Source organism: Acomys russatus, chromosome 5, assembly GCF_903995435.1.
Source record: "Acomys russatus chromosome 5, mAcoRus1.1, whole genome shotgun sequence".
In the NCBI taxonomy this organism is placed as follows: domain Eukaryota; kingdom Metazoa; phylum Chordata; class Mammalia; order Rodentia; family Muridae; genus Acomys; species Acomys russatus.
This window is the reverse complement of record NC_067141.1, coordinates 59,139,732-59,426,500: the sequence shown is the minus strand read 5'-3', so window position 1 is coordinate 59,426,500 and position 286,769 is coordinate 59,139,732. Positions and strand designations below refer to the sequence as shown.

The 286,769-nt window shown below is 46.5% G+C and overlaps 2 protein-coding genes across 51 annotated transcripts in view; both read left to right on the top strand.

The window, feature by feature from the left end:
- Aldh18a1 (aldehyde dehydrogenase 18 family member A1) overlaps positions 1 to 12,686 on the top strand; it is a 32,328-nt gene extending 19,642 nt beyond the window's left edge. For both annotated transcript variants that reach the window (XM_051146527.1, XM_051146526.1), the window contains exons 11-17: positions 1,364 to 1,584; positions 3,318 to 3,455; positions 5,642 to 5,837; positions 5,936 to 6,057; positions 8,879 to 9,065; positions 10,101 to 10,196; positions 12,345 to 12,686. In XM_051146527.1, the coding sequence (XP_051002484.1) occupies positions 1,364 to 1,584; positions 3,318 to 3,455; positions 5,642 to 5,837; positions 5,936 to 6,057; positions 8,879 to 9,065; positions 10,101 to 10,196; positions 12,345 to 12,526 (1,142 nt within the window). In that variant the 3' untranslated portion in view covers positions 12,527 to 12,686. The remainder of the gene's footprint in view (positions 1 to 1,363; positions 1,585 to 3,317; positions 3,456 to 5,641; positions 5,838 to 5,935; positions 6,058 to 8,878; positions 9,066 to 10,100; positions 10,197 to 12,344) is intronic.
- Positions 12,687 to 51,437: 38,751 nt separating this feature from the next.
- Positions 51,438 to 280,522, top strand: Sorbs1 (sorbin and SH3 domain containing 1). Of its 49 annotated transcripts, none has more exons than XM_051146488.1 (34): positions 51,445 to 51,612; positions 113,262 to 113,346; positions 167,443 to 167,496; positions 171,376 to 171,444; positions 173,994 to 174,089; positions 176,273 to 176,401; positions 185,244 to 185,270; positions 185,394 to 185,506; positions 191,287 to 191,319; positions 194,954 to 195,095; positions 199,097 to 199,126; positions 204,401 to 204,573; positions 206,584 to 206,647; positions 208,408 to 208,482; positions 208,800 to 208,862; positions 217,245 to 217,292; positions 217,404 to 217,533; positions 219,940 to 220,054; positions 226,260 to 226,343; positions 230,008 to 230,073; positions 230,626 to 230,727; positions 235,233 to 235,282; positions 244,386 to 244,558; positions 247,192 to 247,277; positions 250,304 to 250,471; positions 254,502 to 254,548; positions 258,107 to 258,221; positions 258,358 to 258,483; positions 261,254 to 261,448; positions 262,780 to 263,532; positions 273,209 to 273,268; positions 273,979 to 274,037; positions 277,212 to 277,324; positions 279,722 to 280,522. In XM_051146488.1, exons 3-34 carry the CDS (start codon positions 167,487 to 167,489, stop codon positions 279,787 to 279,789), a joined length of 3,582 nt encoding a protein of 1,193 aa, XP_051002445.1. In that variant the 5' UTR covers positions 51,445 to 51,612; positions 113,262 to 113,346; positions 167,443 to 167,486; the 3' UTR covers positions 279,790 to 280,522. The 49 variants fall into 49 exon arrangements, with proteins under 49 accessions (XP_051002481.1, XP_051002449.1, XP_051002445.1 ...); XM_051146473.1 differs by having other exon boundaries at positions 273,847 to 274,037; XM_051146474.1 differs by lacking the exon at positions 51,445 to 51,612 and adding an exon at positions 75,152 to 75,352 and having other exon boundaries at positions 273,847 to 274,037.
- The last annotated feature ends 6,247 nt before the right edge of the window (positions 280,523 to 286,769 follow it).

The window sequence follows — 286,769 nt, the reverse complement described above, 5'->3', positions numbered from 1 at the left end:
GTTTCTCTGTGTAGCCCTGGCTGTCCTGGAACTTGCTCTATAGACTAGGCTGGCCCTGAATTCAGAGATTAACCTGCCTCTGCTTCCTGAGTGCTGGGATGAAAGATGTGCACCACCTCCACCTGGCTACTGATAATTCTTATGTCTATCTAAAGGCAAGATTATTGGAAGAAATTATATTTTTATCAAGGGTGGGAGGCTTGTGCTAAGTGTTTTCTAACTATTCATGGTTATTACTCCTGTTCCATTTCCAAATATTAATCTTAACCCTCCAAGGAGCTTTTCCTGTTCACACGGGTCCTGTGAGCTCTGGGTTCCGTGACAACTTTAGAACCAGAAAAGGAGCCAGAGAACTTCGCTGCTGTAGATGCTCAGCTAATGATGCCTGGGACCGCTCTATTAGCAGGCCCTGTGCTGAGGGCTTTCCTATAGAATCACCTTTAAACTGCATAGCTTAGTGTATCTGAGGAAGCTACTACTTATGAGTCTCACTTAGCAGAGCTGCCATTCACCCCAAGCCATCTGGCCAGTGGTGGACCCAGGATTCTAGTTCAGACGAACCGTCCATATAAAAGAGCACGGAAATGGCTCGTGCTGCCTGTGGTGAAAGATGAGTTATCTCTTGGGCCATTAGACCAGTGTACTAGCTTTATGGGTGGCATCAGATGCTGTCCAGAAGGTCTGTGTGGTGCTCATGGAAGAGTAGGTGATGTGGCTTAGGCACAGTCACCGTCAGGCCCCAGTGCCTTCTTTCCTTTCTCTTCATTCTCTGCTCTGTCAGCTTAAGACAGTGGGGCCTAGCTGCGTGTGGTGGCCACATAGTGAGGCCGAGTTTTTTGTTGTTGTTGTAGTAGTAATAACAACAATAATAATAAATTTATACATAAGACATATAACACACACAATAAATATAATAATAAGAACAAAAGCAATAGAAAGATAAAGTAGACAAATCGTCATTGTTCTTGACACCATCGGCACATCAGCCTGTGCACGCATTCGTCGGCCATGTTTGATGACTAGACCTGATGCTTCACGGTTGGTGTTACTTTTCCACGCCATGTCGGTAGCTATTGTAGATTGTGCGTAACATCACAGCCTCCTGTCTAAATTGTTAGGTAGAATCCAGGCCTACCTGTTTTGAAATGCTGAAATGTTTTGAAATGTCACATGCTGAACGTGATAATTTGGGGACATGCAGTTGTCAAGCCGTCCCTCCCCACCCCCAGGAAGAGCTTGGTAAAGCTGCATGTCACCACATCGCCAAGACCCTCAGTTCCTTGTCTGCCCTACTATAATAAAGGTGGTGGCCAAAGCCTATCCACATCGGCCGTTGTATCATGTCATCCTACTGTCTTTTCAGGAAGACTTGCGAGCCCTCTGCTGAAACGCCTGAGCCTCTCCACGTCCAAACTGAACAGCCTGGCCATCGGGTTACGGCAGATTGCCGCCTCCTCCCAGGATAGCGTGGGCCGCGTCCTACGCCGGACTCGAGTTGCCAAAAACCTGGAACTAGAGCAAGTGACTGTCCCAATAGGTGTTTTATTGGTGATCTTTGAGTCTCGCCCTGACTGTCTACCCCAGGTATGTGTGACCATGGCCCTGCCACTGGGGATGGGCTGGAGGGAGCATATATTATCAGGACTAGAGATAAGTCACCAAAGATGTATGTTTGCATGCATGTATGTATGTATGTATGAGCGTGTGCATATATAAGAGAGAGAAAGGTCTTTTTCTTCAGCCCAAAGATATTTCCAGGCAGTTATCAGTTTATGATTAAGGTGGGTGGAGCTGAGCTATTCACCCTTCCAGCCATCCCAGAGCAGAGATCAACTGAGCGTTATAAAGTTAATATTCCTTGTCACTCTTGTGAGAGGAGAGCTGTCACCCAAGCCCAGATCACCGCCCTGCAGAGAGGGAGAGAACAAACTCCCAGCTCTCTCGGCTCACACCCCTGCCAGCAGTCATCCACCTAGCACCTGTCCACCGCCACACAAAAGGACTCCATTGTCACAGCACTGCTGCCTGTAGGCACATCTAATGGAAAAGGCGCTTCGGGTCATTAATGGAAGATTGAATGCAGGCCTCTTTAAGGAATGTGGTTAGCACACCTCAAAGCAGCCATGCTGGGGGACATGAGGGGACAGTAGAGAGTAGGCCTTGCTTCATTGCCCTAAACTCTCTGAGAAATCAATAACCATTTCTCTCATGAAGCTGTGAGTGTCTTAAAGGGAAATTCTCCTTTAAAGTGAGAAGCTAGCCCCTCTGTGTGTGAGGCCTTAGGGGACTGGACCGTGCGACGCTCTGTGGCAGGTACTCCCCGGCTGGACCTCACACCAGCTCGTCCCTCACAGGACTCCCTGCCTGTGCGTGTCTTTCCTCAGCCAGGCTCATTCCCCATCTGGCCACAAGCCTGTCTTGTAGAAGAGCCTGGGGGTGGCTGCAAATCTCATTTGTCCTAGCAGGAACGGGTCCTGACTCAGTGTGGCTCTGTTCATGAAATGTCCCGTCCACCTCTCAGCCACCTGATTCTTCACAAGGAGACGCCTCACCTGGAGCATAGCCCTGATGGCGATACATAAATCCTAAAAATTGTGCACAGAACATGGTGTGTGTCAGCATTTAGCTGGACAATGTTTGCATGGCCTTCCTAAGTCGCTCAAGGCAAATAGAAAGCATTAAGAACCCCTAACCTGGGGGTTAAAATGGCCAGGTGAAGGGTTTTAGCCTTTTCCCCTAAAACTAGGGTGCTTTTCATTTGTCTGAAAAGTGTTCAGAAAATCAGACTTCAGGCTTAGGATGACTGAGCCCGTGTCTCTGCCTGTTTTAATGGGATAGCTCATCCTCTCCCTGCCCTGAGCAGTGTGTGTTCCCCCAGCAGGCTGCTGTCACCATCCAGGGCTGGCGTGAGCTCGTATTCTCCAGATTCTCAGCATCGGGCCTTTAGAGTCCCCCTGTCAATTCTAGGACCACAGTGAGCTGCAACCACAGATGCCCCACAGTCTTCACTGGCTGTTCCCCCCCAACCCCCAGCTGTGGCCAAAGTGGGAAGGGAGTGCTGTGTGACCTTGGTCACTGAACTCCAGTTGCACTGCTGGTGCTACGGAAGCCATATGGTTTAGTTCCCCAGAGTCAGGTATCTCAGAATTTTTGCCAGTTGTGCATTTGTAAGCCGTGTGACCTGAGGGTCACCACCCTTTCTGGGCTTCAGTATAGAGTGGGATAAAGTGCTGGAAAAGGTTAAACAGACAACATAACAAAGCCCCCAGCAATGCAAACACCAGTGTCACTGGGACTTGCTTTCCTTTGATCTGCAGGTGGCGGCCTTGGCTATTGCAAGTGGCAATGGCTTGTTGCTGAAAGGAGGGAAGGAGGCCGCCCACAGCAACCGCATTCTTCACCACCTGACCCAGAAGGCCCTGTCCATCCATGGAGTCAAGGAGGCCATACAGCTGGTAGGTCCCTGGGAATGAGCTGGGGCCAACCCAGGGAGGGCTGTGGACATTTGTAGCAAATATTAGGTTGTGTAGGAGCCAAGATGCTTCTACAGGTGAGCTTGAAGAGAGAGGCGGCAAGTCCTGTGAACCCTGGGCCATTCTGCAGAGCCAGGTGGATTTTCACTGCCTTGGAAGAGCTACTGTCACACAGATATATCCTGGCACTATTGGGCTACTCAGTATCAATTAGGCCTTCATTCTTTTTAGAAACTTAACTTTCCTTATTACTGTTGGTGTGTGTGAGTATGTGGGTGTGGGTGTGAGCGCACATGTGCATGTGTGCACACTCACATGGGCGCATGTTTAGGTCAGAGAACAACTTTGTGAAGTCACTTTCTCCTACCTTTACATGGGTTTCAGGAATTGAACTCAGGTCTCCAGGCTTGTGTGGCAAGCACTTTTACCTGCTGAGCCCTATCCCTGGCCCCCAGGCCCTCATTTATTAGGTTACAAGAGTGATAGACCCATTGTAGGTCTGGGTTCCTCCCATTGGTGGGGTTATTTTGGGTAGTCTGACTCGGGTAAAGAACTCACCAGTCTTTGGTAGAGTTTAGATTTGACTTAAGCCACTTTAAGACAGTTTACCATCAGCCCGCCTGTGGTGTGGAAGAATGAGAGCGTGTTGCTGCCGCTGCTATACTGTGCTCACTAACTTGGCCTGGGCCGGCAGCTGAGGTTGGTGGGAACAGGGGCAAGTCATGTGAGGCACTTGGATTATCTCATTTAATTCTCACTGCAACCCTGTAAGGAAATACTGTTTGTAGGCCCATGTTTTGGACTGGGTAAAAGCAGATTCAAGGGTTACAAAAACTCTCCAGTCTGTGGTAGGGTTTGGAGTTGATTTAAAGCCATTTCTAGACCTTTCTCTTATCATGGAAGGCCCCTCCCTCCAACATCTCAGGAGTCCTTTCTCCTTGTTGGCAGGAGCTGCCTCACTGCTTGCTCAGGGAGAATCTGGTGGGAGCATTCCAGGCTTAGGAACTCAGCCCTGCTCTCGTTCACCTTGGCTGGAGGGGGTTCCCTCCCTCCCTCCTTCCTTCCCTCTCTCCTTCCCTCTTTCCCTCCCTCCCTCCTTCCCTCCTTCATTCCCTGCTTCCCTCACTCTCTCGCTGCTTCCCTCCCTCCCTCCCTCCCTACCAGTGTATACTATACTTACAGCAGTACATGCAGATTGCATGTAGACACCTCTGTAACTATGTCTGTGTGGGTGCACATGACCGCTAACTACATGTTCCCGGCATACCATAAGGCCCTTCCTGGCCTTCCCACTTTCTTTGACTTTAACCACATACAGTTACTTTTATCTGTTCCTGAACTTTGAGTTGTCCAGAATGTACTTTTCTCTTCTATGACTTTTGTTTATTATTTTATTATCTTGGTGGTCTTCACCTTGTGTTTTTGCGTCCAGCAGTTCTTTCTCTTTTTTCGTCACCATGTAGTAATTTTATAGCCACATACTACAGTTCATCTTTTCTTTGCTGATGGGTATTTGGGCTGGTTCTGGGTGTGGACTTCATGAAATAAAGTAGCTATGAGCATTCTGGCACACGTATGTTTATATTTCTGTTGTAACATGACTAGATGGAAGACACTGACAAATCCAGAAGAGAAAATGCCTGGCATCTCTGTGTGTACCAACACAGGCACTTGTGATTGGTCTTGTCTGCATCCTAGGATGGAGTTGTCAGTGGAAGTCTTAGGGACATGTGATGAGACCCAGCAGGCCCCTAAGCAGGCACTTCTAGTGGTCCCATGGCCTGGCATCATCTGTGCCTGCTTATCATCCACCCACAGCGCTCAGCACGTCCTGAGCATTTTAAAAGATCCTCTGCCCTGTGCCGTAGTTGGCTGTCCCACTGTCCTCCTTTCTGTGACTGAGCTCTCTGAAGGCACTGGCCACGTCTGAAGTGCAGAGCATGGTGCTAAGCGAGGCCCATGGTCCATCTCTGTACAGCTTGATCAGCATTTGTCAGACAACATTTTTGGTTTCCACAATCAGGACTTGTTTCCGGCATAAGTGTTCCTGGTGCTGCAGTTGGTTATCGGGGAGTGCAGACATTGCTCTGTAAGGGGTGATGCTGTTCATGCGCTTTGTGTAGCCAGAGAGTGCTGTCTTCTTCCTCTTTGCTTCTCTCCCTCTTCAGGTGAATACCAGAGAAGAAGTAGAGGATCTCTGCCGCCTTGACAAAATAATAGATCTCATCATCCCTCGAGGCTCCTCCCAGCTGGTCAGAGACATCCAGAAAGCTGCCAAGGGGATCCCGGTGATGGGCCACAGCGAGGGCATCTGCCACATGTATGTGGATTGTGAGGCCAGTGTGGACAAGGTCACCCGACTTGGTGAGCTGCCCTGGGGCTCCTGGGCAATGCCTGGTGAATCCTCCGTGCCCATGGACCATGTACATAGCACTCAACTCCCCGCTCTTCCTTTTCTTCAGTCAGAGACTCCAAGTGCGAATATCCGGCTGCCTGCAACGCTTTAGAGACTTTGCTCATCCACCGGGATCTGCTCAGAACACCCTTATTCGACCAGATCATTGATATGCTGAGAGTGGAACAGGTAGAGTAGACCCACAGGAAGGGTCAGACTGGGAGCAGTGTCCAGGCAGTTAGGGAACAGTATTTACACTTGCACTGTGTGTGCAGTGTCATGCCAAGGACAGAGGTGAAGAAGACGTCACCCCTAAGCTAGATGTGGTGGCACATGCCTTTAATCCCAACACTCAGGAGGCAGAGGCAGGTGGATCGCGTGAGTTTGAGGCCAACCTGGTCTACAAAGTGAGTCTAGGACAGCCAAGGCTACACAGAGAAACCCTGTCTCAAAAAAACAAAAACAAAACAAACAAACAAAAAAAAGGCATCACCCCTGCCCCAGCCTGCAGACTGCTAGGTCGAGGGGACTGCGTGCATTACAGAGTGCACCGTGTTCCCTACTGCAAGGGTTCAAAGGTAACAGACCACATAGCACCATACAGAGGAGGATCTTTCCAGCAATGTTTTATTTGGATGACAAAGTTATATTTCCAATTAGGCATTCTTTTTTATGTAACATTTTTTTAAATTGAACAGAAGTGTTTTTGGTTTGTTTTGAGGGGTTCTTTGGGAGAGGCACAATGTTTTTACTGTTTTATTTTATATGTATGAGTGTTCTCTTGTATGTCTGCTCACCACATGCGCCCCAAAAGGCCAGGAGAGGGCATCAGATCCTCTGGTGCTCTTACATAAGCTAGCGCAGCCTAGGGAAGCACCTGCTGGCCTTGGCTACTGGGATCCTGACAGCTGGAAGGGAAGGATGCTTAGCAATGCACTGTGGACCCAGCAAATAGCTGTGCTAGCTTTCTGTGTCACTGTAGCCAAACAAAACACCCAAGAGAAGCAACTAAGAGGCTGTAATAAAAGAAGCTCAACAACATGGAGGGCCAAACCAATCCACGAAAGAAGGAAAAGCCTAGAATCTCTGTGTCTAAGCACAGTACCATGTATCAGCCTAGCCTGAAACGCAGAATAGAGGCTGCCAGTGGGAGTCAGGGGAAGTGGGACTCCATAGTGGGAGGCAGTGTTTCCTCAGGGCTGCAGCTAGAGAACCTGAGAGCTGACAAAGCAGCTGCTTCCTATAGTCAGAGGGTCCGTTCCATCATGAAGAGGGAGCAGCTTACCTCATGGTAGCCAGGAAGCAGAGAAAGAGGGAATATGTCTCTAGTGGTACCTTTCCTCAAGTAGGCTCATCTTCACCTTTCACCCCCTCCCAATAATCCATCAAGGGATTAATCCATTCGTTAGGCCCTCGGGATCTAAGTGTCACAGGCAGGTGCAGAGGTGTGCTCTACCAATCCCCGGTCAGGTCAACAGTCAGAACTACCCGACATCTGAAGTCATTACTCTGAAAGTGAAAGTGTACCTCGAAGAGTAAAAGGGAATTGGAGCACACAACCGCTCGTGTTCAAGTCTGTACATTAGTGGCCCATTTGATTGCTGGCTGCCTGAAGATGCCAAATACCACAGTCACATGCACTGCACAGGAGAAAGGTGTCCTTGGCTAGAAATGAGCCCTCTCGTTCTAATGTAGACAAACCCTTGGCATGCTCATTGTGAAAATGAGGATTACCTTGACAGGCTTCAAACCAATATGAGGCAATGTGTGTACTACATGCAGCACCCTTGCTTTTAGGGGGATCTGATGACAAATTGTGTTCCCAAGTCCTGGAGAGAGTGGAGTGTCCCATAAAGTCCCATCAGGGCCTCAGGCCACCAGGCAGGACCGATACAGCTTGTATAGATGGAGCCACCATCTGAAGGAATCGAGGCAGGACCTAGTCCTGTGTAGTGTCGGAGAGCAAGGCCTGTGTGGGATCAGACTGTGGTTAAGTCCCTCAGGAGGCAGCCCAGGAGGCTTGCATTCCTCTAACTAAAAGCAGAATCAGTTTGGGGACCTGGAGCTGGCACGGCAGGGCAAACCTGAACAGGTACCTAGTTTGAGGTACTTAGTGTTGGGCACCAAGCCAGGGCTACCCTGGGGTATAAGAAAGAAAAGAACGTATGGGTGCTCCCCACCTTCTCATGAATCGAGCACAGGTTCCACTTCATAGAGAATGGGGGATTCTGATTCCTTTAGTAAATGTTCCTTTAGTGAAAAGTCAGAAGCCAGGGCCTGTGTGCCTCATGCATGCATTCAGCATTCAAAGGCTTTCCCTTCTAATCCTGTTCCAGCTTGCTCAAGGGCCTGCTGCTGGAAAAGTGGCCGGCAAGCCCTGGCCTAGCACAGAGCAGAGCGTGCTGGCGTGAGCAGGGCTAGGTCACCTTCCAGGCCCACGAGCAGCCTGGCTGCGGCTTGCCAGGGCCTTGCTGCATTACCCAGACTCCTCTTCACCCCGGCTCATCTATTTTATTTTCAATTTTCAGAGCCATGTTAAAGGTGAATCCATCACATTTCTTTGGCGGGGGGTAATACACATTTATATTATTGCACATAAATAAAGTAAACGACATACAGCAAGAAAAACCACAAAACAATCCAGGAATTATATTAATGTTACATTCAAGGTGTTTTGGCTAATTGTATTTGGCAACCTTGCAGAAAACATCGTTCCTATCTTGGTGAGTCTAAAATTCTGAACATAAATCAGTATCTGTCATATCTCATCATGGCTATCAACTTAAAACGTCTGTCTAGACCTAAAAATGTCTTCTCCCCTAAACAACTAAACTTAACTAAAAAGACTAAACTATCTGGTCTTCAGCCTCATCAGAGACTTGAGAAGGAATAAAACTTAATTACATAAGCGAATCAGAAGTGCAGGCTAGCAGCTTCCAAAATGAAAAAATGACAGTTTGCTGCCTGAACAGTCACCCAAAACTATTGTATCCAATTTCCTCTCTGACAGGTAAAAATTCACGCAGGCCCCAAGTTTGCCTCCTACCTGACCTTCAGTCCCTCAGAAGTAAAATCACTCCGAACAGAGTATGGGGACCTAGAAGTGTGCATTGAAGTGGTGGACAGCGTCCAGGAAGCCATTGATCACATCCATAAGTACGGCAGCTCTCACACAGATGTCATCGTCACAGAGAACGGTCAGTTTGCACAGCTTCGGGCATGTGGTGCCTGGTTTCTTTGCTCTGACCTGCAGTTGGTGCCGTAGCTCTCAGTCCCCCCAGTCCTGCAAGAAAGTACACCCCAGACTGATCAGTGTCAGTCCTAGCGTTGGAGACAGCTGGTCGTTTTCTGAGCACTCGCTGATCTACCTGTGGGCCCATCCTAGTGAGCCCCATCTGTAGGGCGGGGATGATTGGCGCCACTTTAAACATGGCTTCTCCTGCTTCGGAGGCAGTCTTTACCCATGCAGCTGCCCTGCCACGTAGTTCAAAGCCAGATATTATGACTAAACATCTGTAATCTCAGAATGCAGGGAGCTGAGGCAGGAGGATTGCCACAAGGCGAAACCCTGACCAGCAAGACCTGGGTCCAAAAAAGAAAAATAAAAAATGTACAGCTGAAGAAACCAGCAGCTGGAGGTTGAGAGCAGGACAAACTCTGTACATTAATTCATTCATTTAATACCCAAATAGCACATCAGAGAACATGCCAGGGCGCCTGGCTCTGAGGCCTGGTGGTAAAGGAAGCCACATGCCCCTAAGGGGTTCACAGTCAAGTTGCTGGAGCTACGACCATAGCACCAAGCAACAGCAATCATTAACTGACCATTTACCATGAGGCACTGGGGTGAGGGTTCCCAGGGGCCAACTGTCTTCATCCTCCACACCCCACAAAGAGGGTAATGTCCTTCCCTTCTCCACACACTCCCTCCCCACCCACCACCCCTGCACAGAGACATCCATACACCTGCTCGAGGACACAGAGCTAATGGGTGTGGGCTGGGAGGTCAGACCTAGACTGGCTGCCCCAGCATGGAGGTATAACTGCCTAGAGATCCGATTCCAGCAGCCTCTCACCATGGGATCTGGTTCACCATCTTCCCCTTCAGAGCCGTCCTAAGGCTGCTTGTTAGGAGAACATGTGTGGCCAGATCTGTCACCAGGGAGTGACCAGAAGTGGGCGTGCTCTCCACGCCTCATCCTCACTCGGTTTCTCTTTCTTAACTCCTGTAGAGAAAACAGCGGAGTTCTTCCTCCAGCACGTTGACAGCGCCTGCGTGTTCTGGAATGCCAGTACTCGCTTCTCTGATGGCTACCGCTTCGGACTGGGTAAGGAGAGGGAAAAGGAGTCCCCTGTGGCTCTCCTACCACAGGCTGTGAGGGCTGTGGTAACGACGCCTCCCTCCAGTCACATGTGTGACCTAGACACGGACCAGAGAATCAAGAAGGGCCCCATCATCACCTGCGTTGGTGGACCTTCCACCTGTGAGGAAGGCAGCTGCTCTTAATGCCTTCTCTATAGATGGGGGAAACGAGAGACAAGTCAAGTCATTACCCAGACTCACACAGCTAGTGTCAGACCTAACATACATGACCCTGGGCACCTCCATTACAGTGCAGGCAGTGGTCCCCAGAGAGCATGCCACTGCAGGCTTACTGCTTTTGAGTGACACAGCCAGGTCGCCTTGGAGATAGGAACCACAACACAGGATGGAAGGTGCTGGTATTGGTGCCTACACAGAGCCTGTGCACTGCCATCAGGAGCCAGCAAGGTAGTGGTGGCGGGGGGTAGGGGTGGGGGTGTTCAGTCTAAAGCACGTACTTGGAATTCACCGAGCTCTGGGTTCACCCCAGGCACCAGCACAAACCCATGCGACCATTAGATACAGACACCCGCTCCTCTCGTTTACCAATAAAACTTAAAGCTCTCCAGAGCTATTCCAACAGTCTGCTTTTCTGGGGACCATTTACACAGCTCTAGTAAGATTTGTGGCACATTTTGTGAATATTTGAGGTGTGTATGTGTGTGTGTTGTTGTTTTGTTTTGGGAGAGAGGGTCTTTCTATGAAGCACTGACTACCCTGAAACTTGCTATACAGACCAGGCTGGCCTCAGACCGAGAGATCTACATTCCCCTGCATTCCAAGCATAGGGACTAAAGGCTTGTGCCACCATGCCCAGCCAGCATCTGAGAATTTTAATCCCCTGACGCTTTTCATTATTGGTGTTGGTTTTGTTGGTGGTGTTGGGTTTTTCTCTTTGGTGTTAGGGATCAAACCCAAGGGCCTCTGACAGGCTAGGCTGGGCTGCATCCTGGCTTCCTTCCCACAAGCTCTCCGGAAATCACTCTCCCTGATTGTGGAGGGCTGAAAGGGCTTGACCACACTCTTCTTAGTTTTTGACTTTGAGTGCCTGTTTCTGTCTCACTGGGATTCTGACTTAACCGTCACGGCCCTCGAACTCAAACCCTGGAGGAAAGTGATAACTGGCCTGGCTTTGGCTCCATGTCCAGTGACTGTCCACTCCACAGCTGCAGGAGCTTCTTCCTCACTACCTCATCCCTAGGCCTGGTGCAGTGTACACACTCAGTGAGCTTGCGATGCACGAGGAATCTAACGGCCACTGAATACAGTGGGAGGACACTGAGCCGGACCCAGGAAAGTCCAGGACTCTGGAGCAAGAGGAAGACAAATGAGCAATAACCTCTCACATATTCAATAACTGGCAGGCGCCTTTGTGCCAGATGCCTGGAGAGTCCTAGGAACTATGCTTTCTAGAGTATAAAATTATCTGGGGGCCCCGAGTTTAAAAGCACTTGCTGCTTCTGTGGAGGACTAGGGTTCTTTTCCCATTTGATCTTCTCTTCTGGCCTCCATGGGCACTGGCATGCATGTGGTACACATATACACATACAAGTTTACACATATAATATAAAAATAATCTTTTAAAAAGAAATAAATACTATTTTGGCATAATAGCCCATTCCTGCTGTTCTACCTACCACTCAGGAGGCTAAGGCAGGAAGGTCAAAAATTCAAGGCTAACCTGGGCTATACAGTAAGACTATATCTCAAAGGAGGCGGGTGATCTAGGGAGATGAAGTCTATACTGGACACTGTTGTAAGCGTCAAGACATGCCCCAGGTGTTAACAGTGGGGTACACAGTTGAGATGCCTAGACTGATGAAGATGGATCTTCCTAAACTGTCTGAATACACTTGGACGAAGGACAGGAAAAGAGGCAACGAACTGCACTGCATCGCAGCGTGGGGAAGGGGCATTTGTGATCTGTGTGACAGAGAGCACACCACCTGGATGAGGAGCACCAGGCTGCCCCAGGAGGATGGGTCAGAAGTTAGCAGAGAAGATTCCCATTGTAGGTCCATAGGTGAACAGGCAGCTACAGCAGCTGGCAAGAGCCACAGCTCGCTCTCCATAATGGTTTTTTTTTTTTTTCCTTGTTTTTATTTTTTAATAGGAGCTGAAGTGGGAATCAGTACATCACGAATCCACGCCCGGGGACCAGTAGGCCTCGAGGGATTGCTAACCACTAAGTGGCTGCTCCGAGGGCAAGACCACGTGGTCTCAGACTTCTCCGAGCACGGCAGCCTAAAGTATCTTCACGAGACCCTCCCAGTTCCCCAGAGGAATTTCAGCTGAGAGGAGCCAGACTGTCAGGACTGTTCTGTGCAGTCTGGCACAGTTAGGCTCCTCAAGAATCTCCAGAGAGAACCTGGTCTTGTCCCCCACTTCTTGGAAGGGGTCTGCCATCCTGAAAGACCACCCACAGTCCTGGCTCAGCTCAGCACTTCCAGCCTTAGCTAACGTTCATATTCCATTCCAGCCTTGTCTGTGTCTGTCTCTGTTGCTCGGGTTGAACTTAGGGCCGCGTACATGCTAGGCAAAGGCTCTACCGCCAGGTTGTCTCCCTAACCCCGCAGTCCTGTCTTGGGAAGAGCATCAACAGTTGCAGGTGGAGGCTTGGCTTTTCCCAGTCTGTTCCCTCTTAGGGGAACTAAAGGACGGCATCTTACATCAATGACAAGAGAAAGCCTTGGCTGTTTGTATCGCCTCAGCCTCTTGGTGTTTGACTGAGGCCAGCCCTGTCACCCTCAGCCCTGTCACCCTCAGCCCTGTCACGTCATTTCCACATGGAATTTCATTTCCTTTATACACGCTCATCTTCAGAAAAGGAGATTGGGGATGCTTTTTTTTTTTTTTCTGAGACAGGGTCTCTCTGTGTAGCCTTGGCTGTCCTAGACCAGGCTGGCCTCGAACTCACAGCGATCCACCAGCCTCTGCCTCCCGAGTGCTGGGATTAAAGGTGTGCGCCACCACACCCAGCCTGAGACTGGGGATTCTTAAGGAGGGGCAACTCCTTAAAAACCTTTAACATTTTCCTTGGAAATGGTGACAAAAGTGGACTAACCTATATCCACTGGGAAGATTGGCCAAAAAGTCTGTAAAGTTACGGGTGAGCATCCCAGACATCTGCAGTCTGTCCCTGGCCAGGGGACACAGGGTACATTTGATGTAGTTGGAATCCAAGCATCACACTGGAGGTATGAATTTCAGGATGTTCCTACAAGTGGGAGGAAGCCCTTCAATTATGCTTGACCTTTTTATATGAATTATTTTGTCATCCTATTGACCTCCAGAACAAAGACTAGAGGATTATTTTAATACTTTGGATTCTTTCCCCCTTTTGGAAAAATAAAGTTCTTATAAAAGCCCGTGTACACGGTTGAAGTTTCTTCCCTTATTTGTCCCTACCCTCGTCTTCCCTCTCCCTCCCTAGTGACCCTCCTGCTCTGTTCTTAGCTTGCTGCTCTCTGGGAAGTTAGCTGCGGGGACCGTCTCAATTGAAGTGGTGCTGTGGAACCTCCAGGGAGGGACTCCAGCCTCCAGAGGAAAAGAAAACAGAATGGTGGGCATGAAGAACTTGTAGGCTGTTTATACAGCGATCTGATGTCTGGGGCTGTGCGTGAGATGAACTTGTTTGCCTCCGTCATGTCCCCACAGCATCCACTCCACCATGTTGCCACCCTGCATCTTGGGTTCACTGTGACTAGTGACTATATGTTTACTCTTCTCACCTATCTGGTGACTCTAAACCCCCCCCCCTTCTTTTTTAGTGCCGGCTGTCCTCCCTCCACCCCCAGCCCCATCCTTAAGAGTCTTTAGTACCCTGCAGTCTGCATTTCAAAGGCCCTTTGTTTCTGGAGGGCTTCCAAAAGATTCGAATATTCACTGACAAGCTACTTCTGATCCCAGAGTAGTTTTATGGGCCTAAGAATTACGGTGACGGTGTGGTGTGGCTCATGTTCCCAGGCTGGCTCTGGGCTCTGCCTCTCATCCTAGACCCTTACATGGTCTGGCAAGTCACCCAGCCTGCCTGCCCCATGAAGGGGGGAGTTCTGCCATAGCTTGCCTGAAAAGGCAATAAGCAAAGTCCTGCTGAAAAGACAACACAGATACTGCAGCCAGCTCCCACCAGACAACAGATGCCCCCCCCTCCACCCCCGGAGTCTGAAATAGCAGTCAAGAGAGCTGAGCCCTTCACGAGCTCACCGAGAACACAGGCTGCCATGTGAGTTCTGGGCTTCGCCAGTGGTAGGGTGGTATAAGCAAGGGACAGAGCAAGGATGAAGCCAGAAAGTCTAGAGTGCACTGACTGCAGGTTACAGGTTAACAAAGTATGTCATAGTGGTGCTGGTACCTCCTGGAGCCTCCATTTTTACAGCATGGGACAGGGATGAGGTGTGGCCGAGAAAAGGCAGGTGCAACAGCCAACAAGGCCAGTTCCCCTATTCAGAAACCTTAGCCATGCCGATTTCACACAGAGACTGGGCCACCAGCCCCCTCCCTTTCTTCATCCGAAGTGAAGAAATACCTGAAGGGGACTAGGAGGAGCCTTAGTGGCCCTAGTTGGATGGCCCAGTGTTCACTGGGTTGTCCTATGGGAAGGGACAACTCTACTGGCTCCTAAAGCACACATGCCACCGAAGCCACCAGCCCGAGGCTCCCAGCTCCCACAAGGGGCAAAAGAAAAAGTCCCCTTGGCATACATGCGTTCATGTTCTTACTCAGATACTTACACACAGTTCAACTTGGTTGTAGATTTTCTGCCACTACATCCCACGGCAACAGTAGTGACACACTACCATTAGGAGATTGTTTATTAGATCAACAACCAGGACTTCGTGAGAACAGGTATGTCTACCCATTGTCCCTTGTCTTATGAACTCATCTCCCCTAGGCTTGTCCCGAGTCTGTCAGTTGGTGTGGTTCAAAGTGGTACACTGCTTCTCCTATGCTATAATTGATGCTCACATGCTTCAGGCCTCATTAACCCAAGCACTCAGCTGGCCATGTGGTTTAAATTCAACCAAGTAGCATGTTGGTGGAATTTTTATGCAGTTATTAGGAAAAGCAAGCTCTAGTCTCCTGGGGCCATGATGTGTATTTTGAGGAGATTAAGGCTGATTGTGTCCAGTCTGCCTACTGTGTAGGGGGGGTAAGAATAAAAATCATCCAAGGAAAGACAAGACGCCAGAGACACCTGTGTCTGAAATGCACTTCTAGACTCAACTCGGTGATTCCATTTTTCGCTTAAGCTAATTTGAGCCGGCTTCTTATTTTTCATATTAGAAGACTAGATGATGTGCCTGGGCACAAGTCTCTGCTCTGCCACTTGGAAGAAACAAGCTAAACGTCTTGCCTAGGCCACCTGGTTCTTCTTGTGACTGTTGCTATGCCTGCTGGGTAGGGGGTACGGTAGATAGATGAAAAAGAGTTGTGAGAGAAAGATGGCCACCGGTTGTGATTCCCCATGAGCTCGGTGCTATTCACAAATTTCAGAATATTTTTTTTTTTTTTTGTTACTGACAAGGCCACATTCAAAAGCCAGATTTTCTATCCTGCCTGCATCTGCTTCCCAGAAGGCCAGAGTGGTCCTCTCCATGAACAGTGAACTACAGAGGCCAGAGTCTGACCAGACATTTAAGTACCTGAGCAGCATAGACAGCTGGCATTGCAAAGGGCATGAAGCAACGATGATGTTATTTTGAACCAGAGAGAAAGTGAGAAGAACGTTTGCCTGCTGCCTAAGGAGTGGAGGTGACGCTGACACGGCTGAAGGGGAAAGAATGAGGACCAAGTGAGAAACACTAGATACTTACACACAAGCCATACAGTGTGGTGTGAAATAAACGCAGAAGGATGGAGAGATGGCTCAGCACACAAATGCCTGCCAACCTGAGGGGAATCCCTATAACCCACAGTGCATGGAGAGAACTGATTTCTACCCGCCATTTTCTGACATTCACACATGTGCATGCATATGTCCTCCCCCCCCCAAATAAAAATAAAGTCAAAATATAAAACAAACGCAGAATTTACATCTCTGAGCAAACACAAAGTTTCTGTAATTTTTGATCACTTGGAAATTTTAACTGGCTCAGACTTTCTGTTAATCAGATCCCCCCCTTTTTAAAATTTATTTTTATTTTATGTGCATTGGTGTTCTGCCTGCCTGTGTGTCTGTGTGAGGGTGTCAGACCTTGGCGTTGTGAGCTGCCATGAGGGTGCTGGGTACTGAACCTGGGTCCTTTGGAAGAGCAGTCAGTGCTCTTAACCACTGAGCCATCTCTCCAGCCCCCAGTTCCCCCGTTCTCCCCCTTTTTTCATAACTATGAGAAATTGTTTGTGTCATTGTTACTCTAATGTCCCTAGTTTATGTGCTTTGTAGTTTTATGTCAACTTGACACAAGACAGAGTCATCAGAGAGTAGGGAGCCTCAATTGAGAATATGCCCTGTAGAGCATTTTATTAATTAGTGATTGATGGGGGAGTGCCCAACCCATCATGGGTGGTGCCATCCTTGGCATGGTGGTCTTGGGGTCTATAAAAATCAACCCGAGCAAGCCATGAGGATCAAACCAGTGAGCAGCACTCCTTCCGCCTTCTGCATCAGCTCCTGCCTCTAGGTTCCGTCCCTGTTTGAGTTCCTGCCCTAACTTCCTTCAGTGAAGGACTAAGGTGTTCAAGTGTAAGCCAAAGGAACTCTCCCCATCCCCCCAGCTTGCTTTTGGTCATGGTGTTTGGTCATAGCAATAATAACGCTAATAGGACAGATACTGTTTTATGTAGGGGTAAGTATTTGTGCTCTATTGTAACAAAGTCCTCCTGTACCTGAGAATGTTTCCATGTACAAGTAACAGGAAGTGCAATTCAAACTAGTTTAAAGAAAACCAGTTGTGTTTGTTTACATAACTGAAGAAGTCCAAAGGTATAATTAAAATGTGATTTGCTTAGGACTTTGGTCCTATTTTTCTAGAAATTTCTGTAAATCGAGGCTCCTCAAACTTTTGAACCTTCAAAATAGTCTTCAGAGCTTATTGAAACAGATCACTGGGGCTGGAGAAATGGCTCAGAGGTTAGGAACACAGGCTACTCTTCCAAAGGTCCTAAGTTCAATTCTCAGCAACCACATGGTGGCTCACAACCATCTATAATGAGATCTGGTACCCTCTTCTGGCCTACAGACACACATGCAGACAGAACATTGTATACAGAGAGAAAGAAAGAAAGAAAAAAAGAAAAAGAAAAAAAAAAAGAAAGAAAGAAAGAAAGAAAGAAAGAAAGAAAGAAAGAAAGAAAGAAAGAAAGAAAGAAAGAAAGAAAGAAAGAAAGAAAGGGCGAGCAGATCACTGATTCAATAGATTTATCACAGAGCTTTTCCCATTTAGGTATGGGGATGCACTTTCAATCACTAAATTGCAAATTTTCAGTTCTTCCTATGTGACATTCATTGCTGCTCAGGTGCTGTGGGGGAGTGGGGATGCATTTGACACTCACAGACAGACAGACAGATAGACAGGCAGACAGACAGACACACACACACACACACACACACACACACACACACACACACACACACCTTTAGTCATCACTGAGTTTTTGGGCCTCAGATACCTTCAAACTGGTCCAAAGATCATCACAACACAGAAGGACCAGCTAAAACAGCGGAAAACCAAGACTGTCTTCTACAAGCCAAGAAACAAGCCTTCACGAAGAACTGAATCCTGGACCTTGGACTTTCCCAAGCTCCAGACTATTAGAAATAAATTGCTGTTTGTCCAGCCACGTGATCTCCAGTATTTTGCTGGGGAAGGGCAATCATCCTGGTAAGAATGGTTGATCATCGTGGTAAGAATGCTTGCTGTGCAAGCGTGGAGACCTGGGTTTGGACCAGAATCACCTTTAAAACTGGCATGTAGCTACATATGCCTGTATTGCAGTGCTAAGGAGGGCAGAGACAGGAGACTCACTGGAGCTTGCTGGGCAGGGCTGGTGGGGAGAGGAGAGTGCTGCCCCCCCCCCCCCCCCATGAGGCAGTTCTCATACCTCCTGAACCACCTGGCCCTGGGATCTCTCTAACGCTAGAGGGCAGTCTAGCCCCATGGACCTGAGCAAGTTTGCCTTTCCTGGGTCTACCAACCACTTCTCACTCTGCTCAGCTAGGAATGGCACTACACTGCATCCAGTGGCCCACTCACCTACAGAGGAAGGACGTGGGTGCTTTTTGTTTTTTGTTTTTGTTTCCTTGCCTAGGGAAAGTATGTTGCATTTCTGAACTTTTGTAATACTGATGCATTAGTGAGTTTCTTGAGATCCTATATGAAGCACTCAACATCATGTCTAGCACATGGCACACTGGTTTAATATTTCAATGTATACTTCTAAGGAATAGACTTTCCTTAGCTCTGGACATTGCTCTTAATGTCCAAGCATCCTTTCCCAGGAAACGAGGAAATGCCATTCTTTGGACATGGCTCCTATATATCAGATGGCATAATAGGATACTGCAATAATCTGAGAGAATCACTGTCTTTGTTTTATAGATATATAAACTAGGGGTTGGAAAGATTGAATAAGCATTTCAAGGTCACATGGGAAATGGTCGTGGAATCTGGATTTAAGCAAAGGACCGTGCTCTTCACTGGGCTTTGACTGAAAACTTTCCCCGGAAGTTTCTTGTGCCTTAACTTCAAGGCAGGTCTCATGGCTGAGGGAGGTCTCCATAGCTACTAGCTGGACCCCCGTTTCAAGTAATCTGATTCTCCTTTCTGCTCCAGCTTTGCAAGAGGACCTGCCAGTCTGGAAACTTCTTCCACACCTGCTCTGGGAGGGAGCCAACGGCTCCTTAATTATTTCGTGAGTCTCTGGACACTTGATATAATGAGCAGGTGTGGATGCTCCGCTGACTTTCTGCAGCATGCCTTTACTTACCCCCATCCCCTCCCCCTAGATGCCTGAGGGAAAGGGGGTGGGGTGACATGTCTGCTTCCTCCTTCATGCTCTACTCCAAAATCTGTTTTGGAAGACATGGATGAGTTCCCTTGGCAACTTCCCGTCAGCCCATAGTTTACATGAATGAGGAAAAGCTAGATTTTCCCTACTGTGGAGTTCAGCTGTTGGAATGGTAGTGGCAGGGGGGGCACAGGGGGGAGGTCTGGTGGGTCCTATGTGTAGAAGAGGAATGGAAGGAAGCATGAACAGAAAGGTAGCAAAGGACCTGTGGTTCTTAGGCCCGTACACGCGGCGGATTGATTAGACACAGTGACTAGCGAGCGTCATGTGCGGCCTTCATCGGGGCACTCACATACACCCCAGATTTAACTGCTCCACTTCCTTTCCTTCATTTTCTTTTTGGGAATTATCATTGTCGGCGTGGCAGGATCGCTGTGTGTGCTGTGGCGGAGGGTGAGGGTGGGGGAGTGGGGAGTGGAGGAGTAGGAAGGGGGTCATTGTGCTGTTCAAAGTTGACCTGCTCAGAAGAGCTGTTTTCAGATTTGTTCTTGATTCTCACTATTAGCCTCTGTCTGAATTGTAACAGCCATCTTTCCCAGCTCCCCAACTGCGTTTTTGTTTTGTTTTGTATTTTTAAATAATTTATTTAATTTATATGCACTGCTGTGAGGCTGTTAGGTCACCTGGAAGTAGAGTTACAGACAGTTGTGAGCTGCCTTGTGGGTGTTAGGCATTGAACCTGGGTCCTTTGGAAAAGCAGACGGTGCTCTTAACCACTGAGCCATCTCTCCAGTCACCCCCACAACTGCGTTTTAAAGTGAAACCAAATGAATCCACTGGGTTCTAGTCATGTACCTCCTTATAATGAAATCATTAAAAATCTTGTTTTGATGGGCACAGTGGTCATGGCTGTAATCTCAGCATTCAGGGAGGCAGAGGCAGGCAGATCTCTGTGAGTTCGAGGCCAGCCTGGTCTACGAAGCGAGTCCAGGACAGTCAAGGCTACACAAAGAAACCCTATCTCAAAAAACCAAACTAAAACAAAACAAAACAAAACAATCTTATTTTTCTCATGCTGGTTAGTTTTTGTCAACTTGACACAAACTAGAGTCACTTGGGAAAAGGGGACCCCAGCTGAGGAACTGCCTCCATCAGACCGGTCTGTGGGGACATTTTCTCCATTGCTGATTGATATGAGAGGGCCCAGCCTACCGTGGGCAGTACCATCCCTAGATAAATGGTCCTGAGCTGGATTAGTAAGGTAGATGAGCAAACCAGTAAGCAGCGGTCCTCCCGTCCTTCATGGTCTCTGGCTCAGTTCCTGCCCTGACTTCCCTCTGTGATCGATTGTGATCTGAGAGTAATAAGAGGAAATAAATCCTTGCCTTTCCAAATCAGCTTTGGTTGTGGTGTTTTATCACAGCAACAGAAAGCAAACTAAAATAAGTATTTATTGACCCTGAGAAGAAGCTTATTATAAATGCCAATAGGAAAACTAGGCTATAAACAATACAGTCCTTCTCAGGTCAGCACCATACTCAATATGTGAAGGTGCTTGCCAGCCCACCAAGCCTGACAATTTTGGTTTGGTCCCCAGAACCCGTGTGACAGAAGGACAGAACTGACTCCTACACACTGTCCTCTGACGCCTTCACTCATGATGTAGCACTAGCCCCCCTCCCCACACAAATAAAAGCTTAAAGTTTGATAGTGTTCTTTGGTTCTATTATATCGTTTAAAAAAGCTGGAAGAAAATATTTCAAAATGGTCCTGAGGAAATCCTATTGAGCAATGTGATGGATAATATCGATTGTTGGCAGGGACCAGACTCCTCTGGGAGATAACCCTCTGGCTGGGTCTGCGAGGGGGTTCCCAGATTCAGTTAATTGGAGGAGAGAGATCATCCTAACTGGGGGTGAGGCCATCCATGGGTTGGTGCTGTGAGCTGAGTAAGAAGGAAAAAGGGAGCTGAACATCAGCACTGGTCCCTCGCTGCTTCCCACCTGTGGATGGAGCGTGACCAACTGTGCCAAGCTCCTGCCATCCTTGCTTCCCCACCACGATGGGCCGTAACACCAACTGTGATCCAGAGTAAATCTGTTCTTCCTTAAGTCACATTGTCTGATATTTGTCATAGCAATGAGAAGAGTAACTAATAAAAGCAACGGGAGACCAGTTCATTCTGCTTGTGTCGTTTTTTTCTAAGTGTTCTACTTAAAGACTTTTTTTTTTTTTTTTTTTTTTTTTTTTGCTTGTTTTCACAGTAACTGGCACAAGTGAAAATAAAATTAGTCATAGTGGGTTTTTTTTTTTTTTTCCAATCTAAAGAAAGACTTATTTTCTCGCCCATCTCTTTTGTACTGAGTCTTTTGAAGATGAAGGAACCAAGGCTTAGGGCACTTGGAGACATAGTCAGTTCAGGGAAAAGTCCAGACTGTGGCCCAAAGCAGCCCTGCAGGAACACTGGGTCTCAAAGGAGACCAGACTAGAGTTCTGAGGTTCCTTCTAGCCTAGACTCTTGGCTCTGCACAGTGCCAGCCCCACCTGGCACTCCTAAGCCCCGAAGGCCATCGGATGCAAGAGGAGGTAGCCTGCTTCTGCTCCTTCTGTGTCCTAGGGTTTCTATCACTGTGATAAGACACTACAATCAGAAGCAAGTTAGGGAGGAAAGGGTTTCTTTGGCTCACACTTTGACATCATAGTCCACCAACTGAGTGAAATCAGGACAGAAACTCAACAGGGCAGGAGCTGATGCTGAGGCCATGGAGGGGTGCTGCTTACTGGCCTGCTCCTAATGGCTTGCTTAGCCTGCTTTCTTATGGAACCCAGGATCACCAGTGCAGTGGTGGCCCAACCCACAATGGTCTGGGCCCTCTCACTTCAATCACTAATTAAGAAAATGCCCTACAGGCTTGCCTACAGCCAGAGCTTATGGGGGCATTTTCTCAATGAGACGCATTCCCTCTCAGGCAGCTCTCGCTTGGGTCAAATTGACACAGAACTAGCCAGCACAAACTGCTCCCCTCAACTTCAGCTTTCCCTCTCCAGCTCACTCATGAGGCCACATCTTGGATTCTGTTTGCAGATTCTGTTTCACTGTAGACAATTAGATGGTAAATAATTGAAGAGAACGGAAACTGGCAAAGTGGTATGTGATGTCCAAATAGCTCTCTTGTTTACTCTCTGGTGTAAACTCAAGGCTCGGCTGCAAGCCGGGAGACCCAAGGGTAGGTGAACCGTGCAAACACAGGAATCTCCTGTTTTCCCTCCCATCTTTGACTATCATTTGGGGGACTGGCTTTCCTGGTTCGGGTAAAGTCAGAAACAAAATGGCTTAGGCAGACACTCAGATGACATCTTAGACATCTTAGACATATCTGAAGCTCCTCCCACATGGGGTTGTGTGACCCAAATCCAGAAGCTCCAGTTTCTCCTGCAAGCACTTGTTATCTAATAAAGCCACGGACTCCATCCATCCCCAGCCATGCTCTCTCCTCCTCCACGGAGCCTGCCGGCTTCGCTAGGCCTGCCTGTCACTAAAGCCGCAGTCTTAGTTAAGACTCTGAGTGACAGGTAACATAAACCACCTCCACATAGCTTAAGAACTCAAGGATATGGACACCAGAGTGTTCCCTGAGCCCAAGAGTGGAGTTGGATTGAGGGTGGACCAGCCTCTCAAAGGCCTGGAATCAGCTCAGGGGTAGAAGGGAAATGGGTAGCTCAAGTCACCAAACCACAGAAAAAGCAAGCAACAAGAACCAGAGTCTCCTGCCAGGCGTGGTAGTACGCGCCTGTAATCCCAGCCCTCTGGAAGCCAGAAGCAGGTGGATCGCTGCGAGTTCAGGGCTAGCCTGATATACAAAGCGAGCCCAGGACAGCCAACTCTACACAGAGAAATACTGTCTCCAAAAACCAAAAACCAGAAACCAAAACCCAAAACTAAAACCAAAACCAACCAAACAAAAAGAATCAAGGTCTCCAACCCCACCCTCAGCCCCTGGACATAACCTCACTCCTCTCCAGAATGCGGGCTTCATTTCCATAGCTCTTGGCCAACTTCTTCCAGACTTTTCTCACAGCTTTGTCACACTTCCTACCCACTACAAAAATAAGAAGGTTCTTCCTTCCCTTCTGCCCCCCACCCCCCATTTCAGTTAAAGACCTTGACATGTCCATCTGGGTCACTGGTTCTCACTGAGTGGGGCATGAGATGTCGTGGTATGATCTGGGCTCGCTCAGCCACTTACGGTTAAATGTTAAAATAGCTGTATGAAATCTCCTTTTCTGTATGTGGAGTATGCTGCTAAAGTGTCTAGTAAAATCTAGGTATGGTATTTTGGGGTGGGGTGGGGTTTGTTTTGGTTTTGGTTTTTTGAGACAGAGTCTCTGTGTAGCCTTGGCTGTCCTGGACTCACTTTGTAGACCAGGTTGGCCTTAAACTCACAACGATCCGCCTGCCTCTGCCTCCAGAAGGCTGGGATTAGAGGCGTGTGCCACCATGCCTGGTATTTTAAAAGGCTTATTTTTAAGGGCACAGAGACCTCTGGCAGAGATGAGGACTATTGGACTAAAAATCTAAGAGAAACAAGGCCTTTCTGAATGACCTGGTCATATCTGATAATTTTATCCACCCCTCCCCACCTCCGGCTTTCGTTTTGTTTTGTTTCTTCCAAATCCAGGTGCCAGTCAAGGCTACAGAACATTCCCAGCATGAGGTCATTACTAGGACAAAGACAGCATAGTAGAGTTTAATGCTTCATGGGATCAGGCAGAACAGCAGACTCCATGGGAGCTCTAAACACATGGACAGTTTGCCCCATGGAGCATTTACCTTATTAAGTCTGATGGAGCATCAGAGGCTGAGCTCTAATAGGAGGGTACTTTTCCCATGGCCTTGCAGTATACAAGAAACAGTCCTAAAGGAAGGAGGAGGCCTGAATCAAACACAAGGCACAAGACGGGTGTGCTCCTCAAGATGTTTGCCAAACTTGGGGGTAAGCTATCAAATAGCTTGCTTAGCTCAAGCTCCTAAGAACAGAACTGAATCTCCCACAGGCATTCAGGAGTGAGAAGACAACAGACATGCCAGGCTGTTACTCCGGAGCGTAAGAGGGCTCCATTAAACAATCAGAAGGACCCAGAGAGGCCAGGCAGAATCGAGTGAAAACTGGTCCAACCCAATTGACTGTGTAACCAGACTGACATGACCATCCCCTCACCATATCTGCTAGCATCTGTCAGTACCTGCTGCCTCTGGTTGGGCAAAAAGCAGGAAAATTACCTAGAAAAATTACCTTAAAAAAAAAAAAAAAGCCAACACGGAAACAGAAATATTCAAGTTAGCAGACAAAGATTTTGTAATGTAATAAAGAAAATTAAGGAAACACATTAGTTGAAAAGAGCATTTCAACAGACAGGCAGAATCTATAAAAATAGAATCAAATAAGTGTTGGAAACTGAAAAATGTAATTTCTGAAATTTAAAACTCAGTAAATAAGCCAGGTGTGGTGGTACATGCCTTTAATCCCAGCACTCAGGGAGGCAGAGGATGGCGGATCGATGTGAGTTCAAGGCCAGTCTATTCTACAAAGCAAGTCTAAGACAGCCAAGGCTACACAGAGAAACTCCGTCTAAGAAAACAAAACAAAAACAAATAAACAAATACATTAAATGAAATATTTGCATATTTGAAATATTTATTTGTTCACCCAAGCCTCCTGAGTTCCTTACCCACATACTGGCCTTTCATAGCAGCACAGGTCTCTTCTGATTGGTCTATATCTGTACTTTCCCAGTTGTTAGCTTTTGGTGTCACATCTTGGAAGCCCCAACCAGATTCGAACGATTGAAACTTCACAGAAGGAAATCCCTAAAAGACACAATCTCAGAAGAAGAGGAAGGCCATTCAGACATGCTCATTGGCGATTCACACACAGAAAGCCAGGATCTGGAGCCAAAGCCAGCTGTTGGCTGAGTTACTGTTTCTCTGTTTCATTTTGACCATGACTAAGGGACTTGGGTACTCCATGGAGAAAGAGATTGAGTGGGATGCTGGATTGCTAGACATTGTTGCTGTGTTGTTTAGTCTCCGGAGTCTGGCCGACTGGGAGTCCCTATGATAATTCTTTCTCTGAAACTCATGACAGCCTTGAGGAGGGCATTGTTTCTCCAAAAGTTCCTCAAAGGCAAAGCCTCAAGAGAGAATTCTCGTCTCATCTGTCATACTTTGAAAGATGGTGATGAATAAATACACTTTTTTTTTTTTTTGGAAGACTCTCATATAGCCCAGGCTGGCCTTGAACTGGCTCTGAAGCCAAAGGTGACTTTAAATTTCTGATTGTCCTGCCTCCACTTCTGAGTTATGTGGTGCTAGAGATCAAATCCAGTCAAAACTCTACCAAATGAGCTACATCCCATTGAATGAATAAAGAAATTGTGGCACATTTACACGATGGAATACTACTCAGCCATTAAAAATAAAGAAGTCATGAAATTTGCAGGCAAACAGGAGGAACTGGAAAAGATCATCCTGAGTGAGGTAACCCAGACCCAGAAAGACACACATGGCATGTACTCATAAGTAGATTTTAGCCATATAGTATAGAATAAACATACTACAATGCACAGACCCAAAGAAGATAGGTAACAAGGAGGATCCCAGGGAGGATGCTTAAACTTCACTCAGAAGGGGAAATAGACTAGAGAGAGGTAGCTGAAGAGAGGGAACAAGGTAGAAGAGGAAACACAGAGATAGGAGGGTGGAGAACAGACCTGGGGAAAGCAGGGGTGGGATGACAAAAGGCCTGTAGAGAGAAGAGAAACTGTGGGTGGGGCATCTCTGTGAGAAGCTGGAGTCCTAAGCTAGGGTAGGCTCCTGGGGGGGGATATAGGAGGGCCTTTAGCTGAGACTCTAGTAGCAGGGGCCATAAAGACTGAAGAGATCAATCTCTAACTAGGTAAGTCTCCTAGTAGAGGGAGCGGAACACCAACCCACCCACAAAAAGTTTGACTCAAAATTCACCCTGCCTACAAGGTGTTCAGGAATAAAGATAGAGCAGATAGAGCCGAGACTGAGGGACTGCCCAACCAATGCCTGGACCAATCCAAGACACACCCCATGGGAGAGAACCAACACCTGACACCATTAATGATACTCTGCTATGCATGCAGACAGGAGCCTAGCAGAGTTGCCCTCTGAGAGGTTCCATCCAACAGTGCCTTGAAACAGATGCTGATACTCACAGCCAAACACTGGGTGGAGCATAGGGAGTCTAATGGCAAAGTGAGGGAAAGGAGAAAAGAGCCTGGAGGTGACAGGAGTTTCACAAGGAGACCAACAGAGCCAAAGGGTCCAGGGCCCAGAGGGTCCTGCTGAGACTGAGGCACCAACCAAGGACCTTGCATGGATTAGATCTAGGCCCTCAGGCTTCATGTGGGTCCGCAGCTTCTTGATCACTTGGCCCTGACGGGACTGACTTGCCAGGCCACAGGGAAAGAGGATGTGCTCAGTCCTGACACAACTTGATGAGCTGGGGCGGGGTGGTACTGAGAGGTGAGGAGGGATGGGGCTACCATCAGGATGTAAAGTGAATTTTTTAAAAGGCCCCAGTCATTCAATATTACTAATAAAGATTTGGAAGCCAGATGCTGGGGTGAAAATTTGCTAGCTCAGAGAGGCAGAGAGAGTACCCATCTGACCTTCCTACTCAGCCAACATCCCAGAAGAAAACCCAAAAAGTCCAAAGCTAAAAGCCAAAAGCCCAAGGCCCAAAACTTGCTAGCTTAGTTCATGGGCCCAGGAAGAAAAGCCAAAAAACTAAAAGCCAAAGAGCTTGCAAGCACAAAGCTTAAAAAAAAAAAAAAAAAAAAAAAAAAAAAGCCCCTTTTAATCCATACTGTCTTAAATACCTTTCAACTCAAAGCCCCTCCTACTCTTTAATCCCTGTCATTTGATTTCTTGCTCCACTTCTTGGTTTAGGATTAAGTTTATTAAATCCTGTGTACAAAAAGCTCTTGGATTAAAGGTGTGTGCTAGGGCTGAGCCACACCATAATCACCTGTTTACAATAAACAGAAAGTCCTTGGATTAAAGGTGTGTGTTAAGGCTCAGACACACCAAACAGGAAACAAGGTTTTATAGTTCACAACCCCAGGGTTCGAAATGGGATCAAATACCCTGCAACAGCACCCCCAGCTCTTAATCCATTCATTGGAAACGGCAAACACAGAAAAAGGAGCAGCAGTTGTTCCGCCCTTCCTTTCCTACTGTGTGTAAGATAAGCAGGGAGTTAATGATGGTTTACTTTTCCTTATAGCTGTATCCCAGCTAATGCATGAGGAGGGAATGGAGCTAAGAAATGAAGTTAGCATATCAGCATTTTGCTGCTCTGAATGAAATAATGTATCTAGACAATGATGAGCACTCATTTCCAACATCTTTATAGAAACACAGAAATCTATCTATGAGGCATTCTTGCTGTGAATTTGAACCTGGACCTCATCCAACTCTTGGCCTCACTACCAACTTCTGAAGACTACATGTGACTCTGTTTCTTCAATAAGTTTGTCAAAAGGAGTCAAGGGTAGACCAGGGCTCTAGATCAATCAATTTAGAGTAGGGCTCTAGATTAGTAAATTCAGTATACATATCACACAGTGGTGAAACAGATCTTTTTTTTTTTTTTTTAGCAAATTATTTTTAAAGTCATTTTATGGCAAATCAGGAAAAAATGAATTATATTTAACAATGCATCATAGACTACTTTTTTTTTTGAGATAGAGTTTCTCTGTGTAGCCTTGGCTGTCCTGAACTCACTATGTAGACCAGGCTGGCCTCGAACTCACATCACTCCTCCTCCCTCTGCATCTCAAGTGCTGGGATTAAAGGCGTGAGCCACCACGCCCGGCTCATCATAGATTTTGAGATGTGATAATGATGCTGTGCTTTGACACTATTTATAGCATAAATCATAGTATTTATCTTTTAAGATGATACCTTGAAGCTGGTCACAGTGGCACATACTTGTAATCCTAGATTCTAGAGGGTGAGGCAATAGGATTATGAGCTCAAGACCAGCTTGAGCAACCCTGTGTCAAAAACTAACCAAGCCACAGCGATAAAACCAGGGCACATTGAAATAGCTGTAGGTAAAATTATAGGATTTCTGAAACTTGCCTCAAAATAATTTGCAGGGAGGCTTAGGGTCAGTTAGTGAGAACACAGAAAACCCAGGGCTGACTTTGGGGACGGCTCTTCAGGCTGGGTGATGAGTATATCAAAATCCATTGTATGTTCTTTCTATGTCTATATGTTTGCATGCAAACAAGCACATCATTCGCCTTATGTACTGAGATACATGCTGAGGACCAAAGAGTCTGAGATGATGCAGGAGCCACAACACCATACAAGATCTAGAGTGACTTCAGTCTGCTTCCTAACTAAAGGGGAAGAGGGAGGGCCACTAAATAATTATGTACTCTAGACTAGCCTTGAACTTGAAATACTCTAACCTCATCCTTCCAAGTGTTGGTATTACAGGTGCGTACCATCATGCAAGTCTTGTCTTTCACACTTATCATTGAGTTTGTTTGACTAGCTTTTTTTCCCTCTTGCATCCCATACCCTATGGATCACAAGATAAGTCTGTTTGGTTTGTGATGATTTAAAAGTATTCTATCTTAGGGGCTGGAGAGACGACTTAACTGTTAGGAGCACTGGTTGCCCTTTCAGAAGACCCAGGTTTGGTTCCCAGCACCTACATGGTGGCTCGTGATCATCTATAACTCCATTTCCAGAGGAACCTGATGCTCTTTTCTGGCCTGCATGGACACCAGGCACAGACATGCATGTAGGCAAAACACTCATGCACATAAACAGCAACCTAAATACCAAAAGTATGGATACTCCAGGCCATTTAGTCTTCTCTGGACTCTTAAAAGAAGTTTTGATGAAGAGTTCCCCAAATGGCCCAACTTTAAAATTTTACAGCCATGGAACCTGAGACCTACAGAAGCAGATTGCCAGGGTCATGTTCTGGCAGTGTGGAAACTGGAGCCTCACTCTTCTGAGACCACGTTTTTTGCCTTTCTAGTCTAGCACCACTGGTTGAGCCCAGAGGAGATTTGGAAAGTGCAGAGGATCCTGCTTTTCTGTGCTGGGAACAGCCACTGTAACTGGCTGTCGCCTTTTCCTGTTAAAGCTGAGCTATGCCAGCTCCGTCAATTTTTTTTCTCGTGGATTTTGTTTGTTCATCACTTTCTGAGACTGCTCCAACACATTGGTGGTGAGTCTAAAGTTTCCCTTTATGACAGGTTGCAGAATCTGTATTTTCCTCTTTTCAGATAAGAAGGCACGTGCAGCCGTCATCTCTTGGTAACATGGGGCAGGTTGGCCAATATCCATTGACTGTGGCCAAAAGCGAAGGAATAGTGGAGCTTTGTTCCTAGGAGGCTCTTCTCCTTCCTCAACCTTGTATCCAGCACAGGTGGTTTGTTGGGAAGTGACTGTGTGTATTCAGCACTTTCTTTGGAGTCGTATCAGTTTTGCTGGACTCTCTCCAGTAAGATGGTCTCCCCATCAATGTTTTAGCAGTAGCATCTTCTTCCAACAGTCCTTCCTGTCAGAACAGCAGAAGCATGCCCTAGGTCTTCCCAGCCTCCTGTCAAACTGTCAGTAGTGAGTGAACAGCCCACCTCAGATGCCAGGGTTTCCACGTACAAAACTGGAATCTTTATCCTTTTAAATTTTAAAAATATACTTGTTTTATTTTATACATACGAATGTTTTGCCTATTTGCAAGTATGTTCATTACAAGTGTGCCTGGTGCCCAAAGAAGTCAGAAAAGAGCTTTGGATCCCCTGGAACTGGAGCTATGGGTGGTTGTGAGCTACCATGTGGGTACTGGGAACCAAGCCCGGGTCTTCTGCAACAGCAAGAAGTACTTTTAACCTCTGATCCATCTCTCCAGTCTGGGACTGGATTCTTTAAAATCTCCTTTAAATGGATCTCTAATCATGCCTTGTCTCTGTTGGGAATGACTTGGTTTCCTCCTGGATTTCTTCAGAATGTTCTAAGCTGCCCACTGCAAGAACATGCACCGGCTTTCAAGGAGCTGAGTGGAATGGACAGAGAGCATCAATTTATCTCCGGAAAAGCTCCCACATGAAAGGTAGTGGAATGTCGGCTATTTCAGCTTTAGTAAAAATGTTTCCTAAAAATCCAGAATTGCTTCTGTAAATTACAACATCTAGAGTCTGGCTTTGTTGTTACTATACCCAGGGGTCCAATAGAGCAACACTACAATGTCCCTATTTGTGAACTAAGTGTAAGGGTTATGTGTACCATGACAGACTTCAGGACAGGGTGCTCCTTCACCCCCTGCCTGGCTGCCTGGCCTCAGTCCTCTCTTCTGATTCTTCCCAGCCAAGCTGCTGGGGAGGTACTCTGGTTACTTCATCTTCAGTGCTCTAACCCTGGCTAGAAACCCAACCCTGATAAACTCAACCATGTATCAACGTAGCTAAAAAGGTATGTAGAAGAGAGCTCCCTCCAGTTGGCTAAGGACTATTTAGCACAACGCCTAGTTGAGGGTGCAGTAGAGGGAGCCGTGGTCAATAGTAAACTATCAGAGGAATTTTGTCACAGTGAAGAATATGACAGAAAGCTCTAATGGTGGGGGGGGGGGAGAGAAGCTTCAAGGAAAGCATGGAGGAGCCTATGTCATCTAACTGTCCTTTGTCTTCACAGCTGACGGTCTGCTTTCTATGATGACTTTTACCTACTAAGAGAGGTAGGCAACACGTAGATGCAAAATAACCGCAGCTTAAGATGCCAATGTGGAAAGAGGTAGCACTTACTGACCTCACTGCTTCCATTTTAATTGTGTGTGTTTCTGTTTCTGTTTTTGTTATTTTACTATCTGGAGCCAAGGCAAGTGGCAGAATAGACAACAACAACAATGTGTGGTACTGATTCGGCTTTCCATGGTTTAAAGAAAGATGGGCAAAACAGTAATCAAGGCAAATTGAGCAAAAGGAGAACCGAATGAGAAAGGGAGAATGGATGCCTGATGATACATGGAGACGGAGGAGGAGGGGGAGGAGGAGCTGGAGGGAAAGGGAGATTCCTGAGGGGAAGTGTGTGGATAAGAAAACAGGAAGAAACAGTAGTCAGGATGTCATCTGGGAACTTCGTCACCACTGAAAGAATGTGGAAGTCTGAGCACAAACTGTTAAGGAACTCTGACTGGGAATAGAAGGTCAGATGGGACGTTCAGGGAAGCACTGGTGCTTGGAAATGTATCAGACGCTCTGCTAAGGGATTTACATCCATTGTCTAAATCTAACTCTTACTGACTCTGAAACCTCTGGTTTTCCCAGCACAGATGGAGAAACTGATGTTTAGAGATATAAGCTTTTCACCTAAGACTGGTCCTCAGTGATGCGTAGGGTTAGGATTTAAACCTGGGTGTGCCAACTCCAGAACTCTGGCTGCTAATCTTCAGTCACTCTTCCAGAAGTTTCTCTGCTTCTCCTCACATTACCTTCCAAGACGGCACAGATTCAGGGTGGAGTGCTATGTGTTGTGGGGGTCAGTACAAAGAATCTTGTCAGACTAGTGGGCTTTTACATACCAAGGAGGCTAAAATCCATGTCGAATAGGGAAGCTTTGGGGAAGATGAGTATATCGACTTGCATCAGAGAAAGATGGGATGACGTTTCCGTTGATGCAAATGATGGAGAAGTGGATTCGAGTTCAGTCTTCTTCTTCCCCCTCCTCCTCCTCCTTCTCCTCCTCCTTCTGCTCCTCCTCCTCCTCCTGCTCATCCTCCTCCTCCCCCCCTCCCCTTCCAAGACAGAGTTTTTCTGTGCAGCCTTGGCTGTCCTGGAACTCGCTCTGTAGGCCAGGCTGGCCTAGACCTCACAGAGATCCACCTGCTTCTCCCTCTCGAGGGCTGGATTAAGATATGTGCCACCACCATCCAGCTTAGAGTTCAGTCTTGAGACAGACTTCTAGCCAAGGCTTTCCAAAAATTGGTGGTGGGGGTAGAAGCTCCCTATTACTGAAGGTCCCACCGTTAATTTATTCCAGTGGTTCTTAGTCTGTAGGTCAAGATCCCTTTGGCAAGCCTCTATCTCTAAGAATACTTACATTATAATTCATAGCAGTAGCAAAATTACAGTTATGAAGTAATAATTAAATGATTTTATGTGGGACATCACCACAACATGAGGAACTATATTAAAGTGTTGCAGCATTAGGAAGGTTGAGAACCAATGATCTCATATTGAGCATGCACAATGTACCGTACCTGTTCTAGAGACTGTAGTCCAAAAGGTAAGAAAGACAAACATCTAATTTTAGTGTGTGTGTTGTGGGGGAGCAGATAACAAATTATTACATTAGCTACTTACACACCAGAATATGCAGCATCAAGGAAATGAACAAGGGCCTGACATAGGACACAGTGAAAAGTCTGGGATGTTCTGGTGAGGTTCTGCTGGATTTCTTTTGTATTTCTGGTCCATCAGTCCCTGGCTTCTGTGTGTGTGTCATTCTTGTCACCTACAACTTTGTTCCAATGACAGCCCTGAGTCACCAAGCTATTGCCTGTTAGCAATGGAAAGTTCCCCCATAGCCTCCTTCATCCAGGACTTTGCTAGTTCAGTGAGAACTAGCATGGAAGCCCACATTTGGTTTTTGTTGGGAGCTGGGGGTGGGGTGGGGTGTGGGGTGGGAGGGGGAGGAGGAAACAAGGTTCTGCATATAATTTACAACTCCCAACCTCCCACAGAAATCTGGCCCAGGCCGGAGCTATGCTGGGAGCGTAGGGTTCCAGGCTCTTCCCCACCTGCTGTCTTCTCATTCCCCAGGCTGTCTCCTTCTGACCCACAGGCTCCTTCCTGAGATGCTTTCTAAGTAAAACAGAGGCTCCTGGGCCCTTATGTCAGGGTCTGCACCTCGGAGCTCAGCCCATGACAGCAAGAGGGCTATGGCCCAATTCACATTTATAAAGTGCACTCTGGTCCCTGGGGGAGAAGAGCCTGTACACATGTGTAGGCTAGTGACTTAGATAAGTGATGAAGGAGGTTTTCTTTGGGAAGATGCCAATGGTGATAGCAGAAAGAGGGACCTAAACTTTGTTGTTATTTATTTATTTTTATTTTTATTTTTATTTTATTTTATGTGTATGGATGGTTTGTCTGCATGTATGTATATATACCACATGGGTGCCTGGTACCCATCTAGGTCAGAAGAAGGTTCTGGATTCTCTAGAACTGAAGTTATAGATGGCTGCAAACCACCATATGGGTGCTGGGTCCTGAATCCAGGCCCTCTTCAAGTGATCTTAACTGCTGAGCTATCTCTCCAGTCTCTAAGGTCTGAAAGAATGAACAAAGTTTCCTGGAAAAATAAATGAAAGAAAGGAAGAGATCCAGGATGCTTCCTGGATAAGGTGATGATGGTTAGAGATCGTAGGAGAGAGAAATCTCTTTACTGGACAAGAAGGAGAAGCTCAAAGACCATGTGGCCTTTTGAAGACCCACCTGCAAATCCAGACCCAGGTACTGAGCAAAAGACAGGATCCAGCAGTGGTTACAGGAAAACAAACTCAAAACACAGAGAACACACATCCAGATTGGCAAGTAGTTGAAAAAAAATCACTGAAGTGGCCCAAATGCCTTTCAAGTTATCTAATGGGCTGTTTCTATTTCCTGCTCCTACAGGCCTCCACCCATTTGAATCCAGGTCATGTCAAGCATTATGAAGTGAACAGTGCCTTTAGGTGAAAACACACCGTGTACGAATCATGCTTTCTCAGCTTGTCTAGCTTATGCCTTTGGTGACAGGTCATCTTGTGTCTAAAAAGAGCACGGTGTCTTTTTTTTTTTTTTTTTTTTAATCATTATTGGCAGCACTTGGTGAGTACTCACTAAGCAGTCAGTGCTTTGCTTGCCACTTTGCAATTATTCTCATTTAATCTTCACATCGACTCTCTGAGGTTGTGCCCTGGTCTTCCCTTCTTGGGGTTTAAGCCATTATGGCTTAGCCATTCCTCCAAAGGGGGCGGGGGAAGGTAATTGAATTTGAGGTTTGAACCAGAAGTCCAGTATGAGTTCCCAAGTCCTCAATGTGCAGTATGACTAAACCCGCTGGAGGAAATATACTCTCCAGGAATGCTGAGCACTTCCTGTGCTCCAGCTGTGGAGCCCCAAGGTGGTAATGTAAAGTAACAAGCGTCTCAATCCCTTGCTCTCCAGCTTCTCTCAGAGACACGCCCACTAACCCTGGCTCCACCTATGATGGTTCAGATTGATTATCAGCTTTACAGGAAGGAGAGGAGCCTCTGGACTTGGCCACAAATGACTGTCTTGGTGTTATGAATTAAGATGGAAGACATCTCCTAAAACTGGGTGGTGCCAACCCCATGTGCTATCCTACTGCAGTGCATAAAAGGGAGTGTATAGGTTCCATTTCCTGTAGGAGTGATATATATATTTTAAAAAACTACTTGAAAACGAGTTTTCTGCTCACAATTCTAGATTACATCAGAATGGTAGGGAATTTTGCAGTGGCAGGAACTTTGGAGAACTGGTCACTTTACCTCCATACTCAGAAGAAAAGAGTAATAGATGCGTGCATATTTGTGTTCAGCTTTCTTTCTCCACTCCTAGACAGGTCAAGCCTGTGTAGGGAATAGTGCCACCATAGTGGATGGGTCTCCCCGCTTACGTAATGCAACCAATTGTGCTGGCCCTACACCAGGCCAACCTGGTCTAGATAGTCTCTCTCTCTCTCTCAACAAGACTCTCTTCCAAAGTGTTACTAGAGTGTGTGATGTTGACAAAACTAATCACCACAAGAAGAAAGACTCACAGCCCAGCAGGTAAAAGTAATCTCTGCACAAGTCTGACAGCTTGGTTTTGATTCTTGGAACATATGGTGGATGGGGAGTAGTCACTCCTTAATATTTTCCTCTGATATTGTAGTACACACCTGCTTCTATTCTATTCACACACACACACACACACACACACACACACACACACACACACAGTACTGTTATTCATGTAGTACTGATAGATATAATTTAAAATTTTATATAAAAGAAAGAAAGAGTGAGAGAGCCTAGTGTGGTGGTGTAGGCCTTTAATCTCAGCTTGGAGGCAGATTCCTATGAGTTTGAGGCCAGCCTGGTCTACATAAGTTAGTTTCAGGCTAGCCAAGGCTACATAGTGAGACCCCCATCTGAAGCAGAGGGATGGTGGCTGCAGCAGTAGGGGTGGGGGCACTAGCTGAGCCCCAGCATTTATCGCTAGCTGTTTTCTAACTGAACACCACGTGGGTAGCTGTTTCATGCTTCTGCCTCTTAGGGTTTCCACACCCTTAACCTGTGAGCCCAAATAAACCTCTTTTTCTTTAAATTGCTTTTGTCAGAGAATTTTATCACAGTAACAGAAGTATTCAAGACATCCATCTCTGCATCCCAGCTCTTTGTGGCACCCTTATGCTCTGCTCTGCACAGAAGGGCCCCTTTATACAGAATCTCTTTCCTTGTTTTGTTTGTATGCATGTAGCATATCCACATGTACATGTGTTTGTGTACGAAGGGGTTCATGTGCACCTATGCCAACATGCCTGTGGAGGTCAGAGGTCAAGGACAGGTGTCTTCCTCCATCTCTACCCAAGGTCTCTCCCTCAACCTGGAGCTCAGTGACAGCTAGCGAGGTTGGCTAGTAAGTACTGGGGATCCTGTTATGTTTGCACCACCTGTACATTTAGTTCTGGGGTTACAGCCAAACCCTGGCTTTTTAAGTGGATTCTTGGGGAGTCTTACCACACTAGCTCTCTGTTTTGCTCCTGAGAGGGCTGTGCTAGCACCACAGAGGTTCAGGAATTTCCTTAGAGACATCCTTGTTCTGAGCATGTTAGATCCACTCAACTCATGTTCGTCAAGTGCCTGCTGGGTACTAGAGTCTGTGTTTGTCACTAAGATGAAAAGTGAGAGACCTTGGCTTTGGCTGCAGAAGGCCTAGAAGGAAGGCAAGTCATGTTGTCTAGGTGATCAGATTAGACGTCTGCTTCCTATAGCCTTGTGTTCCCAGTTGCCTGGAGACTTCAAGGGCCTTTTTAGTTTAAGAGGAGACTCAAATCCAGAAAGAATCCTTGTTCTGCAGTAAAATATTAGTTAAGCCACAAATTCATTGTTATAAACCATCAAACATATTGCTATTATAAACTATTAAATGTATTGCTATAAACCACAAAACATTCTTGCAGATATCAAAACAAACAAGAGGGCTGAAGAGATGGCTCAGTGGTTAAGAGCACTTGCTGCACAAGCAAGAGGAGCCAAGGTCTAATATCCAGCATTCCCTAAAAGCTAAACATGACTATGCACAGGCCTTGTTCAGTGAAAGACCCTGTTTTCCTAAACCAACCAACCAAAACCAACAACAACATAAAAGGAGAGTGATAAGCACAGATATTTGACATCCTCCTCAGGCCTCTGCATGCACGTGTACCTGCACACATATGCATATTCAACACACACACACATACACACATACACACACACACACACATCCCACACCACCACCACCACCATCAATAATAATAACAACAATCTGAAATCACATGGATTTTTGTTGCTGTTGTTTTTTGTTTGTTTGTTTGGTTGGTTTATTTTTTGAGACAAGGTTTCTCTGTGTAGCCTTGGCTGTCCTAGACTAACTTTCTAGACCAGGCTGTCCTCGAACTCACAGCGATCCGCCTGCCTCAGCCTCCCGAGTGCTGGGATTAAAGGTGTGTGCCACCACCGCCCGGCTATCACATGGATTTTACACTAGGGTGCGATGTGGGAATAAAGAGAACATAGCATTACACGCTATGAGCCCAATGAGAGGGGGAAAGGTCAATTGTTTTAATGATAGTGATTATATCAAAATAATGAGTTCTGATGGTTGCTTTCATTGTAATTGGCTTAAAAAATAATTTATTAGCCTACCCATCACTCATCACAGATCCTGCCATGAGAAAGCCCACTGCCAAGGAAAAAAAGGGGCTGAGTGCAAAAGAAAAAAGAGCTCACATGAAAAATTCTTTCTTTCTTTCTTTCTTTCTTTTTTTTTTTTGACTTAGAGAAGACCACTCCCAAAGAGAAGGCATCACTACCATATCAGGTAACATCCTTGACACCCTGGCTGATGATGCTCTGGTTGACTGGAGAGGATGACATGTCGCCATAGATGTCTCTGTTCTGGTTTGGTTTTTATGAATGGAGTCATACAATATGTAGACCTTCATGACTGAGTCCTTTGAACTCTTGGCAAAGATTCATCCATGTTGTCCCTGTGTCAATAATTCCTATCATGGTCAGATAATATTCTACTCTATGTGTAGACCATATTTTATTTACCTGTTCACCTGTTGGTCTGCACTTGGACCTTTTTTTTTTTTTTACTTCTCGGTCACTCAGAATAACGCCACTCTAAACTTCGTGTGAATTTTTTTTTTGCAGGCATATGTTTTTATTTCTGTTGTATGTGTGTGTACTTTAGAAGAGCTACTAGGTCACATGACAGCTCTATGTTTAGTTGTCTGGAGAGCTTTAGACTATGTTCCAAAGTGTTTATACTATTTTGCATTTTTACTACCTGTATATGAAGGTTCCAATTCTCTTCATCATTCCAGGTCATCCCCTGACTTTTTTTTTTTATTGTTATTATAGATAGGTGTGAGGTGGTAGCTCATTGTAGCTTTGTTTTCTATTCCCTAGATGATTAGGTCTGTTGAGCAGATTTTTGTCTGTCTCTTGGTTATGTATCTTCCTTGGAGGAACCATCCAGATCCTTAGCCGAGATCTTATCTCTTAAATATGATGCTGCATTTTCCCTTCCTGTTAGGGAGTAATAAGCATGCTAAACAGTCAGCACTTAAAAAAAAAAACCAATTTAGTTATGTAATTAGGGACTTTGTACAGAGCATGTTTGTCAGGATTCCATTGTTACAACCCAATATCAGAGAGGATTAATTTATGAAAAGAAAGATTTACTGAAGGCCACAGTTTTGGAGAGTGCATTCGGTGTATGTCACAAGCATCATATCATGACAAAGTACACCACGCAGCAAAACCAGTCACATCATGAGTCAGGGAGCAAATAGAACAAGACTTGGGGCCCATAATCCCTTTGGAGGGCACACCTGCAGGGACCTAGCTTCGTTCCACTGGGCCCCACTTAGGGAAGAGCCTGTCACCTCTGTATACCTCCACCCTGAAACCAAGTTCTGAACACATGGTCCTTCGGGAGACGTCTAAGACCTAAACTACAGCTCTGGCTTTTTAAAGCTTACTGCACTTTCCTGTCTTATTTTTGTTGTTGCTGTTCTTGCTTTTGTGATTTTTGGGGGAATTTGTATTCATCTGTACTTGTCCAGATTCTAAGCATCACTTAGAATGCTGCTCTTAGCATCCCAGACCCTTGGTGCTACAGGTTCTTGGTCCTCTTTAAAGTCCTGTAATATTTTAGTTTTTCCAAAAATAAAATATGTTGCTTGGTGTTTAAAATGTTATTTGTGGTTCTGGGGAGACAGCTTGCTGTTTAAAGACCTTGTCCTGCAAGTGTGAAAATTGGAATTTGGATCCCTAGAATCCAAATGCAGGGTGCTGTGCACTTGTAACTCCAGCTCAGGAAGGCAAAGACAGGACAGCTTTCAAGCAAGCTGACCAGGGAGACTAGCCAGACCAGTGAGCACATGTACACACACACACGTGTACCCCCACATGTGCCTACACACATCTGAATAGCTCCCCGTAAGAATCCAACTGCATGGCATTCTGAAGAAGGGAAAACTATAGAGCAGGGTGTCTCCCCGATAGATTTCGAAGGTTACAGGTAAAGAAGGGTGTGATAGACCCAGTGTCATCCTCCTGTCTCAGCTTCCCGGGTGCTGGGATTACAGAAATGCATTTCTGTAATCCTATTTTAAGTTACTTTAAAGAGAAATAATAAATTATTATAGAAAATCCAACCTCTTCTTTCCCCAGGGAAATTGTTTTTGTTTATTTTCTAGCCATTTTACATCCATTATTGCTTTAGATTCCTCCCCTAAAATGGCATTGAAATAGGTCTCTGGAAAGTAAGCTTAACAGCTATTTGTTGTCCACAAGTCTTTTCCTTATTTACTTTAACTGCCATGTAGCCTTTCATTGTGTGAATATGAGTAGATATTTTGTTTTGGTTTTGTTTGGTTTTTTGAGACAGGGTTTCTTTGTGTAATAGCCCTGGCTGTCCTGGAACTCTCTTTGTAGATCAGGCTGCCCTCAAACTTCACAGAGATCCAGCTGCCTTTGCTTCCGGGGTGCTGGGATTAAAGGTGTGTGCCACCACACCCGGCTCCGAAGTTTTAAAATACCATTTTAGCACATATTTTAATGATATGAGGAACTGTTAATGTATATTGTGAGATTATGGACATCTTCTGTTCTTTCCAGACCTGTGCAGTGAATAAGCATCAATTTTACAATGTTTTAAGATGTGATATAAACAGAACCATTACTATGGAAACAGGAGTATAAGTTCCTGAAACTGTCATGTTCTGTCTGGCCTCCATTGGTAGTGTCCCCTGATGATCTCTAAGCTGTCCCAGCCTGTTTCTGCCCAGCCATCTTGCAGGAGCAGCTGATTGTCCCCTGTCCCAATAGTTACATCTCCTTGGTCTTCACAGCACACTGGGGTAGTTTTGATGCCTAATTCCCACAACAGGATTGGGTATAATTATGCCTGCTGTGATATTATGGGATTGGATATAAATATTCTTGCTACCCGTGAGCCGGGTTTATTTCTATTCACAGCTCACCATCTGGCTTTGGTACACCCTCTCCTAGCAGAGGGGAGGGAAGAACTTTATTCAAGCCAGGAGTAGAATGGAAGTCAGATCAGAGATTTCAATCAACTTCCCGACAGTCATCTCAGCCTATATGATGATGGTGCTGGTGGCGGGAATCGAAAGACAGAAGCGCAGGGTTGCACAGACCTATTTGCACCTGATGCTGAACAGACAAGCAAAAATATCTCCATGTCTCTCCCTGAGCCTGGGCAGGCTGGCTCAGACTGTCCTGTGTCACCATGGCCATGAAGCCTCTCTTCACAGAGGTGTCCAGGTGCCTACCTTTTGCCTCCAACTCTGGACTTAAGTCCCACATTTCTTTCTGGTCTCTGGCTAGTTTCCTTCTGTCTGCTCTGATCCATCATCAAACTGAATTTATACTATAGCACCCTCGGATGCCTAAACTAAGATTTCCTATTTCTCCCAGCGGTAAATACGATGATCCTGGTTACCTAGGAGAGGTCTTTGTCTGATTTCTGCCCAGCCCCTTGTATCTCAGAAGAAGGCAAGTCTTGCAACACTTTGCCGTATTTCGCACAGTTCCTGGTTCTCAGAGATGAGCAACCGAACAGCTATTTGTTAACTGAATGAATGAACTACTGTGTGAGATTCTTCTTGATCCTCATTCCCCTGGCCGCCTCCCTGGCCTTATTACTTCACACCTGGGCTGGTCTGTGTCTCAACTGGGTACTCTGTCCACTTTCTTGGCACTAGCTCCTGCTATTGCTGCCATCAGCCAGGTTGCCCTGTGTGCCACCTCCACCACACCATTCTCTGTTTAAACACTCTTGCTGAGTCTTCATTGGCTGAAACAAAAGTTCAAAGTCCATAGCTTAGCTTTTAAGGCCACCATACTCTGTCCTGACTACTATCTAATGCACTCAACATTCCTAAAACCTCTTTTGATTTGTTTGGTTTCCCCCTTCAACTCCACACCCCTGTGACAGGGTCTTGCTATGTAGCCCAGGCTGGCCTCAAATTAGTAGCACTCTTCCCACCTCAGCCTCCTGAGGGCTAGGATGACAGGCACAGGACACCACATGCAGCCGCCTTTGCTCCCTTGTTTGCTTCTACACACCCTGCTGTTGATCATCCATAGCTATGTCCTGCCTCCTGCACCTTCTCAACAGACGGTCTCATTTCTGTGTGTTCTCCACACCTCAACATCTCACTATCCTAACGCACATTTATTCTAGTATACCAGGTTTCCTCAGATCATTTTGACCCAGTCTAGAATTTATTGCCTGTGCCATTGTAGGATAATCAGTTATGTTCTGAATTGTGCCATATTTTACTTTGTTGCAGTGAATCTATTGCTTACCCCTGTGGGCTTTTTCTTTCTTTTCTCTGCTTGGCTTAACTAAGTATATCATGTATTCCTGCAAGGAAGACCACTCTTTTTTTTTTTTTTTTTTTTTTTTTTAAGGAACTTTTTTGTTTAAATAAGTGCTTTTGTGTTTCGTTCATTTATTCTTCTATGTATCCTCATCAAGGCAAGTGACGCAGGCTAGCCAATCCCTTGCCACACTCTTTCAGGGATGACTTATTAGTGTGGTTCATGACCCTAACTAGTTTAATTACAATCTTCTAAGTCCTTTGTCATACTGGAGCTGTTGGAGAGTTTCACCTGGGCTCTGAGACTTGGAAGGGTGTGAGTCGAGACTCACTAGGTTGCTAGTTAGGCAGGGCAAGGCGGTCTGCTCTGCAGTAGGAGAAGCTGCAGCCAAGACTCAGAGAAAAGCAGAGGTGAGAAAAGGAGTCTAATGACAGCTCTGGTGTCCCTAGACTAAATTACGCCTGAGCCAGATTTGCCCGTGACATTTGAATCACTAATGGAACACATTTCCTCCTCTCCATTTGGACTAGCTTGGATTTTCGTTGTTTTAACTGGCAGAAGCTAGGACCCCTTGTAGAATGAGGTGAATGGGTTTCTCTTGTTACTTTCACACATGACATTTTGTTGCTCTGCTCACTTTTATTTTTATATGCTTTATAAGTTTGTCAATCATTTTATAGTATTTTGAAAATGCGGAAAAGTCTAAAGGTAAAAATGAAAGTTGCACATATACCCAGCACTTGAAGGCCCACCAAACACATTTAGCTCCCTTTATCCTTTTTTTTTTTGCTTTTATAGACTTAAAAAAAATTGTGTGTGTGTGTGTGTGTGTGTGTGTGTGTGTGTGTGTGTAAGCCAGAGGTCGAGACCAGGTGTCTTTCCTAGATTGGTCTACACTTTTATTTGAAACAGGATCTCATGATGAACCCGAAGTTCACTAAGTTTTAGGGATCCACTTGTCTTTGTCCCCTCCCCCAGCCCTGGGATTATAGGACATACAAACATGTTTGTCCATGCTTGGGCTTTGGGACCCCAAACCCAGGTCCTCAAGCTTGGGTGGCAAGAGCTTTCCTAACCGAGCCATGTAAAATCATTATACTGTATGTTCAGAGAGGAGAGAGAGAGAAGGGAGGCAGAAGAGATATTAGGAGATTGTAAGAGAGAAAGAGGAGAGAGAAGAGATGACACTTGTTTGCTTTAAGTCCACATATTCTTCCTGGTTCCCAGACGTGATAGAAGATGTTCTGTACCATGGTCTTAAACAGCTCTCTGGACTTTCCACAGCAATGCCTGCTTAGGTTGCTGTGGGTGCATAGGTCTGTGTCCCAGTGGGTGCGGAAGAGCTGCTTCTGCAGGCTTCAATTCAAGATGGTCAATTTGCAATCCTAGCAAAATCAATCTATTGGAAACTAACGAGGCACAAATAGTTCATGCACTTTGAGGCTGATCTGGCAAATGAGATAAACAGGGTTCAATCAGCAGGGAAAATCGATGTTGCAAAAATGCATTTCAATCTAGCCTCATTTCCCTCTGGGGTGCCCACGACATCACATTCTATTGTTCTGATGCTTCTGTGGCAATTCTGGTCTAAGCCTCTGAAAGCCAGGCCAGGGCTTCACACCCACAGAGGCTGCTAAATGCCAAGGTTTGGTGCTAAGACCGAGAAGCTCAGGGCAGCCACTGTGTACAAGGAGTGAATACTTTCTGTTTTGTAGTCAGCCACTGGCTTCTGTTTCTAAACCACTCTGGGTGTCAGGGACACAATCAGCAAGTGATATGATCTTGTGGACGCTCTTGGAGAGCAAGTCACAGGAGTATTATGTCACTAATTTGTTATTAATTTACATTTACAAAACAAAGTAGGGTGATGTTTTAGTCTTATAATATTTTGTGACACTAAGCTTATTTTTCCTTAAATACACTAGCAAGATATTATTATGAAAAATGTAGAAACTGCTGGTAAGCAAAAAGAAACAAATTAAGTAATCTCTATTAAATTACATCTGTCAGGTTTACCTCTACACATAATTATTTTTAAGGATGGAGAGATAGCTCAGCCACTGGAAGAATGTAGACTGCCCCCTGTGTTTGAGTCCTAGCACCTACACTGGGTGGATCACAAAGCCTGCAACTCCATAGGGGGTCCAACACCTCTAGCCTTTGCAGACACCTGCGTTCATGTGCACATACCCCCACATATACACAATTTAAATATGAAACTATCTGTGCTAGTCTATAACCTACTTAAACGTCTTAATATATCAGAGCAGCTATTACAGACAGGACTTTCTTCTGTCATGTAATATACTCTGTGTGGTTGGAGCTCACTAGGTCTTCAGGAGACCCGGCTGGAGTAAGCTCTCCAGGGAAGTGTGTGGGCTGTGAGAAAGCACCAAGTCTCATCCTAGATAGGGTGTCTTACAGGAGCCGGAACCCAGCAAGGACTTGGCTGTCACAGCCTGGCTGGTCAGCTGGCACCAAGGCAACCAGTGGTAATAAACAGACACTCAAATTCCCCCCATGGGGTCATTAGGTTAAATCCAAGGGTGTTTAGGACACGGAAGGCACATGTGAGATCCAGGTAACGGAGAAGGCTGGGGTCAGGTCACCTGGGGCTCTACAGAAGCAACGGGTAGTCTGAAGTAGTTGCTGCTCTCCTCCAGAGTAAGGACTCACTCAGCTCGTGGCAACAGTGTAGGATGGATGGAAATCTGGTAAGTAGTTGTTAAAAAAAAAAAAAAAAAAAAAAGAATGCTGGCCCTTCTTCTTCCTAGTGATCCTGGAGGTTAGCTCAAGAAGGCGTCTGTGGTAGACACCCTCTACCCATCCTCTCTACCTTCCCGGCCCACCCTAAAGAGTATTCTCTGCCATTCATACAAATCCACGACAGAAATGACGATCCAACTTAATAAGACAGAATCTCTGAACACATATTTCTACAAAGAAGACACACAAGGGCCAAACAGGCACAATATTCAATGCTGTTGGCCAAAACCACGGTGAGAGGCCACTTCCGACTCATTAGCATGGCTGCTATAACAGCTATAGACAGCTGCATGTATTTGGGAGGATGTAGATTACAGGCCTCCTGCGTTGCGTGAATGTCGACGCGCTGCTTTGGGAACAACCAGTCAGCTCCTTAAGAAGCAAAACACAGGGTAGCATCCATTTATATGCCCAAGAGAACTGAAAACACGCGTTCACACAAAAAGTTGTTCAGTGAGGTTCACAGCATCATTGTTTCTAACAGCCAAACAGTAGAAACAAGGCAGCTGTCTGTCAAGTGACGAATATATAAAAAATTGTGACATATCTATATAATGGAATGTTATTCAGTCATGAAGAGTAGCGAAGTGCTGACACACGCTACAAAGTGAACCTTGTAAATGAATGGAGCCAGGCAAAAGGCTGGGAACCCAGCTGGACAAGCAACCCTGGGGTTGTGGAAAGAGAGCTCTCTTGCCATTCTTCTCTCTCTAGCCACTCTCTAGAAACTCTCTCTCTCTCTAGCCACGTGCTATATGATTGCATTTATTTGAGATGTTCAGAACAGGCAAATCTATAAAGACAGAAAGTACAGTAGTAGTGACTGCCAGGAACTAAGAGGAGAGGGGACATGTGAGGGAACTGCTGATGGCAATAGAAATAGGGTATCTTTTTGCAATGATGAGAATGTTCTGGAATTAGGTAGTTGTGTTAGATGACCGTACAACCTCACAAATTGGCTTTCTGGCCACAGTACCTACCGCTGTCTTGCAACCGCCCATGAATTTTTTGTTCTTTCCTACAAGACTGAGCATGGAGGGGTGAGGCCTTTATCTCCATGTTCAGGTGCTCCAGCTCTGAGTGAGGATCTGGATAAGAGTAGGCAGCCATATAAGGCTTATAACTTGAGTGGCTAGAGACTTCTCTTTGCACGACACCAGGGTTGCTCGTCCAGCTGGGTTCCCAACCTTCTTGACTTTTGGTTGTTAGAAGTCTAGGCCCAGCAATCTCTGGAGTCAGAGTGGGGGTGCACTGACCCAGCATCCAACCCACAGTCTTGTCTAGTGTGGTCCTGAGTCCAGCTGCCACTGGCTTCACTGGGGCCCTTGCTTTCCTCTGTGGAGAGCTTGCTGTCAATACCCTTTCGCTGGGCTGTAGCCAGCTGTGCCAACCTGGTTCTAGCTTGTGTTTTGGCTCTGTCTCAACTACAAGACCAGAGAAGTTCTTGGCCCTCTTGGCCTAAGAAATAGGCATTTCTGTCTAGTTCTTTTTTATACAAAATCCAATTGTTCTCACTCTAACACTGGACAGGAATTATTCATGCATTATTTCCTTATTTATTTGGTTTAATTTGGTGCTAGGACTTGAACTTAGGGCCTTAATGTCATGCTAGGCAAGCACTCTATCACTGAGCTTTTATTCCCAGCCTGATTATCTCCTTCTTACCTGCAGAGCCAGGCAAACCCTGCTTCGATTGCCAAATGCCCCTGAGAACAGGTGGCTCTTCCACACTTCCTCTCACTGAGTGCCTTTGTGCTCAGATGAAGTGTTGGGGTCAGCTAGTCAGGGAAGCAGGTACCAAGATCCTTAAGAGGCATGGCCTCTGCTGTTCTGTGCCATGAGCTGAGGTAATGAACCAAGCAACCAAGTTTGGGACAGGGCAGATGTGCTGCGGTGATAAAAGCACTGAACGTTTGTGGATATCCCAGGCACCTTCTTTCTGTTCCTTCCCCTCAGTTGCCCTTTTGATAAATGCTCAAGAACAGAATTTCCCATCCCGAGGCATCCTTGTGACTTAATTTGGCTTCCTGAAATGAGTCCCTCAGTGAACTCTTTCAATTACCTCTGATTAAGTCTCCCGCAGCTTCCAGAATGTCAGTTATTCTCCATAACGTCATTGCTGTTGATCTTAAAAAGCCTTATTAAATTTACATTTGTTTAGTAGGCTAGTTGCCCCATTCCTTGTGTTGCTGGGTTTTTTCGCCCCCAGTTCATCCCACATGGTCTCTCTGGCTCTCCAGGTTCTCTATCCTTTCTCCCTTTCTTAGTGCCAACCTTCCCATATTTCTCCTCCTGTGTTCCCTCCCCCTCTCTCTCCAGCCTCAATCAGAGCGCCTCTCTGAGAGTTGTCAGCTAGAGGTACCCACCCTAAACACCATTTTTTCAAATAAAGTCTTGGGTAGGTCAATTACCCTGCAGTAGAATGTCTTCTGAAGCTCAGCGTTTTCTAACCAATGACTCTGCTGTCCCAGCCAGAAAAGATACGTCTCCTAGCAACGTCTTCAGCAGGCTGCCTTGTCTTTCTCCCTGCTGAGTCCCCAGCCAAGGGTGGTGGACCCTTCTGTAGGGTCACACACCCGTCCCACAGTGTCAAGGCAGCAGTTGACAACAGTACATCCTGATTTCTACCAAGGTCCACCTGGGACTTTTTTAAAAAAAATTTATTATATTTAGTTTGACTATCCAACAAACAGCATGTGCAGATGTCCAAGACAAACCTTGCACACTTGTTCAAGTACAATGTAGCACTTGGGGTTGTGTATACATGCCTTCACCCATCTGCACACATGTTTGTAGGCTGATAAACAAAGGTCTGGTGACCGGCATCTTAGGCTTAGTGATTTATATATATCTCCAGTATTTGTCCCCTTTGCTCTTGTTATTTTCTATATGGCCTGACCAATCTCCACTCATTTCACCAAGTTTCCCTAAGGCGGTGTCTATGGTCACAAGACTTTCAAAGAATGTGGAATTCTTGGAAGTGACCTTCCATCAAGTCTTTTTGTTTGTTTGTTTGTTTTTGTTTTTCTGTGGTGTTGGAGATGGAACCTAGGCATTGAGCTCTCTCTCTCTCTCTCTCTCTCTCTCTCTCTCTCTCTCTCTCTCTCTCTCTCTCTCTCTCTCTCCCTGTTGGTGTTTATATCAGTTCTGTACTTTTTAGGTACAACTTTTGTGCTTGTGTTTCTTTCTCTCTTTTCTGTACTACCATGCCTGGGTGGGAATGGAGTCTTTAAGGAAATTTTGCTGTTTCTATAACTTGTCACTGTCATCTAGATATCTGTCACTAAACTTATGTGACCCCATGGACAGAAGGCTGGTGGCTAGGCTTGTTCGTAAAACCCTGTTTCTCCTTCTCTTGGTTGCTTGTGCAGATGGCCTGTGGAGGGACACATGAGCATGGTTATGACTCTGGTTTGTGTGGAGGATTCTTCTGTTTTGTATTTTTATTTCTCTCACCAGTAGTACAGACATTGCTGGGAGCAAGCCGAGGCACATGAAGAGAAAATGAGGAGTTACTAATAAGATTAAACTAAACTTAAGTGAATTTTTTTTTTCAGTGTGTGTAAGCCCCATTGAGATGAGCAGACACAGGCTGAGATGTTATGGCATTTACAGTCTGCGTGGAGAGGGGCTGAGGAATAAAATTACTCAGAAATACACATGAGTTCATGCCAAATATGACAAGTTCCATATAAAAGGAAAAGGTGAAGTGTTGTGGGGCTGGAAAGCAGGGGCCTCCCTAGTTTCCTGGGGAGCTGGGAATGTGAGTGCACTTTATGAGACACAGTTGTGACAGACAGTAGAGAGTCCTAAGTGCCACTCAAGGCCAACGGTTCTTAACTTGTGGGTTGCGACTCTTTTGAGGGTTCCCAAATCAGATACCCTGAATATCAGATCTTTACATTATGATTCATAACAGTAGCAAAAGTACAGTTACAAAGTAGCAATGAAAAGTTTTATAGTTGAGGGGGAGTCACCACAACATGAAGAACTGTATCAAAGGGTTGCAGCGTTAGGAAGGTTGAGAGCCACTGCTCTAAGCTCTATCATGGGTCTATTGCTTAGGTAGGCCTTGCTATCTTCTCTCCTTAAGACAAATTACCTAATCTATAGGGCCCAGGTCTTTGATCAAACCCAGGGCCTAACACATGCGAGGCAGGTGTTCTACCATTGAGCTATATCCTTAACCCAAGGCTCTAGTTCAAAATAAAAATGCAGGATCTTTTGTTTAAAAAAAAAAAAAAAAAAAAAAAAAGAACTCTAGGAGAGGCAATCACAGCATTAAAGCAAGTGTGGGGTATGTCTCAGCATAGGCTGCTTGTCCTTAGTGTGAACCTTGGCCCATGTCCCAGTCAGGGTTCCTGTTGCTGTGATGGAACCGCACAACCGAAAGCCACTTGGGTAGGAAAGGGCGTGTTTGGCTTACGTTTCCACATCGTAGTCTATTGTTGAAGGAAGGTCGGGGCAAGAACTCAAACAGGGCAAGAATCTGGAGGCAGAAGCTGAGGCAGAGGCCATGGAGGGGTGCCCTTTCCTGGCTTGTTCACCATGGCTTGCTCAATCTGCTTTCCTGTAGAAGCCAGGACCACCATGCCTGGATGATACCCATCAGCGGCGGGCGGGACGGGGCCCTCCCCCATCAGTCACTAATTAAGAAAATGCCCTATCTTATGGAGGCACAGTCTTAACTGAGACTCCCCTTCTTTCATATGACACGAGTTTGCTTTGACATAAAACGAGCCAGCAAAGCCCACATGAACATGACTCTATCTCCGCTTCCTTGGGCCTCACCTTGGGGCAGCAGGGAGACACATATATAGCACCAGGCCTGCCTCCCAGCTAAATCAGTGAATGACTGGAGAGAAGGGATGCATTGGTGCAATTAAACCTAACGATCTCTTAGGTTGATTTTATTCTGAACTTTTATTAGACCACAGGTTGGGAGCTGTTCTTTGAGATTTTCTTATCCAATGCACCCAAATTGAACATTTGAATTGTTCTGACTTTTTTTTTTTTTTTTTTTTCTTCTCTATTCTAAATCTTGTTGCCTGGATTTAGTAGGTAGATTACAGACTCAGCTTCTCTGCCTTCTATTTCCCACTCCTTAGATAACCTCCTAGTATCGATAATGCCTTTACCTATGTTTGCTGTTTGGTGTGTCCCAGTGCATATAACGTTCCCAGCACTGGTACAGCAGTGCACAGCAGACCAGACAGGCAAATGACTACTTGCCGTTTTACTGCTTTACAGACCAGAAACTGTTTGTCCAGACTGTGGTGTAAATTAACAGGAGAGCCCGGGAAGTGTGTTTTGCAAAGCAGTAGGATGAGGTCTGGGTGAGGCTAAGCCCTGGGCTGAGGGATCCTGGGTTCTCTGTAGCTTCTTGCTCCCTTGGTTAGAGAGTGAGCTCCCAGGTAGTTAGGAGTCTTCAGTTAATAAAACACAAACAACATAATTGAGGATAGCAGGTGCTCAGCAAGGACTTGTTCCCTGATATCTAAGAACCTTTACAGCTGGGCCTCCCCTGGCCTGTGCAGCCACAGAGTCCTTTCCTTATCCCACCATGCAGCCTGCTAACTGGGAACTTGCTTGGGCTGAAGATTCTTGCCAAAGGCAGCTGAGAAGAATTAGTTGTGCTCCACTTGAAGGGTTGACCAGCCTCCTGTGCCGGATAGTTTTACAACAATGTGACACAGGCGAAGGTCATCTGAGAGAAGGGAACCTCGATTAAGAGAATACCTCCATAAAATGGGGCTGTAGGCACGGCTGTGGGGCATTTTCTTAATAAGTGATTGATGGAACAGGTCCTAGTCCATTTTGGGTGGAGCCATCAGCCTGGACTGATGGTCCTGGGTTCTATAAGAAAGCAGGCTGAGAGCTGGGCCATTGTGGTGCATGCCTTTAATCCCAGTACTCTGGAGGCAGAGGCAGGTGGGACGATGGGAGTCGGAGGCCAACCTGGTCTACAAAGTGAGTCCAGGACAGCCAAGGCTACATAGAGAAACCTTGTCTCAAACAAAACAAAACAAAACAAGGAAACAAACAAAACAAGAAAGCAGGCTGCGCAAGCCATGGAGAGCAAGCCAGTAAGTAGCATTCCTCTATGACCCCTGAACCAGCTCCTGCCTCCAGGTTCCTGCCCTGCTTGAGTTCCTGTCCTGACCTCTTTGATGATGGACAGTGCTGTGGAAGTGTAAGCTAAATAAATCCCTATCCTCCCCAAGTTGCTTTGGACATGGTGTCTTGTTGCAGCAATAGAAACCCTGACTAGCTGAGGCAAGTTCCAGACTAAACCTTGCTGGCTCCTCCCTGTCCCCTTTCTGCTATTCTGTAGGGACCTGGAGAAGATTCTAAGACAGAGAGCATAAAGTCAAACTACGTAGTCCGAGCTTGGTTAGCACTCTAGCTCATTATGATGGTCTGGTTTATTTGTCCCTCCTTCACATGTAAGCTGAAGAGCAGGGTCCTTTTAGTCACCTCAGGGCTCAATTTATTCATGCCCATGGAGCCTTGAATATAGATTGCATGAATAAAATCCCAGTGCCAGGAGAGCAGAGTATCCTATAACCTACCATTGTAGAGGCTGAGTCAGGAGGATGGCCTATGGTGTGTGTGGGGGTGGGGCGAGGGGCATCCTTTAATCCCAGCACTCAGAAGGTGGAGGTAAGAAGATCAGACATTCAGGATCATCCTCGGTTACACAGTAAGTTTGAGGCCACCATAGAACACAGGAGCGTCTGTCTCAAAAAAAAAAAAAAAAAAAAAAAAAAAAAAAAAAAAAAGCCTAAAACAAAAGAAACTATTAATAGGGTCTCTCTCACAAGGCTGTGAAAAATCAAATGAGAAAACAGGAAGCATTAGGCACCTGTTTGGTAGAGTATAACCAGAGTAAGCGCCATGAGCAAGCTTTGATCCCAAAGTCTTACATATGTTAACCTTGTTATTCTACAGAGCGACAAAAGGGCTCAGGGGTAAATAATTTATAGATAGCTAGGCTACACTAGCTGTTGTTTTAAGCTTACTGTTCCTTTCAAGCTCCCTGTGGGCAAACAGAGAGACCACAGGACTAGCATCTGGTGGCACCCGTGGCCAGCCCAGGGCAGAAAGGGTTAGCGGGGGCGCGCGCGCGCTGCCCGCAGGGATCCGCGGGCGCGCGCCCCGCTCTCCGGGACGCAGGCTTGGCGGCGGGCTCTTCCTTGCCTCCCCATTGGTGCACACGCCCCTTCCTGTCACGGCCGGCCAGGCCCCGCCCCCTGGGCGCTGCCGGAGTGGACGGTTCCAGGCCATGCTAATGAGGGGCTGGTCGCCGCCGCCCATTGGCCGGCCGCGGAGTGTCGGTGAAGTCAGCTCGGAGTAGCAGAAAAACAGAGCGGGGCTGACTGCAGCGTGGAGCGCGAGCCGGAGCTGGACGCGCGCAGCCCTTGCCGGGGGACCCGCGAGGTAAGCGGGCGGCGGCTGCGCTCTCCGGTGGCGGCTCCCGGGCGGGCGCTGCCGGCCCCCGGAGCGGCGCCTTTGTTCCGCGCGCGGAGGAGGTGCTTTTAAAGGGCCAGCTGTTGGAGGGACCTAGGGTTCCCCCACCCCACCACCCCCGCTCCCCTAGAGCATCCCCGGATGGCCGCAGGGGACCCCTGCGGAGCCATGCCTCCGGGCTGCTCCAGGTGTCCCCCCCACACCCCTTCAAGGAAAGTTGCTAGGACGCGGGGAGCTTGGGGGATTTCAGGTTTCTTTACGGCTTTTCGGTTTTCGGATCATGGCCTCTGCTAGCAGGGAATGTCCGCCCGCCTCAGGCTGGCTGCAGTGTGGGTGGATGGAGATGGGAGAGACCGGGTGGGTTTGCGCTGGAAAGTGAAAAAACTATTGAGGGTCTCCTCTGCAGCGGCTAGAGAGGAAGGAGGGAGCGATCGTCCGGATGAAGGCATTTCAGGTGTGTTCATTCATCAACACCCCGGCCCCAATCCCCAAAGCCGAATGGTGGTGGCAGTAGGGGTGCAAGGACTATGCTGCTGGCCCAGACCCATCTGCAGCCGCGCATGGTGATGGGTGTGTGTCCGTCCGGGGATACCTTGCCTCCACTCACAGTCCAGGCCCTTTCATCCTTCCTGTGGATGACAGCATCTTGCAAAGCAGCCGGTCACTAAAGGGACAGAAAGCTACTCCTTTCTCCTATTTCCCGGGCCGTCCCTCCCTGCTTTCCAGCGTGGTTTCCCTGATAAGCGGTAGTGACATTCAAGATAGAAGGGAAATAAAGCATAAAGTCATTATGCTCCTTTGAAGGGCGGTTTGCTGTCGAATTCTGTATCCTGGAACCTCTGCTTGTCATACTACGGCTTTGAAATTCATCAGTGCATGCTTCCCCCCCCCTCCCCCCGGGCAGACAGAATTTAATATGCATTGCTACATAGAAGCAGAAGGGATCCCTCTGACCCGGCTCATTTCATCCGGTCCGAGGGTTTTCCCAGAATGTTCTGGATGAGCCTTTGGATTTTTGTTTGAATCGCTGAGCTCTGGGATGCCTCTGTTGTCACAGGGCCGACCTACTGAAATTGCTCAAATTGATTTCCCTGTCAGTAGGCGGGAGGTTCATCTAGAGACACCATAGAACCTGCCTGGCATGTTAGGCCTCTTGACTTCGTCTCACCGCCCACCCTCCAACTCACCCCCTCCCACGTCCCCCCACTGGTTTGTGTGTCCTTTTTCTTCCTAGGTGAAGGCCAGGGATGGCTTGTTTGACCATATGTTTTTGTTTTTAATTTTTGAATAGATTTGAGTGTTTTTGGTTGGAAAGATAGCGTGGTGGTGATTCAAGGGTGGATGAAAAGTGTGTGTGTGTGGGGATGACAGCAGTGTCAATGACAGAAGACAGACATTTGGACATTTTATAACTTCAGCCTTTAGTGAGTGAGATGTCTACAGAGTGAGGTGTGTATGTGTTGGCTGTGAGGGGGAGGGGCGGAGGAGGAAGATAGTGCCAACAGTTTTCTGCCCCACCCTCCTGCTTACTGCCTTAAATAACTCCATGCCAGCCCAGCTCAGAGGTCTCCCTTTTGAGCCTGAGGGGCACCTTTGAAGAAGGTTAGGGAAGGGTTAGTTTTTGAGGCGTCAAAGATGGTATATTTCTCAGCTTGAAGGCCTGTGGTAACTGTCTGGTGACTTCTCTGCAGGCAGGCAGTACCTGAAGGAGGTGCTGTTTCCCCCTGTGGGGTGAAGGATCATCACCTTCTTCTGTGGAACACCTGCCTTTTGTTGGTTCTGTCTTCCTACCCCCTCCCCCCATAATGGTTGAGTTTCTGTAAACTTTGTGAAGAGATTGGGAATCTTGGGATGGAGATGAAATTATAGCAAAAGAAGAAAAGAAGATTGCTTCTTCCTGGCAGAACAAAGACCCGTTCAGCTCTTCTTTTTCGTCTCCTAAATAGAGTTGAGTGCAGATAGCAAGTGTGGAAGGACAGAGCCCACACTTGCTTTGTCTGTGTGTGTGGCCCTGGTAGCATCCTGGTCGCCCTAGCTTTGCTCTCTCTGGACCCTTCTCTGGGTATGGAAGCAGAGAGCACCTACTGGCAATTTAGGATTTAACCAGCCTGTCTTTAAAGGGGGAATGGATGATCTTTAAAAAAAAAAAAAAAAATGATGAAAGAGCTTGGGCCGGAGGCAGAACAGCTGGCTTGCTTCTGTTCTGGTCTGCAGCCTCTGGGCCATGAGCTTGTGGCCTACCCTATCTTGTTATTGGTGAAGAGGGAAAGCTTAAAGCAGTAGCTTTCTAGGGTTCCCACTAGTGCTTCTTAATTTAAATTCACAAGCACATTGTGTGATGGCGATTTCAGATTCTTTCCTGTTTGCTAGTCGGATGTTAAATTCTCAGTATTTAGCCATAGTGCTGAAAAAGCGCTTTAGAACTTGGGCTTCTGTTGGACTCAGACCACCTTTCCCTTGACTGGTGCGATTCATGTGGTTTTAGAGGATGTGAATTATTCAGAGCTAGAATGATCCAGAGCGAGAGACACAGACCTCCAAGTGAGGGGGTGTGTGGGGGAGGTGAGGATGGGATGACAGATTGCCGGGGAAAGGGCGTTTCCGTAATTCATTCTCTCCCAGTCTGTGTTTTATTTATGATTGCACAGGTGAACATTTAAATTTTGGGACCATGGGGAGGGGACCTCTATGATGGATCCATCCCGCAGCCTTCACTAGGGAGTAAGTGGTCATTTGTCTGAGGTCACACAGCTAACATGATGCAGAAGGGGCTCAGAATCTGGGTCTTCTGCTCCTGAGTGAAGCCTCCCTTCTGTGAGAGGAGCTTAAGATGGAAAGGAGAAAAGTGAGAGGAAACAAGAGATGAAGGCGAGGCTGGAGACTCCCATCTGTGGCTTCAGCCTTCGGAGCCAAGAGTAGAGCATTCCTGTATCCTTGAAGAGTGAAGGAAGAGACAGAGCCCCTGTGCTTAGATGTGTGTGTGTATGTGTGTGTGTTTTGTGAGTGTGTGTATGAGTGTATACATGTGTGTCTCTAGATCTTGTAAGAGTGTGTGTGTACACATGTTTCTTTGTACGTGTGTATGGTTTTGTGTGTGCATGTGTGAGTTCTGAGAGTATGTGTACATGTGTGTCTCTGTGTGTGTTGTGAGAATGTGTATGAGTGTGTGCATGTGTGAGTAGTGAGAGTGTGTGTGTACATTTATATCTCTGTGTATGTGTGTATGTTTTTGTCTGTGTGTGTGTGTGTGTAAGTGTCTGTAACTGGGGAGCTGGTGAGTGCACTGGTCCTGCCTCAGATTCTCCCTGCTGACTCTCCGATTGTAGAAAGAGGTTGAAGCTGCTTGGCTCAGAGTCAAGCAAGACCTTTAACTGGAACAGGCAGAACCTGAACACTCGGAGAGTCAGGTGTGCTGGGGGTGATGCTGGTGAGAACTGAAATTGGGCCCCGTTCTGCTGAAATTCCAGTTTCTTTTTGATATATGTGCTTTTAAATTATTTATTTATTTTTTAGTACAAAACTAAAGTTTTTCCATGGAATGGATCTGTTTTCACTGCAGGTAGCCTTCCCTCCTCTTAACTTCCATCATAACATTTTATGAGAGGACATTTCATGTATTGCCTTTTCAGAGGAGAGACCCGGAGCCCGAGCTCCTGAATTGCAGTTCGTCTTGGGGAGGTAGGGAGGGAGGCTCTGGTGGCCTGCACTGTGCTAAGCCTCACCCGTGTTTCAGTGAGCAGTGGCTAGCCAGAGCAGTGACCATCCACAGACAAGGATAAAAGGTGATTCTCCTTTGAAGTCTGTGGCCCAAGGCAGCAGCCATGAGGAGCGTGCCTTCCCCTGGCCAGCTCATAGGCCTAGGAAGTTGGTAGAAGGCTTCTCCAGCCTGCTTCAGGTGCATTGCGCCATCTTGTTGCTTTCGAGGCATTGCTTTTCTCTTCTTCTGCGTCTCCTTCCTCTGGCTACTTCTTTTTTCTCCCTTCCTGTTGTGCCTTTCTCCCTGCTCTCTTCCCTCATCCTGTTAGTAATACATCTTTGCAGTGTGTTTTAATGTATTATTGTCTCATTAGTTCTCTGTTCTTAATTTAAAAGTAGTTTAGTCTTTTCAAATACATATGTATTTTACACACACACACACACACACACACACACACAAAAGCAAACCTAATTAAACTGCTTTTTATTTCTGTGTGGCCTTCCATTGATTTTCTTCTCCCCCTTCTGTCTGTGGTCAGTAGTGGCTCTTTCTAGGGAAAAAAACCCTTTTTTTCCCAAGGTCTCTGTCATGTGGTTATTGTTTTAAAAACAAAACCAGCTATAACAGGAGAACAAAGTTTCCACCCTTATATTGTGAACCGCCAGGGACACCGTGTCTCAAGAGATGCGTCCTGTTTCTTGACTTCCTTCGATGGAAGAAGTATCATCAGTGTGTTTCATAAGGCGGCGTATGCTGTGCCAGAGAGGTTGCTGGTGCATGCGGGGCTCTTGTCAGTGAGTCTGGTAATGCTTAATGGTGGGAACCTGGTAGGCTCCTGCCAAGGGAGACCATCCAGGGAGAATATAGCCTGAAGGTTTTGTGTTTTGAAGGCTACACCAACCCAAGTAGCCAAAGCAGGACACAGAACCCTTTAGGAAAGACTCATGAATGCTGGCTTGAATTCAGGCGTATCCCGCCCACTTTGGGCAGAGCCACACACCAACAAGCTTGCTGGTGTGAAGTTCTAGGTGCTGTGATGGAGGTGTGTTGGTGAGGTTCATAATGTCCTTCGGCTCCAGTTTTATTACAGAGGTGGGATCTCTTAGACATTTTAATTTTGTGTGTGTCTGTCTGTCTCTGTACATATATATATCCATGTCTCTGAAGTCTCTGTGGATGCCCTTGGTAGCCAGGAGAGGGTGTCAGATCTCCGGGAGCTGGAGTTCGAGGTATTTATGAGTCATCTAACATGAGTGCTGGGAATTGAACTCAGCAATGAGTGGGAAGCGCTCCTTGTTGCTGAGCCAGCTCTCCAACTCCAAGATTTAGTGTTGGTGCTCAGTGGTCAGTGAGTTCAGGGTCTAAAGGGGCCCTCAAAAGCAAGAAGGTACCTCCAAGTCGCCAGTTCTTATGCTAGAGATCTACCTGGATTTTGTGTTCAACTCTGTAATATCTGTGCTGGTTTGAGTGCAAACGTATCTACATTGCTTTGCTGTTGAATACAATTGATGGTCCAGGAAAATGCTGTGTTTGTCTTGGGCTCTCTCCAAGTATTCACAGCAGTCTGTAACCCAGCTGGAGGAGCCAGGAGCAGGGAAGACGTCAGACCTGTTGGTGTTGAGAACTACCTTCCAGCCTAACTGGGTGGCTCTTCTCACGCTGAGGTTTCTTCCTTCACATGTGGCCTTTGCCTCTTTTTGTGGCGCCTCCAACTTTCAGACCCCCTCACATCTGAGAGACGTGCTTATTCCTCTGTTCAGCTCTTTCTGTTATTCTTGCTGGTTTCCTGGTCTTCTTCCGCCATCTTGTGAAATCTGGAAAAAGAGATAAATCTTTACCTAAGTGTTACTCACACATACGCTCTCTGTCTGTCTTTCTGTCTTCCCTCTCTCTCTCTCTCTGTCTCTGTCTGTCTCTGTCTCTCTGTCTCTCTCTGTCTCTCTCTGTCTCTCTCTCTCTCTCTCTCTCTCTCTCTCTGTCTCTCTCTCTCTCTCTCTCTCTCTCACACACACACACACACACACACACACACACACACACACACACACACACACACACACACCCCACTGAAATAATACTACAAGGATAACCTGAAGACCTATGAAGGAGGCAGAGTCATCCTGGTAACCCATTCCCTAGAGTCAGTCACCGAGTAGAGTGCCTGTTCTGCAGGAACAAAGCCCATACATTTGAGTGATGTTCAGCAATCCAGGCTAATGTTAGCTTCTTCTAGGACTCCGAGAAGGGATTCGCAGGGCTAAAGTCATGCGGTTGGTAGGACTGTGCTTACTGTGAGAAGAACCTGATTGCTCACTGATGCAGTTTTCGGAGGCTGCCTGCATTTTCTACTCAGGCCATCTTCTGTCTTCAAAGCTAGTGTCTTAGAGTTTCTATTGCTGCAATGAAACACCGTGACCAATAGCAAGCGGGAGAGGAAAGGGTCTCTTTGGCTCACACTTCCACATCGCTGAATGAGGACAGGACAGGAACTCAACGAGGCAGGAATCTGGAGGCAGGAGCTGATGGAGAGCAGAAGCAGGGGAGAGGTGTTGCTTTACGGCTTGCTCCTCATGGCTTGCACAGCCTGGTTTCTTATAGAACCCAGGACCACCAGTTTAGGGATGGCACCACCCACAATAGACTGGGCCCTTCCTCATCAATCACTAATTAAGAAAATGCCCTACAGGCTTGTCACAGATTGCTTTTTTTTTTTTTTTTTTTTTTTTTTTAAACAGGGTTTCTCTGTGTAGCTTTGGCTGTCCTGGACTTGCTTTGTAGACCAGGCTGGCCTCGAACTCACAGTGATCTACCTGCCTTTGCCTCTGGAGTGCTGGGATTAAAGGCATGCGCCACCACTACCCTGTGCCACAGATTGATTTTATAGAGGGATTCTCTTTCTTTCTTTCTTTTTTTTTTTCTTTCTTAAGACAGGGTTTTTCAGCATAGCCTTGGCTGTCCTGGACTTGCATTTTAGACCAGGCTGGCCTCAAACTCACAGCAATCCTGCCTCTGCCTCCCTGATGCTGGGATTAAAGGCATATACCACCGTGCCTGGCTTCGAGTGATTTTCTTAATTGAGGTTCCTGCCTCTCAGATGACTTTAGCCTGTGTCAAGTTGCCATAAAACTAGCTAGTGCAGCCAGCGCCAGTGCTGGCTGGCTGATTGAGCCATTCTGCCAATGGCTCTGATCATTACTCTCTCATCACTACCTGAATCCCTCTTCCACCTTTAAGGAGCTTGGTAATTACAGTGGGTCAGTCGCCTGGATAATCTAGGACAGTCTCCCATCTTAACATCAGTTAATTAGTAACTTTTAAAAATAGAAATGTATCTCCCCAGCTGTCCCCCCCCCCCCCGTGTGTTTGTGTGTATGCCCATGTGTGTAGGGGTGCCTGCAGAAGCCAGAAGAGGGCGTTGGATCCCCTGGAGCTAGAGTTATAGGCAGTCCTAAGCTTCCTATGTGGGTGCTGGGGGCGCTGATCTTCAGTTACTTTGAAAGAGCAGCAAGTGCACTTACCTGCAGAGCCATCTTCAGGCCCTGATTAGCAATCTTGATTCCACTTGCAACCTCAATTCCCCTTTGCCACATAGCTAAACATGTTCCCACTATTGGAGACTGGTATCTAGACACCTTTGAGGGGCCATTATTTTCCATTACAGTTACTTTCCCCCCTGTATTAGTTCTCCTGATACTACTGCCATACTTACAAATAACTCCGACTTCAGCCTTTTCCATCCTTTCAGTATGGCAACAGCATAGTTCTTGGTTACATTGGTTTGACTGAGCCTTATGATGTACTTAATGGTACTTTCTTATGTAATTTACTCACTTAGTCGCCTTACTTCTTCAACTTAGGTTTTTGTTTTTTTTTTTTTTCTCCCCGAAGTCTGACACAGCATTTTAAAACACCTGGGTGTCCTAATATGTTTGTTTTTATTTTGTCATGTGCCCCCCACCCGCATTCCTTTCCAGAGCCATCTACCTGTTTCCACTGTTCTTCGTTGTAGGCCTGTAGGCCTGTGGCATGACTCCTGCTTGGTGTCAGTCCATGGGTTGCTACTTCTGTTTTGATCTTTTGGCTTATCCCTCCAGAAGTTTCTGGGAGAGGGTCTATGGGAGCTGATCATTTCAAACTTGCATATACTGCGGTCTCATCTTTTACCAGCATTTGATTGGTGGTTTGGTTTATCTGGAATTTTTGGTTGAAAGGCATTTTCCATTATAGTTGTCGTTGTTGTTATTATTATTATTATTATTATTATTATTATTATTATTATTTGGGCAGGGTCTCTGTATCCCTGGCTGACCTGGAACTCACTATGCTGACCTAGCTGGCCTTGAACTCACAGGGATCTGCCTGCCTCTGCCCACCCCTCCCCATGTGCTGGGATTAAAGATGTGACACCACATCCCAACCCCTCCATTATAGTCTTTAAGGCACTGTCACACTGTCCTTCAGATGCCAATATTGAGACTGAAAATTAGTATGCTGTTCCTATTTTTGATAATTTATGGGGAACTTGTTAATGTTTAGATGTTCTCTCATTTTTCTATATTTAACTTTCCTAGTTTTAAAAATTATTGGTGTGGCCAGGTATAAGAGCACATGCTTGTAATCTCAGCACTTGAGGGTGGAGGTCTGGGGGTCAGGGCGAGCTCCAGGCACTCTGGAGCTAGAGGAAGCCAGTCTCTGATATCCACAAGAACACACTTTAGCATGCTTTTTTGGTAAAGGCTTACTTTCTTCAAAACCTGGGACATTTCCTATGTGTGAATAGTCAGTTTCCTTTTCTCCATTTTGCTGTCATTTGTCTTCAGAAGTCCTCTTAGTTAGATTTCCTGGATTGAGTTCATAATTTTAAAAGTTGTAATTTCTTATTTTCTTTTTTTATTACTTTCATATTTTTATCTCCAACCTTTTTCCGTTTTTAAATGTCTGTATTCATGTTTTTATGTTAAGTATAAGTACATGTTTTACTTCCTAAGAATGCCTAGTCCCTGCAGCATTTCCCTCCTTCCCTCCCTGCCTCCCTTCTGTCCCTCTTTCTCTCCCCCTCCCTTTCCCATCCCTCCCCTCCATGTCCTAGGCTGGACTTGAACTCTAGATCCTCTAGCCTGTCTCATTGCTGGTATTACAGATGTTCTTCACAATGTCTGGCTTCTTTATTTTTACTTTTGATTACTTTTGGAAATTTTCTGCTTGTTTTTGCATTGTCTTTGTTTCTTCCAAGTCCCCCTTTCTGCTTATTTTGGTTGCGGTGTTTTCCACTAGAGCCATCTTTCCGTGTTTGCTGATCCTTGCTTATTCATTTGTGTTTTAAGGGTGGGCATGTAAATGCTGATGGGGCATCTGTGGGACATGGGAGGGACCTGTTAATTTCCTCGGAGGGTCATCCAGCAGAGAACCTTTTTATTTATTTCCCCATGGAGAAACCTAGGTATCAGTAGATATTTCTGGGGCTTTCCTACAAAAGGTTATCATAGAGAGGATTCAGCTCTGTGTGTGTGTGTGTATGTGTGTGTGTCCATCTATCATTGTCTGTATGCCTGCTTTATATCTCTCTGTGTGTGTATCTGTGTGTCTGTCTGTATGTCTGTGTGTGTGTGTCTCTGCATATGTGTATGTATGTGTGTCTGTACCTGTATGTGTGTGTGCATGTGTGTGTGTGTCTGTGTATCTTGTATGTCTGTGTGTTTGTATGTGTATCTATGTCTGTGTGTCTGTGTCTCTCCCTGTGTGTGTCTGTATCTGTCTGTGTAGTGTCTGTGTGTATGCCTGTGTGTATACATGTTTGTGTGTGTCTGTGTATCTGTATGTCTCTGTGTGTGTGTAGGGGGCGAGTGGGTTATTGTTACCTTTGTCTGCTCTGGAGGCTTTCACTCAATCCCGCTGTTCTAAGCGCTGCCTCCCTTTGCTGAGCCTGAGTCTTCTGCTGACAATACCAGTTGAGAAACTTCAAGAAAGGAACCCAAGTCTGATTGCTCCTTGTCCAGTCTTTCAGGAAGTAAGCTCTCTTTTCCCCTCCCATTGCACCCCCTCACCTGCTTCTCCCCTCCAAAATCACTGTTGCCTCTAGTTCCTGAGCACTCCTCAGCTTCTGTGCCGGGGTTGGCCACTACCTTAGTGGTTCCTTTCCTGCCTGGTATGTAGCAGAGTAGACAAAGCAGATCCCCAAGTCAGCTGCCACACGGTTATCAACTGGGTCTCCCTGGGCTCTCCAGGCATATCTTGGGGGGCTGTTACATTCATTCCATTAAGAAGCAAGTTTCTTTTTAGTTCTTTGATGGGATTTGAGAAGGCAGAGGAGAAACTGGCAGCGGTCTGATTTTATTAGAACGTAGTTCATGTCTTTAGCCACACTCTTCGGCTTATGCTTCCCAATACTGAATCTAAGCCCATGAGATACCACCCTGCGCACACCTCTGTGGTTCTGTGAATTGAACCCTGGGCTTTGGGAATGTTAGCAAGTGCTCTACCAATCTGGTGTAACCTCAGGCCTGAGGTAATTGAATATATTTTTCTAAGGCAGTAGGCATACAGTCATTAGACTTCCAGACAGACCCAGTGATGCCGTTTTACAAAAATAAATCATGGTTTATTTTGAAAGAGACAGAATCACAGGCAGCAGATCCCGCCTGTACTCTCACTATGTAGAAAGAGAAAAGCCATAAAACATCATCATGGACCACTGGGATCATGAACGGTGACGCTCAGGAGCTGTATTTTGCCCCATAAGTAACCACATGGGTTATCTTGAGAAGTCTGTTAGCTTATCTGGGTCTCAGTTTACTCAGCCTACTTGGTCTGGTGTTAGCTTAGTTCTCTATATTGCGGAGCTACTGTGTTCAAAGCTTGTCTACTCATACTTTTATGCCAACTTGCCACAAGCTAAAGTCATCTGAGAGGAGGGAACCTCAATTAAGAAAATGCCTTCATAAGGTCAGGCAGTAAGCAAGCCTCTCGGGCATTTTCTTAGTTAGTGGGTGGAGTGGGGGAAGGCCCACCCCATTGTGGGTGGTGTCATTCCATGGGCTGGTGGACTTGGGTTCTATAGGAAAGCAAGCCAGCAAGCAGCACCCCACCACGGCCTCTACATCAGCTCCTGCCTCCAGGTTCCTGCCCTGTTTGAGTTCCTGTCCTGACTTCCTTTGTTGCTGGAGTGTAAGCCGAATGAACCCTTTCCTCCCTACCTTGCTTTGTGGTCATGGTGTTTCATTGCACCAATAGAATCTTAAACTAAAGTAACGTAGTATTAGGATCCTTCCAGAACTCACTGCTCAGGTAGTCTTGTAGTGTTTTGCATGTCTGTTGTGGTATTACATTGGCTCTATGTCTTTCTCTAAAGCTCGGTGTCTCCTTATACACTTTCTTTCTTGCTCTTTCTAGGCTGTGACCGCCTTACAGAAATGTATTATAGTCATCTTTCCATCTTCGGTATCTACCATAGTCTTCAGTACATAGGTTTACAGTAAATGTTGGTTTCTTTTCTTTTCTTTTCTTTTTTTTTTACGCCAAGAAGTACTTGAAAGAACATGATACTACAATTTACAGTTTTCTCAGAGAAAGGTTTACATATTGGGGTCCTGCTGCACATTTCCTGGACTCTTACTCACGCTGGTGAGAAGTTCAGAAGTTCAGATACTGAGGTCAGTGGAGATAACAGTTCAAGATGGCAATCCTAACCCTAGAGACCTGTTTCTCCCCAGCCGGGCAGTAGTCATGAACTTGTTCAATAAGCCTCCCATTGTTAGAACGTAAGATAGATTTCACCTTAACTATGACAATAAATTACATATAGATTACATATAGGTAGGTGTTTAGAAACACTTAAGGGCTTTTCCATAGCTGACTTCGGCTTTCCTAAGCCTATGAACTATGTGCCAGGACTAGTAAGTGGAAGTTTCCGGGACACACTGGCTCTACTGAAGACCTTTCATTGTGTGGGTGGCTCCCTGACAGATTGCATGGGGAGGCCTGGGGCACCTTTTCAGGCAAGGCTCTCCTCCTGCTGACAGGAACGCTGGAGAATCAATACTGTAAGGGAGATGAAATCCTGTTGAAACATCTGGAAAGAACTTTGCTTTTGATTTGCTCAGTGGATAGTTTTGAGCACCAGGAACTGTACTGGGTTCTAGGAATATAGCCACGAAAGAGAAATGGCACCTGCTCCCCTGGTGTTTATAGGCCAGAGCCCAGTTGTCCAGCATGGTAGCCACTAGCTGCTTATGACTATGTGGGCTACTGGTATAAATTCATTTTCTCAGCCACGTGTGCGGCAGTTGACTGCTCAGTGGCTCTCTGTGCTTGGTTGACCATTCTGTGGATAGCATGGACCTAGGACCGTTGTTTCATTTTAGACAGTTCTTTCAGGCATGCTGGATTGCATACCTAAGGCTCCAGTTTCAACACCATAACGTCTACGACCAGCTTTGCTTTGTAGTGGAGACATCAGAGGCATAGAGAGTTGTTTGCTTAAGGTTAGGAGATTGGATGGACTGAGCTGGGAAAGGTCTCTTCTTGCTGAGTGATGCAGGGGTGGAGGGAGACCAGGAGCATGGGCTCTGTTCTCTGGCTACTTAGTTTAGCGCTTGGCTTTGCTACTTCTTAGATCCTGCCTGAGCTCTAGAGCAATTCAGTGTCTCAGTTGTGAAAATAATGGGACTTCCTGGAAGAGGATTAGATGATCCAAGAATGCAAGTGTTAGGAGCTGGAAATAGCTGTCACAGTAAACACTGGTCACTGTCATGGCTGTTGATGCAGAGTCTCATGTGGGTCTCCCTTCTCTACCTCCCATGTCTGGGACGGCAGGTGTGCCTTTATGCTTTTATGTGGTGCTTAGTGTAGCCTAGGCAAGCATTCTCCTGGGGGAGCACTGTCCTCAACCCACTGTCATCACTGTCACAGAGAATGAAACAAAGACAGAAGTTACAGAGCCCACAAGGCATCTTAAAATAGATGACTAGAGACTAGCCGGGTGGTGGTAGCATACCGCATGCCTTGGGGAGGCAGAGGCAGGCAGATCTCTGAGTTCGAGGCCAGCCTTGTGTACAGAGCAAGTTTCAGGGCAGCCAGGGTTACACAGAGAAACCCTATCTCCAAAACAAAAACAACAACAACAACAACAATAAAAAACAAAAAACCAAAACAAGAATAAAAAAAAGATTGGAGGCTAGACAAAAGAATATAGGCAGGTGAGGCTGTGTTCCTTATACCCATTGGCCACCCGGAGAGGGACAGAACTGATGATTTCAAAACCAGGGCCTGCTTTAGTCATGTAAAAATGCCAGCATGTTCACAAAGTCCTTTGAGCCCTCAAGCTGGTCACTCATACCCTGGATCTTTTTCTGTCTCATTCTTGCTGTTTTTGTCCTATCTAATTCTGGCTTTTCTCTTGTCCCTGCAGATCCCTCCTCCCATCTCTGTCTTCCGGGAGAAGTGGGGTCACATCATGAGCTAGAACAGAAGTATGCACAAACGGAGTTCAGATGAGAGAAGGGAAGGGACAGAAGTTGGGTCGTTTAGCAGTTGGGGTCTTGGTGACGTCATCCCCACCATTATCCCCTCTTGCTGGCAGGCCTATCTAAAGTAGCACGGTGCTTTAGGGATGCTTCGTTTTCTTGAACGAAGAGACTTCTGATGTTGGTAATGTAGGGATGGTAAGTAGAGCTCTGTTTTTATATGGAACTGTAGCTTAGGAAGTGTCCTACAGCTGCGTGGGCAGTGCACAGCCGTAACCCCAGAACTGGACTGCAGTTTGAGGTCAAGTGCAGGGTCTTGGCTTTGAACCTCAGCACCACTACAGTTTGTTTCACTCACTGAACAAATGCTGTTAAGGGAGTTCCTAAGTTGATTTCCTCATTGGTACCAAGGAAGCAGGATCCTGGCAGGCAGTCAACAGGGTGTTTCTGGGATTGAAACGGAATGGGTATATTTGCTGTGACAAAGTGGGGAGCTGCCTGGGAGACCCAGGCAGGAAGCGCACACGTTAGACTGTGTGAAGGGTGTGGCAACATGCCTCACGCTAGTTGGGAGCATGGGGGCAAGCAGTAAGCCTAGTGACGTATCTGGTGCACTTGTGTATACATGGCTGACCCGGCATTGACCTGTGAGGAGACTGTTCCCAACAACCTGAATTCTCAGGGTGGGGAAGGAATACAGGCTGTCTGAGGAGCATTATGTTCTCGAAGCTTTCCCTGTAACTGGCTCCGTTAGCCCATTCCCATCTTGCGTGGATGTTCCATCTGGGTGGGAGGTGGGCGCTGTGGCTTGCATATAGTGGCTGTAATAGCAGTGGGTGTTTAGTTAGACTCTGGAATTACCCTTCTGCTCACAAGTCAGTGCGAATGCTCATTGCTCATTTATATAGCACCTGATGCATTGATTATTGACATCTGCCTGTCAGCTGACCTTTGAGCTTGGTTTCCCAGTATGAAAGGTCACGCATTGCAGAATCCAAAGAGCGTCTCCCACAGCCTAGCGCCTGTCTGCGATACTGGTAGCTGTACACAGGAGCAGTTTCCTTCTCTGTTATAAAATGACACAAATTCATTTGCAGGGCATTCTTCTCTCCTTGGAGGTTGTCTTTTGGTCAGGGCAGTGCTGATGCTGGGTGACTGAGAATATTGGCCACAGCAAGTAGAGTGGGCAGTGGGGACATTTTCGTGGTGTGTCGTTGTTAGGGAATCCTTCCAAGGCCAATGCAGCACAGACACTGCGGGCTCTCCTGCACTTGGCCCTGCTTCCTAGACAGTGAGCACAGCAGACTGTGACAGGGGACTGGCAGGATCTGGAGGGTAGGGATGAGGTAGGAAGGGCTGGAACTGGAGCTGAGAGATCTGAATCGCTGCCCCAGTGGCCTGGTCAGTAGAGATCTGGGTAGAGAGGCTAAGGCCACTGTAGGAACTGTTTCTAAGCAGAACAAAGAGAACAGAGGCCTCGGAGAAAGCGAAATCCCCAGCAGGGACAGAAATGAGAGTGTCTGGAGGAAGCCGGGAGTGAGAGCCTCAGGCTTCCGCAGGGTTTGGTGATGACTGGTCAAAAAAGCAGACTGCCTGACCAAGGCAGTGGTAGGCCTTTTTGGACCATTTCATACTTGGCTTTGTGGGACATGGTGCATAAGTGAGCCAGCACTGGCAGGTGTGAGGGGGCGAGGCCTCTTGGGAGCTGGGAACTATTACTCATCTCTGAGCACTGATAGAAGATATGCGCCTTGTCAAGACAGCTGCTGCAGGAGGCCCCAGGGCTGCCAGCCAGCCTGCATGACAGTCCACATTCATGGTTTTATCTTTAATTATTAAAGTTCTGGGCTATTTAAATGCTCACCTGAAGCATCATCCTGACTAATTTCCCCTTCCTTAGCTCCAGCAGAGAAGGGGTTTTTGTGGCCTGTGGTTCTGTGTTCCGCAGGTGGCCTTCACGAGGAAGCCTCAGGGAAGATGCCCTTGATTGCAGGGTGCTGACCTCATGGGCTGCATTTGCTTCCGGATTTATTTTGAGTGAGTCCTTAATTTCGAGAATATAGGCCAGGTAGAAAGACTGTTGTTGGAATATGTAAAATAGTTAACCAGTCATTAAAGTGCCAGGAGCCTTTGAGTGGTAGTACCTAAGGCAACCCACATAGTTTCCAGGAATCTTTTGGGAGCTCCTGTGCTCCTCAAAAAACAGGAAGTTTGAGGGGTGCCTGAGAGCTTACCTGCTCTGCTTTCTTCTTGAGGTTAGGGTAGGGCCGAGCCATTCCTTCAGAGGTTGGAGTGAACTTTGTAGACAGGTGGAGAGTCGTATCCAAGAGGAGGCTTGCCATCCTCCAGGGCTGTTCCTTCCTATATATGGACCTCCGCTTCCTGGTGCTTCCTACCCTACGTCCAGCCACACGACTTGGGCGCCTGTGGGCTCTTCGGCCTCCACTACTCTTTCCTCTCCTCACTCTGGCTCTGGTCATCCTCAGATCTCACCTGAAGCATCATGTGTTTGGAGACTTCTTCCTTTGACCCTGCAGACTAAGCTAACTTCTTAGTCTCTCACGGTTCTGGAGCTCTGGACAGAGCATTCTCTTCAGCATTTGTCCCAGCTTGTTGGTCTGCCCACTCTGTGGCTCCATGAAGAGATCAGCAGGGTAATGTCTTGTCACCATCCTGGCAAATGTCTGACTCACAGCAGGTGCTCTGCTTTCTGTAGTATAAATTAATTCATTTGATTATTTGATAAATTTTGAGGTTTTATGCGAGATTCCAGTTCCAGGAAAACAAAGAAATGATACCAGCACCACTACCACCACTACCATTAATAATAATAATAATAATAATAATAATAATAATAATAATAATAATAATAATAATAATAATAATAATAATAATAATAAAAAATACCACCTAACAAGCCTGCTTCCCGCAGTAGAGCCCTCAAGAGATCCATTGAAGTACAGGAAAAAAAGATTATCAGTTGAAGTTCTGTTTATTCTTTAAAAAACCATGAATTCCCTATTTATAGTGTGCAGGTTTTATAATTAGCTCATAAGTAAATATGCTTAAAACTATTTAACTAATAGGAAGATGTGGTGGAAAACCTTGGTGACTCTTGCTCTCAGGAAGAGATGGGCGAGTGAAAAGGTTTTATATTAATGTATGATGGGCACTGCGTTAGGCGCAGGTGACATGTGGGCACACAAGAAGGTGTGGGAACTGGCCCAGCATAAGGTAGAAGACAGAGGAACTGGTGGATGCAAAGGCAAGGTGGTATGCCAGGCTCTTAGTGAAGGCCAATACTACAGCAAGGCTGGAGGCAGAAGGAAGGAAGGCCCGCTAGGTGCCTCTGCTACGGCTGGGAGAGTCCCACATGGGAAAAGCTGGGCAGGGCAGACCTGGGCTAGCAGGAAGAAGAACATGGTGCAGAGATGCCTCTGCCGGGTGACAATACAAAGGCTATCTAGGATTCACAAGAGGGTGGCACTGTTGGGTAGGAGTGAGCACGCTGTAAAACCGAACATGCTCAGGATCACACAGGCCCTAGTCTTCATTGCATAATGGATGGGCTGCCTTTTTCTAAGACTTTCAATAGACCACTCTATGAAATTCTTAGTTTTTCTCTATCTAGTGTAATTTTTATCTTCATGTGAGTGGGGTACAGTATTGTATATGAACAAGAAAGGGACATATAGTGCATGTATATGTGCATATTTTGTGTTTCCTTACCTGTATAATGAGGCTCACTCTTCTTTTTTTGTTTTTAAGTCCAGGACTTGCAGTAATTACGTAATTAGAATCCACATTGAGTGTGGCTAGATAAAGTGTAATTAAAGAAGAAAGCCTAATTTTGGAAGAATGATAAGAGGTCATTTGACTCAGTCTGGGCCCAAATCCAATCTTGGAAGAACAGTAAGAGGTCATTTGGATGTAGGGAGCTTGAGGCCACCCAGGAGCCCAGACTGGCCTGAGAGCTGGACGGATTGTGTTTCAGTTCACTGTGGAAGCCATTCAGTAGGCCTCTTGGTAGGAGGTGTTATGAGAGGCCCAGCTGAGTCAGTACCGGAAGTCCTGGATTTCAGGGAGGACGGGAGGGGACATGGGCTTGAGAATAATTAGGACGTTCTAGACAGAGAGATCAAGACCTCTGGGTTGGGGGTGGGGGCAAGGTGGGGATTCACAGGGCAGGTGCCATTTATCGGTAAGGAGAATTTATATTTTTGGGATGAATGCCAACGCCAAGGTTAGTGGTTGAAGGGACATGGCCGTGTTGACCGTGGTCATTTTGAGGTTTGGTGAGGTCATGCTTCTGTGGCCCTGGCAGTGGAGTGACAGACAGAAGGATAGTGATTATGTAGTGGGGCCTATGTGGAGGACTCAGAGTTGTTGTAGGTGGTTGAGGGCAGGGCAGGCTTCCTTGAGGAGGGATCTTGGAGTTTTGAAGGACTAGTAGTGGGTGGGTAGGGTGGGGGGAGATGGGTTCAAAAGGAGAGAATGAAGTTGAAGTTGCAAGAGCCCCCCAAACCCCGTTCTTACTCCAACCTTGTCTCTCAACCAGTGGAAAGACTGTAGGTCAGTTGCTTCCTTTCCTGAGCCTGGGAGAGTCACCCTTATGGTTTGGGCTTCTTTCAGACCCTCCAGTCACCATAGTCCTGGGCTCTAGGGCAGGGGACTTGTGGGGCCACCCCACGGAGGTGAGAGGACAAACCACAAGGCACTGGAGGCACTCTGGTGACCAGGTTTGCAGTCATCTGACATTTCAGGGTGCTTTTGAGACTGATACAATGTATGTAAAGCCTCATTGTATGTCAGTGTTCGAAGTCAAGTGCTCCATTCTGGGGTGGAGCCGAGAAGGGCTTAATCTTCCTGAACTCCGAAAGGAAATTGTTAGGTTAAGGACCTGCTGAGCTTGCACCTCCCTCAAGGCCAGTCTTGGGAAACTCATGGCCTCAGTCTTGAGAACATCTGCACAGAGAAGGCTTCCTGGCAGAGGAGGACTTGGAGAGCCTTGAAGGCTGAGGAGAGGAGACTCTGCAGAGGAGACAGCAGTTGGATGTGTAACATGGACCTTAGTGTAGTGAGTTGAGGAGGAAGGCAGGCAGGCAGGCTGTGCTCTCTCTCTTTTTGTTTGTTTTCTTGCTTGCTTGTTTTTGAGAGAGAGTCTTGCCGTATAGCCTTGGCTAGCCCAGAGACCAGGTTGGCCTCAAACTCAGATCTGTCCGCCTCTTCCTCTGGAGTGCTGAGATTAAAGGCGTGTGCCACCACACCCAGCATACTTTCTGCACACTTAGTGTGTATGCTTGCTGCTTCGGGTGCTTTTCTGGTCTTAGTTTCATAATGGTGATGGCTAATTTTGGTTGTCAGCTTGACATACTTGGGATGTGGGAACCTAATTGAGGAATTACTTTTTATCAGATTGACTTCTGTTTGCATATTTTCTTGATTGCTAATTGATGTCGGGGGGCCCAGCCCACAGTGGATGGGGCCACCTCTGGGCAAGCTAGGAAAACTGAGCCAGAAAGCAGTGTTGCTCCGTGGTCTCTGCTTCAGCTCCTGCCCTGAGGTCCAGCCATGGCTTCCCTCTGTGATAGACTCTATTCAACCTGTGAGCCAGATTGAGGCCTTTCTTTCCCAAGCTGGATTTGGTCATGGTGTTTTACCACAGCAACAAAAACCGAACTAGGACAATATTCCTCCCCTCATTTCTGCCTCTGTTATTACCCCGTGCCACAGATCAGGCTGTGGGGTTGGAGGGAGGAACCTGTTTGTCTAGGGTCTTAGTGGTCTTAGTGGTGGCATGGTATTTCATTTTATTTGGATTTCCAACTCCCATGGCAATAAATACCTGTTCTTCTGATGGCTGCCTTGGAAATGTAGGGCAAAGAGAATGACTGTCCTCTGTGACTCGCACACCTAAAACATGGCTTTAACGCCTGTTCATGGCACAGCGTCCCTGTATAGTCCAAACCCTCAGCAACTGCTGCTGAGGGCACTCAGAGCTCCTTGTGGCTTTACGGATTTGGAAACTGGGACGCAGAAAGGAGAGAGGATATGCTGAGGTCAGGGGGCAGAATGGAGATGAGAAGTGGAAGTCTGAAGACTGGTCCTTAGAGCTATTTTAAGGCTCCCTGTTGAAGAGTTTGTATTTAGACAACAATGGAAACCTTTGTCCAGAGAGTTGGTGTGGACAAGGGTTGAGTCTGAAAGGTCCTCTGTGTGCGTGCGCGCATCCGTGTGTTTCCTTCACTTTAACCTCAGATGCCTTTGAACCAGCCTGAAGGATTCCTTTAGACCGGAGGCTTTGAACAGGTGGAAAGCGCTTAGGAAGAAGGGGAAAGATCAAAGGCCACAGAAATAGAAGAATAAGCTGTAGGCTTGGCTAAGGGGGTTTTCATTGATTGAACACTGACTGAACAAGGCAAGCTTCAGGTGTCATTTTATGTAATTCCCATGGCTTCACCATAAAGTAGGTACTCCCCCTCCCATGGCTTGTCAGATGAAGGTACTAATTAAGAGACTGTGTCCTACCCAAAGTCACAGAATTGTGATACAGAGCCAGGAGATTGTGCTGGTCACCTTCCTGTCACTGTGATAAAATACCTGGGACAATAAACTTACAAGGAGAAAGGTGTATTTTGACTCATAGTTTCAGAAGTAGCCTTGTCAGAAAGGCCAGGCAGCACAGAAGGCTGGAGGCACATGAACAAGGAAGCTAATTTGTTGATGGTAGCCAGGAGACAGAGGGATAGGATGGAGCCCAATACCATTTTCATGGGCATATCTCTGTTCCCTAGAAGGCCCTAACTCCTAAAGAGTCCACCGTTCCCCAGTAGAGACTTGGCTGGAGACCAAGTCTCAACACTTAGGTCTTTAAGATACAAGTATAGCTGGGTGTGGTGATGCATGCCTTTAATCCCAGCACTCAGAGGCAGGCAGATCTCTTGAGTTCGAGGTCAGCCTGGTCTACAGAGCGAGTTCCCGGACAGCCAAGGCTACACAGAGAAGCCCTGTCTCAAAAAACAAACAAACAAACAAACAAACAAACAACCCATCGCAATGTATCGGAGGATGCTCAGTCTAATGTTCTTTCTATCTTTACCCCTACTCAGTCTTGCTAGACTCTGAATTGCAGTGGTTTGACCATTTGAGGCTGGGAGGGCAGGCACATTTAGGGAGGTTACTGCTTCTCAGTGGTTCCTAATGGGGGATAGTTACACCTAATGTGGAGCACCATCTGGAGACATTTGGGTTGTTATAATTTAGGAGGTGTCATTGATGTCTAGTTCACAGTGGCCAAGCATGCTCCTAAAACTACTTATAGTATGTAGGGCAGCCCTCTAGCCTTTATAAGATGTGGAGGTTAGGAAATCCGACCCATCACACAGGCGAGTGGAAGGGCCTGTATGAGAAACTGTACCTCCAAAGACGTTTGCTGTACCTGACTGGTTTGGGCTTCTCACTGTTTGTTCCTGGGAGGATAGGATGATGTGGGAGTAGGTGGACACCTGGAATAAAAGTCACAGCAAGGCACAAGAGCCTATGTGGCCTAGGGCTGCCCGTGAGCTGAGCAGGTGACGGGTGGGTAGAGTCCAGTTCTGTGAGTGTGGACATAACTTGGATCTAGCTAACTGTACTTTCTATCCTTTTATTTAATTAATGCTGTGGCTACTCACCATTAGAAATATCTAGGGATATAATACAGTGGTAGAGTGCTTGTGGCCCTGGGTTTGGTCCCTAGCATTACAGAAAACCAAGCAACCAACCACACTCATTTCAGACTAAGTAAATAGGGTTCTTTCAAGTTAATTCTTCATCCAGTGGTTGTTTGTGGAGTGCTTAGCAAGTGTGGCGGGATCTCTGATCTCACAGCTTTGTGGAGTGGTGTGATTCTCGGGCATCTCTCTGTCCATCTCCAGTGGTACGCACATATCCATGTATGGCACCCGCCCCCCCACCCCCAATGAAAGGGGCGGGAGAGAGAGCTGGGGGAGTGTTTTATCAGAGATAGAAGTGTCTTGATTTTGTTTTTTGTCTGACACATAATAGGTAATTGATGGAGTGGAATAATCAAATGTCCAGAGAGAGCATGCCCAAGGCATGCTGGGCAACTGTAGCCTTTGTTGGCTAGAGCCTGTGATATGGTCAGGATGCAAAAGATAGAAGGGTGGATGGGGGTCAGAAGGTGGAGGGCTTGAGTTCAGGCTCTGGTATGGTGACTGGGCCTGTTCTATGGAAGGATGGCCTCACTTTCTAGTTTTCTGGGGCGCGGTTTTACCAATTTTTTTTCACAGTGTAACGGCTATCGATGCCCCTGCCAGTTTCAAATGTTCCCATTTGGATGGTAATTTTATGGCTTGGCAGTGGAGCAGAGTGTGTGAGGGTTCCCCGGTGGGACATGGTTGAGCAGGCTTAGGGAGGACTGTGGCCCCAGTACCAGTAGTCTGAGCCTCAGGAGCTGTGGTGATATTGGGGAGGAAGGGAGTAGTTACGGAATGACACCACGCAGAGTCTCTAAAGCGGGTCCAGGCAGCTCCCCCAACAAGCATTCTTCGAACTGGAAATTACAACTGATAAGGAAAAGGACTACTACAGTGTGCCCATTTCCTGAACAATTAAGAGTCGGAGAAGCTTCTGCCCGGCTTCTCAAAGGGCCTGGCAAAGCCTCAGCTCTCCACTTTCTTAAACCCGCCATTGTCCTCTGGAATTTTAAATAGGCTATGAATGTGCTTGATGTCAGGGAAGATGAATCTGCGAGGAGGCTTGTAGTCAATACATTTCCTTTTTAAGTAGAAACAATATAAAGAGCTTGATTCAGCCCCGAGTCAGCCTCACTTTGTTGTCACGATTGTGTAAAACCTGAGCTGCTCTATGTCTGTGTCACACTGTTTATATTCCCCTCTGTCCCTCCGTCCTAGCAGCCCCACATGGACTCCCAGCCTTTTTAGGCCATGTACAGCTATCTCTCCTCACTCAGACTGTTTTCCTGGGTCCTGCAAAGAGGTGGTGTGATGAGTAGTGGGTGGTTTTGTTTTCCGTCTTGGGGAGCTCTTCAGGGTGACCATTAAGCAGTGTTGCCACATGAACCTTTTGATCTGAAAAAGTTGGGAAGCTAAATTGTTAAGCTTTACCCTGTCTAAGAAAATATTATTAGCTTTTGGAATATTTGTTGTGCACAAGAGTTTCCCACCGCAGTGGTGCATGCCTTTAATCTCAGCACTCAGGAAGGCAGAAGCAGACTGATCTCTGTGAGTTCGAGGCCAGCCTGGTCTACAAAGCTAGTCCAGGATAGTCAAGTCTACACAGAGAAACCTTGTGCCCCAAAACAAAAATATAAAAGCAAAACAAAAGGAAACTCTATGTTAGGAGTACATGGATGGCTGTAGCAGCCTCTCTTCTGTGTGTACTCCCCTCCCTAGGCTTGGTGAGGTAGTGTGAACATGTGCTCCTGTTTTCCCAGTACAATTCCAGTGTTTGTTTTTGTCTCAGTTTATGGTCAGCACATTCTCTTTCTCAGAAGTAATTATATTACTCAACAGATAGGCAATCCCTTTTTATTAGTTTCTTGTGTAGTCTTTCAAGATGTCCAAAGGCAGGCTCGTGCATAAAGGGGAAAGGTGAGACAAGTGATGAGCAGGCAAGAACAGTGCCTGTGGGGGCTGCTCTGATAACCCTGGACCCAGGGTGCAGAGGAAGCGCAAACAGAGGGTCCCTGGCCTCTGTGGAGGGCTGGGGATGCTTCTGAAGTGTCTTTACTATTAGATCTATCTAGGGCCTTTCTGTTGTCTTCAGCCCTGGCCCCTGCGTTGTCACTACAGCCCCTGGTGTGGTGTTTTGCATTTAGTAGCTATTCGAGCATTTCTTGAACAGAGTGAAAAAAAAAAGCACACATTAGTTAAATGAACCTAAGATTGGATGCGTTAACCTTGAAAGGCAGAGGTGAGATGTTCCTCACTGCTCTTAGCCTTTACGGTCCACATGGTCAACTGGTACCCGCTAAGTTAGTGTCTTCCCCTCCTGTTAGTCTCTCTCTCTCTCTCTCTCTTTTTTTTTTTTTTTTTAATCAACCTAAGCAATCTCTGTCCTCCCTTCCACACGTTAGCTGAGCCACCAAGAGAAAATCCACTCCCCGACAGTGCTGCATAAAGGGGAGCTGCAGGCTCACCCCGACTCTGGGACGAAGGAGGTAGCCGTGATCCCTTCGGCCTCTTCTGTCTGGTGGCCCAGCAGCTCCTCCTTTCATCTAATAACTTGAGCTTCCTCTGTAGCTTCCTGGTGCCACAGGGTTGATTGTTCTAGGATAAGAAAAGGCGAGTCCAGGAAATTGACCCTTTAATACAGTTTAAAAGGCCACTGAGAGTGGGGATGCCCAGTCGTACAGCCTTGAGCCCTTCCTCACCGTGGACTGTGGTTGTCATGGCAAGCAGGTCCAGGTGATGTCCCCAGCTGGGGTGGCTCAGAAGCAACACCGGCATTGGGTTGTTGTGGGAAAGGCTTTTGGCCAAATGCTAGCAGCCGGTTTCCTAACTGCTGAAGCAGCCTCTGGGAGGAAGAGGTGAGATTTGTTTACTGGCTCAGATTCCCTTGTCTCTTCTTTCCACAGTAGCATTTCTCAGGAAGTAGGGAGGTGGGATGGTCTGTGTCTGGGAGGTCTGTTCTGAGTTGATGTCGAGTCCGTGCTGGCGCTGCTCTGGAGGCTCCGTGGTCTGTGGAGTCAGTTGTCCTTAAGCTTTGGGGACCAGGAGGACCCTTGTGGTTCTGACTTATCTGTGTATCACTCCTTATTAGAATGGTAAACCTGCGTTTTTATTGTGCTATGCAGGCTATGCAGGCTGAATCTGGGCATTCTCGGTGTGAGGTAAGAAAACCTAAGCTAGAATGGCTAGCAAGTGGGAAACTAGTGGTTTCTTAAATAGGAGGGGCTTCTTGTGGCCTGTACTATGAATTGTGCCCTCCTGACTTCTTCAGACATAGGGTGGGCCTTGGAGTTGACTATTTTGATGTCCCCAGGTCCTGCCTTACTTTGCTGTCATTGACATGGGGGACGGCAGCATTTCCACAAATGTGTCTGGCTTACGCTTCAGGCCTGAAGGCAACAGATAGATGCTGGCACTCTCTCAGGACTTAGGAAGCTTCTGGAAGTACACTGCACAGTCTTCCCCTCGTACATTATAGGCTGGATTTAAGTCACATGTCTTTCTTGAGCCAATCATTGCTATTGGAAAGGGATTACAGTTCTTGCACGTGGAGGGAAGAAGCGGGGGTTTTGAATCCAGATGTAGGGTGGGCTGTAACTCTGAGGTAAAAGATGGGCAAGCAGACAGAGGCTTGGTCTGGAAGGGAGAAGCAGGATCCCAGGCTGCCAAGGCTCCCAGTGCATGGGTGTTTGGCTGAGCACACCCAGGACATAAGGACAAGGCTGGCTGTGGTGTCCTGTGCCATCAGGGTTGCTGGAAAGGTTATCTCTATTGTGCAGCTGAGGAAATGAGGCGCAGTCACTTGACTCAGATAAATACATAGTGTGGTTGTGGAGGTTGGGATTGGGAGAGAGAGAGAAGTGAGGTGCGTGAGTGGCCATTAGCTCTACTCCTACAGACATTTGTAACACCGCCGATGTCCAAGCAGCCCCCCTTCATCGCTTCTCTTCCATTCTTGGCAGGAGGCCTTCCTCAGGACACTTTTTATACCTTGAAGTTGACTACGTGTGAACAAATGACAAAATGTTCTTTGGGCTCCTGTTTTGTAAGGGAGGGCAACCTGTCAGGTCTTGTACCCTCACGTGCTGTGCGTATATTGTTTTAAACTTGAGCAGTAAGCTTTTAGATTTGATGTATCATCCGTGCTTTCTGGATGGGGAAGCAGGCTTGGAGGGGATGTGGCCGGAGGGGGGGAGGGGGCTCGCACAGCTTGGGAGGCAGACTGCCTGCCTCCTGGCCATGCGGTGGCTTCTCTGTGCAGTCCAAGGCTTATCAGTGGTGGCCAGCCTTGTTAAGCTCCTGAAGGAAGGCACTCAGGAAAGGGGGGTTTCAGTGTCACAGATTTCCAGAGGAGCTGAATGTTCCCCATGGGAATAATTCTCAGGGCATTAGGAAACATATCCTGAGTACAGTAAACATGAGAGAGAGAGAGAGAGAGAGAGTGTGTGTGTGTGTGTGTGTGTGTGTGTGTGTCAGGAAAGCTTGTTTCTGTATAGCAATCAAGATGTGAACGGAGGGAGGGGAGCCTCAGAAAGGCGTAAAGGGCTGTTGTCTTGGGAAAAGGGAGCTTCTGATTGAGAATAAGGAGCCAGTGCTGACCGGGTGGGCAGCGTGGCAGCGGCAGGCAGAGCGAGTAGACACTTCTGTGAGCCCCAGTTCTGCCGGTCTTCTTTCTGGGCTGTGCCCACATTTACACAGTTGCATCCAGAGTGGCAGCTCAGTGGGCAGAGGATCAGGATCAGAGAGGTGAGGGCGGAGCCAGCTATGCCATCTGTGCAGAGCCATGCTGAGCATGGCACAGGGTTGCCACTGCCGTGTTGTCAGCTTAGTGAGGTCTCCCTGGGCGTGAGCTTCCAGGTGTCCAGAGTACACGGGCTCACCACATCTGGCTGAGGGCCACAGTCTTGGCTTTGGCCTCCCTTGACAGAGAATCCTTTGTCTGAAAAGCTCCTTTCTAGCTCCGGAGGTTTGGAGCCTCTCCCGTGGCCTGTGCTCTGGGCAGTGTTGGGAGACGGTCACCCTGCCAGAGGCCCACAGGGAGCTAATGAGTGGCATAATGAGCAGGGATAAGTGCCCGTGCTCAGGGTGGGGTACACAGAGAGAGTCCAGGTGGATATGGTTGGGAGGACACTAGAGACTCCTGTGCAAGGTGTGGGAAGAGTGAGGGGGAGGGAGTTGTGTGTGGAGGGTGGGTCACAGGTTTGCACGGGGGGCCGTTGATAACGAGGCTTTCCCCAAGTACAACAGGCACATCAGTCTGATCACCCAGGCTCTGGAGAGAAAATTCCTCAGTTTTTTTTCAAATATAAGCAAAATAACGGGCCCTCGTGCCACCTCCCAGGAAGACTCATCTACAGTTGTGTAGGGCTTTGCGTTCTGTGTCTGTGGTAAGGTCCTGGGTTCATCTCTTCCTTTCTCTCTTTTTTCTGCCCACGTCCCATTTCACTAAACACCTTCTAAGTGTTTTTGTTGTGCAAGCGTAACAGGGCAAGCCGAGCTGGGAGCTGAGGTCTCCCGGACAAAAGTCATTGCCCTCGAGGGGCTGTCTCATAGGTAAACAAGATTATTACAAAGAGGTGTGATGAGTGCTAACAGGCATGTACAGGGTCCTGTGGGAGAGGGTGAGGGAGTGCCTGGTTGTGCCTGGTGGAGGAGGTGGCATTGGAGCCGGGCTGGGTAGGAAGCTTGCTGGGTGTGCCAGCGTCTTGGAAGGCATTCTAGGCAGAGGGAAGTAACAGCGTTCCTTGCTGTGGTAAGGAGGTTCATGAAGACCTGTCCTGTGATAGAGATGGCTGGTGTCCAGCCTGCGCCCTGCCGGGGCCCACACTCTGGCGAATAGGAAAAATAGTGTGACTGGAGTGTGTACAGAGTTCTCTGGCAACAGAAGGGCTCTGTTTAATTCAGTTAATATTTATTTACCAGCCTTCCTCAGAAGGGGACCCTGTGCAGTGATCTTTATGGGTCTGACACTAATGGCTTAGTTTAATCTTCTATTACGATGACAAAATAGGGCAAGTCTGGATTCTTTACAAAGCAAAACGGTCCGTTTAGATTATAGTCCTAGAGACTCAAGAGCTTGGCCCCCAGCATCTGTTCTGCTTTGGAGAGGGTTGCCTGGTGGGTGGTGTCACACAGGGTTGGAGCTCATGAGGAAAGTGGTGAGACAGGAAACAAGAGGCCTGGGAGGGGCCAGGTGCCTCCAGCTCCAGGGAGACTTGGAGTCATCCATTCCTGAGAGTGGAGTGTCCCTGACTTAAATTCCTTCAACTGGCTTCCACCTCCTGAGAATTCTAGTTCCTCAGTTTTGCCACCCTGGGGCTCAAGTTTTCAGTACTTGGACTTTTAGGGGACAATCAAATAGTATCTAGGTCATAGATATGTTTGACCTTCGGAAATTTGACTTGGGCAAGCCATTTTACCTCCATGGTTTCCATTTTTTTCCTCACTCATATAAGCAGCCGGTTGGACCAGTTTAGTCTTCTTCAAAAGGCCAGACAGGGACCACTTACCTTAGAGTGGCAGTGGCTGCCCACTGGTATGCAGAGCCCTTCCCAGGGGTTTCTTTTTAGAAGAAATGGTTTTCAATGTACGAAGTGAACAGCAGCTTTCCTTGGCTGCCTAGGCTTCCCTAGTTCCCTATCCTTTACCCTCAAGTATCTCCTAAGTGCCTCCAACACCGTGTGCCCTAGGTCTGAATAGTTAAGAACTTTTCCCTGGGTCTTGGTTCACTTCTGTTTTTGTCATTCCCTTGTGGTTTCCCTTGTTCAGTAAGTACAGATGGCCAGCTAGTAAATAGTGATGAACCCCTTGGTGTGACCAGGTGGTGGGAGTGCACATCTGTCCTTAAGCTGTGGAAGGCACCAAAAAGGGAAGGAAGCCTTTTCTGTTTTCCTCCAGAGTCTTGCATGGCTCTCAGCTCACAGTAGGTGCATAGCAAACGGCTATTGGAAGAATGGCTTTAACATTAAAAAATAAATACTACTGTGGCGTTCGTATGCGTGCTCTCACATTTGTGTGTGCACGCAATGTCTTCTGGGTGGAGGTCAAAGGACAACTTTGTGGATCAGTTCTCTCCTTCTGACTTTATGTGGGTTCCTGGGATTGAAGTCAGGTCTCCAGCTTTTGTGGCAAGTGTCTTTACCCACTGAGGCATCTTGCTGGCCAAGAATGGCTTTATGATATGCTAGTTATTAGCAGGTAAAAGCATGACATTTTAAGGGTGGCTCAGTATGGCTCTGAATTTGCCCTTGGTTGTTTGCTTATTTGACTTTAATGGAAATATCAGTTAGATGCAAGATGAATTGCAGCCTAGCACAGCAGAGAGAGAAAGGGAGATCTCGTGTGCATTTTCAGTACTTTGGTACATCTGTTAGCTCACTATTTGCTAGTCACTTGCTTAGATGATCCCATGAAGTAGTTAGCAGCATCTTTCTTTTCTGTTGAAGGAAACTGGGGCACAGGAGTGCAGCAATTGGTGTAAGTTTCCGCAGTTGAGGCCATTGGTAGACCAGTTCACCAAGAATCACTGATGACTTACAGAGCACCCTGCCTCTCCTGAGGCACACACAGACTCAGTATAGCTTTGTGGAAGTGTTAGAGGTGATGGCTGTCTGCTCCACACTGTCTTGGAGTACATAGGTGCTTTGTGACATTTCTATCGCTTAGTTACTTAGCCTCTACTTGTTCCCTTTGAGGACAGGAGCCCTCTGCGTACTCAGGCAAACCACTGTATTTTTTGAATGTGTCTGTGGTCCCAGCACTTCGGAACCGGAGGCAGGAAGATTAATTTCAGAGTCATCCTTGGTTCTCTTGTAGCCCAGGCTGGCTTATACTTGCCACACTGCTGGGGCTGAATTTGAATGTCTGATCTTGTACCTCCACCTCCAGAGAGCTGAGATTGTGAGCATATGCCACCGCGCCTGGCCTTCTGTGGGGCTGAGATAAACCTAAGGCTTTGGGCATGCTAGCCAAGCGCTTTACCACCCGAGTTACATCTTTAGCCCAATAAATCCTTAATATGAGCTAATACAACATGTGTTCCCATTTCTCTTGAGCACTCATGTCTCACTGTGTTCTTTTAAAATGTATGTGAGTGAGTGTGTTTGTGTGTACATATCCATGTGCAGGTATGTATGTTCTTGCATGTGTACAAAGGCCAAAGGACGGATGTCCTGGTCTGTCACTGCTTACGTTACTTTTCGAGGCAGGGCCTGTCTCTCAACCTAGAGCCAAGCTGGTGGCCAGCAAGCCCCAAGCTTTTGTCTTTTTTCTCTTCGTTTTATAGAACATGTTCTCCCACTGGACCTGCAGTGCAGGTTCATTGGTACACTCCTCCTGTGAAATGTTACGTGCTAATTACTAAGTGTAGTGACAGCTCTTTCTTCTAGGGAGTAGCTCTTACAGTCTTGTCGGGTCCCTGGGCCAAAAAGTATCAGTGTCACTTGGGAACTAGTTAGAAATGCAGATCCTCCAGCCCCACCCAGACCTGCTGGCTCAGAAACTTAGAGGTGGGGCCCCCAAATCAGTTTTACAAGCTCTTGGTAGGTGCTTTTGATACTTGGCCTAGTTAGAGAACTGCCGTAGGTTAGAAAAATAGCCCCCAGCCTTCTATTGCTGTGATAAAGACCATGACCAAAAGCAACTGGAGGAGGAAAAGATTTATTTCATTTTACAAGCAGTCTAACATGAAGGAAAGGCTGGGCAGGAAGCCGGAGGCCAGAGCTGAAGCCCAAGCCAAGGAGGAGTGTTGCTTACTGGCTTGCTCAGTTTCCTTATTTGCTTTCTTTTTAAACACATTTCGTTTTGTTATTTTGAGACAGGGTTTCTCTGTGTAAAGTCCTGGCTGTCCTGGAACTCACTCTGTAGACCAGGCTCACCTCCAAACTCACGGAGATCCACTTGCCTCTGCCTCTTGAGTGCTGGGACTAAAGGTGTGTACCACCACTTCTGGCTTTTAAATACATTTTTAATTAATGTATAGTTGTATCACTTCTTTTCTTCCCTTTTCTCCCTCCATGCCATCCCATGTCTTTTCCCTCCAACTTCTCCTACGTCTTCCTCCACTCTCAAAGTAATAGTTATTAACAGTTATTATTGCATATGTATATGTGTATATTTGTGAACATAGGGCATACATTTTAATGAGTTTACTTTTGTTGTTTGTGCATATGCAGTTTTAGGGACAATTACTTTGTATTGGATAAACATCCCTCTCTCAGCAGTCCTAAGTTGCCTGTAGTTCCTTGTGTAGGAGTGGGAGGGACCCTGTGAGATTTTTTCCCCCCTTTTGTGTTTGTACATCGATTGGTGCTGTCACTGTTCAGGCCTTTTAATTCACGGACAGTTCTAGGAGAGACAGTCTCACGCAGACATCTCAGAATTCTGGGTATCACAGTCTTTTTGCCTCCTCTTCCGCAATGTTCCCGGAGCTATAGATGCAGGAGCCGTGCTCCAGGAGTTTCCTTTGGGGCTGGGCTCGAGGCTGTTCTGCATTGTGTCCGCTTTGCTTTCTTGCATATCCCAGGACTATGTGCCCAGGCATGGCATTGTCCTTCCATGCCAATCAGCAATCAAAGGTACCCTCCCCGGGGTTGTTGTACAGTTGGTGAGATGAGACACAGAAGCTTCCAGTGCTGTGTCAAGCATATGATCAGCAGGACTGAATGCTCTGGTGCTAGCCAGTGGAGTCTGGAGGTAACAGTATTCACTTTCCACACTTAGCCCTTTTTTCTCCATCCTACAATTCATTAGGTCAGTGGTTCTCAACCTTCCTCATGCTGCCACCCTGTAATCCAGTTCCTTATGTTGCGGTGACCCCAACCCTTAAACACTTCCTTACTACTTTATAACTGTAATTTTGTTACTGTTATAAATTGTAATGTAAATATCTGATATGCAGCATAACTGATACTCGACCCTGTGAAAGGGCAGTTTGACTCCACGGGTTCCAGACCCACAGGTTTAGGTCTTCTTTTGGTCTTTTTATTTTTTTTTAAGTCCAACACTCATTCATTTTATTCATTACTGTCTTTTAAAAGGTGCTATCCAACTTGACAGTATTTGTCTGGATTGTAACATTCTATTTGTTTGAATTTTTCCCTACAGGGGTAGTTGTGTCCTTGGGAAAAGACACGTGTATATGTTCCTCATAGAAATGTGTGTGGCACAAGACTGGAGTAACTCAAAGTCCATCAGCATAAAATCCCCAAACAGTGGCGGATGGTGCAGACACAGAAAGCAGTGAGATAGCTCAAGTGTTGGCTCAGGGCTCTGTGGGATTGGGGCTGCGTATAGAGTGTACTATAGTCTGTACAGATGCAGAGTACCTCTAAGAGGGTCCATGGGAAAGGGGTGACGCTGACTGACAGGGTTGCGTCTCTATGGCTATCATGTGCTAGGTCCTGGGCCCAGTCTCTAGACCACAAAAAAGGAAAAGATTAAGCACATAATGTTACCACTGAGGGGCGATGGTTCATGTTTTAGCATGTTTAGTAGTGGTGTATCCCCATAGTCCTAACACTTAAGAGAATGAGGTAGGAGGGTCATGCAAGCTGAACAGCACCTGGGGCTACGTGGTAAGAGGACGTCTCAAAAAGACCGGAGGAGGAGGAGGAGGAGCAGCAGGAGCAGCAGCAGCAGCAGCAGCATCAACGGGGGAGTAGGGACTTGTTACCACGAACTGTTTGGTGCCTTTTCAGACATATGATTGGAGTCTGTTAAAAATACTTATGAAAGTGTAATCTCCTGAGCAGGACCCCCCACCTGTGACCTGATGGTGGCAGGCTGTGGAGAGGGTGGTACTGGGTTTCGTGGGCTGGACACTGTCCTACTTTTGCTGCCGGAGGAGGAGATTGTATTACCTGCACTGTGGCCTCTGATGGACCTTGCTACACACTGTGTCAGTCTGTGGACTTGGGGAAGCTGAGAGCGGCTCTCAGCCCATAGTTGTTGCTCAGTTGGCTTTGTTCGGCCTTGAGGCTGGGCTCTCAGGATCACTGGAATCTTGACTCTGTTCCCTGAAGCACTAGCTCCTCTGCCCTTTTTGGGCCACCTGAGGTCTTGATAAGCCTACCTCCTGTGTCTTTAGCCAAGTCTTTGTTAAAGAGGTACTGGATAGGGCGTGGCTCAAAATCAAATCCCACATCGAGCTGCCAGCAACCTTTTCCTAGCTGGTCATCTGGCGGAGAGTGGAGCCAGTGTTTACCTATTCACCCCCTAGATGTTTCCAGTGTGCCTGGAGCAGTGTTAGTGCTGAGGACCCACAGAGGAAGTGAGAAGGTCAGCTCCTTGCAGAGGTGGGTCAGCTTATTTGCGAAGCTCCTTGTACTCCTTTGTAAGTAGTCAGTCCTTTCAGTGTCATGCCCAAGTAGTAGTAGACAGCTTGTCACAGAATAATACTATGAAAATGGGGCGGGTGGGCGGGGGTGGGGGGGGGCAGAGGCTAGATAGAGGCTGGATTTGGGCCAGCCTCTTTGGACCATGATTTCTAGATTCCTTGTTGGAGGAAAGGAGATGAGTAGCCCAGCCAAACTTAAGTTCATGAGGGGCATCTGTATGTGTGATTGACCCAAAGGAGGGACAGTTCAGTGGAGATGGTTGGCACCTAGCTTAGGAAGACAGTAGTGAAAAAAAATTTTTTTTCTTTTTCTTCTAGTGAGTCATGGATGAAGTGTGCGTGCGTGCGTGCGTGCGTGCCTGCATGCGTGCGTGCGTGCGTGCGTGCGTGCGTGCGTGCGTGCGTGTGTGTGTGTGTGTGTGTGTGTGAAGCCCTTCCCTAATATTATTTGTTCTGTAATTGTGTCAGGAATCATCATTGGCTTATAGCTGTCAGGGTTTATTTATTTGTAGATCATCTACTTTCCTATTTTAAAATAGCACATTGATTCATGTCCCAGGTTCTCAGAGTTTTTTCTGGCTTATGTGATTTTACAGTTGGTCAATAGTAATTCTAAGAAACTTTTATTATAATCAGTTAAATATGCATGAGAGAAATTATATTTTGTCTACAGCAAAACTGAAACCACATTAAAAAAAAAAAAAAAGAGAGAGAGAAGAAAGTGGGAGAATGGCTAAAACAAATTAGCCATGGCACTGCTGCTCCAGCCTAGCCCATGTTGACGTATGTCTCTGTTCTACCAGGAAAAAAACCAAAGCTTATAGTGAGACTGCCCTGGGAGGGCTGTGCTTCATGGGTGAGCCTACCGAGTAACCTAATTAAGAATGTTTCAGAGGGGTGTGACTCGCATGGCTTCTGAGGAGAGTGGCAGAGTAGAAGAGGAAGGGGTCTAATTCATCTGGGCAGGGAGGTGGCTGGGACAGGGGAGGGGCTGTAGGACCTATGACTCTTGATTATCAAGCCTGAATAGAAGTCAGAGGAAAAAAAAAATCGAATTATGCATAAGCTGTGGTCACAACCACATGCCAAATATTTATGAATATAAGGAAATGTCCCAAAATAATGCTGTGGTAAGACTGTTGATAAATATGGTTTCATTTTCTCTGGTTTTCCAAATGAGAGTCCGATCACCTCTGTAACTGCTTTTCCGTACTCCATACATCCACTCAGTTTAGGGTACAGAGCTTGGCTATAGAACTGGCCTGCTGGGCACTTTGCTTGGTGCTGTGTCTCCGCCATGCAGTTTTCATACATGGTGGCCTAGGATGAAACAGGAAAGCCAGCCCTGGAAGGACTCTAGTAGGATTCGCTTTGCAACTTGGAAGTTGTAGTCAAATCTGGGGGTGGGACTTAATTAAAATGATTCAGATTGTTTTCTTATCCCCAAAGCCTGATCAGGCTACACCGTGCCCCTCTGTGCTGAAGTTTTACATAGCAGGAGTGGATTAGCTTTTAAAATGTCTAAGAGCAGAACTGTGAGGTAACGGTTTAGGAGGTGAGCCTCCGTATCAGAGCCATGGAGAAGCTGTCCACAGGCTGCTTCTGGCATGCAGGCCTCCTACCCCTCTTGCCACATCAACATGTAAACGAGAGGGTGTCCAGGTATTCTGAGGTCCTGCCTCCCTCCTCTCCATCACCGGGAAGAGCTGGATAGTCCTGGAGCTTGTGTGTGTGTGTGTGTGTGTGTGTGTGTGTGTGTGTGTGTGTGTGTGTGTGTGTGTGTGTTTTGATTCATTTTTATGAGTTGGGGCTAAATGCCACCCCGCCCCCGTCTTAAGTTGAGCTGATAAAATTGGCCTAGAATTTTGTTCTAAAGGTTGATTTAGCATGTCTATAAGCACCAGTAAACGCCTGACCTATAAACACGTACACAATACATCAGAGCCCTGTTTTTCCTGTTGCTTAGTACCAACCTTGTAAATTGGCCTCTGTGTGTCTTCTGGTTGGTCATGCAGAAAAGAACTCTGGCCCTGCAGTCATTACTCTTGCATTTTGTACATGTAGGTTCTGCCCCCTGATTGAGTATTGACATAAGTGTGGGAACTGGTGGGATTTATGACCCAACGGCATAAAATAACATTTGGCACAATTTCTCTTTAGGTCCTTCTTCTTCTTCTTCTTCTTCTTCTTCTTCTTCTTCTTCTTCTTCTTCTTCTTCTTCTTCTTCTTCTTCTTCTGTCGTCTTTCTTCTTCTTCTTCTTTCGTCTTCTCTCTTCTTCTTCTTCTTCCTTCTTCTTCTTCTTCTTCTTCTTCTTCTTCTCCTTCTCCTTCTCCTCCTCCTCCTCCTCCTCCTCCTCCTCCTCCTTCTCCTTCTCCTTCTCCTCCTCCTCCTTCTCCTTCAGCTTTCTGTAAGACTTCCAAAGATGGAGTTGAGGGAATGCCAGGAGTTAGGTATAGTGGCAGTACCTGGAAGAAAGTGCTAACCTAGTAAACACAGGTGTTAAAGAAGGGCTCAAGGAATACATATTGACACTTGGTTTGAAAATGATATTTAATATGTTGAATGCTAATTAACAAAGCAAGAAAGAAATACATGGTAAGACCCAGGCCTGGTGTCGGAGGCCTATAATGCAAATAAACCACTGGAGGCAAATGCAGGAGTGTAAGTTCAAGGCCTATCTTCTTCTTGTTGTTATTTTTAAGACAAGGTTTCTCTGAGTAGCCCTTGCTGTCCTGGGACTGGATCTGTAGACCAGGCTGACCCTGAACTCACAATGATCCGCCTGCCTCTGCCTCCCTAGTGCTGGGATTAAAGGCGTGAGCCACCACTGCCTGGCTCTGTTGTGTCTTTTCTGCCTGATATTTAGGTTAGAATTTCAAGGCTCACTTTAGAAGGGCCTTGGTTAGTGGGGGTGGGGGTGGGGATGGTGCAGAGCAAGAACCAAGGCAACTTCAGGTTGAGGGAGCTTTACCAGGGCCTTCCTCTTTCTCTACCTCTCTCTTTCCCTTTCCCTCTCTCACTCCTCATTACTCTTGACTCTCCCCACTTCCTTGCCCCAGGAATACTTTATGTGTTTCTAGGTTTGATGTTTGACAAGCAAGACGAATAGTCCTTTTCTTCCTCTGTCCTTGATGACCCATTTTACAGGCTTACCATTTCCCTCTTGCCTTGCTGTACCCACTAAAGTTGCTGCCCACTTTTGCTTTGCGGAGTGTGAGCCTCAGGGTTCATTCTCACACGAATGCCAGCTCTTTTGTGTCCCCTATTATGGTGCTGGGGCAATAGGGCAGGGTGCTGGGGGTGACTGTGCACATTCTTGGTGGGAACTGGCAGGGCGTAGAAACCAGTACAGGAGTAGGCCTATGTGCCGCTGAAGCTGGGCCAGCACCAGGCTCAAAGGCTCGAGTGGTGCCCGGTGCTGAGTCCACATTTTGGCTGTTAGGTTTCTGTAGTGTCATTTGTATTGGCCATTTAGCCGGGGCTGCTCCACAGCCTTTTCATCATCGGAATTACACAACAGGAACGTTTTTGACCTTGTAAGGCTTTGTAGGAGAGACTGTAAATTCCAGCTCTGTACAGCAGCAGTGCAGGGGGAAGACTTAGTTGGTGGATGGCCCTGGCGTCGGAAGGCTGTCCCTGCAGCTGTGCATATGTTGGGCATGCCCCAGAGGGGCCTCGCGCTGCAGAGAAGATTGCTGATAAGTGTCAGCCCAAGGAGGTTCCAGGATGGATACATGCTCCTTTTACAGCTTTCCACCACGGAAGGGGAGGTTTGGGCTTATTTAGATATACGTAAGCAGTCTCCTTTCCCTTAGTGTTTGTGGTTGGCTTGTTCCAGGTTCCCGGGGGCCTAGTAAAACAATTTGTTGGCCTCTGTTCAAAGTTCAAAGCTTGTAATAACTCCCAGTTTGGGTGATAGCTTAGCAACTGTGGCGTGGCTGAGTCCCTGGCCCGGGAGGTGTCATTTCCTGGTAGATTTTTGACTGGTAAGCATTCTGTGGGCTCAACAGTACTGTGTCTCTTCTGAACTGGTCATGTGCTGTACTCCTACATTACTGAGCAAGGAGTGTCCCTGGAGTCTGGTGTGGTGAGGTGACTTTACCCTGGGTCACAGAGCAGTGGAAGAACCGGAACTGGAATTGTTTCCTTTCCACAGAAGCTTAAATCCCATTCAGTGATTGGTAGCTGAATGTGGCCCAGGTACACACTCTTCGCAATCAACTTGCTTGAGTTCTAGTTTCTGGCCGTGTTACTTGTTTACTTTGCTTGGGAGCGTTTACTTAACCTTCCTGACTTCTAGTTTCGTTTTCTGTAGCAGGTGACTGTCCATGTCGACAGGTTTATGAAGATTTCCCAGGATTGCTCTTGGTGCATGAAGGCACTCAGTCGTTGCACTTGGCAGCGTTATTTTTCCATGCCTTGCCGTAGGTGCCTGGCTGTGCCAGGGCTGATATAGGGAGAGCTTCGGTAATCCCTAAACTTGTATGGTGTCCGGCACCACCTTCATTTACTGCAAACCCCCATCTGGGGTTGATGTGCACCCATTGGAAGAGGGTGCCTGTGGATGGGATCATAGGAAGACAAGCCAATAAGAGTAAAATCATTACAAACCATTGTAAGGCCCTGATGAGGAGGTACTTGAGGCCACGGAAGCACATACTAGAGAGATCTGACCCTGTTTAGGGGGGCCACAGAAGGTTCTCAAGGAAGTGACTATTGAGCTAATAGCTGAAGAAAATCCAAAGATGGGAGAGCAAGGAATGGTAAAACAACCTCTTGTAGAGAAATGCTAATTCAGAACATGGCTGTTCTGGCAAGAGATCACATCCAAAGACCTTCTAGGTCTGTGTGATCCAGCTGGAATACCAACATGCCTTTAATTCAGGAGACAGGGACAAACAGATCTGATACCAGCCCCGTATAGAGCAAGTATCAGGTAAAGAAAAGCTTAGATCCAGGTGTGGTGGGGCACGTGCCTTTGATCCCAAACAGTGAAGATGAAGGTAGTTTGTAGAAGGAAGCACCCATGTTTGAAAGTGATGTTAATTGAGTGGCAGGAAAGGCTACGAATCAGAGAAGATTTGACGGAATAGGTTACGCCCAACTCTGTCCAGAAGAGAGCGGAAAGGGAAGCTACCTAAGAGACAGTATTACAGAGAGAGCAGGCAGCTTTACTCTATTACTATGGAATAGTAATAGAGAGATAGGTTGAAGAGAGAGAACTCAGGTGAAGATGGAATGAGCCAGAAAATGAGAAGAAGCCAGAAGATTAGAGCACGTTGCTGAGTTAGTTTGAGGCCAAGGAGAGCAACTCAGAGGCCAAAAGAGAGAAGCCAGATTGAATAAGTCAGCTGGGAGAAGAGTTTGAGCCAGAACAGCTGAGTTGAATCAGCCAGCGGAGGTTCAGAAAGAACAAGTAAGGGTGAGCTTATTAAACAGTAAGTCTCAGAGGCTGAAAACATTCTAGGCCTAGGGTAGATTGTACAGAGGCTAGAAGCTTCCAGGACTAGGCCTAGGTTAGCAGAAGGAGGCAGTTAGCCTCCCAGACAACAACTGAGCCAGGAGAATAAAAGTTACTTTTACAACCTCTGAGCTTAGCACTCTACTTCTTTTCCCACTCTTTTTGGAACCAGTAATTTGTTGAGTGTCTTTGGTGTGCCTGACACTATGTACATTGCCACTTGATTCTCCAAACCCTCCTTCAAGGTGAGTATTGTGACTTCTGGGTGAGGAAACTGAGGCCCAGGGATGCTAAATGATGTGGGCTTTGGGCTCGGGCTGGAAGCTGGGGTTTAAACTTCTTAGTCCTCCTGCCTCTGCCTTTTGCAGACAAGTTTTTGTGACATGAGTTGGTGGGTTTTTTACACACTGTCTCTACATCATATCCCAGGAAGATGCACTGTGAGTCCCAGCCCTCCGTTTATAAGTGAACTTTTGACACTCAGCCTGTAAGCTGAGGGCTGCTGTCTGTGTCAGGCCAGCTTTGAGACTCCTAGTGGTTTTAAAGTCACCGTTTCTGTTCATCACCACAGTTTACGGTGGTCTTAAGAAGTGCTCACTTGGAAGTGAGTACCAATGGACTAAGTACAAAGGAAGTGAATTTCATCCCTGCTGTCAACAGCATCTCTGTGGGCTGTGGAGAAAGGAAACTGGTATGGGCTGGTAACTTTTAATTACTTGGAGTTAAGTCTCTGATTACGATGAGGTTGTCAGTGAGTGAGTGCACTCTTGGGCTCTGGGCAGGGGTAATATGTAACAACCCCGCCCCCACTTCAATCTCCTTATCTATAAGGCAGGATAATATTGCCACTTTATTTATCTCTGAAATGCAAAGTAAATCGTAGAGCCCTGGGGTCCAGAGAGGTATCTACAAGGTAATATATTAGAGATTGCTCTGTAAGCCTGTTCAAATGATGCTGCATTTGTTGATTTACCATTGCGGGTCATATTATTAATAGCATAAGCACTAGACCCCAGACTTCAGCTGTGTCGGAATCATATGGAAAGTTCATGAAGACATAGGATTCTGGCCTCTTCAGAATTTTTCACTCAGTGTGTCTGGGGTAGGATCAGAAGATTTGCGTTCAGTATGGACACAGCTTTATAGTTTGATCTTTTTGGCTAGTATGCCAAGTAATAGATTTAAATATGGCTTTTTCAAATGTATGCATTGTTATTACTCTTTCTAATTGCCCATCCGCCATCCTTTTCTGCTTGATTCCTTTCTTTCCCTTGGACAGTCCTGCTATCCAGCCCTCCCCATGTCACATGAATTCACTCCCTCAGATCTCTCAGGGAATCATTTAAACACACACCAGGTGATGGGGGTGGACTAATAATCACTCTTTTGTTTTGTTTATTGTTTTATTTTGTATAATGTTTTCTTGCTTCCTTGTGTGCCCAGAGTGGCCCCAAATTTGCCTGACTCCTTGGTGATGGGATTACTTAGCCATTATCACTGGCTAAGTAGTCCCACCTAGAGAAGTCCCCCTCTTGTCACTTACTCCAGCATAGCCTTATGCCTCAGGATGGACACCTGAAATCCATGTTTCTTATGGTTGGGCAAATGTAGATTGTAATGAGATTTTGGGTTATGTGAATATGTTTTTGTTTTTGTTTTTTAATTCCAGATGTGGAATGTGAGGCTGCCTCAGTTAGTCCACAGCTGTTAACTATGATTGTCTTGTGCTCTAGGAGGGGTATGTTTTTTTGCCCAGATAGTTTAATTCTAGGGACTCTGGAGAGGGTATAAATGGGAGAGCCCTGAGAAGCCTGTGGTAGCTGCTATTCGCCCCGCTGTTGCTGGTTTCTGCTGCTGTGTTTGCTATTGTGAGATTGCTGGACTGCTAGATTGCTGGATATTCTGATGAAGAAGATTGGGCCTGCCGCTAGGCACCTGATGACCTTTATCAGTAGGAAGTAGTTTAAAGAGGTCTATGTCTCCTTCCCCTTCTTTCTTGCTTACCTAGTGTTGGGGTGGGAGAAAGGCTTGGAAGGGATTGGGGTAGTTATAAGAACCCAAATAAAATAGTTTTAAAAAGTAAAAATATCTATGCCTACAGTAGGTATCAGCTTAGGGGTATGGATTAACTAGAGTGAGCTGAGTGGACAGTGGTGACCCTTGGTCCAGGGCTGTGTCTAGAAGGGATGGAAGCAACTTCCATGAGAACTTGGGTTGACCTCAGATAGCTGCTGTCCTTTTGGTTGTGGTATTGGGGGAAGGCTCTTTTTACTGGCACTTTAGACAGGTTTGGCCAAATGTCTTTCCACACTGGAGGGCACCTTCATTCTTAAGGTAACTCAGCTCATCCAAACTCAAGTTCTCAGTTCCTGTAAAGCATCTCCTCTGTCTCATCATCTTCAGGTGCAGTGTCTAGAGTGACTGGTTAGCTTCTGCTGGGCTGATTTCCTCTCCGAAGTTCCTATAAGCGTAGTAGAAGTGATGGAACCCACAGAGTGCTAGGTCTGCACACATTTCACTGATAATGAGGCACACAGATTGTCCATCGTGATGCTTCTAAGATAGAGCGACTTCCATTTGAGCTGTGTACACAGCTCAGATCCATGATCAAAACTGAGTTGGTCCCCTCAGTTACGATCTTCTTGGATGGAAAGGGGATTATCAGCGTTCCCAGGAGCCCTTCTAAGGAGACCCCAGGCAATTTTGGGTCGTACCCAGAGTAGGGGTACTAACCAAAACAGAGCAGGACCAGGTTGGGAACTGGCTAGACAACTCCCCCACTGGATCAATGTATGGCAGAGGCTGCTGGGCATCGGTTATGGCAACAGATTGCTCATGGGCCTAGCTGAGCATGTGTGAGCGGGAGACACAGGGACCAGTCTTACTGCAAGCAGCATTCTTTCTGGGTCTCTCCCAAGGATGTGTTTTTCTCTTTTAAATCAATCCCTCCTCCCCCCTCTTCTCTAGAAAGTAGTCAATGTTCAAGATTGTGTTAAAAGAAAGAACGAAAAATACCATTAGAAAACAATCTAAGAACCCAATACTCAAAAGGACCTGGGCAGGCTCAGTGAGTTTTGTTGGTGGCCCTTTCTCATCTAGAATTCCTCTGTCCTAGCATTCAGGCCCATCCTGCAAGGTGGCTCCTTGCTTTGTCTAGTCTTTGCCCTTAGTCTAAAGTAATCGTCCAGTCCATGCTAGGCCTTGTTTGTTTTCATGGCCTATTGCACCTGGGTGGCTTGTTGTAAAAGTGAGAGCAGTTACGTACAACCACAGGCTCAAAGACAGAGTTGTAAGGATCTTTCTAACTGCTCTTATCTGGCCTATTTAGATGTCTTAGAGCCATAGGGCCAGGGTCCTACGCTACGGTGTTCCACGTCTGAGTTTGAATTTCTTCTCCCTGCCCTGCGCTGCTGTGGCAGAGATCCCTGCGTCCTCTTGGCTTCATGGAGGTGTGGTCGGGAAAGAGAAAGGGACCTTCTGTGTTTCAGGTTGATGAAACAGTTGAAGTACAAGCAGACGGATGAGGAACAGGGCATTTCTCAGATTGCGTTTTGAAATAGGTTGGGAATAACACTGGCTGTGAAAACATTATCAAAAATCTGCAAAATCAACACACTTTCTTCCTGGTAAACATGAAAGGCTTGGCAGCTGTACCTCCCGCAACGCGTGTTTGGCCAACTGCTGTTCAGGACATTGCGCCTCCCTCTGCGGCTTATGGGTGCTGATTGGAGCCAGGGTTGGCATTCCAACCCCTTGCTGGATAGAGCAGTGTGTTTCAATGCTCATAAAAGCTGTGCCAGTTAATGGTGTACTTGAATTTTGCTGTAGTGCATTGCTGCCGTCTGGGTCATGTGGGCCCCACATCCCTGGTCAAGACCTAGTGCAGGCAGAGGCCCTGACCTCTTGTATAGGGAAAAGTGAATTGTGGGTAATCTCTTTCCATCAGACCCCTCACCCGCTAGCCACTCGATAACCTCTGATTCAAGAGAATTTGTTTATCAGAAAATCAGCCTCCAAGGTTTGAAGCAAATCCAAAGGGGACATTTGCCACCATGTGAAAACACGTATCTTCCTGCTCCTTGCTGGGAATGGGCTTCCTGACCCGTGGAAAACGCAATGGCTTGGTTCTTCAAACCAGAGCTACCTCTTCGCTTTCTTGTGGGAAGTACTCTGGGACCATTGAAATTATTTTCATAAATCAGGGTTTGTTTCTTCTAGCTTATTTTTTTAACCGGGCTATCACACAAATAATTGAGACTTTTTTTTTTTTTTTTAGGTTTTTTTTCAAGACAGGGTTTCTCTGTGTAACAGTCTTGGCTGTCCTGGATTCGCTTTTGTAGACCAGGCTGGCCTCGAACTCACAACCATCCTCCTGCCTCTGCCTCCCGAGTGCTGGGATTAAAGGCATGCGCCACTACGCCCCGCTGAGACGCTTATAATACAAGGCTTCGCAACACAATCTGAGCGGTTTAAGTTTGCTCTTAACCCTTTATCAGTTTTGTCTTACTCCCAGCAAACATCCCAGCGATACTTGCACTTTTCTAGCTTTCTTCGGCTCCAGCTCCTTCCTCCTTTCTCTTCTTCCTTGGACCTCTCCTGGTGGTCCACTCCTCTGGCTTCTCCCCTGACTCCTCCTCCCCTGGCTGGCAGGAAGTCCAGCCCCAGTCTCTCCCTTGCTCATTGATTGGCTGGAAGCTGTTTTAATGACATATTAGGGGGACAGTTGGGGAGCAGAGTTTACACAACGTTTAGACAGGAAATCAGAATTTAAACTACACAATAACCTGATGCCTACATGCCTCCCTTCTTTTTGTATGTCTTTATCAGGAGATGGGCAGAACCATGTTGGCAGCGTGGACCTAAGACAATGGATGCTTGGAGTACGGTGTATTTCAATTTTAAACCTCAGGTTCCCAGACCATATCTGCAAACGTAAAAACACCGAGGTGATACCCTTTAGCTCCATAGCTCAGATCCCAGCACCCGCAAAAGAAAGCTGGATGTTGCCACGTGTGTGAGCCTCTAACCCCAGGATGTGGTGGACAGAGGCAGGAGGATTGCTGGAGCTAACTGGTCATCAACCAGCTAGCGATGGGTTGGAAGGGAGAAACGAAAAAAAAAAAATGCACTAGAGGCTTCCTAGCAGAGCCAGAAAGCAGTGCACCTGCAGATGAAAGCCAGTTTGCAGTAAAGATCCCCACCTCTCTGCTGCAATTTATAGATAGAAATTCTTTAAAATTAGTCCCACCATCACTTCGAAAAAAGGATTTTTCTGGTTGTTGCTTGTTTGCTTTTGTGACTGTACCATGTACAGCTCTGCATGCTATCCTTGTAGAGTGAACTCCTGAGTGGTATAAGAAGTAAAGGTCCAGTTTATTTAATAGGCTTCTAAATAAAATAATTCCCCTTCTTGTCTTGGGGCATGTCCAAAGACCTTAAGGGTAGTATGTGTTTTCATAATGCATGTATTTTTTAAGGTGGAAACCCCTCCGCACCATACAGTAGCTCCTCCACCTTTATTTCATTGCTTTCTATCTAATTTTTCTAAACAGTGAAAACTATTACTTTAATCAGGAGGATAGTTAAATTATAATACTCTTGGTGAAAAAAAAAAAAAGGATAAAACAGTACTTAAATATCATTTCTGTAACGCATTACTTTTAAATGGCTGGAATTAGAAACCATTTGCATTTGTGGTGCTTTAGCCCTTCCCTGTCTTTTCTTTTCTCTTTTCAAGTGCTTTTTCCTGGAGCAGGGGAGATGGGTTAGTGGGGGAAGAGCATGTAGTGTACTAGGGCCCCAGTTCAGATCCCAGCACCCACAAAAACAACTGGATATAGCCATGTGCCTGAGCCTGTAACCCCAGCCTGTGGTGGGGCAGAGGCAGGAGAATTGCTGGAGCTAGCTGACTGTCAGCCTAACCCCGAGTTCAGTGAAAGACCTTGTTTCAATGAAATAAGGGTGATAGGGCAAGACACCAGAGACCCTCCTCTGGCCTCCATGCTCACTCCACCCCCTACAGTTTTTCGCAGTTACACATGCGTGTAGTTTTAGGAATCAAATCCTTTTATGGTGCCATGCTGCCTGCCTGGCTTCTTTCCTCTAACGCTTTCATCCCCCAGGTATATCTATTTTGTATTTTTGTTTCTACGTTTAAAAATATCTTTGATGCCTTGTTACTTTGGGGGACATTATCTGTTGACTCCCGTTATGGGGCCTGAGGGGTTTGGCGGCTTTTCCTTTTCCTCCTCCCTGTACACCACCCCCCTTTGTTTTTGGAGGAACGAAAATCCTGTCTTGCGTTTGTGAAAGTCACAGAGTGTCACGCCTATTTTGAAGGGACAAGGGTCCCTTATGTGGAGTAACATGCACAGCCTTTGGCCTTTTGGGCCTTTGTTAGTCAGCTTTAAAGTCTGCTCCAAAATCCTAAGTTCCAGGTTTGAATCAGACCATGTATAGTGACCAGCCCCATCAAATAGAGAGGCAAGGGTCTATCAGTTGGGATTGAAGTGAAGGCACCTCTGGGGCTTGTTCTCCAGACCAAATTGTTATGAACACAGGCCTATTTTTTTTTATTATTAGTTTTGGCTTTTTATCATAAAAGCAGAACGTAGAGGAAATACAACGCTGCAGTGAAGATCTTGCTGGACTCCAGTTAACCTGGGGAGGCAAGAAGTTGCCTTCTCCGAGCTCCTAACTACAGGATACTCTCAAAATGGCAGCTTCTGTTTGTATTTGGCTGGCAGTGCCCAGGACTTGCGAGCAGTGGGAAGATGCCAGGGTCTTGGAGATCTGACTAGAATCTGTACGGAGCCCCAGTAGTTTCACCCTTGCCATAGGGCTGCCCATAGTCCAGGCTTTAGGGTACAGTATGTGTGCTATTTCAAAGCGTTGACAGCTCCACTTTCTTCCCAGGACCACCCCCGGCCATCTCTGAATTCCTTGTCCACATCCAGAGTCCATTCCTCCAGGCTGATCCTGTTTCCTCCAGGCTCCCACTGCTGTCTTTTCTGGACTTTTCTATTTATGGCCCTTCTGGGTTCTGGAGAAGGCCTCCCTGGGGCTCGTGTCAGTGATCTTACCATCTTTGTCATTCTTGAGGCATGAGAGAAGCCGACAGGGGCAGTGCCCTGAGGTTTCCACTGTAAAAGTCTGGAAGACTAGGAATGTAGTTGTAAGGACACTTGGAAGCCACACAGTCAATACAGCTCTGAGTTTACACCTCTGGAGCTAGGAGCTCATTCTGGTGAGAAGCCCCTAGGCTGAGGTGGATGGCGCTTCTTGGAGAGTTTTTTTTTTCCTGCTAAGCTAATATCATCATCTGGGGTGCTCGCCCACCTAGGAAGGATGAAAACCATCTTCCTAGTTAAGGAACTGTTCTTCCTGTTCAGGCAGAAGTAATAGAAGGTGAATGATAGGCCGGTAGAAGATGTCACGGCCGTTACACTGTCCCAAGAAATGTCAGTGGACTTGTATGACCTAGATAAGCCAGGCTTAAACTTTCTGCCTTGTGTCCTTTACGAATCTGATGTGAACATCCAGGATCGCGTGTCCCATTAGTCCAGAGCATCGCACTAACCTATTTTAAGGAAACCGTCTCCTGGAGCTTCGTTTCATTGTTGAAACGTACCACATTCTGCCTTTATTCTACAGATGTATCAAATAGTGAGATATATATATATATATATATATATATATATATATATATATATATATATATAGTCTGGGCCACCAACTGTTTGGCTTAGGTCCCTTTAATTTCGTTGCGTCTCACTTTATTTTCACAGGTCTCCCTGTATGTGACTATTCATGTGTGTGTTTAATTTTAAGTCTTTTTAGGAAAAAAAAAATTTTAAAGGGCCCACAGAGAGGGCTCATTGGTTCAGAGCTCTTGCTGCTTTTGCAGAAGACCTTAGTTCAATTCCCAGCACCCACATCAGGCAGCTCACAACTACTTGTGACCGCAGCTTCAGGGAGCCTGCCACCTCTGGCCTCTGAGGCGTACTGACACGTACACATTCACACACAGATAAGCACACATAATTAAAAATAAGTCTTTAAAAATATTAAGTAAAAAAAATCATACAGTGGTATCTAATAATAGTCTGAATGTGAATGTTATGATGCATACATTTTAGTCATTGAAATCTTTCTTCTAGGAGGAGTAGGCCATTTTTGATGTAAGGAAGTGTTTGGCTTTGGGATGAACAGACAAGGTGACAGTTCAGAAAAGGTTCTTAGGTTGTCAGGGGCTCGCTTTGACCCCAGGGCCAACCCACCTTTCACTCTAAGTGCCAGCAACCCACTCAAGTCCCCACTAACTATGAGGCTGGCATCAGGGGACCATGTTTTACAAATATTGGAAGCATCGTGGTAAAGGTGAGCTTGAGCCTCTGAGGTGCCACAGGCCTGCAATAACAGCACTTTAGGAGGCTGAGGCAGGAGGATCTCGAATTCTGAGTTTGGGGCTAGCCTCAGTTGAATTGTAGAGCCATTAACAGGAAAGCCGGACAGAGAGCTGTTTCATGTTCTCCAGCTTGCCCTGGGATTTAGCTTAGCCCTTTTATCCTAAGATAACTCTAACTTCTGCAAAAATCTCTAAGGCACAGCTCATTGGAAAGGTGAGCAAAGAGTTCTTCTCATTGCTGCGGCATAAACAGTCAGGAATGGTTTTATGAGGCCAGCCCCAAAGGGAGTTGTCAAAAATTCCTGTTTTCTAAGCAACCACTGTGTTACAGAAAAGTTCATTTTTATTTTTCGTCTTTGCTGTGAGTCCGATAGGATGGTATCAGTGACATCAGGAATAATTAAAGTATTTTTTTTTTAAATCTGTCTTAGAACTGACCCAGCTTTGTGCCAAGTTACACATAAGAGCTTTTGGATTTAAAAAAATATTTTCAAAAATGCTTATTTGAAATGGTAGACACTTTGATACTGAAAGAGCATTGTTTTAGTGGGTGGGGTTCTTTGCTTTTTTTTTCCCCCCCTCTATTTTATTTTTATTTTTTATATTTTGTTTTTTCCAGACAGGGTTTCTCTGTGTAGCCCTGGCTGTCCTGGAACTCACTCTCAGGGACCCACCTGCCTCTGCCTCCTGAGTGCTGGGGTTAAAGGTGTGCGCCGCCGCCTAGCTGGGGTTCTTTTCTTGATGCTCAGAGTTAAGTTTTCTAAATAAAGAGTGCCCATCATGTATCCTAAGGGTTTCCAAGGGTGTAAGAGGCAAGACCCGACACAAATGTGCATGCATTCATGCTGTGGGAGCGAGTATACAAGTGTCTCTGTTGTCTCTATTCAGCAGCCAGACTCTTCCCCACTTTTACTGCTTTTATTGAATCTCCAGAAATGCTTGCCATCTTAGGAAACTCAGTGTGACATTCAGGCTCTCAATAAAAATGTTTTGCCATGAGGCCAGGGCCGGAGGGGCGGGGCAGCAATAAATTAACATGTTAGCATGGATGGGTGGATCTGTGCGTTTCTTCTGAGACTTCCATTGTTCTCCCAGCTTTCTCTGACGAGCATGCGTTTCTTTTATATTGGAAAGAGATTGTTTTATTTCGAGAAAATGCATGGGTTCTTTTGAATCCATTCTCAATCTGTCCAAAGGGGTAGCAAGGTGGAGAGTATGGGAGGGATAACAGATGGGAGGAAGGACATAGGCAGCCAGGGCTGTCATGGGAACTGTGGCCTCAGTTTTCTGTCACCAAAGATATCCTTGTTAGTTTTATGCTTTTTTACTTCAAAATACCCTTTGCTTTGAACAGTGTTTACATATCTCCCATTGCTGTCAATCAAAGATAGATGTAGCTTCCTGTTAGAGTTCCCTGACTTGCTCTAGTGAAGTTGATGTTGTTTTAGCTGAGAACAGGTGTACGATGTTTGCATTGGCCTTTCTGTCGGACACTCATGTGTCTGCTATCTTCATTGGTACCTGTATGGAAATTTCTAGGCCACAGTTGTGCAGTTAAAGTGATTTTGAACCTGAGTCTCTATACTCCTGTGTGCTGCTGTTTCTCCCTGTAAACCTACCTTGATTCAGTTTATTTTTTTCATGCGACAAAATCTAACAGTAAAAAACTCAGTAACACCGTCTTTTGGTCATGCTAAGCTTTGTCTACCTCATTTCTCACTGTCCTTATAGTCAGCGTAACTGTAGTGCTAGCTGCCATTAATCAAATGAGCCCTTAGCATGTGTCAGATACTGTGTGCAGTGCCTGTACAGATGACCCCATGTGATCCTTACAGCTCCTCTGTGAGGCAATGACAGCTAATTATTTCAGTTTTGTTTGTGGGGAAATTGAGGCCCCAGCATAGCATGTTTTGTTCAAGGTCTTGAGGTTTGAAAGCGGCAGAGCTGAGATTGAAGCTGCTTCCCACCTCTTATTATTTCTATACTCTTAATCCTTTTCCTACTTAACCAGCTCCTTTATGACCACGACCTCAGCGTTGGGTCATCTGAGCATCCTGGCCCATCATCTAATATTCCTGTGCCTCTGCTGTTACTCTGCTCTGTGTCACAGGTCCCCAGCAGATGAGGTGACTATACACCGGTGTGCCAGGAGCTTTCCCTGTCAGGCTCTGCCAGCCTAGGTGGGAGCAGGAACTTCGTGTATGGGAACTGCAGTTGGACTTGGAGTTTTCCTTTATTGTCTTCTGGTCGGGACCGGGGCCTTGAGCAGTGCAGGGGGACATCTCCCAGCCTCAGGAATGGCCTCGCTTTGCTTCTGCGGACCTCATGAGAATGCTTTATCTTTTGCCCTGCAGATTCAGGGAGCACAGAGTTCCTGTCTCCTGGAGAGAGCAAGGCAGGCCTGTGGAAGTCCTTCCTTCCCGAAGGATGGGAAGGATGCTGACTAGCACAGCAGGTCATACTTTTTTATTGCATCATGAACTTTCAGCATCTGATGAAAACCCCGTCTCTTTTCCTAAAGATAACAGCCTTTCTGTAGTGTACCTTTTGCTAAGCACTATTCTTGTGTGTGTTATCCCTTTCAGTCTTCCTCATAACTCCATGAGGTGTAGCTCTTACTGTTTCCCTACTTCTGTGGGCAAGGAAACAGAGTCAGTGAGATGTAAAGATTTGCTCACGGACAAGTGTCTTTGCCTATGGTTTCAGCCCCAGCTTTCGGTAGCGGAGCCACCACCTGCGTGACTTGAAGGTAGAACTCCGTCTCTGCCTCCAGGGTTGGTTACCACCCTGCCTGTCAGGGCAGTGGAGGGAAGAAAAGCTGACTTGGGTTTCTCTTGTCTTCTATTTTCTTAGAACTTCTAGGTGAGCTTGTATGTCGGTTTCTAAGTGTCCACGAGTCCCAGGGATTCCAATAGTGATCTACCTGGCACTTCACATTTGATGAGAAGTCTGGCACTGTGGGCTTCTCTCGCATCTGACACCACCAAGGCTGAGCCAGCCTGCTCTGCTGTAAATTAGGGAGGATGGACGAGGTCCTTCTCACCAAAGTGAGTGGCTGTCACCGCCCCTTAATGTGCCTTCAGTGTGGCTCATAGGCAAAAAGTATAGCATGCCCGTAGTTCCGCTAAGACTAAGGGCCCAGAAATTGACTTGTGATTACTGACTGTGCTTGGCCCTTGATTTGAAGCCATAGAGGATATTTTCTTAGAGCTGTAATCCATTAGTACTAGCAGATTTTACCATATTTCGTATTCGTTTTCCTGTCTTCCCTCCTCCTACCTGTCTGCAATTCTCACAGCAAGTGTTCTAAATATTATGGTAATGTGGAATGTCACCCCCTGTAAAAAGAACTCAAATACCAATAGTCTGTCCCAGGGATGCAGGCCCAGAACACAGATTGTCAGCCTTCTCCAGCATCATGCTCTTGCGCGCGCTCTCTCTCTCTCTCTCTCTCTCTCTCTCTCTCTCTCTCTCTCTCTCTCTTTCTCTCTCTCCCCTTAGCTCCCTTCTCGAGCAGATGCAACGGGGAAGCACTTTTCCCTTATATGGTTCTCATCCTCTCTGCTTCTTCCTTGACAGCAGAGGCTGGGTCAGCTCGCAGTTTCTCCTCTTTGCCCTGACTGCCTCCCACCCCATCCCAGTGTATGTAAAGACAGGCCTTTCGTGAGAAGACCCATCTCCAAAGTTCTGAATGGTGTTGGGCTCACAGTCCATGCTATGGGCATTGCTAACCTCTCTGCTGTAGGCTGCATCCCAGAATTAACTCCCTCTATGTACTGCTTTCTCCCATTTATTGTGGTGGTGGATACAGCCAAGCGGGAAACTATTGGGAGCCAAAGTGGTTCCAAGTGGTTGACCGGTGGCTGCTTTGAGGCCCCTCTCCCAGCAGAGCTCTGTCCTGGATACAAAGAACATCTTTCTTGTCCGAGCTGGTTGAGCAGTGATGTTTAACATGCCTCGGTTGTAGCTCACTGCTCGGGGCAGACCTCTGTGAGTGTTCACGGACTTCCCTTCTCTCTGCTAAGGAGGATTCCACTGTCTATTACTCAGCTCTCCCAGTTACTCTGCCTTCTAAGGACAACTTTCTCCTGCTTAGCTCTGTTTCTGGGCTTCCTCATATAGAGTCAGAGCAAGGAGTAGAGGCTGAAACTGAGGGACCAGGGGTGGGGAGGGTCAGAGTTGCATGCGGGCATGTGTAAGCAAGGGCCGTACTTGTTTCTGGAAAGGCTCAGTACTTGTGCGAGAGAAGAACAAACAGAAGCCAAAGGACATCGGAGGGGGAGAACAGTCTTGGATGGGCAGGCTGGGCCGAGGGGGATGAAGAGCCCTGGAGTTCTTGGAGGAGCACAGGCCAGCAGCAGGCAGAGAGCGACACAGGCAGGAAGGACGTCAAAGATGCCTTTTGTGCATCGAGAATTTCGACTGTGTTACATGGAAGCCTGGTTGTACCTACCTAGGCTTCTCCAGCATTGCCCAGTGGGGAAGGCAGAGTTGACAGTGTGGTGGGTTTCGGAAATGCTCTCCATAAGCTCCCAGTGCTGACATATTGGAGTCAGCTTGTGTCACTGCCACCTTGAAGAACCACAGGTCACTGTCTTGCCTCTAAAGCACAGAAACAAGGCTGAGGGTAGAGTGTCCGCCTAGTGTTCACGACAGGACTGGTCCCATCCTCAGTATGTCATAACTGGGTCTGGTGGTGTGCACACCTCTTCCTTATCGTAGGCCTGAGGAGGTTGGAGGGAGGAGGATCAGAAATCCAGGGTTATCCTCGGCTATCGAAGGAGTCGGATGCCCAGCCTGAGCTACACGAGACTGTCTCAAAACAAACAACAAAGAGCGAAGCGTGGCAACGTCATTTCCGATTCAGTTGCTTGTTCTCTTTATACCCTGTCTTCAAAAGCAGTTGGAGGCGATTCGGATGGAGTTGGAGGAATGCGCCAGTTCATTCAGAGTGCGTGCTTACCATCAGTAGAAAAGAAATTTGCTTTAAGGAAGAAAAGATTGAGTTTCTAGGCCACATTTTAGCCACAAAAATATTCTTGGGAAAAGATACTTTAATTTTTGCTCTTTAAGAAGTTGCTCTTTTGTGTTGGTTTGAGGGGAGGGTTTTTTTTTGTTGTTGTTGTTGTTTTGTTTTGTTTTGGCAAGAGAAGGAGCAGGGGCTGTTTGGCTTTCTTCTGGCAGGCAGCTTCCTGGGCTCTAATCAGTCCGCACTCTCTGTCCCATGTTCATGCTCCATGATGATTTTCCTTGAAGCTAAAGGCCTAGAATCTGCAGGCTGCTGGGACTGCAGCTCTGAGCATGGAGCACTTTGTGTTGGCTCTGGGAACAGCAGGGCTGTAGAAGAGTGGCTTTCAGAGAGCATTGGCAAGGCTTGGTGCCACTGGGTCATGGGCAGGGGCATGCCCTGGGCTTCCTGATGTGCGGCTGATGGAGGGCCACACAGCACACTTTTGTTAGCCTGCTTGCCATGACATTGTCTATAATGTGTGTGTGTGTGTGTGTGTGTATAGATCTATACATATATCTATATACATAAACATGTGTAAGTGTATGTATGCATAATATATATTTTTATAGGTGTTGCACATGTGAGTTAAATGCTCTGCCACTTTGCAGTACACTCAGCCTCCCTGTCCATAGTGTTCTCTCAAGCCTGATAGGGCAACAGAATAGGATGCAATGCAGCTAACATATGAGTTTCTGGTAGTCACAGCTACAAACTAGGAACAGGTGAGATTCATTGTAGCGTGTTTCATCAACCCAGCGTCTAAAAGAATTATTTCAATGAGTAATCAACATAAACATACCAGAGATCAGGGAGCCTCTATGGATCTGGCCTATGTCCTCTGCTTGTGTGTTATGGTTGTGTAGCTCAGTGTTCTTGTGGGATTCCTAACCGTGGGAGCAGGGCTGTCTTTGGCTTTTTGCCTGCCTTTGGGACCCTTTTCCTCCTCCTGGGTTGCCTCATCCAGCCTTGATGTGAGGATATGTGCCTGGTTTTACTGTAGCTTGTCATGCAGTATTTGGGTGATGTTCCTTTAAGGCCTGCTTCTTTCTGAGGGGAGGTGAAGTGGGGGTGGGAGTCGGGGATAGATCTGGGGGGAAGGGGAGGGGAGGAAGAAGAAACTGCGGTCAGAATGTAATACATGAGAGAAGAATAAATAAAAAGGAAACAAAACCTACAAAAATATCAGTGAGATATTTCATATTCTCTTTAATGTTGAACCTTTGGTGTCCATTGTATATATTAGCTAGGCCTGCCTCAAGTCATACTAACTGTGTTTCAGCTCTGCAGCCACGTGAGCTAGTAGTTTCTCTGAAAGACAGCATAGTTCTAGTATGTCTTGATTTGAGAGATGTATTTTACATAGCTACCCAGGTAGCAGGGGTTCACAGTTTTCCAGTTGACTGATTTGCAAACCCCTCAGCATGGGTCAGTGCCAGACAGTCTGTGTGTCTGTCACCTGAGGGGGATATTGAAATTTCTTCATCAGGCCAATGCCCCAGTGCTCCTTCCGTGCAGCGTAATTGGAACTGCCTGTGCTGTAGACATTCGCTGGGCAGTTTCCCTGGCTTCTCTGACTGTGCCCTGCCCCTGAGTTCCACTCATCATCTTTGAGGGGCATGGTGGTGTGGTAGGAAGGGCTAGGAATGTGCACCCCAAGGGCCCTTTCCCACCCCTGCCAAACACAGCTGCAGTTTCTTATTTATCTAAGTGTGGCCACATATTAATGGCAGAGAAAGAGCCTGCCAGGAAAGGCAAAGCCAAGAAACCAGCATATTTAGGGAGAATGGGATACTGTGTACTTAAGAGGTGTTCTTCTCTGGTGGTTTGCTTAAAAAAATGTGTTTGCTGACAATCTAAGAAAATTGGTCCTACAGAGCCACAGCCCAAGGATATGGGATCTCAAATCCCTCAGTGGCCAAGTAGGTAGCTTGGGAGTAAGGCTAAGATCAAACCAGGTGGAATCTTCTTTGTCCTCACAAGAATGCTGTGGTTTCCTTCTTTTGGGGGTAGGGACAGACATAAGGCACCCTTTGTCTTTCTTTTCTCTGTTGATAGAGAAATATTTCTCTTTACGAGAAAACCAGTGCATACATCCATGATAAATGGCATCGACGTGAGGCCTTGGTGTTGGACAGATGACAGTAAACGCTTTGTCTAGAAGTGACTACCACACAGCTCCATACAGCTGTGACCTTTGAGGCTCAGCATTACCACAGCTTGCTGGTTTTTTTGTGTGTGTTTTGTTTTGTTTTGCTTTTTGAGACAGGGTCTCTCTGTGTAGCCTTGGCTGTCCTAGACTCAATTTGTAGACCAGGCTGGCCTTGAACTCACAGCGATCTACCAGTCTCTGCCTCCCAAGTGCTGGGATTAAAGATGTGTGACACCAGGCCTGGCTACAGTTTGCTGTTTTTTTTTTTTTTTTTTTAAGATTTTATTTATTTATTATTATGCATACAGAGCTCTGCCTGCATGTACCCCTGCAGGCCAGAGGAGGATATCAGATCACATTATAGATGGTTGTGAGCCACCATGTGGTTGCTGGGAATTGAACTCATGACCTCTGGAAGAGCAGTCAGTGCTCTTAACCACTGAGCCATCTCTCCAGCCCCCAGTTTGCTGTTTTTAAGGAGAAGCCATCCTGTAAAATTATACAGTCTTTAGCTTAATGATTAAAAAATAAATAAAACCAATTGCAGACTGATAAGAAGTGGCAAAGTGCTACCTTTTCAAGTGGCAACATGATCCAGGAAGCTGACGTTGCTACGGTGTATCCACATTGTTATGTAGACTTTATTATAGAACCCTTTCCACTGGGGTTTATTTGTGCTCATTTGTATGTATGTATGTTGTCCTGTGCAGTTTTATTATATGCACCATTTGTATAATAACCGCTACAGTTAAAATATTTGGGAGCCAGGTGTAGTAGCATATGCCTGTAATCCCAGTACATATAAGTTGTTCAAATGTAGCTTGGACTACATGGTGAGTGACCAGCTAGCTTAGTGTGACTATTAGATTCTACCTCTACTATTGCTATACACACACAGACACACACACATACATATACACACACACATAGACACACACACACACACACACACACACACACACACACACACACACACACACACACTTGACTTTTAAGTTGTTTGTGCAGATAAATAGAAAATTCTGTTGAGGTCCACAGAACATGCTGTGATTTATCTTTAGCTATTTTGAGGATTCTTCTTTTTCTTACTCTTTATCCTTCCCCCCTCCTCCTGCCCCAACATCTGTTTCACCCCATCACTAGGTAGGAGAGAAAGGGCAGAGAAGAAAGAGAAGGAGACCCCTGAATCTAATTATTTTCTTCTTGTTTCTTCTTTGAGCATGACTTCTAACAAACTGCAGCCAACCACCATGAACAGCCAGCAACCATCCACACCATTTATCAGGACTCGAGCATTTATATACCCTCTGAAAAATTCTCAGAATTCTAAATGTTACACAATTGCAGAATCTGTCTGCAGCTGGCAAAACCACGCCTGTGCTAGAGCACGAGGCAAATCATAGTCAGCTGCTGTGGACAGTCCCAAGCAGCACTATATCCCCACACTTGAGATTAAAATGAAAACATTCTTATAATATTTCTATGTTTTTCTAAAGAAACTCAAAAATCCAGAATTCTCACTACAACTTGCCCTAGGCCTGGTAAAGCCTGATGAGTCTTTAATTTTCAACCCCTATTCTAGTCTAGCTGTTATTTTATTTTATTTTTGTCAGATAAAATTCATGCTTCATAAAATTCACTATTTAATCACTTCCAAATAGGCAGTTCAGCATTTTCTAGCTTATTGCCACGTTGTGTGTTATTGCCACATTTTTTTTTCTGCCATGCCCTAATGAAGTCCCTTGTCCATCAGCATTCATCTCCACTCTCCTCCTCCCCCTCCTCTGGCATCCAGTAATCTACTTTCTGTCTCTATGGGCCCATCTACTCTGAACACTTATGCAAATGGGATCATATAATACATGCTTCTTTGTTTCTGACCAGATGTTTTCATCTTACCAAGGAGGAGATTTGAGACCAAAGAGGGAAAATGACATTTCTATGGTTGCATGGGAGAGAGAGGGCTGTTGGTACTCACCCCTCTGTGCCACAGCACTCCGCCTCTCCTCATTCTCTCCTCAGTATGATGATCATGGTCGTGACATTTTCTAGGGAGATTTGACAAATGTACTTAGCAATAGGGCACTTCCGGTTAGCGGTGTTGAGGTTCTTCAAGGAGTCACCACGGATATTGGAATTGTAAATCAGAAAACAAGGTGTGTGGTCCAGGTCAGTAGATTTTTGTTAAATACCTACTGTGTGCCAAGCTCAGAACCAACAGGGGCCTGTTAGCTTAGGTGCTGACCATTAAGGAATACCCAATTAGGAAAATAGACAGATGAAAGGTAATTTGGGGATGTTGGCGTAAATAGTATGATAGTGGGGAAGGGTACCAGGCTAGACCAGGGTGGAGGAAGCTAGGGGGTTGGAAGGAAGGTACTGGGCAATGAGGTGGCAGAAGGAGGCGTAGACTTCACGGATGAGGTAATAGCACCATACTGTAAGTTCATTGGTCGTGGTAGAGGGTAATGATGTTGTGGCTTCAGGTGTGAGTTTGAGGCAAGTCAGCTACCCTAGTCGATATCCCTAGTTCTCAAATGGTGTATGGCTGGATGGAGGCAGAGTGGAAGCCCCGTGTGATAACTGAGCCTCTTTGGGAACTCTAGTCTAAGCAGTTAGTGGATGTATACAGTGGAGGTATCCAAGTACTGACAGAATGGAAGAGTCACAGCTAGAGGCCTCAGAAGACTCATCCCAGGGACTATAGCAAAGTCATGGCATCCTCAGAGAGCCCCCAGCCCTGTTTTGCCCACCTTCTTGCATGTTATGTGCCAGGAACTGTTGTGGTCTTGAGGTTATAGAAATGAACTTGTCAGACTAGATCCCTGCTGCTTTGACAGAGACAAATATGATAAAGGCAGACCATGGTAGGCTCTACTAGGACAGGAGCCTTTGCTGGTGAGAGTAAGGGTCGGGGGTCAGAACTGGCCTTGGTGAAGAGGTCATGTTTGCTCTGTGCTCTGAATCCTGAGGATGCCGCATGCTTGCCAAGAGACAGGGAAAGAGGTTTTTGTTATTTATTTTATTTTTATGAGGTAGAAATAGTAAATTCTGTTACTACTAAATGTAATAGCATTAGAGGGTGTGGAGGGGTTAGCCTCTGGGCACTTTTAGTGTGCTTGGTTTTATTGAGATGTTCTCAAGGGCCCCAAGTCAGATAGAATAGGTAACTGTGGAAGCCTGGCCTGGCCCTACGCATGCACGCACGCACGCGCGCGCACACACACACACACACACACACACACACACACACACACAGTCTTAGGGTGGGGAACAGCAAGGAAACCATCAGCTCGAGGGGAACACATGTATATGCAAGTAGAAGAAAAAGCATAGTCACTTTGAATCATTTAAAGTAGGCGTGCTTTTATAATTTTTTTTTAAAAAGGGAAGCTAAAATTAATTTTTTTGCTAGTTTCCAGCTAATTCTGTTGTACTTTATGAGTGTTTTGTCATTCAGAGTCCTTGGAAACATTCATTCTTCCTCCTACTGAATTTGTGGAGTAGGTGGGACAGCTTTAAAAAAAGACCTGAAAGACCCACTTCCTCTGCCAATGGGCGCAGGAGGAAGAGGATGGGCGGGCACTGGGACCAGAGTGGAGAGTGTCACACTAGTGTGAAGCCTGTGGAAGCTTCAGTGGAGGGCAAGCCCTTAGGGTGTTGGCACTGGTGATAGCCCTTGTGATCCCCAAAATCCCTTTTACGGTTAAAAAGGGGTTAATTTTGCAAGTTGTGAAGTGATCTTAAATAGAATAAGCGATGCAGTGTGACATGAAAGGCAACTGCAAGGGATGGAGTACTCGGATTTGCTTCCTTCCCAAGCTGTTTGGCCTCAAGGCTGGTTGCAGACTTTCTCTCCTGGACTCTGGATTTGTCGCTGGTAGGAAAGAGAAGTCCACCGTGAGCTTGGGAAACGACTCAGGCTGCATATTAAGAACAGAGAGAGAACAGCCATGTTTGGCTGGGTGGCATGAAATTTGGGGTATTATTTTGACGGAAGCCAGAGTTTTGAGATACTGTATTGGGATACATGACCTGCGGTCAAACTTGAAAACAGCAAACAGCACTGATAAAAAGGCGAAGCAGGGCAGGGTGGATCCTTGTCCATTTAGTTGGGGCAAAACGCAGTGTGAAAATAGAAGTGTCTGCGCTGTGACGCACATGGGCAACGGCTTCTGAGGACTCTGGGCATGGGGGCTCCTGTTGGGCTGGGCTGGGTTGCCTGGGCCTGGCTGACATGTAGTAGCAACGAGGGTAGCCAAGATGGCCGTACAACACAACCAGCACTGCTCTGTGGTCTTGGGATGGAGTAGAGGATAGGAGGCTACAGATGAGGGAGGTGAGGCCTTGAGGTCTCTAGTAGGGCCTGAAGCAAAAACTGCCATGCCTTTTGAAGCACCAGACTAGAGAAGTCTCTTGTTTTAGGCCAGAATGTGTTAGAAATATCGGATAATGAATGAATCATTTAAAAATTGAGGGCTACTAGAAGTGGGAAGAGTCTTTTTGCTTTCCCTAAACTCCCTGCCACCCCACGTCCCACCTCCTACCCTTAAAAACTTGATTTCCAACTCACGTGGAGGATCCTCATGTTGGAGTGGGATTCTGGGAGTGTCTCCTTTGTTTCTTTGGAGGTTAGTGAGGCTTGCTGCTTGGCTTCTTGTTCAAAAAAGGTTGACCTTGGATAGCTGTGGATTTCTTGGGATTCTGGGAATGTCTCCTTGTTTATTGGAGGTTAGTGAGGCTTGTTGCTTGGCCTCTTGTTCAAGAAGGTTGACCTTGGCTAGCTGTGGGTTTCTGTGGTGTTGGCTCTCTGAAGGTCACCTGCGAGCACTTGGTGATGTCGGGAAGAGATCTCTGCAGGCGGGTCCATGCAGTGAAGTAGCTTGCTCCAATCCATCATCTTCGTGGCACATACATTTACTTTGCCGTCTTTGGCTTGAGATGGCTCAAGCCATTACATGACCACGAAGTGGAAATCTGCAGAGAGAAGTGCTCAGCTGGCTTGGCACATTGCCCCATATTGCACTCTTCTGCAGTGCTTGCCCTTTGATGGGCAGGAGAGACCTGGCCAGAATGCTTGCGTCCTGAATCTGTTCCTCGAAGGCCATTTGATGGCTGGAGAGGTGCAGATTCTCTGTCCTGCTGGAGGGGGACCTGCACAGGTATGTGCTGCTGGGACGAGGCTTCCAGCGTTTCATCTGGGAACACGCAGACTGTGTGTATGTCACTGAAGGGAGGGAGGCCTGTCTCATCCTGTTGCCAGTCTTGCTGCCAGCATTCTGTCATTTACTTAATGGAGTTAAGCAGTGGGCATCAGGGTGGGATAGAAATGCGATGGACGTACTAAGAGGGAATAAATCTGTAAGCAGAACTCCTGGTGCTTTCCTTGAGGAAGCTTAGTTAATGACCTTGACGAGACTGTTCTGGCGCATCTGCATGCTTGGGTAAAGTGTACCCACCCCTAGCTGGGTACCAGAGTCAGCTGTGCTCCTGGTAGAATGGGCCCATTCCCAGCTGGGTGCCAGAATTGTCTCTGGGAGGCTTTTGGCCTGCCAAAGCAAAAATAAAATTATTTTCATTATAGTCTTTTTAGTTCTAGGGTGATTTTCATTTTCAGCCAGATACAGAAACCTGCCAAACAGCTATGACTCCGATGAGGCTCTGTTCACCATTCAGGGGGTTTGCATCTTGTTTCCTCACCCCAACCTGAGCCTTCCTCACACATTTGGCTTTCACTCTAATGCTTTAAGCTCCTACCCATCCCCCTTCTGCTGTATGTGTGTGTGTGTGTGTGTGCGCGCGCGTGCATGCACATGCATGTGTGCCCATGTTTGTGTGTGTGCTTGCCTGTGTGTACATGCATGTGTGCGCATGTGTGCGTGTGTACGTGCATGTGTTTGTGTATGGAAGCCAGCCAGAGGTCAACTTTGGGTGCCCTCTTCAATCACTCCCCCGAACCCCCTTATTTTTTGATACAGAATCTCTCACTGAACTTGGAGCTCACCAATTCAGATAGGCTTCCTGGATATTAGTTCCACGGATAGCTTCTTGTCCTCCTGTCCCTTCCTCCAGTGCTGGGATTATAGACACTGACTGCGAAGCTGAGCTTTTTACATGTAGGTTCTGGGGAGTCGAACTCGGGTCATCAGAGTTGTGCAGCAGACACTTTGGTGACTGAGCTCATCTTCCCAGACCCAAGGCTGTGTTAGAACTGCTCCTGGTATCTCAGCCCAGGCTGGTAAGCTCATCTCTTTCTGACAAATGAAAAGGCTCCACTTGGAGATTTGGATGGACAGGTTTTCAGAGATTCTTTTTCTTGTGAACATTCCTGCTTCAGGTCAGTAGTTTCTGGGTATTCAGGGCTTTTGAGTGTGGGGATAGGTTTCTCAATGCTATAACTGGCATGAAGAAAAACTCATCTTTCTCAGAGACCTCAAGAAAAGCCTTGGGTTTCTGCACGGTGTTCCAGGTCCTGAGAAACACTAGTTGTCCCTTAGGAGTATATGAATAGGCATTGCCAGGGAACAAGACTGAGCTGGCAGTATTCTTGCTGTGGACATTTGGGGACGCGCACAGATGAGAGTGCACGTGCAGTGCTATGCATCTCATTCTTGCGAATGTGGAGTTACATTATGTAAGGCAAGGGTGGGGTTCTTGTTTGTTTGTTTTGTTTGTGTGTATTTTTGTTGTTTAAGATCACCAAGATAATAAGAGACCCAGACGAAGCTAAAATAGATGGCTGTCCAAACGCCCTTGCTTTTGCCTGCATCGTCGCATGGGCTGGGGTTCGCATCTTCCCTTTTCTGTCCTCTCCCATCCAGGCTTTGGAATTTTCCCAGTCCTCTGTGCTGGAAGAAGCTTCTGTTTCTGCGCCACTGGGTGCTTCTGCTCAGTGCTCCTACACTGCCCGAGCATGCCGATTTAGAGTGTCTGGACTGGCCTTTTTCTCAGGACAACTGAAGGGCCGTGGTGACTTTGTATCTCTGACACCTCATGCTTTCTGCTATATAATCGAGCTCAGTGAACAAATCAATAAATTCTTTGAGAGAATGATATAAATAACTCTTACCACCTTAAAGCTGAATGCTGGTACAGCTTACTTAAAGCTGTAATGTATTACAGTGCTGCTACCGTGAGCCAGGTGTGGTGGCACACACCTCTAATCCCAGCACTCGGGAGGCAGAGGCAGGTGGATCTCTGAGTTCGAGGCCAGTCTCATCTATAAGGTGAGTCCAGGACAGCCAAGGCTGCACAGAGAAACTCTGTCTCGAAAAACCAAACCAAAGCAAACCAAACCAAACAATGCTGCTGTCATTACACATAACCATATATATATATATATATATATATATATATGGTTATATATATATATATTTGTTTTCTTTTTTGTTTTTGTTGGAGTGAGCTGGAGGTAGAACCCAGGGCCCCACACATACTGGGCAAGTGCCCTTGGAATTTTTTCTTTAAAACTTTATTTTCACTTATGAGTGTTTGCCTGCATGTCTATGTGTGCACCACATGCATGTAGTGCCTATGGAGGCCAGACGAGGGCCTCTGCTCCCCCGGAACTGGAGTTACGGATGGTTGTAAGTTGTCATGTGGGTGCTGGAAACTGACCCAGTTTCTCTACAAAAGCAGAGGCAAATGAGGGCCATGAGGGATGAAGGCCAGAGTTTGCTGTGTAGAGAAAACACAGAATGCCGGGCGTGGTATTCAGTGTGGGCAAGCCTGCTTGTGAAGGGTGCCTGCTGTTTGCTAGCCACTGTCTGACACGAATGTTGGCTGAGTTTACAGATCTTCTGATGTGTTTGATTTTTAAAGAGACGTCAAAAGGGTGAGGTTCATAATTATCATCATCATCATCTTCTTAATTTAGTGTGTGTGTGTGTGTGTGTGTGTGTGTGTGTGTGTGTGTACACATGGAGGTCAGAGGACATTTGAGAGTGAGTTCTCTCACCCCAGTGTGGATTTTGGGGATTGGACTTAGTTTTTCAGGCTTGGATGGCAATCATTTTTTCAGGCCTAAGATGTCTGAGCTTTTACGAGGCATTCCTGAGTTTTAGCTTGAGTCTTGGAGTTCCAGGATAGATGAAACAGGTGAAGTGCTGTGCCTCTGTAGGCTGAGTGACCCTTTGCTTTCAGTTTGTGACCCAGTTGTAGATGACCTCGGGAGCTTCCTTGTACCTGAGATTCTGTCACTGAAGTGGGAGCTGTTTACACATATGAGCTGAGGATTATGGATCTATTGTTGGAAATGGGGCTGAGCCAGAGGTTTAGGCTGGAAGAGGAGCCTGAGGGCTTTGGCCTGAGAGTGGAGTGCCTGGCGGTCAGGTTGAGGTGAGCCTACTGGGGTGAGGCCAGTGTGTTTGTGGTTTGCTCATGATGCTTTGTGTATTGTTTCAGGAGTTGGCATCCATTGGAAGAATCTGAGACCCTCTCGGCCCAGAGCTCCAGGACCAATGCGTCTTCTGACCTCCTTAAAATACTGGTGAATACATGCTTTTGTTTTTCCCTCCTATTGCAGTGGAGGGAACTAGTGACCATGCGCTTTGATTTGCAAATAATATATTCATCTCTTTCATGGAAGAAAGTCTGTAGGCTGGTGTGTTAGTTACTTTTCTATTCTGTGGTACAGCACTGTGACCAAGGCAACTTCTAGAAGGAAGGGCTTATTGGGACTTATAATTCCAGGGGGATAAGAGAACATCATGTCAGGGAATTATGGCAGCAGGTGGCAGCCATGGTAGCAGGAACAGCTGAGGACTCCCACCACCAACCACAAGTAGCAGGAAACAGAGAGTGAACTGGGAATGGCATGTGGCTTTGAAACTTCAAAGCCTGCCCACATCGACATACTTCCTGTAGCAAAGTCCCAGTTCTTAAACCTGTTCACACAGCGCCACCAACTGGGGACCAAGTGTTAAAACACCTGAGCCTATGGGGGATTCTCATTCAGACAGCCACAGCTGAGTTTAGGCATCTCTAGGTTCTGCCACTTTAATGTGGGATCTAGAATAATGGTGTGGTTTCTGGGGTTCCAAACAGCAGAACATATCCTGTCTTGTTTGCACTGCATGGTTGCTTTCTTTGAAGACTGAAGGAGATAACGTATGTGAAAATACTTTAAGGAGAGTGAGGTGTTGGGCAGATACAGTGTGGTACTGTGGGGCTCTGAGATACCCTGAAGCTCACTTTTCTCTCACACACTTTGTTGCTTTAATTAAGTAACCTTTTCAAGCTTCCCAGAAATAGCTTGAAGAACCAGCTGCTACACCCAGGTCTTGGCAACCCAGGGCTGGATGTAGTCTTCCTGCCTTGCTTTGTGATGCTCATGTCTGTCTTTACCTGCTAATCCTGAGAGTTAAGGCTCTGAATTAACTAACACATTAACATGAGGATAAATGGATTTTTGTTCTTTCATATAGACAGGTTGAAAACATGGGTTTTAAATACTTTTTTCTGAGACCTTTGGTGCAGTTCTTTAAGATATTTTCATCTTTTTCTTTTTAAGTCTGTTACTATCAGCTTAGTTCTATTTTTCCTTTTTTAAATTGTTCTTTTGTTTTATTTTTTAATTGAAAAATTTTTTTTCATATAAAACATTCTGATTATAGTTTCCCCCAACTCCTCACAGGCCCTCCCCACTCACCCAAATCCATACCCGTCCTCTCATCAAAAAACAGCCAAGCATCTAAAAAATAATAAAATAAGATAAAATCAACAGAAAAATCAAACCAGAATAGGAACAAACAAAAAAATTAAAGAGCCAAAGAAAAAGCACAAGAAACTCATACAGACAGAAATGTACACACATTCATGCACACACAGATGTCTTATAAAGATACAAAGTTGGAAACCATATAAGCAAAAGACCTATATGGTGTAAAAAAAAATGTCAGACAAAGCATCATGTGACAAAAAACTTCCAAAAATACCATTGAATTCACTTTGTGTTGGCCATCTACTGCTGGGCGTAGGGCCTGCCTCCGAGTATGGTTTGTATCCCCAATGAGACTCAGTTGGAGACAACTAATTTTTCCATTGTGTAGCTCTGTGTGTGGTTTATTTATTTATTTTTAAATTTAAGATGAATGGATTGAATTTCAAAATTACCTTCATGTTTATTTGCGATCAGATCATTTTGTACTCGATGAATGTTCCTAGGGAGAAACTTGTTCATCGCAGCAGGCAACTGTCCTGCCTCCACAGCAGCTGAAAGAAGTGAAAGCACAAGCCCATCGCGACCTTGTGTGCAGTGCTCCCATAGGAATGGTTGCACAAGTGATAGCTAGTGCCTGCTGAAGGTGTCCTCAGAAGACACGGACCACAGGAGCCAAAGGAGGCTGTGTGACCCATACATTTGATTCTGGCCACTTTGTAGAGGAGAACTGACCTGCTTAGTGTTACTGCCCGGTCATCTCCCATCGCATGGATGGGACACCCTAGTGACCCAGTGAGACAACTCCTAATGACACAGGCGCTGGAGGAGCTCGCCTGGTGCTGTGGTTGGAAGAAAGGACAATCAGTCGGGATAGTCAGGCCTAGGGACCCAACTCACCCACAGAGGCTGGTTTTATAGACTGTTCTCAGGGGACATGCTGGGCACTCTGGGTCCCTTGAATCTCATCAGGTAGAAAGAGGACTTTAGAGTGGAGACTTCAGGGAAGCAGATGAGCACTGAATCCAGTCAGCAGACATGTGTATCCCCTCTCCATGCCAAGGCATTGCTCTGGACACCGGGGATTTGCTGTTCATGAGGTGTGCTGTGTGTCTGCTCCTCTCAGCAGCTTAGGCTTGAGCAATGATGCCAGATACAAACATGAGCTCTGAGGGTTCTGCTATCTCGCTTGCTGTGGAACCTCCACTCCTTACAACCCTCGGACCTGATGGGAACTTACTGTGTATGCGGTTGTGAGTGGAGCGAACAGATAAGCCATGTGGAAAATGGGATTTCAGGGAATAATAAGTGCTATTAAAAAAAAAAAAAAAAAAAAAAGACCAAGTGAGAGGATTGGGGAGAGAACGAGGAAAGGGCGGAAGGAGAGAGAGGGTGACTGATTTTCTACAGAGACCTGGATGGAGTAAAGGGATTTGGGGAGGAATGTTTAGAGTGAATGGCAAGGGAAAGGCAAAAGCTTTGATGCAGGCTGTGTTTGCTTGGTGGAGGAACAGGAAGTTGGCCGGTTTGGACTTGGGCTGGAGGTGGTTTGGGGAGGGATGGGTATGAAACGCGAGGATAGCGTGGGCCGGAGCCAGACTGTGTAGGCCGTGATAAAGAGTTGGGGTTTTACTCCGAGTGACTGGATTGCCCTGGAGAAGTTCGAATATGATAGTTGGTGTGGGTCTGTACTGGAAAACCATTCCTTGGGACCCTGAATGGAAGGTAGAAATGAGGGCAAGAAGGCAAGAGGATGCTTGGTAACTTTTGAGACCTTGTCAGTTGCCGGGCAACGAGTAGAGGTGTGGCCTGGACCAGAGTGATGGTAAGTGGTCAGGGTCAGTTATGCTTTGCCGGTAGTCTGCAGTTCAGTGTGGGACACGAGCGAAGGGGAGAGTCCAAGCTAGGCTAAGAGTTTTGGCTGGGTAAATGATGCCACCATTTATTGAGGTGGGGGAACAAAGAAGGACCCTAGAGGTTTAGTTTTAGGGCTGGAGATGTAGCTCTGTTGATAGATCACTTCTCTGACATGCACAAAAACTCTGGGTCTCATTCCCAACACCACATAAACTTAATCCCAGCATTCAGGAGGCGAGGCAAACGTTCAAGGTCAACCTCAGCTGTGTAGTGGGTTCTAGGCCACTCTGGACTCTATGACCCTCGGAAAAAGATTTGTTTGAGCCACATTAATTTTGAGATGCCCATTCAGCATTCTCAATAGAGATATAAAATTATCTGAACTAGAAATGGTATCTGAGGCTCACCAGATGGTATTTAAAGCTAACACTAGATATGGTCATTCAGGGAGAGAGAGAGAAGATGTGTAGGATTTTGACAGAGAAAAAGACAAAGGGTGGATTTTCTGGCTCAGAACGTAAAGGCCCTTGTCACAAAGCTTGACAAGTGGAGATCGAGTCTCAGGACTCACATGGTGGAAGGAGACACCTAACTCCCTCAAGTTGTCCTCTGTCGGCTTACACTGTGGCATGCTTGTGCATACATATACTGCATACATAGAATGAATTTTTTTTTTTTTTTGAGACAGGGGTCTTCCGTATAACCTTTGCTGTCCTGGGCTTGATTTGTAGACCAGGCTAGACTTGAACTCTCAAAGGTCCACCTGCTTCTGCTTCCCTGAGTGTTGGGATTACAGGTGTGTGGCACTGTGTCCAGCTATCATGAAATTAAAAAAAAAAAGTAAACTAAAGACACGTGCAAGAGCATATGGTTTGATTCCACTTTCCTATGAACTGTACAAATGATATGAAGATCTGACAATTGTAACAAAGCTTCACCTTGTACAAAAAAAAAAAAAAAGTTAAAACACCGATTTCTCCAAATCAAGAAAATCCATTTTAGATTCGCACAATTTAAAATCTGGCTTGCTGAGAGAATTTATTTACAAGGTGCATTTGTGTACTTGGCACATGACTGTGCCTTTGGCTGGCAAGCAGAAAGAGCAGTGTCCCTTGCCAATAACCTGTAAACTGCATTGTTTTTCATATGGACTGGGGCTTAGGCAAGCTGTTTGTGGCTGACTTTAATTTACTGCTCCTGCCCTTCAGATTTCTTTCATCTCGTGATTATGTTATCCAAGAAGGCCCACTGTGTGTAAAGCATGTCTGAAAATCAGTTAATTTTCACAGAGATATGTGATAAAATTCTATGAAAAGGTGTTGGAGAGGTGGCTCAGCAGTAAGAAAACATAGTGTTCTTGCAGAGGACCAGAGGTCGCTTCCCAGAATTTACATTAGGAGTTTAAAACTTGCATGTAAGTCTAGTGCTGGAGGAATTTGACACCTCTGACCTCTTAATGCACCCCACACATGTACATGTCCACACACAGACACGTACCTATACACATGATTAAAAATAAATCATTTTAAGAATCCAATGAAGAAGGGTAGAAGGTAGCATAGGACCACAGTAACATGTAGGGCACCCTCAAAATAACAAACAGAATGTTCTAGCATAAAAAGCAGAATAAATATATCTGCAGTGCACATATGTGGAGCTTACTCGCCATCCATATCCCTTAAGCACCGAGGACTCATGGGAAAGAACCAGTTTTGAATCTCATACATTTTCATCTTATCCCTGAGATTCATGTGTGAGAGGCAGCTGCTGCTCTGGGCTGGTTTCATTCACCATTTCCTGTGAATCACCCACTGTTCTTCTTCAATCTCACAGGTCTCTTTAGTTTACCCACTTCATGCTACCTGGATGTCTCTTTCGCCTTGCTCCAGCTTCATGGACCTTCCTTCTCTCCTTCCTACCATTACGTGTTTTAAAGCCTGTTTGCCTCTTCCCGCTGCCTTCAGGAGAGAGCCTCCTCCTTAACCCCAAGGCTCCTGGTGCGGGCAGGCCACTCCACCTGGCCTACTCAGCCTGTGTGGAAAAGATGCCTGCACAGAAAGCCTTTGAGGGGCAGGGTGATAGGCAGCATTCCACAACCGGCTGGTTCAATCCCAGGCACCTGACTTGTTTGGGCATGAGCTTGAAGAGGCCAGGTTTTTAGGGGAACTATTCAGTGAGCTTCTAGAATACCTGGTCTCTGTGGAATATGTGTGGACTATGCAGCATGCTGCCTTTGACAGTGGTTATGGCCAGCAAAGGCTTCTAAAGCGGAGTGGCTTTCATGGTGCGGGCATCAACCCTGCTTTTCATGTCTTCTGATCTTGCAGAATAGAAACCTAATAAACACGTAACCAGTTCAGTTGACTGGCAGTTGTTAGGGAGGATTTCTGTTCTGTTTTGTTCTTTAGTAAGTGACCCTGGGAACTCCAAAAGAATGGGGCTTTTCCATGTCCCTGGAGATTAGGAGTCATAGAGCCTTTAAGACAGAAGTCACTGGTTGATAAGATGGCTCAGCTGGTGGAAGCACTGGCTATGCAGGCCTGAAAGCCTGATCTCTGGAACCCGCTCCAAGGTGGAAGGAGGTTTCCTCGGACCTCCACACACATGCCTCCATGTATACAGCATATGTAATACAAAGTAATAATCTAAGAATCTATTTTAAAGTGACTTCCTTCTTAAATTCTGGCGGGTGGGGGAATCAAAAAAGAGGCTGAGAGCTTCATCCTTTGAAGACCATTTCAGTCAGGATGCTCATTCTGGTGGGGAGGGCAGTGGTGTGGAAAGAGAAGTTAGCCTTTCACTGTGTTCTCCTTGGTGCCTCAGGCTTGTCACGGCACTTAACTACCTTCACACAGGACCGCAGTAGCTTCCTTTTTTATTTTAATTGTCTAAGAGAGTTGAAGTTCTTTTCTCTCTTGGTCTGTAGCTGTTCTTGCTCAGTTTGTCGTTTCTTATTCACAGCACCTGTTGTATTTTTTTTTTTTTAGGTCTTCAAGTTTATTACTGATCCATTGCAAGGGTTCATGACTTGAGTTTCAAAGTTTTGTATATATGGGGTATGTCATTCGGGCCAATTTCTATTCCTGATCTCTGGAAAGCTAGAAGGATATTCCTAGTGAACATCTTCTTTAACTGCTTTCGGCAAATGAGGGTTTCAGGTATGGTTTAGTTGCCATGATCTGGCTCATAGATAAGGCCATTTCAACTGAACTTCACCGTACCCTTTAAAGCAAAATCGTAATAAAAAAATATATTTCCTTGTCTTATTTTATATGTGTGAGTGCTTTTCCTGCATGCATGTCTGTGCACTGTGTGCATGCCTGGTGCCTGTGGGAGTCAGAAGAAGGCATCAGATCCCCTGGAACTGGAGTTAACAGACGGTTGTGAGTTACTATGTGCGTGCTGGGAACTGAATCTAGGTCCTCTGCAAGAGCATCACGTGGAGAGTGAAATCTTACTCGCACTGTAGAACAGACCTTGAGATCTGGAACCCATTGTAGTTGATAAATTAAAGCACAACCCAAACTTTCTATCAGGGCTGGAGAGAGGGCTCAGATGGTTAAGAGCACTTGCTGCATGACACATCCCAGAACCCACATAACAAGTTGGGCATATTTCTCACATGTACATGAAACTACACTGTTGAGATCAGAGACAACGTGATCACTGGGGCTTGATGGCTACCAGATTAGCTGGAAAAAAAAACCCACAAGTTTCAGTTTCAGGGAGAGATCCCATCTCCAAAGAATAAAGTGGAGAGTGATGGAAGATGGTACTTGATACTGTCCTCTGGTCTCCATGTACCCGTATGTGCATGCACCTGCATACACATGTGGAGAGAGCTCCCTCCCTCCCTTCCCTCTCCCTCCTTCCCTCCATCCCCTTCCCCCTTCCTCTCCTTCCCTCCCTCCCTCCCCTATCAGTAGAAAATACTTGAGTTCAGGGAGAGATCCTCTCTCAAGAGGTGGAGGACAATAGAGGATGACACTGGGCAGTGTCCTTTGGCCTTCACATGCACAGATCTGTACACAGATGTGCATAACACACACACACACACACACACAGACTCTCTCTTATCAGAGGAAAATGTTCACTCCAAATTTAGTTTGCATAGTTGATGCAAAGACATAAGAGATATGTGAGAGAGTGGAGGTAGGACTCGGTGTCTGGGGCCCATGGTGCTGACTACCTTCCTGCTGTTGGGTGTTTTCTGCAGCTTCGTTGTCTAGAAGTGTTCCTTGGGGCTGCAACTTCATTCTGATCCCAGAGATTGATAAATCTATTTTCTGGCTAAAACTCAGTTTGTGCAGCATCGACATTCTTAGATATTGATGTTTTTCCAAGAGATGTACACATTTGATTTTACACGTTTTAAACAAGCAGGAAATTACATCACATTTGCTGGCCATGTGTGGAAACAAGATATTTTCTCCTATTCTATCTAGTGACTATTGCAACTACAGATAAAAGAAAGTGTTTCTTGATTTTCTTTTTCTTTCCTGGTTTGGGGACATAAACATTAGGTTGTACTTGAAGCTGTCTCTAGAGCAAGGGGATTGATATTATGTCCAGTGATTACTGCCCATCATAGGACAAAGCTATCTTGAATGTTCTGGGGACTGATTTAGATTAAGTACCTTCTGAGGCTGGCAGCACAGTAGTGTCCTCATCCTGTGGTCTCCTTGTCAACAGAGATGCCTCATTCAATGTTTTCCTCAAAGGCAGCATCTCTGCTTTACTCACGATAGCTTGGTTAAATAAGTAGTTTGGCAGAGGTGTGATTTTTTTTTTTTTTAATGTACTTTTATGCTTGTTGAATTAACCTCATCCGACTTCCACTGCTGTGATTGCTTAGGTATTGGTTCTTGGACCTTTGGGGGAGGGGTGAAGAGCACCTTTAAGCTGTGTATGCATGCATAGGATCTGCATATAGAACCCTTGTACATTTCCAGGAAGTGACACTCCCTGCTCATTTAGGCTTAGTCACACACAGTTCTAAATATGGCCACTTCTGGATGGCTCTGAGTGGCAGGCACCCACTCCAAGATTGCTTTCTGATTAGATAGAGCTGTGCTCAAGGCAGCCTAGTTTCAGTGCGATTTGGAGCTTCCAGAACTGTCCCAATAGGGACTCAAAGCCGGAAATGCTCTCTTATGTAAGTTGCTGTTTGCAGAGACACCATTGCTGTTTTTATTTTCTGACAGCCAATTTTGTTTTTCTTCTAGGCTCATTTATTCCCTCTTCAGTCCCTTCTCTGGCCAAGAGAAAAGCTCTTTTTTTTTTTTTTTTTTTTTTAATGCATAAATTTTACATTAAACGGAGAGCCCAGACAACAAAAGCCATGGCTCTGTAGACACTGTTGTTCCCTGAGGCTGTCATCTTTATAGCATGTTGCCCTCCATGGCAGTTGCAAGCTGGATGTCCACAAGCAGCAGGATTTTAAAGGTTTCTGAAATGGAGGCCAGAATGTTAATAGTCAGAAATTTTCTTTCACATGATTTGATTTTTAGTTGCGTTGGAAAGACAAGGCTATCTATCAACAGTGCTGGGTGGAATCCTTCCGTGGGCATCAGTGTTTGTTGCTGTCCTTGTATGTCTTTAGGGCGACCTGTTCTGATCACTCCGGCTTGGCCTTTGTAACCTCTCACTTAATGTTTTGTCTCAAATACTATTGTGAAAAATCAAGGATCTTTAGGGTCAACAAAACATTTTGTCTTTCTTGCTTTTAAAATTGGGAAATTCAGTTTAAAACAATATGGACAAAACAGTTGGAATAGTTGGACAAATTGTATCTTTTTTTTTCTTTAAAGAGATCTAACAAAAGGGAAGGAAAAAAAGTAACAATGTAATCATTTTTAGTATTCTTTACAAATATGAAGTCATTATATTAGTTTTGAAACCCAATGAACTCTGTATAATTTAATTTGTTCATATAGTTACCATGTTAGAACTATTTGTACAAATTTTCTAATTATATTGTTTGCTCTTAAGTATTTTTAGCTTTTTTTATATATAATAAACTGCTGAACTTGAAAAGGCTGATCATGTCTTAAGGGTTTTTCCTCCTCTTTTTATAATATACAGAAAAACATAAGACAGAACAATAGAAGTTACCATCTTTTTAAAGTTGTAGGTTATTTCTATTTGAAATGTCCTTGTTTGTGTTTATGGGGTTAAGAGTGACACGTGTGATAATCAGGATGGAGTTGATTGGCTTGTCTGGCCTTCCAGGTATTCATGTCTCTCTGCATTGGGAGCATTTACAGTCTTCTGTACTCAGTGCTCTGAAATATTCAAGTACCTGTTAACTAGTTATTCTACTGCTAAAGAACATTAGAGCTTATACCATTTATCCAACTGTGTTCGGTACCTGTTGCTGCTGCCAACATTTTAATTTTGTAGTCTGTCTGTCTGTCGTCTGTCTATCTGTTATCTGTTAGCTATTTCAATGCCAGGGATTGAACTCAGGGCCTCACACGTGCATGCTGTGTAGACATCACAACACTGCTGACATTTTAGCAAGACACAGGGCTGTCTGGTATTTGGCAACCTTTTACTTTCCACAGTGTCAGTAGACAGTGCAGACCACTCACCTTTTTTTTTTTTTTAATATTTATTTATTATGTGTATACTGTTTTGCCTCATGTACACCTGTATACCAGATGTCATTATGGGTGGTTGTGAGCCACCATGTGGTTGCTGGGAATTGAACTTAGGACCTCTGGAAGAACAGCCAGTGCTCTTAACCTCTGAGCCATCTCTCCAGCCCCAGACCACTCACCTTTTACAAGTGGTCCTGGTCAAGAGTTTTTGTTCCTTCTGTGCCCCTTTTCTCCCTAGTGGCCTTTACAAACCTCTGGACATGAAATAGTAGCCAAGATAAAAGAAATCTCAGTCCTTTCCATTTCTAGCTCCTAGTTCTGGGGTTTAGAGCTCACCACAGTCTTGTGCTGGGCAGGGCATAGAGAGACCGGAGCCCTTACCTTGGCTAGATGTGAGGCCCTGACTTCCCCCTTCCCTGGGACCACTAGCCTTCCCTTGTACATATGTCCTCTACTCCTGATAGAAAAGTGAGACTCGTATAGTTCAAGATGTCTGTTAGCTTGAATGGAGCCCCCACTTAGGGGTGGGGATAAAGTGTGGGAAACCTGAGGCTCCAGCTGTCTGATGGCCCCTGCTCGTTTGAAAGAGCAGAGTCATGGTGGAAGGCCCCTAATTCCTCATTTGTTCTGCATGGCTACCTGTAGTACTCACAAGGACAAACTAAGTAGTGAGTTCCCGTGCGACAGCTCATGATGCAGCCTTTTAATAGCACCCCAGGGAGGAAGTGCTGTGGCAGATGGTGCAGGAGTGGGCCCGGCAGAGGGGTGTTTAGCTCTCCGGCATTATGAACAGATGTACAGTGCTACATGCTCCTCACCTATGTTCGTGCTTCTCATGAGACGTAGACCACCTAGTTCTTTTTTTTTTTTTTTAATTTATTTATTTTTATTTTATGTGCATTGGTGTTTTGCCTGCATGTGTGTCTGAGTGAGGGTATCAGATTGTGAAGTTACAGACAGTTGTGAGCTGCCATGTGGGTGCTGGGATTTGAACTCAGGTCCTCTGGGAGAGCAGTCAGTGCTTTTAACCACTAAGCCATCTCTCCAGCCCCGACCACCTAGTTCTGAACTGTAGGATGATCTTCTATTTCTCTGAGACAGGTTCAAAATCAGTTGTATACTGTCTCTTGCCTGTGGTACGACAAAAGTGTTGAGCAGAATGAAAAAGAATGGCAAAGAAGCGTTAGCAGAGCACACTGAAATGTAATAAAACGTGCTCAACACAGGATAGTGAATATGGGCTACTTAAGTCCAGGATGGCCAAGGCTACACAGAGAAACCCTGTCTCGAAAAACCAAAAAAAAAAAAAAAAAAAAAAAAAAAAAAAAAAAAAAAAAGAGAGAGAGAGAGAGAGAGAATATTGCATAGTGGGCCTGTGTTATCAATCATGAGCTAACGTAAACACACACACAAACACACCCCTATATAAAAACACAGTGTGGCCTGGGTGGTAGCTCAGTCACTAAAGTGTTTATCTTATAAACGTGAGAATGTGAGTTTTATAGAAAAATTGACCCATTGCCTCACTAGAAGCTTTACTCCTCCTGACTAATGTCCATGGTAATCCTGCATGATATTGGAGGCGAAAGGTAATTATCAGTATCACCCAGTGACATGCCCTGTGACCCACAACAGCGACTGGCCTGCAAGATACACTGATGGGATAGTGGCACAGATAGTACGGAAATAACCAGCCATTTTTTGGTTGGACTTAAGGCTCACTCCAGGAAATGGAACCCAAACCTGACACTGTTATAGAAAGACTAAATAGGTCATGGGCCTAGGAGCAACCTACTACTACTATTATAGTCTATATAATATACAGTGTATATATTATTGTTATGCTAAATACTGACATACTGATATACCATAGGCCTGTGCCTTGCTCAGCCCACGTCAGAGTAAATGAGAATTTACACAGAGACTGACAATTGGAGAGTGAGAGACTTTGGAGCCCTCAGGCCTAGATGGGTTGTTTTTTATCAGGGGTGTATGTGGAAGAGGGGGTGGATGACTGTAGGGAAGTGATGTCTTCCATATACGACATAACTAATGCACATATGAACTCACAGAGACTGGTGACCCAGCACACGAACCGCACAGGTTCAAGCAGATGGGATCCCATAACTGAGAGGAGCAAGAAGAGATGGAGTCCCACACGGAACCAGGAAGCTGTCTAAAACTGATAACCGCTGGCAAAGATCAGTTTTCTCCAGAGCAGTCTCACTGGGTTATCAACCACACTTCTGGGGAGGCCCCATGCCCAGGAATAGTTGGCTAACACAAAATGAATTCAGTAGTATTTTTGTGGACATTTTATTTTATCTCATTTTGCTTTGTTTTGACATTTTTTTGTTTTGTCGAACTTTTGCTTCTTTGAGTATGTGTGTGTCTATATGTTGTGTGTCTGTGTCTGTCTGTCTGTCTGTCCATCTGTCGTGCACGCTTCTTGTTTTTTTTGTTTTTGTTATTGTTTTGAAAGAGGAAAAAAAAACCATAAAAGTTGGGTCAGTAGGGAGGTGTGAAGATCTGGGAGAAGGAAAACATGATCAAAATATATTATATGAAAAGTATTTTTTTCAATTGAAAAAAAGAATGCAAGCTCTATCCCCAAGCTGTTCATAGGCTTGTAACCCTTGGAACAGCAGATGCTGGTGGCTCGCTAAGGTTTCATGTAGCCTAGTAGTCCACATAACAAATTCTAGAAGGAGAAACTATTAAACAAAACAAAACAAAACAAAACAAAACAAAGTATGCAGCTGAGGTTGCCTGACCTCCACATGGACACACTGTATTACACAAAGCTCAATAGTATATTACATGTAAAATATATCAGATTTACTATATAGTGTGTATTGTTTTATGCTAGATATGTTGTGTTAATTTTAGAAAATAATTTTCAAAGTAATAGACACTACAATGACTCAGAGCTGCTTGGGTTAGTGAAATGGCCCAAGTGAGAGGATAGATAGAAACCACACCTTCCAGAGGCGTTGCTTGGCGTTGTGTTTTAGAAAGGATCTGCCTGGCAGAATTGTAGGCTCCATTCTGGGTTCACTACCCAATGATGCTACGTGTGTTTGAACTCTGTAGATGTCTTCTTAACATCAAAAGTATTGATTTATTGAATCAACATTTATTAAATTAGCAAGAAGTATTTGTATGACACTTAAGTGTGCTGGTCTCAGAGCCTAGTTAAATGTGTGGGAAGCAGCATTTGGTGACTTATGTTTCTGCTTTTATTTTTTATTTGGTTAGCTCTGTTTTTATTTTTTTTGAGTCAGAGTCCTTAGTACCTAAGGCTGGTCCTCAGCATATTGTGTAGCCAAGGATTGTCCCTTGACTCCTGATCCTTCTACCTTGACAAGAACCACTGAATCTGCATTATTTCTGTTTTCCAATAGCCATCTCTACTTTTTTCACTACTTATAAACAGAGACACCACGGCTTTTTCCGGGCCATTTAGGAAGAAACATGGGCCTGGTGGGCAGAGCAAGAGCATACCCGTGAGATTTTTTGCTGGCCAGCCATTCCCTCGAACAGAGGGAGCGGGGACTGCCTTCTGAGTGTGAAAGTTTTGGAACAGCTGACAGGAGGTAGGCACCAGGAGCTGCATTAGAGCTGAAAGCAGGCCTTCTGAGAGCCAGAGAGAAAGCTGCCACGCCAGCAGGTGCAGTGTGTGGCTATTCAGGAAGTCAACGGAGGCCTGGGAACCTTGAAAGTCCAGGTCTGGGGCAGGAGCTAGGTATTTGCTGTGCTGTTGGTGTAAGTAGATCTGGGGTGAGAACTGCTCCTGATTTGGAGAGGTGGCTGTCTAGGGAGTTGTTGAGGTGAACAGCAGGAGAGGTAAGGCTGAATAGCTGGACTATAGCTCATTCCAGCATGGCACGTGAGGCCCTTTATCTCTCAGGTCTCCTCTCATCAGGCGTGTCACGTTAGCCGTCTTGAGTCCTTTTGGACATGCCTTTTGCCTTTCTTTAGCCGGATACCTTCCCAGATGAGCTATTCTGGGTCCCCTTTCTTCTTCCCTTTGGCCTACTTAACTCCTGCTCAAGTCTCGGCTTACGCCTCATTCCCGGGAAACTGTTGACAATTAATGTCTTGCTCTGTTCTTTGCTACCAACCTTCACCCTGTACACACTCGTGTGCATTGTCCAGGCTTGCTCCAGCCTCTTGTACTTGTAGGTTGTCAATGTCCTTGCGCGTAAGGCTGTGCTTATGCCTAGCAGAGCGTAGCATACAGGGTTTGGTCTGTGTTCGCAGGGGGGACGTTTGTTTCGCTGCAGCATTGGTTAGTAACCTGAATGTTAAAGCTACAAGGAAACTATGAGATTAGCAAATCTAACTCATTCTTTCTCTTAATTATGTGCGTTTGTGTGCCTCTCTGTGTGTGAGACTGTTCCTGGGAATGCAAGTCTCCTTGGAGGGCAAATGACTGGAGCTGGGCATGGCTGCCGAGAATCGAACCCCGGGCCCTTTTCAAAAGCAGTACAAGCTCTTAACTGCTGAGCCGTCTCTCTAGCCCCGTAGCTCGTTCACTGTATAGTTTGCAGAGACCTTCACTCGCAGCTTGTTCCAGGCAGAGCAAGGACTCAAATTCCCCTCCTGTTGTTCCCAGTGTACCGTGCCATGACGGTTTGCAAGTGTGTCTGTGTATGAAGATGGCAGCTTTCTGTCTCTGCTTAGTGCCTGGCTCCAGCAACTGTTGAGAGTGTTGTGGAGTCTGATTTTTCTCCTGGGGAGGGAAACAGTGTCCTGACAATGCTAAGAGCTTTTCCTCTGCATGGTGCCAGCTTTGTAGCAGCCCTTACCTCACTGCTTCCCCTTCCCTTTCCGGGTCTGTCCTGGTTTATCTTTGGGCAGGATAAGTATCGGCAACCGTTGCTAAGTAAATAGAGGGACCGCACATTCAGGGCTGGTGGTGTCATATTCAGTGCCTTTGCTTTCACCTGTCCCGGCTATTCTCACTTACTCCTATCTCCAAATGGCCCCAAATTAGCATGTGTTGAAGAACAGCGCACAGCACACAGCGGAAGTTTCGTCTGACAGCCCAGAAGATAAGGGAAGCCTTAAAGCGGGGAGGCAGCAGGCCACTTTTGTGTCAGTGAAAAAAGTGACTCTCTGTCTCCAGACCCGCCCTTGGAAATGGGACACGAGGTGGGGTGTCTAGAAATGCCTGCTTGGATACTTTTCTACTCACAGCTTATTCTGAAGCTTCGGGACAGTGTGACTTTACCATGGCTGTCTAGGGTTAAATCTTCAGCTTGGCCGAGGGCGAGGATGAGGTGTGGCTCATTCCTTTACTACCTAGCCATGGACAGTTTTGTGTCGTTGATTCCAAATCGCCCTGGCTCCTTTGAGCTCCCCAACACCACTGATACAAGTACCGAGGGTCAGTACAGAGTTGACAGTTGGTGGTCACATGACTGGTTTGAACCTTTAGGCTCCTTTGGTAGTTAACCAAAGAGTAGATGGCTAAAATTGCCCCCGCCCCCTTTCTCCTCCTCCTCTTTTTTTTTTTTTTAAGGTTTCTGGAGACTAGAGCCATTAAAAAGACCTTTTGCATTTTGTTTTGTTTTGTTTTGTTTGTTGAGACAGGGTCTCATGCTGCATCCCAGGCTGGCCTGGCCCTCTAATCCCTCTATAGCTTCCTAAATGCTGGGATGATACCAGCATTGTTTCCCTAGGCATTTCTGTATGTGTTTCCTTTCTGCCTCCTTTTTTTTTTTTTTAAATAAAGTAAGAACTACACTATGTGCAGTGAGTGACCTTTAAGCTCACAGGATTTAGAAATCCCGTGTCTTGGAAGAAGTCCAGTCTTTGGTCTTAGGGATTTCTGAAGCTACTTTGGAGCTTGTTGGCTTCAAGCCACACGACAGTGCCAGATCCTCCCTGGGTTGGTCTTGAGTTCCAGGCATTGAGTGGAAGTGCATCAGCCAAGGGTTTTGGGGGCTGCGTCAGGAAGGATTTTATTTTCTATATTCTCCGCTTGGCATTTGCTTATTTCCTCCAGGGACGTCCCCTTCCTTGGAAAAAAATAACTCCAAAGATGCCTTTCTGACTGATGAGCTAAGTAAGAAGTTCAGCCAGGCGTTTCCATTCAGGGATCGTGACTTGTCAGTCATAGGTCACTGGGTGAGCGGTGTGTCACCAAACGTAAAGAGCTTCTGACATTCCCTTCCCTCTCCTGCCCACAGGAGCTCCTGCATGGCCTAGTTTCAAGAACGACAACTTTAAATCCTGAGATGAACCAGGCAGCATTGGTTCTAAGAGGCTGCAATCCGTAGAAACTTCCTAGGCTGTGACCTGAAGTGCTACCCTAGGTGGCATCTGTCCTTGGGCCCCAGGCTCCAGCCCTCCTTCAGGCATGTGTTAATTTTTCCATGTGGCAATAGGGAAGAGTGGTTATAGATGGGACAGGCAGAGAGGGGACTGTGGTGGAGGGCAAGAATATCCTTAGGACTGTGTGCCCAGGTGAGCCTCTTTGAGGGTCATGATAAGGGTCTCAGTGTATCTAAGACTTACCGTTCCTTCCGGTAAGCCAGTGGTCCACGGAAATGTGCCTGCCTCCTAGGTTCTCCTGCTACATGCAAACTTTGTGTTTATTCATCTTTAATTTTACATGTTAGGTTTAATTCATTAAAAACCCATGAAGACTTTTTAAGTCTAGCAGTAACAGGATCTAGCAGAGTAGTGCTCCTTCCTTCATTTGATCATCTCTAGACACATGTCACTTACCAAAATGTACAGGGCAGGGCTGAATTCAGATGCCTGCAGCAGGCTGGTGACATGTAGGGGTGGTAGCTCAGTTGTCTGCTGGATTGCTGACAATTCTATTATCACGTTCGCAGGGAGGTCGCGGAGCTCTGTTCAAGATGGGTTCAAGTCTCAAGTGACATCACACTCATCTGAACTATTGGTCTGACAGCTCTAATCTTAAAAGGCAGCTGGTTAGCTCCATACCTGTCCATAGCGAATGTGTGTCAGGTCATGGTGACCAGTGTTTGCTTTTCTAAAGTGCTTATTTATTTACTTTTCTAGGTTAGAGCTTTTCTGGATGCTGATGTGAGACTTTTTTGTTTTGTTTTTTCAAGACAGGGTTTCTCTGTATAACCTTGGCTATCCTGGACTCACTTTGTAGACCAGGCTGGCCTCAAACTTACAGTGATCCACCAGTCTCTGCCTCCCGAGTGCCGGGATTAAAGGCATGTGCCACCATGCCCGGCTGAGACTTTTTTTTTTTTAATAATTTGTTCAGATTGCATCCCAATTGTTATCCCCTCAACTTGTATCTTTCCATTCCCCCTCGCTCTTCTGCCCTATTTCCCTCTTAGACCTCTGACAGAAGGGGACCTCCTCTCTCACCATATTACCACAGCCTCTCAGGTCTCATCCCGATAGACTGCTTCTCCTTCTTTTCTACCAAGGGGAAGTGGTCAAATAGGGGGCACCAGAGTTCATGTCAGAGGCAGCCCTCACTCTCCCTACAACTGTGGAGAATGAGCTGTCCATTGGCTACAGTTGAGCAGGGAGGAGGTCTAGGTTCACTACATCCATTTTCCTTCGTGGGTGCAGCAGTTTGTGCAGGCCCCCTTGGTCCAGATCCGCCAGCCATCTCCTTGTGGGGCTCCTGAACCCTGTGGGTCCGATGTGAGACTTCTTGGTATGCTTCTGGAACCTTCTTTCAACACTGTTCTTTTTCATGGAGGTCTTTGAAGGATTACTGACAGGGATTCATCAGTGGTATCTGGGTTACTTTTCACTGCCAAGGATCTGATGGACCCGCAAACCTGCCATTCCTAAGGCAGCTGTAGCTGTAGCTGTAGCTGGCCTAGCTCCACACTTGCCTTCTGTGTCTATTTCTCTCACGAGTTTTCCCTTCCAGAAAGATTCGTCTTGTAGTTTGAGGAGGCAGGAATAACATGGCAGGTTTTTCTTACCATCTTACAGTGGCGCCCCCTCAGCAGCCCCGCCTTTCTTCTTGCCAGGAGAACAACTTTGAGACCGCAGAGGGGGCTAGGGAGATAGCTCCGCCGCTGGTACAGTGCTTGTAAAAACTCGAGTCCCATCTCTAGAATCCACATCAGAAGTTCTGGTGGAGTGGCTCATCCTAACAGTCCCAGCGCTGCAGAAGCAGGAACGCCATCTCTGGGGCTTGCTGACCAGCCAGCCTTACCTACTTGCTGATTGCCAAGCAAGTGAGAGACCCCGTCTTTAAAAAAAAAACAAAACAGTGACTGTCCTGAGGAGCAACACTCTATGCTGTTGCTCCAGGGTTCACACTTAGTCCCTCACTCTCGAAAGTCACTTGTATTTCATTGTTTTTTTAAAAAAAATTGACTTAACTTATGATAATTTATTCACATCACATCCTGATTGTTACCCCCTCCCTCTTATCTAACGGTTTCTACCCTCCCTCCCTCTTCTGCCCGTTCCCCTTCCCTAGACCTCTGACTGTGGTGGGGGCGGGGTGGGGGCTCCTGTTTTAACTCATCCAAGGCAATTTGTTCAGCTTCCACTCTCTTCCCTTTCTTGTGGCCCAGACACAAACAGAACATTCCAATGCTGGGAGTGCTTTTTAAAGGACTTCCCAGAGTTCTGCAGCCCTCAGCCTCCTGACCCTCTCTGAACCAAAGGGATTTCTCTGAGCTCAGGTAAACTTGAATTCTCGACTGACTTCCTTCCAAGAATGGGAACCTCACTTTTCTCTCCCTCCAGCTCCGTGGCTGGCTTTCTGGGCTGTGAGGGCAGAAGCAATCACTTCCCACAAGGTTCAGCTCTGCTGGCCACCCAGAACTTTTCATCACAGCCTTACTCCCCAGATGACTCGCCCCTTAGGACTCCCACCCAGGGCTGGGCTGTTTCGGGCTGGTCCACTGACATCTCCACTGTGGTTGAATGTTCCTGGAGCATCTGAGTCTTTCCCTGAGCTAAGGCACAGACTGGCCCAGCGCTTCTGAACGCCCAGGTCAGAAGCCAAAGGAAAGAACAAGTTAGGGTTGGGCTGGTAAAGAGAGCTCAGGAGCCTGAGTGGGAAGCTGAGTGTGTGAGGAAGGGAGGAGAGGGAGGTTGGAAAATCAGTGCTGACCCCGCCCCCCACCCCATCCCACCCCCAGCCCTGAAATCCAGGCACTGGTCCACTGCTGTGCAGCTTGGGACCCATTTTATTTTGGAGTGACTAAATATAAGAAGAAACTCTGAGCTGGTCTAATAGAGAGAAGTTGTTCAATGCTATTGTTACAGATCTGGAATGGTTAAGACTCCGGGTCTATTGAAATTGATCTCTTTACTGTCTCTGGAAAAGGATTTAAAGAGGCAAATCTTGGTGAGGGATGTTTGATTTGAGGCAAGCTTTTTAAAGAACCCACTTTAGGAATGTGCATTTGCATACAAACAATGAGAGTGCTAATTAAAATGATTCTCACATAGTCATTTTAGCAGTGCAGAGACTGCTGCTTGGCAACACTTAGTGCAAGTGAGTGCTCTGAAAACCATCTTGCTCCATCCGGCTAATCAACTGAGATGGATTGTGGGCCTTTTATCTACAAGGCCCTGTGCTAGAACCACCGTGTGTGCTGCAGTCAAGTTTATCAACCTAAGACTTGCCTTCTAGGGTGTGAGGTGACACTGATGGGAAGTCCAAGTAGAAGCTGTTAGTTGAAAGATTGGTAAGAATGAATAAGTAAGGGAAATGGCCCGTTGCGGAGATAGGGCACACCTGTTCACGGTGCTTTAGAAATCGCAAGTGTTCTGCCCTGTACAGCATTTACCCCTTCAAACTGACTGGTCTCATTCCCCTGGGAAGCCATAGCTCAGTGTTCAGAGTATATCTGTCATCATCATCTTTGCTGGCATCAGCTATCGCTGGGCATCGGCTGTTTGCGGCTGGTTTGGACTTTGCCCCAGGAGTGTGGGAAGGGATGATCTGGCCTAAAGGTGAAGTGAAAAATCGTTCAGCTCCTGGAGGAAACTGCTACCATTATCTTAAAACAACAACAACATTATTTTCAGAACATCAAGTCTGGAGCTCGGCTGATACAAAGTAGATGTCTGTGGACTGAAATTTGTTCCCTGGTTAGGAGTCCATGGTTGGTAGTCCCATGGATTTGATTTCAAATTCTGGCTATTTGCCAGCTTTGTCATCTCGGCCTGTGACCTACCTCTGAGCCTCATTTTCCTCGTTTGTGAAATTGGGATTGATGTAAGGGTAATTACATAGTGATGACGGTAGAGGCTTGCACAGGGTAGGGGAGTAGCATATGCCCCGGAGCTAGGCGGCTGAGCTTCACATTCCATTAGGAATGTAGTCCAGGAAGGTTGCTAACCCTCTCTGGGCCTTTGTTTATCTGTGAAAAGGAGTAAATTATGGAACCCTTACCAGAGAGTTGTTAAAAGCAAGAGTTGTAAAGCGGTCCATGCATGTTATTTCAAAACATTTACTAACCATCAAACACACACACACACACACACACACACACACACACACACACAGAGACACGCACACTCTAGTTTTGGTTTTTAGAATTCTTGAGAGGTTTGATTCTGGGCAAGTATTACTCCAATTCTCTTAGCCCCCTGGCTTGTTTGTTTGTTTGTTTGCTTGTAGAGGGGAACTAGCCGAGTTAGAAACAGTTTCCCAAAGAAACTGTGGTTAGTAAATGTCAGAGCTGAGACCGGAACCCACACACTTACTTCAGAAGAAGCTGCAGGTACACCTGTACCCATTTGCGCCGGCAGATGGCTTTCGTGCCATGTATGTGTTGGTGAGTGAAGCGCCTGCCTCCTCTTCTGTGCTCCCTCCCTCCTGCCCCACTTCCCTGTGCTGTCATCTATGGCGCTGGTGCCACCTGATGTCCCTCTCAGCTGTGACTTTGAGCCTTTGCCCTCTGATGGGGTCTCTGGGGCGTACCGAGGTAGATAGCTCTTTGGGCTGAGTGCCTCCTCTCTGGCTGGACTTGCTTTGAAGACCCACAGAGCCTGTTGCCCCGTGAGAGGTGACTTCAGTATTACACTCTTTGGGAAAAGGAGACTAGGAAGGTCCCGGCACCTCTGCCTTCATGTTCTGAGCTTCACAGGTCGAATCCCTGAGACACTTAAGAAATCAATGCGTTCGGGAATAAAAACCAAAACAAGAACAGCAAAAAACCAGCTTCAACACATTTGCTGATTTCCTGTCACTTAGACATCTTCAAAAATTTTTCATGTTTGCTGACAAAATGGACACTTTTTTAAAAAGCTATGACATATGCATTAAAAACACAAACACTACCCTATATGAGTGGTGAAAGGTGCTTTCATACTCAAGTCCTATTTCGGGCCTCTGGAATTCAATTCCTTCCTGTTGCCAGCTGAACCTGATGTATTAGATGAAAATATATTCCTATCTTCAAACGTGGACAGCGGGACATTCTGTCCTTTGAATTTCAGTGTTTGACTTGGGTGTTGCAGGAAACTTGGCACCCTCCCTTTCCAAAATAATAAACAGACATGATGTGGCCTCCTCGTGTTTCATCTGATGGGCTTAGATGCTATTGCCTCATAAAGGCTGATTCATAGACAAATGGGAACTAATTATAGTAGCTTAAAAATAATACCCCTGTTGAATTTTGCCAAGGCAAGATGCCGTGCATGTTTTGCAGGACACGAGAGTCTGTTTCTTTGGTGTCATGAAGGTGACATACACTTTTCTATTTTAGCTGCTCGCTGGTTGTGCTGGTTCATTAACCGCTGTGTTCATTTGCATTTTTAGCACTTCTTCTATGCACAAATAATGATGTGCTTCATGTTATAATTGACACAGTTGCCTACCACACACACACACACACACACACCTATTTACTTCTTTATTCATCTATTGTTGCTGGGGACATATCATTCATTCATTCATTTTTTTTAATCTATCATTTATCTATTTATTGTGGGCTTTAGATCTAGCTCAGGACTTTGTACATGTCAGGCAAGTGTTGTGCTACTGGGCTACGTTCTTAGCTCTGTTGATGACAGCTTAATGAAAGAGTTTTCTTGCTTGAAGAAAGCAAGTAGATTTTTTTTTTTTCCAGTTTGAAACATTCAGAATCTTTCATTGAGAAATTGCAGGGAATTGTTTACTTCTTCATGGAAAGTGTAAAAGAGATTTTAGAGCATCCCTTTAGAAAAGGATTTGTTGGGCTGCAGAGATGGCTCAGAGGTTAAGAGCACTGCCTATTCTTCCAGAGGTCCTGAGTTCAGTTCCCAGCAACCACATGGTGGCTCACAACCATCTACAGTGAGATCTGGTGCCCTCTTCTGGTGTGCAGGTGTATGTGCAGGCAAAACACTATATATATAATACATGAATCCTTTTTTAAAAAAGGATTTGTTATTTATGTGGATGTATGTGGGTTTGAGTGTATCTATGTGCACTGCATACATGTAGATGTCCTCAGAGGCCTGAAAAGGTCATCCAGTCCCTTGGAACTGGAGTTATATATATAGGTGGTTGTGAGCCATTAAACCTGGGGCCTCTGCAAGAGCAATAAGTGCTCTTAACTGCTGAGCCATCTCTCCATAGGATTTTTATCATAGATTACTCTCATCTCTTTGACATGACTTGCCCACATCACTGTAAATTAATCTTACTTTGGAGATGGTTTATGATCATCTGTAAAAATTAAAAACTAGCCAGGCGTGGTGGCACATGCCTTTAATCCCAGCACTTGGGAGGCAGAAGCAGGCAGATCGCTTTGAGTTCGAGGCCAGCCTGGTCTACAAAGCAAGTCCAGGGCAGTCAGGGCTGTTACACAGAGAAAGACAGTCAGGGCTGTTACACAGAGAAACACTGTCTCGAAAAACCAAAACCAAACCAAACCAAAACAACAACAACAACAAAAAATTGAAAACTAGAAAAATATCTGCAGTAAAAAGGAAACCTGCCTTTTCTGTATTTCTGTATTTGGACTGCTGTCCTCAGAGGCAGTCTGGGACATCATTCTATCCTGGAGATGTCTTCCGTGTTCAGAAGTACCTCTGTGCTTCCCTACACGGATGCCGTCACACTCTACCATATTTTTAACCTCGGTGTTTGTTTGTTTGTTTGTTTTCTTTTAACCCATGATTTTGGAAGCCCTCCCACTTTAGAAGTTGAGTGGTTTAGTCTCTAAGAACTTGCTGTTTTTAAGAAGTAGCTGTGGTAATACACAAGCGGCAGTTGACGGTTTCCTCTTCTTCCTGGGAAGCTATCATGGTGTGCTGTGGATAATGGTGTCTGTCCAATTAGAACGATGTGCTGTGGTGCTGTAAGCAGAACTCCAGACTCAGGGACATGACTTGAAATGGTACATTCTCCTGTTACTATTGCACCACATGGTTTTAGCCAGTTAATCTTTTTTTGTGCCTCAGTTTCCCCGTTGATACCGGGATGTTTATCTTAGTGTCAGGATATGATTATTAAAAATACTAGTCTGTATTAAGCTCTCAGCCCTAATTGGTACATCTGTATTAACCTTGACCCGCCCCAGGCTCAGGAACAATGGTGAAGAGGAGGTGGGAAGAGTGTGTGCCAGGTGGGGGTCAGGGAGAGTGCTGTGATACGTGTCCTCTTGGCATGACATAGCCGTTGTAGTCATGAATATCTATGGTTGCCTGTGTAAAGTCAAGCCAACAATAGCAGTCATTCCAATAGGCAGCATTAATTGCACTCATGGGGAAAGAAAACACCCCCAAACCCAACTAAACAAACATCCCGAACCAAAACTGGAGAGGACGTGAAGCTGGGAGGGGGGGATATATTTGCGGTGGTTAGAGGAAGTGGGAGGGAGGAGTTTGGATACATATGATGATGATGTGTTGTTTACATGTATGACATTGTCAAATAATAAACAAAGGATATTGTATTACAAACAAAGCTCTACTAGTCTATAGAAAATGATAGGCCAGTGCTGGGCACACTGACAGGTGTAGGAACCCACACATCCTAAGATGAGCTTAACCTCCGTGTGCTCCTGGACCGGCCTCTCTGACTTTTAGACTCTGTAACACAGTATTGTGTCTGTAGGTTATATGTGTCTCTTAGATATACTCAGATTTCTTGTCCATCTTCTCCTATTTCCTCATGTTTTTGAGTAACATCCCAGAAGAGTAAAGTGAAGATGGTATTTCAAGTCATCACACCCATGGGTTCACACTCCTCAGGTGCGTGTCTCATAAATGACCTCCCTACATATGACTAAGTCAGAGTCTTATACCTATCACATGTTTATATTAGGCAACCGTACATCTCACCTGTGCACACACATGCTTCAGCATTTACTGAATGCTTTCAGCGTGTTTTGGGTTATAAATAGCATCTTTAGAAATGTCTAGAAGGTGCACTTAACTCCATTTTAGTTGTCTTTGGTTCTTCTCTTACAGATGGGATGACAGTGGCAGGAGAAGGTAGATGAAGGACCTCACAGTGTGTGGCATGCAGCAGGTGCTCAGGACCACCTGCTCTTCCCTTCCTCCTCCCCTCCTCCCTATCCCTGCCGCAGGCTCCTGGGAGTAACCTCCTTGACCTTAGCCTCTGATGCTGTGTTCAGCTCCATTCTCCTCCTGACTCAGGCCCTGGGTGCTTCCTTTGCCTTAATTCTGGGAGGGGTGGTGACAACAACAGCGGCAACAGTTGTCCCTTGCATCATACCAGTTGCCTCTCTGCTAGTGAGTCAAGGGAAGTTTAATGAACGCCTGCAGGCGAGTGACTGGAGGGAGGTGTGGCATCTCCCACGCCATTATTCATGTCAGCAGTATTGCTGTGAAAGCAGTGGCTGGCTGCAGCACTGTGAAGTGGACTTGTGCATGGAGCCTTGAGGTAGCTTCTGAAGTTCTTCAGAGAGAACTTTCGACCTTAGCTATCCCTTTAAGGCCTTTGACGACGCCACATCAGTGGAGTCCCCTTGGCCAGTATTGTGTTGGGGAAGAGTGGTACCAAAGAAATAACTTCATTTCATCTTTGCTCCGCTGGAGTGACACTTGTAGAAGGCTACTTTGACTATGTAGTCTCTCTTTTCTCCAGAAGAGCACGGGCCATTTGTCTTTCAGACCCAGTGGCCCGCATAGCTTGGTTCAGAGATGGCATCTTAGTCAGGCCAAAGGGGTAAGTAGAGAAAGGGAAGGGACGGAAGGGCCTTTTCCAGGGCCCCGGAATCACTGATTTGGATAACAGCTACTCCATTTAGCAACAAGTGTTTTGCTGGGAATTTTTGAAATAGTGGTCACACCCTTATGTAAATGTAAGAACCAGGTGTTCTTCAAAGACAAGCAGGCCAGGCCCTTCCAGCTCTGAAGTCTTGGGCACCTTGGAAGCAGTATTGTCACTCGGAGGCTTCTCGTTGTTTTCTCCAGTTTCTGTGTCCTTTAAGATCCACCTCAGTTTCTGCTGTCCAGCTGTGGGAGTTCTTTGACCTCGGGCTGCTTGTTTGGTAATTAGATATAGTGTTTCCTGTAGAGCTGTGAGTTGTTGAAGCTCTTGTTGGTTTACATTTCTGTCTTGGCTTTCCCACTAATTCTATTATTTAGGGCAATTGCTATTAGCCCAGTCTCACTGCTGCACAAGGGCGTTGCAGTAGTAGTAGTAGCAGCAGCAGCAGCAGCAGCAGCAGCAGCAGCAGCAGCAGCAATGAGCTAGCTAGAAATACACACCGTAACCACTAAATTAGGAAGTCCGTTGTGATTTCTTCTGCCTGCTATGTAACAAGCTTGAGTGATTCTACTGTAGGCCAACGTTTGAGCACTTCTACTATAGTGAAGAGCAGGAGGCAGGGCCCCAGAGACCCGCTGGTACGGCCAGCTCTGCCATTCCCCTGTGTCCTTGAGAAAATAGTTTTTCTTTCTTTTCTCTTCTTGGAGTACTTTGTTGTAGAGGTTGCTAATGGCTGTCCTACTTGTAGGGATGCATGTGGAATTCTGGGTAAAATAAATCAAGTGCTGCTTTAGTTAGTTTAAACAGGAGTTTATGAGGATGAGGGGTGGAGCATGGTCCCCTTATGTTGCTCAAACTAGTTTTGAGCTCCTGGGCTCAAGCGAAGTTCCTGCCCTCCACCTTCATAGAAGGTAGAGCTGCAGCTGAGGGCCATTGAGCCCACCTTAAGCAAGATTCTTTATGTTAGGATTTTTCAGATATCTAGCTGTGTCATTGATGGTCTTTGAAGGTCTCCTAGGTGGGGTGTTACAACCTTGCCAACAGCTCCTTTGCTGTACACCTGCTGACTTCCCCGGGAACAGTGCTTTGTGGGACATATTTTGGGAAATGCTGGCTTAGCAAAGGGTGATTTAAGAATGCCTTGAGCCTTGAGGTCTTATGACTTGATAAATCAGCAAGAAAGAGACTTCCAGCACAGGTTAAGTGAGACACAATGTCAGCATTTATAATGTGGATGAGCCACATTTCTAGAGAAGTTGACCATCGAGATGGTATGTATGTGAGTGAAAAGAGAAGTAAAAATGGAGGACATGAGCACTCCTAGGGATGGTGGAGGAGGAGGTTTATTGTAGGTATGAGGGAGAGCAGAGCCAGAGGCAGGGATATTTGGGAGAGTCCAGAGTGGACATGACCCTGAGCTGGACTGTGTAAGGAGAGGGGGAAGGGGAAAGGCGAACCAGGGGACGAGGAGACCAAGAGGCCAGGAGGATAAAGGGTAAATAAAAGGATTAGGTAGCCAAAGTGGCTGGATTATATAGGGAGGGGTAGGGGGTGGACTATGCCAGCTGTATCCTGTAACAAGTAGGGACTGAGGGATTCTGGGAGACCCTGGTAGCCAGGTCTGCTTTGATATGTTTACTGGGCACCTCAGCCATTTGTTCAGGGTTTGAGACCTAACAGAATGGAAGAAAATAGACAGTGAAGAGTAAAATGTGTGTGTGTGTGTGTGTGTGTGTGTGTGTGTGTGTGTGTGTGTGTGTGTGTGTGTGTTAGATTTACTCAGTGAGCTAGGTGTGGTGGCACATGGCCTTTAATCCCAGCACTCAGGAGGCAGAGGCAGGTGAATCTCTGTGAGTCCAGGATAGCTAGGGCTTTTACCCAGAGAAACCCTGACTTGAAAAACAAGCAAACAACCAAAAAAAGCAACAACAAACAAAAAACAATGACTGAGTGTTTCGTTTGCATGTATGTACATATACCATATGCATGTTTTTGCTTATGGACTTCAGAAGAGGGCATCAGATCTTTTGGAACTAGGGTTAAGGATGGTAGTGATTCACCATGTGCTTACTGAGACTCAAACTCCTGGTCCTTTGCAAGAGAAACCAGTGCTCTTAACCATTGGGCTGTCTCTGCAGCTCCAAGGTTTTATTTTTTTCAAAAGAAGCAAAATTGTTTTTTTAAGGAAGAAAATGGTGCATTTGGAGGAGGTGGGGAAGATGAGGAAAGGAAAATGTCACTTACTGAGCTTATCTGAGGCCTGGCAGGAAACATATGGTACATTCAAGCCAGGTAATTTAAGGAGATTTTAATAAAGGAACTATTTTTAAAGGGCGTAGGCAGAAGTTGGGGAAAGCAACCGCGGTAATGGTGACGCAGGACTTGATGTCTCTCTGTACCCAAGGCTTTCTCTGTGCCACATTCAGTCATAACAACACCCAGGCTAGGTGTGATGACGTCACCCTTTGCACATGAGGAAAGGAAACCTGAAGTAGGAGAGCCAGGCTTGCACTCTGCCCTGGTGGGCCTGAGTCAAATAGGTCTGAGGTATCCGACCTTTTGACATTTCAGTGTGACCTTGTTGGGTCATATTCATAGCTGGGATGCTTGTGGCCAGCCAGCATCTTTCTTCTTCATTCTTTCTCCGTGTGATAAGGCTTTGTAGAACATACTGTTCTGAGTTGGTTGTCTTAATGATACAAATGAGACAGCTTAGCTTTCAGAGGCCAGGAGGAGGAAGAGGGAAAATGTTTAAGACCTGCAGCCCATCCATGGAAGGTTTGGCAGTGGGAGTAGAAGGAAAGTGCACACTGTCCCTGCAGTGCCTTAGCTGACTGAGAAAGGGGTGGGCAGACAGTTGGCAGAGGAGGTCATTATGGGATATGGTTTTGAATTGGGCTGAGTTGGCCCTGTGAAATCTCTTTAGTCCAAGCAGGCCTTTGCTAGAAGTGAATAAAGAGTAACATTTTAAAACCAGACATTTTATTTTTCACATTAATTTGTTTACGATGTGGATGTGCGCTTGCATGTGGAGGCTGACGGACAACTTGGAGTCTCCTTCTAGCATGTGGTCTCTGGAGGTCAAATTGCAGTAGTCAGTCCTGGTGGCAAGCACCCTGGCATGCTTAGCCATCTTGTGGCTACACAGGTTGGATTTCTAAAGAACTGGTTTTTACTTCCTCTGCCAAGTCCCAGAGTATATGAATACTTCAGTTCTCTTATCCCCTAAGGAAATTTCAACAGTACTTCTGTGGGTCCCCACATCATTTGTGACTTTGGCTTGGCCTTCAGTACTCAACTGCAGTACTTCCCACACAGATAAAACACCTCTCAGAATCCGTGCGCACAAGTCCTGCCTTGGAAAACATCTGGTAAAAATAACAAGTCGTGTGGAAGACTGTGATTGTCAGAGGGACCCCCACCTCGCCGGCCTCAGGGAATCTCTGGAGTAAACCTTTATTTCCCGTCGCTTCCACACAGCAGGGCCTTGATGGAAATATTTCACATGTTTTCTCAGGCAGCAGGAAACTTTGAAGGGCAGCCGAGGGCTGAGGCCCCAGATAGGAGCAGAGCTGGGCTTTGCCCTCTACCACTCCAGGGTGCATGAGGAGCCAGCCTGGCCTTGCTGCTTTGAAGCTGGGCCAGTTCCCTGCCCCAGAGCGCTGAAGACTCCAGCTCTCTCCAGGCTCCATCAAGGCCCGACCTTGCCATACCTTCAGCTCTTTCGAAAGACAGGCATATTTTTAAAATGATCTTATTAAATGTCAAAAAGTCCCCATCCTCCACCAAACTGCTCAAGACATCTCACAGGATCCGAGAATAAAGCTAATAGGAATTCTTCGAAATCAAGAAGTCTTTCATCTTAAATCCCCTTTTTAAACAAGGCATTGCAGCAGAGGGTTTTTACAAGTATATTTTAAGTTCATTGAAAGAAATAAAATTATATTAAAAAAAAAAAGTAAAGTAGGGGCTGGAGAGATGGCTCAGCTATTAAGAGCACTGGCTGCTCTTGCAGAAGACCTGGGTTCTATTACCAGCACATACAGAGCAGCTCACAACCACGTGTGACTGCAACTCCAAGGGCTCTGATACTCACTTGTGGACTCTGTGGGCACCAGGCATACAAGGGATGCACACAAAACCCTCATAACCATAACATACAGTAAAATAATTAAAGAAATATAAAGTGACCTCACAAACTAAAAACAAGGCAGTAAGTTTCCAGAGAGAACAGATCTAGTTAGCTATATGTAGAGTTTCCTAGTTTCTCGAACAAACAAGAACTTCCTTTCCTATTTCTAAGGCATCAAAACCACTAAATGAGTTAGTTGTTCAGGCACAATAGCTTTAACCTTCTGGTGGGGGTTAAGTAACACCAGAAGCCACTGCAGTTTACCTTCTAATCAAATTGTATCACTTTCCCCTTTTCCTCCCTCCAAGCCCGAACCGGTCCTTGTTCTCCTTCAAATTCATCATGGCCTCTTTTTTCATAAACCATTGTTGTTGTTAGTGGTGGTGGTGGTTTGTGTGTGTGTGTGTGTGTGTGTATCCCTAATTACATAAATCCAGTTTGTTCGGTCCAATGTTACTTGGGGCACGTTTTCAGGGCTGACCATTTGGATTATGGGGTAACAAATTGTTGTGCTCTTTCCTAGGGAAGCCTTTTTCTCCTGCTCTCAGCATTCCTTTTACATAAACTAAAAATCTATAAGATGATTGTAATCATGAACCTGGATTAGTAAACTCTCACTACCCTTTATTAAAAAATTCCAAAGGGTCTGTGATCGAAACAGGTGTCACTCTGGTCAGCATCTGCAGCCAAGCTCCTCACAAGGTACCCCAGGAAAGAGGCTCAGGTGCAGCTAGAAACACACACTGCAGCAGCACTCCAAAACCTTGGGACGTTCCATAAAGCACATCTTTTTCTACTTTACTCAGGAACTCACTGAGGGAAATCATTATACCGTAGATGATTTTTCCAGGGACCATGTCTGCAGCTGTCTTTAAAAGTTGTGATCTTAGCTGGGCAGGATGGTGAGAGCCTTTCATCCCAGCACTGGGGAGGCAGAGGCGAGCACATCCCTGTGAGTTGGTGGCCATCTTGATCTACAGAGCGAGTTCCAGGTCAGCCAGGACTACATAGAGATACCCTGTCTTAAAATTAAAAATTAAAAAAGAAAAAAGGAAAGGGAACAAGAGATCTTAAGTTCCTTTGTAAAAGCTGTGTCGATTTGAAGAATGTGACATTCTAGCATTTGGCTTTTTGCCCTTTGAGATGATTGAACCATCTAATATCGAGTGGGAAGGAGTTTGAGTTCAGGGTTTTTTCATCCTATGTGACCTCAGATCATACCTAGAAAGAGATGGTTTGTTTTGCTTGTTTTTATTTTATTTTATTTTTTGTTTTTGTTTTTTTAAAGAGAAAGAGAGATCTGTGGTATGTGTTTCTTGCATTTGTTTCTCATGAGTAAGGCTAATTCACTGGCCGTGGCATCTGCATTGTTGTCACCCTGGCTGCACAGTAGGGGATCTAGTATGTCACATGTGTGGCTGTAAGCACAATCCATTTGTCTCGTGTCCACAGGCTTCTGTAGATAAGCCAGTGGTGTGCCTTTTGTGGCTTGTCAGTTGGTTAGGATTTGTGTCTGTTTTTATTTATAGTGCTTGGTGACTTGGTTCATTCAGACACCGCTTTCTGAAAAATTAGAATTTAGGGAAGAATCTTATGCAAAGAGAAGGAAACTTGGAACCCAAGAGAGTTCTAATAAAGCTGGGATATATGAGGCAACTTGGGAGCAGTCATTAGTGTCCACAGTGGTACTCTCTAGAAATCTCTTAGCCACAGGACACCAGGAAAAAGATGCTATCGTATTTCACTCTAGCTCTCATTCCTTGAAAATTGAGTTTTCTAATTAACCAGGGTCTTTCCTTCTCCAGAATATTCTGCTAGTTCTTTGTGGACAACAGCTGTTTGTATGTAGACGATATTTACACAGAATTTTGTAGTGCCACTTGCCTTTTTGTGTAAAATTAAATAAACATCATAATTTATTACCCCTTTACTATACCCAAGGCACTGTGTTGAAATTCAGAAAGAATATTTGTAGCAGAAAAGAGAATTTTGCTGCTTTTTCACCGTACTATTCTCCCTACCATCTGTTGTGTAGACACGAAAGTAAAAGCTTTCCTTGAAAATCTTGGGGTTTTTGCTGTGTCTGATTCAGAGCTTCATGCTTGATGGGGAGAGTGTGACACAGGCATAGAGAAGCTTTGCATCAGTCCTGTCCAGGTCCCACGCTCACTCTGACCTCGTGGGCAGTTTTCACCTTCCTTACCCGGACTGCTTTTTCATTAATAGAGTGAAAATGTCGGCTGAGGCCATTTCTAATGTTTCTGAACAAAAGAAACCTGGCTATGGTTTTTTTAATTGGATAATTTCACTATGTAATGTCTGAAGGTAGTTTCACATTAAGTGTCTTTTACTCCTGAGAGTTTCCAGTGTCCCACATAGCTGGAGAATCCAAAATTACTAATACTGACTGTTCTAGAGTTCTACAGTGAGCAGAGAGAGAAAAATGCCAGGATGTGCAGCAGGGCCCCAAGCCTTCAGAACGGGATGCCTCCTTTGAGGGAAGAATAAATGCTGTAGAAGCTGACCCATGCGTGAGACACAGAATGCTGAAGACAGCAAAGACCCAAGTAACAGCTGCATCACTAAGTACTTGCCCTTATTATCCCAACCAAGCCTGTAGCTGCCGCAGCAGGGAAATGCTGCTTATATTGTTTTCCAGAGGAAGAAACAGTTAATTTGCCCCAGGCTGCACTGGCAGGTAGTAGTAGGGCTGATGCCTGAGTTAGAGCCTATATTCTTTTTTTTTTTTTTAAATATTTTTTATTGAAAAATAAAATCATTCATATTACATCTCAATTGCTATCCCATCCCATGCATCCTCCCATTCCTCCCTCCCTCCCGCTTTCACCCCATTCCCCTTCCCTATGACTGTGACTGATGGGGAACTCCTCCCCTTGAATATGATGCTAGGGTATCAAGTTTCTTCTTGGTAGCCTGCTATCTATCCTTCCTCCCGCCTCCCCATCAAGGGGACATGGCCAAATAAGGGAGCCTATATTCTTTTAAACAGTTTTAAAGTTAATTTTTTACTTATGCTGTGGATGTGCTTGTTGGATCCACAATGTATGCGAGTGCATAACGGTGCTTGAGGACACCTTTCAGGAGCGAGTGTGATACAGTTTTACAGTGGGATCTGATGGGGATCAAACTCAGGTGAGGAGTCTGTGTCAAATACGTCTACTCTTATAGAAGTGGTATGCCTCCCCAAAAGCTTTTCGGTGCACTTGTCTAGCTCAGGCTAATGCCCAAAGAGGAACCGGCTCTGAATAGATTTCACTAACTTATATGCGCCTCAGGTTTGCATTTTACATATGCTGTCACCCTTAAGTCTCCCTGACGGCCCAGCCCCAGGTCCCAGTTTAAACAATCTGAATTGAAACTTGAGACTTCACGTCTGGCCACTTGGGCAGATGGGATATTTACACAGCAAAGATAGCGCCAGATTAATTTCTTAAGTGCACCAGTGTTGTTCGTTTCGAATAGTTGTTACCTGGAGTCGTGTTGCCTATCTGGCAGAATTATGCTTTTCTCAAGAAAAGGCCCGGGGCTGTATGGCGAGCCTGTGCTGCCCCCGTTGAGTTGCCTGTTAAGAGCCATGTTCTTTCGGGCTGGACCTAATGGCTGGTCACTTGTAGTCAACAAACACTTGAATCCCAGCATCCTAAGTCTGGCTTATCTCTAGCCTGGTTAGCTCACTGATCTCTGCAGAGGATTGAAGCTGCTTTACCTGAGCTGATTTCTACTGTGCGTGATTTAATGTTTCCTAAGAAAATCTACTAGTAAAACCTCTACCTCATCAGTTCTGTTACTTTCAGCTTCTACCTCATCCCCGATGAGCCGTCTCCTAGGGCACATCCTGTATTCTTTTTTGGGGTGGTGGTGAATGGGTGTTGAGAAAGGGTTTCACTATGTAGTCCCAGCTGGCCTGGAACTCGCAGATCTACCTGCCTCTGCCTTCTGAGTGCTGGGCATTCTAGGATTAAAGGCATGTACCACCGCTGCCCAGCTGCCTATATTCTTTGTTTGTTTGTTTGTATTTTGAGACAGAGTTTCTCTGTGTAGCCCTGGCTGTCCTGGCACTCGATCTGTAGCCCTTGCTGGGTTTGAACGCGACCATCCTTCCTGACTGTGTCTCTCGAGTGTTGGGATCACAGGTTTGCGCCACCACTGCCTACATAGCTCTTTATTTTTAATCAGTGTGTGTGCCTCCAAGGGAAGAGGACAGTGTAACCTTGTCTTTTTAAAGGAGAGAAACACATTGTCTAAGACAGTCTAGGCCTGTCTACTCCCAGGCCTTTCATCTTGATGTCTTCTTAATATCTGAAGAAACTTTCTTCTCTTAAAGACTTGGGCCCGGGGCTGGAGAGATGGCTCCGTGATTAAGAGCACTGCCTGCTCTTTGAAAGGACCCGGGGTTCAGTTCCTAGCACCCACGTGGCGGCTCACAATTGTCTGTAACTCTAAAATCTGACACCCTCACACCAACACACATACATTAAAATTAAATAAAAATATTTAAAAAAAAAAAAACAAAAACCTTGGGCCCAAGGTGGGCCAACCCTCCTGCCAGCTCTGTTTTAACGCCTCTGCCAGAGCTAAAAAGAGCCCCATGTTACGGGAACTGGGAGTATCTCTGCCACTAGAGTTGACAGGGGGAAGCAGCTGGGCTCAAGGGTGCTTGGTATTGGAAAGGGACTCCAGTGGTGTAACTGGACAGATTTTGTGAAAACTTCCAGTTTTCCCAGCACTTTGAATCTTCCCTCCCTCCCTCCCTCCCTCCTTCCTTTCATTCTCCCTGCCCTCCAGACAGGCTTTCACTCTGTAGCCCTAGTTGTCCTAGAATTCAGAGATCCACTTGTCTCTGCTTCCTGAGTGCTGGGATTAAAGCATGCGCCACCGCACTCAGCCTTTTTATTTCACTTATTATCTATTTAAAAAATGTTTACTATCAACTGTGGTCTTTGTTTGGAGACCTCCCTCCCCCACGTTTGCAGTTTTGGAATCTGTGGTAAAGGGCCTCAGAGTGGTCACTGTGAAGAAACCTTCACTGGTTCTCAGTTCATTTCCTGAGTGGCAGGGCTCACTCAGAGCTTCTCACTTGCTGCATTAGCAGCTCCTACTGTCACTCTCCCATGGCATCATGTGGTTTTAAAAATAAACAGCTGCGGCTTGCCGTTAACCAACCTGTCTGAGCTGTAGATGGTAGGCCTGTCAAGGACAGTGAGTGATCCTGGGAGCACAGGGTGTGGTGCCACTCAGGGGCTCCTGGGAACTGTATAAATGTGTTGGAGAGTTTGTTTTAGAATATTCTCCAAGTCACCATTAAAACCCATGTCACAGAAAGGAGTTTGAAAATAAGCACAAAGTAGAAGAACCCAAAATGCGGTGTGAAGCTCAGCCTTGGGGTTCAAGGAGGACATAAGGGGTCCCAGATTAAGGTTAGACACAGGACTTTACAGTTCTATTTCATGTGGCGTGCCCCGTGAATTCAGCACTCCTTTTTCTTAATTGGTGGTGACAGTGCCTATATCAAACAGTTTTCTGGGTTAATTAGACGGTCTTTGAAGTGTGCCTAGCTTTCATGGTAATAGTAGGGTTTTCTCCACTAGCAATAAGTCAAACACAGCAGATTTGGATAGTTTGGAAGACGTGAGAAGTGGAGCTTGAGGCTCTCTACCCCTTCCACACCAAAGAAGAAGCGTTCTGTGTTGCAGATAAGTGTGAGGAGTTTCCACACGGAAGTTTGCAGAAGTCTCTGTCAGAGGCAGCTTCATCAGGAATGAAATGATATTTCTGGAAAATTGCTCTTAGATTGGGTGGGGAGGGGCAATTTGGTCTACATAGGTGAGTTCCAGGGCAACCAGAGCTACAAAGTGAAGCCTTGTCTGAAAAATAAAGAGAGGTTTCTGAAGTTGGAAAAACTTAACAAAGAAAGAACGAAAAAAAGAAACCATGTCTCATTAGAACTTTATTTCAGACCTTTCATAGCAAGGGAGAAATATTTAAGAGGAAAAACTATACATGCATTATTTTCATAGCCAGACAGTGTAACAAATTATAGCAGAGTCATATGAGGTGTGTTGGGGGAAGTGACACTGTGGGTCTTTTTATTTAATTCTTAAACATTTAGCATGTGCTTATATTAATTCCTTTTGTAGTTTCAACAGTGCTTAAAAAAATAAAACCTACTTGAAATGAAAAATGGATTCTTTATTTAAAAAAGTAAAATATTTAAAGAATCACTTTAATTTTTTTTTTGTTTTTTGTTTTAATGACTTTGCCAGAAGAACCCCTGTTGTTGTTGAATGATGGGACTATGTTCTGTGAAAACAGCTGGAGAAGGGAGTTTTAGGAGTTTGATGTGTAGTGGGGTGCGGTGGTGCACCCCTGTGATCCCACCACTCAGGAGGCAGAGGCAGGCAGATGTCTGTGAGTTCAAGGCCAGCCTGGTGTACAAAGAGAGTCCAGGACAGCCAAGGCTACACAGAGAAACCCTGTCTTGAAAAACAAACAAAGAGTTTGATGTGATAAAGAAGGGAGGTAGGCATGACGTCCTCGGACTAGCTGCGAAGCTGTTGGGTTTTGATGGCTGATGGAAAAGGAACCTCCTCCTGGGAGGTTCACTGTGCTCCAGTGGGTGGCCACACATCCAAGAGTATCTGGGCAGAGCAAATAGAAATCAATGGTTTAAAAAAATGGGGGGGGGGGGACACAAAATTGGGTGAGTAGGAAAGTGGGGTAGATCTGGAAGCAGTTATGGGAGGCTGCGTGGATGTGATCAAAATACATTGTATCAAAGTCTCAGGGAACCGATTGAGAAAGCAGTTCGATGCAATGTGAAATTTAGCCCTTACACTCTGATGGCATTATATGGAAGGATATAAATGGAGAGTTAGAAATGTTGTGTCAATGTTTCAAAGGTTTTGGCCACTGTGAATTATGACGTGAAATGGCCTTTATTTGCATTCTTTGCTTTCCCAGACATGTTGAGATAAGAAATGTGTGTGCTTTCACAAAATTCCTCGCTTACAATCCAGCGCCAGGCTGCCTGCAGATGGGATGGCAGTCGTGACTGGCAGGCCCTCTGCGTGGAGCTGCGCTCACACATTGTTTTATTCACTGTGAACATTTTGCAGAAGAAAGAAAAAAAAAAAAACAAAAAACAAAAAACAAACCCGTGTCCCTGCTTGAAGGCAAGTACAAGTTATAAATACTATTCAAATGGATGGAACAAATTCCCGCGCACCTCCGGCTCTGTGTGAGGGCTTGAGTTTGGGTGTGGACACGGAATGTTCGTGTTGTATATACTTGGCTCTGCTGATCAGCGTGTCTTAGTGTACAGCCTTAAAGCTGCCTCTGTCAGGAGTGGAGATTGCAGAGCCCCTCAGCGCTCCTCAAGTCGACTGCCTAGGAGCAGACCCTACAAGTGTTTTCGGACGGTGCTTCTCCCAGCCTGCAGTGTGAGCAGTTTCCCCTGACAGCAAGAAATGCAGATTAAGTTGTTTTTCAGTTGGAAATGTGTTTTTAGATTTGGAGAGCTCAATTTATGCAGAAAAATTGAGAGCAGAGGTGACTTATTTTGAACCCATGATTTTACTAATATATGAACGAGATTTGAAACTTCAAGGCATTGTATGCTGCGTCTTCAGTTTGAGCAACAAAACTGATTTTTAAAGCACAAGTTAAAAATTTAGTGGAAGTGCACAATTAGAACACTTCTAAAAACCGTTGCTGCTGTTTTTCTGAATTCTGTAATTCATCGAGTACCAATTAAAAAATGCATCTCTACTGTCCAAAAGAAGAAAACTTATATTTGAGAAATCATTTATTATTAAGACGTCTGTGAATTTATAAAACAGCAAATGTGGAGGAGATTACTAATTTTGGAGCAGAGGGTTGAAGAGAGAGTTCTGGTGTTTCAACAAGGCTCATGACCACTGCTAAATTCAATAACAATGTAATGTAATTTATATGGGCACAAAGTTAAGCCACTGACCGGTTCTCTGGTGGGGTAAGTAACGCTTTATTAGTATCTTTCAACCACATTCTTAACACAAAGCATCCTTTGGCATTACTTTTATAATGAAATCAAAGTCTAAGAGGAAAATTTGAGTCTGGTCATGTTTTGTGTAAAGATATTATTGGGGTTGTGGGTTTTTTGTTTTTTGGTTATTTGTTTTCTTGAGACAAGGTCTCTCTGCATAGCCTTGGCTGTCTTGGAACTTACTACATAGACCAGGCTGACCTCAACTCACAAAGATCTGCCTACCTTTGCCTCCCAGAGTGCTGGGATTAAAGACACATGCCATCATGCCTGGCTAAGATGTTATAGTTATAATTATCTTTAAGAAATAACAAAAGAAAATCGGGATGTGGATATGAGAGAAACAGTCACTTTAATTATCTTTGACTCAAAAAAAATTCACATGACATACTTGTGCTTAAATAAAATATTTTCTTCCCCTTAAAGCCAGGATCTCATTATGTAGTTCAGGCTGGCTTTGAACTTGTCCATCTTCCTGCCTCTTATCCTGAATGCTGGGGTTGTATATGTGAGCCGTCATGCCAGGCTTGAATGGGAGGTGTTTGTTGGTTTGTTTGTCTGTTTTGGCATGGAGCCAGGATGCTGTGAGTGTTAAACAATCACTGAATAGTGAATAGTTTAATATGTATCTAAATCTCTATTAAGTGTATTCAGTGGGGGTGGGGTGGGGTGGTGCACATCTTAAATCTCAGCACTTGGGAGGCAGAAACAGGCAGATCTCTGTGAGTTCCAGGCTGGCCTCGTCTACACAGAGAGTTCGAGGACAGACAGGGAACGTGGAGAAACCCTGCCTTGGAAAAAATGGGGTGGAGGGGGGAGGGCGCTGGAGAGATGGCTCAGTGCTTAAGAGCACTGCCTGCTCTTCCAAAGGACCTGGTTCAATTCCCAGCACCCACATGGCAGCTCACAACTGTCTGTGACTCCAAAAGAAAGAGGAGGAGGAGGAGGAGGAGGAGAAGAAGAAGAAGAAGAAGAAGAAGAAGAAGAAGAAGAAGAAGAAGAAGAAGAAGAAAGTATGGGCAAAATATAGAGTATACTTGAAATAAGTAGCTCATCATCATGTAAATACTTGTCAATAAAAACCAGTAAATACAAATCCATTAAAAAACAAAACAAAACCAAGCCCTCTAATTTTAACAAGTTGTCTCCACCACTGCCCGTCTAAGCTTTATCTGGGCCAGAGTAAACATTGATCTGCTTCTCATTCATTGCTTTGTCTTCCCCCTCCCACCCACTCTGTCTTCCTCTATCTATTTAATCCTCTCTAATGACAGCGGGTGGAGGGGAGCAGTTGGAGCCCCCAGCATGTCCTCTGTGTCTTGCCAGATGACAGTTCTGCCTCTCAGTCCCTTAGCTGGAAGGGCAACACTCTAGGATGACATCCTTATCTCTCTGACAGTTGCCTTCCAGTCCTGAGATCTGAGTTCCCATGACCCCAGGCACTCTATTTATTTTCTTAGCTAGGAATTTCCAGAGCTGCAGCTGGGATGCCCTTTGCCTTTCCAGCAGCTGCCTTCATTCGGAATTTAATGAGCTTGCTGAGTTGAGTGGCCAAAGAAGGGTTTCCCTCGCTGGAAGGACTCTTGACACTTTTTCCTGTAAAGTAAGTAATTGCTAATGGCTGAGTGGCTCTAGAAAGGGGCCTTCCCAGCCATCCCCCCCTGTGATTAGGGTCTAGGGCGCAATCCTTAGCCCTCCTGCTCTCCTCCTCTTAAGTTCTGGGGTAGCCGTCAGCAAAGAAGGACTATATTTTAAATCACACACACGCACCTTTTGGAGTCCTTGGGAATTTTAGTTCCTTGTCCACTGCAGATAGTTAAGCAAGCCTGTAAAATGAACTTGCATTGTCATTCTGGATTTCCATCTACCCAGGGCCCTGTCGTGCCTGATTCTCCACATTTGGGTTTGCTGGTTAGATGATAGAGCTGTGTGTTTAGCAGATGAGAATTTTAAGAGCTTTCTTACCACTCTGAGGGTTAAAATATTTCTCATTTCTGCTTATAGTGAGGGCTGTAGGCACATTTTAGATTTCCCTCATTATAATCTTTACGTGTTTATAGACGAACTAGGTTTTGCACTGTTTTGATTAAACAGAAGGAAGTCCTCAATTACAGGCTTCTGAAGCTGGGTTTCCTCCAGCGATGTTATGCCCTCACCAAGCTTCACAGATCTGAGGCTCCGGCCTGTGAGGAGACTGGAACCAACACAGGAGACGACAGTTACATTCTTCTGAAGCAATTAAGCTACATACTTACCAGAGGGGAATGAGCTTCATATAGAGACCTTTGCCCTTTCCCACATCTCTCACATTTTACAAATGCCCTCTGTTAAAAGTTTTGATGGCTTGTTCTAGATAAACAAAATATACTATGAATTTCGGCAGTGACACGAGCGTAGTTTAAAAAAAAAAAAATAAAAAGAAAAGAAGAGAAAGTAAACAAACAAACTAACCAAAACCCAAGCCCCATCAAAGTAGTTGTTTTTTGATCCAGGATCTCATGTAGCCCAGGCTAGCTTCAGTATAGCTGAGGCTAATGCTGAGCCCCTGATATTTCTGCCTCCCTCTCCCAAGAGCAAAGATTATAGGCAGTGAAGTGTTTTGAATGAATTGAAGGTCAGAAGTGCCAAAGGGCATTTGTTTGTGGCTTTGCCTGAGGCCCCATATACTTTACTGTTTTCTAAACAAGAAAAAGTCATTTATTCCCCTAGCACTCACATATGTAAGATTTTATGTTCAGGTATATTTGAAGTTATATAATTGAACCGATAACGTTAGGTTTTTTATCTTGTTTGTTTTTACGGGGAGGAGTGAATGCTACAGTGAAACTTAGAAAACAATTCAGAAATGATTTCAGTGACCTTGTGGTTTCAGCATAGTCAGTGGTGCAGTCAGGCGCAGGGGCTGCGTCAGGAAACCCAGCATCTACAAATCGCCTGGCTATGACATGGCATCATAGCTAATGCTGCTGGGCAGGGCCCCCTTTGCTCTGTGGAGAGTGGTTGGCAGACGGCGAGGCTTCACATTTCAGGGGTGTGTGTTTCTGGATGTTTCTTTTTGTTTTGGGGGTATATGGTTATATATATGCTGTATGTATGTGTAGTATTTACATGTTTGTGAGTGTGGGTACACATGTGCCATGGCACACTTGTGGAGATGAGAGAACTCGCACCTCTTTTCTTGTTGACTTCTGTATTCTCCTGCCTCTGCCTCCTCTCTCCCTGTAGGAGTGCTGGTCTTTCAGATGGATGCTCTCCTATCTGGCTTTCTGTGGGTTCTTGTTATCCCCAATCAGGTACTCATGTTAGAGTGATCGGGAAAGCACGATACCCACGGAACCGTCTCCCCAGGCCCTAAAAGTGCATTTTCTTATCTCAGCACACGGACTAGGACTTTGAAGCCCATTACGTTTACAAGCCTTGAAATTCTTTGCATTGATTGGATTGTGTGTGAATTGTGGGAGGCGCTCACATCATGGACATACGGAAGTCAGAGGACAGCTTTTGGGAACCTAAAATTCCAAGATGCTCAGAGTCTTTGGGCCATATGAAACCTTCCTGCAAGCGGACCATGTTGGCTGGACGGTCCTCCCAGCCCCCACTGAAATCTTGACTAACCTTTGTCTCAGATGGCCAAGGACTTTGCTGTCTTGTAACCTGCAGACTTCTGTACAAATGTGGGTCCTGGGTGGGGTCACCACAAGGTCTGAGTTAAACATTCTCTGCCTGAGGCAAGAAAGCCTTCATTCCTGGCAGTGGCTTTTCCTTCTTCATGCTGGACCCAGAGGGCTGCTCTTACAGTTAAACAGTGACTAAAGAAGCATTTCATTAACCAGAATTTCCACTCATCTCCAACTCTCTTCTACTTTTGGAGTTAGAGGGAGACAAGAAAAAAAAACAAGCCATTCGTGTCCGAATGTGGTCATTTAGGAAGTGCTTCCTGTGTGCCCAGCAGCGTGTTGCACGGACAGATGCCCCCAAGTCCTTGCAATAGGGGCCTTAGTGCTCTTTACCTCATTTGGCATGTGGGGACAGAGAGGTTCACCGTGGTGACGGAGCCAGCGTGAGGTGCTTAGAACGCTTCTCTGCTTGTTATGGGAAGAAGTTCACTGTTCTTATAACGAGGAACTCAAGCTCCCGCCTCTGCTGTCTTCTGAAACTACCCACAGAAGGTAGGGTTCCTCCCACCTAGTATCTAGTATCTTGTGAGTGTGTTCCCCCTCCTTCTCCTCCTTTTCTTCTTCCTCTTCCTTCTCTTCCTCCTCCTCTTCCTTCTCTTCCTCCTCCTCTTCCTTCTCTTCCTCCTTTTCCTCCTCTTCTTCCTCTTCCTCCTCCTCCTCCTCTTCCTCCTCCTCCTCTTCCTCCTCCTTCCTTCTGTCTGTCTCTCTCTCTCTCTCTCTCTCTCTCTCTCTCTCTCTCTCTCTCTCTCTCGGCTAGAGGCTGACATCTGGCGACATTATTCTTCATCATCATCATCATCATCATCATTATTATTACTATTATTATTATTATTATTATTATTATTATTATTATTATTATTATTATTATTTTGAGACAGGGTTTCTCTGTGTAGCCTTAGCTGTCCTGGACTCACCAGGCTGGCCTCTAACTCACAGATATCTGCCTGCTTCTGCCTCCCAAGTACTGGGATTAAAGGCGTGCTCCACCACCGCCCAGTGATTTCTTATAATTTTCTACAATGTATGTGGGTGCATTTGACTGCATGTGAATATGTACACATTAGTGGGAGTGCCCTTGGAGACCAGAGGTGTCAAATGCCCTGGAGCTGGAGGTACAGAGGCTTGGGAGGTTGTGAGCCACCTGACATGGTGTTTGGAACTGGACGCAGATCCTCTGGAAGAGCAAGGAGTGCTCTTAGTCACTGAATCTTTTCTCTAGCCATCTCTGCCTTACTTTTGAGAAAGGATCTCTCACCAACCTTACTTTTTGAGAAAGCATCATGGGCTATTTGGACACATTAGATGGCAAATCTCGGGGACCCTCACATCTGCCTCCACAGCCCTTGGGTTATAGGCATGCACCGACTCACCTCCCTTTTATGTGAATACTGGGGATCTGAGCTCAGGTCTTCACATTTATACACTGAGAGGGTCCTGTGTGGCCCAGGCTGGCCTTGTCCCTGGTATGTGGCTAGGAATGGCCTTGTACTTGTGATTTCCCTATTACAGATGTGTACCATCATACCCAGCCTTGTCCAATTTCTTATGTTTAGATAACATGTAAGTTGTGAACATGGGATCATTGGGGCTTAAGAACTGTTCCTTTTCACATTTATTAGCTTAGAAATGACCCCGTAGACATCTCGGACTCTGTCAGTTCTTGTTCAGTTTTGGTGGGTTTGCTCTGTTTGCGGTTTTTCTACTTAGCCTCTTTGAGTTCTGCAGGATTGTCAACACCTTTTATTTCCTGGTAATTTTCTTGTCAGCCATCAAGGCAATTGGGCAGAGGGGAAAATAAAGCCTCCTCCTCATGGGCAGCAGTAGGGAATGTGCTTCTACAATCAGGTCCTCTCTGAATGGCAGTATTTGCTACAAACAATCAAGCAAAGACAAATGTAGAAATTGTCACTTGTGGTTGCTGTAATCGAGGTTTCTATGCAGCCTTTCAAAGCCAAATTGCGGGGAGCTTCCCTCCTGAGCAGAGGATGCGTGTGCCTCAGGAAAAGTGCTGGCATCAGCGTGCCCTCCTGCCCCCTTGGTCCCCACAGTGATGGTGCGTTCTGTATGCTTCCCAGTAAGGGTGAAGCTTGGCTTAGATAAGTTCTGTGGAACTCATCCTGAGTTGAGTGGCCCGATAGAATGCTGCTGTCTAGTGTTCAAGGCCGTTTGGGGATGTCTACCTGACCTCATTTCTGCGTGGTTTTTCAGAACCCACGCTCCCCTGTCTTCTGCTCTGTGTATTAGACGCCTCTGTGGGAACCCTGGCTCAGGTACCATGGGAACAGCTTGTCAGGACCAGAAGGCATAGAAGACAGGTTTATCTGCAAATTGGATAACACTTGCTGGTAGCGTATGTAAGGAGGACCAGGTACTTCACTTGTGTTGGAAGTTAATTCACAGAGTGAATCCAGCTAGGAATAGGCGGGGCGTGCTACCTCATAAGGGACAGAGAGGACAGCCAGCTGTAACTGTTCTGTGTGTGTGTGAGGGACGGGGGGTGGGGTGGGGGGGGGGGGGGTGGTGGGGATGGGTGGGATGAAGGTACTGGGAATGGAAACATCTGAGCTGTATTGAGACTATTAGTCTTTCCTTTCTTCCCACCTAGAGTGTTTCCTGTCTGAGGGCAGGCCTTATATAGATACAAGATGCAGCTGGATAAAATGCCTGAAGCAATCTGTGTGTGTTTTGAGCAGTCTTTGTAGAGGAGGAATGTTTTTTGCTTTAGGCAGACACTGTTTTACAACTTTAAGTTTATTTATTTTATATGTTTAAATTTTTACGTGTGTGAATACTTTGCCTGTGTGACTGTGTATGCACTATGTCCATGCTTGGTGCCCACAGAAGTTAGATTCCCCCAAAGCAATGTGGGGCTTTGGATGCCCCAGACCTGGAGTCATGGATGGTTGTGAGCTACCACATGGGTGCTGGAGATTGAACCTGGGTCCTCTGCAAGTGCTCTTAATCACTGAGCCATCTTTCCAGTTGCAACATTTTGACTCTTCAACCAGTCTTGTGACTATTCCTGAGGCTCAGTTTTTCCACTGTGAGGAGTTTGAGGGTCAGAAATGACATATGTAAAGTGACTGGTTCTCAGCCAGCTTTGGGGAAATGCAGATGGCTCATCTGTTTGTCCTGTAGTGTGAGTGCAGGACTTTGCATGCATGTACCATGTGTCCACATTGATGGTTTGGTTTCTTGAGACCCGCCCTTCAGAGAGGACAGCTATCCAGGGTTTGCATGGGAAGGCCGAAGTGCGGACCCCATTCCTAGTGCTTGATTCCTACTGCAGTTGGTGAGGCCTGGTTTGGGGTACAGACAGTGGTAGTAACTTCCACCTCAGGAGGAGGGCTTGTAACCAGCTGTCTGTCCACACAATAAACAGAGGACTAGAAGGGCCAGCCTGGTGCCTTCTCTGTTAGAATACTTGCCATGTTACCCACAGTTAACATGTAGATACATATTTTTAAATTTAACCTGGAGAAGAACAACTTATTGAATTAGATATTATTAATATCTTCTCGTAAACCGGTAAAAGGAAACAGACAAATTAAGGAGTTTCCTCCTTTAAACAGCCCTGGCCAAATTTGGTTCAGATCTATTTCTTATGGCTCTGGTCAGCTTCCAGCAACTGCTAAGTACTATGTGAACCTGGGATACGAGTGGGCCCCAGATACCAAAGAAGCCAGAGTCACTCTGCCTGCAGCATAGATGTTGTTTTTGTTGTACAGAAACACTTGTATATAAATTTCAGATATTAAAGTATTAATACTATTAAATGCCATGCTGTTTCAGGTAATCTGGTTTGATAGACAACATAGATTTAAAATAAATGCTTTGGTTAATTATTTGCTATCAGCTAAGTGCTCTCTTAAGTGTTCTGGGGGGTTTTATTCTTAAAGAAAACCCACCTCAGAGATTTGTATTATAATATCAGATGCTTAGATGCAGATTTGATATCTGATTGTTAATATTTTTTCTAAAGCCTGACCTTAATAAAAAAGGGAGAAGGGAATAGAGAAAAGAAGTTAATGTAATCCTGTGTGTGCAGCCGGAGTGTGGCAGCCTCATGGTTACCACAGTTAGGCAGCACTGATCCTTGGCCTCGTAGTGTGTGAGTTTGGGGTTATTGATTTGGGGCCCGTGTGTACATGTTCCAGTTGAGTTATTAAGCAAACACCATTGAGAGGAGAGGTGTTCTTGGAAAAGATAATGTTTTCAGTGTTTCATATTGACTTTGGGGTAGGTCATTATACTTTTAGAGAAATTTGAAAATTTAAGGAAAACAAGCAATTTTTGAGTAAGCCAGCATTATGAATTGAGGCATTTAGGTTATGTATTTGCAGAAGACACAAGATCTTTTTAGTGAATGGAGTCCATGTTCTCTCATTCCAAGCATGGTATGGCCTGTACTGTAAAGGTCTGTTTTACATAGGATGTGGTGAAGAAGTTGCCTCAGGGATTTTACAGCTTGTGAGGAAAGTGGAGGGGGAACTGTGTGGGGCTGTCTGTAAGAGCAGAGGACTCTGCTGTGTGGGAGACCCACCCTTCTGCCATTCATGAACTCCAGCCGGCCCCTGTTCAAAGACTTTCCTTGGTTTGTTTTTCAACCTCACACAGCACTTACTGTTTAGTCTCATGTACCTGTGTGTGGCCCATGGCCCAGCCTATACTCCCCAGGGGATTGAAGATGCTTCCATTGGTGATTTCTCAATGAGTTCACATTGTACAGTGACTCCTTCAGGAAGAGTGTGGTAACTCTGTCATGGGCTTGCCCCTTCTTTAAAGGTTCTTTGTAATGATGCTTTGCTTTTATCTAATGAGTTTGGGAATCTGCCCTGTTTTGAATTCTCTAGATTGTCTAAGGGAAGAGCTCCAAATTCACTGAATGCCACAGTCAGACAGCTTTGTTTGGGTTCTGTAGAAACGACCATATTTGGGAAACACAAATGGGCCAGTTTTCACTTTTAGGGCTTGTCTTGGTTAACAATGCAAGTTTAAGAGCCTCTGTATGCCCAGAGTTGCACATACAAAGAGGTTTGGAAGTAGCTCAGGGCTCTGGAATGCTATGGGCAGAGGAGCGGGGAGGGTTTTTTTAGAGGGGGGCTTTGGTTAGTGTCTAAAGGAGGGACTATGTGTGTTGTTACCTGGCAGTCCCTGTAACTTTATTAAAATGAAATATTTGGTCCAGTTGCTTCTTTAGGAAATCTGTAAGAACTTTTGAGTCACTCTGTGTCCCTGAGTCCTCATAAGGAGCTGCATTGGAGGAGCCTGGCTTTATAAGCAAAAGCAGTTGATGTGATTAATGTTAGAATTCTGCACTTCAGATCACCGCTGTTAATCCAGGGGGGAAAAATGCATCATGTGGAGTTCTCATAGACAAGATTATTAGTGACACTTTTAGTTTGTCTCCTAGAATTTTCTCCTGATATGCCAGATATTAAATATTAGCTAAGGAAAATTATTTGTCTTACAGATTGCACATCCCTCACCTTAAAGCCCTAAATCTGAAATGCTTTAAAACCTAAAACTCCAAAGAAAGAATAAGCAGGCTACCAAAATGAGACTTGATAGCCTATGACCATACAGTGGGAGAGGAGGTCCCCCTCGGTCATAGACCTAGGGGAGGGGAATAGGGTGAAAGCGGGAATGAGGGAGGAACAGGATGATACACGTGATGGGATAATAATTCAGATGTATTCTGAATAAATTAATAAAATTAAAAAAATAAAAAATAAAACCCAGGACTTCTTGTGTCATGACGTCACAGTAGAAAAAAAGCCCACACTTGTCCTCACTGATAGATTGCAGGCAAATGTAAGCAAGCTCAAAATAATATGTAGTTGGTTTTAGGCTTATAGCTACTAGGGGTAATGAAACACAGGTGAATTTCATGTAAATCTTAGCTCTCTCATTTATGTCATTTACATGAGAATACTCAAAATCTCAACATGTAAACATTCAAAATATTCTAGTTTCACACATTGTAGGTAGGCAACTTGGCTGTTTTTTTTGTTGTTGTTATTTTGTTTTTTTGTTTTTTTTGTTTTTTGTCTTGTCTTGTTTTGTTAACTTGACACAAACTAGAGTCGCCTGGGCAGAGGGAATCTTAAGTGAGAAGTGCTTCCATCAGACTGGCCTGTGAGGATGTCCAAGGGGCATTTTCTTGATTTCTAACTGACGTAGGAGGGCCTGGCACACTGTGGCTGATGCCTTCTCTAGGCTAGTGAGCCTCGAAGGCTTGGAAATACTCCACCGTGTCAGGATGCTGCACATAGAGGTAGGGTACATGGAGCACATGGGAGGAAGTAGAACTGGAAAAGTCACTGGTCTGTGCTCTTCTAGCTCCTATGACATGTTACGATCGTTGTTTTCTACAACTGTGACATTTGGGGTAACTTAAGCAGTTATGTAATCGATTATTCGAATCATTCTTTCATTCTTCCCAGTCACACTTAGTCCAGATTGTCGTCAGAAGAGATGTGTGACTGTATCACATCTTCCAGGCACACTTCTCATCGTACAAGTTGTGATAGTCTTAGAGGCAACAGTGGAGCCAGGCGCTGTCCTCATGCATAGTGGGCGCTAAAAGGACACTGTTGTAGATCAGTAGGCTTTGCTGGCAGTTCTTTTCTTTTCCTTTCTGTGCTGCCTGACTAACTTTTGGGCCTAGAGGGGCCCCCATTGGAATCAGATACAGGAGTTCTTTCTTGCTCAAGTCAGCATGTGGCAGTTGTGGGGTGGCATGGATCTGAGGCTTGTTAGGGTGAGGTCATGGTCTGGAATGTCAAGGGTGGAACAGACTGGTGGGCATGGGGGTACATGGGCAATGGAAATGAAGCATTAGGAAGAACAGCTGCACTAGGTATGGGAGTGGAGGGGGATACTGAGGAAGGAGAGAGAATGGTACCCTTAGACACCCCCACACACAAGTGATGGCTCTTTCCTCATCAGCGTTATTGGATGCTTGCTCCACTCTAGGCTTCATGCTAGGTGTTAGGAAACAGAGACATACTGGCCACTGTATCAGCCAGGTGAGTGCTGATGGGCTTCGAGTGAGGCAACAGAGACAGGGCAGGCAGAGAGGGATAAGAAATAGACTCAGCCAGGCCTTGAAGCTTGTTGTCTGACCTTTGTTTTGTGCTGTGATGGGGTGGGTACCATCGGAAGGTTCTAAGGTGATACAGATTGTTAGGTAACCGTGGAGGGCTGGAATTCAGCATGCTGAAGGCAGAGGCTGTCCTGGGGAAGTAGATGTACAACAAGAGGCAAGTATGTAGATGAGCTGAAGAGATGGCTCAGTGGCTAAGAGCACTTGCTCCACTTCCAGAGGACCTAACTTAGGCTTCTTTGTTGGGCTGCTCACAACTGCCTGTAACTCCAGTTCCAGGGAATCCAAATTCCTCTTCTTTAAGTAAATAAAAACACAAATCTTGGAGAAGAAAGAAGAAGAGGAGGAGGAGAAGGAAGAGGAGGAGGAGGAAGAGGAGGAGGAGGAGGAGGAGGAGGAGGAGGAGGAGGAGGAGGAGGAAGAAGAAGAAGAAGAAGAAGAAGAAGAAGAAGAAGAAGAAGAAGAAGAAGAAAGTTGGTAGAAGAGAGACTTAACAAAACAAAACAAAACCACAACTTAGTTTTTGTGTCCCAGCAGGAAAGGAGTGAATAAAATTCCAGGCGTAAGAACCCTTTATTTTGTAGCCACAGAACTCAGGAAAGCTCAGGAAGTGGAGGTTAATGAAACTGATAAAAGCACACTTAACGCTGGCTGAAATGACAGGTGGGCAGTGGGTGGCTGAGTGCCTACCCAGTGGCCTGAGGGGACTCATGAAGCCTTCCTCCAACCCAGTTGGAAAACTGGAAATGGGCCAGAGGGCCTGTGAATCATCTTGTTCTGACACTCCAGATGAACCCTGAAGGAAATGAGTCTGTGGTTGGAAAGGAGCAAGGAGCAGCTCGTGACCTTGTGGCTGTGAGCTCCTAGAAGACCCACAGGGGCCCTGTTCTACCAGGAGGCTCTTTGCGGCCCATGAAGAGTCCGTCTTTGGTGACAGTCAAGAGTCGGAATGTGTTACAGGAAGGAAGGAGTGAGTTGTCTTGACTGTGGTCCGTAGGCCTGAGAGGCTCGGAGTAGTCCAGAAGCTATTGGATGGACCTGGCTGAGTGTGTTCACGGGAGACCTTTCTGCAAACCATTTCAGATAATTGGTTAGAACGGAAACGCAGTTGGAGGGGGACTCCAGGAGGAAGTGGGAAGGTGTAGGGGGTGGCCTTTTGGACATGTTTTCCCGGTGCTCCCTCTCCAGAAATCCTCAGCCTGTTGCGTTCCAAGCCCCCAAGCTGATTCTTGGGGTTCCAGAAGGAAACTAATGTCAGGGCCTACCCTTAGCCTAGTTTCTACTCCTTGAAAGGAAGTGTGGGCAGCTCAGTGTTCATCCTTTCTGCTTTCTGAAGAGCCTTCTGCCCTCCCTCCCTCCAGTAATGCAGAGAGCGAATTTGAAGAGAAATGACACTAATGGCAATTGAGAAGGTGCCTTTGAGAAGTTGAGAGCTCTGCCTCTCAGGTTAGGGGATGAGCAAGCTCAGAGAAGTAAGGCTGGGAATTATCCTGGGGGGCTTGTGAGCTGCCTGCTCTTTCAGGCATTGGAAATAGCTTGTCTGTACTTATAAAGCCAATCTCAGGTTGGATTTCCAAGATGGAGCATAGCCAGTATCTTGTTCTAAGAGGCGCTGGCTCCCCTTTAAGCACCTGCAGCAGAGTGGAGGAAAGTCTTGGCTATTTAAAAGTAAGACTCTACAGACAGGTCCTCCTAGCTGAGCGGGGACAAGGGCAAAGTTCATGACTTCACACTCTGGAGGGACTTTGTCCTTCCTTCCACATTATATAGTCTTGAGTTGTGCTGGGGACAGAGAGGAATCAGGAAGGCGAAACACCATGAGTGTGCCGTGTGAGAAGCTAGCCGAGGCGCCTTCTCTGGTCAAGACTTCATCCCTGCAAGTTCGGTTTCTCCAGCTGTGTGTCCCTAGACCGTCCACATAAGGGAATTTTCTTCTTGATAAATAGCTTAGGCTTAGTTATTTGATCCTGTTTCAGCTGGAACCACCATGAGTGTGGCTTTTGCTTTTTTTTTTTAGCAGATTATTCATTCACTGTCACCCAAGTTTGTCTTAGAATAACAAGCTCTTAGAAGTAGAGAGGCCTCCCTGCGGCCCCCCCCCCCCCCACAACAGAACTGTTGATTATCGGCACCATCATTCTAAGCTCTGGCTACTTCACTTCTTGTTCTTCTGACGGAATGTCTGTGTTGACACTGCGGTGCTTTGCCCAAGTATGGTAGGGCCAGCAGCTCTAGGTGTAGGATGATGGCTTGGCTCTCACTGGCCCACCCAAGTGGGGCACCTAGGTTCCTGCAACTACAAAACTACAAGGAAATAAATGACCGTTTACAGTTGATCGGTTTCGCCACTAGGTGGAATCTCCCCCCCCCCCGCCCTTTTTGAACCTGTGTCAACATTTGTTCAACCAGAGCATGGCTTAAAAGTACATTTTAACAACTGTGAATCGGAGGGTTTGTGCGTACGTGAGTGTTTGTGTCTGTGTGTATGCATGAGTATACAAGGGGAGGCCAGAGGTCAGTACAAGGCACCTGTCTCAGTCACTTTTCTAACCTACTTTGGAGACAGCGTCTCCGCTGACCCGGCTGCTCACCAATTGGCTAGTCTAGCTGGCCAGCAAGCCTCCTGGAGCCTCCTGCCTCCACCTTCCCAGCACCGGACTTACAGACACCTGACGTTGTATGCTGTGCTAAGGCCCCACACGTCAGTTCCTGAGTTGGAGGGCAAGTGCTTTCCTGACTGAGCCATCTCTCCAGTGCTTGGGTTAGAGGTTTGTTATGTAAAACAAACATTCGTGTTCTACATCTGATGTAATTAATATCTTTCCTATTTTTAAAGAAACCTTCACAACAGAGAGCAGTGCTCAGCTGCCTTTCTCCAGTTTACACAGTCAAGGAGGAGACAGCCTAGGAGTGGTGCCGCCCGCAGTGGGCAGGTCTTACTCCAATGTACATAACACCCTATCCCACGGCATGCCCAGAGGCCTGTGATTCTCAGTTCTGCCAAGCTGACAATTCAGAATAACTTCACACTTGACATTTTTGTGCTTATAATAATCTCATTGACTGCTATCTTGCTCCTTATCCCTGCTTCCCCAACTTCTTCCAATTGTACTTTTACAACTTTTCTGGAACAAATAAAAAAATAAAACAACCACAAAGACTAAACTGACCAAACTTTTTTTTTTTTTTTTTTTGAGTGGGCTTTACTTCACTTACTGTGATCTCTGGTTTCGTTTCCCTGCAAAGGACATAATTATCCTCTGTAGCAAAGCACTGCTTCATTGTTAGACTTGGCACCTTCTCCATTCTTGCATGGACACACGTCCAGCTCGTGTGAGCCGGCCCTTATGAAGAGTGGCTTGAGGATGAAGGCGGGGAGGCACCTTCACGTAGCTGCTTCACAGAGGAGTGTTCTCGTCTTAGGTTTTGGAAGAGCCTCCTTAGTGGTCCCCACAGCAGCATCACCTATTTCCTTTCCCACCAGAGGTCAAGTTGCATTGTCACTAGCGTTTGGGTTTTGTTTTCTTGATGGTAGCCATTCTCTTGGAATGTCATTGCCCATCCTTTCAGCTGTGTGTGTCTTTGCCAACAGGGTGAGTTTCTAGCAGGAAGTGAGCAGCTTAATCTTTTTTTTTTTTTTTTGAAAACATCCAGCAAGTTCTAGCGTCTTTTAACGGCAAGTTAAGGTCTTTACATTTAGGTGATTGTTGAAAGGTTGGGCCGATTTCTTCTTCATTTTATTCTTGTGCAGGTTTGCTGTTCTACTGAGTTAGTCATGTTTGGACCCACCCTAGTTTGTGTTTGTTAATCTGCCCTGCTTGTCATTTTTCTTGTAGAATCAGTCTCTGCACTTGTAATTGAAGCTGTTGAAATTTCTTACCAAATCCTTGATTGATGGCTGCTTTTCGTCTGTTTTCTTGACTCTACTCTGAGGTTCTGATGATGTTGAAAGCTATGCCTGAAGCCGGGCATGGTGGCGCATGCCTTTAATCCCAGCGCTCGGGAGGTAGAGGCAGGTGGATTGTTGTGAGTTTGAGGCCAGCCTGGTCTACAAAGTGAGTCCAGGACAGCCAAGGCTAACACAGAGAGACCCTGTCTCAAAAAACTAAACAAAACAAAAAACAAACAAGGGGAAAAAAAAAAAAGAAGAAGAAGAAGAAGAAGAAAGAAAAAGAAAACTAGGCCTGAATTCTTTGTCTAGCATTTCACCTATTTCGGTATCCTTGGACTCAGTTACTGAGGTTATGAATGTTTGGAGGAGTCACATGGCCTTGCTTTCTCATGTTGTATTTCTGTGTTGCAATTGCACATCTCTTGGGATGGATCTGTCTTCCTTTCTTACATGGAAGTGTTCTTAGTGAGCAGCCTTGTCTTGAGGGGTCAGTCCCTACTTCCCTCCAGAGAGGAGAAAGCACTCAGGTACCAGGATGAAAGTATAGAACTTCAGAAAGCCTGAGATGTCCTGTGTGGGAAGAGACAGTGAGTGCTCAAGGCCTTTAGTTTTAAGCCTGTAAAAGATTGACGAGAGAAATGAAGGAAGATTCAGAGAAAGGAGAGAGGCCATGTCCAGTAACCAGTGCACTCATATTGTGAAAACATTAGTGATTATAGAGTCTACAAAACCCCCATTGCTTGATTTTCTTTTTCTTTTTTCTTTTTCTGTTTTTATTTTTCGAGACAGGGTTTCTCAGTATAACCTTGGCTGTCCTGGATTCATTTTGTAGACCAGGCTGGCCTCACTGTGATCCATCTGCCTCTGCCTCCAAGTGCTGGGATTAAAGGCATGCGCCACCACGCCCAGACATTACTTGATTTTCTTTGAGAAATAAAAAATGAAAAATTGAAACTTCACTTGAAAGTGCAAAGGACCTACCTAGGTATGCCAGCATTTGAGAGGTCACAATAAGAGGATCTTATCATGAGGCAGGTCTGGGCTACATAATGAACTCTAGATTGGCCTGGATTACAGTGTAAAATCCTGTCTCAAAAATAAGACAAAACAGGACAAAATGGGAAATGTATCAAAAATGGATAAAAAAATGGCCAAAATGATTTTGAATAGGGATGAAGTAGGAAAATATATTATTTGATTTCAAGATTATGTACGAAGTAATAATCAAACTAGTGGGTTATTGGATAGAGATACTTCATTGGATAGAGTAGGGTCCAGAAGGAGACTTACCCGTGTGTACCCATTTGTTTTTCAGAAGGGTTATAACAGATATGAGAAGGCAGGTACCAAAGGTTGCATATCTGTAGAAAATAGTGGAACCAAAGTGATGGTAAGTAGGTAATGGTTCCTAAGGGCTCGGTGTGACATACTTGACTGTAAGGAGACACAGGGACCATTTCTGGGTACGATGGAAATGCTGCATGCTGTGACTTTGGTGGCCATTATACGGTTTGTTTATTTGCCAAAGTTTTATAGGATGTGTGTGTGTGTGTGTGTGTGTGTGTGTGTGTGTGTGTGTGTGTGTGTGTGTGTTTACATATAGTCTCCCATCTGAGTACAAATCAGGCCCAACCCTGCCTAACTTCAGATGAGATTGGGCATGATTAAGGTGGTATGGTTGTGGACCACATAGCATCTTAGATAGATGGCCTCAAACTTACTTTCTGGTGAGGATGACCTTAAACTCGTGATGCTCCTGAGTATACCTCCCTGGGATTACAGGCGCACACCACTATGCCCAATTTATTTGTTGGAGACAAATGATAATAAAAGGCCACTGGCTGTAAGCTTCCTTTGGTTTAAGACCTCCTAATTCTGAGGGCTGTCCACTTCAATGTCGGTGATAGTGTCTGCCCGTAAGTGAGGAGGGCAGTGCCTAGGCACGTGCGTGGCCCAGGATTCAGGCTGTCCAGTTTCCATGATCAAGCCCAAAATACTTGGACAAGCTGCTTCACCTCCCTGCACCTCACTCGAGAGCTAACATTGTGCTAGTGCTTGCCTTCTTGAGTTAGATCAATTATTTAACCTAGGGGCATTCCTGGCACATTGTGAGCTGTATGTAAACACCCTCAATTACCTATTACCCACTGATGATAGTTTTTTGTTTGTTTGTTTAACACTATTTATAAAGTTTAAGCTTTTAATTGGCTTGTTGCCACAGGAGATCAGGGATTGCGGCTAGACATAGTCAGGATGACAAAAGTGAGGCGAGGAAGTTGAGTTAGAAGCCTGAAGTCCCCGGATTGTCTGCCTAGCAGAGACCTGGAAGCCTGGCCGCGTGGCTGGCCTCCAGCTCTGCTCTGTTTGACCAAGGGTTACAGTGTTTGCATTTTTAACACTGACTGTGGGGACTTGTCCTGCAGCTGCCGTTCATCCACTCCATTGTGTGCTTCTCTGCAGAGCCATCCGGAGCCACAGCTGTAGAAGACTTGCCCATCGCCAGCATGAGCTCTGGTAGGTCATTTTCAGTCCTCCCTTTTCTTCTTGCCACATCTACAGAACTGCCCGGTTCATTGAGATTTCCATATGCCTTAAAGTTTTCAACAGCAGCATTGGCACTTACAATGCAAATGATTACCCAGCACTCATCTCTGAAGAACTGTACCATACACCGTATGTGCCATGTCTAGCTTTATAAGTGGCTCCTTTCCTTTCAGTGGGATATAGTCGGCATACAATAAGTTGCAGTTATTTTAAGTATAACAGTTGATAAAATCTGACACATTTCTACACCTTGTGGCATTTCTTAATCTAGATGACTGATGCAAAGTACACATTTTAATCATAACCATCCCCGGATGGGGGCTAACCCAACACTTCCTTTATCCGGCTTGCAGAACAGCTAGAGTATGCTTTTAGGAATCAAGATCTAAATAAATGAGTGTTTCGAGTATTTTTAGTCTTGGACTGGAATGGAAAGCTCGGAGCAGGGAGGACAGAACAGGGGACTGGTCCATGTGTGTCATGCAGCCGAGGATTTTCAGTGTCCAGCCTGGAGATGTTTCCTTGTGGGTATTGGTCTCACCTTGGCCTCCTGGACCTACAGGTTGGGATGGGAGGCAGTGGACCACTTGAGCATCTCACCCAGGGGTCTACTGTTCTTCTATACCATATTGAAGGCATTTTTAGAGACCGCTATATAAAGCCTTTCCCATTTACTTACACACAGCGCTTGTTTAGGCAAGTCTTGAAGTGCATAGCACCAGGTGTGGCAAGGCCTGGGAGGCCCGTTGGAGTAGAGCAGCTCAAGGCTGTACCCTTCCTCATACACTTCTTGTGCAGCTTGGGTCTGTGCGAGATGTGCCTTTGCTCGCCCTCTGTGAAGTTGGCATTGTGATGGCGCTGACCCATTGGGAATTTTCTTAGACTGAGTATAGCAAAGCTTTTAACGTGCCGAGCACTGTGCCTAAGACACAACAGGGTCTGCATGTGTGGTGTCTTGTTCTTCTTAGCCTGGAGTTTCTCCTTGCAAAGTGAGGTCCTTGGTGTGCCTTGGGCCCCTTCGGTGTGTTTTCAGCAGACATGGGTGCTGCCTGCTGACTCAGTTTCTTTGATTTGTCTTCTGGCTCCTTCTTTTGTATTTAGATACAGTGTCATAGTCCAGGCTGGCCTTGAACTTATGTAGGCAAGGATGACCTGGAATTCATCATCATCCTCCCTTGGCCTCCTGAGTGCTGAAGTTACATGCGTGTGCTACCACTCTGTGGAGATGGGACGCAGGGCCTTACACATGTTAGTATTAGTTTTGACAGAGGAGCCCTGCCCTCAGGCCTGCCGTTTAGCTTTTGTTGTCATTAGTAATAGGCTGGGCCCTTTTTCCTATTTCCTTTTAAAAACAAACAAAAGCTTTTGCTCTGCAGCCTAGAGCCTCTTGCCCTTCAGAGCCAGCGCTGCTACTCCCGACAGTTTTAAAGGCAGGGGAAGGAGAAGGGCAAATGAGGGTGTGCCAATGCCAGGATCCCTCCTCTGGACTCTTCTCAGACAGGTGCTGGAAGGAAACTTTACCCCCCCCCCCCATAGTCCAAAATCCTAGGTCTTTTGACCTGGAAATCTCTTCTTGAGATTTCCATATTAATTCCAAGGAAACAAAAGCACCACCGTGAAGGTGGGAGGGAGAAGCTGTGAGTACATTGTCTACGTGCTGTCGAAAGTGATTATTGGGAAGAGAGATGTGACGTGGAAAATATTTGTTTGCATCCTTACTTGGAAAGAATGGCAACTAAACTGTATTGTTCTTGTTTCATTTGGTCCTGGGCTGCCACTCTCTAAGGGGAGCATCTTTGCAAGGGGGCTTGTTTCATCCCCTCCTCCACCCGCTCCTCTGAGATACAGATGGGGAAACTGAGCTTTAAGGAATATAGCACCTGTGTGGGGTTGCCAACTAGTGTGGAGTGGAGGCAAACACCGGCTGCAGCAAAAGCTGAGCTTTCCTTCGAGTGTTATTTTCCTAAATACCAAATGCTTATTCTAGTTTGGTTGTTATGTTTAATTAAAAAGGAAAAGGCGGGGGGGGGGGGCGAGGGCCGGGGGAGAATGTGGGCCTGGTGGCAGCGCACAGAAAGCTCCCCAAGAGGACTCAATGCAAGGCCAGCAGTCCGAAAGGATGTGATCAAGGCTGTGTGCCCAGGGACAGGACTGTTAAAGAGTGCAGTTGTGGGAAGCTGGAGCCCATTTCCTTCCTTAACGCTCCCCTTCTTCCACCCATCCTTGAAATGAGGCTTCAAGGGAGATTTGACATCAAGAGAGTGAGCCTTTGTCTGCCGGTGGATGTGAGCGCAAACAGGATGCACCCTGGGCAGTCATAGCCGCTGTGGAGGAGGGGCTGCCCAGGTGCTGAAGAGGCAGCAGCCTGGCTGCCCTGTGATGGGTGTTGCTCAGGTGCCCAGACTTTGGAGAAGCTGGCTATTAAAAGCCTCAGCAAGGTGACTTAGTTTTAGTCACATATGCTCATAGGATGTGAAGTGGGTTTTAGACCTAGCATTTGAGGAAAAAAAACCTGCTTATCTTAGTTGGGGAAGAAGATGGCCTATGAATTGGGGTGGTTCAGTCTCAGCTTAGCTAGCTTGGGTAGGCTAGGCCCTTTGCGCCTCAACTATCTTATCAGTAGAATTGCAGTTCCTAACTCTAGCTCCCAGGGACTGGACCTAAAGTAGACAGTGAAATAGTCATTGTGGCATATTTAGCATGGACTAGCAATCCCGGCAAAAACGTGGCTAAAAACTTGTAGTAATGATTATGTTTATAGCTCCATTGGCATTTTTCTGTGAGGGTCCCTTCAAGCACATTGGCCATATACCCCAGGGTGAAGATGCCAGACAACAGATACTATATGGAGAAATTTATTAAATAAGCACGAGGAGAGAAGGAAGAGGGAGAGGGGTACCCCAGAGAGAGAGATAGAGGACAGAGACAGAGGAAGAGAGGGAGAGGAAGAGGGATAGAGGCGAGAGAGAAAAGGGGTAAGAGGGAGGGGCGAGATTAGCCTGTTCTTTTATATACTCAGCAGGGCCACGCCCCCATGGCGGGTAGGCAGTGACATCATAGGTAGGCAGACTGAAGCAGAATCCCAACATTTCCCGCCCTCTGGTCTTCCCTGGACTGTCTCCAAGTTCACAAAAGTGATGGATGGAGACCCTGATAGGCAGGGAGGGTCTCAGTGTTGTCTGCTGCTGAGCAGAGCTCAGGGAAATCTCAAGTGACACTGAAGTGGCAGTGAAGGTGAGCCCCAAGGACACGTAGGACTTCCCTAATGTAAGAAAAGGTGATGAGGGCGTCCTGGCTGGGGCCTTTATAGCCAAGGTCTCCATATGAAAATCTCTCACATACTCAGAGTTGAGATGAGGTAGGTAAGTACCAGGCGGGGGCGTGTAGATGAGGCTTCTTCAAGTAGAAAAGGAAGGTGGAAGGGGTGCGTGGTCAGGACACCATGCCATCGCTGGGCTGGTAACATGGGCAGTGTCTAAAGGCACTCTGTTGAAAAGACAACTTATCTTTGACAAGTAGAATTTGGGGTGCCGTTTAGACACTTACTAAATGTCAAAGAAAGCCACTCCAGGGAGGCAGTAAGATTTGTGTTCCCCCCAACACTCTTTTCATCCTCATATAGCTTTTGCATTCTGTCTGGTTCAGGCCACAAGGCATTCAGAACTCTCCCATGCACCTTAGGGGGTTTGTCCCAGGCCTGAGAAAGCTGACAGGATACAGGTGGACAGAGCTGCTCCAGCATCTGTTGGGGCAGAACATCCCAACTCTATCCCTACCTCAGACCATGTGGGACTCTTGATTGTTGAGCGGGCATGGTCATGAGCCTTCTGTTTATCTTCTTTCTTTCAGAATGTGATGTTGGAAGCTCTAAAGCCGTTGTGAATGGCTTGGCACCTGGCAGCCATGGGCCAGACAAAGGTAAGGCTGCTAAAGAGAAGCCTGGCCTGGTATCAGAAAGCCTATCTAGAAGATGCAAGGCATGCTGGGCCGGGGGGCACTCCCACCGTTCTGGGAAAGGCATCATTGGCCTAGTCTTAGGAGGCTTAGAACCCATGGTGGCTTTCTGAGACCCGAGCTGTGGTCTTACTGTGAGAAGATAATGCTCCCATGGCTGCTGGGATAAAAGGTTGGACAGACAGTGCCAGGTACTGTCACACCTGGTACATGGGGCTTTCCGAGGCCTGGAGGTGCCACCTTCACTTGTCACAAATAGGAACACATCCTGTGAAAGAAATTACTTCAGTGTCATTAGTTTTATGTATATCCGCTCAGCTTTTTAGCACCCTTCCCCCATGTTGGCGATTCAATAAAAAAAGAGTTTTGCATATGTGTGGACAGCCCTTTACCACTAAGCTGCCTTCTCTGTCCTTACACTTTCACTTTAAAAAATTCTTCCAAATTGGAGGTAGAAGCGCGAACTGAGCTATCTGGTAAGACGTTTGAGAGGCAAGCGGCTCACTTCCAGAACCCCTCTCAGCTGCTCCCTCTCGGCTGCTGAGAACGTTCACATTCCTACTTAATCCATCCCCTTAGCTTTGAAAAATGAAGACGGCTCTTGAGGTCTTGTTTGCCCAGGACGCTCTTACCTCAGCCTGACATTGTTCCCTGCAGTGTGAGAAAGCAAGATGGAGTCATTAGGTACACGTGATCCTAGTTCTGCCTGTGACAAACAGGGCCGTGTAGGAGGCTCTTTCATCTCTGCAGATGTGAGTTCTCTTCTCTAGAGAAGGAGGGAGTTTGATCTCAATGTTCGTTTCTGCATCCCATCCTGGGCTCCGGCCACTCCACGGCCACTGATCTGCCGTGTTCTAAAGTATCAACGAGGAAAGGCTACAATCTCAGCGCAGGCACTGACATAGTGCAACATCTCCTAAAGTGTAATTTCCAAGTTTGCCCTGTTTAGCTTTTGTAATGTTCATCAAACAAATCCAAATACTCCTTTCGAGAGGGCAGGATGTTCACCCAGTAGGAACTTTTTGGAGAGAGAAGGCAGAGGGTAGAAGCTAGGGAGTGGGAGGCCTGGGTGGCCTGCAGCTGAGCTCCTTGGGGACAGGAGGTCAGAGCTGTTTTTGTTCCCCCCTCCCTGGCTTGCCACCCTCCTTTATTCAGTGTGTTAGTTCATGTGGCCTGTATTCTTGGGGTCTTGCCCTTAGGGAATCTGGAGAGACAGGGTTGTGGAAGGACTGCAGGGGGTATTCAAACTGGGAGCCTGGGAGAGGCTTTTGAAACCTGGGGACCACCAGCTGTACCCCTATAAATCTGTTCATAGAAGAAAGCTAAAAATTTGGTGGTAGCACAGCAGGTAGGGTAGGCTTCCTTCTGCCTTAGCAGGACTCACCTTTGCTAGCAGACAAGGTCTCCCAAGTGATTGTACAGTACAGTCAACAGGATTCCTGTGAAAGTCCATGCTACCTAGATAGATGCAGAATTGCCACTCTTGACGTCGTTGTTGCAGACCTAATGCTCCGTGCCTGCCGTAAGCTTTTCTGAAGCAGCAACACAATAGGCAGGAGGGGCATTGTCCATCTTCCATCCTGCTGGCTTCACAATTTCGGTCATGTGATGCTGAGTCAACACTCTTATTTCCCAGCAGACCTACCCGTTGTCATTCTGTGCTCTGTGACTCTGAGACCCCTGGGCATGGCCCATTGGAGCCACTCTGGCACCATAGCACACCTTTCTTTCTTTCTTTGCTGCCATTAAAGAGAAAGAGTGAGGGAGGTTTGGGGATGTGCTTGCCTTTGAGATGGGTATCTGGGCAGGCAAGGAACGGGGCTCTCAGCATCCAGCACTGTGTGCTAGGGTACTGCCCAGAGCCTTCATCATTCACTTGGACACTTGGCATCTCTTTTTCAGCAAAGGGTGGCTTAAGCAAGACCATCTGGTTCTCACCAGATGGGGGTTCTGATTTGCTTGGGGTCCGAGGGTGTTGGGTATGTGAGTAGGCACAGGATCCTAGAAAGTATGCTTTGGGAGAAGCAGCTGTGACGGCTGAAGGGGCCAGGCAGTCCACAACAGGCAGTCCACGAGAGTGTTCCTCCTGTTGCTGTATTCAACCTGCAGCCACGGCCCTGTCCTCAAAGCCCCCGTTACATAGCAGATGACCCACTATCCCCAATGGACACCTTGTACTCTGATTGCATTCTCCTTCCTCTACTTGCCAGGCCATCTGTGTCTCTGTTCATCTCTTTGTCCAGAGCGTTGGCAAGCTCCCGGCATGCCAGGAGGTGCCAATAAACACCGACCAACTCTATTTGGGTGATGGTTGGAGGAAGGCTTCTGCCGCCTTGGCCCAGAACCCTAAAGAAAGAAAGCAGGCTATTTTTAATGACTGCATCGACTGCTCCTTGCATTGTTCTTTTAGCGTAGGCAACTTCCTTCTATTGTCCTCGCACAGTCCCTCGACTTGCCCGAGTGTCTCCCAAAAGTTCTTTCTGGATGCACCGTTTACCCTTTTGTGTTTTCAGCCACTGCCGACCCTTTGTGTGCCCGCTCTATTTCTGCTGTTAAAATAATTCCAGTGAAGACAGTGAAAAGCCCTTCAGGCCTAGCTCTCCCTCCAGGTATCTCTCTTTGGGGCTGTTTGTTTTAATTGTCGGATCATGCATGGTTTCTTGTCTTCTTTGCTTCTAACACCATGCTGTGAGCCTTAATCCTTGCATGCGGAGAAGGCATTTCCTCTCCCTAAGCCGTTTCCCCCCCCCCTCTCTGTCTGTCTCTGTCTCTCTCTCTGTCTCTGTCTCTGTCTCTGTCTCTGTCTCTGTCTCTCTCTCTCTCTCTCTTTCTCTCTCTCTCTCTCTCTCTCTCTCTCTCTCTCTCTCTCTCTCTCTCTCTCTCTCTCTCTCTCTCGTATGTGTGTGTGTGTGTGTGTGTGTGTGTGATCTGTCTGTAAGTGTAAGCCAGAGAGTAGGGGAGGCACCTGAGGTTGCAGCGTTGCCCTCCCTGCTTTAGAAGGCTCAGTGCAGAGGCCAGATGAACCTTCGCTCTGGAGTGGGGCTCTCCTAGGAGGTTTCCGTGAAAACGCCGGTTCTGGGAGAGTTAACCTGGCCTCACAGAGAAGCTCTGAGTCAGGCTGAATGCGAAGCAGCTCCTGGAGATGTCAGACGGCCTTTCCCTGGGTGATACTCAGGCCCCTCCCTAGCTTCACCTGCCCTTACTTCCTGCCTTTCCTCTCCAAGAGGCGGGGGTGGGGGGTGTGTGTGCACGGTTCACTGGAGGCTCTAACTCAAAGTTTCCTGTGGAGCTACAAGTGGAGTTCAGAAGTTACACAGATCTGGCTGCGTGTCCGGGTTTGCCAGTTGAAGTGACCATGGTCTGGTTTTCTCGATACTTGTAGCCACCAGCCACTTACTCTCTCTTGGTGGGGGCCAGATGTTCCCTGAGGTTGCATCATGGGCTGCGGTTCACTGTGGGTTTAGCGCTTTCCACCCGTGGAAGAGGGCTGCTGGGGCAGGACTAAAGAGCCGGGAGAAAAGCTTGCGTACTCACTACCCTCTCCTGGGAACAGGCATGGGCAGGGTGCTGAGTCCCGCCCAGAAACACACCCTGACCTTCAGCCTCTCCTCCTCCTCGTGGTGGTAATTTTAGATCAGGACGCTGGCCTCTGAGCAGTTTGGCAGGTATGGGGATGTAGGAAGTAAGTGCTCAGCTGCACATAGAGAAACACTTGGCGCATGTGCTCTGAGAAACCGTGTGGTCTGCACCCGTTTCCTGCCTCATTCCCGATTTTCCTGAAGGAGGGGCACCAGGCCTGCTAAAGCAAGCAGGGCTCTGTGTTAGCCACGGTGTCAGTTAGTTATGGTGAAGCACGGTCAAAAGTATTAAAGGAAGATTCCTGGAAACAAGCAATACACGTTTTAAAATACCTTTTATTACAGTGTTATAATGGTGCCATTGTATAAGAGTCACTGTTGCCACTCTTTTACTGTGCCCAGTCTATGAGTTGAACTTTAAAGTATGTCTGTGTAGGAAAGACATTGTTCCTGTAGGCTGGGTACTGTCTGTGGTTTAAGATATCCACAGAGGGAGCAGGGACATATAGCCCTGGATGCGGATGACTGCTTTGAGAGTCTTATTAAAGATGTCCAGGGTCTGTGTGGACCCTGCCTCTACATGTGGACAGTGGGCAGTCTGTAGATTAAGCAGAGGTTCAGAGGACACTGTTGAGTGGGACAGAGCCTGTCTGGCCACCCTCCTGGCTATGTGTTCTCTCACTGTGCTGGAGTATGACCGCTCCCATCTCTGAACAGCCTCCCTCTGTCTCATAGTCCCGGGCTATTGACCAAGGAGAGATGCAAGAAGCAGCGATTCTCTTCCAAACGTCCCCGATGCTCAGCATGGGTGGCTTGCTCTTTTGTGAGAAAGGTGATCTGCAAGCTTGAGAGAGCGTTCTCCCAAACTCTTGTGAGCCATGCCTTACTAACTGGCCAGAAGTCTGCTTAGCAGCCCAAACGTCATTTCACAGACGGAGTGAGCCAGATTCCGTCCGGTGGGAAATGGTTTCGGCTGACATTGTAACTCATGCATTTGCTCAGAACTCACCCTGCCTCTTCTCCCTAATCTCATGATGCTGGTGTACCATTGCCACCACAGATTAATTTTCATTGGTCCTAGATGCTTGGAGGGTAGGCGTAGCCGTAACCAGGTTCATCTCATTCCCCTGCTATAAGCATCTGCTAACGGATTATCATGCAGCTCCCCTGGGGGCCTTGGATCTGATGCTCTCTTTTGGATCTTTTCTTCTCAGACATGGACCCTACAAAAATCTGCACCGGGAAAGGAGCAGTGACTCTCCGGGCCTCGTCTTCCTACAGGGAAACCCCAAGCAGCAGCCCCGTGAGCCCCCAGGAGTCTCCGAAGCATGAAAACAAGTCAGGTGAGCTGTCTTGGGGTCTGGGACGGGAGATGAGCGGAGGGGAGGGTAGGTGAGGTGTCCTTGTGGTTCTGCAGGGGTGCATCAGGCTGTTGAGGTTTCGTCAGCTATATCCTTCTTCCCCGGGGGTATCCTGGGACAGTGATGTGGACTGGGAGGTCGTCACTGTGCTTTGGGTGAAGGCCCCACCTTGTGATCCCTCCTTTGACTGAGCAGAGGGCCCTGTTTCAGAGCCAGTGCCCTGAAGACCGTGTTGGTGTGGATATAGACAGCTCGGCATCTGGCAGCACATGGCATGGGATGGTGATTAGATGTCCCTAAGGTTCTGCTTAATAATGCTCAGGCTAGTTCTGACTTGGCCAGATAGGGCTGGCTGAAGAAGCCAGAGACAGAAATACAAGGCGAAGCTGCCAGGAAGTGGAAACCATGGGGCACAGGTGTCGGGGAGGGAGCAGGCTGGGGGTTGGGATGAGGGTTGGAGATCACGAGAGCAGGGTTAAGGTCAGTGGTGGCCAAGGGCCAGGTGAGACCCGTGCAGAGACCCTCTGCCCACCCTGACCCCTTGACTGGGAAACCAGGGTGCTGATCACACGGTGTTGGGACTTCATCCTGGCACTCTGGATCCTGATGGATGTTTGTTCACTTCCTGTCTCCCCCTCCTGATGGCTCCTCAACTAATGCTCTCCTCTGTGTCAAGGGTTGGTGGTACTGGTTGTACAGGATTATTGTAACCAAGAAAGATGTGAGGGTTTTAATGGGCCTGGTGGCATGGAACAAGATACGTTCAGATTAAGATCGAGGTTATGGTTATTTTGACCTCTCCAGAGAGAATGTTCTATAGCCTGTGTATTCTGGTGTAGTGAAATGCTGACTTGTGGATACACAGCTTGGGGTGGTCCAGTTTCTACCCACTCTGTAGGGCTGACGTCCTCTTTGCATCCCAGTCATCAGAAGTACACAGGCAAGAGGGGCCCAGCCCAGTTGTTTAGACTTGTGATGACTGCTTATCAATCTGAGGTAGGGTCTTCACTTTTGTATTTCTGACAAGTTCTTAGGTCATGCCGTGGCACTGGCACAAAGGCTATGTTTGAAAACGGCTACAGGATTTTTTTTTTTTTCTTCTCTTGAAACTGGGAAACTAACCACATGCTTTGAGCCAGAGTGTAAAGGAAACAAGGTTTGCAGCTTTGGGTACAGTGGGAGGCGGGAGTTGTGATATGGTGGAATTATGTAGGATGCAAATGCGTAATGCTCGAATCTACTGACTTCCTGCTCCAGCCTTCTATAATGGGTACCGAGGCTGATGCTTGAGAATGAGGCCAGGCTGGGCTTTGAACACAAGCTCCTTACAGGTAATACCCCGGGGAGGCCATCTCTGTTCCTAGGCCTAGGGAAGGCCCGAGCCATCCTCAGCACCAAAAACTGGCCAAAGGCTTCTTGGTTCTTACTTGTAAGCCCACACTTGATTTCTGGCCTATTGCAGTTTGCCATTCTTTTCTCTGGGAAAGATGCAGCTGAGAAGAAAGGCAAAATAATTCCTTCCCAAGGCTGGGTGGTATGGAGAGGAAGAGAGAGACTCCAAAGAGGAAAGCCCATCAAGCTACCTCAACCTGCCAATCCTTAGGCAGCGGAGAAGGAGCCTTGAGCTCCCTCTAGTGGTTGTAGGTGGCACTGACACAGAACAGTCTACACAATGCACTTGCTACAGAATTATGTGCCCAGCTGAGGAGGTCTAGGAAGCATCGTCTTGTCCCACAGTAATTCCTACACATTTATTTAACAAATTCAATGGGAAAGAATTTGATCCTTTCCAGTAAGTTCTAAAAAGCGTTTTAAATGCAAATACCTGGAAGAAGTAAGGGACAGCTATCAGTCTTAAACATCTTTTTAAGAAGTAATTTTTAATCTTTAAAAACAATTATTGTATAATTGCAGTCCCTTTTTCCAGTTTCTCCATCCAACCTCACCCATGAACCACAACTACTTACTCCGGTTCAAATCATGGCCTCCTTTCGTCGTTGTTGTTGGAGGTGGTAGTGGTGTGTGTGTGTGTGTGTGTGTGTGTGTGTGTGTGTGTGTGTGTGTGTTTATGTGGTTGTGTGTATTCTTAAGTATATGAATGCAATCTGCTCTGTCTCTATAATGTTAGTTGTAGGTATATGTTTTCTGGGCTGTCCTTTTGGCTCACCAGCTGATATGCTCTTCCTGGAGATGACTGCGGGCGACACTCTCAGCATCCCTTAGTTGTCTCAAGGCCTCATGAGATTTCCCCCTTTCATGTTATCATGTGTGTTAGTGTCATCCTTGTGCAGGTTGTGTTTAGGCAGCCATCTTGGTGAGGCTTCATAGGTATGGCTTCGGTGACGTCACTTGGCAACAGACTCTCACAGCAAGCTTCCTCTTCCTCTGGATGTTGGGATCTTTCTGCCCACTTGACGGCAGTGCTTCCCGAGCCTGAGCGCAGGAGTCGGGCTGCAGATGCACGAGTGGCACTGCGCGTCACGGCTCTGCATTTAACAGGCTGTGGTTCCCTGTAATGGTCTGCGCGTCACGGCTCTGCATTTAACAGGCTGTGGTTCCCTGTAATGGTCTCTGTCTGCTGCAAAGGGGATTTTCCTTGCTGAGGGGTGACAACTACACCTAGCTGTGGGTATAAGGACAAATATTTAAATGTTGTTAGAAATCATGCTGGTTTAGTAAAGTGGTGGCTACAGTTTCTCCTCCAAGACCCATCTTACAGTAAGTGTCTTCCCACCAGGAAGTTGAAGCCATTGGCTCCAAATTAGCATCTGCATCACCACTTGGATTCTCCGTCTTTGCTGCCTCCATTTATCCCTATAGGTTGCCACATTGTCATCTATTTGCTTGGGCTGGAAGCTCCGGCCTTTAAATGATTCCCAACACCTCCATTACAGAAACCTCCAGCTTTCAGCCATTGTTGTAACTTCCTCCTCTTGAGAGAGGTAGTGTAGCTAGTGAGTCACAGGGCCCCAGTCTCTTGGCTTTGGCACTTACTGTCTTTGGAATGGGAGCAGATTCGTCAAGCCTACATGGCTTCAGTTCTCTCGTCTATCCACTGGGTGCTGTCATACTGGAGTCGGTGACATTAAACGAGCTCTTTCATAATCAAGCATTCAGCACAAGCCTGCCATGATGTCCCTTGCTGTTGCCAGAGGCCAGGAAGGTTGACTCCTATGGGTTTGAAGGCACGAGGTTCTGGGTCAGGAGTGAGGGCAGGGGAGATGGTGGACGAGATAACGTGTCTTTGAAAGAACGAAATAACAGGGCTTGATGCGAGCAAGGCTCAAGGATTCTAGGCCGACCGGGCGGATTTCCAGGTTATGTGACCCACGGAGCTGGGAGCTTGTGAAGGATGTTGGAGAGGGATGACCAATCCCATCCTTAACTGTGTTGAGTTTCCTTGCAAGAGAAGGACTTCCAGAAGAAAGTTCTAGGAGGCATTTGGAAGTTTAGGTCTCTTGTGCCCACACGAACTCCAGGAAGATGGAGATGTCCTCCTTCGTGGACTGCTGCTACCGCCCTGAGAAGCATGTGTGAGCATTGAACCAGAGGAAAAGAAGCCAAGGCCCTTAGAGATGCCCAATTTAAACCTGTCATTCAGGCTCCTGCTTTAAAATATATACATTCAAATTTTAAACTTTTATTTTTAGGTATGTGTACGTGCGTGCACGTGTGCACACACATGCATGATTGTGCAGGTATGTGTACATAAATTCTGGTGTCTATGGAGAACACAGGTGACAGATCCCATTGGACCTGGGATTACAGGTGGTTGCAAGTTGCTCTCCTGCCCCATGTAGGTGCCAAGAACTGAACTGGGGTTCTTTGAAAGAGCAGCAAGGGCTCTAACCACTGAACTATTTCTCTACCCACAAAGTCCTGCTTTTGAGTGGTAGCTGGACTCCAGGTCCCTGGCCAACACCTTAGCTCTGATTATGGACATTGGACCTTGGGATTAGAAACACCTGGGAAAATGGAAATGATTTTAGGACTGACTCCCTGAGCTTGAGAGAAGCCTCATTATTTTATCTTTGTTTCATGATCTTATTGCCCAGCCACTTCTAAGTATTTGCTGTGGCACTTCAGAGTGAGTGCCCTAGGTTCGTTGTTGTCACTGTCATCATCGTTGTCGTTGTTATTGTTGTCGCCTTCTTCATCTCCTCCTCCTCCTCTCCTCCTTCTTTCCTCCTCCCCCTCCTCTTCCTCCCCATCCTCCTCCTCTTCCTCCTCCTCTTTCTTCTCCTCTTCCTCTTCTTCTTCCTCCTCTTCCTCCTCTTTTTTCTTTTACTCTTTTGGAAGACCACTTAAGGAGTCTGCACTGGTGTGGGTGCAGTTCCCAGTTCCTTTCTGGTGTGATCTGGGAACTGTGTCGCTTGTTACCTAGATGCTGCACTCCGACTCAGATGAGCAGTTCCTTGAAGTCAGGGCACTGAGCTCCATGGCCCCACTATTTGCTGCAAGTTGTCCTCAGGCAGGAGGACTCTTGCAGCTACAGTCAACGCATTTCCTTCGGTGTGTCGCTCATAGTTGCTCTCCTGATTGGCAGTAGCAGAAGTCTCACAAATTAGACCCTCTTTCCCCATTCCATCAGCCTTTTGTTTTGTTTTCTGAGACAGGGTCTCTCTGGGAAGCCCTGGCTGAAATCAGTGGTTTTATGAATATACTGTGAGGATTAGGGCCAACTGAAAAGTTAGAGGAAAGGGCCTCACAAAACAGCCCCAACTCTTCTGATATCCAGCTGCAAATTTAGGGCAGTCTTCAAACCACGTCGGACTCAATACTAATGCTAGAAGGATCCAGTTTGATTACTACAGGGAAAGGATAGAGATGAAAGTCAGCCCAGAGAAATACATGGTATAGAGTCTGGGGAGATAGCAAAGGGTCCCAGACAGGTTATTTCCCAGCATTATTGTGCGAGCCTCTGTATCTAAAGTTTTGTTGGGGCTCCAGACATAGGTGTGCAGCACGGTCCTCATCTCCACTCGAGTGGGCAATGAAGCTCTGCTGGCTCAAAGCCCTGACTCCAAGTCAGGGTGTGGTTCAAGTCCTTAGGCAAACAGGACACTCTACTTGGTGTAGCATTCCAGAGACGCGCAAGCTACCTCCAAGAATCCTAGGGTAAAGTCCAGGCCTCTTTATTCATTGTATTAAATTCTCCTCTACGGATCGTAAATAAAAGTGCAAATAAGATTTGTAACACACATAAAACTGCTTTTTAGCACATACCATCTGCCTCACGAGTACTTCCCAGACCACACTGAGTTTGACTTAGTGAAGAGTGTCCTATCATCTCAGGAAGAACTATTTTTTTTTTTTAAATAAGCAAGATGCAAAAAGCGAAGTTAGAAAAAAAATAAGCTAAAAGCTGATACCTGGAGGCTGACAACCACAGAGCAGAAAAGTACATAAAGAAGGTGGGATAAGAGGGAAAGTGAGCCGGGCGTGGTGGCGCACGCCTTTAGTCCCAGCACTCGGGAGGCAGAGGCAGGCGGATCGCTGTGAGTTCGAGGCCAGCCTGGTCTACAAAGTGAGTCCAGGATGGCCAAGGCTACACAGAGAAACTCTGTCTCGAAAAACCAAAAAAAAAAAAAAAAAAAAAGGGGAGGGGGGAGTTGATTATGTTATATACATGGGGAGAGAGAGAAAGAGAGAGAGACAGAGAGAAAGAGAGAGAGAGAGAGAGAGAGAGAGAGACACTGACTGACTTCAGGCTGCAGATCTGTCTACAAGCCAACCTTCCATTTTATTGGAGGAAGCATTTTTGACAATCTCTTCCATCAGGAGCCAGTAATTGATGTCTATGTATGTAAAACTTCACCTTGTGCACTCAGATATAATTGGCCCTGGGCTGCTACCAACCTTCCAGATTCAAAAGAAAAGATAATGGACGAGGGCTGACAAGATGCCAGAGATATGCTCTCCATCAATAAGGAGCCAAGCTGCTTGTGGAGATCCTGGGAACTATCCTTTCGGGCACAGTGAGGGGAACAGTTTTGAAGATTTAGAATGAAAAGAAAAAAAAATCCCAAGTCATTTTCCAAGGACAGTATGCCTTTGAATTTTTTATGACACGGAGAGATCATACATTGTGATTTATATCTTTTGGGATGTTCCTATCATTTGAGCTGGATGTGGTGTTGCACGCCTGTAATCCCACCACAATGAAGGCAGAAGCAGGAGGATCTTTGAGAATTTGAGGCCAGCCTGGGCTTCTTTGAGGCCAGCCTGGGCTACATAGTGAACACCACATCAGCTGATAGTCAGACCCTGTTTCAAAAACAAGCCAGGCTGTGGAAATGGCTCTGTGCTTCCTGTGCAGGTATGAGGACCTGAGCTCGGCTCCCCAGGGCCCACGTAGAAGTCCAGCATAGTTGTTCATGTCTGTATCCCCAGTGCTGGTGTGGAGAGAGACAGCAGAGTCCTGGGCCTTCCTGGTGAGAGCACTAATTGAGTCACTGAGGGCCAAGCTTAGTGAGAGACCTTGTGTTTCCGAACACAAGATGGATTGATACTGAGGAAAGATACTCAATTGTTGACCTCTGGCCTCCAATATGCGCGTACACACACACCTACCCAGACACACACACACACACACACACACACACACACACACACACACACACACACAGAGGCAAACACACCCATGTACATACGTATATATTCCACACATTGACCAAAACCATAATAAATAACACATACATACACACACACACACACACACACACACACACACACACACACACACGTCCCTGCCCACCCAACTTTGGGTTCTTTTTGTTTAGAGTCATCTAGTCATTTGTGCTGTTTAAATAATCTTGGGCATGGTGCCTGCACTGGGCAGTGGTCAACCTACCTTAGAGAGAGCTAACTAACTCTCACCTACATCTCCCACGCTCTGAGCTTAGATATCCTTTGCCTTTAGCTTGCTGGGGTCTCGTGAATGCTGTTAGAATTGCTGCAGGCTCACATGTGCAGTTGCCTGGTTAGTCAGGAAAACACTGTCTCCTTGTAGTCACCCACCACTTCTGGCTCTTAGAGTCTTTCTGCTTCCTCTTCTGAGATGATCCCTGAGCCTCGAGGGGTGTCCCAGCATAACGGTGTTTTTAGTGTGCTTTCTGTCAGTTAGAGTATAGGGTGTGGATGGCCAGCATCAGCATCACTGGCAACTGTGAGAAATGCAGACTCTTGGGCCCCCATCTCAGTCTCAGCACTATGGATTTACCCAGACTTCCCCGGGGCTGATGCAGCTAGACTACACTGTTTGTGGGATGCAGGCCGCCTTGTCTTTTACTTGCCTTTTACCAAAAGGCCTCCAGCATCTCCCTGGCTACTGGTGTGATTGGCCACTGTGAGTGGTAGTCAGAGCACTGCTTTGTCCCTTCCCGTACATGGCTTTCTGCTCTGGGCAAAGCATTCGGCCTCTCTGTTTTCTCATCCATGAAGTACAGAGAGCATTTAATTAAATTGAATAAATACTAAGTAGGTGTAGATTGTCACCATGGCTGTCACCTGAAAGGTGCTTAGCATCTCAGCTTGACACCTGGGAAGTCTACTGTGGGTCTGAGAGATCCACACTGCAGGGAACTGAAGGCTCACATTCAAGGACTGAGTGCGAGTCTCCTGCTTATGTCTACAGGAATGAGAAAAGACGTTCTGTCAGCGAACAGTTAAAGGACTGAAGAGTAGGGGTTGCCAAGCTGGCCATGAGCAAAATCCCTCTTGCTGGCCGAGACTGGCTGATAGAAGAATGCAAAGAAGAGTGATACGTGTTACATGAAAGCTGCATGGAATGCAGTGTCCGTAAATAAGGGTGTTGGGAAGCACCAGCTGATTCACCCACACGTTATCTGGGACCGCCTCTCGCTGTGGCGCAGTCTCACACAGAGTCATTGGTCCTGTTTGAAGTGCTTGAGTTCAGAAGTACTTCAGATCTTTTTCTCTTAAACTGTGGAGGCTTTGCATTATAAATAATGGAGTGTGTTATGGACGGAGCCCAAGCCTAACCATTTGTGTCTCACGTGGCTTCATGCATGTAGCCTGTTCTGTTAGAGTTTTGGCACACCTGCATTTTGACAGTGGAACTGCCATGTGAAATCAAATCAGGTGTGGGATTTTCTTTTCACATTTTAAAAATTAGATTCATTTATTTGCTTGTGCTTCCAGCCCCCCTCCCCCCACCCCCTTTGGCAGAGGCCAGAAGAGGGCATCAGATCTCTTGGAGCTGGAGTTACAGGCATTTGTGGGGTTCCTGGCTTGGTATGTGGTACAGTTTGGTCCTCATGACTGTATTGCAAACCCTCTTAGCTGCTAAGCCTCTCCACAGTCCGCAGTGTGAATGTTTTTGTGCTGCTTTTAATGGGACGGAGACAGTCTGGGAGCCCCAAACAAACACCCCCCCAAAACAAAAACATGCTATTGAGGCTCCAGTTCTACTACTGGGGCCCGTTAATTAACCCAGCCTGCTAGGGCACAATCATTCTGAGCCTACTGCAGGCTTGGGGGTGGGGAGTGAGAGAGAGTAGGGACTAGACGGCAGAGGCAGAGAGTTCGGCTGCCTTTCAGTCTGTGAAGTAAGAATGTCAAGGAACAATTGTTTCTTCATTCCTGTGAATGTAGTCTTGTGTTCTCAAAGGTCAGCGCCTGTGAACACATCATGATTTCAAGTGGGTTCCTATGGCAATCGGGCCTTCTTAACTGAGGGAGTTTTGTGTCAGACAAGGGCTTCTAATTTTCATTGGCCAGTGAGTCTCATGCTTGCTTCCCACAAACGTAACCGTTTCTGTTTTTCCCTTTTTTGTTTCCATCCTTCTTGCTCCTCGCACAGGCCTGGAGCCAGAGGACCCTTCAGCAGGTACGGCTTTTCTTGCACACTTACTTTCTGTGTTTCGGGGCGCCGGAGACCCTTGAATTAGAGGGAAGCCAGCGGGTGTTACCTGTGAGTGATGGGGGTTTGTTTTTGTTTTTCTTGTCTCAGATGAGTGGAAACTTTCTTCCAGTGCTGATGCCAATGGCAACGCCCAGCCCTCCCCACTTGCTGCCAAGGGCTATAGAAGTGTACATCCCAGCCTTTCTGCTGACAAGCTCCAGGTAGGTGTTTGCCCACACATGGGGTGGAGACTCATTAGCAGTGCCTGGTCCCAAGTTTTACAGTCCAAATGTGTGCCTGCCAGCCAACGCAGCTGGATTGTGCAGTAGGGGCCCAGTCTTTCCTCATCTCTGGAATACCTTTCTTAGGAGGAGAGTTGGGGGTCAAAGGGAACAAGATTATGGGATGAAGCTGGTCTAGGTGTTGGAAATAGGCCTCCTGTTTTCCAGGCTTGATGCACATGAAGAGAGGTTCTGAAAGAAGGAATTCATCTAGCCTTCAACAGGCAGGGCAAAGTCTGAGCTTATTCTGAAGAAATTGTTTAGAGGCTATTATTCAGGGTAGTGCCTCTGGCGTTTATTCCACTAGCTTCCTAAAGTTGAGACTTGTAGGGTTTGAGCCACTGTATAGTGACGGGTTAGCATCAGGTATTTGTGGCCAGACCGTAAGTCCAGTAGCCCAAGAGCCTGGGGACAGAGGTCACAATGGCGGCACAGGCTGGATTCACAGTCCAGATCTGGTCTGCTATAGGAAACTCCCCATCTACAGCCATACCACCCTGAATGGGTGCGTCGTCATCTGATCTCCGAAGCTAAGTAGGGCTAGGCCTGGCTAGTGCTTGCATGGGAGACAGTCCTCTAAAGCCACACAGTTTGCGTAGGAATGGTTTTGCTTTGGTTGTTGCCCCCAGCTGTTTTTCTACTCTTTCTTTCTTCTCCTCCCTATGCTATTTTGGTAAAAGGAACAGATCCATCATTTCAGTGGCATATGGAGGATTGTTTATGAGGAGGAGCCATTTCCAGGGAACGGAACCATCTTCCTCATAGGAGGTGCTGCTGCTCAAAAGACCCCTGGCTGCTATGAGCCCGTGTGCTTCCTACTGAAAGGCTCCAAGCACATACAGGGAAATCTGATGGTCTTTTCCCCGGGTGCATAGCTGTCTCCCTCGGTCTGCAACTTGTCCCTCATCTGTCTTGTTGATGAGCAGCACCATTAAGCCTTTCTGCCTCCTGCCACAACTTACCTCCCCACTTTAGAGCCAGGCACTGTGGATAGGCCTGGCTTCCTGGATGTCACTTGTCTGTTAAATGGCTTGCCAGAATGTTCCCATTTCTGAAAGCTTTCTAGGTGTGTATAGTGTGTTGTCTGTGGTAGTAGCCCTTCCTCCACAGCTGTCTCAAGAGTGGGTACTGTTGCTCTACCCAGACTGGAACCCAGCCAGGGTCAAGTCAAAGCAGGCACATTGATGTACACTGTCTTTCACCATCAGTTGACTTAGACCAAAGGCTAATCCTCCAATGCCTCTTGGTTTTATGAACACACACACACACAAAAGCAAGGACCAGGTAGGGTTGTATTTCAGGAATGAAAGACTTGCCTAGTATATCCAAGGCCCAGCACCATATAAATAAATAAATATCACATGAGAGGTAAAGATGAGCCCTGTTAAACACATGTATTTAACATGACTTTATTATGCACTTGTACTCAGACCAGTGCACTGAACACTATCCTCAAGGAGCTCATAAGGGAGGCTTTATAATCAGGTGATCTTGCCACCAGCACATGTTAGGATCTGTTTGTTATTCAAGTTCACATTTCCTGTGCTGTCTTCAGGGAGACAGTCCGTTAGCTAACACAGGAATTTTACTCTGCACTTTCACTGTAAGATTTGCCACTTGAATATCAGGAACTTTATGTCCTGTACTACTTTGTAGTTTTATTTTCTGAAAGTAAACAGGACTTCTTAGCTGTGTAGTGCTTGCTACAATTACATACTGGCTTCAATAAAGGCAAGATATGCTGGGCAGCCTCTTGGTTTTGTTCCAGCCTCATGGAATTTATGATGGCTTTGTTGGCAGCACCTCTTCCTTTAAGGATTAAGATAAGGTCCAGAAGATGGGGGCGCTGGGTGGGGATCCTATGGCCTGCCTGCCTGGGCTTGCTGTCCCTCACCCCCACCCCCCAACCCCTGCTCCCAGGGCCAGGGGAACCACAGTGTCCCTTTCTGTGATGTCATCATTAGCAAGGTAGTCTCAGTAGACATGAGGCCTGGAAGTGTCTGGAACTTTATAGAGCCACTTTCTAAAACCACAATGAAGTTTCATTAGTGGGCAGCGGGCAGGTTAGGCTGCAGTCCTAAAACGGAAGCAAAAAAGCTACTTCTTTGTGTCCTTGCTCAGCCCAACCCCCTCCTTCTGTAGAGTTAGAAGAATCCCCAGGACAGGAAGTGTCCTTTGACTCTTGAGTATTGCGGACACCCTGGGGAAACTGTCCTCTCTGCAAGGTCACAACCCTAGGAAGGCTTGTGTCTGATGTCATGCAATCGTGGTAGCATACATGGCCACGGCTGAAATAAGTTAAACTCATCACAGCAGATTTCTATCTTTGGACAAGAGGAGATCACACGCAGGACACTCTGACGCAAAGTGGAAGTGAACCTGAGCCCGTAGCAAAATGGTTTCTGCTTGCCGCTCGTCAGTCCTGTCAGCTTACCTGAAAGCCCCAGTGGTGGTGGCTAGTTCAGACGGCATTAGACTACAAAGTCTGCAAAGTGTTGTAGCGTTCAGTCCAAGGTCGCCAGCCTGAAGAGCTAATGTGACAGTCTTTGCTCTTGTTATATACTAGAGGGGCTCTTTGTTGTGGACTCGGGGCTGGTCCAAATGGCCGCACTCCACTGGCACTATTGTGGATGCACTGGGACAAGACTCCGATCTGCCTAATGGAGAATGTTCAAATAGTCGCCTCTCTATTCAGACTAGCTGTCATTTCGAACTTGTGTTTAAGGTGTTGGTTCTCACCTAGTCCCCTTTCTAATGTCCCTTCCCTTTAGCACACATCTTCTAAAGAGTATAAAAATAAGATGAAAACCTGCCTCCGTATAGGCAGTTTGTGTTGCTTGCTTAGGACTGTGCAGATGCGCTCATCTGTATGCGTACATACAAAGACAAAAGAAGGTTGTCAGGCGCTTTGCTCACTTGTTGTCTGTCTCACTCCCTTGAGACAGGGCTCTTCACTGAATCACAGCTTGCCGTTTCAGCCAGGCCAGCTGGCCAATGAACTCTGGGGGTCCTCCTGTCTCTGCATCCCATTGTTAGGGTTACAGGAATGCACAGTTGTGCCAAGCCTTTTCTTTGGGTCCCGGGGATTCAAACTCGGGTCCTCAAGCTTGCCCAGCAAGCACTCTTACTCAGTGGGGCCATCTTCCCAGTTCCTTCCTAGTTTTCGGGCACAGCACAGCTGGTGACGTGTTCACCAACTTCTGATCTCTCAGACATGTGCAGTTAGAGGATGGTTCTGGTTTGGCTCTCATGCTGAAATCTGAAGATCAGGGCCAGTGAGCAAAGTCTGGGAGCATTGGTGCTGCTCCTCCGGGGATGGGGGTGGAGGTTAGTTCCCAAGTGAGCCGACCAGCCTGGAGAGTCAGCCGGCCTCCTGTCCCTCTGCCCACTGAGTCCCATGGAAGAAAGCTGTTGAGCACAGAGGGAAGACCTATGAATTTGAACTCTGTAACTTTGAGCCTGTTACCAGAGCTTTGTTCACGTGCGGTGGCTAAGGTTGATCCCCCACCTCCCACCCCCAAGTATAGAAACAGTTGCCTGTGCATGATGGAGGACTGGCTGAGTAAACCAGACTCAGACCGGCCCATAGGGTAATTACATGCTCATGTGCCTTAGAAATGGGAGACTACATGGTTTTACTCTCACGATTGTCTCCCACGCCCTTTTGTTTGTAGTTCTGGGGCTTGAACGCAGAGCCTTATACGTGTTAGGCAGTCTGAGCTGTATTCTTCAGCTACATTTTCAGTGATTAATTGTATGAGGTTGTTTCTTCTGAGGAAAGAGCACACATGGACCCAGGAGTCCTTAACGCCCCCCCCCCCTTAAGTGAACTTTGTATGCTTGCAGAATCAGAGCTGAGCCAGGGTCAAGGAAGGCATCTGCTCCTGGGAACACACTCCTAAGAGGGCCTTCCAATCCTCCTTTCCTTCCCGGGAAAGAATTAAAGTAACTGACAAGCCTAGTGAAATTCAACTTTCAAAGCTAAAGGCTTCAACAGCAGGAGTCTTAAGGAAAGGGAGCTCAACTCAGGAGCTTCCTCCACTGGGAGCTGAACCTTTGAACACTTCCTGGAGTCAGGGGTCCATAAAGATGCAACTAGACACGTAGATGTTGGAGCTGGCTCGGCTTCCCTGCCTGGTGAGTCAGGCCAGCACTGCAGGTAAGCGTGAGTCAGTCCTTGAAGCTGACCAGACAGCTCTGGGCGCAAGAAGGATTTGCCTAAAAGCCTGTCAGGAGTTGTTTTGTCTTTTATCATGCTGTGCCGCTGTTTCTAATGGTCCATCTCTCCATTCTCCCCTCCTCTTCCTCTCTCCCTGTCCTGATGTCATGTCTTGAAACCACTACTAAAGGCTCTGTCTCCCCCACACCTTCCTTCCCCTCAAGAGGACCGCTTTGCATGGCAGCCCCCCACTATCCACCGCAACTACAAGGGCTCCCTCTACATGAGCTCACCCAAGCCTTACATCCCACCCAGCACCATCAGCCAGCAGAAGCCCTCACTGCCTCTGCCCATCTCTGTTCCCCTGGCAGCTAGGTTGGCTCCCAGAGGTGCAGCGTGTCCTGGTTCATTGCTTTTGGGGTCTGTGGTCCTCAGTGCTTCCTCTCAACCCCAGCAACACTATGTAGCCTCCAGATTAGTGTACAGTAAGAATATGGGCGCTAACCCACGTCATGAGGCCACAGGGAATAAACAGGTCAGCAGCTTATATGTCCCCTGTTTATCCAATAACGTTTGCCGGGCAACATCGGAAAACTACTCTCCTATTGCACGTGACTCGGCCAAAGACACTCCCTCAGAGGCTGCAGGCACCCAGGCACCAGCTCCCAGCCTTGTCCCTGGCACAGCCACAGCCACAGCCAGCACAGGAAAACCACCCCCTGCTCCTCCTCCTCCTGACCCTCCCAAGCTATTCTTTGACAACCACAAAGGCAAAGATGCTGGTAACCGTGGTGAGAATCCCACACTGGGGACTTGGGCCTCGTTCCCAGATGCAGAGAGGCCTCCCGTGCTAGGCCCCCAGGTTACCTCTGATCCCGAAAACCAGAAGAACAAAGAAACTTACCTTTTGCAGCCGTGTTGTCCAGCCAAGGCAAGAAACTAGGAACGTCTGTGTGTCTTCTAAGCTGTCTCTTTCGAAACCCAGTTCAAGCGGCTCGCGTGTTCTCTGGGCTTCCCCACCCTCCCTCTCCTCACCGCTGCTATGGCGCTGGAATCCTGAATTCTTCTATCTAAACCTCTCGGCATAGTGTCTTCTGTCTCTCTGTCTCTAGTCTGTAAATGTCTCAGTATGCCAGAGTGTGGAGTTCGTAGACTAATAATGTGGTGAGAATGTTTGCATCTTGCAATAAGGTGCTAAAGGAGACTGTACTTGCTCCCAAGCTTGCAGGCTCGGTGGCGGTTTTGTGGGGTTAAACACTGCCTGCTTGCCTGCCCAGTCTGTTCTGTTGCTTGTTCTCTTTCTCTCTCATAAAATGTTAAAGGGATTCAAAAATAGATGGACGGAAAGTGAACTTGGACGGGGCTCCCTCTGTGTCATAGAGTATCAGGAGGCCAGCTGGCCAGCACTGGCCAGCACTGACTGTCTCATGTACTCTGAGGAAAGGGCATTGATTAAATTGTTCTTAAAGTGCATTACTGCATGTCCACACGCAACTGTTTAAATGTGGAGTTCCTGACTCTCTGCCGTCCCCTTGGCGTAACGACCCCTTATTTCCCACAGGATGTCACCTCCTCCAGCCCAGCCCCGTCTGAGGTAATAGTTGTCCCTCTCTACCTGGTTAATACTGACAGAGGGCAAGAAGGCACTGCCAGAACTCCAGCATCTCTGGGGCCACTTGGCTGCGTCCACACTACCCCGGCGACCACCCCTGCTGCCTCACCTCTGACCTTCCCGACACTAGACGATTTCATTCCCCCTCATCTGCAGAGGCGGCCCCAGCACAGCCAACCAGCCAGTGCTTGTGGCTCCCTCTCCCCTGCTAGCCAGACGCCACCACCCTCACCACCACCTCCGCTGGTCCCTCCCATACCGGAGGACCTCCACAGAGGCTTGGAGCCTGACCTCCCGGGAGCTGTCTCAAGTACCGTAAGCTTGCTGGACCCCCTTCCCCACGGCTTCCCTGAATGTCTGCTTCTGGCAGTAAAACCCTCCCTTTCTCACTGAAGTACTAAGTTCCGAGGAGTCCTTGGCCACTATGCTTGCGTGATGGCTGGACCTGTGTTTGCTGTCCCCGAGAGCATGTCTCCCACGTGCATCCTGTGGGCCGCCTGTGGCTGCTCTTGCCTTTCAAGAACCTTCTCTCCTGTGCTCTGTTGGAAATGCACGTCTCCCCATGGAACTCTGCCTTCCTTTTGAGCAGCATCTGTGGCCTTTACCTCACCTGATCCTGATCTTCGTAGGCCCAGAAGATGTAGCGTGGAGGGCTGAGGAAAACTGTGAGGTCCTGAGGAAAGCCATGGGCAGGTGTGACACTAGGTGTGACACTAGGAAATGAGGGAGCAGAGAGGTCGTGGGGAGGAAAAGTTTCACTCTGTGGCTGACTGGCTGATTTCATATAGCGAACTTTTTTTTAACAGATGTGCAGAGACTGGGGTTAAAGAGAGAGAGGCAGAGGGGCAGAGAGTCGGGTTTAATTGAGTAAATGGATCTAAAAACCTTTGTGTTAAGGCTTTCTCAAAAGATATAATTGCTAGGGACCCTGAGGAGGAGGCCACTGTGCTTTTGGTGGCAAACTTGTATGTCAGGAATTGTGGGAACTTAGAAAGTCCTGGCTGTTGAGTGAGTCTCTTCACAGACAGTCCTGCTGCTGCCGGGATGGTGTGTTTCTCCCTCCCCAGGAGCCCAGAATGAAGGACTCTGAATGGATGTCATCATGATTGGTAATGTGAGGACACTCTTAGGATTTAGTGGGGCTGCATGCGTAGTGCCAGTCCCATGAGAGGAACTCAGGGGTCAGCGTAGGGGAAGTGGCAGCTCACTGTGTTGCTGAGGACTTGCCCTAGTGAACAGAGAAGCAGTAAAAGTAACTGGTTAGTTAGTGATGGCGTCATTCCTACCATGTTCCAAACAGGTAGGTCTCACAGGTACGACAAGCCAGGGCCCCTGCTCTCAAGTGATCTGAAGCAGTGGCAGAGTCCATCGGATCAAGAGCAAGGGACGGCTACTTTATAGATCATGAGTTTGATTGAGTGGGTGTGGGAAGGGGCTGGGGCCACTTACTTGGTTGCAGATATCCAAGAGGTTTTGATGTTGGGGCCATAAATACCACTTTTGGATGTACAGTGAGCCGAGTAGCATGTGTTTTGCTGATGGAACTAAACATTTGCGAGCATCCTTTGTTGGAAGAAGCGTGCCCATGAAACTAGCCTAAACGGCTTGTTTTGCTGAATCGAGTCAGAGAACAGGAAGGGAAACTTCTTATTCGGCTTAGTAGGGAAATTGTTGTGAGGTGTCAGGCACACTAAAGCTTGAAACTGTTATGTCGTGGGCAGAGCATCTTCTCAGATCTCTAGAAGGAGCCCAGTGAGGTTAGACCAGGACCAGGCCAAATGTAACCATGAGTCTGGATCTCCTACTTTTGGGCTTTGCAGTTCATCTCTGCTGAAGACTGATGTACTTCATGCCTCTTAGCTGAACCTCCAGGTGAATTAGAAAGGCGTTTTGGTTTAGGATATATAGATTGCGTGCCAGTGTGTTTTTGTGTGCAGCAAGCAGAACAGATCTTACCAGATGCACTCAGATGATGCCGTAAGCCGTTCTGGTGTGTACCTGCTGCTGAGCATTTGCTTAGCTCTAAGTTTGCATATTGACTTAATTTTTTTGTGTGCCAGGACAGATTAGTTGGGAGAGTGTACAAAGTTTATCCAGCTAGCCCAACTGGTCTGGAGTAGACTTTCCAGAAGTTGATTTAATAGTGTTTACTTTGGCTTCAAGGAATAGAGTAAGAGATTAAAAGCAGACAGATTGATTCCTGCTCCGGATGCCCCTGTGGGTGGCATCCAGGTCCTAAGTCGAGACAAATCCCTCAAGCCTTGGAAAAAGGTCTTTCTCATAAAATTGAGCTCGTAGAAGTGGCTATCCAGGGAACATCTAAAAGAGCTCAACCAAGGTATTGGTGCAAAGGCCCTACTGTGTGTGTCAAGAGCTGTCCAGGGTTCTGATACTCACACCTCTCCTGATGAGTGTGCATTCTGTTGCCACAAAGGTTAGCTCCCCCACCCGCACCCCACGTACATAGTTCCTGTCACTTACATAGTGTTTTTCTGAGCACCTGTTATTTTCAGGGCACATGTTATGCGGTGGCAGTAGAGGGAGATACGTACGTGGTCCTTGTCTTGCAGGTGTATGCTCAGTGCCTGATCTCTGAGCACAACTATTTAAAAAATAGCTATCAAAATCTTGCTCTTAAAGTCCTTTAAGAATGCCACTGATGTAGGCATGGTGGTGCATGACTTTAATCCCAGTACTCTGGGAGACAGAGACAGGTGGGTCTCTGTGAGTTCAAGGACAGCTGGGTCTACAGAGGGAATTTCAGGCTAGCCTGAGCTATATAGTGAGACCTTATCTTTAAAAAATGAAAAAGAAAGCTATGCTGGGCCTTGCCTAGCATGGGCTCAGCCCTAAGTTCAGTCCCCAGAACTGGGGCATGAAGATTGCCATCTTTGCTTTATGGTTTGAAAGATATAAAGCACAAAACTTTGCAGAACTTCTAAGTGTGGTGGAAGATGCTGTTTTTTTTTTTTTTTTTTTTTTTTTTTTTCATTTGTTTCAGGGTCCTGTTTTTCATGGTTCAAAAGACCGGCACCATCAGATTGTCAAAGTATTAGGAATTTGTTGATATTCCTGGTGGGGGGGCCTCAGGTTTTTAAGTCAAGATTCAAGGGTTTTTGTGGTTCTGACATGGGAGTGAGGAACCGTTCCCGCAGGGTAGGATCCTGCTCAGCCACTGAATTCACTCAGTGGAGTCCAGAGTCACTTCCCATTACAAAAGGGGTCCTCTAGTTCTTCTTGACACCCCTATCGGGTGCCCAAACCTCCCTGACTTTTCCCACTGACACAAGCTCTCATTCTCAGATCGCATTTGGAACTGCATGAGTTTTGCATGTTACTCTATTTCGATTTGAATTTGCTTTGGCAGTAACCAGATTGACACACAGTTATCAGTAGGTGAAAATAGTGGATGATACTGAGACTCCGAGCAACGTTTACTTACCTTCCTTCTCTCACCCCTTACTAATACCCACAAGGAAAATACATTTCCAGACTAAGTCCCTAACTGGAATTGACTCATTGGTCCCATTTAAGGGTCTTTGTCTTCCCTCTTCTTAATAAGTCTTAACTCTAGATGTCTTGTGTTTACATTCCTTTTAAATGTTTTGTTTTTCAGGGCAGTCCTTTACTAAACGAAGTTTCTTCTTCCCATATTGAAACTGATTCTCAAGCCTTCCCTGCGACCAGCAAACCGTCCTCGGCCTACCCCTCCACCACAATCGTCAATCCCACCATAGTGCTCTTGCAGCACAACCGAGGTAAGGCAGCCTCCTGCCGGGCGCTGGAGTCAGCAGCTCCAGTCCGTGATGGCTGAGGCAAGGAATCCCTCCTTCCAAAAAACCGACCAACCAACCAAACAAACAAAACGTTTCGCCAACCCCACCCCAGGCCATCTGCCCGGTTTCCCTGTAGGTCTCACGAGGTCGATCCTACCAGGGAGACAGAGGCCCCTGATCTGAAAATGATGTCAGGGTTCTAGATAAACCGGGCCGGTTCAAATTCACGTGCTGTAGCTTGCCTGTTCATGGTTATCTGCAAACAGTTAGGGCGCAAAAGTGGAAGCTTGTGTCTCTCGGTTCTTCGTCATGTGATTTGTAATGATGCTTCACCCAAAGCAGGTGGCTACAGCATGTCTCTTAAGTGACGTCATAAATGACTGACTTGCTCAAAGTAATAAGTTTCTAGAAAGTGCAGGTTTGAATGCTAAATCTCAAAAAAAAAAAAGGAACCACTTGATAGAGATGGTCTACGGGGTAAAGCATGTTTCTGTGCCTCTGTGACAGGCTTCGAGACTTCCTCCTGGTGAATGGCTACCTTCCCCTCTTCTAACAGCAAATTCGGCGGCATCCTCTATGAAAGAGACCCATGTGTCTGTTTGCCCTGGTTCCACATGGCCCAGACAGCCCTGCTTAGGGGTTCTGTTTGCTTCCCATAGTTGGTCCTGTTGCATCCCCCAAAAGGACCTTGGGGTCGGTAAAACTCAAGAGCTTTGAAGTAGTCCTTGTGTGTATCTTCCCTTCTGCTTTAAAATTCAGGCGATGATTCTAAATTCCAGCTTTCCCCTTTTGGAATTGCATAGAGGAATACACTTTGCATTTATAAAAGTCCTTTTGCAGCATGAAATGGGGGACATTTTCAGGCCGCCTCCCAGGAGCGGGCACCCCTCTGCTTCTTGAAGGGCTGTGCCCTGTCTGCAGCTCAGAGCTTGGTTCCAAGTCCTCTTTTCTTGACACCCTCCCCGCCCACTTTATCGCCTCCTCCCCTTCCCTGCTCCTCCCTTAGAGGAGATGGGCTAGCATCTAATTTCCATTGCTTTCTATAACGAAGAGAGGCTTCTCTTTCCTGCTTCTAACTGGAACATAGATGCATAAAACATTTTCTCTTGTTTAAAATGTGTTCACTCAAATCTGAAATGTGTTGCTTTAGTGGTTTCAGGTTTTTTCCTCCCTCCCTCTGTGACCCTGGTGTTCTTCCAAAGAACAGAAGGGTCCTACATCTAAGTGCCCATTCTCCTTCTAGTGCTGCCATCCTCCCTGGCAGCAGCTTTCTTCGCCAGTCAGCGTCTGTCATGCAGAACAAAGAAAAATGCAGGGAAAAGCAATAGCTTCTCTGTGAACTTCTTCATGACTCATTATCCTAAAAAGCAAGTTAGTTCCCAGAAAGAAAGGCAGTTTCTTAAAAAATGGGATTTATTCCCAAGGCAACTTGGTTGTTTTTTTTGGGAAATGCCAAGCGTAACGTTAGCTATTTTTGCCAAGTCCCTTTGACAGCACCTACAAGGATGTTTCCAGGCACCAAAATGCCTGAGTCCCCTCTTTGTTTCTTCCTTGGATAAGTGAAAATTTCTTATTCATCAAAAAGTACTTTTGGTTCCTGCTTTTCTCTTGACCAAGTTCTGCCTTTTGGTTTAAAAATTAGAATTGTCCAGAGCGAGGCACATACTTCAGGAAAGTATGTGAGTGGTGATGCTACAGGGCAGTTTTACTTTTTACTTAGCTAGTGGTTCATCCCAGGTAGGACAGGAAAGGTAGGGACAAATGAAAGAAACTGTGTGTCAGTGAGGTTTGGTTTAAGTGTTTTTGGCACTGTTGTGGAATGTACCCAGCCTGGTATCTCTGCTTCCCCTCATAGAACAGTTTCTTAAGTATGGCAGAGTTTCCTCAGTGGTGATAACATTACTCTAGATCTGAAATTCTGGTTTAGTCATCATTTAAAAGAAGTTCCTTTTTTTTTTTTTTTCCCCTGTCTAGACTGTCACAGGGCACAGTTTGGCAATGATTCTGTCCCCCCTGCCCCAGCTAGTCTCCTGCCACTAGGGACAAACAGGCTCGGAACCTCTGGCCTGGCTCTGGCAGCTGTGAACGGCTCTGTCCCTTTGCCACTCTATCTTGAGCTTTCAGGCCATTGTGTTCAGACCATCACTCACCCTCAGTCAGGGTCACAGGGATTCAGCTCAGAAAACACACAGCGCTGAAAGAGACACGTGGTCCCCCCCTGGACAGGCCCTTTCAGCTGTGTGTTGGATCCCGAGAGTCTGGTTAGTTTGCAGTTCGGATTCAGGAGCTCTGGGACTGGGGTAGCGGAACAAGGTTCCAGAGTTTTAGGAGGTTTGCCATTGTGGTTGGCTGCGGACCTTGGACAGCAGAGACCTATATGGTTCCCAGACATGTCTGTGGACAGGAACGGTTGGAGTGTCACTCCAGTGCTGGGGACCGGAAAATAGCTACCACTGTCCCTGTGGCGTCCTGTGAAAGACTAGCCGTTTAACCTTCAAAGCAGAAGCAACATTTGCTTACATTTGCTTCGGCTGGCAAAGGAGAGCCCTGCTGGCACCCTGATGAGAAGAGTGTGGCACCAACAAATCCCTTTAGATACCAGAGCACTGTAACATCACAGATGAGGAAACTGAGGCCAAGAAGTTACTCGATTGGTCATTGTTATCTGGCAAGTTGCCAGCAGAGCCGAGCCTGGAACTCCACTGGGCCGAGCCTGGAACTCCACTGGGCCTCCGAGGTGCAGCTGCTGTGAGTCCCATGCATGAAGCTGAGGTGGACAGCTGCCGTGTCCATTGGCCTTGAGCTCCCACACTACTCTGTTTGCTTCTTCCCCATATGGAATCTAGCGACAGGATAGGAATGTGGCCCCCAGGGACAGTGACAGTGCGCATGGGCCGGCACGGTCTATTTTTATCTCTCTGGTTGCTTGATATTTAGCAGCTATAGAAGGTAAAGGCTACTTCTGTGCTTATCGAATAGTGAGTGCACACAGGCTGCTGACAACAAGACCTTGGCCTCCCCTCCATGCGATGACCCAGGAGAGTGAGCAGCTGCACTAAGGACAGCGAGGATTAGGTCACAAGGGTTGGAAAGAACCATAGACTATGAGCTGCACATTTTGGTTCCAGAACCAGATGTTTTTCAGTGTAATCTTGGGTAATCTAAGCCCCTTATCTGAGTGAGGTCACTAAGCTAATGCTGGTTATTTTTAGAATTTCTCTATTACCCTGGTGCAGGCAGATGTTTAGTGACTAAGCTATAGTTCCAAGGATACTCATTGAGGAAAATGGCTCTACCTAAAGGCCGAGGCTGTTGCTAAGAGTTCAAGCGCCTGATGAAAAGGCTCTTGCAGCAGGGCTGGCGTTTGGCAAGCTTAGGAGATGGCACTTGCCATGTCTCTTGACTCTCAGCATAGCTCCACCAGAGGATACCCAGTCTGGGAAGTTAAGCGGTCCATGTGAACCCAGAGGGGATGGAAGGGTCACGAGTGATAAGATCACCTGGAGGGGGCTGGAGAGATAGCTCAGCGGTTAAGAGCACTGACTGCTCTTCCGAAGGACCCGGGTTCAATTCCCAGCACGTACATGGCAGCTCACAACTGTCTATAACTCCAAGATCTGACAGCCTCACACAGACATGCATACAGACAAAACACCAATGCACATAAAATAAAAATAAAATTTTAAAAATGTGAAAAAAAAAAAAAAGATCACCTGGAAACAAGATGGAAACTCCTAGAACACTTTGTTGGGCCCAAGTCCTGGTGCGGATCTATAGGTTGTGGATCTGGGGGACCTCTTGCCTGAATAATTGGACGTACATGGTGACCACTGCCTCAGCTGGGTGTGTATTTTAACATCCAAGCCTGGAAGACAGCAAGGACCAGAATATGAGGTCCTCATTAGCTATTCTGGGACTTTTCTGTTTCGCCACATGCTGTATAAATATCGCTTACGTTGTTGTGTTCTTTTCTTTCATCACAGAACAGCAAAAACGGCTCAGTAGTCTTTCAGGTAGGTGAGCAATCTTATTTATTTACCTGCTAACTTCCAGTACTGTTCAAGCTGGTGTCCAATCAGCGCAGTCTTCTGATTTTCCCTCTGCGTTGATTGGTGGACCACAGGGATAATGAAACAGGAATAGTTTCTCTATTCTGGAGCAGATAGATCCCATGACTCACAGTAGTAAGCGTGTCTTATGGAACTGTGGCATGTACCCAGGTGGCCAGACCACACTGTCTGTGCACAGACCAAAGGACCTTTTTCAGGCAACCTTCTGGGAGGCCTTTGAAGAGCTCTCTGCTGCTCTGTCTCTCTCCTTGGAGGAAATGAATCAAAGGTTGGGAAATGTGGGAAGTTCTTTCCTTTTTGGGTACAAAACCAAAACCAACCAACCAAACACACAAACAAACCCCAACAACAACAGCCAGGTGGATTAACCTGGGTGACAGGTCTGAGTGAGTGCCCCCCCGCCCTCGCAGACCCACACAGTGCTTGAAGCTTCCACTTGAACTTGAACTGGTGTCCATGTCTCCTGGAGACACACTTCAAGAGGGTCAGATTTAATAGACAAGGGTGGCCTTTGGGATCCCGAGCTGCCGATGCTTCCTTCCTGGCTGACCACACCTTTAGGCAAAGAGTAATCATCTAGCTCCACAGTGGTAGAGTGACCACAATATAGTCAGTTGTCAGGGACCAGTCCTAAGAGGATATGCAGGATGGGACAGTGCTGGAGTGGGGAGGGCTGAGATCCTGGGGGAACCCAGGGCTAGAAGTGTTCATCTGTCCCCTGCTGCTTCCAACCCTGGTTTTCGTACTTTAATTCTTTTCTGTAAAGAGAGAAAGTGGCCATGCCTTCTAAATTATTGTGAAGCTCATAGGAGAGTCTGCTAATGAGTGGCCATGCCCTGAGATTCATGCTAAAGGCTTCGTAGACCTGAGGCACGATCGTTTTCAGGTGCTTGCAATTGACTCTGGTCTGTTATCGAGTTCTACCTTTGTGCCTGGTGCCGAGTCAGCCTCTGGGGCTGCAGAAGGGAGCCGTGCTGCCCATTGGTAGCTAGTGGTGTGGTCTCATGGTTTGCTCCTGTTCTTTGCTTGTGGCCTCCTGGGAGATCTAATGAAGGCAGTTGATTCACCCTCCAGACAAATCAGTGTGTACACAGGGCACATGGAACAAAGGCTCATGAGCTCTAGCATTAGGAACCCCTGAGCCAGTGAGTCACTGAGGCCACAAGCTTTTAAGCAGCTGCTACATGGTTTCTGCATGACTTTAGCATATCACTGCCACTGCCCTTGTGATTTGGGCAGAGCCTGAGTGGGGAGGACATGGGGTTCTCACACCCTCTCAACTTTATCAGGACTTGGCTACAGGACCAGGACAGGCTGTGGTTAAGCTCAAGGTGCCCTTCACAGCCCTTCCTTGAACCGTCAGGTTCCAGCCCACTTCATACCAATGGCCACACACACACACACACACACACACACACACAGACACACATACACACACACACACACACACACACACACACACAGACACACATACACACACACGTACACACACACACACACACACACACACACACACACACACACACACACGGAGGAAGGGAGAGGAAGAAGAAGGAGACATTTTCATCCTGCCTTTGATAGCTTGAAAAGATTGGTGAAGTTGATGAAATTAATGTTAGGAGATCCAGAGTTTGGTTTCTGTCTCCCTTCATAGAACTGTTTGTCCCTGGGTAAGTGATTTCATTTCTCTTACCACAGTTTCCTCCTTCGGGAAATGGGGTGCTAACTCTTGCTCCTGTGGGGTACTAATTCTTGGCCCTGCCTTCAGTGCTGTTTTGTATGGCTGAAATGAGGAGGAAGCTGTCCACACTGGAAAGAGCCGTGTTTGCGGGCAGGCTTCTCCACCGTGCACGCAGGCTTAGCTCATGATGCCCTTGCACTCTGTGAGTCTGAGAACAGGTCATAGTGTCCAGGAACTTCCCAGAGTGGCATTTACTGACCTCTGCTTTAGAGCAAGTGAGCATCCACCCCTCAGCTGTAGGTCTGAGACTCAAGGGCTGCCAGCCTCATTCTCTTCAGCAAAGTCACAGCAAGCCCCTGAGGGCTTAGCACTCAGTGAGAGTGTTAGGCTTTCCGCTGCTATCATCAAGGGCCTGCAGTACAGCTCGAGGGAGGTTTTAGGGAATTCGTCATGGCAGAGAGGGCCTGATGGAGCTCTTCATGCCCTAGTGAATAGGAAGCAGCAAGACAGCAACAGGAAGGGGCCAGGACAGGATGATGCCCTAGTGATGGGCTTCCCTCAAGCAGCCTTCAGCTTCCATATCCTCATAATTTAGTCATCTCTGAAAATGCCCTCCCTGACATACGTACCCAGAGACAAGCTTCACTAGCGCCCTAGGTGTTTCTTAGTCTGTTGAGTAGACAGTGAAGACGAGCCATCATGGAGACTTATCTGGGGGTCGAGCCTGCGTGCTGTTTGGCCTTGTGTGGTTTGTGGTCCCCTTGATAAGAGCATGAGGAACGATACAGGGTGTAGAGAGATCACCACCCTTCCCTCAGGGAAATATAGTCATTGCTTTAGACTGTCACAAAGCTTTGGATATATGGCAAAAAGTGCCCCACCTCCTTTTGGAGTTTGTCATTATCATTTAGTGATTCAAGACTTAAAAAAAAAAAGATTTATTTATTTTTACTTTACATGTATGAGTGTTAGTATATCTGTGGGTGTATGAGTCCTGTGTATGTGTGCTTTGGTGCTCCTGGAGGCTAAATGTCAGCAGTGAATCTCTTCTTGGAACTGGAGTTAAAGGTGGTTGTGAGCTACCACGTGGGTGCTGGGTCCTCTGCAAGAGCAGCAAGTACTCTTAACCACAGAGAGCCATCTCTCCGTCCTCCAACTCAAGGCCTTTTGAAGCACACCGTAAAATTAGAAACACCTGAGAACACGATAGAAAGGCCCAGAAGGTGTGATGTGCATGCAAGGGGTTGCCCTGCCTTATGTGGAACAGTTACGTGTCTCTTCAGATTTCTACCATATCAACTAACATTTCTTCTTTGGGGTCTGAGCTGTCTAAATACCAGACTGTCATTATCCTAAGCTTCTAAAGTTTAAAGAAAGGGTGTGGGGAGGCTGATTTTTATAGATCAAAGTAAGTAGAAAATCCATGGATTGAGTGTTGCAATTGTTAGAATCACTTGCCCTAATCATTTTTTTTTTTTTTAAAGAATCATTTGGCCCAGAAACATTGTCCACATGTCTATGATCATCATCTCGTAGGACCTACAAACCAAGCAAGGTGGAGTTTGCAGTTAGCTCATAGGCCCCTCTTTGGTTTCAGTTGGAGAAGGCGTTTCCGGGTGGGAGGATAATGTTCAGAGACCCAAGTCAAGAGCAGACTAGTAGCTCAGAACCCTCTTGCGTTCTGAGTTTTCTGATGTGTGTTGGAATTTCCTCAGAAATCCTTGGAAGACATTCCAGCCTGACGTCCTTGGGGGCTTGTGGCGGTGATGTGGGGATCAGGTTTTCTGAAGCCCTGTCTAGGTTCACAAGGATATTTAGAACCCATTCCGCCGTCATAGATGGAGAACGGCGTTGGGAAGCTTATCTGAAGTCAGGGCAGAGCGAGTCTGTTGAGCACACTGAATGTTATAAAACCTTAGTGTGCAGGCTTCACTGTTCCTCAGCCCCTCAGCCACTCCTTCACACGTGGACACCTCTGACTCCAGCTTTGCATGGAACCCCAGATCCCGCCTTCCTGCCAAAGTATGTTCCCCAGCCAGCACTTTGCACTTCTTCTCAGTCAGGAAGTAAATTACTAATTGCGGGAGGGTCAGGGGAGAGGCAAGCTTTAGTCCTCACTGGTGAGACTTGAGGCTCCTTCAGCTTAAGCCCCTTTGCCGTCCATCTTACCCTCCAGGTACCATCTGACATGCCTTCCTCTGTGCTGAGTTCATCTCTACTTCTTTTTCACACATTGTCCCTTTCTCCACAGTCTGGTGCCTGTCCTAATGGCCTTCCCGAAATTGCTCCCTCAGCGTCTTGTCAGCCCTTCCTGTTGCTCACATGGCTCCCACGTTGGCTGGGGCTTCTCTGCCTCTCTGCCTGTTTCTTTGGCAGCCTTCAGTGTGTGACTTCAGCCTAGACTCTGCTCTAGCTTCCTTCTACTGTAGAGATCTGCTGTCACTCTTGGGCTGGTGGCTGCAAAACTGCATCCTGCCAAAGCATCTCAGCTGGGTCCTGCGGTGTCTCCTGGATGTCTCTAAGGCTTTAAAAAAAAAAAAAAAAACATAGGGTCCTCTTGTCTTATTGAAGAGTTAATGGGATGCCAGGCACATAATTAAGTCAGAGTAGTGTGGGGTGGCTTATCACTGGTGATGATGTTCCGTATGCCAGGGACACCCTCAGTTTTCTTTTCATCTGGTTGGCTCCTCTTAGACATGTTGGCTCTGAATTCCACAGCTGAGCTGGGTGCTGACTTCTCTGTCAGCCCTCACTACTCTGCGTTCTCATTGTTGGCCCACGAGAGTTACAAGCCCCCTGCAGCCTAAGCCTCTGGGAGGCTCACCCACATGTCCACATGCAGAACACTAGGCATAGCACCTGAAGAGGGAACGCCTCTTCAGTAACTGGATGCTCTGGCTTGGGAAAGCAGACAGCAACTATAACATATGTATAATCTGTAGACATGCCTGGTATGTTTGTTGGCTCTTGGAGCACCCAGCAATATCTGGCTTTCTGAGCACCTTGGCTTATACCATCTCTGTAAGCTTGTCAATGTCATTCCCGTAGTTTTGAATGAGAAAATGAAAACATGGGAAAGTTAAGTGAGGAGAGTTCAGCGCTTCCTAAGACAAAAACAAAAACAAAAAAACCCAAAACTTTCCAGTAAGGCTTTACCACCTCCATAAGGTCTTACCTGTTCCCTTCCCTTCCCTGATGTCTATAGAACAATGTTCCTACCTCTGCAGTCTTCTCTTAAAGAGCCAGATAACAAATATTTGCTCCTTAGCAGCAGGCCAAGTGGTCACAGCTTACCCAACCCAGCCATGGTAACACACAAGCATCCATAAGTAATGTGTGGAGAAACCATCACAGCTGTTTTCCAGTAAAATTTTACTTATAAAAGCAAGTGGCGCCAATGGGCTGGACCCTGCTGACCCTTGCCCCACATGGGCCTAGTTCCCGTCAGGAGTTAGCAAATGCCCCTTTCCCCTAGCTGGATTGCTGGAGAGGTTTTTGCTTTGGAGTTTCAGCCTGTGTTTGCTTTTCGGTTCCAGATCCTGCCTCAGAGAGAAGAGTGGGTGAGCAGGACTCAGTGCCAACCGCGGCAGAACTCACCTCGCCCAGCAGGGCTGCTGAAAGGAGAGTGAAGGATGACAGTAGGCGGGTGGTGAAGAGCGCACAGGACCTAAGCAATGTGTCTATGGATGAAGTGGGCATCCCACTGCGGGTATGCATGGGGACCTTTGGGCTTCAACTTAAACAAGTATTAAGCAACTTAAACAAGGGAGATCCCCCTTGGAGGCCCAGTGGCTTGGAGAGGAGGGTTTTCTCTTTGTCACCAACACAAAGCACACCCCTCTGAGTGTAGGCAGACTTCTCAGTGTAGATGTAAGGTATTAATACGTCTCAAGAGAAAAGGAGCATCTGGGTGGAGCGGAGTTGAGGAACTTTTACGCGGCAGAGCAGTTGCTGGGCTTGGGCTGTGCGTGTTCCATGAGCAGGGCTATCTCTGTGCTGTGGAGCCCGCTCAGTGATTCCTGTTCCAGTTCAGGACATCCCCAGGAAAATGGGGCTGTGATCAGGGTTCAGGAAGAAGTTCCTTGCATGAGAGTTACCCCGTCATCCAAGATACACAGGACAAGGTAGCCAGGCAGAGGAGGCCCTCCAAGGCCTGCAGAACCAACAGGCCTCTTCCTGAATCCAGGTTTGGCAGTGGCCCTGAAGACCCTAAGGAGCTCAGGAAAGCCTGCTCTTTGCTTCTCCCTCCTTTCTTCGTGTCCATGAGGCCACTGGCTGCAGCATGTGTCTTTGGTTTTCATTTAGAAGGCAGATAGTTTTTATGTTCTTTTAGAGAGCAAATAAAAACAGCAGTAGGCTCAGCCTCGGAAGAACTCTGCTTTGGTCGTACATGATAACAGAAAGAGAACCGTTACTGCAGCTTCCTTTGCCGGACGTCATCTTCCATTTCTACCTGAGCGGTGGAAGCAGTTACTGTTTTTATGGGTTGCTGCACGGGTTATAGAGGCTTGAGTCCAAAATTGAGCCACCTGCTCTCCAGGGGTGTCCAGCAAGGGTGGCACATCATGGCAAGAGTGTATGTGAAAGCAGGTGTTCACACAGTATGCCGGGGAGCAGAGAGAACGTCTGGGTGGCACCCCAGGTTTCTGTGGAGAAGTCATCCCCAGACCTTCTACTAGGTCCCACCTCCTAAAGGGCCACAGCACCTCCTAGTGGCTGCCACTCTGGAGACTAGCCATTAACTATGTAGAACATGCATCCAACACAATGTTGCTAAGGCACTGACTGTGAGGGGTCATGCTACTTGCCCGGGATGTCACAGGGCGTGGGTGGCCGAGTGTCCCCACGGTTGTGTTAGCTGGCTCTTTTCTTTTTGATCCTCTCTACCTTGGGTTATGCACTTGCACTATTTAATTTCCCTATCTATAAAACGGAAGTCATACTGTTTTATCTTGCCACATTAGTTTATTTGCATCTTGGAAAAAAGGCCCAGCTCCAGCTGAGTGTGAAAGCTCAGGAATTGGGTGTCATATGGGTCCCCTTTAATGCATGCACTCTAAACCTGGCTTTGTGTAGGTTGACTTATACAGAGTGATCCAGTAGGGAGGGCTGGAGATAGCTTGTGGTAAGCAAGGACTTATTGTCTTATGATTCTGAGAGGGCCTAACTTTAGTTTCCTGAAGTCTCTGTGTGGAGAAGAGAGTGTCTCTAAAAGTGAAATTTTAAGCAAGAATGGAGACAGGGCTGGAGGGACAGTTCGGTGGCTAAGAGCACTTTCTGTTCCCGCAGAGGACTCAGCACCTACATGCTGGTTCTCAGGGCATCTGTTGGCCTCCGCTGACACTGCGTGCATATGATGCACACAGACACATGCAGGCAAAGCATTCCCATGCATAAACGAAAATAAGTGCATGTTTTTTTAAAAGAATGAAGCTTGGGCATATTTCAAGCCTGCCTTTGTCTGTTACATCCTAAGGCCAAATCTCATTTTTCAAAATCATATTTGAATCCCTTTATTATGTCCCTGCTTACTTTTGCCTTTAAAAATACCTAACACTGTGGCTGGGGATGTGTGTGGTAGAGTGTTTGCCTATCATGTGCAAGGCCCTGGGAATCTATTCTAGCACTTTCCTGTACATTTTGATCTTGTTGATCACAGGCCTTCTGAAATGTGCTCAGGTTTTCACTGTCTTTACCCTTTGCTTATGTTTTTCTCCAGAATACCGAGAGATCCAAAGACTGGTACAAAACCATGTTTAAACAGATCCACAAGCTGAACAGAGGTACCGATTTTCATTTGTAGAAGCCACGTGATGCTGTGGGGTTCTGTTGACTGTTGTCTGTGGGGCCTGTGCTCAGTTCACTTGGACTGCAGGAGCTGGGCCCCTCCCATTGGCTGACATTAGGTACTGGCCTGCCTGGTTCTAGCCGTGTGCCTTTGGAGCACAGGTGGGAGGGTTGCACCTGTGCCTGCCTCAGCTTTGGAACTTGAGGTCAGCTTGCAAGTCCTCCGTCCCAGCTCCTGTGCACTGTAGGAGGCTGAGCCTTGCACTCCACCCGTGGCTCCCACACCTATTTGCCTGTGGAACAGACAGCTCCATCTCCCACCCGCTGCCAGCTTTAGGTATCCCTGTGTCAGCCCATGACTGCCTTGTGCGAAGATTAAGTTGATCAAATCCCTGAAGTGGGAGTTAAGCGAACTGCTCTCGCTCGGAGCCAGCCTCCGGGCACCAATGTGCTTGCTCTTCGGTGGATCTTGTACCTCTCTGTGTCTGTCCTGCTTCCAGTCTTCTGAAGGATGTCGTGGGTGTCCAGATGAGAACACACTTGGTCTTGTGAAGTGCAGTTGTACTGTGCACTTCTGAGGCTATCCTAGTGTGTGAAGTAAGCTTCCCTAGCTGGGAGTCAGAGCTTGGCAGTTAGGGAATCAGTCGCGAGCTGACACACAGAGCTGCTCCGGTTAAAAGAGGTGCTTACAGATCATCTCCCCCTCTCCCCCGCCACCTCACCCGACAACCTAGGCTTTCAGGGCGCGGGCATGATGGCAGAATCCCAGGCTAGCGCTTTGGCAGTTACAGCCCTACAAGCTTAGATCCCATTGCTGCCTGTGGTGCCACTCAGCTGGCAGGCAAAGGTGTCACTGCACTATGGGGAGGGTGCTGCTCTTCCTGAGAGCAGAGCATTCTGTCTTTCTTTGTGCCCAAATCCAGTCTGGCTGCCTGCCATGAAATACACCGAAGAAGTCACGTTTTAGTCAATGTTCTCACCTGAGTCGCACATATCCAGTCTTTCTGCCTACGTGTGTGTGCTAGACAACATTACTGTTAATTAGTTTCTGCTGGGTTCAGAGTGAGCCACACTGTTCCTAAATATCGAGTGTTTAGCATCTCTGAGTCAGGAGTAAATTTGCTAAGGTTGAGTGGTTATGCTCTACCGCGGTGCTGGTGCTGAAGATCAAGTCTCCATGGTAAAGTCACAGCCCGTTTCCTCCAGCCATCTGTGACTCCCCCACCTTCAGACCTGCCTTTGGAAGGCTAAATGCAGGGGTGGATGCATGCATGTGCACAGAACATGCCGTTCTGCTCCGAGGCACTACTGATCTTGTGCTCTGGTTATTAACTAAATCACAGATTCTAAACAAAATTGCCTGCTCTAGTAGGGGCAGTGGCACCTGAAAATCTTAAGACTCACCTGTTTGCTTTGATTCTAATATGCGCAAAACAGCCTTTGATTTGGGGAAAAAACACTTTAGGATAGTGTTTTCATTGATCATATCTCTGAGTTTAAAAAAAAAAAACATGAAATTTGAAACTGTGTGTTAAGTGCTTGTTGTCCGTTGGAGCCAGTTTCTATAGAATTCTTTGTGAGGTGTCTTAATTACAGGCAAAAGGACTGGATTTTAAATTTCTTTCATTTTTATTAGTGGAGCTTATTGTGTCCCAGAATTCAGGGAGTGTAAATTATGTTTGGGTTCTTACTCGTTCATTCTCTCCGTTTGTATCTTTTTCTGTTCTCTGTCTCTCAAACATGCTTCTCTGCCTAGACACTCCTGAAGAAAACCCTTATTTCCCTACGTACAAATTCCCTGAACTTCCCGAAATGCTGCAAAATTCTGAAGGTACCATAAGTTTAGACAGTGCATCTGCTGTCATAGCCTTAAATTAGTCCTTAGAGTTCCATTATAGGCGTACGGCTTGGCTTTTAGATTTTTGTTTTTAGTAGTCGTTTTCAGCCAGTGAGCATTTTATTTTACTCATTTGCATGGTGTGCTATATTAAAATAACTGAGTCCTTTCTAATTCGTTAATCTAAGTGTGATGCTGGTGTGCTTTAATGACACTAAAATAGATAATCATTGCAAAGTGTTAACAGGGGTTAATCGTCTCCTCCACTTCGTGGTGGATAGCTTCAAACCCACTGCTTTTCTCTGCTGCAGAGGACAACCCTTACACTCCTACCTACCAGTTTCCTGCATCCACTCCTAGTCCTAAGTCTGAAGGTAATTACAGGGAAATGTGTGCCTTGCTCTGAACTGGAGCACTTACTTCCTTCTCACCTTGGGGTTTTTGCTAGCAGCTTCCTCTTCATTTGCTTCCCTCTGACCTTTTTGTTTTGTGACATTGTCTCAGTCCTTGCTGGCTGTCTCTCCACATGGCATTGTAATTCCTGCCCCCCCCCACCCCCGTAGGGTTTCCATGGCTTAATGGATAGCTTTCATAGCTTATTTATGCTCTGGATATGGGGCTCTGGGAAAAGCTGCTTGTATCAACTACCTCAAGTGTCACCTAGCATACAGGTAGCTGAGCAGTAACTTCATGAAACTGAGGAGGGAGACCTGCCAGCTTTCAACAATAGAAGCCTAGCAGTTTCCCACAGTGCACCTAATGGTCACTGGGCCTCTCGGGTCATGGGGTCTCCAGGGTGTCTCTTTTTCATTGGGAATTCTTAAAGGAGTATGTAGGTTTAAGCATCAGTCTTGGTGAGATACAATAACCCTTGGAAAGAAGATTTGGACCAAGCTAGAAAATGTTTCCTAGAAGAGTTGGATGGGAATTGACCTGATATACAGAGGACAGTTATGCCCATATCCTGGATATAATTTTGGGGAGTGGGGTGGGGGGGGTATGCAGGCATCAAAGATGATTGTAAAAAGTAAGTGAGGGAAAGCATCTTGAGAAATCCTGCCACTATCATGGGATTGGAAGATGGCCAAGGCCTGTCATGGTCAGGGCCCTTGGCTTCCTCCAGCTGTTTGCCTGTGATCTCAAGCAGGGTCTCATGGCCAGAGAGCAAGCTCTTGTGTTACTGGTCACTCACTGTACCTTGCAACTCTGCTGACATTAGGCTCTGCTTTCCATTGTGCCTGAAACTTGACACAAAAGGAAGTAGGGCTGTTTTGCCTAGGGACATAAACAGTAAGAAATGGCAAGACAGCTTGTCACCCATATTTAGAAGTGGATATGTATATGTATGTCTGTGTATACACACATTATTTTCAGGGACTGAAAAAGAAGAAATGCCCTTAAAGAATAAAAACTAAAAAAAAAAAAAAAAAAAAAAAAAAAAAATTAAGCCAAACCAAAAAAAAAAAATCATGATAATGAAGGTTATTATACTTTAGCACAAGTTTTGAAGAAGTTGTCTTCCCCAGAGATCTTTTAAAAATAGGGTAGATTCTCTCTCACGCCCCCATCCTGCCTAGATGACAAGTCTAGCATGATGTATTCAATTAGATCAAGTCTTTTTACAAATGTGAAAAATACATGGGAGCATCTTTAAAAGCTGCTGGCCTTATTATTATTATTATTGTTTTTAATATTCAAAGGTTTTCTAGCTTTCTGAATCTGTGGTTTTGAGGGTGTCTGAGCACCACAAGCTAGATGTCTGTGAGCACCGATAACCCTCCTTAGCTCTCGCCATGGTGCCGCTCCTCACAGGTAGCTCCGGGCTCTCCTCCATAGGTGCTACATGCACAGAGAAATAGACATGGTAGAGATGCGTGCCTGTAATCCCAGCCTTCAGGAGGCTGAGGCAGGAGGATTACTATGATTTAATGCTGACCTGGGCTACGTAGTAAGTTCCAGACTAGCCAGGGCCACATAATGAGACCCTTCAAAAGGAAGGGAAGGGAGGAGAGGAACTAGAAATTGGAGCCCAGGTCTCATGGGGGAGGGGTCATCAATGCTGCTGCTGCTGCTGCTGCTGCTGCTGCTGCTGCTGCTGCTGCTTTGTTGTCTTGTATTCAGAAATTAGAAGTAGGATTATCTGTAAAGAGGCTGTGGAAGTGGACCTGAGGGCTGAGGCATTTGTCTAGATTGTAATTGATTTTTTTTTTTTAAGATGATACTTGTAAGTATCTCAGAGCTGTTTGTTCTGAACAGCAGGGGTCCTGTGAGCACATGTTTACACTGGCTTAGAAACTTTCCATGTTCCTGAGTAAGCAACGAAACTTCTGGCCAAATGCTGGAAGATAAACGTGATGACCATGTCTTAATGAGGTTTAAATGTACCTTAAGAAAACAAACCCCTGTACGTTGCAACAAGGAGGAGTCTGGGCATTTTATAATCCTCAAGACAGCTTGGTGCTATCCCACACCTCCATGCTACTCCCCTATGAAAAGCAGCCTTTCTCCCAAGGTCTGCTTTAAGAGACAGCAGTGTTGGGACTGCCATGCTGCAGAGGGGTGACTGCCACACTGCCACTAAGCTTCCGCCTGACACCGGCACTGCGGAAGCACGTCCAGTGTTATCCCTCTTCACTTGAGAAATGTATAAGATACTTCAGGTTTGCATACATAGCAAACATGTACTGATATTAAAATATACTGATAAAAACACAAAGAAATTATTCTGAAATAATTCTCAAGTATACATGCACGTTTCTCATTTATTAAAGGTTAAACATACCTGCATATTGATGAGAAAGGTGCTTATTTATTTTTATATTTATTTATGTATTTATTTATTTTGAGATAGAGTCTCACTGTGTGGTCCTGGCTGGTCTAGAGCTCATTGTGTAGATCAGGGTGGTCCCAAACTCACAAAGATCTGCCTGCCTCTACCTCTTAAGAGTTGGGATTACAGGAGTGCACCACTGTGCCCAGCACTAGTTTATCTTGTCATAAAATGTTAAATCCTAGCTGGATATTTGATATTAAAGAGCATAAGGCATCCTCAGTGTTTCCCAGAGTTGATCAGTGTTTTGATTTTATGGTAATCAATGCTGAGAATGAGTGTTCACATAAATAAGTAGCCAAAACAGCAGAGGTATGTTTGGAACTACTTTAGAAATTAGAGGAAATTTTGTCATAAACTCAAGGCATTTAACCTTTTTTGTTTGTTTGTTTGTTTTTGTTTTGTTTTGTTGGTTTTTCAAGTCAGGGTTTCTCTATGTAGCCTTGGCTGTCCTGGACTCTCCTTGTAGACAAGGCTGGCTTGGAACTCACAGCAATCCACCTGCCTCTGCCTCCCAAGTGCTGGGACTAAAGGCATGTGCCACAATGACCAGCTTCATTTAACCTTTTTAAAATAATGAAACTTAAGTCAGTAACTCAAGTTTTGAAATAAAATATTCTAATTTAATACGACCCAAAGATAGACAAAATTGACATTTATATACAAAAGAATGATGATAGGCAAATATTTAAAGATGAGTATGAGGAAGCTTGGGGAGGTTAGTGTGTACGCGCAAAGTCATATGGGAAGTGGGAGAGTCAGGATCCAAGCCAAGGTCTGTGGGACTGAGACTATGGGCTTTTGCTCTGCTGATATTTCTCCTTCTGGTAGACCCTGTGCATGTGGTTGTACCCTCGAAGCCAAGAGCTCTCTGCTAACTCATGGCAGCTTCTCCTAAGTCAGTCCTGTGTTGGGCTGCTGATCCAGTGTCCCTTAGGATCTGCCTGGGAACATGGATTAGGAAAGCTCTCCAAGCAATGAGACCATGACAGACCCATTGAAATGGCAAGACACCACCAGGACCAAGATCCTTGCCAAGGCGCAATCTGAAAGTTTGGATATTGGGCTGGCGAGAGGAATGCAGATTCAAAGCCCCGGGCTTGTAAGGACAGCCAACTTGGCACATTTGATGTCAAAAAAACAAGATCCTTTTACACAATGGCCCAGAATCTACAGCAAAGCCAAGTAGCTGATAGGCTCCTTCATGATCCATGGCCCATGAGGACCTTTTGACCCACACTGGGGTGAAGAGCTCTTGCTGGAGGGGAGGTCAGAAAGCATCTTTCCTGCTGGTTCATCTTCCCCACTACCCACTTCCCGTCGGGGTTGAGACCACCATGCTCTGTTGCTGTGACTCATGCTGCCACTCCTACGCATCTCGGGGCTTTGTGGTGTCACAGGGGTCTGTCTTGAGTTTTTCCTCCTTCCTGCTTCAGCTTGCCCTAAGGCAAGGCTTGCAGAAGGCGGCTTTTCTCAGGCACAGATATAGTTGAGTGAAAATAGCTCTCCTGGCTGTGCAGGGCTTCTAAGAATAGCCTTATTTTGCTTGAGTTGGAGTAAGTTGTTCTGTTGTGAAGATACGTGGCTGGCTTGTGCCTCCTGCCCCAAACTTTTGCTGGTCCTGCCCAGGGGAGGGACCAAGCTGCTTGCAGCAGTCACCTTTGCTTTCCTTATGGGAGCTGCCCAGAAGGTCCCACCCAGCATGTGCAAAAGCCCTTGGTCCACAGGATAGTTAAGAACGGAGCCTCTTCCTGCCTCGGGACCCTGAAGGCCGAATGACGAAGGGAATGGTGAGCCTTCTCCAGCCCGTGGGTTCCTCTAGACTTTGGGCCCCTCCAGCCCATGGGTCTCCCTTCGTTTTTCTTTCACTTGCGGAATTTTCTTTCTTAGGAGTATGTCTTCAGCAGGGACTTTCCACCCTCTTGTGGCCTTTGTTTTCTACCCCTTAATTTGATGGCCTTTGAGCAAAATATGCGTAACCTGTGACTTTTTTTGGTGCGCCTCCTAGACTTGGCTTTCTTGTCCTTCCTGGTCCCCCTTTGTTTGCGTTTTCTACACCACCCCAGACCTGTGCCCCCCTCCCTTCCCTTGGCTGTTTTTTGCAGGGGTGTTTGTGACTTCCATTTTGTATCCTTGCTCTTGCTGAACTCATGAATAAAGCCCGAGAAGGAATTCTATTGAGTGGCGAAGTAAGTGGGGCAATATTATCAGGAAGATAATTTTAAGTTTAGAGACCTAAGAAGCACTAAGTGGAAATTAGATGATACACCGTCTGTGGTTCTGTGAACAGTGCTTTTGGCTAGATCAGTCATGTAGCATTTTAAACAGTTTTGGCCAGCACTCTCTCAGGTTGACTTTCAGAATTGTATAAATTCTAAACAGCAACAGCAAAGTCAACCCTGGAGGGGAAAGTTTTCAGAAATTCCTTTAATGTCTTCTTGTGTTTGGGAAGACTGTCATGCAGTTCCTGGGAGTTCTGTGCCTAGCTATTGTGCCACTAAGGCTAGAGTGCCAAAGCGTGGGGAGAGCTGGTGCTGTGTCAACACAGAGCCTGTCAGGAGCCTTCAAAGCACCAAAGTTAAGTTGTTCATCCTGTGTGTGTGCTGCATAAGCTGCTGGGGACAGCAGGCATGGGAAGTTCTGAGGGGTCAGTTGCTTGGTTGTTCCAAGAGGCTCAGATAGCATGTGGCTCCATCACAAGCAGGAATCACAAGATCCCAGCTCAGCTGAGTCCCCTGTGGCATTATTGTCAAGAGCCCTTGGTGGATGTAGCAGCCGGCTTTGTGTTGCCAGTCTGTAGGAGATTTGAGAAAGGTTTATGTTGTGTATTTTATGGCTAAACACAAGCACATGTATGTGTGTGCTCTAGCTGGCTAGCTCTATCAGGACAGGTAGAGGGTAGAAGGGTGGCCCTAAAGTCAGCTTTCCAGTCCTCTGTTACTCTGTACCCAGCTTCCCCAGTGTGGACTTGCTTACCAGGAGAAAGTTTCAAACAGCAGCAGGTCTTGGCAGTGCTATCTGTTATCCCTGGAGACCAATAGGAGACAAAGTGGGCGCGGCGGATGTTCTCTGAAGGCTTGTTAAGTATCTCCTAGAGTGGGGTGTTGGGAAAAATAGAGCAAAAGCTTCAAGGCTGAAGACGGCTTGGCTTGCAGTGCCCTTTAGTTTCAGGACAGCTTCCTTGGCTTCTTCTATGATTCAAAAAAAAAAAAGTGAAATTTTCTGTCTCCTTTCTCAGAATTAGAGATATAAAGGTGAAGTGAAAGAAAGTGACAAAATAGCCACCCCTGTCCCAGAACTGACATGATTTCAGGAAGATCTTGTCTCTGTCTCTCCTGTGTAGCTTTTCTTTTCTTCCTTCTTTCTTTCTTTCTTTCTTTCTTTCTTTCTTTCTTTCTTTCTTTCTTTCTTTCTTTCTGTTTGGTTTTTCAAAACAAGGTTTCTCTGTGTAGCTCTGGCTGTCCTGGAACTCAGAGATCCACCTGCCTCTGCCTCCCAAATGCTAGGATTAAAGGTGTATGCCAGCACTGACTGGCCTATGTGTCTTTTTTTTTTTTTTTACTGTGTCACCAAAGGCAACTTTTCTCACCTTCCTTGGGGCCCTGCTCTCCTTGTTTATTTATTTATTTATTTATTTATTTTTAAAGTTAATGAAGAATGAATCCACACAGTACCATTTTATTGTTATTATTACATATACAGTGCTCTGCCTGCATGTACACCTGCAGGCCAGAAGAGGGCATCAGATCACATTATAGATGGTTGTGAGCCACCATGTGGTTGCTAGGAATTGAACTCAGGACCTCTGGATGAGCAGACAGTGCTCTTAACCTCTGAGCCATCTCTCCAGCCCCTCTCCTTGTTTATAAAGTGAAGGGTTTATGTCTCTGATATAACCGTTCCCAGCTATTACTAAGCAGTTAATAATGGGAGTTTGTCTTGTTATTTTCATTCATAAAACAAGGTAGAATTTTCTTTTATTAGATTTGTAAAAGAGATCGCAAAAATAATTGCAGACCTTGTCAGTGTTGCTGAAGCTGCTCAGATTAATCCATTTGATACCTGCGTGCTTTCATACAATCCCTAAACTTAAGTCCACACAAAAGCCCTGTGGACACTGAGAAGGAAAAAGCTCTCACAGAGACACACTGGGGAGGCAGGGGCAGGCGGATCTCTGTGAGTTCGAGGCCAGCCTGATCTACAGAATGAGTTCCAGGACAGCCAGGGCTACATAGTAAGACCCTGGAGAGAGGTGAAGGGTTGTGATAGGAGTGTATCCCAGCTGTTGCCCCACCCCCATGCCCTTCTTGTTTCTCTCTCCCTTTCTAAGTACCTGAGTCAGGCTCTTCGGGCGGTTTCCTCCTCACTACATAGGGACTATTTCTCGCGGTCTTCTAAAGCCTTCTGAAAGTTGACATTAGAAATCTATAGATAGCAACACAGAATTCTTCAGAACACTTTTTCCAAAAAACACTTTTCTGTTTCTATTTCACCCTCCCCATTGCCCTGCGTTTGGAAGCTAGCGTTAAGTAAACACTGTATTTGGTGTGTGATGACGAAAGGGCAGTGGCTTGTGGTGGCCAGTTCTTATAAGGGAAAGGGGAGCCTGGTCCCTAGTGCCTGCCTGTTGATTTGGCTGAGGGAGACCTGGGACACACAAAAATGGGAGAAGAGAAGGTACCAAAGAGGTAGAAGCTGTCTTTGGATGTCACTGTACTCAAAATAATGGCACTGTTCACTTTGTTTACGTTTCATAAAACATTCTGACCTTTTCTGCTCAGATACTTTATTTGCCCAGAAACAAGGACTTTGATTAACGCAGCCTACCAAATCCCTTGACTTGTCTTTGCTGGCTAGGGCACGTGCTTTGTTGAAAAGCGTGTTGAGGAGCTGGTCTTCGTTCTAGGTGTGTGCACCCTGAATTCAGATGAGCAAGATAGAAGACTTTCAGGCACTCTGGAGAAAAATATTTAGGAAGGATTGTCATGGAGGTCATAACTATAAATAAATACCTTGTACTGGGGACAGATGTGTTTTAGAAATCAGTTCCTGTAAATGGGCTTGTGATATGATTTTTCCTTTTAAAAACTACAGCCCCCTTCTCTGAGGCCTTCAGATTTTTCCTGGTCATCTCAGAGCCCAGGATTTAGGATTTAGTTTATGTAGGGGTGTGTACACAAAACAGAGCCTGTCTCACACCCGAAATTCATGTCAGTTCAACTTGTTGCACTCAGTTGGGGTCTTGCCCTGAGCAGTACCCTCACAGAGCAAGCCTACGTCAGCCGTGGGAGTGTCAGGTCTTGAGAGACCTACACACACAGCAAGGCTGAGGTGTAATCAAAACACATTATGATGTGGGATTTTTTTTTTCTTTTTAGCTGTACAGTCTCTGCCAATTGCATTGTCTGGGAGAACAAATGTGGCAAATGAAAGCTACAGTGGGGAGCTAGCGGCCATATTCTTTTAAACTCTTCTTTGTACCCAGTAGCAGCCCTAAGCCTTGGAAAGAGGCCACGGCATTTAGCAGGCCAGACCAGAGACTGAGCATTGAGTGGCTGGATCTGTCTGGTCCCTAGTTCCTACTCAGACAGACACAGGATCCCGTGTTCCAGCTTTGGTGGTGGGCCTTCTTGTGAGGAGTCTTGTCCCTGTGCGTTCCGTGGTGTCTGAAAGCAGTTTCCACTGGTCATGTTCAATCAGATGGACTGTTCGCAAGCCTCACTGCTCTGCAGTGTCGTCTATGGGATGCAGGCCCAGGCTGGAGTCCTCTCCCTCCTGGGTTCCTGATGTGGCAAGAAGTGGGGCTTGGTGTGTACCCAGGGCTTGGTGTGTACCCAGGACTTGGTGTGTACCCGGGACTTGGTGTGTACCCGGGATCCTCGCTGTAGTCTATTCTTCCTGATTTTTTTCCATTTTTGTCCACTAGATGATGATTCTGATCTGCACTCTCCTCGATACTCCTTTTCCGACGATAGTAAGTGACTGAAGCCCTGCTAGGGGGAGAGGAAGGAGGGATAGTTGGAGAGATGTCTTCAGACGTTAGTTTTCACTTGAGTCTAAAGAATTTTCTGTGTGCTCTCTCCAGCCAAGTCTCCCCTCTCTGTGCCTCGCTCAAAGAGTGAGATGAACTACATCGACGGAGAGAAAGTAGTTAAGAGGTCGGCCACACTCCCCCTCCCGGCCCGCTCATCCTCACTCAAGTCCAGCCCAGAGAGGTAAGTAACCCTCAGACGCCCATCCTTCTCCCAGCGTCTGGGCCCCAGGAGCCTCCTTTGTCAGGAACAAGACATGTGAATCCCTGCTCTGTCACCTGTCAGCAGTGACTTAGTCTCAGTCTCCCCATCCCTGACCGAAATGAGGACAAAAATAATGACCCTCTCCACGAGTGTACTGCAAGGATAAAGCAAGAGATTGCGCTTGGCCTTTCTGTTAGGGCCTGGCTCATAGCACGGGTGTAGTTAATGTTAACTCATCTACTAGATCCTTTTCTTTACTCAGGAGAGAAAGTTTGCTGTGTTAAGTATTGAACCCAGAGCCTTAATGAACGCCAGGCAAGCTCTCTGCCATGGCCCTTGTCCTCGGCCCTCCTTTCAGTTTTTGAGATGATATCTCAATAAGTTGTCCCAGCTGACCTTGAACTTGCTCTGTAGCCCAAGCAGGCCTCTCAGCCCTCCTACCTCCATCTACAAGCAGTTGGGATTCCAGGCCTGCACCACCAGGCTCTATTATTAAACAACAAAAACCAAAATCTTGAATTGGAACTTCATTTACATATTCATAGCAAAGACTGTAATATTAAAATGCAGCTATATTCTGTAGGTCTCTTTACTGATATAACATGTATTGAGACAAACGCCCTGTGGAGTAATCATCTCCTGTCATCTGGACAGGTGCCCTATGTGTCTTCTGTCCCCAGCGTTTGCCAATCTCCACAAACTAAAAGGTCTGCACAGATGAAACTTATTTTTTCTTAAATTCACATCCAGTTTCACACCTCCATTTTTCCACAGGCAAGAAAATGACTGTTTTAAAAGCCCCACATGTGCCTAATACATCTATCTACCTGATAAGTCTGACAGTTAATAAAAAAGAAAGGCTAGCTATACCCAGAAATTCTTTATAGGTGTCTTCTTAATTAGCCACCTACTGGGTACATTTTATGCGGATGGAATCAGACTTTACAGAAGAATACACAAACCATTGTCCTACCTTTTCGAAGGTTTCAACCTTTCATGAAAAGCAATATATAACCACCATGCCAAGTCCAGTAGTGTTGCTGCATAAAAAGTTTGCAGACAATTTCCAAAGATTCCCATATCCTTTGAAATCCCATTTCTAGATCTCAGGCTGAAAATTGGGACCAGGGCTGACAAGAGGGCTCAACGGTTAAAGGCGCTTGACACCAAGCTTGGCTTGAGTTTGATCTCTGTAAACCAGATAGAGATGGAAGGAGGGAGAATTGACTCCACAGAGTTGATTTTGACTTACACATGTGTATCATGACATCTGTCTGTTTGTTTGTCTGTCTGTCTGTCTGTCTGTCTGTCTGTCTGTCTCTCTCTCTCTCTCTCTCACACACACACACACACACACACACACACTGGTGCATGCAGAGCGGTGAGGAGGGAGAGTCTTAGTTAGGATTACTGTTTGTGTGATGAACCACCATGACCAAAAGCAATTTGGGGAGGAAAGGGTTTATTTCACTCACAGTTCCGTGTACCACTTTATCGTCAGAAGCAGTGAGGGCAGGAACAAAAGCAGGGCAGGACCCCAGAGGCAGGAGCAGAATCAGATTCCATGGAGGGGTGCTGCTTACTGGCTTGCTCAGCCTGCTTTCTTATAAAACCCAGGACCACCAGCTCAGAGATGGCACCACCTACAATGGGCTGGGCCCTCCTGCAACAATTATTAATTAAGAAAATGCCCTGTAGCTGCATCTGACTGAGGCATTTTCTCTATTGAGAGTCTCTTCTTTCAGATAATTCTAGTTTTTGTCAAGTCAACATTAATTTAGCCAGCACACAGACAAGTAATAAATTAAAAATAACCCTTTGACCCAAACTGAGGTTAGTGTGTGGCAGGTTGAGGCGCAGAATGGGAAAGAGCGCAGGACACACGGCTGGTGTTTGCTGAGGGCTCCTGTGGTCCTCGCATGCTGCTGTAGAGAGCCCCGTCTTCCAGTTAGCCAAGCTGGTGCTCCAGGCGTGTGTAAAGTACTGTGATTACCTGGGTAGCAAGGGTTTGAACCACAGCCTGACAGCGTGAGGCTCTGTATTTGTGCTCTGCATAAATTGTATAGGAGGTCAGGTGTGTTTGGGGAATGTGACAGTCACAAGAGCAGAGCAAAATGAAAGACGTTGCCCAGGACAAACCTCTCTTCCATCTCCATGTCCCGCTGCCAGGTTTTGAACACAGGGTACCTCACATCCCTTGTGAAGCCAAGTCAGAGGTCTAGTCTGGTTGTTTGAGATGCAGGCTAGTGCGGCTAGCTTGCTGGCCTGGATTCCAGGTCTGTGCTTTGGATATGAAAATCCTTTGATTAAGGTTCCAGCCAGCCAGGTTCAGACTGTGTAGGAAGCTGATGCCGTTTTCATGAAAATAGGATTTTCCTTCCACAGAAATGACTGGGAGCCCCCGGATAAGAAAGTGGACACGAGAAAATACCGAGCGGAGCCCAAAAGCATTTATGACTATCAGCCGGGCAAGTCTTCCGTTCTGACCAATGAGAAGATGGTAATGTGCATATGGAAGTTCTTTCCTTCCCTCTGCCTCTGTCCAGTTTGGATGCATTGTATAGTTGGGGCATCTTCTCCCTCAACTTGAGTTAGGCTTGTTTTGCTTGTAACAATGAAAAAATTGAAGTATTTTCACCCTCTGTATTTTTGCAGATCTTCATGAAATAAGTCCCAACTCTACTTTTGGTGGCTTTGTTGCTCCATTTGTGCATGGTTTTAACTTATTTTAATTTCCCACTAACAAAGACTGATTTTGCTTCTGTGTTTTTTGTTTTTTGTTTTTGTTTTTTTTTTTTTTTTTTTTTTAAGGGAAAAGTGCATTGCTTTGTCAAACTCATCGAGTAAAGGTTTTTATTTTTTGTAGGCTACTCTGGTTTGAAATGGATAAATTTTACAGAAATGACCAGTCGAGCATTATTAAAATCATTCAAAGATAAATAACCAATAGAATGTTGCAATTTGAGGTGAAGGCCTAGGCTGTTAGGTTATCTTTTAGGGCTTCTGTCTTTGATTGACACAGTGTTGAGAACGTAACGAAAATCGGTTTGGCTCATTGTCCCTTACACAAGTTCCCATCTCTAGGAAATTAAGTGGGAAAGTTGTGTGTGTGGCTTTCCAGGCCACCGTGGAAAAGTAGCCACTTCTGTGGTGTAAGAAGACTTTATGAATTGGTTAGTTTCATATCTGCCAATCATGTTTCCTTTCATTCACCCCACCCCCCACCCCCCATCCCTCCATTAGAAAAATGTCGGAAAGTGGTTGAAGAGACTCTCTAGAGCGCTGCAGCCCTCTGGCTGGACAGCAGACTGAAGAGGCTGCACTGGGCATGGGTTTCATTAAGAGGTGTTAGCCTGCGGAGCTGTGTGTTTTAAAGAGATAATTGATTTGACTTTTACTGAAATGAGAATGTGACATCGTTGTAAGTGCTGGAGTAATTTTAATTAGGAAAAAGGTCACCAGTTCACAGAAATGGTATAGAGTTGTCATTCTTCAGTGTTTTCTGGGTACCATGGGTATTTTAAGGAAAGCGTGAGGGACAAGCTGATTATGACTTCCTTCTGGGCTCCCCGCTTCAGTGGGGGTTCTCTGCCTGCAGGAAGTACCCCAGATGTAATAAATGTACATGCAACCTTCAACCCAAGGGTTCCTGGAAAGAGAGCCGCCCTCTTTAGAACTAAGCCCAGTGGCCTCCATTGTACGTTAGTACAGTCAAGTGATCTTGGGGGCACTGGAGGCCTTCGGGTGCTTTTACCCAAGCAGTGGACATTCTGGCCTTTACCAAAGGCGCAGCCATTTCCTCAATTTTGTCTTTGCTTCCACTTCCTTCCCTTGGTCTTCTTAGTCATTTCCCCTGTGTTCAGAGCTAGGAAAAAAAGCATTACTTTGCTTTTTTCTTTGGTATCACAGTTCTCTGGGACCATGGGGAATATTTTTACAAATGCCGGGAATGCCCCACAGTGCCCCATGGAGGACCCTCGAGGGAGTGATGGAGATTGTCCACCATGGCAGCAGGACACCATCTGGTGTCTCAGTACCAGCTCTCCTTTAAGATGTTCCAGGCCTGAGGCCCATCCATAATGGCATGTGGGCATTTGCCCAACAGTTAGATTCAGTGCCCTTCACCCCAGTTAGCTCTGGCCTTCCAAAGACAGAAGGGTTTCAGAGAGGAGTTGGAGTTGGATCTTAATTTCTTGACAGTGGTTTGAATTGGCCCATTATGTTGGATCCTTTTTTTAATCCTGCTATTTTTACCACATGAACAGAAAAGCTGCTATGTGAATTTCAATGTGAGCCTTGCCTTTTGGTATTATCTAGCTGCCTAGGGTTTCAGCAGCACGCCCTATTCATATACTTTTGGAAGAGAACTGAAGAATCATTTCATTATTAAGTGTGTAAACTGGTGACAGACTCTAAGTTAGATTTTATTTTAGTTTGCCTTGTCTCTTCATGAAGTAAGAAAAGATCCCCGTTTTTTCTTCCATTTGAGGTGCTTATGCCTGCTTATGTTGCCAATTCAAGGAATGGGACCATCAGGAAGAATGTTAAACTATATAGACTGTGGGGCACCTCTTGCCCTGGAGAATGCTCACCCTACGCCAGACCCATAAAACACTGTTACCTTCAGAATCCCTAGGTGACTCTGAGCCTTGAGGATCTGTTCACACATTTGGCATATCCATAAAGGCCTAAATACTTGTCTCACCATCGAAGTATAAATCAATCTTTTCTCTCTGGCCTTGGGCTTAGAAATGTATTGCTTGGTCCCTGCTTTGTCAGGAATGTCTAGCCCCTTTATTCCTTCATATAACCCCCACAGCCACCCCGAACTCTCCTATAGGACATGAACTTCATCTAATCAGGATATAGAAAGAAATAACTTTTTCATGCCAAGCCCTGGAAGGGATGTTGGAGTTTATACTCCGTAGGTATGTGGTGGCAAGGACAGACAGACGTTGGGATAGTAATTACGGGCACAGGATAAACATGAAGTGTAAGTGAGGATTTGCCCAGCTCTGCCTCTTCCTGATTCGCTGTCACTCAAGTCCCTTCTCTGGCATTTCAAGCTGGCCACTAGGGTTCCGCTGTAGTTGGTGTCATCTACGTACTCTGCTTAGGAGGATGGGTGAGAATGCAGTGTAGATTACGCAGCGCTGGAGCAGTCATGGAACAGCTGAGCTCTGGGGTGCAGTCCCGACTCTGCAGTACGCCTTCGGGCAAGCCATTTAGCCTTCCTGAACCTCAAGGTTTTTGTTTCTGAGTAGAAAATGTATCTGGCCCTTCAGCCGGGTGGAGTGCTCGGTGATATGGCCAGAAGGGGCGTTATGGATGTAGGGGCTGTGGAACTGTAAAGCGCCGTGTAAGCGGACACAGCGCACTCAGATGATTTACTTACTTGAAATTTGAAGCTGGTCTCTGGCTCCTGTTCAAGCATCACCACTGTCTCTGAGGAGATGACAGTATCCTGGCAAGAAACTTGCCCTTTCCATGGATTTCATCAAGGTGGAAAAAGAGCAGCCCTGTTTAAAAAAAAAAAAAAAAAAAAAAAAAAGCAGTCCCGTAGCAGCAAAGAACCAGAGCCTGGCATTCTGGGAGTGCTGTGGCTGTGGGGACAGGGCCCCTTCTTTGCTTCCAGAAAGTGTTGTTAGTGTGCTCCTTGGTCAGGTGTGGTGCTCAGTTACACCTGGCAAACTAGGGCAAGTGTAAGTGCTACGGGCAGTGCCTTTTACCTTTATGTCTGGGCAGCTCAGAGAACTGAGACTTTGGATCTAAGTTATTTAACATAACCTTTTCTTTACTCAGCGTTAACCTCGGCAGTCAACTGCGCTGCAAACAGCACTCAAGAATAAAATGAGTTAATTCTTTCAAGGCTGTAACTATCATAACTCTTAGGCAGCTTCCCAAAAAATTGGTATGTTAGTACATTAAACACACACACACACACACACAACCTATTCCCAGAAAACAGTTTATAAATAGTCTTTGTAAAAATAACAAATATGAAGTAGGTTTCATGAAAATCCGTCACTCTGGGTTGAAGAGTAAACGGCGCAGTGTCTGAGCCATCGTTCCCAAATGGCTTTGCCTTTGTGGACGTTGGGTTTCATTTCACCGAATAAAGGCAGAAGCGGGGCTGTGGACATGGCTCAGTCGGTAAAGAGCTAGAGGACCCGAGTTCAGTTCCCAGAAAAGGAGTAAAAGAGCCAGGCTTGGTGGCTTGTACTTACAGTCCCAGCACTGGAGAGGCAGAGCCAGGCAGATCCTTAGGACTTGCTGGCCAGTGGCCTAGCCTGATTGGCAAGCCCTAAGCCATTGAAAGACCCTGGCTCAGAAAACAAGATAGCTGGCTCCTAAGGAACATCACCTAAAGTTTTCCTCTGATGTCTACATGCATGTGCGTAGGTATATAAACACGCCTGTACACACATGTAGCTACACACACACACACACACACACACACACACACACACACACACACACACACGTATCTGGATGGGCAAGCCTTCTGATTCAGGATGGAAGCTCCAGAGGAAGTGGATCTTGATGCTGGAGGATAGAACTCGGCTTATAATCCCCTCCAGTTTCAACCCCTATCTTAAAGTCTCTGACAAGTGGCCATATCTTCCACCTGCGACAGCAGGAATCAACGAATGGCAGGTGCTTCAGGGGGTTTCGGAAGAAGGGCTTGGTAAAAGTCACTAAGACAAGTAGAAGAATGGATAAAGAAACTGTGGTACATATACACTATGGAATACTACTCAGCTATTAAAAACAAGGAATTCCTGAAATTTTTGGACAAATGGATTGAGCTAGAAATGATCATAATGAGTGAGTTAACCCAGACGCAGAAAGACTCAAATGGTATATACTCACTTATATCTGCATACTAGCCCAAGGGGCATGTCCCACGAAAGCCTTCACTTACCAGAAACTGGGACAGAGGGGAGGACATCCTATTGGGACTCTAGATGAGAGAAGCATGGGAGAATAGCAAAGTAGAAGGATCCAGAGGGTCCTAGAAACCTACAAGTAGAACATTATGATAGGCAGATTTGGGCCCAGGCGTCCTGCTCAAACTAAGGCACCAGCCAAGGACAATACAGGCGATAAACTTCAAACCCCTACCCAGATCTAGCCAATGGGCAGAACATTCTCCACAGTTGAGTAGAGAGTGGGGTATGACTTTCACATGAACTCTGGTGCCTCATATTTGACCATGTCCCCTGGAGGGGGAGACCTGGTGGCACTCAGAGGAAGGATAGCAGGTTACCAAGAAGAGACTTGATACCCTATGAGCATATACAGGGGGAGGAAATCCCCCTCAGGAACAGTCATAGGGGAGGGGAGTAGGGGGAAAATGGGAGGGAGGGAAGAATGGGAGGATACAAGGGATGGGATAACCATTGAGATGTAACAAGAATAAATTAATAAAAAATTTTTTTAAAAAGTCACTAAGACAGTTTTCGGACTCCCCCTCAAGTACAAAGGGCATCTGGGAAGGACTGCTCCAGGCCCGCATGTGGGGCTGGGAGGTACAGAGCTTCTTGTGTGAGATCTTCAGGCTCAGAAAAAATGGTGTGCGTTTTTGTATTTCATGTTGTTATAGGAAGAAAAAAAAAATCACATCTCAACCTTTTGTACTTTTTAGAGTTACTAAGCACATATGAACTTAAGCAAACCTTGAACTCAACCATTTGTGCCTCATATGAACAAGACTCCTTTTATTAGAAAACTTGATTTGATTTCTAATCATCCATTTTTAGTGTTTTCCAAAAGTAGACGATATTCCCTAAAGTGCCAGAACTTTAATACATATTTGATGAAATACTACATTACAGGATCAAATTATCAATCCGTGTGACACGTCTTAGTGTATTGGCAGTGAGGAATCTAACTTTGGAACGTAACCCAGAAGGTCTCTTCCCACCCCGTTCTGTTCTCTGTCTTGTCCAGCTTTTCTGTCACTTAAGTTTTTTTGTCCTCAACCCTTTAACATTTATCTGTTAGAACACGAAGTGTACTCTGTCTATACTCATTCTCCACGGATGCCTGTGGGAAGTGTTTTTCACTTGTGTCCTCTGTTTTGACTTAATCATTTTTCACTTTGCCGTGTATGACACATGGAATCTCACCTATTCATGTGCCATTAAAGATGCAGTATTAACCAATTGGCTTTCATACAGTGTCAATATTTGCATTTATTTTTGAGAACCTTAAGGCAGCCTTGCAAATAAGTACTAAAACTGTTTGCTTTATTCTGACATAGACGCTGAATGTTTGGTGTGCTCACCAGTTAATGTGCTCACAGTATTATTTCTTTATAAGAGAAAATAAGGGCTTTCCCCCTCCTCTAATACGGAAATGGTTGAAGAATACCGTTCGGCCATATTTAACTTTGTGATGGTGACTTGCAGTGTGGTGTCAAGTCTTCCATCCTCAGTCCATCTGCCTCTGCTGCAGGACTGCAAACCAATCCCTTACTGCTCCCTGCCTCAGTTTCCCTGTTTTTATGAACACATACTCTCCCTTCAGTTTCGTTGCCCTGCTTTTTGCTGGTGTCCATAAAACTGGACCAGTCACTGCTGTCGAGGCAGGCGCTGTGTAACCCAGAGCCACTGCATCTCTACTGGCCTGTTCCTATGTAATCTTTTACATAATGTTATCCTTCTCTTTCTCTTCCATTTCCCTGTCACCAACCCTTATAGAGTCGGGATATAAGCCCAGAAGAGATAGATTTAAAGAATGAACCTTGGTATAAATTCTTTTCGGAATTGGAGTTTGGGAAACCGGTAAGTGTAAGAGCTTCAGTGGCTATACACCTTGTGAAATAATGCTGTCGGTGAGTGCTTGGCTGCTCCAGAGCCAGATCTGGGTGAGAGATTCAGTAGTGGCAGCAGCCATGATCACTGTCAATAGTCAGCTTGTCTTACCTCACTGCCACCTGAAGGCTTCCTGGAGTCGCCAAGAAGGGACAGTGAGCTTGGAGGTACACCTTCCTGGGATAGCCAGAGTGTGACCAAGGCATTACTTGTCCTAGGACCTCTCTCTGCCACCTCCAACAAATATCACATACCTGGTGGGTGGCATTTTTTTTTTTTTCTGCCATCCAGACACTACTTTAACCAGCCATTAAGGTTGACGAATGCAGGCAGGGAAGTGCGTCACCGAGGCGGCCAGCAGTAGTTACAGTGCTTCCGCAGCAGGTTTGCAAAGCATGCGTGCAAGGCAAATGTGCAAACAGGCCAAAAACCCTGCTTCCCTGTGCAGATACAACCCCCAGCCCAGTTAAAGACAGATTGTAGGGAATGATTTCTGTGAGCTGGGCTGGTATTTTCTAAGATTTGGAATGGAGGGTAGAAGTATAGAAAATTTAGCGTTTGCTGCTTCCCCGGGGTATTTCTGAATTGTTTTTTGAGTGGGCAGGGGCAGGGTGATTGATTTTTGAGTGGGGAAGGGTGCGGGGCAGGGTGTTTCTTAGTCCTGTGCCCAGACGAGTTTCAAGCCTGAGGATAATCTGAACTCATTTTTCCACTCAAGGCGACGGACTTTAAACCTGTAGTTACTTTGAATTCCCAATTATGACTGCAAAAGGAACTTATAGGTAGAAGAGCTTAGTCTAGAGAAATGAAACATTAGACGCATATATGAGACTCTAACCATTGGTTTTGCAGTTCAGTAGAATGCTACGTTCTGCGCTATGCATTTTTCCATTAAGCTGGAGACAGGGAAGTCAGGCTGGTGCTGTGGAATTGCTGATTTGGCTTAAAGACGCTGAGCTCTGGTGTCTTCTGAGTTAGGAGTGCCCGGTTTCCAACATTCTACTTGTAGGAACAGGCATCCCTCCTTCCTGGGCCTTCCTGGAGGCCTATCATCCCCGCCCCAGACCTCACTCCCGACTCCACTACCCCATTCTGTTATTGATGAAGAGCGCCATCTAGGGGCAATGAGAGGAAGCATTTAGCCCAACTGCGCTTAGCTCTTCTCCCCTGTCCCCAGAGCTTTGCTGTACAGTGCAGAGCTCATTTCTTCTCCTTTTTCTCCTCCCCCTCTTTTTTTTTTTTTTTTTTGGCTGTTCACCATTTAGACACCAAATTTAATGAACACAGTCTTTTCTACTTGCAAAAAACTGAACAGCATCCTGATCCTTTTCCTTAGAACCCGCTCAGTTATTGAATGCATATTGGTATGTGTGGTCCCCCCCAAAGCATTGTGATTGGTGTAGTGGCAACAGCAACGCACTGTCCTCTTGGAAAGCAAGCGATACCCATTCTAAATTCCTTTCTCCAGAATTCATTCCAATGATTTTTTAAAAATTCCTTTCGGGATGTACAGATTGCTAGCCATCCCCTCATCTACCAAATAACTAAACCAGTTTAATCTGAAATATTACCTTTTTGCAAAAGTTAGGGAGCTCAAATTATTACTAGTGATCAGTTTTCATGAACCTATCCTTACCAACAGTGTTTGTTGATATTTGACAGTACTTCAGAGTCCCAGCCTTTAGTAAACAAGCCTCGAGAATAACATGGTAAATTACCAAAAATTGTGTTAACTCACTTCGTGCAAACATGGAGGGCACAGGCTGTTTGTCACACAGTTCCTTCTCTTGGTGGGGAGTTCCTTTCTGTGTAGCCTTAATCTTTGAAGGTTTGCCCAAAACAACCTGGACCAAATTTCCTGGAACCTCAGTGAAGAATTTACATATGGCTTGAGCTGTCCCCAGGGTGCGCTTGTCCTCTGGTCGAGCCAGCAGGGTTAGGAAGAAGTAAGGAGAGTGATGAGAAGTTTTCTTCTCTCCCCAGTCTGGTTACAGTGAACACAGCGGAGTGCACTTCTGTGGGAAAGGCGTAAGCCATGCTAGTTGGTCTGGAAGATGTGCTAGCTGTTCATGAAAAGACGGTCTCTGCCACTCACGTGGGCCGTCATTGTTCTCACACCAACTTTGGGCCATTACTCCCAATAAAAGCCCACTAGAATTTTGGTACTGACAGTTGCTGAGCTTCCCCGCCCCCCCCCCCCTTTCCTTCTCCCTGAACCTCCCCTCTTTAAGCCACTCAAGAAGAACTGAAAGTTGCAACAAGATCCCAATTGCAGTCCTCAGGAAATTGCTATGAAATAACAAATAATTCAAGACTCCAGGAGCCACTGGGCGTAGGGGTGATTATTCGAAGCAAATTTATTTTGTAGACACTCCCTTATGGAAGCTTGTGACAAAGAAAGAGAGGCGTAGGGATAACGCCTGTGGAAAGTCTACTTCCCAGATAGCCGTCGAGTATTTTAAGCACTAAAAGTGAATGGTAGCTGCTGTGTCACTGACTCTGCAGAACACACCACATGGAGGACCTGCTGCTGTCAGCTAACGCAGCCAGAGGCAGCTTGCTTTCCTTTTGGAGAGGTATTACAGGGGACAAGAGGACCCACCTTTTATTCTCCCTTTCCTTCCAGTTTCTACAGAAATTGATTTGATTTCTATCCACAAACTCAAGGCACTGTTTCTCAATGTTAAGCTCTTCAGAATGCTTCTGTAGAAGTAATTGACATGAAAACCTGCATGCAGTCTCCGGAGCTTTTAATGAATTCCTGTTCCTGTTTCTGATCTCCCTGGAGGGGTCATAATATGGGAGCTCTCATGCACATAGGCACAGTCAAAAAACCTACTCGGTGAGAGAGAAGTTCAGAGTTAGAAGTCACTGGAAGTTTGCTGTCACTACACACACACACACACACACACACACACACACACACACACTCACACACACCCTTGTTAAGCCTACAGCATTCTCCAGGCAGAGTTCCAGCTGATTGTCTGTGAAGGGATAAAGAGCAAACAAAGTGACCTCTGGCCTGCTGAGGGGGAAGAGGGGTGGGGTGGGGCGGGGCGTGCCTTTAGTGTTAGAGATATTACCAAACTCTACTTACAATGTGAAAAGCCAGTTGAGCTGCTGGTCACATGCACTATTTGAATCCCACTCTGGATGCTGTTGCCGCAAACCACAGAGTCACCTTTAGTTCAGGTCAGCCTCCATTGGCCAAATCTGTGGATCTGCACATTTATTAACATGCAATGAATTTTTTTATATTAGATAATATTATTTCAAGAATGTGAAATCTCCAGCATCAGTTTTTGTGTGAAAAGAGCAAGAAAGATTTAGAGTTTCTAATTTGTTCAAATTTGTTATTGATGCCCCCCCCCCCTTTTAATTCTAAATTTTCAATATTGAGAATCAGGGGTTGATTTACTTTTGACACTTAAACGCACTTTCTAGCCAGTGACTTCATGTCTCCCTGGGGGCAGACAGCTATGTGTCCTCAGCCAGGATCCCAGCCCTTTTGCTTTGAGTTCACCTTTCTGTGTTGGTCCAGTTCCCAGCGTGTCCCTCTTTGTTTGAGCCCCCATGTTTGTCTTTATGTCTTTATGCTCATTTCTTCATTTCCTCCTCTGCTTCCCGTCAGCCTCCCAAAAAGATATGGGACTATACTCCTGGAGACTGCTCTATCCTTCCTAGAGAGGCTAGAAAGGTAATTCCGTGCCTTCTCCGCGACTGTGTGCTAGACCTCTAGCTTTGCGTGCCGTGAGTGTGTTGTGGGTTTGTGTTCTTTTCTTAAATCTTTTTTTTTTTTAAACTTAGTAACTTATTTGGCCTGGTGATGAAATTATTTAATAACGTCTGTGAGACATATACTAATATTTAGAGGTTTTTAAAAACAACTCTTGTCACAGTCGCTATACTCTGACACAAAGGAAGCAGGCCCTTCCTCACAGGTAGGTTTTGTGGCATTTGTAGTTCTCCTTAGAAGCAGAATAGATGTCTGAAGCTCTGATGCTCATGATTTCTCTGGACTTGCCTGACGTTGCTCTTTCTGTTTTCACATCTTTTAACTAACTTCTAGTGAGCTCTTGTGATTGAGGCAGGCCACTGTGGCCTTATTAAAATATTACACTAAACAACAACAAAACAACCAAAAAAAAAAAAAAAACAAACAAACCTCATTTTCAAAACTTAACCTTCCATACCTTCTTCTTTTCTATAAACTAAAACATTCTTTCTCGTCTTTTCTTTCTTGAACCAGACTAATCTAGAAAAAGATCTCAACTTCTGCCAAGCAGAGTTAGAGGCAGATTTAGAGAAAGTGGAGACGGTTACTAAGTCACCCAGTGCAAACTCGCCACAGGTATTTTCCAGTTTTTCTCTTGCTGTTGCTTCCTTTTCAAGCCTTGCTTCTTATTTCCTGCTTTCTTCTCTGTTCTTTGGTTTTTCTTGGTGGAGATGACAAAGGGTGATGCTGCTAGCTTTAAGATGCATGGCTCTCCAAATCCTATTTACGCGTGCATGCGCGCGCACACACACACACACATACACACACACACTGGGTCAGTATTTTTGTTTGGAATCCTTTGGAGCTTGTCATCTTCCTTAAAGGATTTTTCAAATACATACAATATGGCTGACGATTTGAACACTCCCCTACCTACCATGCCTCATATTTCTTCTTTGATGACCTTTGAACATTCTTCCCTTTGCCTTCTTTGAATTTCCAGAGCGCTTTTTGGGGAGCCTGTTTCTCTTATCTTTTTTTTGTAGCCCTCGGGAGATGCCAACCTCAGAGGTCATTTTGAGAGACGCAGCAGCAGTAGCTAGGCTAAGGCATTGTCATAGTCATGCTGTTTGCCATTGTAAAGGTCAGCAAGTTCACAGCAGAAAACATACTCCAGATGTCAAACAGCCTGGGCACGTGCATGTTAAACTGGTCCTATACTGGTGTTTCAAAAGGGGTCTGTGTTAAAATGTATGTGTTAAAAGGTAGGAAGGGGTAAGGAGAGAGCCAGTTCAAGGTGCACAGGCTTCGAGGAAGAAACGGAATATTTGGTGAAGTGTGCTTTGGGTTCCCTGACAAAACAGAAGAGACTCTTATGAGAAAAGAACGTCTTTATTAGAAATCTGAAAGTTGAGCCGGGCGTGCTGGCGCACACCTTTAATCCCAGCACTCGGGAGGCAGAGGCAGACGGATCGCTGTGAGTTCGAGGCCAGCCTGGTCTACAAAACGAGTCCAGGATGGCCAAGGCTACATAGAGAAACCCTGTCTCAAAACCAAAAAAAAAAAAAAGAAAGAAATCAGGAAGTGATGTGGACACTGCTGCAGTGACCAGGAAGGGCCATGCAAAGTACGGGAGGACATGTGCAATGGCAGTGCTAGATGTAAGTGTCGTTGAGACAGGGTCAGACACTGGTGCAAGGGAGCTGGGCATAGAAGTTGGGTGAGTGGCTCGAGACTCAAATGCAGGCAGAGAAACCAGGGTTTTATGGTAGCCTCCTTGTGGGTCTGGGATAAAAGAGCAGGAAGCCAGTGGGGGGATTGGGAGCTTTTCCCTCAGAACTGAAAGAAAGCAAAGAGGTAAGTTCTCATACGTTCAGTTGAGACGGACAGGTGATTGGGGTGGAGAAAGTGGAGTACCAGGGTGGATACCGAGACCTGTATAACTACTGTAGGATTAAAGCTTCAAGGAAGACACTACCCCAGCCTGTTCTGGAGCAGGGTCATGGCTGTGGGTATGCCCTAACAACAGTGGCCTATGGGCAGGATGGGAGATCTGTAGCAATAGGCTGGCCAAAATGAGTCAAGAGATGCTTTTATAGCAGTCAAACACCTGCAGCTTACACAGAGATGGGGCACAGCTAAAGCTGACAGCTGCTATTGCTAGGGCCCAAACCCTGCAGGAACACCATGGTGTAAGGAAGTGTCTGATGCACTGCAAATAATTTTCCATTGGTTGGTTGACTGGCACTGTCAGTCATGAACATGTTTGAGACGTGCTTGCATGGGTTCTATACACAAGCACAAGAGGCTGCCGTCAGAACATGACACACTGACTGCGGATATCCATGACAGTTGAGTCCACATTGACTGCGGATATCCATTTTGAATCACTAGGGAAACACAGAAAGAGGGCACATGGTCAAATGGATATAAAGATCAGCTCTTTTTTTTTTTTCCCCCCTGAGACAGGGTTTCTCTGTGTAGCCTTGACTGTCCTAGACTCACTTTGTAGTCCAGGCTGGCCTCGAACTCACAGCGATCCGCCTGCCTCTGCCTCCCGAGTGCTGGGATTAAAGGCGTGCGCCACCACGCCCGGCTGAAAGATCAGTTCTTGAGTGGAAATGGTGGAGATGGACAAGACTGTAGACTCAGGAGTGTGACTAAGAAGATGTTGGGTTTTCCTTCAAACCACTGGAGTAGCGAAAGAGAGAGAGGGAGAGGGAAGAAAGGAGGGAGGGGCCAGACAGCCATTCCCTTAGAGAAGTTGAACTGGAGGTAGAAAAATCACTTAGTGTCAGAGGTGAGGAGGCTACTGCGGTAGGTCCAAGCAGACAGTGGTGGGAGTCCATACTGTGGGAGTGCCAACAGGGAAGAGGGGAAGGATAGATGGAGAGAGGCCGCCAAGGGGGTTATGGTGGATAGTTGAAGTGGCTGGCGTGAGGACTGATGAGCTGGGCAAAGGGAAAGAGATGTCTAGCTTTAGGGTGTGGGCTGGGCAGCTGGAAGAGTAAGGACATGAGTATATGTTGGAGGAAGCTAGAAAGAAACTCAATGAGGGGAGATCATGGACTTGGTTTCAGGTAGTTGGCTTCTGAGGTGCTGGCTTGGGATCAGGTAGGGATATCCAGAAGACAATAGGAGCTGTGAGACTGATCTTAGGAAGCAGGCAAGGGCTTAAAAAGTTTCTCAGAGTTGCCTGCAGGTGGTGCTTTGTGGGGGCTCTTGGGAGTTGATAAAGACGTCACCTTGGCAGCAAGTAAAAGATTGAGAGAGGTGGGGACCAACAGCTGTCCACTGGGTTGTAGGATGGCATTAACAGGACAAGGAGAGGCACAGGAAGGACAGTTCAGAGAGATGGCGGGGGGGGGGGGGGGGGGGACACACAACGGAGCAAGAGGAGAAAGGCAGAACAACCCAGCTGCTGCAGAGAGAGCTGAAGAAATGGATTTTGGGGTGGCAAGGTGGATCAGTGAGTGAAATTGCTTGCTGTGTAAACATGTCAGCCCCAGTCCCATTCCTGGGACTGGATGGAGGAGGTGAAAAGAGAGAACTGGCAAAGTTGTCCTCTGGCCTCCACATGTGCACCATGGCATGCATGCTCCCCCAACACAGTAGTAAACGAATAGTATTTAAAAGATAAACCCCTAGGATAGCTCGATGGAATGGAGTGTAGAAATTTGTACAGACTTTGCTTTCTGGGCATTAGAGTTTGTGAAAAGGAATCAGAGAACCCTGTAGGGGTGTGGCAGCGTCATTGAGGACATGTGGGCACTGGAGATGTGGGTGAAGGGAAAGAGAAGACAGGAAAGGTTGGTGATGACCCCAGAAAGATGTAACAGGGCTGGGTCAACATTTTTCATGATGGAGGTACTGGCAAGATCTTCAAAAGTAGATTCCCAGAATGGGGCAAATGCCAGAGGTAAGAGCCTCATGCTGGGCAGTAGGCTGCCGGACGGTGGGCTGCCGGACGGTGGGCTGCCGGACAGTGGGCAGGTGATACCAGTACAGCCAGAAGGGCCAGCAATGAGCAGAGCCTCTCTGAAAAGTGATGGCTCTGGTGGAGGAAAGGACAGCAAGCCACATTCTGGGGACAGCAGTGCCTCTAAGGGAAAAGGACCCAGACTGACAGAGATGTATGTTTCTGCAGGCCAAAGGCTAAGTGAGGAGCTACCAGTGAAGCCGCCTGCCCTCCCTTGCTTAGCCGCTTAGCCACCAATGAAGCTGCCTGGCCTCCCTGTTGTCTCCTCTTCCATGATCCAATAGTTTTTTCCTCCATTTTCCGTTTTTTTTTTTTTTTTTTTTTTTTTTTTTTTTTTTTTTCCTTTTCTCTAAATACCTCTTCTGCAGGTAGTTTGATTTTGTTAAAATAGTTATTAGTAGAGATGACAGTCATTATTAAAAAAGAATAGCTGTTTAAAAAAAAACTTCTACATTGATTTATTTAACACAAACACATGTAATCTTTGGCACTCTGCCCCCCCCCCCCCAAGTACAACAAAAGGACCTCCTGAGTTAAGTAATCACATTTCTTTCACTTTCTGGTAGCTCTGGGCTGACTTCTTCTTTTTGTCAGTGGCCTGTAGTTTTAGGAAACATTCCCCAACCTGTGCTCACAGTGTGGTTACTGGATTTTGTGAACTTGTGTCTCATTTTCACACTTCTCAATTTACAGGCATAAATGAATTGTGTAAATACAGTGTGGTTATCTTAAAATGCATGTTTAAATGCAGTCTCTGCCTAGAATATCGTGTGCCATTCCTGGGTGTGGGATTTGGGGTACATGAATGAATGTACAGCGGGCCTGGCATGGGGTCTGGGGACTGGGGAGGACAGACGAAGGGGTTTCTCCTCTCTGGGGTTGCAGCTGAGGGTAAATGTGAGCTGAAGCCCACCTCTAGACTCACCCTGTGCTCGGGGCTGCATCTCCTGTGAGGCAGAAGATGAAAGAGCCTGGTACCCCCAAATCTTTCCTAGCCCCAAAGACTTTGTGTCCAAGCTTCTTGCCTTCAGGGACACTGTCTACATGACCAAACTGAAGTGGCTTGACCCCTTTTCCTTGCTTTGCAACCCATAAATTAACACAAATCATTGTTATTTTTTTTTTTTTTAACATTGTTTCTTTTTCTTTTTGATTTTTACAGAGCTCAGCAGTCAGCCCGACTCCAGACATTACATCAGAGCCTCCTGGATAGTAAGTAGCCACTCCTATGTTTTTATGGTTCAATGTATCAAGGGCTAGACAAGGGTGAGAAAGGCTGGTAGTTTGGAGACTGATCTGTATCTGCCTTATGGTGTCCTGGGGTAGACAGCAAAGGCTTGGTGCTGGGAAGGGCTCAGGGCGGTGGGCTGTCCCATGACGTGGGCTTTGTCTCCCAGGAGTGTGATGCTATTGTAGTTTTCAAGTTGATTTTCTTCTCTTTCTCCAAATTAATCTTACAGCAATTCATGTTGCCTTCGATAGCTTTACCCTCGGTTGATGTCTTTACCTTTGCTTTTTTGTTTTGTTTTGCTTTTGTTTTTCGAGACAGGGTTTCTCTGTGTAATCGCCCTGGCTGTCTTGGAACTCTCCTTGTAGACTGGGCTGGCCTCAAACTCACAGAGCTCTGCCTGTCTCTGCCTCCTGAGTGCTGGGATTACCGGTGTGTGCCACCATGCCCAGCTATGTCTTTACTTTTGCAATGTGAAGTTATTTGTCTGCATTTATTTCAATTTTACTTACTTCACACATGTATGTGTGTGATATGTAGGTGTGTGTGTGTGTGTGTGTGTGTGTGTGTGTGTGTGTTGCGGCTGTGAAGGTCAGAGGAGAAGCTCTGGGAGTCAGCTCTCTTTTCACCGTGAACCTTGGGAATCTAATTGGTTCATCAGGCTTACACAGTAGCTGCCTCTATTTGCTTAGCCGTCTTATTGCCTTATTTGTCTAAATTCTAATCAAAATTGCCCTCAGTGGATCCCTAAGGGAAGGGAGTGTAGTTAGGAAGTACTGGACCTGGCATAAAGATAGAAGGGCAGATAGTGGGGTTAGGTCCTCAGGTGAGTCCTGCGATTTGGGATGTGGGGCCTAGACTGTCATATGGGTATGAATTTTTAAAAAAAAATTCTTAATAATTTGCTTGCATGTTTGGTGGTAGTGGTGTATGCCTTTAATCCCAGCACCCGGGAGGCAGAGGCAGAGGCAAGCAGATCTCTAAGTTTGAGGCCAGCCTGGCAGCCTGGTGCACAGAATGAGTTCCAGGACAGCCAAGGATACACAGAGAAACCCTGTCTTGAAAAACAAACAAACAAACAAACAAATTGGCTGCACAGCGCATGTACCCCCATTCACTTCTTCCTGGAGTAACTGATCCTGTCTATGGGGGTACAGGAATGGGTTTATTTTCTCTGACAATTAATTAAAAGGCAGGAAGGAAGTGGGAACCTTGGGGTGTCCCGAGCATATGAGAAGCAGAGCTACCGTATCATACCTGGGATTTAGCGTCTTCTCGTAGTCCCTAGTTTCATTAATAAAAGAGTTTAAGAATGGATACATCTACAAGCTTGATGACAGCTTATTAGAACACAGAAGGAGAACCCCAAGGCAGGCAGGCTGTCAGTCTCTCGCTGCCTGGAAGAAGGAGCAAAAGCCACGCTGCTTGAGATGGGCAGTCACAGGTCAGCCACTTGGCAGCAGGCAGCCACGTGGCCAGCACAGGAGCTTTCGAAAAAGCAAGGAGACCCACAGTGTAAGTTATGGAGTTTAAAAGCATACTTAAGTTCTGGCCAGTGGCTGAAAGCAAAAAGACAGAAAAGAAGGAAGCAAACAAACTGGTACCCCTTTCTAAGTCAGGTTTCAGAAAGACTTGCAGATCTGGCTGAACTTCATGGTGGCTAGACCAACCCCACCCACCCACCCAAGGGCTACACTTGGAGGTGGGAAATTATCCTAAGGTGACCCCGCCTTTACTAGAGAATCTTCCCACAGCCAGGCCACCGACCTTACCCATTGGACTGACCTTGACAGGACGAGACTGAGCACCACCTAGAAGTATACAACCAGTCTCCTCTAACTCTATTCCTTTTCCCAGAATGCCTTTTCCAAGGCTTTTCTATGCAGCTCTTATCCCTACTGAGCATCTTCAGGGCTACCTTATCTTAGCCCAGGAGTTCTGTAGTGGATTGCAGTATGCTTAAGTATGCTTTTAAACTCCCTAACTTACACTTTGGGATTCCTTACTTTAAGCTGTATAAACAAGCACTGACTGGATGGATGTTCCTATGCCCAGGCTCAGCTTAGTGCCTCTTCTGGCCTCTGCTGCCAACTGAGTTACTTGTCTATACTTCCCCAGTGGCTAATTATAAACTCCTTAAGGACAAGGCCTTCTATCTCCAGGATGCCAGGTAGACCTGATAAATCTGAGACAGGGCAGGCCTTGGTTGCACTGGGCATTTAAACCAGGATTCCCGCCTCCCACTCCCCCCTGTTGCTTCAGGCTTGATGAGGGTTAACCAGTGCTGCCTGGCCTCCCTCCTGCCTCTTTAGCCCTTGTCCCTGAACTGTGCAGGCATTGACGGCTGCTTCACTGGCTGAGTGCCCAGCTCAGAGAACTCCTTAGTTCTGCCAGCACTATACTACTTATCACAGTAGGAATTTTGGTATGGTCCCTAGAATGTCTGGGGATCCCTTCACCCCCACAAAATGAGTATAGGAAAGGAAAGGCAAAGTGTGAGAAGAATGGAATATTTAAGTGTTAGAAGTGTTTTCTGTGGTTGGTCGGGGTTAAGAACACAGGTCTCAAATAGCATTTCAGTTCATTGAACACATACTGTGTACTACTCTTTTCACATTTATGTCTCTTGAGCATCCCAGCAAAAGGTGTAATCGCCCCCAGGGTATAGGTGAAGAAATGGTCACACTAGGACAGTGTTCTGCCTACAGTTCCATTAGCTGATGTGTGAGTGCCCTACAGAGTAGGAGCAGTGACACTCTGGGCCAGGTGTCAGTCGTAGACCCTCATCTAAACTATACTGACTCAAACTTAGTATGTCACCGAAGGCATAGTAAAGCTTGCCGATTTTGAGCTATTAAATACAATGTAAGCAACTCTTTGTGGTACTAGCATTTTTTATATTTACTTTCACAGTGTATATGTCTGGTTTTGTATTTTATTCTCCAAGTGTTTCCAGACTGCTAAGTGTGTAATTTTCGTCTAACAATTGCATATCCTTTCAGCATACTAAAGCTGTTTTCACCTAACCAAAAGAGCTGTGCTCTGTTTAGCCAGCAGGTGGCGCTCAAGGAAAAGCTGCTCTTCCTGAAGCAGCAGGACCAGTTTACTCAGTCTTAGAACAAAACTCAACCTGAAGAACTATATAAAATATCCCTAAAAATATACCGTGAGCCTGTGTGTACACACGCATTTGACTTTAGAACGGTTTATTGCACCACCCTTTGTTAAACAACCTTACTGGGCACCAGGCTTAGGGAGATTTTTGTAATCGGTAGTCTGCCTGGTTCACTGTATAACGTGAAACAGGTTTATCCGTAACTTGAATCCAGTGTGGTGGATGTAATGCTGAGATCCAGAAAGAGCCAGGCACCTCTTACTGTGCGGAGGGAGCTAGATCAGGGAAGGCTTATAAAAAGTGAGTAACAGGAACATTATATTACAAGAATTTAAAAGAAACGAATTTTTTTGTCCATTATGAAGTACAGTAAGATGGAACTTCCAGAGAACTGTATAGAATCTCTCCCACAAAGCTATATTAATGCCAGTTACCTGTTTTTCTTCCTGAAGTCAAAAGATTTTGAGCAGGAAAGATTTAAGATTTTTTTTTTTGTTGTTGTTGTTTTAGTTTTTTGGGGTTTTGGGGGGTTTGTTTGTTTGTTTGTTTGTTTGTTTGTTTGTTTGTTTTCCAAGACAGGATTTCTCTGTGTAGCCTTGGCTGTCCTAGACTTGCTTTGTAGACCAAGCTGGCCTCAATCTCACAGCGATCCACCTGCCTCTGCCTCCCAAGTGCTGGGATTAAAGGTGTGTGCCACCATGCCCGGTAATTTAAGATTTATATTTTTAAAATTATGTATATTTGTGCATGTCTATGTGGGGGTATGTATGGGACAATTCAATGTCCTTGGAGATGAGAAGAGGGTGTCAGATCCCCTGGCGTTGGAGTTATAGGCAGTTGTGAGCTGTCTGAGATGCTGGGGGCTGAACTCAGGTCTTCTGCAGGAACAGGGTGTGCTCTGACTGCCGAGCTATCTTTCCCGGGCTAGAAACTTTCATTCGTTTTATCCCTTGTCGAATCTTTTCTACCTGTGAGAGTGATTGGCTGATAGAAGGTGCTCAATAAATACTTGTTTAGCAAATCAACATACATTGGATTGCTATATCTTTCCTAGATATTATAGCAACAGTGATTGCAGGAAGTTGGGGCTAGAGGCTGGGCAGGGTCACATGTTGCAGGAGCATAGATAAGTGAGAGTGAAATGAGAGAGCAAGGTTGTTAGTATAGACGAGTGAGAACAGGCTTGATGACTGACAGAGTTTGGGGAGAAATGAGGAATGATGAGAAGCGGGCTGACTCCTTAGGCTTTCTGCTTGAGCCAGGGCAGGTGACTGAGCAGAGCCAGGTTTGGTTTGGGACATGCGAGGTTGGAAATTTTTGAGGAACATCCAGGTGATGTGCCTGGCAGTCAGCTTGGAGTCTAAAAGAAAGATGTACAGGTTTCCAGATGGATTTCCTAGACAGTCTCACTGTGAGTGTTAGTTTTGCAAATGAGAGAAACCGAAGCCAAGAATCTCGCCTTGTTTGCAAGCTTTTACACAACGTAAGCATAAGCGCACCTCAGCTGGGGCAGTCTTTGTTGGAATCCGGCCTTTCAATACCCTGTCCGCTGTTCCCAGACCTCGATGTTAGCACACAACGGAAGCGGGGGGGGGGGGGGGGGGGGGGGGGGGATTCAGAGTGATTGCTCCACTCTCACACTTTATTCTTCCAGGGAGTGTGTTTTTGTTGAAACCTCTTAAAAACTCCACAGCCAGCTCTGCTTCTCAGCCAGAGGCTCAGCTCTCTGTCCTGTCTCCCCACTCCCTCAGCCCGACCCAAACCTGACTCAACACAAACTTCTCAGGGCTGAGCTTCCGAACATGACTGGTTTTGTTTAATGTCAGTAGCTGCTGATTCTGGTTGTCTGTCACTCAGCCAAAGAGCCAATGTGACTTCTCTCAGCTCTGATTGTTTTAGCTCTAGCAAAATCCTAGGAACTCTGGTCCCTTAAGCAAATGCAGTCCACCCTGGTCCTCAATTTCCTCATTTGAGCAGTGGAACAAATGATCCAACATTAGGGGAGCTGCTGGTGATGGTTATCTTTAAAAGCACGATGTCTTTAAGAAGCCCTTTGGTGCTGCTCTTAAATGAGGTGCCTCAGTGTACCTCAGGCATCTGGGAAAGCCATTCTTTTGTCAGCTTTGGTATCAGAAAGAAAACATTTGGCTGTGGCAACTGCATTCCTGGAGGTTTCCTGAGTGCTGGCTTGTCATTCTGTGGGAAGCAGGAAGAAATGGGTGGGCCATGGAGAACAGGCAGGCTGGGTAGGGGAGTGCTGAAGGCTGCTGAGGTAGAGGCCCTGGGTCGGGTCAGGCAGCTGTGAGAGAGTAAAGATGGGTTCGAAGCCCTGACTGAGGTGAAGTGGTTCAGAACACAGAGGTGGCAGGGTGGAAGTTGTCCACAGTACTCTCCAACACCAAGGGCTAGGCAGGGCCCTCACACCAAAGTCCTCAGTCCCCATAGCTAGAGGCTGACAACTGCAAAGGGAGTTATATGTGCCTAGTTTTGCAGCTGGGGGTTTGTACAAATGGGAGAAAATGTGGTCTTACATGTAAAGTTTAAAGTTTAAAAGGCAACTTAGATGAACGTCCACCTTTTGGTGGTATCTATAGAAGCACCCCCTGGATTCATCATTTTTACCAAGAGCTGACTTTTTTTTTATTTTATTTAAAATCTTGATTCTAGGAGGTGTAGTGTTTATGAGCATACCCTGTGGGCCAAAAGCTGCATGGGCAGAGTCAGTGTCTCCAGGCCTGACCCTGAGCCAAGGAAAGGAAACCTTTTCTCTGGAAGGGTATGGGTGGTCCCTGCAGACAGGTTAGAGGGTTACCAGAGATAACAGGCAGTCTTTACCCTGGGACTGCCCTGATTACCTGCAATGAAGCTCATTCCACCATGTTAGGGTTCCTGGTCACTGATGTCAGGAGTCAGGCTCTCTAAGTTATCCCACCCCACCCCCCTTTAAAAGAATGTCTAAATTCATGGTTTTACATATCATTAATCGGCCCAAGTATGCCAAGTTTTACATTCAGAAAACGTAGCCTTTTATTCATTCAGAACATTTACTGGGTTTCCCAAGGGCAGTTTAGTTCAGTGAGCCCTTGGAAATCAAGGCAAAGCTTTGGGGGAAAAGTCTGATTCTCTCAGAGTTTCCTTCACTTGCATGCTTTTCAGCCTTGAGACTTGGTTTTCTTGTCTTAGGTTCCAGTGATTTTCCCCCCTCTATTACAGCTGAAAAGGGAAAATTCCTTTCATTCATGATATATAGAGGAAGAGGGACCTGTAGCCTCAGGCGGGACCCTGACGTAGTTGTTGTAAAGCCCTTATCCTGCAGTAAGCATGAGGTAGGGCTGGCTAGTGGCAGCAGCTGTGAGGGCTGCACTAGTGCTGGAGGCTCTTAGTAACTGTACACAGGAGACACTGTGCGTCTCACCAGAGAGTCCTCTTTTCCTTGACTTGTGAGTTCTGGTGCCGCTTGTTCTTGCCATGGAGTCTTGACAGATGACACTTAGTGGTAATGATGTAATGAAACTCAAATACCCTGGACTCCTGCACTGTGTGGACCACTACCTCACTGGCCAGAGGGAAGTATGCCAAGGCACCATTGGAGAATACAATCTACGCGGCAGCCAGTGGTGTGACTAGGCTTCTGGCTCTGTATTCTGCTGATCCTGCCTGCTTTGGTAGGCTATCTAACCTATCGGTGCTTCATTTCCTTATCTGAAAACTGACAGAAGTGTGTGTGTGTGTGTGTGTGTGTGTGTGTGTGTAGACAGAGAGAGAGAGAGAGAGAGAGAGAGAGAGAGAGAGAGAGAGAGAGAGAGAGAGAGAGAGAATATATCACTACCAGGCACTTAGCACATTGCCTTCTGCACAAAATAAAGGGCTAGGTTTGTGGAATATGAAAAGTCCCACCAGTGGACAGACAGGAAGACAAGTGGACATATGTGTGGTAAGGAAGTACCATTCAGGTTCCCTGGAGAGCCTAGGTGGTGCTGATGTGAGTGGCCACTCTTACCATTCTTTAAACTTTTCTATATGCTTGATGATGCAATAGAGTGTTGGGGGTAAGTGATTTCCACGAGGTCGTAGGTCTTCAAAGTTGACAAATCTATAATGATAGCAATAAACTGATTTCATTAGGCTTGAACGTATATAGCAGAAGACTGTATATATCTACGAGAAAGGCATCATTCTCTTCTTGGGGGAACAGGGAGGTATATGGAATAGAGTGAAGGAGAGAAAGAGACAGAGTATGTGTCATGTTAATGCTTCAGCAGGTTAGACCATTCAGCAGGTTAGACCACAAGAAAGCAGGCACGCAGAGGGAGGAGTTTAGTGAGTCAGTACTTTGTAGTTTCTTTTTTCCCTGTGCCTCACCTCATTCAAAAAATAATTTATAATAAATTGAAAACTACCTAGATTTCAAAGAAGGTAAAATAAACTAGAGAAATGGCTCAGTGGTTGGGAGTAGTTACTGCTCTTGTAAAGGACCCAGATTGGCTTCTAGCAGCTCACAGCTATCTGCAACTCCAGCTCCAGGGGATCCAGTGCCCCCTCTGGCTTCTGTGGGCACTGCACTCATGTGGTGCACATACATGCACATGGAGGCAGAGACTCATACGTATAAAATAAAAATAAATAGACCATTAAAAACATAAACAGGGGCTGGAGAGATGGCTTAGTGATTAGGAGCACTTATAGCCCCTTCAGAGGACCCAAGTTTAGTTCCCAGCACCCATATAATGGCTTACAACCATTCATAGCACCAGTTCCTGAGGATCAGTGCCACCGTCTAGCCTCTGTGGGCGCCAGGCGTACATGTGGTGCACACACATACATGCAGGCAAAACATCCATGTGTGTATGGATATGTGTACATACACACACACATGTAATTTAAAAACAAAGTTCATACTTAAAATAAATGAAGCGTGTAAAAGCACAGTAGTGTGTGTAGATGATACATGCTGTCAGGTTCTGACAAAAGCTTTAAAAAAAAAGTGGCTGTGACATTGGGCATACATAGGTAGACAAAACTCTACCTATGATAAGGGCACATAGAGTTCCAAGTTCTGATTTTGCTCAGTTGCTGATTTTTCTGGAGGCCACAGACAGCTGGAGCTCTTTTTCTTCCTTTGGCACATTTTGACGTTTCTGTCAGCTAAAGTTCTCTTGCAGAGTAGTAACCCAGGGCAACACAGTTTAGGACTTGAACTGGCTAGCCACACTGAGGACTCTTAATCCTCCATTTTGGTCCCTAGATGTGCCATCTCTGCTATCTTGTGTATAACCACTGGGCTCCCCATTATCCTACCCATAGGTTTGGTCTTGTTTGGTTGGTTGGTTTTGCCTGTCTGTCTGTCTGTCTGTCTGTCTGTCTGTCTGTCTAAGATGGAATCTCGCTATGTAGCTCAGGCTGGCCTCAAACTTATACTCCTCGTGTTTCAGCCTCCCAGGTGCTGGGGTCACAGGTCCTTATTTATTCATTTAGAGCACAAATGCAGTCACTGCAACACCGGAGCTTAGATCCTCTTCCTGTGTGTGGTAGGCATAGTGGCCAAGCTGTCTGCAGAAATCTACATCTAAATCAGGGGTTCTCAACCTTCCTAATTCTGCGTGTGACCCTTTAATACAGTTCCTCATGTTTTGGTGACCCCCGACCATAAAACTATTTTTGTTGCTACTTCATAAATATAATTTTGCTACTGTTATGAATCATAAGGTAAATGTCTGTGTTTTCCAATGGTGTTGGCGACCCCTATGAAAGGGTCCCTTGACCCCCAAAGGAGTCATGGCCTATAGGTTGAGAACCACTGGTCTAAATGAACAAGCCCTTGGGAAAGCCCAGGGCCTTCCCAGGAAACCAGAAAGCAGTTTTCTTTCCTCAGCTAGTGACAAACAGGCTTGAAAGAAGAGTGTTAATTAAATAAACTAACTTTATATCTTTCCCCCCTCCCCTTTTCCCTTTTAAAATCACCTTGTTCGTAGTATCTATTCTTCCAACTTCCATGCAGTGAAGAGAGACTCAGATGGGACCCCCGGGGGTCTCGCTAGCTTGGAGAATGAGAGGCAGATTTATAAAAGTGTCTTGGAAGGTGGCGACATCCCTCTTCAGGGCCTGAGTGGGCTCAAACGACCCTCCAGCTCAGCTTCCACTAAAGGTAACCGACAGGCTGAAGACTGCAGGCATCTCTCCTACATGCCTGTTACCTGAGTGTTGGCAGCGGGTGGACCTCTAGCAACAGGGACAAGCTCTGCCTATTCAGGTCCATGTCTAGGCCTTGGAGCCTCCTTCTGCCCCCTCACCTATTTTCTTGCCGGCCATTTTTCTTTCTGGTATTAATGGTTCCCTACCCACACCCTTGCTCTCTCTAAAACATCTCTCTCTCTCTTTCTTTTTCTTTTTCTTTTGTTGTTCTAATATCCTTTTCCTAGAAATTAATTGAGCTTCAGCCTTTCCTAACTGGCGGGGTGGCCATCTCTTTCGTTGCATCTTTGCACCTGCTTTGCAGCACAAATTATTTTGCTTCTGGACATCAATTGGAGACTTTTTAAAGCCCTTATGACAAATGAGCATGTTACTTCTCCCTTTTTTTTTTTTTTTTTTTTCCCTCCTTTAAAAGCGTCTTTCAGCTTTAACCTAATGGGTGTGTTTATTTTATTCTGCATGCTTACCAGTGGATCGTAAAGGCGGGAATGCTCACATGATTTCTTCATCATCAGTTCATAGCCGAACGTTTCACACTAGCAATGCTCTAGGCCCTGGGTGTAAGCACAAGAAACCCCTGTCCGCTGCGAAAGCCTGCATTTCGGAGATCCTTCCTTCTAAATTCAAACCCAGGCTCTCCGCTCCCAGCGCCCTTTTGCAGGAACAGAAGAGTGTCCTGTTGCCTTCGGAGAAGGCTCAGAGCTGTGAGAACCTTTGTGTCTCTTTGAATGATTCCAAAAGAGGCCTCCCTCTCCGAGTTGGGGGCAGCATTGAGAACCTGCTCATGCGCTCCCGGCGGGATTATGACAGCAGGTCCAGCAGCACCATGAGCCTGCAGGAGTACGGCACAAGCGCCAGAAGGTCCTGCCCTCTCTCCAGAAAGGCCGGACTGCATTTCTCCATGTTCTACCGGGACATGCACCAGATCAACCGAGCTGGCCTCTCCTTAGGCTCCATCTCTTCCTCGAGTGTGCGGGATCTTGCCTCTCACTTTGAAAGGAGCAGCCTGGCGTTAGCCAGGGGTGAGCTGGGCGCTAGCCAAGAGGGCTCGGAGCATATCCCCAAGCACACCGTGTCCTCCCGTGTCACGGCTTTTGAGCAGCTCATTCAGCGGTCCCGGTCCATGCCATCCCTGGACTTTTCTGGCAGGCTGAGCAAGTCCCCGACACCTGTGCTGTCTAGGAGTGGCCTGACCTCAGCTCGTTCAGCCGAGTCCCTCCTTGAGTCTACCAAGCTCTGTCCCAGAGAGATGGATGTGATGGACTCTGGAGGGGTCTATGCGTCCCCCACATGTAGCAATATGGCAGACCATGCCTTGAGTTTCCGGAGCCTCGTGCCTTCTGAGCCTCTTTCCATGTGCTCGGATGAGCTGGACCACTGTTCAAATGCTTCAAATGACAGCCGCGACGGCAGCGCGGGCAGCGTTCATGGAGACTTCCCCAAACATCGCCTCAACAAATGCAAGGGCACCTGCCCGGCCTCGTACACCCGGTTCACCACTATCCGGAAGCATGAGCAGCAGTCCTCCAGGCAGCCCGACTGGCGCTCGGATGCCAGGGGGGACAGGAACAGTCTCCTCAGAAACATCTACCTGATGAGCCCCCTCCCTTTCCGATTGAAAAAGCCCCTCCAACAGCACCCCAGACAGTCTCCCCCCAATGACTCCTCAGGGTCCCCTGCTGGCGAGAAGGCAGACCTTCCCTATCAGGCCTCTCAGGACCATCCCCACTCTGCGGGGAAACCCGTGGTTCCCACCCGCCTGTCTTCCCGACACGCCATGGCGAGGCTTAGCCACAACTCGGAACCCCCTCAGGATATATCCACAGGCCTGGAGGATTGCACAAGGGCATTTAATAACGGGAACCCTGTACCCTACTCAGACCATGCCTTGGACAGGAACAACAATCCACCAAGTGAACTGGCAGCGGCCCAAGGAGGTGGCATTTTGTGTGTTTGACCAGTCTCACCTCTCCCCGTCTCCACTTGGCTTGCTCTGTCCCTCCCTCTGTGTGCCCTTGGTGCTCATCTTCTCTGTCTTTTGCTTCTGTTTGTTTTGCTTGGCAATTAACCATGGCTTGTAGTGGCTGCACTTCTTTAAAAAACAAATCCCCCACTTCCTTTAGACTAACCAACCAAACTGTTTCGAAAGAAAAATTGGCCGTTTAGCTCAGATCCAAGAACTGGGTTCATTTGAACTCTCAAACCCCTGGTCCATCAAATCCCCAGCCTCCCTGTGGTTTTTTGAGAGGCAGCCTCTCTCTGTGGCCCCGTGTGTGTGAGTGTGTGGTCTGTCCCTGTTAGAGCCTGCACGCCTCTTTGTAGGGACGCTTAGAATGTCCCTTTCTTTGCTCACCTTTGGCCTCCTGGTGAGTTTTCTTTGTAGTAAACGAGTTTACAACTAAATCCAAAAGGTGGGGGGCGGGGGTTGGGTTGGGTTTTTTTTTTCCCTTCAGAATTTGTCATTGAGTATTCAGCAATGTTTATAAATTTGACTTTAATAATAGGAAAAAGAAAAAAAAAAAACTAGCTTCCCATTAAACTCTGGCCCATTTTTTTTTTTTTTAACTCTGCTGTGTTGTTTTGAAGATTCAGAGTCGCCAAGACACTTTATACCAGCTGATTACTTGGAGTCCACAGAAGAATTTATCCGGAGAAGGCACGATGATAAAGAGGTAAATCTCCTGTTTTATGTCGTCCTGTCTTGTTGGGGGGGAGGGGATGAAGGACACCTATCAGAAGGGGATGTGGTGCAGTGACCAGGAGCAATGGTGGCTTTTCATGGGCAACTTTTTATAAGACGTGGCTCCATCTGTTCCTCTGTAGTCTACTTTGCCAGAAAGCAGGACCGGACTGATTTGCCTATGGCCGCTGGGTTGTAAGCACCTCTCCCAGCCTATGTGCAGGGAGGTGACACTGCCTGTACTGCACTTGATGCCTTGGAAGCTGCAGCTGGAGTTCACGTTGTCATCAACCCCTCCTGTGCTGTTTAAGGATGTCCACCGCCACTTCTCCTGGTGGCACAAAGCATACTTCAAATTAGAGAGGGTTGCAGTACTTGCCACTCTACATTTCATAACAATCTGAAGAGGTTGTTTGTATTCCTGCCAGCTTTAACTCAGAAGGGAGGGGGATGCCCAGAGCCTGGGCGTTTCCTTGGAGCGACTGAAATGTCTCCATGTGGGATGATTGTCCAGGCCTGGAGTAGAGCCTCTTCTGGGAATATGGCAAAAGGTCGTCCTCCCCTTCAGCCATGTCCGGTTGCACATTCCCAGGAACGGGTCCTATAGATTAGATTCGTTGAGCGTCCACTTTCCTGTCATTTCTGTGTTGAGAGATGCGAGGATACTTTGCACTGCTGGCAGTGAGGGGGGATGTTAATATGTCACAACTCTCCCCGCCCCCTTTTTCTATGTTGGTCTAGCTTGAGTGGCTCCAGAGTTTAGGTGGAGTTTCCTTCAGGCAAGGCTGACTCTGAGGACTCTGATTATAGTCCTCACTGTTGGATGGTAGGAAGGAACTTGCCTGTCCTTGTCCCCCAGGCATGGCTTTCTGTCCACACCACTCCTGTCTTATCAGAAGGGGGGCTGTTTCATGCCCAGAATTCTTAGAATTACCAAATTTGACACTTACGAAAGATGGGTGTCTATCAGGACTCAGAGCACATTTCCTTCCAGAGTTTTCTATACATGTTTTGTCAGAGAGACAAAGTTCTCATGCCATGAGAGGAAAGATGCAGTCCTGTTTTAGTAAGGAAATCCTAGTATTTGATATGGAAGGTTTGGTGAGTGAGCCTTACCCAGAGGATGTTTAACTAAGGTGGTTTAAGAGGGAACCTGTTCTGGAGGGAGGGAGGAATGGGAGGACACACGTGATGGGATGGCAATTAAGTTGTAATCTGAATAAATTAATAAAATTTTAAAAAAAAAGAGTGAACCCATTAAAAAATTGCACACTCGATGTGAGAAGCTTGCATCCTTGGTGATGCTCAGAGCTTGTGAGGCTGAGCCACAGACCTGGTGGATTCACTGAGTCAGGTTTAAACCTTTTCCATGTGCTGACTGTTAAATGGCTGTCAGCCAGAGCACCAGTGCCTTTGGACAGGGCCTCACGCGCGAATCCATGACCACTACAATCAAAACAGTCCAGGAGGGGCTGTGCATCCTTTTTAATGGCCTTTCAGAAAATGAGACCCTATCTGTTCTTGAAGGGCCTTTAGTGGTCACCAAGCCAAACCCCCTGTTTTATTCAACAAGGGTATGACTTGAACTGGGACACCTCCCAAAAGTGCTTGGCTAGAAACTAAGGCTCTGCCTTCCCAGAGCAGCACTTTTCTATGACAACATGCTTTGCAAAGCACTCTCTCATCTTGCTTGCTCTTTTTTTTATAGTTTTCTGAGCACTAGAGGACCCATAGCCATTTGTTGAGTTGGGTTTTTTTTTGTTTTGTTTTGTTTTTTGTTTTGGTTTTTTTTTGTAGACCCCAGAGGAAAACTGGGCCATTTTCCTTTAGAGTTGACTGTCACAGGAGTCACTTAATTGTATGCTGGAAGAAGATTGAGATTTAACTGAGCATGTTAAGAATGAACAGTTATGATAAATGCTCTCCCACAAGGAGTATTAATCCCAGGAATGAAAATTACAGTGATCTAAGGAGATGCATTAAAATTCCTTTCCATTGGGACACTGGAATAGGCCATGAATGGTATTTGGTGAAAAGCAACATGGACTGACTGAAAAAGTCTTGAATGGAAATAAATGGTTATCTTCTTTTTAAAGTATGTTTTATACTTACTGTTTGAGAATTTTATGGTGCTGTACAACGTGTTTGGATCAAATCCTTCCCTGCTCCCTCTCCTCTAACTCATTCCATGACCCTCCCCCCAACTATCCCTCGCAGTCTTTTAATCTTCTTAATAATAGTATTCGTTTCTTCTAACCCCAGATGCTGGTTTTTTTCCCCTCTACTGTAGTTGACATCATTCCTGAAAACTCAGCTTTATTTCACTTAGTGTAGAAACAAATCAGAGAGATAGCAACAAGAACTCTTGTCAGCCCCATGAAGAGCCTTTACTGTATGTCCTGTAGCCTCCTGAAACTTAGGCCCAGGGGAAGAGTTGACTGTCCTAGGAGAAGAGGTGCCACATTCTCTGAAAGGGCAGCTCAGCTATGTGGAGAGCATGGTAGTGTAACTGACAGAAGAAGCAAGAAATGGCCTATTGCCGGGTAGTCAAGACCCAGAGCCTGAGAGGCCTGGTGTAGTCAGGAGAGAACAGCACGCCCCATCCTATCTTGGAAGCACTGTATGAACCAACATACCATTGCTTGGGGCAGGTAGGGATGCCAGTACCAACCAAATGTGACTACAGTGCCTAAGCCAGACCATTAGGTGAGCTGGCCTTTGTTGCCAGAAGCCATGGGCTTTAGACCCAGGGGTAGGCAGCTAGGCAGAGGGGCCATATAGAATCATGTGTCCCCATATCCCGGTGTCGCCAGTTTCTTCTAGGCAGTGCTCTCTCCTTCTTACAAAGTGGATGGCTACCTTGGGAACATAGCAGTTGTGTCCATAAGTCCCTTTGACGCTGACCCTTAACGTTTCCTCCTTGTTCACCCTGATCTCCTTCTTTAGTTGCTTTTATGGTCATTGTCCATTAAGCTTGACCAGATGATTCACTGCCCATTTTATGCAATTTCATGGCAGAAGCTTTTAGCGGACCAGAGACGACTTAAGCGCGAGCAAGAGGAGGCGGATATTGCAGCTCGCCGTCACACAGGTGTCATCCCGACTCGCCATCAGTTTATCACTAATGAGCGCTTTGGGGACCTCCTCAATATAGATGATACTGCCAAAAGGAAATCTGGGTTAGAGGTCTGTTTTGGTCGCCGCCAACTGCTGCTTGACCCGAAGCAATATTTGCCCTTCTTTGGCATTGCCCTCTGTAGGCCGATTTAGTCCTCCAAACAGTGTCTGTCATCTTGGCTTCCTCGGCCTTGCTTTGGCTCTTTTTGTGGCTGGTGAATAGATGAGCCCCACTATGTCCTGTGCTCTCTCTGTTAAGCATGCCTGGCTGTGGGACTGGGATCTGCTAGCACACACTCCTGCTGCATGCGTAGAGCGTTGGCTGCCTCATGAGTCCAGTCCTCTCCATCCTGTGTTTGACTGGGATCCCATGTTGCATTGGGTTCTGCCTAGAAGCCGTGTCCTTTCGGCCGTGTGTCTCAGAAACTCTGGTATGGATAACCCAAGAAAGAGTTTTCTGTCAAGAGATGGTTAATGAAGCTTTCGTTATTAAAGTTACCTCATGGCCTTTTACAGAATTTGACAAAAAGCCCCCAAACTTAGTGACACTGCTGTTGAGAACTCAGAGAACAGTACTGATTGCTCAGTGGTGCTGAAGCACTCGCTGAGGTTTGAAGCTGACTTCTGCAGCTTGAATAAACCCATGGGGAGTATAGGAGCACTCTGAGAGAAACTTTACCTACTCCCCTAGTTCTGACATTTCTAAGCTTAGATTATAAAAGGTTAATACTATAACAGGAATGACAAGCAAGAGTGTAGTGTTTTTATCCAGGTCTTCCCTCCTACATCAGTGTCAGCCTGCTAGATCAAAGGCCACCTCTTGAGTGAGAGTTTTGTGGTTTTTTTTGTGTGTGTGTGTTGTTGTTTTTTTGATTTTTTGTTTGTTTGTTTGATGAAACAGGGTTTCTCTGTGTAGCCTTGGCTGTCCTGCACTCACTTTGTAAACCAGGCTGGCCTCAAACTCGCAGAGATCTACCAGTCTCTACCTCCAGAGTGCTGAGATTACAGGCGTGTGCTACCATGCCCAGCTTAAGTAAGAGTTTTGCCCTGCCATATATAATCTAGCCCTGCTAAAGCTGATGTTTTCTTGGAGACATGTAGGTGTGTGTGGCATAAGCTGGGCTTGTTGGATGGGAGGAAGTGATGCCAGAAACTAGTTACATGACCTTTTAGCAGAACATGTTTCTGTCTTTCAAGCGACAGAGGTGTCATTATTTTTATTTTTTATTTTTTTTTTAAGAAACGAAAGGTTGGGGCTGGAGAGATGGCTCACTGGTTAAGGGCACTGAATGCTCTTCTAGAAGACTAGGGTTCAATTCCCAGCTACCACATGACAGTTTGCAACTGTCTACAACTCTAGGATCCAGCACTGGCACACAGACATCTATGCAGGCAAATCAATATATATAAAATTTTAAAAAAATAAAAAAGAAATGAAAGGTCCCTGGGAAGAAGTATTAAAGGAAAAAAGAGAATCTGACTTAAAGAAGGAAATTTGGGGGACAGAACAGATGGGGGGAGAAGAGAAGAAAGAAATTTAACAGGAAAGAAACAAAAGTCAGCAGATCTCAGCCCTCCATGATTGACAGCAGCCTCTTGGTGCTCAGGGTGATTGCTTCTTCTCAGATCAGCCCTGCTCTGAAGACTGCTGCTGACCAGCCCCATGTGCCGGCCAGCCTGTGTTTGAGGAAGAAGATGGCAGCCTGCTGAACAGCCTTAGGGATACATGGACCTGCCAAGTGATGCTCAGCGGGAGTGACTGTGGCAAGGCAGGCACTCTCCTCTTAATGGACCTGCCTTCTCCAGAGTGGCATGTCCCAAATTATGTCAGAACCCCTAAAGGTATACCAAAATGCAGACTCCTGCATTCTACCTATGATGTTTTGACCTGGGATGGGGTCTAGGAATTTCCAAGTTTGTAAGTAAGATGCTTTGTTTTAGTAAAGAATCATTGTCCTTTAGTTGACTGACAGAATTGAGGCAGTGAGACCAGCAAGTGTGGGTGGGTACACTGTGCTGTGTAGATGCATTCCACTGTCACTTAGTAGGAGTCAGCAGCCACCAATTCCGTATAACACTGTCCCTGTATAGAGCAGGAACAACTCAATTTGTGTCTTTGGGGAGCTGTTAGTGGAAAATCACCTTCATCTGTAGTTATATGTCAGCCAGGTGACGTGGCACATACCTTAATCATAGTGCCTGGGATGTGGAGTTAGGAGGATGAGGTGTTCAAAGTTATTCAAAGAATGAGTAACTTCTGCTATAGTATAAATTTTACAATGTTCACACAGCTGCATAGCTGGATGCCATGGGTGATCCATCTCTCTCCCCACACCTTTTTCCTATTGTGATTTTCTATGAAGCTTTTAATCCTTACAGTTCTGGCCTTCGGGTCTTCTATGGTGAGTGTGTGGTTTATTTTTACTCCCACATCTATTCTGACCCTGTTTACCTACAACTGTTAAAGTATGCCATAAACATAGGCACCTGGATGCTACAGTGCTAACTGGATCATAAGGTGGACACACCCAGTTGCCCCCTAATGTGTCTGTGGATAGATAGATGAGAACAGCAGCAGGGAAGTACGGGATGGAACGTTCTTACAGAGAGCCAGTCCCGGCACACGCCTGCGATCTCAGCTTGGGAGGAGGCGACAGGAGGAGCCAAAGCTCAAGGCCAGCCTGGGCTCCAGTGAAAACAGAAACTTAGAACAGAACAGAACACACAAATTCCTGTGGTGCAATATGAACCCCTGGAAGATCCCCGTGAAGCCCAAGCCAGAAGCCTGGAAATGTAGGACATGTGACCAAAGGGCAAACAACCAGAATAGCTTGATGAATGCTTTTGGGTGCCTTTTCTCAACCTCGAGGGTCTCATCCCCCACCACCCCTCCCACTCCGTCCGTGTCTTGTCATCTGGTTGGAGGACCTACCATTCATTTCCTTTACACTGTTTCTCTAGACAGAGGCTACATAGTAGCTGGAGAGGTCAGAGTTGCACTGGTAGAAATAGCTTGTGCATGTGACTTTAAAATTTTCATGTGTCCCTTAAAAAACAAAACAAAACAAAAAATTGGTTAAAATAACTACTTTTAAGGGCAAAGAAGAAAGGTACGCAGGCAGATAACAGTGAAGTTCTTGCCAGAGTTGGGAGGTGAAAAAATTCCAGGCTGAGGTGTAGCACATAAATGCACTTATCCAGGCCAGGAGAGCGACAGAGGTCGGCATTTGGGTGTGACATGTGATGTGACCCACAAGCCTCCACCCAGGTTAGGGATGGAGATTTGATCTACTAGGCAGTTAAGAGCCCCAGCCAACATCAAAGCAAAACTGATGTGAGGAAGAATTTGAGGAATGTTATTTGTGCTCCTGGGTGACAGTAGATGAGAGTGAGGAGAAGGTAAAATCAAAGGGAGCTTTGTGTCTGTGGGAATCGGAGGTCAGACCCAGAGCAACAGGGTTTTGGACTGAGGGCCAGCAGGCGCGGGGCATGGTGATTTACTGACGAACTTAATGAGACTGTGGAGGTGGCGGGGCCTGGCTTGAGTGTCTAGGAGATGGGCCTGGCTTTCCAGGCTTGAGTATCTAGGAGAAAAGGAGCTGCCACAGCCAGGATGGAGTTTCAGTAGGTAGAAATATACTCAGAGTTTACCCTAGCTGGAGTTTTGGATGATGTCCCAGAACATAGGGACATACAGAAAACAAGACAATATGATAGGTAAACCAGCCTCTGATCTACTCTCTTCAGAACGTATATCAGGCGCGTAGAAGATGTCCCACAGGAGTGGGACGGTAGCTAAGGCTTGTCTAAAGACTTCTGGCTGATGGTAGCCATGGTCAGCATGCCTGAGGGGCTTTTCATACCATCTCTTACCTACATGTGGCCTTCTTGAAGGGCAATTTTCATGCATGACACAGCTGATGGACACCATCTATCATTGTGATGAAGTCCAGGGCTGTAATTTTGCCCAGATTCTTAAACCAAACTGAACTGATTAGAGTAGATCTCTCTGCTTCGCTTTCTAGAAACTTGTGAAAATGTGTCCTTGTCATTGTTCGTCAATCGTGACTTTTAACTCAGCATTGTTTCTTGTGTTTAGATGAGACCTGCCCGAGCCAAATTTGACTTTAAAGCTCAGACACTGAAGTAAGTACTGTGGGTCACACTTGTCTTTTTAGCTGCCTCTGAAGATACTGTTTGCTTAGGGTAAAGAGCTGGGAGAAACACCAAGGACAAAAATAAAAATAGTACACAGTAGATTATATGCCAGGCACTGTTGCATTGCATGCATTAACTCAGTGCACTCCCCTGAGTCAAGGCTGTGTCCTGGGGTAGATGCTATTATCCCACGTCCAACACTTAGGAAGCTAATATGAAGGAACTTAGCCCACCTAGGAGGTGATAGAGTCAGGATTCAAACCCAGCACCTTGGCATCTGAAGCTTAGGTATTGTCCCATCTACTTTCTACCTGAAAAGGTGTTCTGTTCACTTGATTTGGTTGCAGTGTGATCTGACCCAACCTGTAGTGGAAGGAATCAGAACCATTGTCTGGGAATATAACCATCCCGTTTCACTGTAGCATTCGCAAAGGAGACAGCCCACAGGATACTGCCTTTTCTCTTAGTGTATTCCTCAGTGTGTTCATCCTGCAAGATGTTCTTTAAAAACTAGTGTTGGAGAAATGAGTCAGATCCACCATGTAGTAGTATTTATTTAAGGCCCCTGCCCTTGGGGAGATAAGCTGCTATTGGCATGTTCATCGCTGTGGAACTAAGAGACAGAAGCTGATCTATTTATTTAGCCTAAATTTAGGGGAGCAGGAAGCCTTTCTATTTTCTATGGAACACAGTGTGGGAAACGCTTCCAAAGATGGGGTCCAGAAGGACTTGCTAGCTTTATAGCTAATTGTGGATTGAAGCAGAGCTTGGGATGTCTTTGGCAGCTGACCATAACATGGCCAGCCACATGCTGTTGTCCTGTGGACAGGAGGCACCACAGCTGGGATAAGAGGGAGAGCCTCTATTCGTGGGTGATGGGAAACAGCGCCTCAAGACTCCTCAACCGCATTTCCCATTTCCCCCAACACAAAAGGAGTGCCCAGATCAAGACTCCTCAACCACATTTCCCATTTCCCCCAACACAAAAGGAGTGCCCAGACCAAAGATCTACAGTGCAGAGACGAATCTGATATGGTTGGATTTGACTATTTTAGTCCGTTCCCTTAGTTTGTTAGACGTGATTGCCGTGTGTACTTTAGATTCAGGAAGTCATGACTGCCACTCACATCTCTGTTACCATAGCCAAATGATCAATGTCTCTTACCCTCGGTTTTCTGAGGTAGGATGAGACTAAAAATGCCTCCCTCGCAAAGAGAGCAGCCAGGGTAAAGCCAGTAAGATGTTTTGCACAATGTAGCAGAAGCATATGCTCAAAGTATATTATCCACCATCCTCATTTTTCAGCCAGAGAGAGAATTACAAAGACATATGAATTAAGTTTGCTCAAAGAGATATGCATCGTTTATCAACATTGATAATGCCAGAGAGCATTCTTTCCTCCTGCCTCATGTTCTCCTCATGACATGTTGCTTTCATAACAAAATCAATAAGACTTTGTAGAAAGAGTAGATTCATAGACAGGATTATTTTTAAACTCCCCAGCCGTGTGGATTTTTACTTCTTTCTATAGTATGTTCCTTAAAAACAACAAGCAAAAAATGAAACAAAACAAAAAACCATGTGCTGTGGGGCCATTTGGTTCAACAAAGTTAGCCAGGCTTCATCTCCTTGGACTCAGAGCCACGTACATGTCAGCATTCCAGAAAACATCTATGTCCTGTGAGGGGTAGTCCATATGTAGCTAGATAGTTACAGCTGTGTATCCATTCATAAGCTTAAGACATTTTGAGGCTATTGCATGATGGGGGAGGGGCTTGATGTGCTGTCCCGGAATTTGCAGTTTGCAGAGGACAGTGTTACATTGTAACAACAAAAGGCTGTACACATCTGAAAGTATCTTGTGCTGTTAATCCCCAGTTCTCTGCACTGGGCCAAGGTGTGTGGATCTGTGGGAGCTGAGACTGTGGCCTGAAGGAATGCACTGGTGAAACTACTTTCCTGGAGACTAGTTCCCAGTTTTCTCCATTGAAGGGGTGGGTCAGATCAAGCTGTCACCTAATTAAGCAAATAGAGCCCTTATACAGGAAGAGGTCAGGTGCCACAGTGCCTAAGAGCTCCTGGTACGGAGGTGCGTGGGTTTGAATCCTGAGTCTGTCTCCTTGCAGTGGGATGGAAAGCAGGCAGGCTTCAGGAGCTCTGTCCATGTCACCTGTCTCAGAGTGCTGGGTCTCTGCTTAACAGTAGGGCCATTTCAGGTCCCCTCCTGCCACCACACTGTGTGACACTGAGGCGAGAATTAGGAACGCTTCAAGGAGAGGGCTTTGGCACACGAGTAGCCAGAGACATTCCCTTTTCACAGGGATGAAGGTCCGGGGTTCTTTTATGTGCACTAAATTGGTTTTAGAACCTGACTCCTAACACAGGATCCACAAAAGCCTCCTTGTATGCTTTTGCCCAGCTCCGAGCTGACAGTTTATAAAGTTTCCACCCTGCCCTGTTGTTTAGCCCGTGTCCCTCATGCCGGGATTCCTTGAACACTGCAAAGCTGCCACACCCCTTCCAAATGACAGTGAGAGACCGTCTTCTCATGGAGTTGGGCTGGTGCAAAAATGAAAATTACTTAGACATTTTTTTTTTTTTAATTCAGGAAAAGTTCAATTACAATTTTGTTCTGTTTTTTCTTTTGTTTATCATTTGTCTTTTTTTTTTTTTTCTCCCGAAAACAGAAAGTGTCCTCGTTAGATGTCAATACTGACACAGCTGAGGCAAACAAAGAGATGGTTGTGGAAGAGTTGGAGGGAAAGACACAAACAGCATTTGAAAGAACATCCATTTTTGTTTCTCTTATTTTTCGTGTTGAGAAGGAAGGAGGGCATGACTACAGAGCATCCACTGTGCTGGGTGTTTGACCTGCAGTTTGCAGCTGCATTCTCCAGCCTTGGTTTCGCTGCTCTGGTCAGATAAAGGAGCAGTGTCCCTGAGAGCTCAAGCTTCTTGAACTTGTAAATCTCTGAACTTGGCTTGAACTCAGCTCTGCCCAACTTCAGAGCTTTCTAGTACAGGCTGATGGAGATGGATGGGGAAGTAGGGGATGGGAGGATGACAGGAAGATACCGGAATGTCATAACCCTAAGTGCTTCAGGCATGCTTAGCTGCAGCACACAGGGGAAGGTGAAAGTATCTGAAGGGAGACATTTCCCCATTGAATAAATGTAAATCAAGGCTGCGGGGGGGGCGGGGGGGGGGGTGAGGGGTGAGGAGGGGAGTGGGCTCCACCATGGTACATCTCTAAGACAGAATTCCCCTACAAAATGCATTAAGAAAATCATAACAAACTATTAAGGCCTCTGAGCCTTTCTAGCACTAGTAAGTTTGTTTGTTGACAGCCACCCATTAAAAGGCTAGAAAAATGCCCAATTTCCTGACAGTTGGGGTTCGCACTTCCAAGTATGGAGCCTCCCGTCTTCTGGAACTTTGTCCCCTTTGAACTCAGGCCCTTTTGATTCTTGTACTAAAACCCTGAAAGTGTCTTCCCCACACCCATATTGACACATCAGCTAAAAGACAGTGACCTTCTGTCAACAGGGAACTGCCTCTGCAGAAAGGAGACATTGTTTACATCTACCGACAGATTGATCAGAACTGGTACGAAGGTGAACACCATGGCCGGGTGGGAATCTTCCCACGCACCTACATTGAGGTACCACAACCTGCGGCCCCACCCTTCTCTGCAAAAGCCCAGCATGCCCCAAACACCCTTTTCTTACCATGCCCTTGTGTTTTCTCCCCTTCTGGTCCTCTCCTTGCCTTCTCCTTGGCTGTCTTTCCTTTCTCAGCTTCTCCCTCCAGCTGAGAAGGCTCAGCCCAGAAAGTTGGCTCCTGTGCAGGTTTTGGACTATGGAGAAGCCATTGCAAAGTTTAACTTTAATGGTGACACACAAGTAGAAATGTCCTTCCGAAAGGTAAGCCATGCATTTCTTCCTGGCTTTGGGGTCTGTGAATGGTGGCGTTACCTGAGGGGTATGATGTGGCCATAGCTCTCAGTCTCTAGCCTTAAGAACAGAGTGGAGAGCCAGGCATGGTAGCTCACCCCTTTAATCCCAGTACTCGGGAGGCAGAGGCAGGCGGATCACTGTAAGTTCTAGGTCAGCCTGGTCTACAATGTGAGTCCAGGACAGCCAAGGCTATACAGAGAAACCTTGTCTCGAAAAACCAAAAAAAAAAAAAAAAAGGGGGGGGGGGGGGGGGGGGGGCGGGGGGAGCAAGGAGGGGAATTGGTCAAGAATTGCAGTAAGGGGATCAGAAGCTTTTCTGAGATGAGATTTTATTTATTTTATGTGTATGGCTGCCTTGCCTGCATAGGTACCACATACACGCAGTGCCTGTGAAGGCTAGAAGAAGCTGTTGGATTCTCTAGAATTGGAGCTACACAGGGTTGAGAGCCACCAAACGGGTTCTGAAAAACCAAACCCAGGTCGTCTAGAGGAACAGCCACTACTCCTAACTGCTGAGCTGTCTCTCCATCCGCCAGTATTTTTTAAAATTAACCACACGACTCAGAATTTAACCTGAGTTCACCAATTAAGGCCAGTGTTTATGGCATCTTAGACATCACGTATTAACTGTGTTCAACCGACATTTAGGCTGGTGACTTGCTTTAGGTTTATAATGTATCCATAAACCAAGTGGGAAAACAGGCCCTTGGTACCAGGAGGAATTTTAAGACTTTGAAGCCAGAAGTCAGGTTATCAGTTATGAGGAGCTAAATACTTGATCTAAGCCTTCACTACCTCATCAAAAAGAGAAAGAGGCCTCTCTGGGTGTTGTAAGAGATCTGAAAGAAGCAGAGTTGGGCCCGGCCAGTGCTTGGTCCACAGGCAGGGGCAAGGCTGCCACCACTGTTGTCGCTACAGAGGAGCTCAGCCTGCTTAGTGCGACCACAGTAACCCTGTGGGTATTGGGATGTGGGGAGAACTTTTCCTTCCCATGGATGCAGACTTTTTTTCCATGCCATGATTCTCCAGCATTGAAGTACTGATTTTATTGAGGATCAAGAGAATTTAGCTCCCTTGCCTTGGAAAAAGATAAGCAACCACATACAAAGAAGAATCTGGAAGTTCTCTAACTGCCCATTGGCAGGGGATCCATGATTAAGTCATTATATATGTGGAAAGAGACTACCAAGAGTAGTCAATTAAGGTTTTATAACATCTGCACAAATGGGGAATTATGTGAGGCTTTGTTCCATATACCTGTTTTCCCCGCGTTGGGAGGCAGAGGCAAGGAGGAGGATAGTGATGAGTTCAAGGGCTTCTTGGCTGCGTAGCAAGGTGTGTGTGCGTGTGTGTGTGCGCGTGCACGCACACGCGTTCGCACAAGCACATGCACGTGCATGCGCCTTGGTATGGTAAAGATGGTTCACTCTATACCATTACTGAAAAGTATATAGGGTGGGGTGCATGGCTCACTTGTACTCACCATACAAACTCTTAAGACTTGAGCTCAGTCTTCAGAATTCATGTAAGTGCACAGTTGTCCTCCGACCTCCACACAGGCACTGTCGCAAAGGTGTCCCCTCACACCAGCCATGAACACAGCAATAATAATAATTAATAATAATAATAAAAAATGAAATTTGAAAGAAAAGCATGCATGAGAATCAAAATATGGTACATATTCAACTTCCATAGAGGGCGAATCTGAATCACACTCATAGAGGTAAATCTAGAAAGCACCTCTGTCAAAAATATTTACAGTGGTAATCCCCCAGGGATAGCATAATAGGGGGCTGATTGTTTTCCACTCCATTTATTTTTATTTTAGCTTTTCTGTAACATAAAAATGAAGTATATAAAACATCTAGAGAGCCTTCTGAGGGTCGGCTGAGATGGGCAAAGGCACTAGCTGCCAAGACTGGGGATCCGACTCCAGCTTGTTGTGCCACTAGCAATCTCCAACCACATAGACATACATACATACACATATATGCCATATATAATTTTATATTAATTTTATATGTATATATATGCATATACATACATGTATATGAGAGAAATAACCTTCTGAGTTGGGTGTGGTTGCTCACACCTGTAGTCCTAGCACTCAGAAGATTGCATTTGCATTAAGAAGACCTGTTAGGAGCTGAAGGCCAGCCTGGGCTACATAGGTAAGTATGGGCCCTGTCTCAAAAAAAAGCAAAGGCTATAGAGTTGGCTGCAGGCCTGAGAGCACTTACTGTTCTTGCAGAGGATACACGTTCTATTTTCAGCCCCCACATGGTGGCTCCCTACCATCTGTACTTCCAGCTCTGCGTGCTCTCTCTGACTTTCACAGGTACCAGTCACGTTCATGATGTGCTTACTTACACGTGGACAAAATGTTCACACAAATACACTTAGGTTAGAATAACATAATAGCTAAAAGAACAACCCAAAACACAACCCTCACAGCCTTTGCCTTGCAGATGAAGGCTGAGTGTGTGACTGCTCTGTTCTAAAGGAATCTAAGACACCACAGTGTGCGAATCTGAGCTCTTTACGGAAAAGCTTAACTCCTTGGTTAAGGAAGCTCTACTGTGTTAGCATCCCCAACCCCTCTGCTCTATCCAAGGCGAATAGAGACGGCTCCCCTGAGCATATGGTGTGGGGAAGGATACAGGACAGTGCAGGATGCAGGCGGGAACCTCAGATGGGCTGCAGCGTCTTCAAAGGCTCTTGTTTGGGTGTCTTACAGGGGGAGAGGATCACGCTGCTCCGACGGGTGGATGAAAACTGGTACGAAGGCAGGATTCCCGGGACATCCCGCCAAGGCATCTTCCCTATCACTTATGTAGACGTACTTAAGAGGCCGCTGGTGAAAAACCCTGTGGATTACATCGACCTGCCTTATTCTTCTTCCCCAAGTCGCAGTGCCACTGCAAGCCCACAGGTATCTAAGCTTTCCCCGCTCAGCTCGGAGTTTCCCTCCCCGGCTGTGCCGATGGCACACAGCCCCTTCTGGAATGGCTTTCTGAGGCTCTGATTAAGACTTGCCTACAGCAGGGCAGGCTGGGGGATTGTTCTCATACGTGGTCCTGGTACTTTGCTAGCACACTAAAGTATCTGAAGGAAAAGGAAGAGGCTAAGGTAATGGCTGTGAGAGGAAAAGAAAGCGAGTGACGTAAGCAGTTGTGCGTCCCTGTGAAGCTGGCGGTACAGAGACCACCCCTGTATGGCCCAGCATGCTGCTCTTTGCAGTGTTGTCCATCAAGAATGGCTTACAAGTGACAGCGGTTGGAAGATAATTTTGGGCTCTCATCCTTAGACATGTAGGCCAGATTCAAAGAGCTTCTGCAAGCAGTTACTGCACCCCAAGTTGGAAGAGAAACAGAGTGTATCAGGTCAAAGGACATAGTTTATAGGCATAGTAACAGTTTTGCTTTTCTGATAATTAACTATGGGCATAATTGTTTAAAATGTTATTTCATTTGATATATTCTCCCACCTTCTCAAATCCAACAAGAGAAATATAGCGGGGTGGAATCCTGTGGAATGAAATCGGAGGAGGATGGCTGGAAGACTGTAGGACGTGGCGCTAGCATGTGCCTCTTTTCTCCCGCCCACTGTCATTTCCTTCCCTCCCCATGCTGGTCAGTGACACAGCAGAGAGTACTTGGCACAAAGCATTAGACGGGCTTTCCTGAAGAGTGGGAACCACGTCCTACCATCTCACACGAGAGAGTGTGAGACTGGACAGGGAATTTTCACTTGACTATGGCCAAGAGGGACTGTAAACATGAAATGACCACGCAGTTTCATGCTTCTCTCTGGAGCCTCTGCTGAGCTGAAGCCAGGGCCTGGGTGGAGGCTGTCCACCTAACCCTGCAGTTCTGGGTCAGGGCTGTGGTTGCAGAAATGGGTTAGCTGGCCAGGGTGGGGCACTTCCAGTGTTTTCTTTTGGAATGTGACTCTGCAAAGCAGGCCAGCCCCACCCACCCACAGCTATCCGATGGGATGGGAGCCTCTTCCATCTTCATGCCACTTACCTCTCCTCCCTCCACCCAACCTCCACACACTTATGTACACACTCAGCCACCTGGCAGTTCCTCTCCCAGCCTCACCAGATGATTTCTGTTCTGGACACCAGGGTGTCCTGTTCACCGTCTCTATTGCATTCTTCTTTATGCCCCTTGTGATTGTTTTCCTCCATTCTCCTTTATGCTGACACTCTTATTCTTTGCTTCTTTCTTTTGTTTTCTTCTCTCTCCTTTTCTTTTTAAGTATACTAGTCACAGCAAGCTCATCATGCCAGCCCCTTCATCTCTACCCCACCCCCGCCGAGCCCTGTCCCCTGAGATGCACGCCATCACCTCCGAGTGGATCTCGCTGACTGTTGGGGTCCCGGGCAGGCGTTCTCTGGCCATGACACCGCCCCTGCCTCCTCTGCCTGAGGCTTCTGTCTATGACATGGACCACTTGGCATTGTCAGCGAGGGCCCGTCCCTCTTTGCCACTCAGCCTCCCCTATTCAAGTCGGTCAGATCACTCCACCCTGCGCTCAGTGGTTTCCCCTCTGGCCCTGCCTCCACCCCACAAAGCCTACTCACTGGCACCCAGTGCCCAGGCTCCTCTTCACGTCAATGGAGATGGTGGTATTCACAGTCACCAAGATGGCTTCTCCCAGCCACCACTTGGGAACTCTGATAGGGTCATCTCCGAGCTTAGTGATGCCTTTAGCAGCCAGAGCAAGAAACAGCCCTGGCGAGAAGATGGGCCATATGAGAGAAAAGCAGAGAGTGAGGCAGGTGAGAGATGCCCTGGTGGACCCAAGATCTCTAAGAAGAGCTGCTTGAAACCTTCAGACGTGGTCAGGTGCCTGAGTTCTGAGCAGAGACTCCCAGAGCTCCACACTCCTGAGGACAGCCAGTCCTGCAGGCCTCTGGGTAGCCCTTCTCCAGCGTGGGAGGCTGGGCCATCAGAGCTGTACAGAGGTGTCGAGGCTGACAGGAAGGCTGCTCAGAGTGGTGTGAGCCAGGTAGGCCTAAAGCATGACTGGTGGTGCCTTGGCCTCTTGCTTGGCTTGGTTAGCCAGACCAGGTGTCTCGACCCCTGGTCCATTAACCGAGGCCAAGTGAGTGCCTGTGAGGTCTGTTTGCTTGCCTTGGAAACAAAGGGATGACTTAGAGGGAAGGGAGGGGATGTGGATTAGAGTGTCTACTGGGGATAGGATAGTTCAGGAAAACGCAGTCTGACCTCTTGAGATGATTTGAAAGTATTCTTCCATTGACAGCTGCTACCCTGGCACAAAAGCCCAGGAGCAGGAGGGACTTCCTCGCATCCCAATCATGTCCCTAGCGATTGTCCTTGGCTTGCTTTGACTAACACAGCTGAGAACACCAGGCTTTGGTGTGACGTGGTGTGGCTTTCTTGTGAGATGCACTGTTTCCATAGCCCATGGCACTCAGTTTTGTCAGGTCTTTGTCTTGTCTCGTGTTTGTGTGGGACCAGAGGGCCATGTTCACAGTGAGCAGAGACATTTAGGTTCTTAGGAGGTGGTAGGATACGGGGGCTTCTGATGTCCTTGTGAGTTACTGCTTGGTGTCCTAGGTTTTGAGTGATGGTTCTTCCTCTAAGTGAACTACACAGATTTCCGCGTATAAACCATGGGGGGGGGGGCGCCTTAGGCTGTTTTAAAGGGACATTAATTTGATAACTAGACAGGGCATTGTTAAGTTTTGCTTGTGTTATTTAGTACCCAGAAAGTCAGAGACTTTGGGCACCTTTGTCATAGTAACCAGATTTGAGTACCACCTCCATCTACCTACTGTGATGGGAATTGTTCACCCTTTCAGAGACTCAGTTTGACTTTTGAAGATAAATTACTTGTAGGACCAGGGACATTATAGAACCTCAAGAGAACCAAGTGCTTTTCCAAAGCCACCACTAAGCTGTTTATCATCTGTTGTGTATAGTAGCCACAGTGGTCTATGCTCCTCCCTCAGACCTCCAGACGTCCTGTTCCCCCATATAGCTCTGTTTGGTTTTTGAGTATTCAAGATGCTCCTGGTACTGGTCTATGGACAGGGTCCAGATTGTTGAGTCCATATCCAGTGACAGTGGCGGACACAGTTGGGCCATCTGGCCAGTCACAGGAGCACAGAGGCATGAGACATAGCAGGCTGGACCTCCACAGGCTGGTGTGTCTGGTGTGGAGATCACTGAGGGCGATCAGTTTGCAATAGTTCACATGGAATTGGTCTTAGACTACAGAAAGTTAGTAAGCACTTCTCTCTCTCTCTCTCTCTCTCTCTCTCTCTCTCTCACACACACACACACACACACACACACACACACACACACACACACAGACACACACACAAAACGTGCGCACCATAGTTACTCATGTAAAGTAGGGGTCTAAGCAAACAGCCCACCCCTCCCTGGAAGGGCTATTGTGATGATTAATAAAATAGTAAGTATCAGAAGAGTACTTGGCATATGGTCCGTCTCCGCTACACAAGCTTCCTGCTATGGCTTCTGTACATGGTTGACCAGTCTCTTAGTGTGGGGGCTGTGGGACAGGTGCCCCTGAGCTGTGTACTCTAAAGAAAAGTGTCTGTCTGATTAAGAGGAAGAAACTAGTTCATTGCTTGAAGAGGTAGTGAAGTTGCCGGTTGAAAAGCATGAGATGTCTGACAAGGAGCAGTTCACAGATCAAGCTAAGGTTCCTGGAGCCCTCCTGATGGCCAGGAGTGAGTCATCACAGCAAACCCCGGCCCAGGACCCAGTGTGTGCAGGAAGTGCGCACAGTACAGAAGCACCAGTGAAGTTCAGGGTGCACGCTTCCTGCTTCCTACCAAGGACAGGAATGGAGTAGCTGGCAACACCAGAGATTGTGTTGACTGGAAGGCCAGGCTTGTTGAGGATTGGCTCGCCTTTCTTGGTGAGTCTCGGGACACCAGGTGCATCATTTCCTGTCCCCTCCCTTCCTCCTGCTTTCCCAGCACAAGCCATTTCCCCATGGATATGGGGAAGCCATGGTCTGCTTGGTTGCTTTTGAGAATTAAGGGTGTCCGGGAGAGCAACTCTATACACATTCCTCTCAGCCTCTTACTTCACCCAAGGTGGCTCTGCCATGGGTCCTTCACAAAGGACTCTGTCTTCTTGACACCTGTTTGGCTGACAGGCAAGCTAAAGATGGAAAGGACTTACTTCATCACCTGTTCTCTAGTGGCCCTGTCAGGACGTGACCTCAGGCTGTGTCACTTGTCTGGGCCAATGCATTCCAGTATTGAGAAACTTGCCAGCCGCTCTTGTCTTTGATGAACTACAAGGTCCTCTTGTCCTCTTGTTGGGCTGAGGGGCTGGGTTGAGCGTCTGACCGGTAAACAGTACATTAAGTGAAAAGGCAGTCCGAGATGTTGTGGTTATTCCTTCCTTCTTTTAAAAGTCCAGTGTCTAGCAGTGCGGTAAGTGCCCCAGGGAGCCGAAAGTCTTGGCCGTCACAGCAAATTTCTTCTCCCTCCCTGGGCTTGGAAGACACTCCCTTGTGACATGGTCCCCTAGACAACAAGGCAGCCTCATCTTCCAAAGCCTCCCCAGCTTTTGTGCCTGCTGGTGTTTCTGCTGGTCCTTCACACTTCCCGTAGATGTTACTTTTCCTTTTCCTAGGAGGCCTTCCCTGGCTACTTCCCCAACCCCTGCATAGTTGGATGAAGAGCTCTGAGCCTGACCCCAGTGAGCATGCTCTCCTGCACCAGCTCCTCTGCAGGCCTGGGCTCCTGTGCAGCAGTAAGGCCCTAGGTCAGGGACTGTGACATCTGATCTATGGAATGTGCTCGGTAAATATTTGTTGAATGAAACAAAATATTAAAAAAAAAAAAAAAAAAAGCTGAGCACAACCAGAAGAATTTGTGATATTGACTGCGGAGTCACCCCTGTTCACAGTAGTTATAATGCAAAAGAGACCGAGTACAGTCTGTCCCCGGAAGCTGAAGGTTGGAAGGCAGACTAAGCACAGGAGGAGAAAGGTGATTACAAAGTAGGATTTTTTTTGGTGGGTTTTAAGAATAAGAAGTTTTACCATAGATACAGTGGAGTGTGGTTGGTACTCAAAGGTCCCAAGGTGGGAGGCACAAAGTGTGTGTGGGGAAGGATGTGTTCCTGGATTCAACAAGTTTTGGATGAGGCCACAGATGGATAGATGAGAGGGATCCTGTCAAGAGGCCAAGGACCACAGCTTGGCCGATGCCTGTCTTTGGCTCCGCCTTCACCATACGTCTGCAGGGCATGGAAGTTATCTTCCTTACTGTTCCTTGACCATTGCTGCTTGGTCTCTCCTCCACCGCTTTCCTTCCCCTGGGTCACCTGCCCACATCCCAACGTTCTGGGTGTGTGAACTCTTGCGGAAGATGCTTTGACGTCCCAGTCATTTCTCCTGTCAGAATGCTTTCACTTTGGGTCAGCTACTTATGTTGTCAGGTTTGTTTTCTCTGAATGACAAAAGGGGTAAATCAGTGCCAGGGTCTCTAGGGAGCCTGGGATGAGCACAGGTCTCCAGGTTCTGGTTCTGGCTCTGCCATCAGTCCTCTGAGTGTATGAGTCACATCTCCTTCCCAACAACTTCCTTGTCCCTAAACAAAAGATGCTGACGTGGGAACTGCACTTCCTTTCAGCTGTGGTATTCTGTGGTGAGGTGAGGATCCCACGTGAATTTCAGTCGAAAGGAGAAAGAGCATACAGAATGTCAAGTCCAGGCTTTATTCTAGACCGCTGAAACCCAAACACTTTGCTTTTACTTGTTCTTTGAGTGATGACTTTGTTGACTAGACAGTAACACACATGGGTACACACAAAAACACACCCAGGAGATCAGGATTCATCGTCATGTTCTTGGATTCTGTTTGGTATAATTTTGGCCAATAGCATGTAGGACAGCTGATCTAGAAGGTAAACGCGCAGATCATGTGAGAAATCCTGCCATTAGCACCGCCAAGTATTTACTGCATCTCCCCAAGGGAGGAGCAACTTGCTGACTGGTCTCTGGAGTTATGTATAAGAGTGCTGGACATCTGCAAGAAGCCTTGTTGGATTTCTACATTAAACCAGGTGTCCCTGTGCTCCCAGAACTTGGGATGTAGAGGGAGCAGGACCAGGGGGAGGAGAGGTACAACTTAGGGAAAGACAGAAGAGGTGCTTTGGCAGCCACGTGGGAACTAAGTCAGTTCTCAGGAAGATGCAGACAAAGGCAGGGGCCTGGCTAGAGCATGGAAATCAGAAGTGGGAGGGAAACATGAGGTGGAACTTGTAAGAACAAAAGGGAAGTTGGAAGCATTAGAACACACACACACACACACACACACACACACACACACACACGCACACACGCACGCACGCACGCACACACACACACAAGATATATTAAGATGTTCAAAGATGAAAAATATTTGCTTTGACTCACTCAGAAGGGAAGTCTCTAAGCACACCCAGCGAGTATTAAGAGTTTATGGGAGAGACACTGGACACTTTTTACAAAATCTCCTGCGAGTGTGCTCACCACTAAACGGCAGGAAGCCAAGACCAGAAGGCACAGTGTCCACCCCTACTGTGGTGCTAGAAAAATGGGCTGCACCTGTAGAGATACAGATGCCGGCAGCAGAGTGCTGCGGAGGTGACCTTTCCTCAGCATCCCTGCCTTGACTGGGTGGTGGTGACGTTTCCCTCTGTTGAGGCACCTAAAGGATCGAGGGGTAGGAAGTGAATGCGCAGAACTCAGAATCCAGGAACCAGATGGCCAGATAGAGTGCAGATAGGATACTGGACCACTTACCGCAGCCCACATGATTGGGACCCAGCTCAGGCAGGGCCTGATGTGTGGTGCTGAGGAAGCAGGAAAAGGACAAGAGATAAACGATGCCTTCCCACCTAAGAGAAGAACATGGCGGCTCAGGGTGGGAGGCTCATTTTGCTACGGTTGTGTCGATTGAGAATTTAGGAATTTGGGGGCCAGCTAGATGCTTTAGTATGTAATAAAGGTATGTGCCACCAAGCTTCATGAGCCGAGTTCAATCCCCAGGACCCCTATAGTGGCAGGAGAGAGCTGGCCCCCAGCAGTTGCTTCTTTTACGTGTGCACCATGGCACATGCAGCTCCCCCCAACAATGTATCTTCAATTTTAAAAAAATATTAGAAAACATGGGGTGTGTACTTGACACATTAATGCCTCTCTTTATTCTCTTTGTTATGAAGAAAAAGTGGGAGGTTCCCTCGGAGTGCCTTCCGTTTCTTCACTCCTGAGCCACATGCCTGCCATCTCTCCCATAAGACAGACATGGGGAAGGTTGACAAGGTCTGACCCGAGCAGCCGGAGTTTTGCTGAATGTTAGAAACAGATTCACATTACAACGAAGTCAGTGTATTGTCCTGTGGGTGGTCTGCAGGGAGTTCACATCTAAGCAGCGAGGAGCCCATGGACTTGTCAGCAGCTAGCTCTATAGTGACATGGCCATCTTTTTCTCGTTGGCTGTTGTCGGAGAACTCAGCAGAGCCAGAAACTTCTTTGCTGGTTCTCTGGAGACTTCCTGGAACAGAAACCCAGGAGCTTTGGTCATCCGGGCCTCCCCACTCCACCACCATCGCTACCTACGTTCCAAGTACCGCTATCCTTGAACATTTACACAAGTGAGTTCTGCATCTGTGTCTAGAGGCCGTGAGCTGACAAGTGGAAGGCTGCCTCCCTTGAGCCGAGTCATGCACAATCCCACTATTTATTTTGGAATTCGAAATCTTTGCTCCAAAGACCCCGTCTGGGAACCAGGTTGTTCCTTGTCCCCTTAGGAGACCAGTGCAGGTTGCCATGATGTGGGGTGGATTCTGAGGAGGCAGAGGGTATGATGTAACTAGAGCAATGCCATCTCGGAGGCTCAGGGCCTATCAACTGGACAGCAGACTGCTGCTGTGCGTGTGGGGGCCCAGGCCACACAGGGGCTGGGTGTCTGTCCCACGCACTCCCCCAGGGTTCTCTGGCTTGTGTACAGTTTATTTTGGACTTTAGCCTTTGGCTCACCCCCCCCAGAGCTGAAACAGGATGCTTAGTAACTGCAGGAGCACCAGGTGCTTTCTGGGTCCAGAGGGGATTAACAGCTCCAGGGAAGCTAAGGTCAGATTTCTGACAGACTCCAAGCTGAAGACAGACAGCAGGGAAGCAGAGCAAGGGACATGTACAGCATTCTTAGGGACAATGGGTAGAGCACCCTGTCTTGTGACTGGGTCCAGAAAAGGCAATTTCTGGATCAGCAGCTAGCTCCTGCGTATGACTGGTGTGAGGTGAAAGGAGTGCAGTGTGTGCTCGCTTGAGTGTGTGCATGCACACACCTTGCACGTTGGACTGGTTGATGTTTTTCCAGGCATACGGAAAGCTGGAATGCGACTACAGAATCCAGGATGTAGGCAGCATGAGCTAATAGGCCCTTTATTCTTAGCACCAGCTGGGTCCTGATGAGAACATGGATCTGCTCTTAGGCTTAAGGAAGGGCAGGCTTGAAGCAGTGGGGGAGGACACTGTCCGTAGAAAGGGCATGTGATGTGCCCGTGCAGTTTAAAATGTCCTAACAGCCATAGTGGAACAGAATAAGTGAGTTACTTTTAATAACGTATACCGTTTAATACAATATGTTATGGGCTGTTTTTTTACATATTTAAACATTTTTTGAGCCAAGTTTTTGAAAACCAATGTTTATTTTTCAATTGTAGCACATTTCACCTCTGTACTTGTTGTATCTCATGTGCACGGAGCCGCTTGTGACTGCTGGTGCCTCACGGACAGCACAGACCCAGAGGAGGAACTGCAAAGGTGTTAGAAAGTGGGACAGGAAAAGCAAGAGCATGTGCCTAGAGGGAGAAAATCCTCTGAGGATAAACAGCCTTTCCAAGTGAAGGGCTGATCCAGGCAATGGGTGTCGGTGGTGGCTTCTAGCTACGTGGGAGCTCCCTCCCTCCTGCCACCCCTACCCTCACCCCTACCCCCCCCCCTGCCCTCACCCCTGCCCCCACCCCTGCTCCCAACGGGTTTACATTCCAGCTATGTGAGCTGCTTCACCAAAGCTACACAGGGAGAAACTGAATCTGATGATATTTACTGTGGTTCCTTCCTTCATTTGTCCAACACTAAGTGGGGAACCCAGTCCTTCTGACCTCAGGAATGTGGTCTGTCTGGACATTAGCGCTGGGATGGTGGCTTTCTTCTGCTTTGGGTATGGCCAGAGAGCAGAGGAGCTACTAACTGAGCCATTGACGGCCCTCTAGTACTGTTGCTCCTCAAGTTAATATCAGACACTATCGTCTATGGTGCACTGTACTGTCTATAAGCGGAAGTACCTTTGAGCATCTAGACCAGTGGTTTCCATCCTACGGCTCTAGACCCCCACAGCAACCACATATCAGACATTCACATTATGAGTCATAACACTAGCACAATGAAATACTTCTCTGGTTGGGAGGTCACCACAACAGGAGGAACCGTGGTAGTGGGTCGCAGCATGAGGAAGGTTGGGGACCACTGACCTAGAGTAAAACATTCAGGAAGAGAAGTCAGAGTCTGTGCTTCCGTAGGCCCTGGGTGACACACTGCTCTTCAGTACCTCGACTAGCTGAAGGAGACGATGCCACCATCATCTCTCAGATGGCTGTCTCTGCTGGTGGATGGCACTCGCTTTAGAAAGCGGTCCCTTCTGTCCGGTCACAATCTATCGGTATCCTCCACACAAAGGCACACAGGGTTAGCTTCGTTCTTCTGAAAGCCCACGTAGCAAAGGCTTGGAAATGTTCACGTTCTCCCCTGTTCCAAGTGGAAGCCTTGGCCCAGAGGCAGGGTGGTCGGCGAGTGAAAAACAAAGTCAACTCAAGCCCGCTGGCCAAGGCCGGGAGGTCCCAAGACGCCAACAAAGCAGCGTAAAGGGTCCTTCCGTTTTCTCTTCTCTCCTACTAGCAGCATACAGCCCAGGGGGCCGGGGAGTTTAGTGATAGGGCCCGGGAAGGGTTTTAGAGAACTCAAAAGAGTTACTCAAAAACAGGCATGGGTGGCTGGAGGGATGGCTCAGCAGTTAAGAACCCTGTCTGCTCTTCCACAGGACCTTGGCTTCCTTCACAGCACCCATATCATGGCTAACAACTGCTTCTAACTCCAGTTCTAAGGAAATCCGATGCCCTTTTCTAGCTCCCACAGGTATCACATGTACATAGTAAACAAACATACACATAAAAATAAATAAAACTGGGCTGGAGCGATGGCTCAGAGGCTAAGAGCACTGTATGCTCCTCCAGAGGTCCTGAGTTCAATTCCCAGCAACCGCCTGGTGGCTCACAATCATTTATAATGTGATCTGATGCCCTCTTCTGGCATGCAGGCATACATGCAGGCAGAGCACTGCATACATAATAACAAATAAATAAATCTTTAAATAAATAAAACTTTTTAAAAATCCCCAAACAAGCAAAAATGAAAGCAAAACAAACAGGAGAACGATGCCCGGTGTGGCTGTTGTTCTGCTGGCTGTGCTGCAGGGTGAGGACATCTACAGTGGACATGGACAAGACAGGTGACGCAGCAGAATTGAAAGGACAGCCAGGCAGTTCACCTCTCACCAGCTGTATGCTACCGAGGCATGTACTACCCACCTCCCAGCATGCATTTCTCAGAGAACTGTATGATGAGCGCATCCTGCCTGTCTCCTGGTTTTGGGGGGATGTAATCACTGGTGACTATGTCAGCTAGCACACCTGCTAAGGCTAGATGGAAGGTGGTGGTGTGAGGGTGAAATGGGTTAAACAGGACAGAGGCAGAAGCCAGGAGATCCCTGCACTGCCTGTGTGACCTCGCTTTCTCTCTAGCCCCTTCTCTGAAACCAGTGTGGCCTGCGCAAAAGATTTCTAAGTGCCCTTCTCAAAGACAGTAGGGCTGCAGTGGTCTGTCGTGATCATTACACTTTACCTGGAGGGTGTCTCCAAAGGTCAACTTCGGAGTATTTATTCAGAGACTTGCTAGAGCCTGGAATTGTATCCTCTCTGGAGGAAGTGATTTCAAGCTGTCTCCCAACAGAGGCTTGACCTCGTGGGAGCTCAACTTAGAAGGAAGGTCTGCGTGGCCTCAGTTCCATATCAACCATATGTAGCCTGGGCTGGTGACGAGCGACGGCTCATTGCTGTGTCTCTCCCAAATCATGCTGCTCTGCCTCCTCAACTCATTATATACCTCACTAGACTCTGTTACGTGTAGATTCTTTTGAGGCCTCACCTATAACCCAGGAATATCCCAATAGTGGTGTAATTATTCAGTCTCTGTGAGTAGCCCAGTGTAGTGGTGCTGAGGGTTCCACTAAGATCGAAGGGTTCAAAGTGGGGTTGGGGGTGTGGGGTGGGCGGTTGGTTCTGTTTCTAAAGGCAGCCCCTCCCTGTGTCTCTCCTGCCAGTCTGAGGACCTTGGCTTGTCCTTCTCACCTCCCTGCTGCCACGTGTCCCATCTCATTGCCGGATGCTTGCTTCTAACTCTGTACATCTGCGTTTTCTCCTGTGCATCTGCCATGTTGTCATGGAAACCCGGTGTCATCTGAATGTGGTGGTGTGGTACATGTATTTGCTCACGCCTTTTATTTTGAATCCTTTCCAATGTGACATCTGCTAAAATGTCTCCCTTATGATTTGCTTGGTGATCACAGCCTTCTCATCACTCATTGAGCGCAGGACCTGATCTCACAGAATCTGAAAAGAACTATGTGGTAAGATGCCTGCTGAATAAGACTGTGGCTTTCCTAAAGAGAACCTTTACCAACCGCAGCAGTGTGTAGACCAGAGTAACTCCTGGTAAACATCCCGCTGTGGTTTGCAAGAGCCCATGGCTGATTTAGTAAGGCCAGGGACTCAGCCACCCTCTACGCCTCTAAAAGAGTGGAGGAATTTAGAGACGGTCCCACTCTGCCTGCAGGTGGGGTTACTGTGCTAGTGCATGACTGGGGGTCAGTTCTTGCATTTCTAGCCTGAGATTATTCCAGCTGTAACAGTTATTCACTAATTACAGGCTTTTATGCTGCTGCCTTTTAAAAATAGTCATACTAAATGCCAAATTCCTCTGTATCTTACCTGTCTTTCCATGCCTACCTGGATCCCTCCTGCACTCTACCACTGGATTCTTTTTTGTTGTTGTTTTTTAACCTGGATCTTCAACTCTGTTTCTCCCTGGACTTAACGTGCTTCATCTGGAATGTTACATCTCTTCCTCTCCTTTTTTTTTTTTTTTTTTTTGTCCCCACATTGACTGTTTTATGGGGTTTCTGGATATCGTGGGGCCACCTCACAGGAAGCGGTTTGCAATGAGATCATAAACATTGCCGAGAAATCCGTTCATTACTGCAGCACTGTCTCTCATCCCCTTGACTTCCATCACAAGGTACCCCCTTCTGACAATAAATCATCTTTAATCATTTCTCAGCAACCTCAAGCCCAGCAGCGAAGAGTCTCCACAGATAGGAGTCAGCCCTCACAGGATTTGTAAGTACAGTCTGGGAACTTTGCTTCTTATATTGTTGGCGGACTTTCTGCTTTGGAAAATGGATGTTTGGCTGACTATGTCACAACTGTTGGGGGTGGGGCGGGGGGATGAGCTAATTGCTTCCCACTTCTAGGGAAGGCTGTATTTCCTGTTAACCAATGAAGACAGGTGGTAGGTAAATAAAAGAGGTCATGGACTCCTTGCGGGGGGGTGGGGAATATGAATAAAATATTAACAGCTGTACCAGGTAGAACAGAAAGAAAGGAACAGTCTCTTCTGAGCTGAAATGAATGAACAGCGTTGATTCATTCATTCATTCGTTTAAAAAAAAAATTGGATTCTGTTTGTAGAAGAAGAAAAGTGATTTGAACCAAGCTTTGGGGAAAAAGCGTGGAGTGGGTAGTGTTTGGGGAGCTTGAAGAAGGCTTGTGTGGCCGCCCAGGGTTCAGGAAGGTGAGGTTAGAGATGAAAATTAAGATGTTAGGGTGGGACCAGATGCTCGATTGCAGCTGAAACTGGTTGGGATTTTGTTCTGCAGGCACCAGGAAGCCACTGAAGGTCTTTAAAGCGAGGGTCATACTGATGGGGCCTGCTCTAGGGAGATAGCTGTGGCAGCAGAGGGAGGGTGGGGTTCAGGAATGAGAGTCATAAAGATGCTGGTTAGGAGAAACAAGCCAGTTGTGGTGGCCTTACCTAGAATAGGGTGACTCTGTGTGACCATGGGTTACGTAAGGTCACTAACAGGCAGACAAGATAGAGAGTAGTAGACAGTGGAGGACAATGAGACAGAGCAGCAAGGAGAGGCACAGGTCTAGGAATGCTCATTAACAGAGCAGAGCCCACAGCCTCTGGCCTGCCATGTTGCCTGCCTGAGGGAGAGACCAGGAATAGAAAATGAGAAAGGAACACCAGGCATTCTCGCTGGTGACTTGAAAAATGACTGGTGACTGCCTAACAATAGTGGGTGTTCCATTAGAGAGTTTGATGGTGCATGGGGTAGGGGACCGTAGATCAAGGGACATGGGGACAGGACAGAGTCTCAGGTATATTTCTGCCAAAGGAGGTGACAAGCTTGAAAGATATAAGTGAGAAGCTGTAAGTGCAGGAAGAGGGGTCAGCACGGCCAGGAGAAGCCGTCCTTGCACACAGTAACAAGGGACAGGATGAGGAGAGACTGACTCAGGTCTGGAGAGGAGGAAGATTTAGATCTTGTCACAACAGAGAATACGAAACGCTGTGTTGAGAGTGGGGAACCAGAGCAGCAGAGGACCTCAGCTGGAGAGTCCCTGAGCGGCAGAGAGGACCATTAGAGCTAAAGGGGGGGGGGGGGGGCGGTCCCCGGCCACAAGGGTGCATGTTTTCTCCAGTCTGTTTCCACCACCGGCATACAGACAAGCAGAGTTGTTTTCCAGAACATGGGCTGGCAAAGCAGCCATGGTGAAAATTAAGGGACGGGCAGTTTAAGATGCTAGTGAGGACATGTGTTCCACAGCCAGCTATAGGAACCCAACTTAGTTAGGAAATAAATAGAGAAACACGAGGAAAGGTATTCACTAACTAACTCAGAATCCATCTCCACTCATTAGAGACCCTCGCTCTGGCAGCCAGGTCCTTCCACCAAAATCTCAGCACCCTGGGAAAAACAGTGAAAGCAGCTGCTGTGTACTTAGCACCTCAACAAGAGCCGCTTGGTGCTGGAAGCCAGTGCCACGGGCTTGTGTCTGGTCCCTCTCACTGCACATTGTCACTCAATGACATTACTGGAAATGGCATTTGATTGGCGCATTCGCAAAATTCTGGTGCCACTGTGGTGTTTTAAAATGATGAGTACTCTGAATTGTGACACTGGTGCATGTTAGGTACCCTTGATGCCGAAGCTGATGCCCATTTCACAATGAGCCTCACTGTTATCAGGACACAGAACAGTGCAAACTAGATGTCCTAGACCAAAGAGCAAGTCAATAAAAACCTTTTCTCCAACTATCGTTGGGGTGGAACAGAAACAGAAAGCTTTTGAGGTCTTCAGAAAAGGAGCCCCACACTTGGAAACACTCAAGATAATTTTGTTAAACAGTAAGACTGGGTGTATGCGCTATATTATTATTATTGTATTATTTATCATTATTAGTTAATTGTTTTGTTTTTTGATCTTTTTACTAATTTGTTCTCCCATATGTTACATCCCAATCCCAGTTTCCCCTCCCTCTTCCTCGTGCTCCTCCCCGTTCATCGCACCTCTACTTCTTTTCAGGAAGGGGCAGGCCTCCCGGGGCAGCACCAAACATGGCATATCAAGTTGCAATAAGAGTAGGCATCTCCCCTCATATTAAGGCCGGACAGGGCAACCCAGTAGGAGGGCAGGGTACAGAAGCAGGCGAAGGTGTCAGAAACAGCCCTCACCCCCTCTGCTAGGAGTCCCACAGAACACCAGGCTACACGACTCTAACACATATGCAGACGGCCTAGGTAGATCCATGCCGGCTCCCTGATTGTTGATTCAGTCTCAGTGAGCCCCTATGAGTTCAGGTCTGATGACTCTGTGAGGGTTTTTGTGGTGTCTTTGACCGTTCTAGGTCTTACTCTGTAAGCACAGAGTGGCCTTGGACTCAATGACAGTCTTCTTGCCCTAGCCTTCTACATGCTAAGATCACAAACATGAGCCATTGCACTTGGCTGGGAATGTACTTTTTTTTTTTTTTTTAATACATTTTCCTACCTATGTATGTCTGTCACCTGATTTTACAATTGCCTTTTGTTCTTTGATGTGTATGACCAGAATTTAATGCTCCTGGAGCTAAATAACTGCTGATTATTCTTAATAATCTACCTATATTATTCTATTATTTAAAGGGGTGTGGCTGACTTTAAAGGCATTAAAGTGTATAGAGGTGGAGGAGGGGCTGTAGACAATCAAGGTCTGCCATAGTAATGGGGAAAAAAAAAAAAAACTCAGAAGATTAATCATTACTTTATCTTTGGGAATTCCCCACCCCTGTCACTCTTAGTTGATTTAATGCATTTTTCTAAATGCTAACTGCTAGAGAAATAATACAGTGTTTTTGTCATTAAGTGGGAAGCATTATGTAAATGTTGGGTCCACAGTTTTGGGATTTGTAAATGGTCATTAAAGCCTGTGAGCAACTGAGCTACTCACTGGCCCTTTTTTCTTGCAGATGTAGCTACCAAGCGTTATACAGTTATGTGCCCCAGAACGATGATGAATTGGAACTCCGAGATGGAGATATTGTTGATGTCATGGAAAAATGTGATGACGGATGGTTTGTTGGTAAGAATCCCATCGTGCTTTTCTTCCTAGTGGTGTGCTGAAGCAAGGACTAGGAATGAAGAAATATATGAAAAAGCAATCTTCTTTGTTTAGAATGCAATCTCCCAGCCCCTGCAGAAATGCTGGGCCACTCATTCTCAAGGTGGTACAAATGTTCTGAGTGGGACCTAAAGCCCAGATATGCCAGTGTCTGTGACACAGACAGCAGGCATCAAATTCTATCATGACTATAAATGGGGTTCTGTTTATATTTCTATTGTGTTTATGTCATTAATGTTTACAGATTTTACTTTTAAAGCTCTTAAGAAACAACACAAGAGCCAGGCAGTACTTGGGAAATTTCTAATTTTGATTTCTAAATTTGAGGGCAGCCTGGTCTACTGAGTGAGTTCTAGGACAGCCAGGGCTACACAGAGTAACTCTGACTCGAAAAACCACAAAGAAAGAAAGAAAGAAAGAAAAGAAAGGAAGAAAGCTGGACAGTGGTGGTACATTCCTTTAATCCCAGAGCTTGGAAGGCAGAAGCAGGTGGATCTCTGTGAGTTTAGGGCCGTAGTCAAGGCTATACAGAGAAACGCTGACTCAAAAATCCAAGAAGAAGGAGAAGAAGAAGAAAAAGAAGAAAAAGAAGAAGAAGAAGAAGAAGAAGAAGAAGAAGAAACACAAGAAGCATGTGTGGATGTTGCTAAGACCTTTTATTTATTCAAGGCTTCTAATAACTTGAAGAAAAGCAGCTAGCTAAAAAATGTAACAAAGTAGGGTTTAGCATGAGGCTCAGTGGTTTAAAACATGAGGCCTAGGTTTGTTCAGAGGACCACAGACCACACACATGCACATGCACATACATACACACACACACACACACACACACACACACATGCACACGCACACACACATGCACACACATACTCACATGTGCACACACATGCACACAGACACATACACAAATACACATGTGCACATACACACATGCGTGCGCACGCACAAACACACACACACACACACACACACACACACACACACACACACACACACACACACACACACACCCCAGTGCAATATATGCCTTACAAGAAAGGGAGAGAACAGCCTCTGTCTATAGAGTCTGCTGCAAGCCCAGTATGCTTGATAGGCATTGACTTCTCTCCCAAGGACCCCTGCAAACGCAAGAAGTATTTGCCTCGTGACAAATTCAAAACATGCGGGCAACAGGATTAGGTAACTATCCTAAGGTCACTCTGATAGCAAATGTCAGACTACCCACCACTTCCCTTCCTTTCTGTTCAGGCCGTTAGTACAGTATGAACCACTGGCTCACCCTTTGCTTCAGTCTCCCACCTTTTCCAGCCCCAGCTCTCATCTGATTTCTCTGGAAGAAACTTCCTAAAGCAGTTTTGGGTCTGGAGCTGTCAGAACAGTGACGAAAGAGGAAGGCAGGGAGCTTGGCTAGGGCCTTACCAGCTTCTTAGAAAATGCTCTGTCCTCCCAGAAGGCAAGCCTCCCAGCAGGGTGTTTTACGAAAGTCTTATCAGGATCCAGAAGCCACAGAGCATACTGCAGTCTCATGAAGACAGTAGACATGCCAAATGTAAAACTGAACATTTTATAGAGGATGCATTGAAAAAGTAAAAAGAAATCCATTAAATTGGTTCTGATGTCTTATGAACCCATAGTATTTGGTTATTATCTTTGGAGCACCCAATGTTGTCAGTGATATATTTTATATTGTTTTTACAGTAAGTCTTTGGAAGCTGGTATATATTCTATCCCAATTCTTAGTTATCATGGGTGGATGGCCTATTAAAAGCTGAGGCTGAGGCAGGAGGATATCATATTCTAAGTAGGCTTAAACTATACAGCAAGGCTGTGTCAAAAGAGGAGGAGGAGGAGGAAGAAGAAGAAGAAGAAAGAAGAATTTGCTATTACATTCCACTAGGAGTCTCTCCATGTCCACCGTCTCTCCATGTCCACCGTCTCTCCATGTCCACCCATGGAGAAAGGTCACTAGATCTCCAGTGAAGGCAGGTGTCCTGGATGAAGGAAATATGTTGGGATGAGCATCTTCCTTGCACACCTCACTTAGTCATTTTTGAAAGTAGCCTTGGATTTAGCAACCCAACATTTCTCATCAGCAAGGACAGAAGAGTGGGGATGGAATCAGAAGGCCTGGGTTCAAATTCTGCCTCCACCATCTGTTAAGCTCAGGGACCTGAGAGACTCTGAGCCTGGGTCCCTCTTCCCCTGTCATTTTGTAGCCCAAATGATAGAGCTTTGCAAATCACAGTGTGGGATTGTTACCAAGGACTGCGCAGAATCTCTAGCATCCTCTCTGAACTCAGTGAGAAATGTCTTCTCATCCTGTGTCTGTCTTTGTTTGCTTGTTACGTTTCTTTACAGGCACTTCGAGAAGGACGAGGCAGTTTGGTACTTTTCCCGGCAACTATGTAAAACCTTTATATCTATAAGAAGACTGAAATGCACAGAGATTATTTTTATCAGAGGATGAAGCATCATTCATGAACTGGTCTCTTTATCTAAATATTGAATCAGAAGGAAACTAATGCAGTTGGTAAAGGAAGAAATCGAAGAGAAGAACAAGGAAGTGTGCTGAAAACCCATGGTGGATCAGGGCTTAACTGTGTGCTGAGGAAATCAGTATTTACAAGGCTGCTTCTGAGAGCTGCTCCAGCCCCCACCACTTGGATAATCTGATCTGGAGTAGTGTCTATAAGCAGCATTAGCCAAAACATGTGCCCAGTCTTTACCCACTCCCATTTCAAAGATAGGTCAGTCCTCAGCCATGTTCCACAGGTCCCAAGCATGAGCATCATTGACAACCCCTGCTTCTATCCCTGGCTGTCCCAGAGCCAGCAGACCCCAAGTGCTGCGAGAGGCTGGTCTGCCTTGCTGAGGTTTTCCTTCAGCACTGTGATTTGATGAGATCGGGGTGAAGAAACTGAGGCAGACCAGGCCCCTGGTGCCAGCCAGCTGGATACATTGCTCTTTACTGCCCTGATACTCAGACAGAAAATCATGCCATGTTTGTCCCGAGCTTGGGGAGCAGGTGGCCAGGCAGATGGGGTTACATTCCTGTTTCCACGTGACTAAGCCAGTCTCCTTGGGGCTCCAGAGGTCACTTGGAGTGTGCTTCTTCCCCCATCACCATCACTGGCTGGGCAGGGGTGGCAGTGCCTTTCTTGGCTTAGTATGGGCTTGGTACACCCGAGCCCATAGAATACAGACTGGTCTCTGTGAGTTCTCTTAGCATGTGTAGATGCTAGCTGGCTGCAGGGACACCATGAGTAAGACACCCCCCAGACCTAGAAAGGGACTTTGTGCCTCCTGCATTGCCTGTGGAGCTCAGAGATCACCCAGAATGTTGTCCTCCCTGGCCCTTGGCCCCATCCTCCCCACCACCTCAGTCCTGGGAGTCCGGGTGCACACAGTGAGGCCTCCATTCAGAGCAGAAGCTTTATACCCTGCCCTGGGTATGAAGTCTCTTCTTGGTGGCAACTCTGACTCTGTCCTCCACGAGCCCTGGTTGTGAGGAGGGGACCGCTCTAACACCTAGGTGTTTAGTCTCTGATTTTCTGTTAGATTCCCTAACCGACAAAGGTAGGTGTGGCCTGTTCTCAGAGCCAAGCAGAGTGGAAGATGTGAGAAACTCAATCTAGAGAGACTGTGACACGTGCAGAGGGTGTGCGAAGGAATGCGTTTCTCCTGAGGGGACCCTAGAAAGCATTGTCAGGTTTCCCTCCCCCTCAGCTCACTTCTGAACAACAAGGATGCTGAGAGAACCTTTGTCTGAGGGTCCTTTATATCTGGAAACATTTGGAATTTTTCCAGAGACTGATATTCTTACTCTACCCACAAATACATGTACAAGGTCACAAATACCAGGAATTGCTGGTGATCAGGATAGATACGGAACTGCAAGCAGTTCAGAATCACCCTGACCACCACCCCAAAGTCTGGAGTCTTTACAAGCCAGCAACACTTGTCTTCAGGGATTCCTCCGGCTGCTGTCCTAGACAGCATAGGATCCCATGGCTCACCCCCACCCCCACCCCCACCCGGTCAGCCACAGTTCTCTCGGGAGGCTGGTGTTGGGGGGGGGGGTAGGGGGGAGCTGCCATCAATTGATTCACACTGAAATATGGATGGCCGATAGGAGGAATGTGTTGTTCCGCTAATCCCAAGGGAAAATGGTGTGGAACTAAAGAAGTAAAAAAAAAAAAGACCTGGTGACTCCATGACCTGTTGCTTTGGGAGCTCTGCTTCACCTGGCAGTGGCTCTGCTTTTTTTTTTTTTTTTTTCTCCTTTCTTTTTTTCTTTTTTGGTTTGCCCCTCTCAAAGGGAATATAGAAGAAGAAAAAAGAATGCATATGTGCATTTTTATCCATTTGGAATGCAGTCCTTGCTCTCTCCTAGTTGCCAGTTACCAATAATGCCATTGTAAAATTAAATTTCCTGAGGGGTGCTTTTTGATTAAGTAGGTAACTTCAAACACCCCTCTAAATACAGCTAGAAAATAAAACCATTTTGTAAAAGCCACATTTGCATCCAGTGCCAGCCTCGCACAGTTATCTCCCTAAATCCAGGTATGCCCATCTGTAATAAAAATCTCTCCAGCTTCCGACTTATGAGAAAAACAAAAAAGAACAAAGGTTTCCAATTACTCTTTTGTCTTCAGACATTTAGTAATACAAAGTACCTATTTTTATGCTGACATGTTTATACAGGTTTATTAACAGCAAGCGCAACTAACTGGCGGCATGCCTCGCAACACGTTTTGGTATATTAGCCGTGCTTCCAAGTAAAGGCAAACCCCAAACTACTTGCCTTTTGCAGTCTCTCTGGGATCAATAAAAGAAAAAAAAAAATCACATGTTTGAGAAGTGGGACTATAAATATGTAATGTGTATTTAACTTTGCGTAGCCCATGTACCTACCTTGTATAGAAAAATAATTTTTAAAACTTGAGCAGAAAGGGAGTAAAATAAGGAAGTCATGAAGGTTTTTTTTCCCACTTTTATTTAAATGAAGGAATTTCAAATAATTCACCTGCAGAGTTTTAGCACAAAAATAGCCCTTGGAAATTGTTAGCATTCTTTGGGAAAGAGAAGATAACTATAATATCATTTACAGTTTTCTTTTTGCAGTCCTATTTATCTGCAGTAGTATTAAGTCATATTGATGGAATAGGTTACTACCAAAACAGATTATATTCAGAAAAAAAAAAACCCTGACATATGTAACCTATTAAAGTATTGCATTTAAATTCCACACCAAACGCATGTACTATGCAGACACAGGTTTTTCTGTTTCGTTTATTTTTCTTTATTGCAGTGGATTGGTTTGATAGACATGTTGAATTACTACTTTGCTGTACATATTATTTAATAAACTTTATTCAGAATTGCGTGGCACATTGTGTTCTTGCCCTTCATTGGTTCTTTCTTCCTGTGAGGCCCCACATCTCTTAGTGCCCTGCTCTCCTTTCTAAATCACTGGCTGCCTGGCCTCCTTCCCTCACTGTTTTCTCAGGAGCACAGCTGTGTTCTTCAGTAAATTGATTAAAGAATGTTATTTGTTCTGATAACAAAAACAATGATTCTGTGTCCTTAAGAGCCAAAAGGAGATATTATGGAATATATGTGAGGGCTGGAGAGATGGCTCAGAGGTTAAGAGCACTGTCTGCTCTTCCAAAGGTCTTGAGTTCAATTCCCGGCAACCACATGGTGGCTCATAACCATCTATAATGAGATCTGGTGCTGCAGGAGTACATGCAGATAGAGCACTCATACATTAATAAATAAATAAATATATATATATATATGTGATCAGTCTTGGTTTGTTCCTCAAAACATGGAAAACACAGTGTTTAGTATTTGAATATCAATATGAGTTTCCTGCTGCGGTGAGTTGCTTGGCTTTTCTCCCCACATCAACTCGATCAAAACACTCAGGTCCCATCCCAGTCTCTCCCTTTCCCCACCATCCCTGTAGCAACCCTATGGCTGTGAGCTGCCTCCTCATTCAGGTAAGATCTGCTGTGTATATACAGGGGTCCTTGAAGAGGAAAATAAAAGTCTTCCTCTACTCTCTTAGTAGTACTTTGCACTAGGCAGTGAACTGGGGCCTCAGACAGGCTGGGAGATGGGTGCCCTCTGGGTTCTGCCAGTCTCCATCCTGGGCATTCCACAGGCATTGCTAACCTTCCTGTGCCTTCATCCTGCCAAATCCTTTATCCCATTTTCAAACTGCATCTAGAGCCCATCCACTGCTACTTTTGTAACCAGGCCGTTTTCTCTTGCCCACACCGTTGCAGTAGCTGTAGCTGTCCTGCTGGTTTCTTCCTTGCCTCCTCTCCCTGAGCCATGCCAGGATAACCAAAGTCATCATTATGAAATTGGCCATGTGCTCTCTCTCTCTCTCTCTTGATTGTGGACTGAATCTACAAGCTCTGCCCTTTCTCTGTTCCATGACCCATGGTCTCATTTGCTGGTTTCTGGCAGCTTGTTCTCACCCTAGTAGAGGATTCCAGCATCATCCAGCATGCTTCAGCCTTAGATCTTCAGGCTCACTAGTCCTTGTGCTTAGAAGACCCTTTCCCCTTCTTTTTGTTGATGAAATGAGTACAGACTTGCTTCTCTGCACATGGTAAACATACATGGCTTCTTATGTCTTAGGTTTTCCCTTTAACAGAGCTTGCACATAGCTCTGAAATGTCTGTATCCAGTTCTCTATTGATATGCAAGTGTGGGAAATACTGGCCAGCTTTTTACCACGGTGAGAGAAAGATGCTGTTTTGAGTAGAGCAGTTGGCTTATAAGAAGGGACACTTCAATCCCCTGGAGGATGTCAAGTTGCTTTCCTAAGATACCAGCTTATACTCTTGCCAACTCCAAGAGAAAGTGTTTCCCACCTTCCAATTAAAACCACTGCTGGCCTCCCTGCAACGCTGTTGCCTGGCTTCCGCCAGCTGACTCTCTGCGCTGATTCTGGGTCTTCTCTGCGTTTTGCAGCCTGTTGTTGCTTTCTGTCAGCACGTGCTGTTCCAGGGACTGTTTTCACAATGTAATCATGGTCCAGAGAATCACTCATTCCCTTGAAGATTCTCTTTAGTGAGAAACCCAACACTATTGGCTTGTGTGAAGACATACCAAAAAGGAGTTGCAAGCAGCCTCAGGCAGGAGCAGATGCAGGACACTCAAACTTTCTCTGCTGTATTTATCTTATTCTTGGCTCTGTGGTCTTGTTTGACTACATTTTTGGCTACTGAGAGCAGCCATGGGGCGGAGGCAGCTCCAGCCTCATTGTTAGTTCTCTGTCTCTAAATGCAAAGGAGCTTCTGTCTGGCTTTCCCTGAAAGCAGCCCCAGACTCTGGTAGGTTCCTCCTGATTTTATTCACTCTAAAGCAGAGAATGGCCTCAGATTCTACTCTTTTCAACTTCAGAGTGCTCGGAGTGTAGTCATGTACTACCATGCCGTGTTTATGCTGTGCTGGGGGGTGGGGGGAGGGGTGGAACCCTGAGGATTTTATGCATGCTAAAGCAAGCCCTCCACCAATTAAGCCTATCCTAGCTGCACCCTGGATTTTATTTTTCTCTGAAGTAGTCACTTTGACCAAAAAAAAAAAAAAAAAAGATGGAATATGATTGGCAGCCCCACTAAAACCTCCTGTAAAAAGAGACACGACAGGCCAGAATGGTGTACATTAAGAAGGAAGAAGGGAATCTTTAATCCCAACACTCCAGGAGGCAGAGAGGCAGGCAGATCTCTGAGTTTAAAGCTAGCTTGGTCTACATAGGTCTATTTGTAGAACATGAGCTCTACATAATAGACTCTGTCTCAAAACAACAACAACCAAGAATGGGGGTGGGGGGGGGGGGTGGTAACTGGATGCTGGATGTCAGGGAGCCCTTGAGTATGAGGAGCAGCTGAAGTCCTGTGTGACTGAGTGTGTGTGTGTGACTGAGTGTGTGTGTATGTGTGTATGTTTCTGACAGCACAGCCATGAAGGACCACAGTGCCTCATATATGTGAGAGTGGTGAAGTCTTCCCCTGGTCTAAGTACTGATGTTGACTCTGTACATAAAAGCATCAATCACATCGTCTTCATCCCTGATGAATGCTGCCTGAACCTTCCTCCTCACAGAGACCCCTATGGAGATTAGCTGACCAGACTTGTGATTTGTGCTGTATGTAAGAAATGTGCTGAGTTTCCAGGCTCCTGCTGGTGCATTTCCATCAGTGCACATGGCCCATCCAATCGTGGCTCTTCTGTATGTGTGTCTCTGTCCTTCATTCCCAGTCGCCCCACCAAGGTCAGTCCCTAAGTCGCGGAGTTCATGGCACCTACTCTTGGAGCATTACTTAGCAGTCTTTGAAAAATGAAACACCACTATCTTGTCCCAGAGAATTGGGACAGCTTTGCTGAGAGGAAACAATATGCTGAAGCTCTTTGATCCTGCCTGTGGGAGGAACTCCGTAGAGGATGACATCCATCCAGTGGATGAAGCCAGTGTAACCATGAAGGCACAGTGCAATTCATCACACGCTAAAAATAAATGGGCTCTGGAAGGGAGCAGAAAGGTTTGGATGAACTAGAAATGAGTTTATTTGCCAGGTCTTAGTATGTAGAAGCCAGTGACTTTCAAAACAAACAAAAGACAGTCACTGCTCGATTCAGGTAGTTTGTAAAATGGATTAGTGAGACAATTGTTTAGATGGGAAGGAGGCATTCCACACTGTTAGTGTTTTTACCTATTATGTGTACATGCCTGTGGTAAAGTTTAATGTGTAAGTGAAGCACAGTGAGTGATTAATAGTGGCTAATACAAATAGCACAATTACAGGTCGAAGCAGGAAAATTGTGGTTTCAAGGCCAGCTTTAGCAATGCCTTGCCTCAAAAATAAAGTTATATGAGTGTGGCCCCAGAATGTCTTCTATTTGCCCTTCTTAACCAGAAGCACCTAAGACAGTAGAAAGGGAAACTACACGTAACAGGATGGCTACTATATAAAACTTTTTAAAAGAGAAAGAGGCAAAAAAGGACAATAAGCAGATATGAATGACTACACAGTGATTGGTGAGTCCCCCCTGTGCACATCTGATTTTTCTCAGGCCCTGGCTCTGACATCATCAGACCCAAAGGAATGAGTAGGTTAAGATAGTCTAGGCCTTCTGACTTTCTAAAGTGAGAGGCGCCAACAGGCAGCTCTGCAGGATGGAGGTAGATCCAAGAATCAGCCCCCAACAGCATAAGTTGTGTAGCTTAATGGCCTTGAAGCATGGTCTGTAGTCCTCATATGCTCTTATTCTGCCTCCATTTCCTATTGCTGTGATAAAACATACTGACAAGCAACTTACAGAGGAAGGGTTTATTTGCCTCATATTTTTAATTTCCACCATTGCAGGGAAGTCAGGGTAGCAAGAA

What these genes read in the sequence shown, in the direction of transcription:
- Sorbs1 (XM_051146524.1), top strand. An exon ending in CCAGTGCAAACTCGCCACAG is followed by an intron (nt 230,728 to 235,232) that starts GTATTTTCCAGT and finishes TGATTTTTACAG; the next exon opens with AGCTCAGCAGTCAGCCCGAC. An exon ending in ACTGGCAGCGGCCCAAGGAG is followed by an intron (nt 246,543 to 247,191) that starts GTGGCATTTTGT and finishes GTTGTTTTGAAG; the next exon opens with ATTCAGAGTCGCCAAGACAC.